Below are 288,358 nucleotides of genomic sequence, written 5' to 3' on the forward strand. Positions count from 1 at the left end.
ATTACTATTTTCTCTCTGTTGCCTCTGTTCCTTTGTTCCTATTTTTGTCTTCCACTCTTTTCTGCCTTTTGTTGTTTTAATTGAGCATTTTATGATTCCATTTTCTCTCCTTTCTTAGCATATTAGTTATACTTCTTTTCTTCTTGTTTTTGTGGTTGCCCTAGAGTTTGCAATATATATTTACAATTAATCCAAGTCTACTTTCAAATAACACTATGCCACTTTATAGGTGGTGTGAGTATCTTATGATAACAAAATAATCCTAATCCCTTCCTCTTGTCCCTTGTATCATTATTGTCATTCATTTCACTTATAAGCATACATGAGCACATGTTTAGATAAGATATATACGTGAGCTACATAATTGAATACATTGGAGCTATTTTTATTTTGAATAAACTGTTACCTGTTAGATCAATTAAGAAAAATACAAATAAATGTTTTTATTTTACCTTCACATATTTCTTCTCAATGCATTTCCTTTCTTTATGTAGATCCAAGTTTCTGACCTATATTATTTACTTTCTCTCCATATAACTTATTTTAACATTTCTCGCAAGATAGGTATACTGGTAACAAATTCCTCAATTTTTCTTTGTCTGAGAAAGTCTTTATTTTTCCTTCACTCTTGAAGCATAATTTTGCAAAGTACAGAATTCTAGATTGGTGGTTGTTTTCTCTCAACACTTTAAATATTTCACTCCACTCTCGTCTTGCTTGCATGGCTTCTGAAGAGAATTGGATGTAATTTTTATCTTTGTTCATCTATAGGTAAGGTGTTTTTTTTCCTTTGGTTTCTTTCAGGATTTTTTCTTTATCTTTGATTTTCCGTAATTTGCAAATGATATGCCTAGGTATAGATTTTTGGACATTTATCTTGCTTGGTGTTCTCTGAGCTTCCTGGATCTGTGGTTTGGTGTCTGATATTAATTTGGGGAAAATCTCAGTCGTTATTGTTTCAAATATTTCTTCTATTTCTTTCTCCCTTTCTTCTTCTGGTATTCCCATTACTCATATGTTACACCTTTTGTAGTTGTCCCACAGTTCTTGGATATTCTGTTCTGTTTTTTTCAGTCTTTGTTTTATTTCCTTTTAGGTTTTTTTTTCTTTTTTTTAAGATTTTATTTATTTATTTTTCCCCCCAAAGCCCCAGCAGATTGTTGTATGTCATAGCTGCATATCCTTCTAGTTGCTGCATGTGGGACGTGGCCTCAGCATGGCCGGAGAAGCGGTGCGTCGGTGCGCGCCCGGGATCCAAACCCGGGCCGCCAGCAGCGGAGCGTGCGTACTTAACCGCTAAGCCACGGGGCCAGCCCCCTTTTAGGTTTTTGAGGATTCTATTGATATATCCTCTAGCACAGAGATCCCTTCCTCAGCTGTGTCCAGTCTACTAATAAGCCCATCAAAGGCATTCTTCATTTCTGTTAATAGTGTTTTCTTATCTCTAGCATTTATTTTGGTTCTTTCATAGAATTTCCATATCTCTGCTTAAATTGCCCATGTGTTCTTGCATGTTGTCTACTTTATCCATTAAAGCCTTTAGCATATTAATTGTAGTTGTTTTAAATTCCTGGTCTGATAATTTCAACATCCTTGCCATGCTTGGTTCTATTATTTGCTCTGTCTCTTCAAATTGCGTTATTTTTGCTTTTGATAGGCCTTGTAATTTTTTCTTGATAGCTGGACGTGATGTACCAGGTAAAAGAAATCGTTGCAAATAGGCCTTTAGTAATGTGGTGGTGAGGTGTGGGGGGATGGGAATTATTCTATAGTCCTATGATTAGGTCTCAGTCTTTTAGTGAGCCTATGCCTCTAAACTTGAAACTTCATGAGTGTTTCTCAGCCTTTTTCTCCTTCCTTAGGTAGGAGAGGATTGCTAAAGACAGCTAGATTTGGATATTTTCCTTCCCTTGAAAAGCTTAGCTTTTCAGTTAAGCTCTGATAATACTCCAGCAGGTTAGTCTCTGGTTAACTAAGTTTCCCTGAGGGCAGGCTTTGTTAAGAAGAATAGAATGGTCTGGTGTATTTCCTTTTGTTAAAATTTTTTAAAACAGGAACATTTTTTGCGTGACTAATCATCACAATCCTTAAGATGAACTGGATGCTGCAACAGATGCCCTCTTGTGTTTACAACAGCTGCCCCCTTGGGTTTAGGTATATTTCAAAATGGTTTCTTTTCCCCTCTCCTTGCCAGAAGCCCGACAGTATTTCTCTCTGATACTATGGGAAACTGGTCAAGCTTCTGGAGGTAAATCTCACAAAATTGTGGGACCCCTCCAAAACTGGTTCCCCATGGAGTTGTTAACTCTCAGAGTTTGCTGCACTCAGCCACCAGCAATTTGTTAATTACAGTTCAGAATTTCCTACCCCAGCACTGGTTCCCCCATGGTTTCTGCTCCTGAGTCTCTGCTCTGTTGAGCTGTGATAACCTTTGCCTGTCTGTTTTTCTAATCTTGCGGACAGCAGTTTGCCCCGTGTCTTCATTTCTCTTACGGATCCAAAAAGATTTTTTGATTTTTCAGTCTGTTCAGGTTTTTACTTGTTAGGATAGAGTGGCAACTTCCCACCTCTTTATCAAGAACTGGAAACCAGAAGTCCCATTATTATACTTTTAAACTCCAGAATTTCCATCTTCTCAGAAGCAACAATTTCTGAGTTCAGTGTTTCATATTTGTTCTGACCCCAGGAGGGCTCCTCCCAGCTGTCCTATTCCCCAGTTCTCTCCTGTAAACTAGCCTGCCCACAGTCTAGACTAACCAGATCTTTATTAAATCCGTGAACCTCCTCCCAATCACTTTTCACCACAACCTCCGCTGTTCTTGAGAGTTTCCTTAGGCTTGTACCTCTTCAAGCTTTGTTGCAAATAGAGTCAGTTCCTTTGGTAAGAAGTTAGGATCTATCCGTTTTATGGTTTTCCTCCCCCTGCCCCCACCAGGAAAAATCTCTGAGCCAAAGCTCTGGACCTGGGGTTGAGGAAATGGCAAGCTTCTCTCTGAGTAACACTTTCACTCTAGGAGCTTATCTCTTGGTAGAGGGGAGCAGTTAGTAACCTGAGGTCCTCTCAGCTTTCCTCTCCTGCCATGTAACTACCACCTCATGAAGCAGAGAAAGGGTGATCAAGGCCCCAGTATTCTCAGCATGCCTCACTCAAGGCACAGTCTCCATTCCATGAGTGGGGACTGGGTGGAAGAAGTGAGACACCACCTCTTGACCACAGTCACATAGCCTTAGCAACAAATGGCTGGGGGTAGGATGAGAAATGCTGAAGTCCTGATTCTCACGGGAAGAAAGCCCTCTGATTGGGAGCTGGGGGAGAGGGAGCCCTGTGTTTTTGGCTGCAGTAGTCTGGAGTGGATTTCCCCCCTTGCTGAGCTGGGAAAAGGGTGGAGGGAGCAGTCTTGGTTCAAGTGCCACAGACTCTCACCTTTCTTACTGAATTTTTGCAGATTTTCTTGAATAGATGTCTTTTCATTTGCTATTTTCCCTTAGGATCATTTTCAGAGATTTAAATTGTTGTCTTAAAAATATTTTTTACGAGTTTCACTGGGCAGTGGGTCAGTAGAGCTCCTCACACTGTCGTGCTGGAAGTCAATCTCTGCTGAGGAGTTTTAAGCTTGATAATGACATGGTGAGGTTTGAATTTCATTCTATTTTGTGTTGGATAGATCAGTAGGGAGTTAGGATGGAAATACAGGGAGACTAGTTAGGAGATTGTTGTTATATTCTAGGCATGAGATGAAGAAGCCTAAACTAGGGCCTTAGCAGGGAAGAGGAACTAATAAGTTAGAACTGAAAAGCCTCAGGGATTTTGGGTAGCTTGGAAAGAGAGAGAAGCCAAAGATGATTCCCAGGTTTCTGGCTTGAGTGACTAGGTGACTAGTGGTGCCATTCACTGAGATAGGAAGAGAAAGTATGAAGTAGACTTCAGACAGTGGGAATTGATGGAAAATGTAGTTGTTGAAATGTGTTAAAGGTGCCTATTGAACATCTAAGTCGAGTTGAATTGCCATTGTTTGTGTACATAGGTCTGGAATTTAGGAGAGCAGTCTGGGCTGGAGATATATGTTTGTGAGACAGTCCCATGAGAGCAATGATCTGCTGGAGCCTGCTTGTAATGGCTCATGAAAGACTGCTAAAATTTTAGAGATTTAGCGAGCTGGTTGTTAAACATAACAGTTATTAAAATTTTAATTATATAAACTTATGATTAAATAAATTATATTAAAAACAAAGGTAAATACTCAAAGCTCATCACTTCCTATTTATTTTATTATTATCTATGCTCTTGAGGTTATTTACATGCATTGTATTGTATGGTGGAAATGTTATATAATGGTATGCTATCGTGCGTCTCTTCCCATTTCTGTGTTCAGTGATGTCATGTTGGTAGCTTGAAACCTGCCATGGTAGAAGTATTTACACAAGAGAAATTAGCAAACGCTATGTACAAATCAAGACTTTTTTTCCTCAGAGACCCAGTGGTTAAATATTTACCAGAATACCACATGGGAGCCATTGACATAGAGGTGGTAATTAAAATGATGTGAATGGATGTGATCACCCAGGTAAAGTACAGAGTGGGATGAGAAGAGGGCCCAGGAATTGGATCAGGAAGAGAAGCTTCTAAACCTCAAATCAAAATCCCTCAGTGGTCCTTAGACCGGTAAAAAAAAGGAAAGTTACACCTTTCCCACTGTATAGCTCAGGCACCTAGTCAGGAAGGCAAATTGTTAGCAAGTTAGTTTAATCTGTCTCCTGGAGACCAGTCAGAGCAAGTTGCCTGGGCAGAAAAATCCCACCCTGAAATCCAAGTCTTGTTAAGTTAAGCTATAAAAGAGCAGAAATGCCTGCATTGCCTAATTGGGCAGGAGGGGGGAGGGCCGCTGAGAAGAGTTTTTCACATGTGAAAAACAGCTAGCAACGTGATTCCTTTATTCATACATTTGTGCATCTCCACACAGATTTCTTGAGCACCTTCTAGGTTCCAAGCATAGGTTAGGGACTGTGAACACAGAGTAATACATCCAGACAGTAAGTACTGAAAAGTTGTGGTGGTCAGAGAAATCTTGGAGGACATGGGGTTTGAGTTGGGCTTTGAAGGTTAGCTAAGAAGTACCTGGATGGAAAGAAGAGGATGGGGACTGTTCTCCAAATAAAGTATAACAGAAACAGGAAAGGCCCGGAGCCAGGAATCATAGTACTTAACTAAGCTTAAAGAATTCTTACTCTATGCCAAACACCATTCTAAGAGTTGGTGTGCGTTATCTCATTTAATCCTCAAAACAACCCTATGAGGTAGAGACTGTGATTATCCCAATTTTACAGATGAGGAAACTGAGGCCACACCACAGGAAGTGGCAGAAATGGCATTATGAACCCAAACAGTCTGGCTCCAGAGCCTATAGTTTTAACTAATACTCCACCTACCTCCTGGAGTGTGCAAAGTGTTTTCATGAGGGTTTGTGCTGATAGAGGCCCAACTGGAGTACAGAGACCAGGAAGTCATGAGACAGGAGAGTGAGATAGGTAAGGAGGGAGACAACTTCAAAGGATCTTGAATTCTACACACACTCATATCAATTGTAGAACAAGCATGGTAGACCCAGCTTTGAATGCTGAATCTGCCATTGATTGGTTATGTGACATAAGACAAAGTCAGTGGTGGCCTCCATTTCCTTCACCTTTCAAATGGGTATGTCAATGCCAATTCTGTAAGGTTGCTATGAGGATTAAATGAATAAGAGAGTATAATGTGTTCAGCATGGAGTAGGTCACCATAAATGGAGGCTATGACTATTATTACTTTATGACTTGTAGAGTTCTCAGCACAGCCTTCAGAATAATTAGTTTAATGTTCTTAGTGATTCCTCAAAGGCCCATCTAATGGAATTCCTGGTGAAAACACATTTGCTTTTTTTTTTTTAATCATTTCTTCTCTTGGTAGCCTGTGGCTCAGACTACTAGACACTCTACAGCCTTGGGTTGCTGGTGCTTTCCAGTTGGCAAGTATGACCAAAGACTGGCTTAGGTGAGGGAAACTGCCCCATATGTGTGTCCGCTATCCCTAGGGGGTAGTGATCCCTTTGGCGTGCTACCATTGGGGTGAGGACAGGTAGAGAGGAAAGAGACTATATCTCAACTTCTCTTCTTGATATTGATTCATATGTCACTGCTAGACTCTGGAGACGTCTGCATTTCCCAGTCTCTTTCATCTACACCAGTCCAGTTCTGGGAAGATAGCAGTGAATAACTGAAAACACATGGTCTGGGCACGGTGCTGGGTCTCTAACCTCTCCCTATTTCCTAGTACTTACTCTTTCTTCTAATGAAGTGTCATTTTATTTTTTGGGTCTGCTAAGGAAACTCTTAACCTGCCTGATATCTTCCTGGAAATGCAGTTGTTAGAGGCACGTAATTGAAAGCTTGACTAAGATTAGCTGCTATTCTCAAGAATCTTGAAACTGTAAATCCTAGTAGTCAGGACTCAAAAATCAAGGAGGGGAGGAGGAGCAAAACCTTTTACTTTTCACATGCCTGCAAATATCTTAATGTACAGCTGTCACCCAAAATGGAAAACCAACGAGTTTTCCCTCTTCTACGTTCCAAATATCTGCTGTGGGATCTGAGACACTTATTAAAGGTGACCTATAATTGGAGTAGAGTGGATTTCTTCCCCTGGGGTTCTGTCTGCAGGGTGTCAAGTAGGCCTCTGCTGACCGTCTACAGGGGGTAGCCAGGGGAGCCACACCTGTTCCTGCTCAGGCCATAATGGCTGCTTCACCCAGCAGGCAAATGAGCACATATGGCCTCAAAGTTCAGAATATTCTGTTTTCTTGCAGTGGTACTGGGGCAGGTAATCTGGATTAGGATAGGGCACGTCAGGCCAAGCTGCCTCACCTTCACTACAGTGGCTCAATGATTCTGCTGGCATCAGCTCTTTCCCATGATTCTCCAGAGGGTAGTAGACTCCCTAGAGTATCCTTGGAGTTGGATTAAAAGTGGGCCAGGAAGAGAGGATGAGAATTAATGGCAGCTGCTTGGTCAAAGCAATTCTTGGGCCCAAGAGGGAGTGTGATGGAAAAGTCTGAACCAGACATTCTTGACTCTTTCTCTCACACCTCACAACTGCTCTTCCCTTATAACCGAGTCTGCCTTCAATATTTACTTCGAAATTGACCATTTTTTCATCTTTCTCTCTGCTACCACTTTGTTCTAATCCACCATTCACTCATTGTAGCCTCTGTACTCGTCCCCCTGTTTCTATCTTTGCCCCTCTATAGTGTATTTTCCTTACAGCGGCCAGAGGGATACTTTCAATTCCCAAATCAGATCATAACGCTCCTCTGCTTCAAATCGTCCAGTGACTTATTATCTCATTCAGAGTAAAAGTCAAAGGTCTTACAATGGCTTACAAATCCCTGCATGATTTGTCCCCTCTTTAGCTGTACAACATCAGGTTCTACTACTTTGCCTCATGCTCACTCTGTTCCAGCCACACTGGCTTCCTTGCTGATCCTTGGACATACCAAGCATGCCCCTGCCACAGGGGCTTTGTACTAGCTCTTTTCTCTGCCTAGAAAAATCTTCTCCCAAATACTCAAATAAGTCACTCCCTCACCTCCTTCAGATCTTAATGAAAATAATGCCTTTTTCAGTGAGATCTTCTCTGACTGCTCTATTTAAAGTTGCAGCTACCCCTATACTCTTTTTGCCTCTTCTCTCTTTTATTTTTCTTATAGTGCTTATCAGCTTCTAATATACTACATTTATTTCATTAATTTGTTTATAGTCCATCTCTCCCCTACAATATAAGTTTTATCAGGGTAAAGATTTTTGCTTTTTTTAAAATAAAAACTATAGGGGCCAGTCCCATGGTGTAGTGGTTCAATTTGGCATGCTCTGCTTCGGTGGCCCGGGTTCACGGGTTCGGATCCCAGGCACAGACCTACAACACTCGTCAGCCATGCTGTGGCAGTGACCCACATACCAAATAGAGGAAGATTGGCACAGCTGTTAGCTCAGGGAAGATCTTCCTCAAGCAAAAAGAGGAAGATTGGAAACAGATGTTAGCTCAGGGCAACTCTTTCTCAACAAAACAAAACAAAACAAAAAACCTATATATCTCCAGCACCTAGCACAGGGCCTGGCACTAGCAGGTGCTCAATAAATGTTTGTTAAGTGTATTTTCTTAAAAGGTGCTCATGGTTTAGGAAAATGTTCCTTTCTCTGGGTAGGCCTCAGGTTCCCTCACTGATAACATAAAGGGATTGGGTTGGGTGATCTCTCAGGTCTTTTGCATCTTCAGGACTAAGTCTAGAGATCTGGGTAAAAGTACAGTCTCTGGAGCCAGATTTCTTGGGATCATTGACCTGCTACTTTGAGACAAGTTACTTCACCTCTCTGGGACTCTCAGTTTTCTTATCTGAAAAATGAAGATGATAAAAATAGACCCTGTCTCCCAGGGTTGCTCTGGATATTAAATAAGATCACCCATATATAAGCACTTTAACACAATGCATGGTATTCAATAAACATTAGCTATTGCTTTCAGGGTGATCATTAGCAAGTAGCCACGTTAGCAGCCTTCCTTAGGCTCAAAACCAGCTTCAGTCACGGGTGGTATAAAAAAAAAAAAAGCAAAACATCCTCCATAACAACAAACTCACCTGAGGTTCATATGCAGCTCATATGCGACTCATATGCATACAGCTGGCCTCTTCCCCTTCCCCCATCCCATTACTAAGACAGAAGAACAGCTTGTTCTCTTGTAACCTGATGTCCCTGGATAAGAGGGAGGGGGAGAGAGACAACGTGTGATTGCCATGGCCACCCGCTGCATCTCAGATTCCACAGAGAAGCAGGTCATGGGGGCTTATTCACAATCACCCACAAACCTGACCTTGGGTGGCTTCAACCAGGCTGTGTGGAATACGTGTGGTCCCAGTGGCAGGGGCTCATCACAGAGGTTCTGCTAGGAGGGCAAAGTGTGATGTTCAAAGCCATCATCAGCAAACATGATTCAGACAGCTGGCCTGGTCTTTGGGGCCAGAGATGCGTGGGCTTGCCAGAGTAAGGCAGGTTGTGGATAGGTTACCAGAATGGAAACTAGAAAAGGTAACCAATGAATAAGCCTAATAGTAACAATAATAATATTAATAATATCTTACATTTCTTGTGTATTTATTGTGTACCAGATGCTTTATACATGCTTTCATCTAATTCTCCAATGAACTCAGTAATTCTCAACCTTAGCTGCACATTGGAGAACTTGAAAAACAGTATCAGTGCCCAAGCTCCACTGTACCAATTAAGTCAGAATTTCTGGCAAAAAAATATTTTTAAAACTCTCCCCAGATAATTATAACATACAGCCGAGGTTGAGAACCACTGCATAAGGTATATATATCACATCTACATTTTACAGATGAGAACAGTTAAGTTCTGAAAATTTGCTCCAGGTCACCCAGTTAAGAATCAGCACTAGGCTATACTGCCTTATATTCAGTACTACACACTGTGCCACATGGGGAAAGTTTGAATTCAGGACTTGGGGCCAGAACCGAATTTTAACAAAACAGATGCACTGTGATGGGGCCAGGTATGGCCCCCTGCACCATGTCGGCATCCTGGGGTTAAGTCTGGGATGCCATATTCCAGAGATTGGTCAAACAGGTCAACAGATCCTGCCTCAGTCAAGATCGTCTCAGTATAGACTGAGTCACCTGTCCTAGTGATAATTATCACGAAGGTATCTAGCTGTCATTCACCCTCCCCAGCTTCCTCTGCCCATCAGATCTAGGCTTCATGGGACAGCAGCAGTGACATTAGATGATTATTTCCTTAAGTGTGGTATGTGTACTACTGGAGGTTCATAAGATGATTTAGGAGGTAAACATGAGCATTTTAAATTTCAATAGTTATGTATTCATCTTAATGTATATTAGAAACATATATATCTCCAACACATACAGCCCATGATTTCACAAATATTGCTTAGAACATGGTTAAATTGATTTCAAATATTGAAAAGTTACTTGATTAAAGAAAATTGTTAAGTAAATAATAACAGTAGAGGTTCTTGGCACAAGAATATGGCTCCAAAGTTCAGAACCGGATAGATGAATGGCTGCAGAGGAAAAAACACTGCTTAGAGTCATTAATTTGTTCACTTGATCATTTATTCATTCAATAAGCATTTACCAAATAACCAGCATGTACCAGGAATCAGGTTTGACACAATATAGATGAATAAAAAATGGTTCTTGTCTTCAAGGAGCTCACATAAAAGTAAATATCCATGGCAATTCAATATAAATAAGCACAGGGCATAGTGGGAGTATATAGGAGTGGGCAGGTTATGGAGGCAGGGACAGTGGGAATTTGCAAAGATTTCTAAGAAGAGATGACTTGGCCATGTAAATGGGACAGAGAGAGGGAGAGGATGCCAATTTAAGGGCAGAAGGAACAAAGCATAGAAGTAAGAAACAGCAGGGTATAAATGTGTAATGTTTTGTTGACAGGGAGAAGGATGAGGGAGGGAGTATTCAGTTATGAGAGCATAATACAAGGTGGAGAAGTGGAGAGAGAAGGCTGGGAAGATCTGCTGGGATTAGATTATTGCACTCTGTGGAAAAGGGTTTGAGCCTTATTTTTCGTACAGGCTTGGCTTTGTATCTGGGTTAGAGGGTAGATATTCAAATCCTAGTTCTACTTTTTTTTTTACTGTGTGTCAGTGGGCAAATTGCCGTAATCTTTCTGAGCTTCAGTTTTTTCATCTGTCAAGTGGGAAAATTAAAAGTACCGTTTTCTTAGCATTAATTGTAGAGGGTTAAATGAGATATCATTTATAAATCACTTTTCCTGGTGCTTGGCACACAAAGTCAGTTCTACTCCTTGACTGTTCTTCTCTGGTTTTCCTCTTCAGAGATGTCAGCAGCATGTGTTTATAATACGAGCTGGTCTGTATTACCATCGCATTTCATCTCCATATTCAACCAACTTTTAAAGAACATCTGCTATGTAGCAGACCTTTTACCTATTTTATTTCACTTAATTTTCACAACAGTCCCGATGGCAGGATGACTGTGTGGTGAAAAGTCAAGTGAAAAGGGCAGGGCTGCGACACTACCCTGACTTCAACTAGAGCGGCAATGCTTTGCTTTTTCCACAACATACGTGGTTCAACGGGTGCGACATTTCTTAATTTTTTTCTGCAGATGAAAACCCATGAAGAACTGTTTTCTCGAATATGTAGGTGGAAAAGGAGTTGAAGACGTAGGGTCTATATGCTAGGAATTTGCTCTAGTGACCTTTGCCAGCCTGTGAGTCTGGAGGCATTGTTGGTATTTTTCACAATTTAGCTGTTTTGTCTCCCTAAGATTATTTTTTATTTGGTAAAAAGCACATAAAATTTACTGTCTTAACCATTTTTAAGTGTATACTTCAGTAGTGTTAAGTATATTCACACTTTTGTGAAATAGATCTCCAGATTCTTTAGTTTTTTTAATCAAAAGAAGTACTATATGAGTGTGTTCATTTTGTGATAATTTGTTGGTGTGTAAATTTAAGATTTGTTTATTTTTCTGTATTTATGTTAAACTTCAAGTTTTTATTTTTTAAGTGACAATATTGAGGAAAACACCAGTAACTGTCTTAGTTAATTTATTGGTGAATAATCCAGTTGGCTGTAGAAATGAGAGATGATGTTAAGTTTCTTAAATGTAAAACAAGAACAACATTTTTTTATTTACTTTTTCTATTGTGGTATAACAATTTATAATTTATAACATTATATAAATTTCAGGTGTACATCATTATACTTCTATTTCTGCATAGATTACATCATGTTCACCACCCAAAGACTAATTACAATCCATCACCTCACACATGTGCCTAATCATTCCTTTTACCCTCCTCCCTCCCTCCTTCCCCTCTGGTAACCACCAATCCAATTTCTGCCTCTATGTGTTTGTTTGTTGTTATTTTTATCTTCTACTTATGAGTGAGATCATACAGTATTTGACTTTCTCCCTCTCACTTATTTCGCTTAACGTAATACCCTCAATGTCCATCCATGTTGTCACAAATGGCAGGATTTCATCGTTTCGTATGGCTGAGTAGTATTCCATTGTGTATATATACCACATCTTCTTTATCCATTCATCCCTTGATGGGCACTTAGGTTGCTTCAAAGTCTTGGCTATTGTGAATAATGCTGCAATGAACACAGGGGTGCATGTATCTTTACACATTTGTGATTGATGTTCTTTGGATAAATACCCAGCAGTGACATAGCTGGGTCATATGGTAGTTCTATTCTTAATTTTTTGAGGAATCTCCATACTGTTTTCCATAGTGGCTGAACAAGTTTGCACTCCCACCAGCAGTGTATGAGAGTTCCCTTCTCTTCACATCTTCTCCAACACTTGTTTCCTGTCTTGTTAATTATAGCCATTCTGACGAGCGTGAGGTGATATCTCATTGTAGTTTTGATTTGCATTTCCCTGATAGTTAATGATGTTGAACATGTTTTCACGTGCCTGTTGGCCATTTGCATATCTTCTTTGGAGAAATATCTGTTCAGGTCTTTTGCCCATTTTTTAATTGGGTTGTTAGTTTTTTGTTGTTGAGACGTACGAATTCTTTATATATTTTGGAGATTAACCTCTTATCAGATATATGGTTTGCAAATATCTTCTCTCAATTATTAGGTTGTCTTTTCATTTTGTTGATGGTTTCCTTTGCTGTGCAGAAGGTTTTTAGTTTGATGTAGTCTCATTTGTTTGTTTTTTCTATTGTTTCCCTTGCCCAGTTAGACACGTTACTTGAAAACATGTTGCTAAAACCGATGTCGAATAGCGTACTGCCTATGTTTTCTTCTAGAAGTTTCATGATTTCAGGTCTTACATTCAAGTCTTTAATCCATTTTGAGTTAATTTTTGTGTATGGTGTAAGATAATGGTCTACTTTCATTCTTTCGCATGTGGCTGTCCAGTTTTCCCAGCATCATTTATTGAAGAGACTTTCCTTTCTCTATTGTATGTTCTTGGCTCCCTTGTTGAAAATTAGCTCTCCATAGACGTGTGAGTTTGTTTCCGGGCTCTCAATTCTGTTCCACTGATCTGTGTGTCTGTTTCTGTGTCAGCACCATGCTGTTTTGATTACTATGGGTTTGTAGTATATTTTGAAATCAGGGAGTGTGATACCTCCAGCTTTGTTCTTTTTTCTCAGGATTCCTTTGGCTATTCTAGGTCTTTTGTTGTTCCATATAAATTTTAGGATTCTTTGTTCTATATCTGTGAAAAGTGTTGTTGGAACTTTGATAGGGATTGCATTGAGTCTGTAGATTGCTTTAGGAAGCATGGACATCTTAACTATGTTAATTCTTCCAATTCAAGAGCACGGAATATCTTTCCATTTCTTTGTGTCTTCGTCAATTTCTTTCAGCAATGTTTTATAGTTTTCACTGTACAGCTCTTTCACCTCTTTGGTTAAGTTTATTCCTAGGTATTTTATTCTTTTGTTCCAATTGTAAGTGGGAGTGTATTCTTAATTTCTCTTTCTGCTACTTAGTTGTTATTGTATAGAAACACAACTGATTTTTGTATGTATGTCGATTTTGTATCCTGCAACTTTACTGTATTCATTTATTATTTCTAAAAGTATTATTTAGGATTTTCTATATATAAAATCATGTCATCTACAAAGAGTGACAGTTTCACTTCTTCCTTTCCAATTTGGATCCCTTTTATTTCCTTTTCTTTCCTGATTGCTCTGGCTAGGACTTCCAATACTATGTTAAATAGGAGTGGTGACAGTGGGCATCCTTGTCTGGTTCCTGTTCTTCAGAGGGATAGCTGTCAGTTTTTCACCATTGAGGATGGTATTAGCTGTGGGTTTGTTATATATGGCCTTTATTGTATTGAGGTACTTTCCTTCTATACCCATTTTATTCAGAGTTTTTATTATAATTGGATACTGTATCTTGTGAAAGGAACAATATTTTTTAAAGTGCTCTATACAATTTAGAAGAGGGAAAAGATTTGTTCAATACTAAGGCATATTAACTAGCATAAAAGAGAATAAAGAGGTCATCTGGTCCAGATAAGATGGCATAGACTCATTCTCCCTTCTCCTCCCCACTCAGTACAACTATAAATCCTGTAAATAAACCCCTTTGTCCCTGTGGTCCTTGAGACTCCTTTCCCCACTGAGAAGCACTGAGTGGCCAGGGAGTCTCCTGCAAGCAGGATCCCTCCAGAACAAGTGACCCAGCCTGGAAGCTTCTTTGTGTCCATGGGCCTGAGAATCCCCTCCCCCAGCCAGGCTGACTAGGCTGCCCTGGGGGGAGAGATCCTGCCACAACAAGCGGCCAAGGGCAGAAAGTGTTCTCCTTCTTCATGGAGACTCCATTTCCCCACCTAGAGGCACCACACAACCTAGCCTGGGGAAGCACCTTCGGCCTCCATAGGCAGAACCAGCACAGACCAGTGGGAGCTCCAGAGGCACCAGATAATACAAGTAGATCTGAAAATTAAACCAAGGCACACAAAAGTAGGCCAGGACCTATCTGCTAAACCTAAACAAGGAGACTGCCTACTAAAATAGAGGATTTACATAGGACTAGAGTTTCCTAACACAATAGCCAAAATATCCAGGATACGTTAAAAAATCACCTGGCATACCAAGGACCAGGAAAATAACTTGAATTAGAAAAGACAATAGAATGACTTTAACACTGAGATGAATCATATGTTGGAATTATCTGACAAAGATTTTAAAGAAGCCATTATAAAAATGCTTAAAAGAGCAATTATGAACATGCTAGAAACAAATGAAAAATAGAAAATCTCAGCAAAGAAATAGAAGTTATGAAAAAGAACCAAATGCAAACTGAAAAATATATTAATAGAAAAAAAGTCTCCAGGTAATTATGCTGAATGAAAAAAAGCCAATCCCCAAAAAGTTACGTACTGTATGATTTTATTTATTTTAAATATTTGAAATGACAAAATCATAGAAGTTGGGAACAGTTTAGTGGTTGTCAGAACTTATGGTTTTGGTTCGGGGAAGCGTTGCAGGAGGGAAGTGGGTGTGATTATAAAAGGGCAAAGCAAGAGATCGTTGGGGTGACGGAACTGTTCTGTATCTTGACTATGGTGGCGGATACACAAATCTACACAGATGATAAATTCTGTAAAATTAATATACACATAAATGAGTACAAGTAATACTGGAGAAATTTGAATGAAATCAGTGAGTCGTATCAATGTCAATATCCTAGTTGTGATATTGTACTATAGTTACCATTGGGGGAAACTGAATGAAGGGTCCACAGGATCTCTCTGGATTATTTCTTACAACTCCATGTGAATCTGTAATTACCTCAAATTAAAAATTTAATTAAAAGTTAAAAATAAGATAACCTACTTTAAGTGTTTAATTAAAATCAAATTGATTCTTTGATTTATGAAATAGAATAAAATTTTATTGTAACTATGATTTCACTTTGTTTTATGTTACTGCTAGTGTTGGGATAAACTTTGAATACAGAAGCTTTGATAGTATAATTTTGAAAGTTGCAATTTTGAGCAATTTTGAAGTACAGATCGTAAAGATTTGTTGCAGAACTTAGCGTAGCTTCAGAGCTAGTATTATATTTAGCACTAAAACAATATTGGTTTTTAACTCCATATATTAGGCCTATCAATTATTAGAAAAGAACTGCAACGTATATCCATTTTTGAAAGTGCAATGAAAATCTATGTGGATTAAATGAGAAGAATAAATAAATCCTATATTAGCTACCAGTCAGCAGTCTTGGCCAGAAGTCCAGTATCAATTGTTTGTGGGATCCTTTCACCTCCCTTCGATTATTTCAGAATCTGGGGATCTAGGCAGTCTAGGGAAAAAACAGGAGGGCCCCTGGTTATGAAACTCTGCCATAATGATCTCATTGCTCTTCTTCCAGGCCAGTGTGATCCATTTAAAGGTGAGCTCTGCTGTTCCCTGCACTCCTTGCACATCAAGTTTTGCTAGGGGGCCTTTCACTGAGGCTCTTCGGGCTGTAGTGCCTAATATCCAAATCTTCACACAGCTACCACCATACCAGGCCCTGTCACTACCCAGGTGCTTTGTGTGAACAGAGATAGAACTAGAAATCTGGTGGTTCTAATTCACTTTTTACCCTGAAGGAAGCTGTAGAATTTATAGCTCCTTCTCTGTCTTGGCAACTTATCCCATCTCCACAATGAGTTTAGATGAAACTTCAGTGTGTACTGGAATCACCAGAGCTTATTACATATGCTACAACCTGGGCCCTGCTCCAAACCTCCTGGTTCCTTGTTTTGCTTATGAACATATTCCACTGAAAAGATAAAGAGCAAGGTATTTGGACATCAACTAAGTAGTATACCACCCTGCCATGCACACAAAAAATTTATTTGAAAAAAAGGAGGGGAATCAATGCCAGAGAAAGCTTAAAAAAATCAGTCCTGATGATGCTAAATATGCCTTTTGAGTGTAGTTTACTCTTTCTAGTGGATGTTCAGTTGTTCAGCTTAGAGTCTAAACTGAGCAACCAGGGTCCCCAGGACTCTGAAATATAAAGATAAGTTGAAAACGTCGTTGGAGGAAGTGCTGCACGATTAGAGAGGAGTAAATTCAGAGGTAATCTTTAAAATATTTAACAACTGGCTTAGTTTGGGCACTAATCAATCAGAAGAGACATTAAATTCTAGAGCAGCGTTCTAGAAGCCCCTGTTGGGCTGGATTGTGGCGAGGTCTGGCAGAGTCTTAGGGGAAGGCCTAGAATAGTGGGGAAGGCACTTGCAGAGCTTGAGTATTAAATAGCTATTTACTGGCTGGTATGAAAATATTTCCATGTTTTTATAATCAATATGGCTGAAATACTGCATACTAGCTTCATATAAGCCCTGGATATATTCATAATTTTGTTCATCTCTGCTGTGGCTACTTGTTAAACAGACTCTTTGCCATTATGAACAGTCCTAAGAGAATTTCTGAAAAACTATTTCCTATCCTGAGGTTCGGGTAGAGTTTGTCTTTTGCTTGGGTCAATTCACCCTAGACAGGCACTTTGCTAGATGCTGAGGTCACTGAGTATCTGTCCTTAAGGAGATTGTACATATAAACAGACAATGACCATAGAGTGTTATAAGTGCTGTGATACAGGGAGGGATTCCTAGACCAGCCTGGGGTTGAGGGTCAAGGTTCAGAGTAAGCTTACTGAAGGAAATTGTTTGAGCTGAGTTCTGAAGCAAAAATAGAAATTACTCAGATGAAAAGAATTAAGGAGTAGGAGGCTGGGGAGAGGACATTCCAGGCAGAAAAGAAGCATGGTGTGAACAGGGAATTCTGAGTATAGGTCTGTATGGATAGAACATGAGATGAAGGACAGGAAGGTTGTTGGGGCGTGGGTCATGGAGTCCTTGAATGGAATGCTAAGGAGCTTGGAATTTATCCTGTAGTTGATGGGGTGCCACTGAAGAGTTTTAAGCAGGGTGTTAACATAACCATATTTGTATTTAAGAAAAATCAGTCGTGTTAGTAGGGCCACTATATTGTATCATGTGAGTGATATTACCTGGAGTTATGCAATGTGCCAGCCCTGCTTGGCAGCATTATGAAGGATGGGTTTGAAAGGGATAAGGCTAGAAGAAGGAGAACCTTTTAAAGAGGACTATTGCAATATTCCAGACAAAAGATAATGAAGATCTGAACTAGTGCAGCAGTAATGGAGAGGAAAAGATAATTCAAGGAAAAGGTTGAAAATTAAGGTGGCAGGACTTGGCAGGATTGGATGTAGAGAGGGAGCGAGAGGGAGAAATAAAGGATGGCTCTCAAGTTTCTGGGTTGGGTGACTAGATGTTACCCTCAACTAAAGATAGGATATCAGATAGAACATTAGAAAGGCTGAGATAGGAAGGATATGAGTGCAGATTTGGACAGAGAGAGGTGGTGGTGCTCAGTGGGCAGTTGGATATATGTCAGAAACTTTGGCAGGACCAGCTACATAGTTTGTGAGTCCCAGTACAAAATTAAAATGTGGGGCCACTTGTTCAAATACTATTAAGAATTGCAAGGCCGTGACAGCAGAGCATTAAACCAAGCACAAGACCCTTCTGAGCACCGGGCCCTTTGAGCCTGCACAGGGTGCATGCCCATGAGGCCAATCCTGAACTTAGCAGAGAAATCAGAGTAGTAGGTATGGATTTGGGAATCACTGGCATATAGATGGTCTCTTAAATTATGAGAGCAGACAAGTTTATCTAAAGAGAACTTTTGGTGTGACGAGAGCAGAGGATTCGGGATAAACTCCAGGGAACACCAACAGTTAAAGAATAGACAGAGGAAAGAAAGCCCTTGATGGTGGCTGTATAGGCAAGAAAGGTAGAAGTTAAGAGAACAGCTTTTGGATCCAGACTGCCCGAGTTCAAATTCCACCTCTGCCACATATCTTGGTGACCTTAGGTGCCTCCATTTCTTTATTTGTAAATAGATATGATAGCAATAGTATCTAGTGTATAGAGTTGTATGAGGATTAAACAAGTTAATATATGTAAATTCTTAGAATGTTGCCAAGGACATAGAAAAAACAATATATATATATATATGATTGTTAGCTATAAAATATATTTCTTCTTAGTAGTAGTAATAACAGAAGCAAAAGGGAACCCAGGAAAGAACAGTGTCCTGGAAGCCAAAGGAGGAGAGTATTTCAAGGAATTTGATTACTAATATCAAGTACAATAGAAAGGGCCAAAAAGATGACACCTGAAACTTAGCCAATGGACTTGATAATTAGGAAGGAGGTCATTGTTGAACTTAGAGAGGAGGCAGTGAGACAAAGTGTGGAAACCAGACTTCAATTGATTGAAGAGTAAAATGGAGACAGTGCATGTATATGTAAATTAACATTTTAAAGTTTGATTGTCAAAGGAGGGTAGGAGGTGGAAGGGTTTTCAGAAGAAGGAAGAAGAAGGAGAGAAAGAGGTGGAGCATACTAGATTGTTTTATCATATTTATAGGATGAAGCAGGGTAATGCGAGGTGGAAGATGTTGGAGAAAGAGGATAACTGGTGGAGAAAGCGCTCAGAGGAGACAGGAGCTTGCTTTACTGTGCAACAGGGTTCCAGGGAGAACTGCGAAAGATCTTCAAAGAAGGAAACCAATGATGGGAAGAGAACTGGATAAGAAATTCATGATTAGAGTACGAGGGTAGGAAGAGGGTAGGTGATGGTGTGAGGAGGTTCTTGCCTTTGGGTGGTGTCCGGGGATTAGAAGGATGAAAAGCATAGACAAAATTGGTTGCCCACAAACTCTCCAACATTGGTGCACATTGTCTTGTACCCAGAATGTGCTGAATTGTTAGATGGTAAACAACATGATACCAGCACCCCCAGCACCACCACTTCTACTCCGTCACCCTAGGTTACTTGCTGTGTTCAAAGCAGAGATAAAGCCCCCTCCAGCCCTATTCCTCAACCCATCTCTTTACTTCCTCTCCCATCTCCCACTTCTCTCTCACATCGCTATATCACATTACTACTTACTACCTTGTGGACAGTTAGGTGACTAGATCAGATACACTTACTGTAACCATTGGTCAACTCATAGGACTTTAGACAAAGGTTGCCACCTTGTGGTTGGACACCAAAATAACCAAGATGGGACTTGGGTAAAACAGATGTAGCTTGAATTTGGGGTCTCATACTTGAGTGTGGGTCAGAATCACCTGGAGGGCTTGTTAAAACAGAGTGCTGGGTCCCATCCCCATAGATTCTGATTCAGTAGGTTTGGGTTGAGACTTGAAAACTTGCATTTCCAATGTGTTCCCAGGTGATGCTTCTGTTGCTGCTTCAAGGACCACAGTTTGAAAATCACTGCTTTAGACAAACTTTATTCAGGATAGGCAGACCTCCATTTGACCATCCAAGATTAGCAGAATTATAGTTTAAACTTAGGTCTGTTCAACTCTAAAGGACATTAATTTTTTGCTACACTATTATGAAATGCAGGTGGTACTGCTTGGGCAGCGGTCGTTTTGTATTCTGTGTCCCTGGACAGGGTAAGCACCTAATAGAGGAAGGAATGATATCCATTTTTCTTGCATGGATTAGATGTATGATGATATAATTAATGATTCCCCTACTGTTGGACATTTAGGTTGCTTCCAAGTTTTCATAATTATTAAAAATTTTAAAGTGAATTTTCTTGTTCATAAACCCCTCTCTTGCTATTTACCGATCAACTCTGATAGGAGAACTCTGATGCATTTTTATGATGCTGACAGTCTTCCTTCCAGTGAGGGGTGAGGATAGATAGGGGCAAGGGGGATGTGGGAGTGAGGAACCCTATTCCACCAAAAGTACTACTATGAGCAAAACTGGACACAGGCTCCTGTTCTCCTAGGGATTACAGTCTAGCAAAAGACTCAAACATTGATCAAATAGTCATACAAATAAATGTAAAGTTGTGGCTGTAAAAATGCTATTAAGGAGAGGTCAACAGTATGGTAGACAGTGCGATAGTGCTTGGAAATTTTATTCCCAGATTATAATGGTAAACTTTAAAAATTGACTACTAACATTTTAATAATAAATTTGTTATGATTAGCATTTTGATGTGATTTTAAATTTATTCTTGTATACTAGAATTTTAATATATAATGAAGATTTTTGGATTTGGCCTTAGCTTTGGCTGAATATTGATTTTGATACCTGGCCAAGCAGCATTTGGCCAAACTGTAGATTAGGTCAACCTCTACCTTCTACCTGGCACCACCATGATTCTTTTTTATTTTTATTTTTAATTTTTGAGGAAGATTAGCCCTGAGCTAACATCCGATGCCAATCCTCCTCTTTTTTGCTGAGGAAGATTGGCCCTGGGTTTGGTCTGATATTTCACCATTATCAAACTAAAAAATGTGGACAAATGAGAGTATCAACTGTTATTTTTTTTCAGCATTTTGACTTATTCTCATTTAACCTAATGCATTTTCATGTTGGACAGATTTTTTCACTCATAGCCTTTTCTCAAATTATTTCCTCTGCAGAAAATAAGACCAACTCAGCACCTGAGGAAGTGAGTTTCATTAATTATCCTTTTTAGATAGAAAATCAGTAGCTGGGAGGAAAATGGGAATTCAAAACCATGTTGTTTTATTCAGTTAACAGCAGTGAGCAAATTCAGGATGAAGGGCCATATTTAAGAAACTTAAACAGTTTACAAAACAGAGCACAGTCTGTTAAGGTTTCCATTCCCCAGTAGGAGACAAGCTTTTGCCAGAACCCTTTAGCATGTGGCCATGTTTGAACCACGCACAAAATGGGCAAGATTTCCATAAGATATAAGTTGGTTGTCTTTATCAATAGCAGAATTCAACCTTTCTGTCTAAACTATCCTCAAATCTGACTTCTTTGTTGACAAGGGTTTAACAGTCTTTTTCTAGATATTTTTAAAATTCCCATTACAAATTCCATTTAGTAAGAAAATAAGAATATCTCTGCTGAAAATTAATGTGAAAATATTTTAGTTATTTCAGTAGCAAAGAGATTCATGAATTTAGCCTATTGCTAATAGCTGTGGAATCAAGGAAAACTCTGTTTTGCCTTGCTATACTAGGGTAAAAAATGATTATGTGTGTGTATCTTTATATATAAACTATTATGTAATTGCATATGTCTCTTTTATTAGGATGCAAGCCCCATGAAGATGGACACTTTGCCTATTTTGTTCATTTCTGAATCCCCTGAGCATATACCAATACCTGGTATATTAGTTGAATGAGTGAATGAATGGCATTACACAATTACACTCTTTTTGTTTCATTTACAAACAGCAAAAATGCTGCTACAATTCTGAATTTCTATTTAACAGTGTTGAAAAATCACAGAGCTGTTGTAAAGATCAAATGAAGATTTTTATTAAAAAAATGTATATTTAGATAAAAAAATAGTGGAAGTAAAGATATGTGAAAGTGCCTAACCTAGGGTAGGGAACCCAATAACATTTAAGTTGACTCCAAATCTAAAGAGGGGTTTGAGGAGAAGTAGAGGATTTCCCTAAACCATCCTCAAATTGGAGCCCAAGTAGTCCACATGCAAAATAGTTCTTTCCCTACTGCTCTGAATGGGATGTTTTCTTGGGACTAAAGGTGGTCATCTTGCAGGCAGCTAATAGAGGACATTGTTCCTATCAGATGGTAGTACTGAGCCTGCCAGAAAATTCTACTTACTTTGGGACTTCTTTAGTCTGAAACATTTTCTCTGCAAGTCCAAGGAAGTCTTGACCTGGTGCACAGAGCAGGGTGGGTGAGGAAGGGAACCAGCTTTTACTGAGGACCTACCACACATCCAGCTCTACCAGGGATCTCATTTGTTTCCTACTTTAGCTTTATGATAATAGTTAACATTCATTGAGTACTGACTCTGTGCTAGGCCCTTTACATGGACTAACTCAATAATTCCTCACACCAACCCGAGGAGGCAAGTATTTTTGTTTACCTCCAATCGACAGAAGAGGACACCCAGGCACAGAGAAGTTAAATATGCTCAAGGTCACACAACTTGTAAGTGGTGGAGCCAGTATTCAAACCCAGGTGGTGCAGGGTCTAGTGTCCAGGCTTTAAACTGCCTCCCTAGAGAAGGATTATTATCCTCATTATTAGAGAGAAGTTGAAGGCTCAGTAAATGAAGTGACTCCCCAAGGTCACATTAACGGAGCTGAGTCCAAAGCTGAGGGTGCTTTACTTTTCCTTATATTTTTTTGCTTCTACCTCACCTCAATAAAAATAATAAATCAAGCAGCTAATACTTATTGAATACTTACCGTATGGCAAGTATTATTTTAAGTGCTTCCCATGAATTATCTCATTTAATCTTCATAATAACACTTTGAGGTGGTGTTTTATTAGCCTGCTTTTAGAGATGAAGGTTGAGAAGGGTCAAGTAACTTATAAAGGTGACACAGCAAGTTAGTAGAGTCAGGATCCAAAACCTGGTTTATTTGCCTAAAGAGCTGAAATTCTTAACCACTCTACCAAACTACCTGCCTAGAAAGATTGCCTCTCCTCCCCTATAGGTCCTGTCCCTAGTATTCCCGCTGAAGTCATGAGACAGAGCTGAAACTACTCGTACTCCCTGTGTCTCTGGGTCTTCCAAGTCTGCAAGAGGAAGGATGTAATAACAAGCTCCCATCCCAAATTCAAATGGTGTAACTATTGTACCCTTTGGACTCAGGCATGAATTACACGCTTACTATCAATTTAAATTTTTGTCAATAGGAATGAGACTGATAGAAATAAGCAAAAGTTTTTTTATAAACACCTTTATTGAGAAATAATTCATGTACCATATAACTCACCCATTTAAAGTGTACAATTCAATGTCTTATGGTACATTCACAGAGTTGGACAACCATGATGACAATCTAATTTTAGAATATTTTCATTACCCCAAAAAGACACCCCATGCCCATTAGCAGTCACTTCTCATTCCCCCCAGCCCTTGGCAACCACTTATCTGCTTTTTGCCTCATTGATTCGCCTATTCTAGAAATTTCATATAAATGGAATCATACAATATGTGTTTTTTTGTGACTGGCTTTTTTCACGTTACATAATGTTTTCAAGGTTCATCCATGTTGTGGTATGTATTAGTACTTCATTCCTTTTTATGGCTGAATAATATCCCACTGTATGGCTATATCAAGGTTTGTTTATCTACTCCTCAGCTGATGGACATTTAGGTTGTTTTCACTTTTTGGCTATTAGGAATAATGCTATTTTGAATATTTGTGTACATGTTTTTGTTTGAACACCTCTTTTCAATTCTCTTGGGTATATGCCTAGAAGTGGAATTGCTAAGTCATATGGAAATTATGTTTAACATTTTAAGAAACTGCCAAATTGTTTTCCAATGTGGCTGCATCACTTTACATTCCCACCAGCAATGTATGAGTGTTTCAATTTCCCCACATCCTCACCAACACTTGTTATTGTTTGTCTTTTTGATTATAGCCATCATACTGGGTATGAAGTGGTATCTCATTGTGGTTTTGATTTGTATTAATGCTGAGCATCTCTTCCTGTGCTTATTGGTCATTTGCACCTATTCTTTGGAGAAATGTCAATGCTGATCCTTTGCCCATTTTTTAATGTTATTTTTATTATTGAGTTGTAAGAGTTCTTCATATGTGAATAAAAGTCCAATATTAGAAGTGATATACAAATATTTTTCCCATTGTGTGGATTGTCCTTTCACTTTCTTGATGGAATTTTTTGCAGCACAAAAGGTTTTAATTTTGATGTACACCAATTTATTTATATATTTTTTGTCACTTGTGCTTTTGGAGTTCTATCTAAGTAATTATCACCTAAGCCAGTGTCAGGAAGATTTACTCCTATGTTTTCCTCCAAGAGTTTTGTAATTTTAACTCTTACATTTTGGTTTATAATCTATTTCAAGTTAATTTTTGTGTGTGATGTAAGGAAGGGGTCCAACTTCATTCTTTCCCATGTGGATACCCAGTTGTCCCACATCATTTTTTGAAAAACTATTCTTTCTCCATTTTATTGTGTTGGCACCTTTATCGAAAATTAACTGACATAAATGTGAGGGTTTATTTCTGTACTCTCGATACTATTCCATTGATCTATATGTCTATCCTTGTGCATGTACCATACTGTCTTGATCACTGTAGCTTTGTAGCAAGTTTTGAATTCAAGAAGTGTGAGTCCTCCAACTTTGTTCTTTTTAAATATTGTTTTGACTATTCTGGGTCACTTGCAATTCCATATGAATTTTAGCTTTGACTTTTCAATTTATACAAAGAAGACAGCTAAGATTCTCATGAGGATTGCATTGAATCTATAGATCATTTTGGAGGAGTATTGTCATCTAAACAATATTTCTGATCCATGAATGGGGTGTCTTTACATTTATTTAGATTTTTAAAAATTTCTTTCAACAATGTTTTGTAGAGTTCAGTATAAAATTCTTACACGTCTTTTGTTAAATGCATTCCTAAGTATTTTATTCTTTGTGATGCTAGTGTAAAAGGGATTGTTTTCCTGATTTTGTTTTCAGATATTTTATTGCTAGTGTATAGAAATACAAGTGATTTTATAAATTAACCTTGTATCCTGCAACCTTGCTGAACTCATTTAGGCAGGTAGTTGTGAGCAGTATGAGAAGAGCAAGAATATGTCTGGGATTAGGAAAGAATAAATTGAACAAATCAGAACTAGAACAATAATTACCATATATTGAGCAGGTTGTGAAAGGTTAGTGCTTCTCGACCTTTAATATGCATATGAATCTCCTGGGAATCTAGTTAAAATGCAGACTGTTGTCAGTGGGTTTGAAGTGGAACCTGGGATTTTGCCTAACAACTCAGTAGATAGCTGGTGACCCTGCAAGATACATATTATTGTTCCCATTTTACAGACAAGAAAATGAACTCAGAAGTTGAACAAATAACCCAGGTTCATGGAATAAACAGCTGAACACAATTCATTCTAATGCCAAAGCTGGCTTTTTCCACTCTACTGCACTGGATATCTGGAATAGGAGGAGATCAGTTGGGATATGAACAATGTATGGATCGGGGAAAAAAGTAAGCTTTTCAGCATCAGAGGAGGTGCCCGGAGTGCATTTGGGTTTAAACCTTGAGGTTACCTTGGAGAGCTGATCAGTGAGGACCTTGCTTTCCAGGTTGCTGAAGGTGTGAGACCGGATGATCAGGTAGAAGTAAAATGATACTAGTAGATACAACTCAAGATTGGAGGAGATCTAGAAAATGGCTCACCTCTGATCAGGATGAACTCCAGAACCAGACTGTATACTGTTGAGATTCACATATGAGATTACACCTATTGTTGACTCTTCTTGAATTCTAAATTATTTCACTGTGGGTGATGAATGGTATAGCATCAACGCCATTCCTGAGAGGCCAGGGTAAGGGTTTAGGGATGTGGGTAAGGCTCTGGTCATATGGTTACCTATGAAGGACTATGGATAGGTGACCAAATTCCTTTCCAATACTTTTCAGCAGAATATTGGGAGATTTCCATCACCTCAGTCAAAACACGTGAGATATATATATTTTTTGTCCTTAGCACCTTTTATTGAAGTATGACCCTTGATGACAATCTGGCAGGCATATCAATGTCAGCCAAGAAGGGAGTGGTGGAGGACACAAATGCAGGAACAATAAGATTCAGAAAAATAATAGCTTCACATGGGATAGATGACCCCCAACAGTTGTACAACAAACACTGGTTCTTTATCTATAGAAATTGCCCCCTGCCCCACCCCCCTCTAAAGATCTACTAATCTTCAAAGAATACAATATGCTGTTACAGAAATATTATTGGCATAGACAACTCCTTTGGCAAAGACAGAGAGAGTCACCAAGCTCCAGACTGGAGGAAGTGGCCAGAAATGTGCCCAGCTTCTTCCATCTGGGGCCTGCTACTGGCAGAGCAGCACCTTCAGGGAGGCTGGGGTTAAGGTTTGGCTCTGGTGCCCCTGGGCAGCTTTTTGGCACATGAGGTTAATGGAAAACAGAGCCTGAACCTGGTCTTTAAAGAGGCTTTTCATCTTTTCTCCCTCTCTGTTCCTCTGCTTCCTGTCTCTCCCTTTCTAGGGCTTTATTTTCAGTGTCGCTGTGTCTCTTTCTTTTGCGTTCCCCTTGAGCATTTACTGCTATATACTGGCTGGGTCTGCAGCTGGTGGGACTCAAGAAGACTCAATTACCCAGAGCCCTGGGAGCCAGCGGGAGATGGAGGGAGTAAGGAAGACATGTGATAGTAACTCCCACACTGGTTCCTCTCTCTATATCAACCACTCTGCTTACCTATTACCCACTGGGGCCTGTATGAGTATTTGAAGGGAGAAGGCAGAAGTCAAGACCAATAACAGTCTTTGGGAAACCTTGGGTCTGCCTTCCAAATTGCTACTCCCTGGCAGGCCTTGGTAGAGGGCTGAGCCCAGGAAATGAGAATGGGGGAGAGACACTGCATCTCAAGTAATACTGGCGGCTTTGCAGCACTATCACTGACAATGGGACTGCTACATTAGCAGTGCAGGGCATCAGTGCCTGTTTAGAAGTTCACCTCTGTCTTTCGAGCTTCACTGCTCAATATAGTTTTGGGGAGCGCTTTGGAAACTGTCCTTCCATGTAAAAATGAGCATCCTTATGCTCTGATTCCAACTGTAGAATAATTTGAGGTGGGATAAGGGACACAAATAACAGAGTCAATAGTACTTTTAGTGTGCTAAACCAATCTAACGCTGACAAGAAAATCCCAGACCATGGTCATGGTGTTCAGGTAAGTGACCACTCTTTTCCCTGGGCCTATATTCCCAAAAAGCTGTTCTAGCCAAAAGAAAAAAACCTTAGAATGATGGACTACATTGGCTTCATCCCAATACAGGGCATCTCAACTTGCTCATTGTTTGTCCTAGAGCCTATAAAAACCAAAAAAGATGGCACCACAGCCTCTATTCAAAGCACTCCCCTGCTTCCTCAACCTTGGCTTGGGTAAGCCTAGCCCTTTACAAACCATTCATCTTCCTGAATAGAGTAGAATCCTCCACTTGAGGGGATAACGGCAGGTTGACATTTTAACAGCAGCAGTGTACTAAGAGCATACCCAGGGCTCCCCTCAGGACACCCTGCTGGCCAAGATTCTTCCATTGTTTTCAAATACAATGAAGAGGAACCGGAAGCTAGGGACCAGTATTTGTAGCAGCAGCAAAGTTTCTTGGCAAATTCTTTGGTTGAATGAGGCACCCTTGCTGCTACAGTTAACCTCCAAGGACTCTGAGGAACTCAGCAGTAACTAGAAGAGATACCAGGGTTTGCTGGGCAGGGCTATGCAATACCAAGCATGGGCCCCAGTTAGCAAGGAATAGGGAATTGACCCGGATAACAGGGCAGAGTTTGGCCACAACTCCCTTCCTGCCATTGCCCACCTGAGGGCTTTTCCAAGATAGAAACTGGCTACTGGTGTCAGCAGCAGCATTAGTTGTTTGTGTGCCTAAGATCCTGGCTGGATCATAATTTGCTCTTGGGGGCTGGCCCTGGCTGGAGATTCCAGCTATTATGAGTTTTGGTTCCCTGAGCCAGGTCACAGGCTGAGAAAGCAATTGTTAAGATAGAGGAGCTCCTCCTGAGCTCACCTCTACCCATTCCTTAGCTTGGAGATGGTAGAGAAATGGGTGAACCTTTGTCAGTTACAGATTTCTTTGGTTTCAAGAAAAATTAAGTAAGAAATAATTGAACCCTGTTGGGGAATGGTAAGCTCACGGTCATCCAGACTTCAAGGGAAGTATAGGACCAGGCCACAGTAGGGAAGCTCTGAGTTCAAGGTGAGAACTCCTTTCTTAGACACTTGTCAGCTATAGTGAGAAGAATTCAAGGCCTTGGCACTCGCTTACCTAGCCATGGTGAATTCAGGCTGATTTGCAGAAATGCTTTCCTTCTGGGCTAACTTTTCCCTCTCCAACTCCCCTCTTCTTACCTTATTAGTTAACAAAGAAAAAAACAGTCAAAACATAAAAATAAATAAATTCAAAAGGCCATTTAAAATATAAGAATAAGAACCCCCTCCCCCCAATAATGAAACATGTATCCAGAAGTCAGCTTTAGTAGAGCTATTAATGGCCTGTAGTGTGAAGCCCTTAGGGTAGGCAACTGTAACCCCAAGCAATGTAAAGGCAAGATGAAACAGGAAGCAGTAGGCCAAAAGTCTTAGGAGAGGAGGAGGGCCACATTAGCCTGGGCTGAAAGTAGGCCTCTTCCCCCTCAACTAGATGCTGGGGAAGGTGAGAGTGGAGCCCATTTGTTTAAGCCTAGCTCCTTCCAGCAGGGTACCTGGGGATCCCCAACCTTTGCTCACATTCTGTTAAGTGTAATTCCTCCTTCTCTGCTTCCTGCTGCAAAGCTTGGGTGAGGCCCTGAAACTGGTGGTAGGTGAATGCCCTCAAGACAGCCAGATCTCTGTGGGAAATGGCTGGGTCACGAGCCTTGGGGCAGAGTGGAGCTACACAGGCAGCTTCTCTCTGAGTCTTGAGAGGCTGATTACAGTGTGGATGGGTGGTGAGCATATGATGTCTTTGGTGTCTTAGTACTAAGAAGAATGAAGGCACTTTGTTGGTTCTGTGTGTGGTGAGTGCTTGCCCATGCAAACTGTGGGAAGGAGAGTGTGGTTGTATGATCACATCTTGCTGTAGCTCCTACTTCTTGCTTCTACTCCACAGGGTCTCCTGGCTGGTTGGGAGCACTGCTATGTAAGGGGCAGTGAGAGACGTCCAGGGTAGAGGATATGGAACAAACTGCTGCTAACTGCTATCTAATTGCTAACAAACTGCTAACGAAGACTGAAAGCATTTCCCATTGTGGCTGGGCGGGGATGGTGTGGGCAGTCTGCTGGCAGAATTAGAAATTGCTGGGCCCCAGGAGTAGGCTCTCCCTGAGACATTTGAGCTGCTCTTCCCCAAGCTTGATCTTCTCTTCCAGCTCTCGCTGTTCAATGATGAGAGCAGATTTCATCTTTACAAAGTGCTGGTAATCTTGGAGCTGGTCTTGAGGCAGGTAGCGGGAGACCATGCCAAACACCAACTTCTCCCGGCGGTCCACGTGCTCCTTCAGCTCCTTGGCATCTGCCAACTGCCCTGTCAGTTGCTGCTTTTTCTCTATCAGCACCAACTGGGGAAGCAGAAGACCAATTAAGGGTCATCCCAATTACCAGTCATCTGCCTAACCCAGTGATCCACCAGGGGTGCTGCCACAAAGCAAGTACCCACTCTGCTAATTGATCAGTCCTAGATTTCCTGCCCTGAAGTCCACCTTCATGCAAAACCCTTTCTATCCTATAGCAGGCAGAGGATAAACACGATAGTGATTTTGGACAGGGAGATGTGCAATCACCTCTTTCCATCTCTAAGTTGTCTTTCACCCATGGACCACCACTGAGGTTGGGTTGGGAAAAGGCTCAGACAAAGCCAGCTCGTGCCCCTTGCACCTGGTGAACAGTCATCACTGTGACAATGCTTTCAAAATGGTATGTGTCTCTGTCTGGGTGTACGTGTGTGAGGGTATGTATCCATGTGTGTATGCACATGGATATGTGCCTCTTACTGTGGATTCAAATTTGTGTCCAAAACCACTTGCATAGGGAAAGGTAAAGCAGTTTTGGTTTAGGAATATATGCAGAGTGACCCAACCTGTGAAACTGACAGTCTCCCAATCTCGCCTACTTGGTGAGACCCCCTCCTCCAACTTGGAGAGAGTGAGGCTAAATTGCTGCTGCTGGTGCTGCTGCTACTACTACTACTACTGGCAGCTAGCACTGATTCAGTGTTTACCTTGTTTCAGGCCCTATTTTAAGTAATTAACATGGATTATCTGATTTAATTCTCACAACCTCATGAGGTAAGTAGTGTGTTCACCCCATTTTTGAAGAGACTGAGACAGTGAGGTTAAGTAAGTTGCCCACAGCTAATTAGTGGTAGAGCCAGAATTTCAAGACACTTAAAAGCCAGTGCTCATGCTCTTAACATTATGCTCTACTGCCTCCCAGACTAGCCAAACTTGAAAGAGGGAGCCCTCCATCTAAACTCCAGAGACCCCAACTCTACCTTCTCCTGGTTGGCCTCTGAATCGATGCTGTTGAGAGCATTCTCCACCCGGGCCAGTCGTCCAGACAGTGACAGCAACAGGTTGACCACTTTGTCCAGGTCCCCGATAAACAAATGATATTTTTCAAACTCATTGGATTTGCAGACGGCTTTTAGGTTGGCTTCCACCTCTTCCCCAAGGGCAGAATTGGCACTGATGTCCTCCAGCAGTCCTCGCTGGGCCTCCCGCAGGACAGAAAGTTTTCTGCCAATGCTTTCAATAAGCTGTATCTAGGAGAAATAAACAGAAGGCAAAGGATAAGAATGGCGACCGACAGAAACTGATCTGTGCCTGTAACCTCTGTTGTGGGATCCAAGTTAACAGATGGTCGGCTCTACCCCAGTCACTGGCAACAAAGGAAACCTGAGCAAGTTATGAACAATTTCAGTTTCCTGGACAGGCACTTCTCTCTCATCCTTCAGATCTGGTAGGAATCTGTCACCACCAAACTTCTTGGCGTTAGATAAGTGGTACCCATGGGCTAATTCTCATGTGTCAAATGTAACTTAATAAATACTTGCTGAGACTATTTAATAAACAGGAACTGGAATGCTTGTGAAAGCATAGATTGGAAAAGCATTGTCATCGAGTATTTGCCTATTGCTTCATTCATTCTCCTTCAATCCATTTAAGTACCTCTGAGGTTTAAGGCATTGTGCTCGATCTTTGCACCCCCCACCCGCACCCGCCCAGCTTGGCTTTTGAGGCCTTTTAGGTAAGAGTGTGAGTTGTGGGCCGGCCCCGTGGCTTAGCAGTTAAGTGCGCGTGCTCCGCTACTGGCGGCCCAGGGTTCGGATCCCGGGCGCGCACCGACGCACTGCTTCTCCGGCCTAGCATGGATGTTAGCTCAGGGCTGATCTTCCTCAAAAAAAAAAAAAAAAGAGTGTGAGTTCTGGAGTCACAATGACTAGGTTTGACTTCTAGCTCTGCCACTTCCTAGTTGTGTGACTTTAGGTGAATTTCTTTATGGAGCTTTACTTTCTTTATCTGTAGAATGGGGGGGTAATTGCAGTACCCACTTCAAGGAACTGTAATAAGAATTCAATGAGATAATGAATGCAAAAGGTTTAGCACAGACTAGATGCTTACTAAAAGAGGGCTGTTATTATTATTATTATTCAGTCTGGCCCCACCCTACCATTCTAATCTCATCCCTCAGAACCTCTCAGGATTAGCTTCTCACTCTCCTCTGTGCTCACAACACTCATTCTTGTGTTCCCGGTTTGCTTGTGCAATTCTACCTGCTCTTTATCTCTTCCTTCACTTGGGCAATTCCCATTCTTTTTTTTTTTTTTTTTTGGTGAGGGAGATCAGCCCTGAGCTAACATCCATGCCAATCCTCCTCTTTCTGCTGAGGAAGCCTGGCCCTGAGCTAACATCTATTGCCAATCCTCCTTTTTTTTCCCTTTTTCTCCCCAAAGCCCAGTAGATAGTTGTACGTTATAGTTGCACATCCTGCTAGTTGCTGTATGTGGGACGCGGCCTCAGCATGGCCTGACAAGGGGTGCGTCGGTGCGCGCCCGGGATCCGAACCCGGGCCACCAGCAGCGGAGCGCGTGCACCCAACCACTAAGCCACAGGGCCGGCCCCCCCATTCTTTTTTCAGAGCCTAGCTTTGCCCCCTCCCTCCCTGCAGGAAGTCTGTACCCCCTTAGCTCTTCTTCTCAATGATATTTTTCTTTTCTGAACTCTCCAGTCGTTTAGAATTAGAACCCTATAGTGTGATTTGAGGTTGTTCACTTTCTGTTTTGTGTGTGTGAGTCTGATCCCTCTCCTACTACTGATGGCAAATTTCTCAAGGGAAGCACTGCCTGTGTCTTCTGGTTTGTCTTCCCTATAGGTATAACCAGTTCCGGGACTGCGCTCACAAGAAGGCAGTGTGGTAGAGTGGATTTTCACAGTCAGAGATGCCTAGATTCCAATTCCACCTTCTCCAAACTGTGTGACCTTGGGCAAGATACCCAAACACACTGAGACTTCTATTTCCTCATCTGTACATCTGTAAAGTGGATAAGTGCCTCCCCTCCAATATTGTTGTGAGGGTTAAATGAGATCATAGAAGTAAAATACTAGTACTGTGCCTGGCACATTAAGTGTAGAATACATGTTTATTAATGCTATTATTATTATTATTATTTTTACTACCACTACCACCAGGCACTCTGAGCTAATGAATACTTGTCTAGCTGCAAGGTCCTGAAAAGAATAGACCCATCCCAGGTTGCCCATAGCCTTTGCAGCTAATATCGCATTGTGGTTAAGAGCATGGACTCTAGCACCAGACTACCTGGGTTTGAACCCCAGCTCTGCCACAAAGGAGTGGTGTGACCTTGAGCAAATTACTCAATCCCTCTGTGCCTCAATTTCCCCATCTAAAACAGGGTAACAGTAGTACCTACCTCGCAGTGTTGTTATGAGAATTAAATGAGTTAATGATGTTGTGCTTACAATCATATCTTGTATATAGGAAGTATGCTTCAGTGTTTGTTTTATTAATAGTCCTGCCTAGCCACTCTGGGACCATAGGTTTTTAGTTTTCTAGACTGTGTTCCTTTCTAGTAGTTTATTTAGAGATGTCCAAGGTGACCAAGACCAAAAGAGCCTGCTCTGGGTCTATGGCCTGTTGTCATATTTCAGAACTGGTCACAAGTCAGGAGATCACCATGATCTTAGTCTAAAGTGTAATCGATTTACATTTGGGGAAAATTCCAAAACCCACTAGGAATTACAGATCAATTATATGAATGAGACAACACAATTAGACGCCAAGGGGCTCCTAGTTATATCCCCACCTTCTGCTTTCCCAAACAAAACTCAATGCCAGGGACAAGGGATGGCTGGGGGCCAAACGATCAACTTGGAAAATCACCTACCCACCACAACTTTTAGGTTCCATAGATCTAGAAGGATGAAAGTAGACAGAGCCCTTGGTTTCTTGGAACTTGGGCTTTTCAACCCGAACTTCAACCCTGGGGAAAGTGTAGTGGATAGAGCTGTGGAATTATCAAAGACCCAGGTAGAGCTGAGTTGCTCTTCTGGGATATTGCAAATTGGTGACCTTCCTCATTTATCTTCCTCAGAGACAAAAACTGTCCTAGCCCACCCACAATCACTTCAAATCACTATCTGCTGTTCTGTGCTTTGCCATTTATAACCATTTCTCTCTTCTCCTGGTCAAACTTTTATTAGGTTTGCTCCTAATAAAAAGGTCCTGAGTAAGCCAGGAGCAGCCCTGCCATGCTCAGGGAACAAAGAATCCAAGGAAGCAGGCATCTCAATCAATAAATCTTTGATACTACTATGCTTCCAATTCTTTCCCTGACATTTGGACTCAGATTGGAAAGTGGTGGGGGGTCTCTTGCGAATGGCCTTGAGCTTTCCTAGAGGTCACATCCTGAATGAGAAATATGGGCAGAAGAGAATTTACATTGAGTTCAGATGCCTACACAGTGGTAAATTGGGCTTTTGAGGTTGCCATGGAAACCCTATTTGCTTATGAAATAAAATGGGTAAGTGCAAGGAGGGCAAAGTGATTCCAGGAATTTGATTAGAAAACCAGGCCAATGGTACTTAGAGGAAGAAAGGGGAGGCTTCAGAACAACGATATCATCATCTCCATTTATCTGTTTTAGTATTTTTAAGAGATTATTGACTATCTTTGTAAGTAAATACGAAAGTTTACCAGCCTATAATTTCTCCTTTTCTTTCTTAGTCAGTCTGTTCTCTTTCCCAGAAAGTTACACAGAGAATACAATCAATGACTGCCGTTGGTTGGAGCTCACTGGCAAAAACTCTGATGTGCCCTGTGTGGCGAGTTACTTAGAAGGCTGGCTGATTTCAGAGGGATGGCATAATAGAGTAGAACGCCTAGAGTAGAGTAGACAGTCTTGACTTCAAGTCCTGGATCTACCACTTAGCCTGTAACCCTGGGCAACCTAGTCCACTCAACTGGTAAAAAGGAGATAGTAATGTCTACCTTGTAGAGTTGTTTTAAGGATTAGAGAGACACTGTGATGATGATTACGATTACTACTACTATTATTACTATTATTGACCGGATAAAAAAGAGACTGGAGTTGCATTTGTGAGAAACTCAGATAGGCTATTTGATTTCCATACTGAAAATAAAGGAATGCACCAAGATGTTCTGGAGAGCATAGAGGGCAGGTCAACCTCCAGACACACTCAAGCTAAATGCTGAAAATCTCTGTGGCATATCAACAAAACTTCACCTTTTTTTGAGCCAGTTCATGGTCAACTTCCTCCTCTCCCAGGCCAATCTCTGCCATCTCGGGCTGGTCTTTCAACTTATTCAGCAGCTCTGCCTTGGCCACAGAAATATTGTAATAAGCTGAGTAAGAGGTAGGGATCCCTGGGGCCCCCTGAGGAGGTGAGAAGTGCTGAAACTCTTGTCTGTGGAAACAAAGAATAACCATTTGAGCACCTCTGTTGAGAAGCTGCTAACCTTTCTGCTTCTTAATTCCCTCATTTGTAAAATAGGACCCTGCTTCACCAAGGAGTTGTAAAATAAGGAAATAATGGACCAGGAAGCACTGTTCAAATGGAAACAGGCCACATGAAGACTATCTAGAAGCCAAGTCAAGGCCAACTCTAAGAATTTAGAAGGCTATTAATATGCCCCTAATTTCCGCAGCCAGGGGGACTTCTTTAGAGATAATTTGGTTTAATCATTAACACCCCACTAAAATACAGAAAAAGTGGCAGGCCCCTAAAGTTCTGGGCTTTTGATCATCAATGATTCCCCTTGGTTCATGGCCTGAGTGTACAGATCCCAAGGGAGGGGCTAGGTGGTAGGAACTTATCTGAGACCTTAGCTATTTGTCCTCCAAGACTGTTAGCCTCCCTCCTACCCATCCTGGACCCCCACCCACCCCAGCTCTATCTAGTCTGCTTGCTTACAAAGGCACCCTGTAGCTTTCCTGGACAGTCTCATCATTTCTTCTTTCCTGCTGGTGCCACTCCTGCTTGAAATGGCCCCTCCACTGCAGATCTCCCACAGCAAAGAGGTCACCCATGACCTCAGCAGTGGTCACCATGTTGGAGGCCGGGGTTAGCAACCCTGCCAGGGACTTGTCACGGCCCACCACATCTCTCATGAGCTCTTCTAAGACTGCCTGCTGTGGAGCAGGCCTTTGGCCTGAGAAGGGATAGCATCTCTCCACTTCTGGCATATCCCCAATGGCCCCAGCCTCCTCCATGGTTGCAGAATGAAATGGGGAAGAAATGGAACCAGTGGCACCCGGGGGCTTGACAAGTGTAGCAGCAGACCCTGTTGTCTTGGGTTCACTGAAGCCGGCGGGGCTGAGCTGCTGCCTCTCAGAGCCCCAGCCCATAAAAGAGAACTGCTCCTCGGGAAAGAGGTAGCTCTGGCTCCATGCTGGCTTGGGTTTGGACTCTTCTGTCATCAAGGCTTCTGGTCTGGCAGGAGGAAGAAAATAAAAATAAATGTTCCAATGTCAGGTGTTAGTGATAGAGGGGCAAATAATTCTACCCACGGTTTATGCAAGGGGGATGCCCACCCCCACTATATTCTTGTTGCCTACTAGCCACCCCCACCCTCCACCTGTCTGTGTCACTGCCACTGTGCTAACCTCTAGCTGTTTGAAAGGAAAAATAGGAAAAACTCATTAGTCATTTTTGCAGCTATTTGCAGCTCTTAGATAAAGGTCAAAAATAATGGTTAAAAGGCTCCACAGCTATTTACTGATTCATTCTATGCTGTCTCCTAATTCATCACACAAAAGAAACTCGGGCATGTCAATATTCCTCATCCTAGGTATACATTTTACATGTAGGTTTTCAAGCGAATAACACTGATAATGGAACACTACTAGCTAACGTTCACACAGTGCTTACTATACCCCAGAAGCTGTCCTAACATATATATGTGTACGTGTGTGTATGTACGTGTGTAGTCATAGATAAGAAATTTAATGCTCATGACAACCATTTTACAGATAAGGAACATGCGACACTGAGAGGTAGTGACTTTCCCAAGGTCATTAGACAGTAAATGGCAGAACTGTGATTTAGACCTAGTGACCTAACTCCAGAATCTGTACTTTTAGCCACTATGCTATATTGCAAAAGGGACAACTTGACATCATATAAAACCCTGCGTGTAAGGAATTTTCTGGGTGGACTATATGTTAGCAGAGAAGAGAGAACATTCTGGAGGAAATATGAATGTATGAACTTAGGGAATTCCTATCTATAAGAAAAATATTTAGGGTATGTGTGAGAGTTCTGAGTCAGAAAGTGCTGAAAGAAAGTATGAAATGAAATGAAAAGAAAAGGATGTGGCTGTATGTCAATTATATCTCAATAAAAATGGAAAAAAAACTTTTAAAAAAGGATGTGCTGGGGCCAGCCCGGTGGCACAAGTGGTTAAGTGCTCACTCCGCTGCAGCGGCCCGGGGTTTGCCAGTTCGGATCCTGGGTGAGCACCGACGCACTGCTTGGCAAGCCATCCTGTGGCGGCGTTCCATATAAAGTGGAGGAAGGGGGGCATGGATGTTAGCCCAGGGCCAGTCTTCCTCAGCAAAAAGAGGAAGATTGGCAGATGTTAGCTCAGGGCCGATCTTCCTCACCAAAAAAAAAAAGGATGTGCTAATTAGAGACTCAGTTCCCCAGCAGACACAGCCCTGTACCATATTATAGTGTATCATATTAGGAACTATGTTCATAACCTCAATTAATAGGGCAGGGGTTACAGGAGATCTATGAGAATACAATCTGAATTTGATGAACGTTGAAGCAAAGACCAGATTCCTTCTACAGAGTACTGAGAGGAAATGCATCAAGTCCATAAAGCAAGCTATACTTGTACTTGAATCAGAGTTATTAGACTTAACCAAAACTTGATAATCTCACTAACCTGCTTCTACTTGTATCCCAGCATTTTGTAACTGAATAGTATGTGGGTTATAGAGATAGTCTGGTTTAACTTGGCTGAAATGAGGATGTCTTTTTTTTGCATTTTAGATTCAAAATATTACACATCTACTTGCCACTAACACTGTTCTCCCTTACAAAATCTTAAAGCCACTTTCTTCTGGTTAGAACCCTGTGCTCTCTGAGGGTCTAGAATAGGATCTTCTTGAGCAGCCTAGAGATCCCAGGATGATGTAGCAGGCACAGTGAGCCAGACTCCCTGGGTTCTGGCTACCTGTGATCTTCTGCAATTACTTTATCTCCCTGTGCCACACTTTTCTCATCTAAAAAATGGAGGAGACTAATGGTATCTATTTCATAGGTTTGCTGTGAAGATTAAATCAATCAATACACAAAAGTGCTTAAAACAATGCTTGGCACAAAGTAAGCAAGCAAAAAATATTAGCTTACTAATATTAGCTTAGCTATTGGGACTGATGCTGTTCCTTAAATCTCTGTCACTCAAAGAAGTATCTGTAATTGATTTCTTGCAGCCACTAGCCAGGGCTGTGTGCAAACAAATGTTTCCCCTCACATCCCATGGTCATTAAAAAAAATCTCTGGAACCAGTTACAAGATCTCTAGTAATAGCAATTTCCTTCTCTCTGGCTAAGGTGCCAAGGTACATAAAGAAGGAAGGACCACGAAGCTGAAAGCGGTAAGGCTGTGGCCTGTAACTACTACCTTTGGTACACGTTGCCTTACAGGAGACAGGAGGGCCTCGCAAAGGCCTGGCCTTCTGTAAGAACAAGATCTCTCTGAGAGAGGCTACCTAGGGTGGCAAAATAAGCATGGGTTTTGGAGTCAGACAGATCTGGCTTTGAATCTTTGCTGTGCAATTCTGAATTAGTTAGTCCCTTACTTTGCTCGGCTTTAGTTTCCTAATCTGTCAAATGGGGATGATAATGGCCCATAAGGCTGTTGGGAGGATTAAATGAAATAATGGATATAAAATGACTAGCAGTGTCTGGCACACAGCAAATACTTAATACATGTTCATTCATTCATGTATTCACTCTTTCTTCTGAAATATTAAGTGTCTACTAGGTACTAGGTCACCTTCCCTTCTCCTTGCTCTGATAGGTAACAATTACAGTCACTTTCCACAAAATGTTTTGTAATTACAATAAGAATGCTCCCCAGCTAGATGGACAGCTTGAGAAGCACTCATGAAGGATCCGATAAGAGATTCTCACAGTGTCTGGGAGCCTGGCCCTATAAGTGCTGTGCTGTGGCACCTCGGGCTGGAAAATTTCTCAACTAGCTCCAGATAGCCAAGTAATGGATTTGCCCGTCAGTAAAAGACACAATAACCAGGTACTTCTAATAGCAACAAATCTCAGGCAAGTTCCTTCTATCAAGTGATTTAAAGAAAGCACTTAGAGGATAACACCTGCACCTAGCTCCACCCCCAGCAGAGAGCAGGCTGAGCTTTCTGCAGGAGGACTGGCAAAGCTGAATGCCAAAGCTCCTTTGCTTTGGAGCGACGAGGATGACCACGCACTGTGGGGCATGCAGAGAAGCACTGGCACAGTTAAGGGAAAAGACACCAGCAGTCCTGTGGCCAGACCACACTCCTGCTTAGGCCTCCCTGCCCTGGCAGCTCACCCTGTCAACTACCACATATTGCCCAGTGAAGCCAATACAAAGAGGCGGGGGAAACAAGGATGAGGTTGATGGAGAAAGTGGAAGAGGAAAAGAATGCCCTCAGCTGTTGTAAGGAATGATCGGGGCATAAAGCACCCAACCCCAGGAACACCTGTGATGCTGCGGGGAGGGGAAGAGTTTAGAAGCAGGCAGGTCCTAGAGCAGAGGCAGGTCAGGTTGCAAGCTGGCCTGTTGTTCTGGACAGCAAGCAGAAGAAAAGGCAGAAAAGGGCCTGAGCCAGGCTTCTGGGAAAGGTCACAAGGCAACAAGGGTTTAAAGCCTTCTGGCTCAGGGGCCAGAAACTGATGCATACCTTAAAGACAAACAGAAATAATACATACAGTACTTTGATAGTGATATTTAGGGATTAGAACATCAACAACTACCATTTACTGAGCACCTACTATGTGCTAAGCATGGAGCTATGTCCTTTACATAGATTATCTTCATCTTCACAACAACCATGTGGAATAGGTATTATCATGTCCATGGGAACAGTTTAATTGACCAGCCTAAGGTCACGCAGCTGGTAAACGGTGGAAGTGGAATTCAAACTTAAGCTGCTTGCCTCTTTAGGGACCTAATAATGTCTTTTATAAGCACTTACTTGGGGGAATCAGTGGTCTCCTGCTCTGATGTTCTCCAAAGCCCACCAATGCCATAATAGCAAGGGGGCTGAGCCTTCTCAGGTTGAGATCCCAAGTGGCCCCTTATTGAAGGCGGGAAATCACTGGAATGGACAATGAAGGACTCTTGCTCTGCTGGGAGGCTTTGTGAGCCTTGCTTTGAGGCCTCCAGATGGCCAAAGCCCAGGGGTTGTGGCTGCTCGAGGACCTCCTCAGGATTGAGGGCACAGGAACTAGTGGTTTCTGAACTGAAATACTGGGGTGGTAGCTCCTCCTCCTCCCTCTCCTCCTCCTCCTCCACCCCCTCCTCCTCCTCCTCTTCTTCCTCCTCCTCTTGCTGCTGTTGTTGCTGTTGCTGCTTCTGCTGCTGCTGTTGCTGCTGCTGGGCTGCACGGAAGAGCCTATACTTCTCCCAGTTGGGAGGAGGAGGGCGAGGAGGAGGAAAGCCCTTCTTCCTGGCTCCCAGAGGATCTGGCTGGGTCTCATCAACTTTGGTACAGATCTCCCTCCTATGCTGCCCCCAGGCCCGGGAGCTCTGGGGCTCTAAGCTGATATGGCTCTCTGAGAAGGCACGGCTGCGCAGCGGGCGGGGCACTGAGGTCATGGAGCTCCCCTCCTCATAAACTGAAGTTTCCTCTGTCTTTTTCGAGGAGTGCTTGAAGTCTCCCAGGAGGTCAAGAGAAGAGATTGCTCGGTAGCTTGACAAGTCCAGTGCTGGGTTCTCAAGGCAAGGATGGAAGGGGGTCGCCCATGAAAAGCTAGCCTTGGAATGAGCCATTTCCCTGAAAAACAGCAGATGAGGATTGTGTAAAACAAGCAGGTTGCAGATGGTCCCATATTTTGGATGACATCATTTATGTAAAATATAAAATGGCCACAAAACAATATAATATATGTAGAAAATGTAAAAATAATAGTAATAATAATATATAATATTAATAGCTAACACTTACTATGTACTAAATGCCAGGCACTGTTTTAAGTGCTTTCCATGTCTTAACTTATTTAATCCTCACAATAACCCTAAGAAGTAGCTATTATTATTGTCCTCATTTTACAGCTGGGGAAACCGAGGCATGGGCAGGTTAAGTAACTTGCTCAGGGTCATAAAGCCAGTAAGTGGTAGAGCTAGGATTTGAACTTGGACAGTCTAGCTCCAAAGTCTGAATACACACACGGCCCCCGTCTGTAGCACTCAGACTGAATGTGCTATGTTCTGGGGCTTACGAGTCTAGTTATCTTGCTTCCTCTGTTGTTTTTGTTTGATTTGTTTTTAATTATAAAAAATTTCAAATATTTAGAAACATACAGATATTGCTATAATAAATATTCATGTTTCCACCTACTGCCCAGAATTAGCACATTTTAATACTTTGCTATCGATGCATCATGAATTTTTTTTTAAGAAATAAGAAATAACACACTTTGTTTCACTCCCCACTTCCACTCCCCTGCTGCCTCTCTAGATGCAAGCTATATCATGAATTTCACATGTATACTTTCTGCCCATGTTCTTATACTTGTAACAAAAAACATCAAGCAGGCCATTCACAAATATCTGCTATTTTGGATTTAAAATATCTCCTTCTACTGCAATTCCAGTCAGAATTCTCAATAGGAATTTTTAAGTATAGAATTTTCTAATTAACTTGCAAAATAAAGCAGGATATAATATTAAAGAGTATTTTGCTCCAAAAGAAATGGGGGGTAAGGGATTGAGCATATTATAAAGCATATATAATTAAAACAGTGTGTTACTGATTAATGGAACAGAATGGAAAGTCCAGAAACATAAACTTTCTATAAAAACATCATATATAATTGATCTTCCATAACAATGAGATAAAGATTATTTAATAAATCTTTTTGAGATAACTGCAGAGCAGTGTTATTTGGAGCTGTACCATACATTACATATCAAAATAAATTCCAGGTTCAAGAGTTAAGGGTGTGTGTGTGTGGGTATAAATTTTAATATATATGTTATATATGTATATATAATATACTTAGGAAAAAAACTATCAGAAAATTAAAAAGACTATCACTTGTGAGGTGAAATAAGATTCTCATAAGCAATAGAGGAAAATATCCAAGGAAAAGAAGTCCAGGTTTGTTTAAATATGTATAAAAATACGTAAAAAAAAGTCAAATTTCTGTATAATAAACAGTGACTAAAGTCAAAGGACATCTCTTTAGTCTCAGAGTATAAAGAGTTAAGCCCTCTAAGCCAGAAAGTTCTGGTTTTCTGCTGTGGCCTGAGCAATCAGTATCATACTAAGGACTGCCTAGTAACAGGAAATTCCAGCAGTTCAATTAAATCATCAGACAGAATATCCATTCAATAGTCATGTTGAAGACTGAGAATATTTCTTTAAAAAATAATAATACACATAATGGTAGCTAAGCTCAGATAGAATGGAAAGGAAAATCTTCACTCTCCTCATCTCTAATCCCCATCCTGGCTAGTTCATCACTCACATGGATCAGAAATTCATATCTACACATCCCCCACTCTCTTCTCATTTGGGCCTTACTTAGCCCACCTACAGCTCCTTAAGATTATAATAATCCCTTGTGTGCAAACTGTTCCACTTGGCACTTCCCCCTCAGGAAACAAACAAACAAACAAGGTGGTGAGTGAAAAGCAAAAGGATGACGAATGCTGTCACGCAAAGAGGACTTTCCTGACCAGCTGATCTAAAATAGAGATGACTGATTCTTACTTATCCTTTTTCTTTTTTGTTCTTTCTCAGAGCATACATTCCTCCTTAATATTATATCACATACCTATTTTTACTTGTTTATTTTGTGCTCCACTCTCTAACTAAAATGTAAGCTCCATGAGAGCAGCGATCCTGTGTGTTTCATTCATTTGGTACCTAGTGCCTGGCACATAGTAGGCATTCAATAAATATTTGTTTAATAAATGAATTAATGCCAAAAATGAAAAAAAACCCCAAAGGCCATGATACTCATATCATAAAAAAGTTGAATTAAAGGCAAAAAACAATAAACAAGACAATGAAGGGCACTATAATAGTAATGATTAGAATACATGATTAAGGTCTAACTACCCTTAATCTTTATGTACCTAATAACATTGCATCAAAATTCATAAAGCAAAATCTACAGGAAATGTAAAGGTAGAAAAAAAGCAAAAACAAAATATGAGACTGTTTTAGCTGATGACAGATAGGACAGTCAAAAACTAAGATAACGGAAAAATCTAAATTTCTTCATACACTAAAAACAGACTCTACTTTCTTTTCAAGGGCCCATTGAACACTTTTTAAATTGACTATATATTAAGCCAAAAAGTGGAAGTAGTACAGACTACAGTATCTAATCAAAATACAATAATACTAGAAATTAATAACAAAAATGAAAAAAGAAAATTTATGACATATAGAAAATAAAAGGGAAAAAATATCCTCCACTCTAGTCAAAGGAGAGATCTGAAATTGTAAAGCACCTAGAAAATAACAACAATGAAAATATCAGAAGCTAGAGGATATGGTTGATTAAAGCAGTGGTCAAAGGAAAATCTGTAGCCTTAAATACTTATATTAATACATAAGAACAAATTAAAATAAATGAACTAAGCATTCAACAAAAGAAGTTAAGAAAAGAGCCACAAAAATAGACCTAAGCAAAGCAGAAAGAAAACTAATGACAGAAATTAATACACTAAAAAATAAATGATAGAAGTAATAATTAAAGCCAAAAGCTAGTTCTTCAAAAAGAATAAAACAGATAAAGCACTTGCTAATCTAATTTTAAAACCCCAAATGCACAAAATTAGAAATGGAGAAACAACCGCAATTACAGAGTAAATGAAAAGAGTAAGAGAATACTTTGCTCTACTCTATGAAAACAAATTTGAAAACTTAGAATGGTTTCCTGGGAAATCAAAAATTGCCAAAACTGATTGCAGAAGAAGAATATATATCTAAACCCACCAGTTACCATAGAAAAAAAATTATTGATCAAGTTGACAACAGAAAAAAAAAATAGCACACTCACATGGTCTTGTGTTAATTCTATCAACCTTAAAGGAATAGACAACCCCAATGCTATTTATACTTTCTAGATTCTGGAATCTAGAGAACAGAGGGAGAAGATAAGAATCCTGTATAACGTCAATACCAAAACCCAACAACTACTGTATACATAAAGGAAAACTAGAAACCAGTCTCATCTAAGAATACCAATGCAAAATTCTCACCATTTTTTGCATTTAAAAATATAAATATTAAGACATTGGTACACATAAGGAATTTATTAATAAACTAACAGCATATATTGAAGGTGCATGCTCAAAAAATTCTTTCTGAGAAGGATGCATGATCCAAAAAGTTGGAAACTATTGGCCTGGAACAGTTGTTCCTAATCAAAGTGGCTCCTAATCAGAATTACCTGGAGCGGTTGTTTAAAATGCAAATTAATGGGCCCCCCCACCAGAAATTGGTATTTAGTACCTCTTTGGTGGGGCCCAGGAATCTGCATTTTTAACAATTGCCCCAAGGGATTCTAATACAAGTGGTTCAGGGACCATACTACGGAAACAAAGGTCCAGGGTGAAAAGGATGGCAGTGTTGTGGTTTGGGGGTGGAGGTTTGGGGGCAGAGTTATTTGTTCCACTTAGGTTGGTTTCCAATCTATACAGTCTGTCCCCCACCCCTCATCACACACATTCCTACCTTCTGTCCCTGCCTCTCTCCTCCTTCCTTACCTTCATCTCCAATCTAGATTTTATGAAATGCAAGCAGTGACAGTAACATCTCCAAAGGCCCCAGTTGGGCCAATGTCCCACAGCTGTGGTGAGAAGAACCCTGCTCCACGATAGTAATGAAATTTACCACTCTTTTCCGTAGCCAGGGCATAGGAAAGGCAACAGAGCAGAGTAGAAAGAACACAGTGTCAGAAAGACTTGGGTCTGAATTCTAGTAAAATTTTAAAATCTGGCTCCATTACCCAAAAGCTGCATGACCTTGAACAAAGTATTTAATTTATCTCAGTTTCAGTAAAATATCTATCTCACAAAGCTGCTGTGAGGATTAACTATACAAGAAAGGACCTAGGAATGATGCTGGGTATATGGAAAGGTGATTAATAAATGACAGAACTATGTGTATTGTTAAGAGTGAAGTCCCTTACTCAGGGCCACTGCATATGGTTGTGCAAGTTGTGCAGTGTACAAACTTCACTGCTGTATGCTTCAGCCCTGCTCCAGGTTCCCATCAAGGGAGTTGGACTATGCTACCCCCTGTTTAATGTTCAGCCCTGTTCAATAGCCAAGAAACCAGGAGACCTCGGGTCCTAGCTCAGCCACATGGCTGCCTAGCTAGGAAGCCCTAGCTAACCAAGGATTTTAACCCTAGGCTCATTCACTCACTCTTTTCATCTACTAAAAATGAAGAGGTAATAAAAAGAAAGTTTAGGCTTAAGAACAGCGTGAAGATCAAAAGGACTAGATATTCTAAGTTGTCTTGTTTAGGTACTAATCACTTACATCAGCCTTACAGAATTTACCGCTAGCTAGCCAACTCCAGAATCAGAAGAAGAGAACATGCCCTTCTAGGGACATTTGGTGCTCCAATTCATGGCACTGTGACCCTATCAGGAGGCACTGGGCTCTAGCAAGGCAATCTGGAAATTTCTATTCTCTGTCTCAATCCTAATTTTAAAAGCACTGCCTTCCCACTTACACAGCCTGTGTAGGGCCAGCCTGAGCTTTGCACAGTCACTTATATCAGTGGAGCAGAAGTAGGCAGGACTCCAGAAAGGGGAAGGACTGTGCTCAACGGGATCAGCAGGGCCAAAGTGTGTACAAGTCATTCCAAGCTCTCACTGAATATCACACTGTGCAAGGGAATGAGATCAAAGGGGAGCAAAACCGACATAGCCCCTGCCTTTCTGGCACTAACAGCTGAAGCAAACTGGTGAATGGGAGGCTTCCACTGAATTGTGTCAGGCTCAAGCCAAGGATATTGGCCTCTAGAGGTCCTCTTTTCATAGGGCTCAAGCCTCCTGTACGCACAGAAATCTATAACTCTGCTTTGGCACCAAGTAAGGATTCTTCCCTGGAGTGGAGGACAAGGAGCTTCATTAAGGGAAAAGAACTATGGTCTCTTCTTACTACATGTTAAGCGCTGTTTTAGGCACTTTCATGTATGCATTTCTATTAATCTCCACACCAGCCCACCGAAGTAGGTACTATTATTGCCGTTTTGCAGATGAGGATCCTGAGGCTTAGAAAGGGTAAATCATTTTCTCAGCTGGTAAGAAATAGTGTCCAGACTGGAACTTGCCTTATCTGGCTCCAAGGGACAATTTCATTGAAGCAAGGACTCCTGGGGTGGGGCAAAAGATACTTGCACTACATTCATCCCCAGGTGTCCATGAAGATTTTAGCTCCTTGCTGAAGAAAGGGCAGGAAGCATGAAGCTAAGTATGAGAAAGGGCTTTGTTGACACCAGCAAGGAGACTACATCTCAAAAACAAAAGCAAATTGCCTGCCAAGTCCTGGGCTGTTCTTCTCTTTTCCTCTTGGCACAGGTTGCCTTTTCTTCTGAAGAAAAGATTTTCCTCTTTTGTTAATTTTTTTTTTACCTAATAATAATTGAAAACGAAAACCAATATTTGCAGAGACTGAAAAAATCTCCTCCTGCCTCCTCCCCAGCCCTTTTGAAGTTTTCTTGTTTGGAAACTTTATTTTTAAACTCACCACAATAGCTTGGCATTCCAGGATTTCAGCAGCAAGAGTGCACAGGTCCAGCCCCTCTGCCCTTTCCTTTTCCTCGGCAGCCAAAAGATAAGACTGCTCCAAGAGAAACAGCCACTCCCAGGTTATTGCTGAGGGAAATATTTGCAAGATCCAGGAAGTGAGCCACAAGGAGGCTGCACAGGAAGGGGAGAAGGGCCCAGAGAGCTTGTTGTTGCCACCTTTCTCTGCCTCTGGGTCTACAGAACTTCAAGTAAGGAACAATGAGTCTGGCAACAACAAATGCAAGTGGCAGGACTTGCCCTGAGCCTTATACAGCCTCCAGGATGCTGATGCAGTGTCCTTGGAAGAGATGGGAGAAGTCCTTGCTTTATTGGGGCTGTTCTGGGAGAAGTTTAGCTCCCTCCCTCCAATGGCCCCTACTTGGAATTTCTAAGAAGATCTTCTTTTTAGTCCTCTGGAGCCTACATAGTGTCATAGACATGGTGCTAACAGATGGTAATGATTGCTCTTATTTACTGAGAGTCCATCATGTGTCAGGCACAGGGCTGGAAACTTGACAGATCTGATCTCATTTAACCTTTGAGACAGTCTTCTGGCATGGGTATTCTCTTCCTCCTGTTAGAAATGAGGCTCATAGAGGTTAAACTTCTGAGGGAGTACAAAGAGAGTCAGTGGCCAGGAGAAGTTACCATTAAGGTCCATCTGACTCCAAAGCCCATGCTTTTTCCAGCACAACATGCTGCCTCTCCAGTGTTCTCATAACCTTCCCAAGATATTTAATAAAAGACACTTTTGGAGTACATAACACATTGCCAAGGGACCAGGAGGATTTCATATCCACAAGAACAATTTAGCTGAGGATCAGGCTGGCCAAGGTTATTAAGGTTCTATTCTCCAATATCCAGTGGTTCTGAAACTTGAGCATGTATCAGAATCACCTGGAGGACTTATTAAAACACAAGTTGCTGGGTCCTACCCCCTAAATTTCTGATCTAGTAGGTCTGGGGTCACACTCTGAGATCCACTGCTCTAATCAGTCATTATCTACCAGATTCCCAACTCACCAGAGTATCTTAAGAAGTATAAATCCATTAAAAAAAAAGAAAAACCTCTCAAAACAAAATGCATTTTAATTAACTATACACATACCACCCATGTGACAAGTGGGATGAAAATTTACAAAATAAAATAATGGGCACACTGGAGCAAAAAGCTGTGGGAATCCCAATGCTATTTAAGGACATTTGGTGCCCCACCATGGTTAAGCAATGGACAGGCCAGGAGGAGAGAGCAAGTGTTGTCTGAGTCCTTACGTATACCAGACAGTAATGTACTGAATTTCAAAGACCCAGAATACAATGGAATAGACTTAATAAAAGTTATAAAGAACACGATTCTATGTCAGATAGTTTAAAAGGCATTCTGGGTGCTCAATTATGAATGACAATTATTACTATAGAGTAGTTCTTTGGCATGCATGCATTTAACATTTGAGGTTTTAACACTTTGAGAGTAACCCTAAAGATCCATAAAATGTAGTAACTGGTCATTTTGCAAAGGGTATGAATTTGACTTCAAGGCATCACGATACTGGTTTGCAGGGCAAGTCACCTAGCAAAGGTGGGAGCCTAGTCAACGGCTTGGCACTCCCATCTCAATGTGGCTTGATGGGTCTCTATGCATTGTCAAGGTATACATGTGCAGTAACCATGGTAGAGAGAAAATGTGCTTCTTTGTGAATAACGGCACTAAAATGCAAACTAATGCTGGTGATGGAAGTGAAAAGAAATGGAAAGGTCTTAAGAAAGTGATGGCTCTGAGCCAGATAATAAAATGTCTATCGGTGGGGTGTGTGTGGGTTCTATGTTGTAGTGATGGTGACAAATTTGGAGATTCACAAAGGTCTGGTGATATACCCCTTCAAAAATGTCAAAGTTCTCACAGATTTAGATAAGCAGAAGTGCTGGCTGATGGAGAATTCTAGCAAACCAAATTCTAGCTAACAGTGAGATGAAGCTTGTCTGGTAAGTAACACTGTAATTGGTATGGGGATTTTTCCAAATCTCCTGATCTTTAACTTCCCAGGCCTAAATCAAACCAATGGGGGTTGCCTTTTCTTCAGATTTTCTTTTTTATTATACATTCCAGCAACTTGACATGTACCCAAAGGACACCATGTGCATTCAACTCCACCTATTTACATTTTACTAGATGTCTTTCTGAATGTTCTTTGTGTATGGCTACTATCAAATTCAACATGTGATTTAGGCTTTAGTCTTTTTTAGTTAATATTATTACAAATACTCATTTCTGCACAAGACCCAATATTTGTATACCTGTCACTGTTAATGGCTATAGTCTATTCCATCATGATGATATATTAGATTGGTAAATCTTTTCCATGATTGTAAATAGCACTACTACAAACATCTTTAAACAAATTATTTTTTATTTTGAGGTTATTTCCTTGGGGGTATGCTGGGTCAAAGAGTATGAACAGTTTTGTAACTCTTGTCACACATTTCTAGATTGCCCTCTAGGAAAGCCGAACCAATTTATACTGCTTGCAGAAACACATACTGTTTACTCACAGCCTTGCCAAGATAGGGTTTTGTAATTTGTTTATCATTTCCATTAATTGTTGATAGATTAATAAGCAGATTATGATACCTTGAAGTTGTTTTTACTTGCATTTCTTTAATTGCTAGAGAGGTTGTACTTTTCCATGCAGTGATTTTAGTGCCTTTATTTCGTCATGTGTAAATTGCCTGTTCATTTTCCTTGCCCTTGTATGAAGCTGAATCTGAATGCTGACCTTCTATATCTGTATCCATCCTTTATATTCTGGGGACAGTCAACTGTTATCAGTGATGCTGACCCCAGACATTTTCCTCATTCTGTTGTTTAGTTTTTTATTACATTTTGTTGTACAATGGGTTTTTCCCCAACTTTTATATATTTGAAACCGTCCATCTTGTCTCTGGAGATGTCCTCCATTTAACAGACACAAATTTATCTTCCATCCATAGCTGGAAAAAATATGCTATTCCACTGGTCTGCTTTCTGGAATTTACTACAGAGTATTATAAGTGCTGTGGATCTAAGTTAATTATTCTCCATATTGATACCTAAAATTCCCAGCATTTATTAAAGAAAGAGTGATTGCTTTCCCCAGTTCAGGGTTGCTTCCAGTATGCTCTATATTCTTAGAATAGCTTGAATCTGTTACTAGAATTTTTTTTTAAATTTCACTGTTTGCCTTTTTTTTCAACCCCCTATCATATGGTTTTGATAATTGTCACTTTATGACAGGCTTTAAAATCTGATAGGGTAGGTCTACCATCATTACCTTTTTAAATAAATGTATTCTTGCCCACTTATTCTTCCAGATAAATTTCACTATGAATTTGACAAGTTCTATAAAGTATCCCACAGTGACTCTAATCGGTAGTGCATTACATCTATATATTAACTTAGGGAATATTGTAATCATTCTTATATTTAGTCTTCCCAAATTGAAGCGAAGTATAGCTGTGCATTTATTCATGTCTTTATTCCTCCCATTAGAGTTTTATAATTTTCCTTGAATAAGTTTTGCATGCCCAGGATTAAATTAATACCCAAGTATTTAAATTCACTTTGTCATGCTTTTAACAAATCCTTCTATACCTCTGAAGGTTGCATTCTTCTTAGGTGGTAGAGCCTTCCTGAAAAGTGTACTCTTCCTAATGAAATGAGATTCAACTTGGAATTATCCATTTTCTTTCACTCAGTCAGCAAATAGGAAATGTGTACTGGATATTCCACACTCTTCTCATGATGTAGTATGACAAAAGGAAGCAAGAGAGCCCTAGGTTGAGAATTGAAACACCTGGGTATTAGTCTAGTTTTGTCATGTACTTGCTATATAATCTGAGAGGTAATGGGCTCTGGAGTCAGATGCCTGTTTGACCTTGGGCAAGTGACTTTAATTTACCTGTGAGTAAGTTTCCTCATCTGTAAAATTGGGTCAATAAATGGTAACTATCTCATGGGTTCATGATAAATAATAAAATAATTCATATGAAATGCTTATAGCAGTGTCCAACACATAATAAGCACATAATAAATGTTAGCTATTATACCTTTTGTTGTTATTGTTAATAATAGTATAATAATACCTTTCCTGAGTCTCAGCTTCCTTATCAGTCAAATGAGAAAAATAAGGCTTAACGGCACAGGGTTGTTGTGAGGATTAACTGTGGCCATGTATAGAAAAACACTCTATACGTTGTAAAGGTCTGTGCAAAATGGAAAAATGGAAAGGATCACAGGAGGCAATCATAGGTGCAGAAAAGCAAAAGAGATAATCCAGAAAATACTTTCTTTTGGCTTTTAAATACGTCATACTTATGTAGCTTTTTCTCCCAGCAGATCTACTCACCAATTTTTTCCCTCCTGCTAATATTAAAATGCATTTGCATTCTCTGCACACAAACCAAGTAACAGTGGAGGGAGACAACCAAGAGTGTAACTACCTGGAATTAAAATTCTTTGCAGGCTTCCAGGCAAAGAGAATGGCTCAAGAATATACATTTTATTTTCCCACCTACACCCATCATTCCAGTTGTGACAGAAATGACATAAGAAATGTTAAAAATGTATGTTTTGGGGGAGGGGGAGGGGAGCGGAAACTCCATCAGGATGTCTCCCCTTAAATGTCATCTCTGCCCTTGACCTTTCCTAGGCCTTCTCATCTTCCCTGAGATCATAAACTGTGATTTGCCTCCTCCATCTGCAGCATCAATAGTCTTTCCCTTTCCATTGACCTCTCCTTTCTGCTTTTAAATGTAAACCAGTTTTCCAAATCCTGACCAAATCTTCACTTAAACCAGTGGTTCTCATATTTATCCTTCATCAGAATTGCCTGGAGGGCTTATTAAAACACAGATCACTGGGCTACATCCCAGTTTCTGATCCAGCAGGTCTGAGTGAGGCCTGAGAATTTGCATTTTTTTACTGATGTCTTAATAGTTTATAACATTGTGAAATTTGGGGAGAATTTGCATTTTTAACAAGTTCTTAGGTGATACTGAGGTTGCTGGTCCTAGGACCACATTCTGAGAACCATTAAATTAAACCCTATTGCCCCCTCTAACTACTACCCCATTTCTTTCCTTCCTTTCCCTAGCCAACTTCTTTTTTTAAAACATTTTTTTTTTTTTGCTGGGAAAGATTCCCTCTGAGCTAACATCTATTGCCAATCTTCCTCTCTTTTTCCTTCTTTTCTCCCCAAAGCCCCAGTACATAGTTGTATATTTTAGTTGTAGGTCCTTCTAGTTCTTCTATGTGAGCCACCACCACAGCACAGCTACTGACAGATGAGTGGTGTGGTTTCATGCCCGGGAACCGAACCCGGGCCGCCGAAGTGGAGTGTGCCAAACTTTAACCACTAGGCCATCAGGGCTGGCTCTTAAAACACTTTTTAATGTTTAAATGTCTTTTTAAACATTCTTCTTTTATAATACTTTTCAAATCACACAGTAACACTAACACATAATCATTGTATTAAAATTAATGAAAAGAGGGGCCGGCCCGGTGGTGCAAGCAGTTAAGTGCATGTGCTCCGCTGCGGCGGCCTGGGGTTCGCAGGTTCGGATCCCAGGCGCGCACCGACACACTGCTTGTTAAGCCATGCTGTGGCAGCGTCCCATATAAAATAGAGGAAGATGACCATGGATGTTAGCTCAGGGCCAATCTTCCTCAAGAAAAAAAGGGAGGATTGGCATCAGATGTTAGCTCAGGGCTAGTCCTCCTCAAACACACACAAAAAAAATTAATGAAAATAAACTGAAACCCTCCCATGTTGCTGTTAGGAATGTAAAATGGCACAGTTGCTTTGGAAAACAGGCAGTTCCTTAAAAAATTAATAGAATTACTACATGGCCCAGAAATTCCACTCCTAAGTATGTACCCAAGAGAACTGAAAACATATGTCTACACAGAAGTTTGTATGTGAATGGTCATAGCAGCATTATTCACAATAGCTAAAAAGTGGAAATAATCCAAATATCCACTAATGGATGAATGGATAAATAAAATATGGTATATCCATACAGTGGAACATTATTTGGCAAAAAAGATGAATGACATACTGATACATGTTACAACATGATGAACTGTTAATGCATGTTAAGTGAAAAAAGCCAGGCACAAAAGCCTACATATTGTATGATTCTATTTACATGGAATGTACAGAATAGGCAAATCCATAGAGACAGAAAGTAGATTAGTGGTTGCTTGAGGTTGAGGGTGGGAATGGGAAGCGATTGCAAATGGGCATAAGGGATCCTTTTAGGGAGATGGACATGTCTTAAAATTGGATTGTTGATGATTGCGCAGCATTGTAAATTTACCAAAACTCATTGAATTGTACACTTAAAATAGGTCAATTTATGATGTGTAAAGCTGTGTGCATTTTTTTCTCTACCTATCCCCCTTACAGACCATCATGCCATCTACTTCCTTTGCCTACCACTTTACTAAGTTTGCTTTCTTGAAGGTCACTTGTGATTCCAAACTGTCAAAGTCAGTAACAGTCCTCTCCTTATCTTCTATCATGGTGTGCTGGCATACTTCTTCCACCACTCCAGCTGCTTGCCCCTTCAATTTCCTTTGCTGGTTCTTCTTCCTCATCCTATCCCCTGGTTGGGTGATCGACAAGCCTCCTCCAAAGAATCCACTTGTCTCTCTCACTAATTTCAAATTCAACATATCCCAACTCAAACTTACCATCTCCACCAAATCACTCCCCTTCTCAACTGCCCCGGCTATGTCGATAACTTTCTCCAAGTCACTGGGACTCAGAGTTATTATTGACTTATTCTTTCTTTCCCAAATTCCAATCACCAAGTTCTCTTTACTTTTCTCTCAAAAGGTGTCATGTACTTGAGAGCAAATAATCTGAACAGACGATTCACATGAGAAACAATGCAAATATTAAATAAACACATGAAAAATTTTCAAACTAGAATAACCAAAGTAAGCAAGTTAAAATTATAATAGGTACCATTCACACCTAGTGCATTAGAAAAAGACAGTTTTCCATGAGGGGAAGATTTGGGGGAAATTGGCATCCTCATATATTGATAACGGCAGTGTAAAATACCTCCTGGGAAAGCAGGATTTGGTGAAATCTATCAAGAAGAATAAGAATGTTCATATTCTTTCAACTAATAATCCCAACCCTGGATAATTATTTTTAAGAGATAATTCAAAACGAGACATAGGTTATAGCTACACAAAAGTTTTCTGCAGCATTACTTTGTAATAGCAAGAAATTGGAAACAATCTAATTATCCAACAATTTTGGAATGATCAAGCAAACTAGAGCACATTCAGCCACTGAAATATTATGCAGCCATTAAAATTCACAATTATTGACGAAGCCTATATAGCAACATGAAAAATTCTTTACCAAGTAATGCTTAGTGGGGAAAAAAGAGACAGGACACACAAAATCACATCTACATAGCTATTATAATCATGCCAAAAAAAATCTCTATACCTATACATAAAAGCTGGCAGGGAAATGAAAACAATCAGGGTGTTAGGGTGGTAGGAATAAGGCTACTTTTTCCTTTGTTTTTAGTTTCCTGTAATATTATTTTCACAATAAACATTTTTTCCCCAAAATATCACACATATTTATATATCCCTTCTGCTCCATTCCTATTGCACCCCCACCTTCCCAATCCAGGGCCACACTCTTTCATGCCTGGATCTCTGCCCCTAATTGGTCTCCCTTCAAACCCATCTAGGCTGCAAAGGATGCCAAGTTGCCTAAAATGCCACATTTACCATGTCACGTACCTGATCGATAACCTTCAATTGCTTCCATGTTTACGATCCTATCTAGTTTTCAAGGCCTATCTATCCTGGCCCAGTACTTCACCCTTTTTCTCTACTGTTACTGTCGCTGCTGCTGGTCCTCTTCCTCCTTTACCGCTTCTGCTTCCTCCTCCTTCTCCTCATTATCACAACTAATATTTACTGAGGGTTTATGGTGCCAGGTTTTGTTCTAAATGCTTTACATATATTAACTCATTTAATACTCACAACAATCACATGAGGTAGGTACTCCTACCCCATTTGGCAATGAGAAAACTGATGGGGTGAGGTGAGAGCGAGCGAGCAAGCCACTCGCCAAGCTCACACAGGTGGAGAATAGAAGAATCTGAATTTGAACCTAGGCAGACTGAATCTGAGGCCAGAATTCTTAACCAGAGGGGTTCATTCCTCCAACAGACCCTGCTTAGTGTCCCCTCTGGGCCTTTCCTCCCATGGGTCCCAACCTTCAGTTTTCGTACCCTCCAGTGAACTTAAATAGGGCATAATAATACTTTTCATGTACCGGCCCCTTACCACGTGCTTTTTGTTTAAACCATGTATTTGACACTTTTCATCTGATAGCAACTTGTCTGAGTAAGCAAAAGCTCAGTTTAAATCCTGGCTTGTCCCTTTAGTAGCTGTGAGACCTTGAGTAAATTACTTAGCTTCTCTGAACCTCAGATTCTTTTTCTGAGTCAGTAGTTCTCAAAGTGTGATCCCAGGAGCAGCTGCCTCATCACCCTACATCAGCATCACCTGGGGAGCTTGTTGGAAATGCAAATTTTGAGTCCCACTCTACATCTACTGAATCACACTCTCTGGGAAGTGGGATCTGCCTAGCTATCTGTGGTTTAACAAGTTCTCCAGGTGTTTCTAATGCACACTCAAGTTTGAGAACCACTGACCTAGTTATAATAATACCTACTTAGAGTTTTGGGGAAGATAAAACACAACATAATATGTGTAACTTAGCTTGTGGCACATAGGTTGTTATGCAAATGGTAACTTATTATTACTGCTACTTAACTTTGTGTGGGTTAGTCTTCTTTGCTCAAGCTATGGGTGGGCAGGCATTATGCTTTATGATGCTCTTTCTCTAATATTTCCCTGCTTGCCTAGAAAAAGGCAGTACATACACCAGGTTTTGAATAAAGTCCTCTTACTTCACTGGCTGATTGGTAAGAGAACCATTTTGGAGAAGCACCATAGCGTAGTATAGTGTCTCTGAAGTTAGACTGCCTGGGTCTAGTCAACTTACTAGCTGTGGGACTTTAGGCAAATGAATTTACCTGTGTTTGCTTCAGTTTCTTCTCTCAGTCAAATGGAGAGACTAAGGGTACCTACCCCATAAGGTTATTGTGATAAATAAATATTTGTAAAGTGCTTTGAATGGTGCCTATAATAGAGCACTGTGCTCAAGAAATGTTAGTTAGCATTATTACTTTTGTGTCATTTCACCCATTCAGTGGTGGAGAAGGCTCTGTTTCTTCACTCGGAAAGCAAATGGCAAATACCTCTTGAGCAACTTCTCAGTGTCAGGCACTGTGCTAGGCACAGAGAATAAGTCTATGACGAAGGCATGGTTGCATCTCTCAAAGATCTCAGTCTAATATGGGAAACTCAGCAGACCCACTAGACTGAAATGATTTCTCCAAGGACATGGTACAAGTCAGCCCACATCAGGGAATCAAGACCAGCCATAGTATCCCCACCCAGGCCTTAGACTCCTGAGACATGATGCTAAGGGATCCATTTGAAAGGTCTCCTTAGGGATCCTAATTGAAGCAGTTATAATGGAAAAACATGAACTTTGGGGCCAGACAAACCTAGGTCGGAATCCTGGCTCCATCACTTACTAGCTATGTGACCTCAGCTAAGTTATATAACCTCTCTGGACCTCATCTATAAAATAAGTAGCAAAATGAACGATTGTGGAGAATAAATGGGATTATGGGTGTAAAAAGATCCAGCCCAGTGACTGACACTTAGTAGATGATCAATAAATGTTGAGTTCCTCCCTTTCTCCATTGCCAACCAGAAAACTGATAGTTTTCCCAGACTTTGGAGTCAAAAGAAAGCCAAAATATTCCCGACTACACAACCAAATCACAGAGGATAATGTACACCCCCAGAAAGAACTCTGGACTCCTCTGGACTCAAGAGACCCAGATTCTAGTCCTCTCCTTTTGTGCCCCCTCCCTAGGTGTCCCCACAAAGGCACAGCTAAGAGCCTTCTTCCCTGTCCCTCCTTCATTCCTGGAATTTGAGTTAAAAAATCAGTATAATTTAGGGGCCTCTTGTACAATTTGGCCTGGAGAAGAACTGACCGAAATAGTCTATCAAGGAATTTCACAAACGAGAGGGTCCAGCCGGGCTGATGGAGAGCAACCCAGAAAGGTAAGTGTCTACTCCTTATGGTCACCTATGGCAGATAGGCTCATCTCTGGGGAGCATGAGTGCCAGGTGCCATGTTTCCCACATTACAGGTGCAGACTCTCCACTCTGGGCATTTTTTTCCTTAAGGGCTTTGCCCAAGCAACTCTTTTCCCTCTAGCCCAAGCCATATATGCCATTTGTAAAAAGGTTCCTGCTTTCTTTCAGGAATTTTAACCTATTGTTAGCATGATCTGCCCCTGGACTTTTAATGAGCAGACATTAAGTTCTCAACAAGCCCTATAAAAAGAAAGGTAGCAGAACCCAAGAAACAAGTACCTCTAACAACTCTGAGGCAAAGGCACAGCAGTAGCTGGACAGTCTTACCCCTTCTCTGCCCCCTCCAACTGCTCAATGGCTGCTGGGAAGGCAGGCATAGTTTATGCCTTCTCATCTGTTTCAGCATGATTTGATCCCACATGTCATTGTGCCTGGGCAGGCCTGCCTCAGGCCTCTAAGCTGATGAGCACAATGTCCCACAATACTGCCTGACTACAACATATTCCAAAATGTCCCAGCAATCAGTTTGGTCTGTAGCCCAGCTGTCTGGGGGCAGGCTGGATTACATCTATGGCATTAACCCTTGGTATGGACACCAGACCAGGTTCTTCAAAGGAAACTGAGCAAACAGAAGACCTTACCAATTTCTATAGAAGCCTCAGAGGCACCAACTCACCCCAACTCCCTGAGTGGTCACTTACCTCCCTGACTGGCTGGTCTTCCTGTTTCCTGTTATTGGTTTCCATTTGTCCCCAGGAAATTCCTGCAAAGCAAAATTCTGATAAGTTAGGGAGCTCTGAGCAGCCAGGTATATAGATGGCCTCAAAAATGTGAAGAGGTCAGAAGCCTGTCCCTGGCCAGGCCCCCCCAGCTGGTTCCTTCTACTCTCCCATACAGGCTAGAGAAATACATACCTGGAGGGCTGCCTTTCTGTCAAGTGGCCTGCTGAGCTGCTGGGGGCATGCAGAGACTAGGAGAGCACTCAGGACCTGGACGGTGTGGTCTAGAAAACTCTGCGTTTCCCTTTCTTTCTCTACTCCCTCCCAAACCATGTTAAAAACCAGTTTAGCACGTTTGCTGTTTGCTCTGGCTCTTGCAAAGGAGGTCTTTTTGTTTGTTCTGCTGGGTGAACCTGCTCATTCCTCTGGCCTCTTCCAACATAGAAAGCATCTTCTTGGAAGCCCTGGCCCTTGAGGGAGCTTTGAGGCCTAAAGCTCCTGCTACTGCAACCCTCTCCCAGGGTGAGGCAGACGGAGAGCGTGCATGCCAGCACACCCTGTACTGCAGGGGCCCTTCCTCCTCCTCCCCGATCCACTGCCAGGGGCTGAGGTGGGCTCATCTCTGGGGAGCATGAGTGCCGGGTACCACATTCCCCACATTACAGGAATAGACTCTTCACCCTGGGCATCTTTTCCTTAAGGGCTTTGCCCAAGCAACTCTTTTCCCTCTAGCCCAAGCCATGTGTGCCATTTGTAAAAATGTCCCTACCTTCCTATTCTAGCTCCAAACCTAATGCAAATTTGATTTTTACATTCTTCCTGATTTCGCATCCAGTATCCTCTACCTAGTGACTCAGAGCTTAGCCCAACGGGAATGCACAGTTTTTCCTAAACCTCACTGATATTCCAAATTCCCTCTTTCTCCAATGCTATTATTGGTCCCATTCAAAGTGTTATTACCTTTGCCCCAGTAGGCCTCCCTTTTGGCGGTAAGACACCTGATGTCCATCATACTGGCTAAGACACTTATTAGCTGTGTTATTTGAGGGAAGTTATGCCACCTCCCTGAACCTCAGCTTCTTATCTGGCAAATAAGGATTATGCTATCTAGCCTTGCTGGGTTCCCAGTAGTGGGGATAAAATGGGATGTGCATAGAGAATGCCTAGCACAGCGCTCAGCACATAGGAGGCTCTGGATGTTAGTAGCCATGGAAAAAATGTGGTTTGTTTCCAGGCTTCAGCATTCCCTGCCTGTACCTGTCATATCAGAGCAACTCTAACCACCTGTGCTTCAGACTCGACCTCAACGCCCTTGTGAGATGTCTCTGCCCTCCAAGACACTGTTACTCGTTCAGCCACAGTGGGAGCCAGGATTTCCTGCCATGCCCTGTCTAGCCCTGTGGAAGTGCTCAGTAAATAGCAGTGGCCAAAGCAAATAAAGTCCTGTTCCAACTCCCAAACTCCATCTCAGCTCCCTAGTATCACCTTATTTTTTTTCCTGAGCCACTTAATTTGCTATAAATTGCCTGAGCACCTTGAACCAGAGGCAGTTATCCCCACAGCTTGTTGCACATGGTGATTGTGGTGGGAACTTGTTGCCCCGATGGAAGTTATACTCCTAAAAGGCATCCTGCTATACTGGAGAAGGCCTGGGCTTGGCAATCAGCTTATGAAGAAGCAGTGTAGCACAATTAGGAGCTTGGCCTCTGAAGCTAGACTACATAGATTCAAATCCCACATTTGCCTTCACTAGCTCTGTCACCTCAGGCAAACTACCCAACTTCTCTCTATCTCAATTCCCCCAGCTATTTAATAATGAGATCATAATAATAACAGTACCTATTTCTTGATTGCTTTGAGGACTAAATGAGTTGATACATGTAAAGCACCTAGAACAGTACCTGGTGCACAGTAGAAACTCAAATTTTAGTTACTGTTATGTTGTTCAAATCCTAGCTTTGCCATTTGCTAGATGTGTGACCTCTCTGAGCCTCAACTTCCTCAGCTGTAAAATGGGGATCCTATTATAACTTATCTCATACAATTGTTACATGAAATAGTCTGATAATATACGCAAAACTAACTGGCATGAAGTATGAGGGATGTAAGTGTGTGCTGATTTTACTTCTCTTAACAGCACTAAACAGGAGCCAATTATCTCCCCAACCTCTTCCAGGTGCCATAAGGAACAGGCTCTCAGCCCTACTCTAGATAGCCACCATCACAACTACCTTTGTCATCTGAGCTGGGGTATGCTAACCCATGCTGAAAGTTTTCCCCATGTCTGGGCGGGTATATTCAGGTGGCAGGGGTAGAAATGACATAAAGTGGCTCCTAGACGGCCATCCACATGTCTGAAAGCCTAGTGTCTAAGCAGACCTGCTCAGCTAGTCTAACAGGCATTAGGAACTCCATGTGTCCTTCCCTCAGAGTACAAAAGGAGAGGTATGGTATGGGCACAGGCACGCCTGCATTGTTGCCAACTGCTGCAACCTGCAAATTTCATCTCCTTCCCTTACAGAGCTACTGGCCCTGGGCTGACACTTCCGCGGCCATCTCTTTCCCCCTTTTCCTCCCCAGCTTCAGCCCCTTTCTTCTATTGTCTACTTGCAGGTTCTTCTTTGGGCAAAAGTTTCTCAAGCCAAGCCAAAGTCGCCTTTTATTTTCAGAGAGAATAACTCACACTTAAAAGATGACAGTCACTGTTCTAAGTGCCTTACACACGTTACGTCATTTAATCCACACAATCAACTTATGAAGTACGTACTGTTACTACCTCCTTTTTTTTTTAGTTGGGAAAGCTTAGGAATTTGAACCAAGGCAGTCTGGTTCCAGCATCAGTGCCCCTAAACCATTATTTTATATATACTCTCCTCTTTTTTTCAACATTTATTATGAATATTTTCAAGCATACAGAAGAGTCAAACAAGTTTATGATTAACACCCATGTATCCACCACCTAGATTCTACAATTAATATTTTACTATATTTGCCTTATCACATATCTATCTATTCACTCCTCTATCCATCCACCAATCCATCTTAAATTCTTGATGCATTTCAAAGTAAGTTACAATCAACTTTATCTCCATAAATTCAGAAACTTAAATGAAATGGACAAATTCCTTGAAGGACAAACTATCAAAGCTCACTCAAGAAGAAACAGATAACCTAAATGACCCTGTATCTATTAAAGAAATTTAATTTTTAGTTAAAAATCTTTCCACAAAGAAAACTCCAGGCCCAGACAGCTTCAGTGATGAATTCTACCAAACGTTTAAGGAAGAAATAATAGCAATTCTATATAAACTTTTCCTGAAAATAGAAGAGGAGGGCATACCTCCCAACTCATTTGGTAAGGCCACCACTTTGATATGAAAACCAAACAAGGACATTACAAGAAAACTATAGACTAAAATCCCTGATAATCATAGACACAAAAATCTTTAATAAAATATTAGCAAATCAAATCTAGTAATATATAAAAAGGATTATAAATCATGACCAAGTGGTATTTATCCTGGCAATGCTAGGCTGGTTCTTATTTCAAAAATCAATCAATGTAATTCACCCTATCAATAAACTAAAAGAGAGAAACTATATGACCATCTCAATAGATACAGAAAAAGCATTTGAAAAAAGTCCAACATCCACTCCTGATAAAAGCTCTCAGAAAACTAAGAATAAAAGGGAACTTCCTCAACCTAATAAAGGGAATCTACAAAAAAACCTATAGCTAACATCAAATTTAGTAGAGAAAGATTGGAAACAAAGCAACACTATCCACCCTCACTATGTCTACTAAACGTTGTGTTGGAGGTCCTAGACAGAGCAATAAGACCTCTCTCTCCCCTAGAAAAGCCATACACAGTAGAAATTAAGATACAAAATTATTTCCATTTGCAGAGGACATGATTGTTTATGTAGAAAATCTTTTAAAATCTACCAAAAAGCTATCAGAACTAATAAGTGAGTTTGGCAAGGGAGTCTGTGCCAACAGACAAAATTAAATTCTATTTCTATATAGTAGTAACAAAGAATTTTAACTTGACATTAAGAAAATGATACTATTTATAATAGCATCAAAAACATGAAATCAGGGATAAATTATAACAAAATATGGGCAACACTAGTATGCTGAAAACTATAAAATAAGTTGCACACATCAATATATTTCAAGAACTTCAGGGGCTGGCCCAGTGGCATAGTGGGGTTTGTGCACTCCGCTTCAGCCCAGGGTTCACAGGTTTGGATCCCAGGTGCAGAGCTATGCACTGCTTATCAAGCCATGCTGTGGCAGGCATCCTACATATAAAAACGTAGAGGAAGATGGGCACGGATCTTAGCCCAGGGCCACTCTTCCTCAGCAAAAAGAGGAGGATTGGCAACGGATGTTAGCTCAGGGCTAATCTTCCTCACTAAAAAAAAAAAAAGAAAAGAAAAGAAAAGAAAAAGAACTTCAGCATATGTATTAAAGTTTGATATTTGTTTACCATAATTTTTAGGCAAAATTTACTTCCAATGAAATGCACAATTTTAGATGTAGATTTGTTGAGCTTTGACGAATGTATACACCTGTGTAACTCAAACTGTTATCCAGATATAGAACACTATTGTCACGGGACAAAGTTCCCTTATGCCCTTTTCCAGTCAATCTCCATGCCACCTCCCATAGACCACCACTGTTTTGAATTTCTTTTCCATAGAATAGCTGTTTTAGAACTTTATATAAAAGGAATAGTAAAGTATGTACTCTTTTGTGTAAGGCTTCTTTCACCTCTAAGGTTCCCTTTTTCAAAGAATGTGTATTGAGCAATTTCATAGCCTAAGTCATTCAGAAGTGTCTGCCTATGCAACAACAGTTCAACTCAGGAACTAACTTCTGGTTTGAGTGCACCAGCCAAAAGGTGGCACTAAGGAAGCCAAGGAGAAGGAATCTGGCAGTGAGTTGGCAAGGACATAGGGGGTCCTCCCAAAAGTACCTGGGGGGATGGCAGTGGCTTGTGTTAGGGTTGTAGGTCATAACCAGGGTGCAGCAACAGCCAAGTCTAGACCTGGGTCTCTGACAGAGAGAGACTGGAGAAGGGGGGAAGGATTTACTCTTCAGAAAACCAGATAAGTCAGATCCCCGATGGCAAAGCCTGGGGTGACATTTGCAAATATGGCAGCTCCAGATAGTTTTAAAGCAGGAAATGGAAGGGAATACGTGCTGTTTTGTATCAGGCACTGGGCCTGGCACTCTATATACACAATCTCATTTGATCCTCATGACTAATCCATGAGGCGGCCATTATTTTCCTCCACTTGAGAGATGAGGTAATAAGACTTTATTTAGTACTGGCCATTTTATGAGGTAAAATTCTTTTTTTCCCTTTAAAAATCACACAACTGCAAATTTTGGTGGTTGAATGACTTGCTTACGGTCACTCAGATACCAATTATACAGTCAGGATATAAATCCCAGTTCTGTCCATTTTGTGAAGCAAAAGTTATTTTGCTCTAACTCTAAAGATGAGGTAATTGCAATTTTGGTGGTTGAGTGTCTTGCTCAAGGTTAATAAGCTACAATCTGGTGAAACCAGCACTATACAGTTTTAAGGAATGAAAATCATTATATTTTCAAATGTTTACCTTGCTTTTTCCTCACGAAGAGAATAATGAAGCTCACCCATCCAAGAACCAAGTCCTCACCTGCACTGTCAGCTTCCTGGGTTTCCAAGTGTTGCCAGGTGCCAAGCTGCTGTCCTCGAGGGTACTGTGCTGGGGATTATGATGGCAAGCTGAACGCCGGATGCATTGGTGGTGGTGGCACCGGCAGTTGTAGCAGTTTGGCATCATATTTCTCTTTCGCAGAGCAGGGCAGATTTCCCCAGAACAATAAACGCAAGGGTCATGGACTACAGCTCCCTGGACGTTGCAGGAATAAGAGCAGGTCCTGTGGTAATCGAAATCACCGCAGTGCAGTGGCTTACAACACATGGATTGTTCTAGACCTTTGCTCGCAAAACATTCTGAGTAAGTGGGAGTTTCTGACTGAAGGGGTGACATGGAATGATATGATTGGTCTGTGGCATGATATGGTTGGTCTGAGGAATGATATGATTGGTCCATGGGATGGTGCCTCAATTCTCTATAGGTGGAGCTCATTGGCTGGAAGTTTTGATCTATAGGTTTTGATCTCTGGGTAAAGGTCTTGTTGCTATGAGTGGTTAAACCTGGCAAATGAGATGTAGATAAGGATTTGCTACTCTCTTCAAAGAACCTTCTTCTGTCTGCAAAGGGCAAGAGGATGGCTTCCTCCCCAGCTTGGGCAGTAGAAGTCTTCAATTCTTTGTTGTCGCCTGGGTTGGAAGGGGCTTCCATGGCTAGTGCCACATGTGGCTGCAGGTTGTGCTCTGGAGACCATCTCCAATGACCTCCACGGACTCCACAATGAACATTTGTTTTCTCAGAGTCTGAGGAGGGTGGGTCAGATGCTTTCCACCAGGTGTTCAGGCTCAAAGAGGACTGGCCAGGCCTCTGACTAGGGCTTATTCGTCCCTCCAAGCCTGTCCTAGGTTCATGGCTCTCAGAGGCCTGGCTGAGGCACTCTGAAGACCTAGCCCTGAGTATTATGTTCTTGTTGAAGAGCTTGTCTCTGGGGCTAGGTGGTTTTTTATATGAAGACAGAAGAGACGAGTTAGACGCAGGAAGTGAAGGATTTTCTAGGGACTCCTCGGTTTCTTCCACTGGCTGCTTAGTGTCACACAGCTGTGACAAGGGACTCTTACTTTTCTGGAGCTGAGCCTTCCTCCTCTGAATTTCATTACGCAGATTGGTAGCAAAACGCTCACTCTTCCGCCGGTTTTGGATTGAGCGGCCCCGGGTCCCTCCATTTTGCCTACCAACCACCCGGCCACACTCCTTGGGCTCATTGTCCCTTTCTTCAGTTGCCTCTGTGTTTCCAGGTACTTTAGTGGTTGAACAACAGTCCCTGGTTTGTTGAACAAGGGAGTCAGAGGCAGAGGGCAGCTGGCTAGCCAATTCACTGCCTGTTCTGTTTGCTCTCTTTGGGTCCTGGAAACCTCTTTCTGGAGGGTGTCCATCAGCCTCTCCATGTGGGGAACTGCTTGGGCTTTGGTGCCCCGAACCTAAAGGCCTATCATCCACTGGCCTGGTCTTTTTCTCTTTGCTGGGATGGTCCTGGGTTCCTCCTGCAGAGGGACATGGACTTTTCTTCCCTGTGTGGCTGCCATGCAAAGGAGACAGAGTACACTCGTGCCCATCTCGCCTAGTTGGGAGCTCCATCCCCTTGCTGCCCCTGGTATCAAGGTGCACACGCTGTAAGTGGGATGCCAGCAGCTGTTCGGGGGCACTATGGCGATGCCCTGTGGGTCCTCTGAGGTATGGAGGGCTGCCAAAAGAAGAAGCCTTAGCTAGCTCTGCTGAAGCCTTGTTGAGTGGGCTGGAATCCATGCTGGAAGCTTTGTCACATGCTTTTGGGAATCCAACAGCTTTGGCTGAGGTCTCCATCAGTAGATGCTCAGAGCCCTGCTGGCTGGGTTCAGGAGGTTGGCTGAGTTCACAGTTCTGATGGCCCTCATTTGTCACTTGGTCTTGCCCGCTGAGGCAGCAGAACCTGTTAGGATTTCTTGGGAATAGCACAGTGTCCAAGCTCGGTTTTTCCTTCTGCTGCAAGGAGTTCACAGGCTCAGAAGCCCTGCGCTGCTCTCCATTGAGGAGCTGGGCTCTGGAGGCCTGAAGACTGTCTCGCCTCACTGGAGGTTGAGGTGGGCCCCTGGTAGCCTTGGCAGGCCCTGAGTGGTGGACCTCCTGTGAGTGAGATGACATCTGGGAGCTGGGAGTCAGGTGGCCCCCATTGGTGCGCCGGCTACCTCCTGAGGTCTCAGCCACATTAGGCCGGCCAGTAGGGGCCTTAGTTGGCCCTGAGCCTTGCATGATGCAGTCGGCAGAGGCTGGCTCCTCTGGCTTGAGGGAAAGGGCACAGTCAGAGGCATTTGAGCTGGCTGAGAAAGAGCTGTAGGCCGAGTCACGCTGGTTGGGGTACATGTTCTGGTCAATGGGCAAGAGGTGGCCCTCATATGTGGCTTGGCCTGGTTGCTCAAGGCTCTCCATGCTGCCAATGGAGCTGCTTTTCTCAGTGCTGCAGTGCCGGGAGAGTGGACACCACTGCACACACACGTCACTGAAAGACACGGGGCACACTGGTTAGTTAGCCAAGGTCCCAAATCCCCTTCCCATCTTGGCCAGCCCTGCCATGGGAGAAGGCAGGACAACCCAGAGGCACTCACACCACAAATGGGAGGGAGATAAGGCAACAAATGAAGGGAGGAAAACAGGGAAAGAGATGGACACTGGGGCACCACAGTGACCTGGTAAAATGGGAGACAAGATGACATATGGAAGAAGGATGGGGCAAGATCCCAAAGACTAAAAGCGTGAAAACTCCATTGGGGCTTATGCTTGTTTCCCTGCTGTCAGTGAGTCTAGAATTGCTTGTGGCCTGTCGTTGTCCCCAGGGAGTCCAGCATGCGGCTCTCTGCCAGGAGAGACAATCATGGAATATTAGCATTAGAGAGGGGCCCTAAAGGACTGATTCAATTTCAGCCAGCCCATTTTGTAAATTAGTGGTTCTCAAGTTTGAGTGTGCATTAGAATCATGTGGAGGGCTTATCAAAACACAGGTTACTGGGCCTCATCCCCAGGGTTTTAGGTCTGGGTGGATCCTGAGAATTTTTACTTCTAACAAGTTCCTGGGTGATACTGGTGCTGTTGGTCTAGGGACTACACTTTTAAGAATCACTGGTGTAAAGCAAGCCCTGCAAAGGGAAGTGATTTCGAGGAGGTGATTTTCTCAAGATCACCTAGCTCTAGCTCATGGCCCAGACAGGGCAGGAACTTAGGTGTTCCCTGTTCTTTTCTTGATAATAGTAATCCTGACCATTTACTGAGGACCTACAATGTGCTAAGAACTTTACAATATCTCATTTCAAACTGAAGGGGAGAGATTATTATCTTCATTTTACAACTGAGAAAACTAAAGCTTCGAGAGGTAAAGTAAACTGACAAGCTCACAGAGCCGCTAAAGAAGCAGAGCTGGAATCCGAACCCAAGCCTCTGAGAGTCCAATGTCTTAGCTCCTCTGCTATACCATCTGTTAAACGGGAATAATAGTAATATCTGCATCAGAGGGTTGCTTTGTGGGTGAAATCAGATAATAAAAGTAAAGCTCTTGTCACAGCCTGGGCACCTAGCAAAGGTTCAATACCTGGGAGTAGCCGCCTTCTTGATTGTTGTTTTCATTGCTGTTGTTATCAGCATCCTCTCTACTACCAGTATTGATACTATAATGGCCCCTGCCCACCCAGGCCGCCTTTATCTCCCATGGCAAAGCCAAATCGGGGAGACCAAGGAAGGGACTAGGATCAGACACAATCTTGAATTTTAAGTACCATTTCCCACACACAAAGCCAAACTGAGCCAAGTCATGCCAGTCACTCCCTACAACTAGAACCCCAGAGGTTGCAGGCTGCTCTCAGAATGGCCACAGTTCAGAAAGCCAGAGTTGGGTGGTGGCAGGAGCCCACCAGACCCTCAGGTGAGCCTCCCCTAATTCTTGCTCCCTGCCTTGCCCCTTAGCCACTCTGCTCACTTGAACTCTGGGCTAGGAATCCATCGATTCCTTGTTGGCAAGGGGACCTGCTACCCACCCCACCACCCTTCTTGCTGAAAACAACCATACCCCCACTCAAACAGGATCTAAGCTCAGAATGCGTTTCTGTGTATTCTTCAAGAACAAAACTGCCTCTGCCTCTGCCCTGAGCCCCTAGCTTCCAACGCCAAATAAAGTTACCAAGCGGGGGCAAACTCAACCCTTAGCTTCCTTGAGCCTCCTCAACAGAAATCCCTTCTTGGAAGGAAGATTCTATCATGGAAGGGAAAAGGCAGCTGAGGCCAGCAGCTTTGTGGCTCTGAGCTTGCAGAAAAAGTTCTCTGCCTCTTCTGGGCAGCCATTTCAACAACAGACAATACCGAGCTCCCTGAATTGAGAGATCTTCACTGCAGGTAGACTCTGTTATTCAGGGAGGGCCCCATTCTAAGGCTTTGGCTCTGTGACAGAGCTGATGAACACTGGATAAGATCACCAGCGAGTTGTGAGTGTGGGAGCTAGAGAAGAGGACCAGACCTGAGCCCTGGGGCCCTCCTACATTAAGAGACCAGGGGGGTGAGGAGGAACCAGGGAAAGAGACTGCAAAGGAACAGCCAGTGAGATAGGATGAAAAGCAGGAGAGTATGGTGTCTTGCAAGACAAGTGAGGTAAGTATTTCAAGGAAATATTTCCCAGAAGGAAAGAGAATGTTCCAAAGTCACACCGAGTTAGCAGTAGACAGGGACTATAACCCAGGTACTCTGACTCCCACTCCATTTTCTGTTATAGCACTCTGGGCTCTATTAACATTCAACAGGGACTAGAGCGGAGGAGGAGTGGCCAGGTTGTCTACCCTCCAGCGCATCTTGAGGGGAGGGTTCTAGACTCACCTTGTGTTGCAGCCGGAATGCCAGGACAAGCTGAAGGCTTCAGAAGGGAAATGCATGGTGGTGGCCGCTTCAGGGCATCCCTCCAGCAGCTTGGCCACATGCCATGAGTGCGGCCTACTGACAGGGGCGTTTCTCCTACAGCAAGAAAAGGACAGGAAGTCAGCTTAGGGAACCAGAGCTGAAATCACTTCCCAGGCAGCTTCCGTCCCCACCCCCTCTTTCCCTTAAATGAAGTAGAACATCTTGCAAGGGGCTGGGGTGGGAATCGTAGTGGCCCTCCTCAGCTCCCAAAACTCAAAAGTCCTTCATCTTGTGGGGGGATCCTGGAGATACGGAATGTTAGCTTCACAGGGCTGTTTTGCTCATGGGTATATCCCAAGCATGTATAATAGTGCCAGACACATAGTAGACGCTCGGTAAATATTTGTGGAATAAATGAGTGCTGCTGCCCAACAAACAGTGAGCCTACTCTAAATTTTCTTTGGAAAAAAAAAATCAATCTGGCCAATCTTCCCATTTTTCTCAAAGAAAAGCATAGGCAAGTGATTGAGAAGCTTAAGGAAGTCAACACTGGGCTGCAAATTCTCCAATTTTCGCTCACTGATTTGATAAGTGTTTGTTGTTGTATGTTTGCTGTGTACCATCTGTGTGTAGCTCTGGGGATACAGAGATGAATCAAACATGGTCTTTGCCCTTAAGAGCTTATAGATTAGTGAGAGAGACAGAGCTATTTCAAATAAAGTGCAGTAAAGGCATTGAGAGAGTGAAGAATAAAATGGGCATAGAGGTGAGACACCAGAGTTTGTAGGCAAAGTGGTAGCAAGGAGCTGCAAGTCCTGTAAGGGAAAACAGAACAACGTGGTGAATGGCACAGCGCTAGGCTGACAGAGGAGACTGGCTGCACAGCAAGACAAGGGTGAATAAAGGGAAACGGGTCTGAGGCCAAGGCCCTGGATGCGACCACAGGGTCTGTCTGCTGCTGGAGGCTGTAACCACAACTCTTGCACTAACTGGCACATCCCTGCCCTATGGTATATATATATATATATATTTTTGTGTGTGTGTGTGTGTGAGGAAGATCAGCCCTGAGCTAACATCCATGCTAATCCTCCTCTTTTTGCTGAGGAAGACCAGCTCTGAGCTAACATCTATTGCCGCCCTCCTCCTTTTTTTCCCCAAAGCCCCAGTAGATAGTTGTATGTCATAGTTGCACATCCTTCTAGTTACCGTATGTGGGACGTGGCCTCAGCATGGCCAGAGAAGCGGTGCGTCGGTGCACGCCCGGGATCCAAACCCGGGCCACCAGTAGCGGAGCGCGAGCACTTAACCGCTAAGCCACGGGGCCGGCCCTGCCCTATGGTATATTTCACATGAATAGACGCCACCTTTACAAGTGGGGAAGAATGGTATGGGGAAGAGCACATGTGGGGCATGGGGAGTGCCAGAAGATAAAGAGGAGACTGATGAGAGAAGGAGGAAGAGGGAGAGGGGGAGAATGAGAGAGGAAGGAGGAAAGGGAGGAGGGAGGGAGGGGGAAGGAGAAGAAAGAGAGCAAGGAAAAGAAAAAAAAGGAGAGAAAAATAAACGTCAGAAGGGCCAGGTAGATGATAGAGATAAGAGGGAGAGATGATACAGAGAAAAACAAATGACAGGGAGAAAACTCTGAGAAAGATCATAGAGAAATATGTAATAGAGAGAAATGGATGAGAGAGAGAGAGGAATGACAGAGTAAGAGAGACAGATGATAAATAGGTAGGTGACAGAGAGATAAACAGATGGTAGCTTATTTACTAATTTATTCAGTCATTTACTATGGCAGGCTCCATACTGCACTCTGAGGGTGCAGAGTTGACTAAGATAAGGCCCCCTGTTTTCAACAAGCTTGTTATATAGTGGTATAAATCAGCTCTCTACCTCCTAGGAGCAGTAGCGGACAGACTCAAGCTGGATTCCATCCTAGCTGGGAATGTCCCTCGCCCCAGCGGAAACACAGAAAATCCCAGCAGTGCAAGGCTCTAGAGGGCTAAGGCCTAAAAAGGTAGTCCTGAGGAGAATGGCCTTGCTGGGAAAAACACGGGAAGAATGGTAACAGGCCAGACACAGACAAGGAGGTGTAAGAGGAAGGGCATGGGAAGCTGCTTGTCAAAGGTCAGGAACCAGAGCCACAGGTCAGCGGCAGCGGCTAAGATTTATGGGAAGGAAAGCCAGGTGAGGCCCCCACTTCTAACCACATTATTCAATTACGGATTTCAGAGTGCCCAGCAGGGAGGCTGAAGGCACAAGAAAGCCTTGGGGGTATGTGCCTGCTCCAGAGTCTCACACACAAAGCCATGATGCTAGAAATCACTCCAGCTGCTGTTACCTGGTAGTCATCATCAACAACTATTTATAAAGCCTCTCACAGACGTACTATGCACTACTGCATACTATGTGCCATGTGTATCTACTACATACTGTGCTTCTAGGCACTGAGGATACAGTGCAGAACAGGGCACCTCTCTTATTTTGGGCCCTTCTTCCACATCCAGGATTCCTGAAGTTCTTCTGAGTCCAGTGTTTAAAATGTGGGCAGTCAGTGTTGATGCCACCTTCTCACCAACTGTCCAATCCTTCACTGAGTTCTGCTGAGTCTTCTTTTATGATATCTCTCAGGCTTTGCTTCTCTCTCTCCATTCTCACTGAGACTATTCCACATAATCATACTTCTCCTCCACAGAACCTACCACCAACACTTCCTATTCTAGTCCAGGCCCTTAACATATTATGTCCAAAATACTACATCAGTCTGCCAGCCAGTGTTCCCTTGTTCCACCTCTAGTCACTGCTTTTAGATCATACCATGTCAAACACCAATTGAATTGTGGCACTCTCCTATTCGAGAATCTTCACTGGCTCCCTATTTCTTACCCTGTCCTGCATCAAATGTAAGCTGGGTCAGACTTTCAAAGCCCTCTATAAGCTATTTTTACCTCCCCAGCCCAATCTCTCATGTCTCTGCTCCAATCACACTCTGCAACCAGCTTTGTGCCTTTGCTATTGGTTTTCCAGTAGAAACTAGCACAGGCTCTGGAGTTGGACCAATTTGGTTTGAATCCCAGCTCAACCACTCATTAGCTCTGCTGCTTTAGACAGGTGACTTCACTTTTCAGAGCTCTAGTTGCCATAGCAGTAAAATGGAGCTAATAGTACCTAATTAATGGGGTTATAAAGATCAAAAGAGACAATGCATATCAGCTGCTTAGAACAGGGTCTGGTGAGCCCTCAACCAATTTTAGTTATTACTATGACTGTTTCCTCTGCCGGGTATGCCCCCTCCCATTTTGTTAATCTAAATCCCACCTGTTCTTCAAGGTACTGCTCAGTACCATCTCCACCAGGGAGCTTGTCCTTAGTAATCCAGTCCTCATAATTTAGCCCATAATAATATGATGTTTTATATTGCTCATCATCATTTCATGTATATTAGTCTCATCCTGTCCACTATACCAAGCCAGTAGGCAATGAGACAAAAATGAGTGAGACACATCTAGGTTTATATCCTAACTCTACCACTTTGGATGTGTGATTCTATGCAAGTCACTTAACCCATCTGAGCTTCGGTTTTCTTATGTCAAAAAGGGAACAATAATCCTTACTTGACTAGGTTATTGTGGGGATTAGAGATAATATTCTCAAAGCCTCTGGGACACAGCTTGATGCACAGCAAGTGGTCAATAAATAGTAGGTAGAACAATAGGGGTTATCAGCTCAGACTTGTCCTTCTTGATGGTTCAAGTGTACTCCCACCGGGATTTGTCCGTCCATTATCAAGGTTCTGTGACACCACCTCCTTGCCACACATTGAAAGGTAGCCTACAAAGGCCCCTACTCTCTCTAGGGTTTCTCCAGGAGTAAGAAACAATCCCAAAGGAGACAGAAGCAAGGCAGCGGGGGTTTTGGGACCACTGGGAGAAAACCACAAGCTGGGGGGCAGGAAATTCCCAGCAGAGGACCTGCAGCCAGAGCTGGAGCCTTCTCGCCCTGGTTTGGGAAAGGAGAGGAAACTATCTATAGGGCCTAATACTTGGTCTATTATTATCCTGACTAGCCCTAGACTTGGAGTCAGTCCACGCTTACATTCCAACTCCAGCTGTGTGACCTTGGGAAAGTCACTTCTCTGAGTTGTAGATTCTCTATCTGTAAAATGGGGAAGATTACCATCCCTCACTCAAGAGTTATAGTCTGGATTAAATGCAGTCCCATGTGTGAAATCACTTAGCATAGTGCCTGACATACTATAAACTTTAAAAAAAAATAACAATAGGGACCATTTATTGAATACTTAATGCCAGGCACTAAGCATTTTCCATGCATTAGCTGATTCAATCCTCACTCCAAACTTTGCTATTATTATCCCCACTTTACAGATGAGAAAACAGAGACACAGAAAGCTGAATTGCTTTGCCAAGAGCACACAGCTAGTAATCAGCAGTTGAGAATGAGGCTCACATCCTCCAGCCCTTTCTAGGATACCACATGACCACTCCTTCCCAAAGAAGGATCTATCTCAAAAAGCTTGTATATCTAAGGCTGCTCCTAGCCATTCCCTCAAGAAGCAGTCAGAAAGGGAAACTGTCAGTAGTCCTAGAGTTTAAACCATCCCTCTTTAGGCATTAGGGAAGTGGGACAAGGAGAAATAAGCAGAGAAGCAAGAAAACGCCAAGCACCAACCATACAGCTCCAGGCCTAGCTGTGGAGGCAACAACGCCAGTGCCTGCCCTTTCTCCTAAGGCTGGCTCAGGTACCATTATTAAACACACACCCTATCATTCATTACCCCCAAATTCCTTTCCTAGGAAGCAAAAAGAAAGGGATATTGAGGAAAGAAAGCAGAAGGGAGAAGAGGGACAGCAGCCATGGTGGTCATGGCTACCAGTAGTACCTACCATGAAAGTTGCCCAAGGTGAGGAGATGGCTTAGGAGGGAGCTGGGTATTCAGCCAGCTCAGATGCTCATCAACAACCCCTCCAGCCAGCCCCCAGGGCTTCCTTCTGCTGCCTGGATCTTCCTTTAGCTGAGACCCATCTGCCTTCCTGTTAAGACCTCCTGAGATGAGAGGCCATCAGCCCAAGCTCCTGAGTGTGATCCAAAAGACTCAGGCACAGTCAGGTCCCAGTTCCAAGAACAGAAAGGTGTAGCACTGAAGGCAAGTTATGGCCATCAACCTGGTTGGGCCAGGATGTGTCCAAAGCCTTAGGGAATGAAAACCAGTGTCAAGAGCTGAATAGGAGTGAAGACGCTGCTCCAGAAACCAGTCAGCACCCTGGTGGCAAAGGAAAAGATGAAAAGCAATTCCAGCAGAATAAACAGCCCCCCTGTTCCCTACTCCAGCCTCCTCTGAGCCCTGGCCCGCCCCCTTCCACAGCTCAGAGGCCAATAAGGAAGCTGGGCCCCCAGCCACTGCTACAACGCAGGAAAGGAGCAAGGAAATGATGTTTGGGAAAGATAAAGCGGGTGTCTAAAAAGAATTTTTAAAAATACACGTAAGAGAGAGAGAAAAATACCCCAGACACATACACTTAAAAGAATTCCTGTGCTTCCTGGACTGAGTTGACCCCACCCAGCCATCTCCGCAGGTCCTCTGGGCCCCAGAAAAGGAAACTCCAGATCAGCCAGGCCTAGCAGCCTCCAGGTCCAGAAGAGCAAGTAACACTACAGCTGATTTTACATAGCTGGGGGCAAGTGACCTCGAGATTCTCCAAGGTGAAGGTCCTGCTGAGATATAAAAGACTCAGAACCATTCTGGGCCATATTTACAGGGTCTGTGCTTCCTATGGGCACCTGAGCAGACCCAAAGAAAACTCCATCTCACACCAGAGACTCCAACTTCAGAACAGTGGTGCTTGGAGTCATCATCACTGGCTCTGCTGTGAATTCGCTCTGACCTCTGGCAACTTATTCCCCTTCTCTGAGCTTCTGTTTCCTCTCTGCAAAATAAAATATTGGACCTCATTGTCACAAACAACCCTCCCAGCTATTGCATGTTATGATGTAAAAGTCCTAGGCCCTAGGCTGGGGCTTCAAATGATGTCTCCACTGACCTGTGCAATAGCTAGATCCCAGAGCAGCCCGACATAAGTTTTTTGCACACACTAGGCCAAGCTCAGGCATCAGAATTTAATTTCTCTTGGGGATTTAGAGTTGGGGTTTTCCCCTCATGATACTCCTGATCCTCACTCTAGTTTCTCTTGGCCTCTGGTCCCAATTTCAGCAATTTCTTGCCCCTGAGAGGGCTTATGCGAGCTCCTTCAGGACAAAAAGTATGCTAGGGCCTTTCCTCTCTGGGGAAATCGTGCCTGGAGGCCCCTTCCTCTCTCTTCCCTCTGTACCTCCTAGGAAAGTCCGGGTCGACTTTCGTCTATTCCACAAAAGGCAGGTGCCATCCAAGTATGCCTATAGGCCCTCCTTTGGTAGTTAGAAGTACTGTATCTGGAAAGTTTGGGGATTTTGTGGGCATATGGATCTGGCTTGGAGTCTCAGCTTTACCAGTCACTAGTTGTTTGGCCTTGGACATGTCACAGGGCCTCAATTTCCTCATCTGCAGGCATTCAATAAATGGTATCTGTTATTAATATTATCCTCTACCCAGAATAATAATAGACAAGGTACTGTTAGTAGGAAGAAAAATAACTTCTTCAATCCAAATGAAGATGAAAGAGAAAGGACTAGTTAATAAAAGGTTCAAATGCTAAACCTAGTACTCCAGAGCAGAGCTTCTCAAACTTCAGTGGGCATACTAATCGCCTGGAGATCTTATTAAAATGCAGATTCTGATTCAGTAGGTCTAGAGTGGGCTCCAGATTCTGACTTTCACAAGTAGAGTGATGCTGATGCTGCTGGTATGATAACCGCACTTTGACAATACACTGGGGAATACAATACTGTTAGCAATACGCTAAGGAATAACTCCTGGTCCCAAAAAGCATCAGGATAAACAGTCTCTTTCCATGTCATTACTCAGGCCTGGGTGCCCAGCCTTCCCTACTTTTCTTGTCGCCAGTGCCTTCTTCCTTCCATTCAGTAACCCAGCCCATAAAAGTGCTTCCCTGATGAGGCTTGCTGTTCCCCACTTCCTAATAAAATAAAGAGTAACAAGTTTTATAGCAGTCTCCCCCTGTAAGTGGTCAGGTAAGGCTGGGGAAATTATGATCAGAGGTGCAAGCCTGTTCATGGGACTGGTTGGGGTAGGGTGGGGGGGTTGGAGTATGAGTTGGGTAGTCACCAGATGAGGTGATATGACAGGCAGGTGGGCACAGACAGCATATACTCAAGAAATCCTTGGGCAAAGGAATATAAGAGAGGAATGTGAGCAGTTTGGCCGGTTTGGGATTTGGGAAAGAGGCTGGGAGTAAAGGGGACACTCTCTCACTTAGCAGAGCTGAGTTCCAGATAACATGACCAAATATAACGTCCTATGTTCAGGGGAAGGTAAAGACGACTGCTTCTTTTCTAAGAACTCAGAGGATAAGAACCTGGCATGAGTGCAGAGGACAGTGGGCACATGCAGGCAGAAGTGGCAGATAAGCCAGAAGTTGGCTCCCAGGAGAGTCCTTGTAAAGACTGTTGTGAGAAGTGAGGGGAGGGAGGTGGACCAATTCTGGAAGGAGCCAATCTCTAGCTGCCTTAGTCACCCCAATCTTCTCACAGCACTACCCATCTCTGAGCCTGGCTCCCAGCAGACCCCTCAAGAGATACTCGGAGCGGGGCAGGTAGGGGACAAGCAGAAAGAGAACCATGGCTCTGCCCCAACCCAGGGCAAGAAGGAAAATATGGGCCCTGTGGCTTGGGGTTGTGCTTAGTCCGAGGTCTGGGCCATACCCTACTGTAGGCTCTTTCCTCTTTTGAAAGTGTTTAGACAATGAGAAGCACAAAAGAGTGTCCTTGATTAGCTCTGTTTACTTTCTGTGGCTCTTCCAGCCTCCCCCAAACAGTACATTCCACTTGCCCCACATGAAGGAGTCCAAGCTCATTCTGGCCTGCTCAGCAGGAAGGGAAGCCCGCACAGAGGCCGGTGGAAGGAACAATGCATAGTTTGTTTATCTGACAGAAGAGGGGAAAAGCTGCTTGATCACCATGGAGGGATACAGAGCTACAAAGGCTCACTCACACCCCACTGTTAGCTGGGGACTTTGTAGCCTGGTGATCTGGAGACCCTTCCTTATTACAGACCCAACCAAGGGGAAATATGTATGTGTATGTGTGTGTGTATATGTGTATGTGTGTGTATGTATGCATGATTTTAAAGAGAACTTTTAGGACAATGGCTTTCTTGTCAGTCTGGGAAAGCTATAATCTGGGTCATCTGAGATATGGGTACTTTATGTAGAAGGGCTTTGGGTACCCAGTTCTGCCTCTCTACTTCCCCACTTTCTCTGCCCAACCCCCCCCCCACTCACCTCTCTGAATAGCCAGGTCTAGTTCTTTCCTATAAATCTCCTGGACCCCTCTCTCTACCCTCCACCGCAGGATCCATCCCTGGCTAAAAGGAAACTCAGAGTAGTTAATAAGAAAGGAGGGGAACGTTGGGGTGGAAATAAAGACTCTCCCAAATTTTGTGGCGTATGTCAGGTGTTGCCTTTTGACTTTCCAAGTAGAGAGCAACAATTTCATCTGGTTAGGCCTTTACATTTGACCTTCTGTTTTCATTTTTCCATTTTCACATTGGAATCTTTAAAACACGGGGACACTTCTTTTTCTAAAGAAGGTTGGAAGAAGGCAACGATATGAATGACGTGGGAAAGCTCTGCAAATATCAGAGGCTAGAAAAGTGCTTAGTAGTTTAGAAACACAGTACTTGGAATTCTCTTTCAGAGTTGACTAGGGATCATATTCTAGTTTTTCTATGTATAGTCTGATAAAACATAGCCATCATAGATCATTTCTTGTCAATGATCCCAAAGGCAAGGAAATGAATGGTGCATACTCCCCAGCTTCTAGAAGCAAGGGGAGCAAGTCAAGAATCTGAATAATGAAACAGGGCTTTTCTCTCTTTCCTGTATATACAAAAGCTAAGGGTGCGACCCCAGAGGGCTGAGGGAGACTTCCAGAGGAGTATGCAGGGAAAATGACAAGTTCACAGAGTATCATCTGTCGAGTTAGCTTCTGTCGTGATTCCCAATTTCCTAAAACAACACACCCACAGTGATAAAGAAGGTTTAGGATGTTTGTCCTCCAGCTCTGGTTTCTATCAGTAATATTTGTAGCACCCCTTAGGACAGGAGGTTACAGGAATAATACAAGATTTCCATTCTTCTCCTTTAAGCCAAATATCTCCTTCAGCTCAAACTCAGTACTGGAGATATCACTTTTCAGGGGAATAATGGAATCCACAAAGGTTTTCCCCAAAGTCAAGTCTCAAAGCCCTTAGAATTACTTCTGGCCACTCCCTGAGTCATCTCCACTACTAAAGACATAAAGCCCTAGGACAACAGCTAACAATAGCGAGGACCCCAATAGAACCAAGAGCACCTACTCACTACTCTGCTTTGAGCAAACATGCCAATGAGGAAGGGCCAATGCTCAGCAGAGCTGGAGCACAGTGAGCAAGGTGGACAGCAGTGGGAGGTGAGGTTAGAGAAGTGCCAAGGCCAGATCATGGAGTTTTCAAAGGCCAACATAAGAAGTCTGCATTTTATTTTCGGCGCAGTAGGAAGCTACTGGAGGTTGTTAAGCAGGGGACTACCATGATCTAAGTTTTATAAAGATCTCACTTGGCTGATGGATTTAGGCAGGACAAGAGTAGAAGCCAGGAAACCAGTTAAAAAGGCTCTTATAGGTAAGAGATAATGGTGTTTTGTTCTAGGGAGGAAGCAGCAGGGGTGAAGAGGTAGAGCTGACAGTATTTGTTGACAGACTGAATGAGGGAAAAAGACGAATAAGCCATGACTTTTGGGTCATCTGGCATCTGTACCTTCTTAGCACAGAATTCATTCCTGAAACTGAGTTATTAGTAGTCCTAAAAAAAAAAGGTTGGCAGTCTTCACCATTCTTTTATTCAAGCATTTACGGAGCTCCTACCCACATTTAAGGTGCTTAGAGAGCTACTACAGAATGTGCCAAAACAAAGAATATATAATCCCCATGCTCAAGGAATTTACAGTGTGATAGAGGGTGAATAAAAATACCTAAGTAACCACTAAACAGGGCAGAATGTCACGTCATAAAGGAAATGCTAACAAAACAGGAGTTAAAAAAAGGAGAAAGCTGGGGCCAGCCCGGTGGTGTGGTGGTTAAGTTCACATGATCCACTTCGGCGGCCCGGGGTTTGCAGGTTCAGATCCTGGGCATGCACCTATGCACCGCTCATCAAGCCATGCTGCAACAGGCTTCCTACATATAAAGTAGAGGAAGATGGGCAAGGATGTTAGCCCAGGGCCAATCTTCCCCAGCAAAAAGAGGAAGATTGGCGACAGATGTTAGCTCAGGGCTAATCTTCCTCACCAAAAAAAAAAGGAGAAAGCATAGTGGGTTGAATCAAGGAAGATATCACAGAGCCTCTGAGCTAGTTTTTGAAGACTCAGTACGATTTCAACTGGAGGATACTGGAGGGAAGGCCATGCCAGGTTTTGCATAAACAAGAGTGTGAAAAGCAGGAATATACTGAAGGAAGAACACACAGTTTCTATAAGGCACATAGAAAGTAAAATTAGAATGATGCGAGAACATGGTGGGCTTGACATGTCAGGGTAAAGCATTTACTTTACATAATCCAATAGACAAGAGAAAGGCTTTGGAGGTTCCAGGATAGGAGAGCAACATGGTAAAAACAGTATGTTACGAAGGTTATTCTCACGTAGGATGAATTACGTGGATAATTACTGAAAGCATAGAGAAGTGAGTAGGCTAGTGCAATAGACGCAATAAAAGCTAAAACTAGAGTAATGATAGCAGGAATGGAGGAGAATGGAAGCATGTGAAAAAGGACATAAGAGACAGAATCAGCAAGGTAGGACTACTAATTAAACCTGGAGGAGAGAGAGGAGTTAAGATGACTGGGAAGCACCTAGGAGAATTGTGGTATCACTAATCTAGATAGGGAAGCCGAGAGCAGGAGCTGGCTTCAGGAGACATGAGTTTGACTTTAGACATGAGTTTGTTTGTTATGCTGTCAAATTATGTAGACAGGCATGCCCAGCAAGTAGCTTGACGTCTGGGCTGGGGTGCTAGAAAGAGGTTAGGGCAAGGTATAGACATGTGGTCATTACCCACGGAGAGGAGGCAGCCGAGGCTGTTGCAGTGGATGTGACTGCCCACAGTAAATGCGTGCAAAAGTGGGTGGATGACAGATCTCTACAGACTAGCTGTCGTTCAGATGGGAGAGGAAAAAGAGCTAATCAAAGAGACAAAACAATAAAATGCCATTTTCAATGATATTGGCGATATATTTTTCTGTCAGCAAAGTTGCAGGGAAATCGGCATTCTTATACATTGCTGGGTGGGAATGGATATGGGAACACATTTGCTAGAGGGAAATTTGCCATATGTCATCAAGAGACACAAAAATGTTCCTACTGTGCGTGCTTCAGCCAACCTATGCTAAAATTGGAACGATACAGAGAAGATTAGCATGGCCCATGCACATGGATGATATGCAAATTTGTGAAGCACTCCATATTTTTTCTGGAATTAGAGAGTGGTAACGGTCACTCAACCTTGTGAATATACTAAAAACCACTGAATTACACACTTGAAAGTAATGAATATTATGGTATGTGAATAATTTCTGTTTTAAAAAATGTTCATACCCTTTGATCCAGTCTTTCCACTCCTAGAATTTTATCCTAAGAGAGCAATTAGAGATGAACACATTGTTTTATGTACATGAAGTGTCATCCACTGCAGGGTTTTATAATGATAAAATTTGGAATATCCTAACAGTCCAACATTTAGGAAGAGTTAGATAAAGTATTGTACATCTACATGAAGGAATAATAGTATGCCATTAAAAACCATGTTTTTGAAAATGACTTAATCCTAGAAAAGGCTCACAATATAATGGTAAATGAAAAAAATAGTATACAAACCTGCACATCATACCAGCTCAACTCAAAAAATATTTATGTATATACATATATATTCATATACAAGCATACACATATTAAAAGGCTGGATGCAAATGCACTGATATCTTACCAGTAGGTATTTATCTCTGTGTGTCAGAATTAAGGGTCATTTTAATTTTTTCCATTTTTTAAAAATTTCAAAATTTTCTACACTACACACGTATTACTTTTGAATGAGAAAAAGTTTCCAAAGAAGAAGGACATCATTCTACATGGACATATCATTTAGCCTGGCAACTGTCTGATACAACTGTCTGATTCTGTTAGGAATCTGAAATTATACTTATAATTCCACTTAACTATTTCAAACATCTGGATTTTCCCCTCAGGGAAATCAGCTTAGAGCCCACCAACCTAGCAAAACGCTCTCCCCAACAAATGCTTTGCTGCTTGGCAATAGATTCCTGTTTATTCTACTAATTAAAAAACAACAACAACAACAAACTCCTTCTGACAGTTTTTTACCCCAATATTAGCACTAGAAGTTGTTCTTTACTGTGAGAGGCAGCCAGGGCTGGGAGAACAAGGAGCAAGTTGAGGGGAGACAAGGCAGAGGAAAAGGGAGGTCAAGTCAAGGTTCACATCAAGGCAATGTCCAATGAGTTGAAAAAAAATTGTTACTTAGGGCCTTCTTAGCTTTAGTTTCTTTCCAGTGCCTGATGGACTTAATGGGACAAAGTTGGGTGGAAAAGGGACAAGGCTCAGGGAAATCCGGCGTAGGAGGGTGGCACCAAGTACCATTTGAGAAGCCATGTAACTACTATTATTTGTATACCATATTTACAGTTCACAAAGCACTTTCATAGACACCATTCCATTTAATCCTTACAACAACCTTATAAACTCCACTTTAGAAAATAAGAAACTCAGGCTCAGAGAGGTGAAGTAACTCACATAAGGATTGAACCCAAGTTCTTCACTTCTATATTCCTGTTTTTTCCTGAAATGGTGGTTCTCATAGTTTGTTCTACAGATGAGCATCAGCATCGTCTGGGAACTTGTTAGAAACAAAGTTCTGGGGCCCCACTCTAGATCTTCTGAGACAGAAACTCTGGGAGTGGGGCCCAGCAATCTGAATTTTAATAAGCCCTCCAAGTGATTCTGATACATGCTCAAGTTTGAGACCCATCACTCTAAAGAATGCTACCATACATTTTAAAATGGATTTTCAAATGGCTTCTTTAAAATACTGGCCGCTGCTGCTTTGACTTACGTGGTATTTTCTTCCAAAGCAGGCTGGGAGCCTCCCTTCAACTCTCAGTGGCTATGTACATAATAGAGGCCAGCTGCTTGAATAGAATTTGGGTTCCAGGGACAGGAATATACTACTTCATGGTGAGGAAGGTCCCAGAACCAAGAGGGCAATTCCCAGGTCAGAGCTTCCCTTGTTGCGGGGGGTGGGGGGAGATATGAGCTGGTGAGCAGCTGCCATATATCTACCTCCCCTTCTGAAGTTTCTCTTCATAAAGGCTCTCACATGGTTCCATAATGTTCTGCATGAGCCACTGGAAAATTCCCTGATCTGATGTATTTATATTTACAAACCTCTATTTCATCAAGCTTTTCATTTCTTTGGTTTTCAGTTTGGTTTTTAAAAGGATTTTGAAACAACAATTTAGAAAAAAAATACAGCAATTGAAATGAAATTATTTTCCTTCTGGGGAACATGGACACCCCAACTCTTGCCTCCCCAAACCACTCCCTACCCAATTTCCTCACTGCAGGTAACTGTTTGTTCTCTCTCTCCCTCTCTCTCCCTCTCTCTCTCTCTCACACACACACACACACACACACACACAAACTCAGTCATACATACACTTTTCCCTTGGGACAGAGAACAAACAAATCAGTTATTTTTTTGAAAATTGGACTTGACTTAAATTGGATTTTATATTTTGTCAACATGATGTCTGTAAAATGGAAACAAAACCCATACATGGATATAGATTTAATTTGAAAATGCTAAAGCTGAAAGACAGAATCACAGAATGAAAATTATAAAGTATTCAAAATTCAAGCAGTGAACACAATTTGCTGTATTTCCCCTTCTACACAGGTACTAGCATTGAATTCATTCATTTATTTATTCATTGACTGATTCAATCATTCATTAGTTATTGAGAGCCAAGCAAGCACGGTTCAAGGTGCTGGGGACAACACAATGAACAAAACAGACAAGATTTCAGTCCTCATGGGGCTCAACTCAATAAATATAATATGTCAGGTAGTATTAAGTGCTATGAAGACAGAGAAAGCAGGGTAAGGGGTAGACTGACTGACAGGGGTGTGTAGGGCCCATGCTATCTTAGAGAGTGTGGTCAGGGAAGGCTTCTGTTAGGAGGTGATATTTGAGCAGTGAACTAAACGAAGTCAGGGAAGGAGCCAGGCAAATATCTGAGGGAAGAACGCTCTAGGCATAGGCATCAGCAAGGGCAATAGTCCTGAGACAGGATCAGCTTGCCACACTCCAAGAACAGCATGAAAACCAATGTGGCTGGAGTGGAACAAGCAAGACAAAGAGGGGTAGGAAATGAGGTTGGGGAAGGAGCCAGGGACTGAGTAGGTCATTGTAAGGAATCTGGATTTAATTTTAAGAGTGATGGGAATAAACCCTGTGTCTACCATGTGTCTAGTAGGTACCAAGGAGTCTGAAAAGTCTGCACTATGATCCTTGCCCTCAAGAAGCTTTCAACCCGTCCACTTGGGGAAATAAGCCAGAATTACAGGGGACTTGAGAAGAGGTGAGGATTCTTGCTGTCTCATGTATACTTGTTCCTAATCTTAATGAGCCACCTTTAGTAGAAAAGAGCTCCTAAAGAGGAAAAGGCTTGCCTCCTATGCCAATTTGAGAAGAGTCTCTTGCCTTATACTTTATTTTTATCTCAAAAACATTTACAGTGTTTACCATGTGTTACAAATATTAAAACATTTAATACTCATAACAACCCTATGAGGCAGGTGCTACTATTGTCATCCCCATCTTTCATAGAGGAAAATCAGAGGCTTGGAGAGGTTGAGTAACTTGCCCAAGGTCACAGAACTAAAAAGCCACGGAGAAGGTATTCAAACCCAGGCAGCCTGGCTCCAGAGCCCATGTTCTTAACCACCATTCTAACCTGCCGTGCCTACAGATAGAGATAGAAGGATGAGGAGAAGGGGAATAAAAGGGAAAGTCTCCCAGATGTCATGGGTAATCAAGAAGCGTGCTGGGCGCCTATGGGAGACCTGGGGAAAAGACCTTGAACTAGCCATGGCGGAGAGCTAGAGAAGCAGGCTGCCAGATACTGCATCCATGTTGGGGGTCCACAAGGAGTGTGAATGCACAGCATTCAGGCAGACTGCTTTGATACTGGAGACATTTCCTGTGGAACACTGAGAGACCATGGAACTTTAGGGTATCTTGACCTGCCCAGTACAGAATACACAATGTCTAATAGCCTGCAGCCAGAGAAATCTACATAAAGGAGGTCATGCTTGAGGTCTGCTCTTGAAGGAATTGACCCAGATGAAAGGTACTACTGTAGAAGGAATAGAATGTAAAAATCACTGAAATGTGAGGAAAAAATGGTGTCCCGAGGGTAGGATGTACGAGAAGGGGTGGTGGGAGCTAAGGCTAGAGAGGCAGGCTGGGCCACAACATGGAAAATCTATATTGCCATGCTAATGAGTTTGGACTTTTCCCACAGGCACTGGGGAGCCAGTGAAGGATTTTAAGCATAAGAGTAGCAGGACCAGATCTGCATTTTACAAAGATGTATCTGTTGGCATTTTGTAGAGAAAAGAGGCAGGTGGACCAGGAAATGAATGTTATAGTCCAAGTGATCTATGATTCAGGGATAGAGTAGAGAAGCAGATTTGAGAACTGTCTTGTCCAGGAGGTAGAACCAATAAATCTTGGTGCCTGATTGGACAGATATGAGGGGTAAAGAAGAGGAGGGAGTCCAGAGAGTCTGCTAGATTTCTCACTTCAATAAATGATTCAGCCTGTCACCAATACCAGCAGAAGAAGAGTAGGGAGGGGAATTAGTCTAATTTTGGACAAGTTGATTTTTAAGTATTTCTTACTTTTTTAAAAACAATACTTGCAGAAGGGAAACCATTCAAATAGTACAAAGGCATATACAATGAAAAATAAGTCCCCCACACTCCAGTGGAAATCGCTGTTAACAGTTTCTTGTTTATCCCTGAGCAGCAGGACGGCATAGTGTTAAGAACATAAGCTCTGGAACCAGACTATCTGGATCTGAATTCACCATTGCTAGCTGTGTGGCCTCGGGTTAGTTATTTAACATCTCTGCCTCACTTACATTATCTGTAAAATGGGAATTATAATAATAGAACACAAAAAAGCATACTAGAATACCGTTAAGAACCTTGCTGTTTGTGCTTATATATCTTGGAGATAATTTCGTATCTGCATGTACTTTTTCACAAATTGTTAATAACTGCATAATATTGCACTGTGTGAATTTTTTCATAGTTTATTTCACCTTTACCCAATTAATGAATACTGAGGTTGTTTCTAATTTTTTGCTAATACAAATAATGCTGGAATGAATATCTTTGTATGTCTTCATACACATACATGATTATATCTGTTAGATAAATTTCTACAAGTGGAATTCTGGTTCACAGAGTATGCGAATGTTTAACTGTGATAAAGTCTCCTGGAATCCAAAGAGGTTATGCTAATATACACTTCCACCAACAATGTATTAGAGCAATGCTTTTCAAACTTTCATGTGCAAACAAATCACCTGTGGATTTCATTAAAATGCAGATTCTGATTTAGTAGGTCTGGTTGGGGCTGCATTTCTAACAAGCTCTGGGTTGATGCAGATACTGCTGGTCCAAGGATCACACTTTCAGTAGCAAGGTATATAGCAAGGTAGAAGAGTGTGTGTTTCTCCACATTTGCCAAAAAAAATGTATATTAAATACTTTGATTTTTGCCATTATGATAGGTGAAAGTTGTATCTTCAAGTGAGAGTTGTTGCCGAAATTAATCTATATTTCTTTAATTATGAGTGTTGACCATCTTTTCATTTATTTTTACAAGTCAACTTTCTTTTTCTCTAGACTGCCTGTTTAGGTCCTTTCTTGCTACTTTATTAGTTTGTTAGTATTTTCCTTAGTGATTCTCAATCTCAAGAGCTCTTTATAGATGAAGGGAACAGCTGTTTCCCACATCAGATGCAAAACGTTCTTCTCAGTTTTTTATCTTTGGATTTTGTTTATGTCCTGTTGTGGTGCTGTAGATTTTAACTTTTGTGTAGTCAAATTTAACAATTTTATCATTTATGGCTCCCTTTGTATCTTGCTTAGAAAGACCTTTAATATTTCAAGATAAAATCATATATTAAAAATCATATACTAGGGGCCAGCCCAGTGGCATTGTGGTTAAGTTAGCGTGCTCCACTTTAGAGGCCCAGGGTGTGCAGGTACAAATCCCGGGCGCGGACCAACATACTACTTGTCAAGCCATTCTGTGGCGGCATCTCACATACAAATTGGAGGAAGATGGGCACGGATGTTAGCTCAGAGCCAATTTTCCTCAGCAAAAAAGAGGGGAATTGGCAATGGATGTTAGGTCAGGGCCAATCTTCCTCACACACAAAAAATCATATACTAAACTATGACTTTGGATCAATTTCTAGACTTAATTATGGTCTATTGATCTGTCTATTCATGTGCTAGTACCAAACTATTTTAATTATTGTAGTTTTATAATATATTACAACAGGACTGGTCCCTTTCTCCCTTATTACTCTTCTTTTTCAGATGTTTCCTGACTAATGTTATGGATTTATATTTCCATATGTACTTTAGAATCAGCTTGGGTATGCTGGATTATGATGTGCCTTGGAGACAGCTTGGTGGAGAAGTGTAACACGCAGTTGAAAATGATAATCTGGAGTTTAGAAATGTAGTCTTCTCTGGATATAGATATCTATAGATAATCATCAGCAGTACCTGAAACCTCCCAAGGAAAGTTCATAGAACGAGAAAGAGGGTCTGAGACAAAGCTCTAGGTTAGTGGTTCTCAAAGCTCAGTCTTCAGACTGGCAGCAGCAGCATTACCTGAGAATTTCTTGGGCCCTGACTGGATCAGAAACTCTGGCGGGAGGAGGGCAGCAATATGTTGTTTAACAAATCCTTCAGGGGATTCTAATGCACACTCAAGTTTGAGGCCCACTGCTCTAGGGTATACCAGTAGTTAAGAGACAAATTAAGGAAAAAGAGCTGAAAATAAGTAGTAGAAAGAAAATCAGGAGAAAGTGATGTTTAATAATCACAGAGAAGAAATTTCCAGAAAGAAGTGTTCAACAGGGCTAATATTTATTAAGCAACAGCTATTTCCAAAGAGCTTTATACATATTATTTACTCATAGACTTCTATAAGGTAGATATCATTACCCCTATCTTACAGATGAAGAAATTGTGAGTAAGTAAATTGCTAAAAGTCGGCCAGTTGTTATGTGATTTGACATCAGTGCTATTATATACCAATGACTATATTTCTTCTACTGCACTACGCAGCTGAAAAACTGCCATTGAAAAATTGCCCATTGGAAAAGGAGAAGGAAAGATGCTCCTTGATTTTTTTTCAATCTGGAGGACACTAATTCACCTTGGAACTATACAGAGAAGAGTGTCGTGGAAGTGGCAGAAGCCAGACTGCAGTGAAGAAATGGGAGGGAGAAAATGGAGTCAATGAGTGTAAGAATACTTTTCAAGAGCCTTAGAAGCTTGGGGGTGAAGGAAAAGAGATTGGCAGCTGGAGGAGAACGAAGGTTAAGGGCAGATGATGTTTTTTAGGATGAAGTGACCACCTGAAGATATTTATGTGTAATTAAGACTAGTTTAGATTAGAAATAACATTGTATCGGTCTAGGACAATTTCTGGTCCTGATCTGTCACCAAAGCACCATATCAATTCTACCTACGCTCTACAACTGCCAGTTGAATTTCTATATATCCCACCAATCACCTCAAACTAAAGATAAAACAAAACAAAAAACAAACAAACGTTGACACCAAGCCTAGCTCTCCCTAATTTGTCTTTTTGTTTTGTCTTGTTTATTTGTTTTAAATCCTTAAAGGTCTGACTGGCTCAAACCATTTCATCATTGTGGACTTCTCTTCTTTGGCCTTTATACTGAATCAGTCACCAAGTCCTGGCTTTGGAATATCTCCCCCATAACTCGTTCTATCTATTCCTACTGTCACTACTCTACATAAGCAATCATGTCACACGGCCTCCCCACATCCAGTCCAACCCCCACACACCGATTTCATTCTTATTCACCTACTCACAATCCTGCAATGGTTCCCCATTGCTCACTAGGTAAAGTTTGCTTTTCTGGACCTTCTATAGATTGTTTAAATTGCCTCTCACTGATCCCCTACATAAATCTTAAGTTGGATGGGCTTCCTTAATATTCCCCAAACCTACATTTCTCTCCATCCTCTCTTTATGCCTTCCCACACACCACTTAGGAATTGGGCCATGCCCCGCCTATTTTTTGCAAGGTCCTTGTGATGTTCTCCCAGTTTTCACAATCACTTGCTACTGGTATCACTCATTTTGACAATCATCTACTTCCTTGCTCAACCATTTTACCTATGTATGTCTTATCTCCTTCCACTAGAGTTCCAGGGCTAGAGCATAGTCCTGCTGTGTTCCCCACCACATTGTTTAACATATTGCTATGTATATGCTACGCAATCAAACTCAAAAAATATTAAGTCAATGAAATTGTAACCTGAGAACTTGCTATTTACAGAGAAATTTTGTGAATTAATGTTTAGAAAATGCCTATTTTTTTTTCTTTAGAAATCTCTTTTTTGTTTTTGAGGAAGATTGGCCCTGTGCTAATCTTCTTCTTTTTTCCCTTTTTCTCCCAAAAGCCCCAGTACATAGCTGTGTAGCATAGTTGTGGAGTTGTAGCTCTTCTATATGGGATGCTGCCTCAGCATGACTTGATGAGCGGTGAGTAGGTCCGCACCCAGGATCCGACCTGGTGAACCTTGAGCCACTGAAGAAGAATGCGTGAACTTAACTGCTGTGCCACGGGGCCAGCCCCCCTACTTTCTTTTTAACTTTCAAACGCCATATTAAAAACAGTACACATTCACTGGCTATGTACCCAGTATCAGGTACTGTTCTAGGCACTTTCTCAGGAAGTACCTATTTAATCCTTACCAGATCCCTGTCAGGTGGGAATTACTACCCTGAATTACCCATAAAGACAAGACTATGAGATAGTTAAAGACTTGCTCAGTATTTCTACTGAGTACTCAGACCACGTAATTAAAAACTCCCAAGTCCATTGCTCTCTCCACCAAAACACAGATTCCTTTCTTTCATTATTTATTTATTTATTTATTTATTTATTTATTTATTTATTTATTTATTTATTTATTTATTTATTTATAACAGGGTCCCATAGTTCTTAGTTGAATTACAAGCATTATTTTTCTATAGTCTTGATGTAAGAAAAATTCTGATTAACAAAATAGGTAAATAACGAATATATTTATATCTCAAGTTTAGTGTCTAATTACAGTTACTATGGATAATGAGAGACAGTACCTTTATGTCTCCGAAGTAAACTTGTGCCACAATGCAAAGGGAGATGAGATGCAGTAGGGTGCTGTATTAACATTCATAATTATGCATCTTATGTTCCAAAAATGAATTGTTGTTTGACAGCAAGGGAAAATGACAATAGTAGAATTATGGCAAAAACACATAAGGTTAATCAACACATAATCGACTCTGAAATATGCACATTTTAGATGTTTTCCTTTATTGGTGTTTATGATTTATTATTTAGAAACATCGTAAATGAATCTACCAGAATATATTTCCCTATTAAAGATGCCTGAAATGAAAACACACATACATAAAGTGAATTATTTTTTTATGACACATAGTGGTATCACTTAAGGGAGATTTTGTTCCACAAATGCAATAACCTACACATAATGAGATGTCAACTTCTTCAGTGATACTTGGTCTAAAACACACACACACTCTGGGGGCAATTTAAACCTATTGGGAGAAGAAGACTAGATTAAAAACTCTTTTTTCAGTATCTCCTCATGCATGCTTTATTAAACACAGCACTCTTCAAAGAAACAGAAGGAATGCAGAATACAAACGGTAACATTTTCCTGCTGACTGAGACTGACCCAGCTTCAGGTCAGAAAAGAAGATGGCTTTACTCAACAAATGGCTATAGTATGTCTTAATGTAAGAAGCCAACAACTATAAGCTTAGTTGCAAACAGACTCACACCTAGAACCTTAACTCTTACCCTATCCAAGAGCCAATTAACTCTGTTTATTCTTCTGTTGAGACTAGCAAGCATTTCAGGTCAAGGCAAAGCAAAGCTATGGGTGACTGAGAAAGACTCAATTATCCTCTCAGACCAGTTTACACTTTCTTTTGCTTTGGGCTTTACTGGGGTGCAAGGATACTGCTGAAGATAATACTGACAGGGTGAAGTAAGGGAGAAAGCATGCACAGCCTAAGGATTTTTAAAGTCATATAAGGATTTCTTGAAGATCTCAATTAAAATATTCAATTTAAAGCCTCTGAAAAATATTATTGAGACAGAAGCAAAGTAGGTAGTAGGTAGGAACCAACTGAGGTGTTATAGACAGCAAACTATATATGGAGTCAGACAGACCTGGCTATGAGATAGTGGACATGCCAGTTACTTCACTTCTTTGTATCTTTATCTCCTCATCTGTAAATTGGGGATATATTCATTCCTATACCTCATAAGAGAGCTGTGATGATTAAATGGCATGACGCACTTGAGAGCTGCTAGCACTGTATCTGATCCATAGTAAGTGCTGGAATAGAGGGACAGAACTAACATTCACAGAGTGTCTATTAAATCTGAAAGTAATCATGCTTCTGGCTGAACCTCTTCAAACTTAGGTGGAAAGGCACCTTTGAGGAACCCTTCAGCCTGAATCCAAATCCCTAAGGAGAACTGAGTTCATCCCTTACTGGTCTTAACAATTTCAAACCAACTATTGGGTAGAGGATTGATACAGCACTATCTCAGTGACCTGTAGAACCAATGACCAGAATTCCCCCAAACTCAGCAGATACAGGGAAAAATGATGGGTTATGGAGTCATACAAAGAGACTATATTTGAATCCCAGCTCTGATACTTACTAGCTATGTGGCTTTAGACAATTAACATGCCCATTCTGAGCCTTGGTTTCCTCACATAATACATACTTTGTAGAATTGTGGTGAGATTTCAATAGATGCAAGGTGTTATCACTATTATATTCTCATGATCACATGAGGTCTCAGGCCAAGCAAGCTACTCAGATCCTGGGATATAATACACAGTCAACATAGAGCTACTTTCTCTGTCCAGCTGTGGCAAAACCAAGGCCACTGCAAGTCTTTACCCTGATGAGCAATAAGGAGGGAAGAAGAAATTCTTTTTACTGTGGCATGAAAAGGGGCTTCTGGCAATTCTTCCTGTTCTGAGGGATTCATCATTATAGTCATCCTGAATCACATATAAGAGAGCAGCCATTCAGCCATACTCCCCATCCCTTCATGAGTGTCCTCTCTCACTCATCCTTAAACCTTTCTTTATTAAACCTCAAGCTTCTCCCAAGAAGTACAGAGCAGCAAAGAATCACACATACACACACACACACACACACACACACACACACACACACACAAGGAAGAGAGTTAGAGAGAGAGAAGGATATCACAAGAGAAAAATTTTCTAATATCTCATGCACCAAAACTAGTTTTTAATTTTTGTTCAAAATGTTCCATTCTGTTGGAAGGGCCACTGGTACTTTAAGAAATCTATTCCTGAAGTGCAAAGAGCGACAACCTCAGGTAAGTAACTTTCACTGTGTGCAAATTTAAATCAAACAAATTTTATGAATGAGAGAAAGAAAAGAGTAGGTAATGTTCTGCTCTTTTCCCTAGAGAGAAAATCTATCCTGCATAACTTCTCAAAGACTATTCAAAGGCATACCTTAACTTTATACTTAACAAAATTGAAGGATATTCTGCACCCTCATCTTAGGGGTAAAAAAAAGGAAGAATATATCTTTGCATTAGAGCCAGAGACACAATCGTTTTTAGCTGAACAAGGATGCCAGAACGGCCAATCAATGCTTTCCCTTTGATTAGCTGGAAAGCAATCAATGCACTCTTGATAAATTGGAGCTTTCACTCAAAATAGAAACTGGCCTGAAGTCCAGAAAGCTGGCAGTTCAGAGATAAATCCCCAGAAGAGATCTTGACACTTGCACAAGATCCAGGGTTGGCATACTCATCAGGACCCAAGTTTAAGACTGGGACTTGAAGAAGTTGTTAAGTACTAAGGACTGGTAAGACATACCGACCATCTTCAGGATTCATATCTTTCTTTCATCAGCTAAAAGAAGCACCTTTGGTGCTTAAGGTTTATCTAGTTTAGCTGTTTTAATAAAGACATTGGATTTTAAAAAGACTATTTTTTTAGTGCAGTTTTAGGTTCACAGCAAAATTGAGAGGAAGGTACAGAGATTTCCCATATACCCCTTGGCTCCCCCCACACATAACCTCCACCATTATCTACATCCCCCACCAAAGTGGTACATTTGATGAACCTACACTGACACATCATAATCACCCAAAGTCCATAGTTTACATTAGGGTTCACTCTTGGTGTTGTGCATTCTGTGGATTTGGACAAATGTATAATGACATGTATTCACCATTAAAGTATTATACAGAATGGTTTTACTGCCCTAAAAATCCTCTGTGCTCTGCCTTTTCAACCCGTCCTTCCTCCCTCCTAATTCCTGGCAACCACTGATCCTCTTACTGTCTCGATACTTTTGCCTTTTCCAGAATGTCATACATATAGTTGGAATCATAGGGCATGTAGCCTTTTCAGATCAGCTTCTCTCACTTGGTAATTTGCATTTAAGCTTCTTCCATGACTTGATAGCTCATTTCTATTTAATGCTTAATAATACTTCATTGTCTGGATGTATCAGTTTATTTATCCATTCACCTACTAATGGACATCTCGGTTGCTTCCAAGTTTTGGCAATTATGAATAAAGCTGCTATAAACATCCTTGCTCATGTTTTTGTGTGGATGTAAGTTTTCAACTCCTTTGGGCAAATACCAAGAAGTGCAATTGTTGGGTCATATGGTAAGAGTATATTTAGTTTTTAAGAAATCGCCAAACTGTCTTCCCAAGTGGCCGTACTATTTTGCATTCCCACCAGCAACAAATGCGAGTTCCTGTTGCTCCACATCCTCACCAGTATTTGGTATTGTTAGTGTTCCAGATTTCGGCCACTCTAATAGGTGTGTAGTTATTTCTTATTGTTGTTTCAATTTGTGTTTCCCTGATGACATATGTCATGGAGCATCTTTTTATATGCTTATTTGCTATCTGTGTATCTTCTTTGGTGAGTTGTCTGTTCAGGTCTTTGGCCCATTTTTTAATTGGGTTGTTTGTTTTTATTGTTGTGTTTAAGAGTTCTTTGTATATTTTGGATAACAGTCCTTTATCATATGTATCTATTTTCTCCCAGTCTGTGGTTTGTGTTCTCATTGTCTTGACAATGTCTTTTGCAGAGGAGAAGTTTTTAATTTTAATGAAGTCCAGCTTATCAAACATTTATTTCATGGGTTGTGCCTTTGGTGTTGTATCTAAAAAGTCATCACCATACCCAAGGTTATCTAGGTTTTCTCCTATGTTACCTTCTAGGAGTTTTATAGTTTTACAATTTATATTTAGGTCTATGATTCATTTTGAGTAATTTTGCGAAAGGTGTAAGGTTTGTGTCTAGATTCATTTTTTGTAAGATACTTGATTTTCAATAAAGAAATTCAATTTATATATTTATTTAATTTTGAATTTATTAAAGATATGGGGAAGTAAGGCTTATAAATCTCAGGATAAGGGATTAAAACATTATTGAGACTTCTGCTTCTGTGAAAATGGAGTAGATGAATTTTCCCTATTTCCCCCACTAAGTACAACTAAAAACCTTGGACATTATATATAAAGCAAACATAAGAAGACTCTCATCCAGTTTCCTCTGATACCACTGATAGGAGAAAATATTTGCAAAACTTATATCTGACAAAAGACTAGTATCTAGAATATATAAAGAAATTTTAAAACTCAAGAGTAAAAAACAAACAATGCAATTAGAAGAATCTTAATGTAATGAAGAAGACTTCTATTACATTAAGAAGGCATACTGGCTAACGACATTGGATTCCAAGGGAAAACACAGTGGTAAGTTCCTTGGGTTTTGTTTTTGCCTGTATAGTCCAGGTTTGGAGCTAAGAAGCAACAACCTGGAAATGCTAACGGGCACAGACAAAATAAGTCCCAACAAAAGCCTGCTCTCCCTTTCCAGAGAACCAGGAGAGGGGTGACCTAGCAAGACAGAAAATTTCTAGACAATAACTGCTCTACTCTAGCCAAACACCACAGAAAAACTGTGGCCCCATCCCCAACAAAAGCTGAGTGGGGAGCCTAGACTTCCCTCCTTGACCAGGCTGTAATAAAGTCTTTTTTGACATCACCATGGCCAAGGCGGCAGCAGAAAAGGCTGAATATGGAGACAAGACTTCCATCTATGCTGAAGCGCAACATGCCCTCCCCTCCCCACGATGTCAATGGAGACCATGTGGGGAACATGGGCATGAACCCCCACCTGGCAATAATAAGGAACTACTACCTCTCCCTATTGAGGTGGTGTCAGAGGAGCCCTAATGGAGATTCAGAACTTCTACCACTGCCTAGCAGTAAGGAGGCCACCCTCTTCTCTGTGGTGTCAGAGGAGGCCACTTGGGGAGCAGCAAGGACGCAGCCTACCCCTCCCAGCAAGGGAGGTATCAGTGAAGGCTTAGCAGGAAAAAGGAGCCTCCCTCCTTGACTATTAATAAATACCAAGTAGGGAACCCAGACTTCTACCTCCACATGGCAGTAACGAGGCAGCAACCCCCTTCCTCTGCCAAAGTGGTGTCAGAGGAAGTCAGCTAAAACAGAAAGTTTAAAAGGATCCAAAGTTCCATAACATAATACTCAAAATGTCAATTGAAAATCACTCATCATACTAAGAACCAGGAAGACTCAAACTGAATGAAAATGATAATCAATAGACACCAACATCAAGATGACAGAAATGTTAGAATCATATGACAAAGCAGCCATCATAAAAATGCTTCAATGAGCAATTACAGATATGCATGAAATAAATAAAAAATAGAAAATTTCAGCAAAGAAATATCAAACCTTGGCAAAGAAATAGAATATATAAAGAAGAACTAAATGAAAATTTTAGAACTTAAAAATACAATAGTCAAAATAAAAAACTAAATGAATAGTCTCAACAACATAAGGGAGGTGACAAAAGAAAGAATCAGTGAACTTAAAGGCAGAACAATAAAAATTACCCAATATGAACAACAGTAGAGGAAGATGGGCACAGATGTTAGCCCAGGGTCAATCTTCCTCAGCAAAAAGAGGAGGATTGGAAACAGGTGTTAGCTCAGAGCTACTCTTCCTCACACACACACAAAAAAGTACTTGAACAAACAATGCCTAAAACCTCCTCAAATTTGGCAAAAGACATAACCCTGCAAACTCAAGAAGCTAAGCGAACCCCAACAGGATAAACTCAAAGAAATTCATACCAAGACACATCTTAGCCAAATGTCTGAAAGCTAAAGACAAAGAAAAAATCTTGAATGCAGAGAGAGAGAGAGAGAGAAATAATGCCTTATCTGTATAAGAAAAATAACTTGAAAGACATCTGATTTCTCATCATAAATCAATGCAACCAGAAGAAAGTGGTACAATATTTTTCAACTGCTAGAAGAAAAGAACTGTCAACCTAGAATCCTATATCCAGATAAAATATCCTTCAGGAATGAAGGAGAAATCAAGACATTCTCAGATGAAGGAAAACTAAGAGAATTCATCACTAGCAGATCTATTCTAAAAGAATGGCTAAAGGAAGTTCTCTAAACAGAAAGGAAATGACAAAAGAAGGAATCCTGGAATATCAGGAAGGAAGAAACAACACGGAAAAAAATATGGGTAAAAACAATAGACTTCCTTTTCCTCTGGAGTTTTCTAAATTATGTTCGATGGTGAAAACAAAAATTATAACAATGTCTGATGTGGTTCTAAATGTATGTAGAGTAAATATTGAAGGCAGTTCTAGTATAAATGAGAGAAGATAAAGAGATGTAAAAGGAGAAAAATTTTCTATCCTTCACTCAAACTGGTAAAATGACAACAACAATAGACTAAGATAAATTATGTATATATAATGTAATACATATAGCAACCACTAAAAAATCTATATGAAGAGATATACCCCAAACTAGAGACAAATAAAAATGAAATTCTAATAGATGTCTAAGTAATCCACAGTAAAGCAGAAAAAAAAGCCAGATAAATGAAAAACAAAGAGTACAAAGAGAAAACAAAATAAAATGTTAGACTTAACCCCTAACATGTCAATAATTACATTAAATATAAATGGTATAAATACACCAACTAAAAGATAGAGATTGTCAGAGTGCAAAAAAACACACGATCCAACTACATACTGTCAAAAAAACTCACTTCAAATAAAACAATACAGGCAGATTGAAAGAAAAAGGATGGGAAAATAGACCATGTAAATACTAATGAAAACACAGAAGGAATGGCTATATTAATAGCAGATAAAGCAGCTTTCAGACCAAAGAAAATTACTGGAGAGAGAGACATTGCAAAATAATAAAAGGGTCAACCCACCAATAACATAACAATCCTAAATGTATACGCATCAAACAACAAAACTGCAAAATGTGTGAGCAAAAACTGATAGAACTGGAAGGAGAAATAGACAAACCCACAATTATACTTAGAGACTTTAACATTCCTCTCCCAACAATTAATAGAACAACTAGACAGAAAATAAGCAAGGACATAGAAGTCAACACTACCAGCAACCAACAAGATGTAATCTACATTTATAGAATACCTCACCCAACAACAGTAGGATGCACATTATTTTCAAGTGCTCATGGAACATATACCAAGATAGACTATATCCTAGGCTATAAAACAAACCTGAACAGGTTTAAAAGAATTGAAGTCATACACAGTATATTCTCTGACCACAATGAAATCAAACTAGAAATGAATAATAGAAAACAAATGAAAACTAAAAACATACTCCTAAGTAATCCATGGATCAAAGAGGAACTCTCCAGAGAAATAACAAATTACATTAACTAAATGAAAATGAAAATACAACATATCAAAATTGGTGAGACAAAGCTGAAGCAGTTTTAAGAAGAAAATTTATAGCGCTAAATGCTTATATTTGAAAAGAAGAAAAAGCTCAAATCAGTAATCTAAGTTCCAATGTCAAAAAGCTAGAAAAAGAAGAGTGAAAGAAACCAAAAGCAAGCAGAAGGCAGGAAATAGTAAAGATAAGAGCAAAAATCAATGAAATTAAAATAAAAATTAGAGAAAATCAATGGGCAAAAAAAGCTGATTCTTTGAAAAGGTTAACGAAATAGACAAACTTCTAGCAAGATGGACAAAGAAAAAAAGAGAGAACATATAAATTACCAATATCAGGAATGAAACAAGGGCTATCACTATAGACTTTGCAGATATCAAAAAGACAATAAGGGAATACTATGACCAACTTTATACACATAAATATGACAATACAGATGAAATGGACCGATTCCTTGAAAACTACAAACTACCACAATTTACCCAATATGAAATAGATCATTTGAATAGTCCTATAATTATTAAGGAAATTTAATTCATAAATTAAAAATTTTCACAAAAGAAATCCCCAGGCCCAGATGGTTTCACTGGAGAATTCTACCAAATGCTTAAAGAAGAATTAGCACCAATTCTACACAATATCTTTCAGAAAGCAAAAGAGGAGGGAACACTTCCCAATTCATTTTATGAAGCTAGTATTACCCTGATGTAAAAACAAGCCAAAGACAGTACCAAAATATAAAACTACAGACCTCATGAATAATGACACATAATAAAAAAATCCTTAACAAAATATCAGAAAGTAGAATTTGGCAACATATAAAAAGAATTATATATTGTGGCTAAGTGGGGTTTATTCCTGTGATGTAAAGCTGGCTCGGCTTTCAAAAATCAGTCAGTGTGATATACTATATCAACAGACTAAAGAAGAAAACTCATACAATCATATATCGATGTAGAAAAAGCATTTGACAAAATCCAACATCTATTCATGGTAACAACTCTCAGCAAATATGGAATAAGGGGAAACTCCACCAACTTGATAAAGAACATCTATAAAAATCCTACTGCTAACATCATACTTATTAATGAAAGACTGAATGCTTTCTCCCTAAGATCAGAAACAAGGGAAGGATATCCACCCTCCCCACTCTTATTCAACATAGCACTGGAATTTATAGCCAGCACAATAAGGTAAGTAAAAGCAATAAAAGGTATTCAGATTGGAAATGAAGAAATAAAACTGTCCCTATTTGCAGATGGCATACATAGAAAATCTCAAAGAATTTTAAAACAAAACCAAACAAAGGAAACTCCTAGAACTCATAAGTTCAGCAAGTTTGAAGCATACAAGATCAATACATAAAAAGCAATCACATTTCTTTACACTAACAGTGAACATGTGGAGACAAACTTTGAAGAATATCATTTACAACTGCCACAAAGTAAATGAAATACTTAGGTGTAAATCTAACAGAACATGTATAGGACGTGTATGAGGAAAACTACAACAATGATGGTGTAAGAAACCAAAGAACTAAAGAAATAGAGAGACACTGCGTTCATGGATCGGAAGACTCAACCTAGTAAAGATGTCAATTCTCCCCAAATTCATATACAGATTTAAGACGATTGCTATCAAAATCTCATCAAGATTTTTTGTAGGTATAGACACAATTATTCTAGAAAGGCAGAGAACTAGGAACAAAATAGAAAACCCAGAATTAGATCCAAACAGATATACCCAACTTATTTTTGACAAAGTTGCAAAAACAATTCAATGGAAGAAATATAGCCTTTTCAACAAATGGTGCTGTAACAATTAGACAACCACAGACGTAAAAATGAACCTTGACATAAGTCTCATACTTACACACAAAAACTCAAAATGGATCATGGATTTAATGTAAACATAAAACTATAAATGTTTTAGGAAAAAATAGAAGAAAATCTTTGGAATCTAGGATTATGCAAATAGTTCTTAAATTTGACACCAAAAACATGATCCATTAAAGGAAAAATTGATAAATTGAATTTAGGTTACATCATTCACTCTTTATTAATTGCTACCACAGACTCTTACATGCTGGGTGCTGGTACTATAAAGATGATTAAGATGCAGTCCTTGCCTTCAAAGAGCTCATGGTTTAGTAGGGAAAAGAGTTACTGATAGTTATGATGAGATGTGGTAAGTGAACAGAGGAGAGACCCATTAGCTCTCCTGTGGGAATGAGGAATGGCTTGTGATATACAGTGGGGCCCTTTAACAATGAGTAGGTGTTTACCAAACAAAGAAGGGGTGGGAGACTATTCCAAGCAGAGAGAACAGTATTTGTAAAGGCAAAGAGTCGTGAGAGCATACTGCGTGTTCAGGGAATGGTTAAGATGTTCAAGGAGGCTAAAAGGATGAGATGTGAGAGAAGACATATTTGAGGTAGAGTCAACAGGATTTGGTAACTAATTAGATAAAAGTGAAATGGGTGGCTAAGAGAAAGAAGGGGTCAAGACGCTTCTCTAGTTCTACTTTAGAGGCCTAGGACTATTAAATGAGATCAAGTACAGGAAAAGAAGGGAGGATTCTTGTTTTTGGACAGAGGGAATATCAAGACATGTTGAGGTTGAGGTGCCTGTGTTTCTAGACAAAGATGTCCTTTGGACAACTGGAAATAAGAGGTTGGTATTCAGAAAATAGTTCTGAGCTAGAAATGTAAATGTGAGAAGCATCAGTATTCAGGCAGTTGACGCCATGGTAGTAAATTATGTTACATATTGAAAAGAGACACTGAGAAGCTGGGTGTGTATGTACACGTGAGGGACAAAAAGAAATTGACAGAGCAAAGTCCAATGTTCTTTTTTGACTGCTTGCTATTCAGTCTTCATAAAAGTAGTTTAGATTCCCCTCAATGCATTAACATTTAGAGAACTCTGGCTTGAATAAAACAGAGATGAAAAGGCTGTAGTTCATCCATTTCTCAGCCATTGCTGCCAACTCCCTTCTCTTCTGTCTCAGCATAGCATCTCTGGGGCAGTAAGGATCTGTTGAGGTCAGCAAAAAAAAATTCCATAGCTTTCTTTGGTAAATTATCACAGACTACAGAAAGTGATTTGCAAGTCCTCTAGAAGACCTAGTTAAAATCCCTCCTGCTACAAATGATGCCATTTCTTCTTGTGCTGTCCCTAATGGAAAAAGAAAACAGTTAGACACCCTGTTGTGTGTATCACAGAATGTGTTTTCTGGTATGGAAAGCATGGGAAAGTAGATTTTTCAAGAAAAATAAAATGGCTGATGGGAAGTCTTAGGGTTGACAGAGAAAAAAGGGTGGGTATAAGAGACCATGGGACTCCATTCATGGTATTCTAGAAAAGCACATTTTTTTTTGAGAGAATACTTTTCAATATTTAAAAGCAGTCATTAAATCATTTATTCCCATCTTGTAAAACAAATACATAAAGAATCAAACACACGGCTCATTTACTTTGCAAGGCAAAACTTCGTGAACATTAAATTGGTTGTGGAATGAGTTAAGATGGCATTTTTGTTTTCGTTTTTGTCTTTTAAACCATCCATGGTATGTGGTTATTTCTAAAGTTCTGAAAACTTTATCTTCTCTGGGTTGAATAATCTTGATTCTTTTACAAAGCCTTCACATGAATGACTTTTCTATCCATTAATCATTTTATAGCACTTCCTTGACTGCTCACCAATTTCTGTGCACCCATCCTTAGCTGTTATGGCAGGATTACTTTAACTCTCTGATCAAAAACTGTGTTTAAATATTGTTCAAAACATTCTCTTCTGTGCAAGGGATATAAACACACGGAAAAAACATTTCAGAGAAAAAAGTGTCAGGCAGTGTTGCTAAAGGAAGTGAGCCGCCCTGGGATATTAATTAAGTCTAGTTACTGTATCCTAATTTAAACTGGTGTCTCCTAACTCCAGCTTAAAAAGCAGAAAAGTGGAAGGAAGAGAAGAAATGCAAAAGAGAAAAACAGAAAATATCTCCTGCTTAAGGAAAGAGAGAAAAGAGATTTTTATACACTTAATGGTATCACTTCCTTAGTGAAGCTATTCTTTCCTCTATACATTCCATCAGGTGTGGAAGGACAAAAAAATGATAGAAGGAAATCTGGAAGCAAGATTGAAAAGAGGACGTTGAAAGAAAAGAGGTTGAAAAGGAGGAGGTTGAAAAGATAAATCTGGAGTTTCTCACTGGTTAGCTCCAACAGCAAAGGCTAGGGGAACAACTTCTCTGTGGCCGACATAGTGTGAATCACAAATCATCATTGAGAGAGGCAAACCCAGGTGTTTTGGATACTGAGTGAGTCCCAAGGATGAGAACATGCTGCCAGAGAACTTGTTTATTTTGTTTGCATTAAGTGGGTGGGTTGATAAAAGCAAAGTGAAGGAGTATCATACCGGGTAGTGCCTTAGCTGTTTATTGTTTTTAAAAATTGCTTTAAAATACCCTGTGTGTTGGTTAATGTTGAGCTAAGCTGTTTTAGCATCAATATCTAAGATTTTTTTGAGAAAAAGCATAATATTCTCTCTTCCAAATGTGGTAAGACATAAACAGAAAGTTTGTCTTGTCTGGAGAGACTGAGTCTGGAAAAATAAAAAGGAAAGAGAGCCAATACTTCTTAAGATGCTAAATCCCAATTATCTTATCTACATGCTCTCATTTCATCCTCAGAAGAACCCACTGAAAAGGAGAAGAGAAAACTAACTCAGAGATGTTAATGAACATGTTCAACTTGTCAGTTCACTGCTTGTATTATATTAGTGTTCCTAAATGTTCTTCCTAAGGTGTCATTCATTCATTCATCAGCTATTTATTCACCAAATATTATGTTATATTCCAGGCTCTGGAGCCATGTCCTGAAATCATAAGGTGAACAATATAGGGTCCTAATTTTAGGGAGCTTTAGCTGTTACTGACCAACTGTTCAAGTTTTGGAGAAGTTTGAGTCTTCTCCTCCAACCTGTTGGCCTCCCATTCCACATTCTGTCATCTGCCTAATCAATGGGCATTCTCGTTTTTATATCCCTGTGGCCAACTCAAGTATGAGTCACTCAACAGGGGGAAAACAAAGTGGTCAACCAGTCTTTTCTCTGACACAATCAACCAAATTAGAGTAGGAAAAAGCTATTAGGTCACATCCAGTCCATCCCTCTGGGAACAGAGTGAAACCACTCCTTGTATTATGCTACATTATTTCTCAACTACATTGTCCTGCCTAATTGTAAATAATTATAAATGACTCAGTGGCAGTGTTTCCACTATTTCCTTTCAAAGGTTAGCCCACAATCCAGTAATTTTCATTGTCAAGATGGTTACTCTGATAGTCAGCCTAAATAGCCCTTGTCTTGATTTCATCTAATTATGCTCTGATCTACCCTGATCCCATTCTATGCAATTCCTCATTTGTTGTTGTATTTATACCCTTCAAGTACAGCTATACAGCTATCACACCCTATTCCCTCCCCTCTCCAAGAGTCAGTTGGCTGACTCTTAAGCAAACTTTGGTAGAGGAAACTGCAACCCCGCCACTAATTCTAGCCACTTCGGTATTTCCTACCCTATGCAGAGAATGCCAAATAATTTCTTGCAGTTCTGGAGTCAGATCTTCCAGGTCTCTGGCTATACGCTGGGCAGTTGGAGGGGTGTCCTGAGACCACAAATTGCATTTGAACTACCTCCTCTGTCTTCTCCATTCTTCTATTCCCCTAGGGTACAGAAACACCTCTTTAGCTATTTTTTCCAATCACAGTTTTGAAGGTAATAGAACAGGTCCAATTTCTCAAAAGAACATCTTAGAAGATTCTGTTGACTCTACCTGGGTGCAGAATTCATTCATTTGCTCACAGACTCAACTTTTATTGGAAACCAGCAGTGTTATACCCTGCACAAGCCACTAGGTATACCATGTGAATCTGACATAGTCCTCTTCCTCAAGGAATTCACAGTCTAATAAAGGAGATAAATAGGTCCTTTTCTCCAACTTATCCCCAACCTCCTTTTCTAAAGAATATTGCTTACATCTACAATTCCTTACCTCCAATTACTCTTCACTGAAATTGGGCCTCTGTCCCTAATGTTTTAATAAACCTTTTCTGCTAACATCAACCAATAACCTAATTAGCAAACCCAACAGACTCTTCGATATTCATACAACTTGAACGCAAGAGCATTTAACACTATTGATCAATGCTCTGCTCCTTCTTGAAATCCTCCTCCTGCCCTTGGTTTCCATGACACCACTCTCCCATATGTCTCCTCCTACATCTCTGATTGCCCTTTCTTTCTCTCTTTTACACTCCCTTTCTCTTCTCTCTCACAGCTGATGGCTTCCCCTTATATTTGGTTAAAAAAGAGAAGCATTGAAAAGAGAACATCCTCATCTTTCCATCACTTCATCACCAACTTACCTTGCCTTACCTCTTCTTAACATAGATTATCCTTATTTATTTATTTTTTTGGTGAGGAAGATTGGCCCTGAGCTAACATCTGTTGCCAATTTTCCTCTTTTTGCTGAGGAAGATTGGCCTTGAGCTAACATCTGTGCCCATCTTCCTCTTTTGTGTATGTGGGATGCCGCCATAGCATGGCTTGATAAGCGGTGCATAGGTCCACGCCCGGGATCTGAACCTGCAAACCCCGGGCCACTGAAGCAGAGCACATGAACTTAACCACTACACCACTGGGCCAGCCCCTAGATTATCCTTATTTTTTATCAAAGTTTGATCCCCCACTTCTGCTCTGACCTCTCCAAGGACCTTGCTGCTGCAATTATCCCTTCTTTTCTACACCATCAATTTCTCCCTCACTACTGTATTATCCTATTAGCAGTCAGATATTTAATATTCATGATTTAAAAGAAAATCTCCCTTTCTTGATCCCAATTGCCTTCCATCTAATACTCCACATTTCTGTACCCCTTCACTGCTAAAAGCCTGGAAAGACTTACTATCTTCACTTCCCCACTCCCCATTCTTTCATGAGAGAATCCATTCAGGTTTTTCTCTCCAACATTCCATTGTCAAGGTTGCCAATGACCTCTAATGTTGCCCAAATCAACAGTCAATTCTCAGAATCAATGGCTCATGAACATTTGACACAGTTGACTATTCCCTCTTTCTTGAATCAGTTTCTTCACTTGGGTTATGGGACACTGCTGTCTTTTGGTTTTCCTCCTACCACATTCGCCACTTCTCAGCTTATTTTTTTGGTTGTTCCTCATCTGCCCTATCTCTAAATATTGGAGTATGCTAGGGCTCAGTCCAAAGACCTCTCCTCTTTGCTGTCTACACTTAACCCATTAGTGATCTTATCTAGTCTCAAAGCTTTAATTATCAGAGAGTGACTCCAAAATTTATATATTTAACATTGACTTATTTCCTGAACTTGAGACTGATCTAATTTCTTACTAAACATTAGCAGGTAGCTGCCCAACAGACACCTCAAACTTAACATGTACTAAGCCAAGCTATTTATTTCCTACTTCTTTCCACCATTCACCAAACTTATTCCTCTTCCAGTCTTTCCCACCTCAGTAACTGGCATCATCCAGTTATTCAGGCCAAAACCAAGGAAACTTTTATTCCTTGCTTACTCACACCATACCACAACCCTGCAGAACTCACACCTAATCCATTAACAAGTCATCCAAAACAAATCCCACATCCAACTACTTTTCACTATCTCCACTACTAAAACCTAAGCCCAACCCATAACCACCTCTTGCCTGAATTATTGCAAGTAGCCTCCTAACAAATTTCCCTGCTTCCGCTCTGCCCTCTACAGTCTGTTCCCCATATAGCAGCTAGGGTGTTCATCTCCAAGTCCAAAACCAATCATATTGCTGTCCTGCTTAGAATAGCTTCCCTCTGCAATTAGAATATATGTGAACTCCTCACCAGAGCTCACAAGTCCCTTTGTGACTGTGTCCCTGACTACCTCTTCCACTTCATCCTTTTTCATGCTTCTTTTTGCTTACTATACTCCAGTTTCAGTAGCTTTTTTCTGATCCTTGAATACATCATGTATTTTCCCATTTAAGGGCCTTTATATTTGATATCCTTCTCCTGGAATTCTCTTCCCCCTAGATCTTTATCTGGTTGCCTCTCTCTCATCATTTAATTCTTAGTTCAAATATCTTCAGAGAGGCCTTCCTTAAACTAGCTAAAGTCTCCCCTGTTTTCACTGTACCCACTATGCCCACATCCAGTCATTTTATATACTCCTACATTGCTTTGTTTTTCTTTATAACACTAACTGATATTATATAATGTGTTTATTTGTTTGTGATTATTGTCTACTTCCTCTATCCTCACTAGAATATCATCTCCATGAGGGAAAGGACTATTTTGTTCACTGCTATGTCCTCAGTTCCTACAAGAGTACCTGGCACAGAGTATGGTCCTAGTAAATGTTTGTCTGATGAATGAATAAAAGAAGGAATAGTTCCTCTCACTGTGTTTGTCCCCCAGGATCTTGTCCCAGTCCTTTTTACTTCCCCTCTATACAACCCTTTTAGGAAGATCCCTCCCACTCACTCTCAATGGCTTCAATTACCATCTACCCAAATAACTCCCAATCTAATTATTGAGTCCTTGTTTCTTTCCTGTACCTGAGAATTATAGTTACAATCGCCTGCTGGACATTTCTACTCAGAGGTCTTACAGATGCTTCAAACTCTGCATGTCCAAAACTTAACTCATTATTTTCCTTTCTTCTGATATAATGCATATAAAATACCTAGTCAAATGCTCAGTACCTAATACGCACTCAATAAATGCTAGTTCTTGTAACCCCATCTAGTCTATTAAGCAAGAAATTTTGGACTCATCTTTGACTCATATTTATTTCCCTTACTGAATCCACCACCTTAGTTTTTAAGTATTTGGAAGTCTGACAACCCAACACCCCTGGGATTCTCAGCTTTTAATCCTCACTCCAGTAACCCTGATTGCCCCTGCCTGCATACATTCGTTTAATTCAATTAGCTATTAAATGAATATTGAGCTTGTAACCCTGCTAGGCACTATGATGGCTATGCTAGAGATACAAGGATGAATAACACATGGACACTGCCAAAAATTTACAGGGGAAAACAGATGAGTAAACAAGTTGTTACAATATAGAATAAGCAGTGGGATAGAGGAAATCAGAGGGTGTTGTTTGTGGGAGAAAAACTTTAAATAGAGTCCAGGGATGAAAGAGCTAAGGAAAGAGTCTTAGAAGTGGTAAAGCCTTGGTGAAGTCTTGAGTGTTGAGTAAGAGCTAGCTAAGCAAAGGAGAGGAGGGACCAGTCATCACTCCAGGAAGAAGCAGAAGAATGTGAAAAGACAGAGACATGGGAGATGATGTTATAGCTGGGAAAGTACACACAGTTGAATATGGCCACAGCATAGAGTGCAAGCTTGTGTGGAGATAAACAAAGGTTATATTCTAAAAGGCTTTCTTCAACCAAATTAAGGAGTTTGGATTTTATCTTGAACACAATAGGGAACCTTGAAGGGTTTTGGCGAGTAAGGGTTTCATGACCAGATTTACATTTAAAAAGAAGACTCTGGTTGCAGCGTGGAGAATAAATTCAGAAGGTAGGGAGAATGGCAAGACTGGAGGTAGATAAACTAGTTGAGAGACTACTGCAGTGAACAAACAAGAGAGGAGAAATTTGAGAAACTGTCAGTAGGTAAAAATTGCCAAGACTTGATCAATTAGATAGAGAAGTGAGCAGCTGAGAAAACTGAGTTCACTGTGAACTATTTACTTATACAGAGGTACACGAGGAAAAGCAGATTTTATCAGGTGTTGGATGTGGAGGTTAATGAGTTTAATATATACAGGTGGTATTTTTGAGATATCTGTGGGGGCATAAATGGAGATGTCCAGAAAGAAGTGGAATATGTGGAAGAGTGGTATGGATGGAATAGTATATTTAGAAGTCTTACTTGCTACATAAAATCATGAGAATGAATTAAAATCACCCAGATTGTGTAGTGTGACAAGAGTAGAGAGCTTTGTGAAGAACTTTGGAGAATATAATACTTAACAGGAAAGTGGAGGAAGAGGAACCATAGAAAAGGAATAGACAAGAGAAATCAAAGAAAAGGCAGGGGCAGAATAGTGTTACTGGAGCCTCAGGAAGAGGAAATTTTGAGAAGGAAGCAGTGTTCAACAGTGTTAAGTGCTGAGGAAAGGTATTGGGTTGAACGATGTCCCCTCAAAATTCATGTCCACTCCGAACCTCAGAATGCAACCTTATTTGGAAATAGGGCTTTTGCAGATGTAATTAGTGAAGATGAGGTCATACTAGATTAAGGTAGGCCTTAAATCCAATGACTGGTGTCCTTATAAGAGGGCCATGCAGACGCAGAGACAGAGCAGGAAATGCTATGTGCAGACGGAGGCAGAGACTGAAATGATGCATCTATGAGCGAAGGAATGCCAAAGGTTGCTGGCAACCACCAGAAGCTAGGAAAAGGCAAGGAAGGATTCTTCCCCAGAGTCTTCAGAGGGAGCACGGTCCTGCCAACACCTTGATTTCAGACTTCTAGCCCCCAGAATTGTGAGAGAACTTCTGTTGTTTTAAGGTACCCAGTTGGTGGTACTTTGTTATGGTAGCCCTAGCACACTAATACAGAGGTAAAGTAAGATAAGAACTGAAAAAAGTTCATTGCTTTAAATAATTAACAGGTCACCGGAAATGTTGGCCAGAGTCACTCAAGGGATGTGGTGAGGGACAGAATTGGATTGTTATGGGTTGTGCTTGTGAATGGGAGGTGGTAGAGTAGAAACAGCGAGTGTAGAAAACTTTTCAAAGCAGCTTAGCTATGAAAGAAAAAAGGACAATATCTAAAGATGAACATAGATCTGAGAAAGATTGTTTTCAAGATGAGAGAGACCTGAGCTGATTTGTAGACATAGAGGATGGGGCCAGGGCAAAGAAAAGGATAACAGGCTAATAATACATGAAAAATTGAGAGTGGGACTCACAGGAGCAAGATTTCTTCAGGAAGTGAAGGAGAATGAGTTCCAGGCCACAAGTGAAAGAACTGGGTATATCTAAGTGAGAAGATAAACTCTTGTAATACATATCCCTTTGGGTTTCAGGAAGATAAGGATAGAAAAAAAATCATTTAGACCCATCTCTGCAGGTCTTCAATGCTGGAATGAAGTATTTGAACTTAATTCTGGAGGCAATTGGGGCTTTTTTTTTGACAAAGGGAATGGCATGACCCAGGCTAAGCACCATGGAGATCTCATAACACGTGAGGTTTACCCGGAGCACAATTATTGCTGATTGAAATGAATACAGAGATGTGCTTTAGGGAGATTCATTTGGCAGAATTGCAGAGAATGGGTTGGAGGGCATCCAGGCAAGAGGTAATGAGTCCCTGGCAGTAGCAGGAAGAAGGAAAAGGAGATAGATGAGATGAAAATTAGAAACAGTGCAGAAGGAGCTCAGAAAGGTCTTAGGGACTGTTGGGGATAAAAGAAGGAATTGCAGAGGATTCTATAGTTGTGAGCTTGACTCACAGGGGTAGGAAATATGCCACAGACAGAAATAGAGATATCAGTAGGGGGAGGTTTGGTAAGGGGTAATGCACACTTTGGGATGGAAGTCTGCAGCTTAGGAAGAAGGTAAAGCTAGGCAGAGAGATCTGGCAGTGTCCTGTATCCAGGAGAGAGGTGAAACCTTTGGAAGTGGATCAATTTATAAAAGAAGAGTTGTCAGAAGAAAAAGATAAGGTAAAGGATAGAATCATGAATGTACTTTGGGTGTAGGAAGAAGAAATTTCCCTCAAATGCAGGAACGCTTCCTAGAGGAGGTAGCAAATGTGAGATACCCCAGAAACAGTGGAAAGAATGCTTGACTGGTAAGCAGAAGCTGCTGGTTTAGTCCTACCTCTGTCACTTCTAAGCTGTGTGGCCTTAGGAAAGTCCTTTCTCGTCCTGGCCCTCAGTTTTTTCACCTATAAAATGGGGTCGCTGAGTACAGTGATTACAGAGACTCCTTTTAGCTCTGACATTACATTTTCCTTTAATTGCAGCTTGACTTTAGTGTATGGCCAGTCTTTGGCAGACAGAGGTGGAAGACTTTCTAGGTCAAGGAACAACATAGAAAAGGCAAAGAGGCACACTTAAGAAATGAGAAGTAAACCAATTTGGAACTAGTTGTTTTTCACAACTTGAGCTATCCAACCTAATGATTATTCTGATTGACAATTATTAAGGTAATATACAATTGATAATAACATCTGGTCTATGTTGTCAAAAGTGCTAGCCATTAAAAGGAAATTTGTGTAATGAAGTTTTAACCAGTATTGTAATCCCTGCTAAAATCAGTACTGAAGGATAAGCACCGCCTTTCTTTTATTTACTCAGGAAAAGAACAGTTACCAAATGCCTACTTTATTTCAGTTACCTTTATATATTTGACTAAAATGCAATTTCCATGAGGGCAAGACTTTCTTTTTAAATCTGTTGTATTAACTGCTGTTATCACCAATGCCTGGAATGGTGCCTAGCACATAGTCAGGATACAATAAATATTCTTTGAATGACTTGGAAAAAATATATAAAATCTTATTTAATCCTTACAACAAGCTTAGAAAAAGGCATTAGTATTTTCATTATACAGGTGAGTAAAGAAAGAATGGCTAAAAGAGGTTCTATAAACTTGCTCCAAGTCACACAGCTAATATGGGTAGTGCCAGGGTCAAACACAACAGACTATAAGCTCCACATGGGCAGGGGATGTGTCTGTCTTATTCTCATGGTATCCCCAGCAGCTAACTCAGTATCTAGATTACAGTAGCACTCACCAAACATCTTTTGAATAGAAGGAAGCAAGCAAGAAACACATACTTATGTGAACACAAATACCATTCATTTTGTCCTACACCAAGCACATCATCACTGAAATTCAAAAGAGTAGTAGAATCTCAAGAATTCATTAGTCTGCCTTATGTGTTTGTTGGTTTTAACATTCTGTCATTTTTTATTTATTCTCATTTGTAGCCTGTGATGGTTCTCTTTCGGTCATTTTAACCTTTAGATAGAGTCTCAAGGTCTTCTTTTTGGAGGATGCTTTATACCATGGAGCCAGCCAACTTTTTCTGTAAAGAACCAGGTTGTAAATATTTTAGGTTTTGAGAGTCATATGGTCTGTGTTGCAACTGCTCAACTCTGCCGTTGTGGTATAAAAGCAGCCATAGACAACACGTACATGGATGAATGAGCATGCTTGTGTTCCAATAAAACTGTATTTACAAAAACAAGTGGCAGGTGAGATTTGGCCACAGACCATAGTTTACCTACCCCTGCTTTATAATATTACTTTGATTCTTCCATCTCTTGCCTTTCCAGGACTTCTCTAACACTGTGTCAACTGTGAAGCTCCTCCTATCCCTGACATATTAATATATGATAGGACAAGTACAGTTTTAACAGTTTTAACCCCGTCCATTTAATTGTAGATGGCAGGGGTATAATGACAACAACAGAGAAAGGTCAGCTAGGGAGGTTGGCAGGTAGCCTGGACAAAGCCCCAAGATACGGCAGCTCCTTTTCATAATCATGTTGGTCCAAGATCTGGACATCAGGTTTGCAGGACAAAAACTAGATTTTTTTTTTTGATCAATGTACCTAGATTTGATCAGTTACTTAAAAACAGGCTCACAAATAACCATACTCATAAGAGGCTGAATGTAATCTCATATGCCAATTTATATGACCTTGAAAACTATAAGTAACAAGTAGACAAGTTATTCATATTCTCTACTTTCCTACATCAGGATGTGTAAAAAAAAATCCTGAGTCTTTCCTCTGGGCCATACGGTGTACTAGGTGCTGGGGACATAACAATGAATACAGAGCAGCGCCTTTCCTCATGGTTCTTCTAGTCCAGGGCTTGGCAAATTTTTTTCTGTAAAGGGCCAAATAAATATTTTTAGGCTCTTCTGGTCATACGGTTTCTGTCACAACTACTAAATTGTGCCATTGTAGTACAAAAGCAGCCACAGACAATACATAAATGAATAGGCATGATTCTGTTCCAATAATAATTTATTTCTGGACACTGAAATTTGAGTTTCATATAATTTTCACATGTCATGAAATAAAATACTATTCTTCTTTTGTTTCCCCCCCCAACTACTTAAAAATATACTTAAAAAAAGACACTCTTAGCTAGCAGGCCATACAAAAACAGGTGGAGGGCTGGTTTTAGCCCATGGGCTCTAGTTTGCCAATCCCTGGTCTAGTCTAATGGGGAAGATAAATGTAAAAACCGATTATATTTCAATACAATGTGATAAAGGCTAGAGTTCACGGGAACCAGAGAAAGACCAACCTAACTCAACCCAAGGCATTAAAGAAAGTATCCCAGAAACAGCAACTCCAGAGCTGAGTCTTAAAGAATGTTAATGTGAAGGCATTAACCAAAGAAAGAAAGGGAAAAGTATGCTCCAAGTAGAAAGTAAAGAATGAACAGAGTCACAGAGTTGATAAACAGCATGAAATTCTTGGGGAATGGTATTGCTCCAGCATAAAAGACAACTTGAGGAGTGCCAAATGAAGTTGCAGGCATGTGTAGGGATGAAGACATAAAATGTCTTATATACCATGCTTCTGGGCAATGAGGGCCACTGACAAGTTTTCAGCACGGGATTGATATAATTGAATCTGTATTTAAGATTTATCTCTGTGGCAACACCTCGGCAGACAGATCTGAGACAGCTGAGAGGCTACTGAAATAGTCCAGGGGAGAGATGATGAGGGCCTGAACTAGGGCGATAGCAGCGGAAATGGAGAGAAGAGGATAAATTCTGGAAGTGTCTAAAAAGTAAAATCAACATGGCTCAGTGAGGGAGAGCAAGGAGTCAAAAGTGACAGTTTTCTCACTTGGATGGCTAGGTGGATGAGAGTACCACCAACTGCTATTGGAAGGGAAGAGAGTTTTATAAGCTAGATAATGAATTCAGATTTCTACACGTTGCATTTCAATTTTCTATTGGGTTTTCCTGTGGAGATTTTTACGAGGCTGCTGTGCATATGAATTTTGGAACTAGAGATACAGTCATGAGTATAGAGGTTGTAGTTAAAACCATGAATGAATGCAGTTGCTCAGATTAAATGGGTAGAGTAAGGAGAGTCATGGGCCCTGGTGATTAAAAGGAGACTGATAGAATAGGAGAACATGAGGTTTGAGGCCTCAATGACATTGAAGAGCAGCTTTAAAGAGAATGGGCTATGAGAAAGCTAGAAGGAGAAGAGGTTTTTATCAGAGTTGAATTTAGTCTTTCTCAACCAATTCCTGAGAATTAAGCCCTAACGCCTCAAGGCAGTGGTTCTCAAACTCTAAGCTTTTCACCTGGAAAACTTGTTAAAACACATTGCTGGGCACTGTGGGAGATCAAGATTTGGCCACCCTGAAATCTATCTCTTTACCTTGGTTGTTTTCTCTGAGGACATTTGACCTCCCCCACTAACTGCCTAAAAAATTTGACATAGTAACTCCTTCCTGGAACAGATTTTCTATCTGATGGCTGTAATATAATGTAAAATAGATGTTAGAATAGAAAAGGCACCAACAAGCCCATCTTATCAGAAGTTCTGTCTCTGGCCACATTCTTTGGATGGCCCTGCAAGGAGTTGCCAGACAGACATTTACATTTATAAGGGAAATCTCCATTTGTAAAGGTATCTCCCTCTCTGTATTGGGAAGAGGGGGGATGACCTCATTTCTAGAAACTTATCAATGTGGAAGGTGAGGCCTTCAATCTGCATAATAACCTTACTCTTGTTTACTGTGCTTTAGTGGTAATCTCCTGTAACTGACTGCCCCCCTCCCCCAACATCCTCCTTTGTCATTGGCTGAACATGGTATTTAAGACGAGAATTTGTGCTATTGTGTTGAGAAATGCAGTGTCCCTGCTTTCTCTCATGTATACATGTTATTAAACTTGGTATTATTTTCTCCTGCTAACCTGTCTTGTTAATTATTTGGCCAGCCATAAGAACCTTAAGGAAAAGGGCAAAGGGAGATTCTCCCTCTCTCCCAACAGCACCATCCCCTGAGCTCTGATTCAGTAGGTGTGTGGCAGTGCCCAATAATTTGCATTTCTAACAAGTTCCTAAGTGATGCTCACCAGTGAGAACCACAGCCCTAAAGCATCCATTGTATATAATGAATTAAATTCTCTCTTATGTATCTAGAATGCTCCTAGTTATGTGCCATTCTTGGGAAAATTGAGATAATAGTCACTCAACTTATTTTCTTTGTTACATGACTCAGATAAGGAACGTTGTCAAGAAAGACCAGAAGGCGTCAGGGGTCCATGAGAGCAGAGACCATACCTATGTTCTTCATGATTCAATCACTACACTCTAGCATAGGTTAGACATTCAATAAATATTTGTTGACTAAAAGGCTGGCAAGGTCCATGGTACAGTCAGGGTAGGGAGCTGCTGATATAGAAGGGTTTATCACTGAAGTTAAGATCAAGGACCCAAGAGACTAAAGTTTGTGATCCTGTACAAGGACAATGAAATCTTTCAGTATGACGGCAGGAATTGGGGTAGAGAAGATGATGGTGAAGCAGGTGCCAAAGTATACAACAGAAGTGGGAGAATGACCTGGAGGCTGATAGATGACATTGGTAAGGAAATAAAAATGATAAAGCCTACTTGTTTGAATTTTAAAAGTGAAGGATTTTGCAGGAGGGTGGAGGAATAATGGTTTGGAAGTTGTCTGTAGAGAGTATGCTTAAACCAGGGCATATGAACAGACTGTCCATTAAACTGAGTCTTGTTTTTTTATTTTATCATTTAACACAGTGCCCTGAGACTTTACCCACACAATCAAAAATTACTTGTACACGTTTTCTCTTCCCATACGGTTTTGTAATTTCCACCATTTACATCCTCTTTCTTTCATACATATTTCTTAAGGTAATTCCTAAGAATTTTCTGTGTTTGGTTGCTATTGTGAATGGGACATATTTCTAGGAGCTCTAAGCTCCTAATTGGTTATTGTAGTCTATTGTCAGTTTTAAATTAAATTTGTGCTTTTTTGACTTATTAGTTAAATAAAATCTTTAACATAGGTTCATTTTTTTATCATTATGAGTTAAGATTTTACCTTTTTAAAAAATTATCTTTTCACATTTGCAATGAATTGTTATTGTCCACTATTACTCAAGTAGATTTGATAAAATTTCATTTATAGGTTTTGCATCTAAGTTCACAACCTGAATAACCTATTCTTTTTGAAGCAGTTTCTCAGGTGTTGGTACCAGAGTGATGCTAGCTTCAAAAAACAACGTGAATAACTGCAAGATTTTCAATTCTGTAACAATGTTATAGAAGTGAACTTGGCTATTCCTAGAAAGTTTAAAGGAACTCACTGATAAAAACATCCATCTGGTTATAAAGAATTTTTGTGACTTTCTCTTTGATAGTTATTTTCAATGTTTCTACAGTTACAAGTCCATTTATTTTTCAACTTCTCAATAATGATTGGCATTTAACGTTTTATTAGATATTTTAATTTCTTTGAGATCTTCAAATTTATTAAGGTACAATTGTAGTATCCTATAATTTAAGAAACCTTCTTTGTATTTGCTATTATATTCTATTTATCATTTAAATTATATTTATAATTCATCTTTGCTTTCTTGATTAAATTTGCTAGAGGCTTATCTACTTAATTTATCCCCCCATAGAAAAAACCTACCCCTCAGCTTCATATTATATTGGATCCTTAGTCATGTAATTTCATTCTTCATTTTTAATAATGAAATATTTAACATTATGAATTTACTTCTGAATATTGCTCTCAAAGTTTTGATAAGTCATGATCTCATTTTTGTTATTTTTTATTAGTCTGCTAGTGTTCCTTTGGGCTAATACTTGCATTTAAACATGTTCTGAAATATTCAAGCAGTTGAAGGTTTGTTTAAATTTTGTTAATTTTTCTTTGTGGCATACCATATGAGCATTTTATAAAAGTTTTCTGAACATTTGAAAAGAGGGTGTATTCACTGTCTATAAAATATAATTTTTGATATTTATTAATTAAATCTGATGAATTATGTTTTTCAAATATTCTAAGTACTTACTTTTTTTTGGTCTACTTTACCTCTCATACCTAAATTATGTGAAAATCTCCCATATAGACGTTTCTATAATTTTTCTTCTTGTATTGCAAACAGTTTTTTCTTTACATATTTGGATGCCATTTTTTGTTTTGTAAAAAGTTGGTTCATGAATATAATATCCTCAATACAGTTTTATCTTCTAGCAATATAAAATGAATCTCTTGGGACCAACATGGTTGTATGATTATTATTTCTGTTTTTTTTTTCAAATAGATAAGTGACATGATCAGATGCCTTATTTGGAGAATGGATCGATTGGAAGGAGGTGAGATGGAAAGATGAGAAGCCTGTGAGAAGGCTCTTACAATAGTCCAGGTAAGAAATCATGGTGATTAGATTAAGACAAAGGCTACAGAGAGGTTTTAACAAGTAGAATCATCAAGACTTGGAATTACTTGGATTGAAGGGGGTTGGGGCAAGCGAGAAGAGTTGAGGGTAACACCTAGATTTCTGACTTAGTTGACCATTATCTAAAAGGCAATTTAGGAGGAAAAGCTGTGCTGGCTTTTCAGAATAGGCCATTTTGTAAAGTTCCTTCTTTTTATATTCATCGCAAAGGATTCAAGCCCAGACCTAAAGCTCAATGTTGAATCTTCGTCAGTTGATTGTTTACTCAAACCAAAGTCTGTCTATCTTAGTATAAAACATTAGGCTAAATATTAAATTTCAGGGAGATCATAAGTCTTTTATGTGTGCTAGGAGCTCTTCATAAATTTGAGGAATAATTTGGACAAAGAATGAGGGAATAAATGTCCTATACCATCTCCAGGATTGTCCATAGGTGAAGGTTAAGTTCTCCACAAGAGGGCAGCATCACCTAATAAATTATGTCATTGAATGCCTCCTCCAATAGGGGCTGAGAAGAACCCAGATAATGTAGGTTCAGGGAGCCATAGGAACTGCCACACCATGAAAACCAAAGGGCCCTACCATCTCCAAGGCCATAATTATAGCTACTCCTAAATGACGGGTAGTGGCAGATGTTGCTACAGCAGGGAGAAAGAGGACATGGAGCTCACCAAGGGAGGATGAGTGGGTGACACACCCGAACACTCTCATTCTTATGACTGGCTCAGAAGCCACCCTTGGCTGGGTTGTCTAAATTCCCTCTAAGTGCTGGTATCTCTGTATAACCAGTATCTCACAGGGACTTTTATTTCCTGTTCAGACCTTTGTCACCCCTAATGGTTTCCCAGCAAATCATGTTCTCTGAAGGTTAGCTTGCAAAGCACACTATAATTCTGATGCTCTCCTTATTTAATAATGTTTGGTTACTCCAATTATGCTTCTTTTATACACTATGGAAAGGAATGGGACTGAAATTCATTGAGAACCCATTATGTGAAAGGCATTTTACAAAAATTGCCTCATTTAATCATCACAACAACACCATTATGTAGGAACTATTATTTCCCATGGGTCTATCTGACTCCAAAACAAAAACTCTTCCAAATTCACCAAGCTACCCCTCCAAGAAGCCTTATTTTAAACCTAAATCATGATGGATTCAAGATTCAGTCAGTGACAATTTGTCTATGGTATAAGGCATTACTTAACATGTCACCTCCTACCCAGGTTCATGGGCAGGCATGGCTTAATCTTAGGTACCAGCAGGTATTATAACAAATCAATGGGATCCTATACAACCTCACTCTTACTAACTCAAAACCCTGTCTCCCTAAGTATTCTCTCTTTGGGATAAATCATTTGGTTTTGGAGCCTGAGAAAAATGGAATAATTAAAGATGGCTTTTGTGTTTCCAGCTTGGTTGACTGAAGGCAGGATGGTCCCAGTCACTGAGATAAGGAGATTGGGAGGAGAAGATGACATTTTAGGTTTTGAGCGTGTTTGAAATGCTTCCGAGACATCTAAGTATAAATGTCTAGTAGGAAGTTGGCTATCTGGGTCTGGGCACAAGAGATATAGTCATCCACATATAGATGATAATTGAACCTTTGGAACTGGGTGAGATTTTCCATAGCATATTAATGAAGTTAGAAAGGGTGGAATTAGGGGAAACACCAACAATTAAGGGATGGTCAGAGGAAGAGCAGGTACCTAGTTTAAACAAATGAACAGAGAGGTAGGAAAAGAACAAGGAAATGGGATATCCTGAAAGCAAGAAAGAAGAGTTTCACAAAGGAGGGCATAATCCAGAGCAATAATGTCGAATGCCATATATATGTCACATATAATAAAGACTGAAAATAATCCATTGACTTTGACAATTACGAGGTAATATGTAGCTTCTGACAGAGTAGTTTCAGTGGAGTTCTGGGTGTCCAATTCAGACTGCAGTGGGTAGAAAGCTTAATGGTAACTGAAGTGGAGACAGTGAGTATAGACTCTCCTTTTGAGAGACTAAGCATGAACAAAACGAGAAAGACAGGATAGTAGCCAGAGGGAGAAGTATGTTTGTGGGAAGATGCTTTCAATTTTTTTTCTTATAAAAATAATTAAGATGGAGAAACTTAGGCATATGTATAGGATAAAGGAAACAAACTAATAGAAAGGGAGAAGTATGAGCTCCAGTAGTACAGAGCAAAGATGCAGCAGCAAAATGAAAGAGAGGCGATACGGAAAGCTCACCAATAGGCAGATGTTTGGCAGCAGCAGAATGACTAAGCCCAGATATGTCCTTACCTTCCTTCTGCTTATGCCACTCCACTTACCTGGAATGCCTTTCTCCTCCTGATGGTTTATTTGTCAAATTCTACCCATCCTTTAGCTCAAATCCCACCTTCTCTATGAAATCTTACCTATCAATCTCTTCTGAAGTGCTCCCTCTTTCTCTTGAACTCTAATAGCAATTTCTGTCTGAACAATTCATTTGGCAGTCACCCTTCACCCTGTGAAATCTCCTTTATTGCTCTCTTAAAAATATATTGCTAAATAATTTGTCACATGGTGTCTTTTCTCCCCTGTTAGACTGTACACTCCTCAAGGGCAGGGTTTCTATCTTAGAGTTTGCCACAGACTCCAGAATGCCTACCATGGCTGGTAGTAGGGTCTCTTTAAAGCTATGTGGTTGAACAATGGCAGCCTGTTATGAAGGAGGAGACAGAAAAACACTGGGTTACATAGGCCCTTGGTGTGCATTGAGTCATCTAGTTCTCTCAATAGCAAATAAGGAGACTGCATCTTGCAGAGGTAAAATAAATTTATCCAAGGTGACTCAGTATGCGGCAATGCCAGGATTTGAACCACAGGCCCTTTCTTCTATGCCATTCTGCTTCAATTGTCTGCAAAATTCCGTTCACGTGAACACCTCTTTTCTTGATGATATTGATAGAGATATGACTCTATTGAGGTTTTACTACCAACCAAGTGGTTTCAGCAGCCACTGCACCTCACAACAAATCTCCTTGTACCTTACCTCCTGACAATCAGCTTGAGGATCCGGAAGGAGCCTTTGATAAGGATCAGGGCCTCTTGTCGGGAGCCATACAATGGAGTGCCATTGATATTCACCAGCTCATCACCAGTCCTCATCTTCTGGGACAAGGCTGCCTTGCCCCCATCTTCAATCTGTGTTGCAGAGAACAAAACAGAAAGCAGGTGGTGAGGTGACTCCTTCTCCAAAATTCTACTTCCTGACTCCTTCCAACCTCTGAGCCACAAGTAGTACTGGGGGATAGCTCCAGGAAGCTCCAGGGAGCAGCTAAGAAGCTGATCATAGGCGATTATTTACTGAAGGTGAAGCTTGGGCAATCCCTTGAGGAAGGAGGCGACACAGAAATAATGTAGTCTCTGCCATGGAGTAGTCTACAGTCCATCTGGGGAGACAAGCACTTCTAAATAAGAAAATGATGCTTGGAAGGAACCCCACAGTGTGGGCTAAAGTAGCAGCATGGCATAGCAAAATGTGCACACAAATTAGAGCCAGAAGAGCTAGGCTTCAGCAAAATGACATTTGGCAAGTCCTTTTCTATCTTTAGGCAGACTTTGAAGTCTGACAAACTTGAGTTTGAATCTTGGCTTTAGTACTTCCTAGCTATGTGACTCTGAGCAAGTTACCTAACTTCTCTGTCTCAATTATCTCATATGTGAAATATAGATAACAAGAGTACCTACCTCACAGGGTTGTTAGTATATGAAGTGTCTAGGAGCAGTGAGACCTCAATAAATGTGAGCTCTGATTATTATAGCAAGAGGGTTGACTTTGAAGATTTTGAAGGCAGCTTCCAGCTCAATATTCTGAGTGGAATTGCAAATTCAAAAGGTACAAAGTATGTATAAACAAAGTAACTGATCATTTATCTATGTCTCTTCAACAAGTGCCTAGCACAATGCTTCCAGTTTCTGGCACATAGTGGGCGTTCACCAAAAGCTGGGAACATGGGTCTTCACCGTTCTACCATAGGCTACAGAATTTCCGTTGGGTAGGGCAATCTCAGCAAGAAGGTAGTCAGGATGGGGGGAATTGAAAGCAAAGGCAGAAATAATAGCCTCTTGGGCAGGCAAAAGAAAAGCAAAGCAGAATGTCCCCTACAAGGGTCCTTGCTTACAACCACTTTTAGATGTAACATTCCTTCTACCACAAAGGTGAGTTTTACCTATTGGAACATCAATTCCATTCATGCTGGTAGGAATCATCGCATCCACTCATTGATTCATTCCTCAAGTTTTTTGTGAATTTCTAGTATGTACAGGACAACATGCTAAGTGCTAGAGGTACAGAAATGAACAAAGCACACATAGCTCCCAGCCTCAGGGGTGGGTTACCATCTAAAGTTCACATGTCCACGAAGATGGTCAGGTAAAAAAGGTCCAACCCACTGATGGAGTCAGGAAGAGATGTTGTTTGTGTTTTTCTCCCAGGGGAAAGGGAGGTGAGGATGATTAAACCACACAATCCTTAGGGAAAGGGAGATTGTAACTGGGGCAACTAAGGGATGGTCTTCACTGCAGGTGTTTTTACGCTTACTTCTACTCTTGTTCCAATCTTTCTCTCAGTCTTCTCTAGCATCCCTCCAATCTATCCCCACACCATGGAAGTTAGAATATTGCTGAACTTTAGGTTGGCTAGCTCATGTGCAATTTGGCAGATAAGACCTGAGTGCAGAGAAAACTTTTAATTCAGGATTTTAAAAACACCATCAAAGAAATTGAAATTCTGAGTTAAATCACAGACTGTTATTGACTTTATGGCTGCTAACCCAACAGTTTTTTTTTTTTTAAATTAACCTTCGACAAATCATAGGTTAGCCAAGTGACACTGAATATATATACCTTTATTCCAGTACCTGGGCCCCACTCAAGACAAAACAAGTCAATATTGGTAAATGGGGAATAACTCACAGAAAATTAATTAGGATCACACTCTTATTTCCATTGTCATTATCATTATTACTTCACAGTCACTGCTGCCTGCTGCCAAAAAAAAAAAAAAAAAGCAACGTGCTGTACTTGAATTTCAGAAGTTCTATTTGAGTGACTCATTCCTTTGGCATCCATGGAGAGCCCTCAGCATCGGGACTTCCAACAGGGATCAGCCATTTGAAAGGGCTTCCTTAGGCTAACAAAGATCCACAAACAGGAGTCTAACTAAGGAATGCTAACAGATTTTTTTTCCTGTTGATGTACATTACTCTTAATTCACTCTACCCATTTTTTTATTCATACAACTCAATCATCCATATTACTGTTACCCAGAGCAAGTCTTCCCTTCAACATGTATTAAGTACCACCTCGGGTTAATTAAGCACTTTGTTACATCAACAAGATCTCTGTTTATTCTAGGCCAGAAGATGAAAGGAGGGAACCTTTTAACTAAAATACTTAATTATCGCTGCAGCAAAAGCTCAGGTGTTTTGCATTCCCTACTGCCATTTCGGCTGCCACCGAGTCCTTGCAGGGACTCTTTCTTGGACTACATACAGCCTCAGGCTGACTGTGCATGCCCCTTTTTCTGTTCCATGCCCTTTCTCAGTCACCAGCAGCATCCTCCTCAGGACAGATATATTGGGTGCAATAACGCCACTTTAGCACAAGTGTCAGGATTCGCAGACAACAAATCAGCGAATTATGGGCACCCAGCACAATCCCAGAGTCCAGACAGATTCAGATCAGGAAATGAAACTCCATCTGGTTACAGATCCCTTGGACCATACCCCAAACTTAGCCCTTTCCCAGACCCAGGACATTTACGGAGCTATGCAACTGATTCCTTCTTACTCCTCCTGACTTTCTGATGCTTTTAAAAACTATTGTTCATTAGTCTTTCTCCTCCCCCCTCCACCTCTAGATTCCTGGGATCCAGCATGTCTTCCATCTCTTGTTTTGTATCCTGACAGCCAGTTCTCCAGGTCAATGGCTCAAACACACATTTGTTTATATAGAAGATAAAGCATCTGTTCATTTTTCTAGCAAGGAAAAGGAATGAAAAGGAAATAAAGGAAGGAAGAAAGGGAGGGAAGGAGAAAGGGAAGGAGGGAAAGAGACAGGGAGGAAAGAAGATATATATATATCTTCTTCTATAAAAGGTTTGTTTTCCCCTTCTCACCACCCCACTCAAAACTCTGGCTGGGGCCCAGGAAAGGTGTGAATCAACAAACTTGTTGAGAATAACATGCCCTGCTTGAGGGGCTGTATAGCATCTTTTGATGCTGTCCATTAGTAAGGCTGGTGAACTTTCCAGCTTTTCCTGAATCAGACCTTCAGGGTGGCTTTCTTGTTTCATTTGAAGTGTTGTGAATTCTCAGATTGGACCCAGACACATTGGAATGTTAGTATAAACACACATCACAAAGCCCAATGTAAACGATGGTTAACTTATGTGTCATTTTGGATTACCTAAGTGATGGCTGGGCTAGCAGTGAGTGGCCCAAGTAATTGAAAATTTATAGCATAAAGGTCATATAACCAAAAGCCAGCTGATGTCTGGAAAGTTGGTGGAGCTGATTGACCTTAGACAAGTCCCTTTCCCCTCTTTCGACCTCTTTTACCCTTACTGGTAAAATGTAGGGGTCTGACTAGATGATCTCTGAGGGCCCTTGGAACTCTGACATTCACTGACCTGCGAACAGTTAGAAAAGTCATGCATTATCCTTCTGCTGACACAGATAATACATCTTGTCACTCCATTGTACTTTGCCTTCACCCATGTTTCACTCTTTCAATACTGACTGGTTAACATCCATCTCTCATTTCCCTGCAGTCTTTATCCATTGTTTCAGAGTGGTCCATCAAAGTTGGAACACTTAAAATCGCACAGTTGGGACACTGAGAGAAAGAGATTTCTAAAGCCCCATTTTGTGCTAATAAGCTGGTGATTTGGAAATTTTTGATGGATCTTCAATGAAGCATGAAATGCTCTGATCGCTGTCAATAAAGCGACAAGTCGGCCCCTTGAGAGCAAATGCAAAGAAGAATTGACTTAACAGCACTTACTGGCTTTCTAGTAGCTTTCATTTAGTCAGATACTAGCAGATACTTGCTTGGGTCTCTTGAATAAACGTAGGAGAGAGGAGAAAGTGAAGGAAAGAAAAGTTAAATCAGGTTTATCTTGAAAAAATGCAGTCAGCAGGAGAAACACCATCTGTAACAACAACCAACAGGTATTGAATGTTGTAAGAGCAGCATTAAAAATCAATGACAGGATTGTGAATACCTCTGCTTTCTCTACAAGAAATTTATTGGAAAAATAGGCATTGACTGAAAATTTCTTGGCCAGTTCTAGGAGCTTCTGGCCAAATAACCAGCCCATACTCCTACCTTCACCAGCCTGTCTATAGTCTAAGAAGGCAAACAACATCGTTAAGTGTTTAAATTGATGTATTTTTTACAAATAGAAAAGGTCCACCCAGAATACAGTACTTATATTGCTTAAAAAAACAGAATATCCTCTGAATGTCTTTTTAGCACTCTTGAAAAGATTTTCAAGTTTTTAGTAACAGTCCAGATGCCAATTCATCAATTCAGTTTTTTCTGGGGAATCAATAGAGAAAAAACGTAGAGATGGAGATAAGCTGGATTTGAGAAGTTTAACTATTAGGAAATAGGATCATCAAATAATAGATAAAGTCCGTGCTTACCCTGAAACTTAGTTTAAAATCTTGAGCAGATCACACACAGGCTGAGGGCTATCTGTTTCTGATCTGCCCTCTCTCCCACTATTGGTATCCCTTAGAATCTGATCATGCTAGGAGAGATTAATCAGAGTACCCTGGACTGGGGAGACACAGGCTCTGAAACCTCTGCAATCTCTTTGCCGTGGCTTTCACCAGTCTGATTACAGGCTGCAGACATACCAGATGCCCTAACTTGTCTCGCTTAGCAATTCTCTCCCTTCAAAATTCCTCTCAAATTTCCAAAGTAGTCTAGATTAGAAAAATAAGAAAGTCGGCCGTTCCTAATTTCATCTTCCCTACCTTACTCTAGCTTCCCAAAAGGCAAAACAAAACAAAAACCTCTCTCTTAAATAAACGAGAATTCAAAAACAACAACCAATTAAAAAGATGTAAAGTTGCCCTGGTTCTAAGTAGTAATCCCTGTATGGAGATAGACTGAGGAGGAGGACACCAAGGGAGAAGATATTCTTTCCCTCTACCAGCTAAGAAGCAGATGCCCAAATCCTGCATGGGGCTGCCCCAGAGTGTACAGTTCTGTGGATCAGGCCCATGGGCTCCCCTGACCTTGGATCAAGGGAACTATGCTGTGCCCCACAGCATCCCTACAGACAGCTGCTTCCTCCCCAGCTGCTTAATCACCATCTAGTTTACTAATCCTCATAACAAAGGTCCTCTAAGCTCCAAATCATTAAATTTCCCTGGGGATTAGCCCAAGTCAAATTCTAAATATCTTTGCCAAAAACTCAGTCAGTCCAGAGCCAAGCTCAGCTCTAGGAATGTGGTGATGAGGAAAGGGGTAAGGAGTCAAAAGCACTGTACCATACATCATCACCCAAAAGCGAGTTTGTCTTTGCGCCTACCAGGTCACATTGTCCTGCTATCTCCGTAAGTCAGGTAAGGGGGAACAAACATCAGCGTGCAAGAGTAACCTCAGGGTTTCTTACATTATCAGCAAATATGCTCATTGGGGTCCTGTTCACACTTTGTCAGCTCTAGCCATTTGTTTACACTGAAGTCTTTTGCTGACATTAATGTTATCAGTTTGTCAAAAATGTTAGCCTTTGGTGATTTAGAACAGTCTCCAGCATGGGGTGTATATACCCCAGGCTATGCACAAGATGATCTACTGGAAGGAGAGATATTGGACCTTCTGTTTATATTTATGTTCATCTAAAAAATTTAAAAATCAAGCCAATATTTAATATTGGTGGTAGTAAATTATATCATCCATAAATAAAATTATGTATTTTGGGGACACATGCTCAAAACATTTTTACTGATGTAAATTTTTACTAGAAAAATTTGGCCGGATCATAGGCTTAAATGAGAGGGCTAAACCCATAAAGCTTTTAGAGGAAAACATAGGAGAATATCTTTGTAACCTTGAGGTGGGCAAAGATTTCTTGGGCAGTATGCAAAAAATAATAACCATAAAAGAAAGTGCTATCTTGAAGTTCATCAAAATAAAAAAATATGTTCATTAAAAATGGCACTAAAAAAGTGAAAAGACAAGCCAAAGACTGGGAAAAAATATTCATAATATACATATCTAACAAAGGACTTATAGGCAGAATATTTTTAAAAACTCCTACAGGGCCGGCCCAGTGGTGTAGCAGTTAAGTTCGCATGCTCCACTTCGGTGGCCCGGGGTTCACAGGTTTGGATCCCGGGTGCGGACCTATGCACTGCTCATCCAGCCATGCTGTGGCAGCGTCCCATATAAAGTAGAGGAGGATGGGCACAGACGTTAGCTCAGGGCCAATCTTCCTCAGGAAAAAGAGGAGGATTGGCAACAGATATTAGCTCAGGGCTAATCTTCCTCACCAAAAAAATAAAAAAATAATAAAAAATTAAAAAAAAACACACCAAAAAACCCCACAAAAAATCCTACAAATCAATAAGAAAAAGACAACCAATTAACAATTGGCAAAAGACTTGAACAGGCACTTCAGTAAAGAAGATAGCCAAATGCCCAGTGGGCATATGAAAAGGTGCTAAATATAATTTTTCATTAGAGAAATGCAATTTAAAATCATAGTAAAATATCACCATATATCCACTAGAATGCCTAAAATTAAAGACTGAAAACACTAAGTATTAGCAAGAATGTACAGCAATTTGAATTCACATTGCTGGTGGGAGTGTAAAATTGTACAACCACTTTAGAAATCTGTACCCTTCTCTTGGACCCAGAAATTCCACACTTAGGTATACCCAAGAGAGAGAAGTGCATGTGTCCACAGAAAGACTCGATTGTTCACAGCAGCCTTATTCATAATAGACAAAAACTAGGAACAACCCAAATGTCCATCAAAACAAATACACAAAATGGCATACTACACAGCAATAAAAAAAACAAAACTACTGACACGTTCAACAAAATGGATGAATCTCAAAAATATTACATTGCATGAAAGAGACCATACTACAACAATACATACTATATGATTCCATTTTATATGAAGGTCAAGAACAGACAAAGCTAATCTATGGTGATAAAACTCAGAATAGTGGTTACCTCTGGAAAGGAGGGACTGACTGTGAAAGCACATGAGCATAATTTTCAGGGCTGCTGAAAATGTTTTACAAATTGATCTGGGTGCTGATTACATGGAAATATACATTTAAAAATCTATTGAGATTTGTGCATTTTACTGTATATATGTGATTCCTTAATTTAAGAAAAAAATTTAAAAATAAAGACCACTAGACTATACAGATTATATTTCTGAGGTAGGGACCAATGATCAGGCAGTATTTTCACATACTCATGGCTTTAATCATGGCAAAGGATTTCACTCAAAGAGTAAGCCTTTATAATAGGGCTATAATTTATTAATTCGCCCATTGTTCCTCTCTGCTTTGAGACAGTATTCTTCCACTCCCCCTCCTCCCAAGAAGGTGGATGATTTCAGTAGGAAATGAAAATAAAGACAAACACTTCATTTTCTTTTCCTGCCAACTGGTAAAAGTGAAAAGTTTTTTTTAATCACCAACCAATTTCTATCTTGACATATCATAAAAATGGAATCAATCCCTTATCCAATCTTGGAGCCATCTACTTCTGCTCCTCCTACCTATCCCAGATATGTCTCTCTCTCATGGTCCCCAGAGTTCCAGATACCCACTCTGAGAAGCAGAACTTTAGGTCAGGCCATTGTTACACAGGCAACTGTCTCTTCTTCAGGTATCATCACTGCCTCCTATTGGGTAGCCCGTGCTTCTTGCTGTCTAATAAGCTATGAATTTCAGTGGTACAAGTGAACAAAGAACCTTGCAAAGCTGATGTGGTAGAGAGAGTTCAGGGAGGACTGGGGTGGAAGAAACTGGAGGAAAGGATATGGTAGCATGCTAAAGACTTTGCTCCTGACTTCTAGAAGCAGTTGCCAGCAACAGAGTTCACTATTTACAACCATAATATAAGCTCTCTTGTATAGCGTTAAAACAGTTTTCTAGACAAACCAGAAAGTCATGATGGCCCCCAGCATTAAGAGCAAATCTAGTGAATGAGTCTAGATGGCTATAAAGATCAACAGTATTTTTCATACCATCTAATAAAATCACTGGAAATAAGATACATTAACCTATTGGTGTTTATGAATTGTGCATGAATACTTGTAAGAAATATCCAAATGAAAATGAAAATGGATGTTAAATTCTACCAGATTACTAGAGAGAGATGGAAATAATTCTACTTGGATTAATATAATCTTTATTTCTCCAGTATGAACACATTGTGACATTAAAACTATTCTTCAAGTTGATCAAAAGCATCTTTTTAACTTTCCAGCTGAATGTGAATGAGTTAGATAAGCCTTTCAGCCCAAGAGGATGTGATTAACTATCTGGAATCTGAACCATCCCAAAGCCAGGTTCACTCAATAACTCATTGCCTGGTTCCCTGAAGTCGTTTATTTATAACCCATTATGCAAAAAGCCAAAGACAGTTTCTAAAGAGTGCACATACCCAACATTAGTCATTTCTGATTGGAAAAAGACCAAAGGACTTACACCCTTCAGGGAAGGGACAAGAGGCTGCCTCTGGAAACCACTAGGCCTGCTCTACCATCTGGTTTCCAGCTTACTAGGCATCCGTGTGCCCTCTGCCAGATGTGGACGAAGGGAGAGGGGGCTTGCTTCCTATTTTCCACAGCTGGGCCTCTGAATTCTGCTCTCAGAACATTGTTTGCCTCTGCCCAGGCCTCCTTTCCCCAGAAGTGATTTTAATCTTTGGTCTTCACTTAGCTCTTTGAAAACTGTTAGATGAAGAGGGGGAAAAGAGGCATTGAATTTCTTTCCATCCTTCTGTATAACTGCTGTTAAAGCAAACAACTTCCACAGAAACAACCTACCAAGGTATATATGTATGTTGCAAAGGAATAATAGTCTTCTTTACTGACCGTAGGATAGATCCAATTTTAAATTAAACCAGCACACTTACTGCTGCTTTCACATAGTGCTGCAAATCTGGGAACAAGTTGTGTTCCAAGCTACTGTCCTATTTACATGGCGACTAAGAAGTGACGTCCCATCTCTTTCCCACTCAGCAAGATGTGTAAAATAACAAAAAACAAAACTGAGTTTCTATAATCGAAAAAAAAGGGAGAGAAATGTACTCAATTGTTTGTGTGTTAGTGTTGGGCAGGGACTCTTACATCAGAGCGCATCTCCCTTTGCAATGCCAGGATTAGTTTTGGAAGAAAATGAAGGAGGAAATGATGGGCATTTAAGTTCAAGATGTGGGGAATCAATAAGAGTAAAGCAGTGCAGATTTCTCCTGACAGCAGGCTTGCTTTTCAGGTTAAGGCTGGATGAAAAGAAAGAACCAGATTTTTAGCTCCTATCCCTGCTCACTCCTGCTTCTCTAATCTTAAACACAAAGGTAGAGCCCTGCCCGTCCTCCTGTAATGGTTGACCCCTTCTGGCAGCAGACTCCACAAACCTTGGCACTGAGGGTATTCCTCATAGCAAACAGCACCTCTGGTGTTCTTTTTCCTCCCTCCAAACTTTCTCCAGCCCTCCCTAACCACATCTTCAGCACTCACTCTTCCATTCCCATCTCTCTCCTCCAGGCATTTGAGCTTGTTTTCTCAGACTTAGCCTCCTCCCACGCCCAACCCCCCAACAGTGCTTCTTCCTGGGTTATGAGCAAACATCAAGCACCCCTATCATTAACATCTTGCACTTATGTTCACTAATTAAATCAGACAGGGAGACCAAGGAATGATACTTACAATGTAAATAGCAGCAGATTAGAAGCCGTACACAATCTGACCATGCCTGCCTTGTTGGCCTCATTTTTTACACACACTGCAGTCATACTGAACTTTCTGTTCTTCAGAGAGGTCAAGCCCATCTGTACCTCAGGACCTTTGCACTTGCTGTTCTCGTTGTTGGAAACATTCTTTTTCTAGATCCTTGTGTAGCTCCTTTCATCATTCAGGGGTCAGCTCAAATGCCACCTCCTCAGAGAGGCCTTCCCTGATCACCAATATAAAGTAGATTCCCTCTCTCTTTCCCCGACCCCGATTCCTATCATTCTCCAACACACCACCTTGTTGTATTTTCTTGACAGAATTTATCATTTTGTATTATCTCATTTATTTTTATATATGTTTACTTTCTGTCAGAATACTTATAGTGGGAGAGACAGGCAATGTGTTTTTATAGCTCTGTCACTGGCACTTAGGAAAGCAAATTTCTGTATTGAGCACATAATAGTTGCTCAATAAATATTTGTTGAAATTAGAATTAGAAGGGACCTCAGGATATTACCCAACTCATTTGCCTAATTCTGGACAAGTAACGTTATTTTCACTTTGCTGATCATATTCAGCAGGTTCAGGGATGTGACGTGACTTGCCCAAGACAGAGAATCCATTAGGTTTAAGATATTTTCTTCTGCAAGAATGTGACAAAACATTTTTGTTTTCCATGGGTATATTGCTACTCATGATTCTTAACTAGCAATGTAAAGAGTTCTGGGTAAAGAGACACTGTAAGTCTCTAAGCCCTTTAAAAAGCATTATTATTATTATTGGCTCAGAATATTCCAAAATAATTATCCTTTGAGCTAAATATCTCCTGTTGGTGGTGAGTGCCCAGAGGTGACTGTTAGACTCTTAATTTGGTGGGAGGAATGAAGCTTTTAAGTAAATTTAGGTGCATGGCAACAATACCTTGTATCCATATATGATTCTCCTTAGTTTTTAACATTCTCAGCCTTAGGAAGTTAATTTAAAACACACACAAGCCCTTACAAACAGACCATGAACACTGGGAGATTTAACTGCTCCCAGCACCTGGGAATTCAAAGTAACATCTACTACACCTTCCTGTGTACAGACATTACAACAGGCCCTTTCAGTCTACTATCCCTGAAAATTTTAAGAGCAAATCCAGACGATGGGTATAAACCAGATTCTAATTTGATTTAGTGCTTAGTTTACCAATTCCCTCAGACCCCTAAAAAGGTGTGTGTGGGGGGGACCCTCGCCAATGTCTGAATGAGAATTTGCCCTGACCCAATTTCATGTGACTATGGTTCCTTACTTAAAGGCCATTTTTTCAGCGTTTAAGTGCAGTTTAGTGTTTATATCTTTGTGAGGTTTCCATATAAACAAATCCACAAGTCTGAAAAAAATCCTTTGTCAAGCCACGTTTCCTGATTTGGGGTTTGGAAAAATATGGCCACCATGATATGACTTTAAAAAGTTTAAATATCTGTAGTATGCATTCAGCACTAATGGACAATAAGTGATAGGAAAGTTTTGTCAGGTCTGATTCAGATTACCTGTGGCTGCTGTGAATTATATGGAATTACACAGAGTTTAATGGTTCTCTGGCAATTTGCCGTGGCTCAGTGCCAATGCAGCTAGTGCTTCAATCAAACTGCTTTCCCCACCCCCACCCCAAGACAATTTCTGTTCCTGTCTACGTCTTGAGTGTATCTGTGATGAAGCCTTCAATGACACCCTCATACAAATGCCAAAGTTTTTTTTTTCCTTCTCTATTGCTTTTTCTTCCTTCTTCTTTATGGCTGGGTACATTAACTGCTCTTGTAGCTTTGTCGAGACAAACTGCCTGGCTAGTGTTTATAAAGAGAAGAGCTTTTAAGGTTTGATTAAAAAGGAGGAGCAAACAGTGAGAAGATGAGAACAGGACAAATATCAGTTGGCCCTCTCTACTCTGCAGTGCCATCGGCTAGATCTATTTCACCTGATCGGCATGGGCCTTGGACCCACCCTGCAGCGTGACCTAAGATAGCAGCACTCCCGTACCACACGAAGAGTTCAGGAATGCATCCCACCAAAGGCGGGTAACCCACCTGACAAAGAGAATCTCGTCACACGGCAAATTATCCTCCTGTCTTTAGGAACGCAACTGGCCCTGCGGCTGGGATTCTGCCACAGATTGCTGGCATCACTTTCACAGAGATGGTACAGTGGACAAAGGCCAAGTGCACAAACAAAAGCTAGACAAGTCCTCTGCAGACTTGCAAAAAAGGCATGTGCAACTCTGAGGTGCAATCGTCCTGTAGACAACAAACATTCTGGGTCCAATCTCTCTCATGGATCCCTGTTCACTCCTGTCCCCCTACCCTCTCCTAAAACACACGTGGAGCTTCAGCACCAGCACCTCCTGCTCTTTGGCTAAGGTGATTTCTAGACCCCTTGCCCAACTGATTCCAAAGTCACATTTACTGGTCATACTAAGGAGAAAACTCATTTTAAGAGACTGGCTGCCATAGAACCAGCAGGAGGGAAGGCAGAAACCACAGGATTCCTACTCTGCGCTGATTGCCACTAACTCATTTCAGCTGCTAAGGAGAGGCCCTGTTGGGGGAGCCGGAAGAGGAAATGGGTTCCATGTACACTCCACTTTAAATTGTTCACAATTGTGTGCTCGAAAATAGTCTCTACTAAACATTTAGCATGCCCATTAGCACAAGTCATAAAGCTTTAGGCTTTGCTGCACTGTTCGCCCAAACTGCCTAAGCTGCTTCCCTATGACAAAGATGATTAAACGGTTGGCAAGTCAGATACACGCAGGAAGGATAAAGGAGCTCCAAGGATGCTTAAACCTGGGCCCAGGAAGGATGGTTTAATATGGCTTTTAAGCACATAAAGAACATAGAGGGTGAGGACCAGCTGTTCTCAATTTTGATTGAAAGCAGTGCAAGGGAAAAAAACCTGAAATTGCAGTGAGAGGGACTGATGTTAGCAAGAAGGAAGAACTTCCTGCCAGAGAAAGCAGGTAAATATTAGACTGAGTGGTCAGTCAATGAAAGTTGTGGAATTTCCTTCTTTGGAGTGGCTCTTCTATCTGGGTTATTTCTGTGTGGTCCTTCCAGAGGGCAGGGGAAGGAGGAAAGAGAGGCAGCCAGAGGTCCAATTCACTCCCTCTCAGCACTCAGAATTTTGGTAGTTGTAACATTCAAAGATCCATAACAGGGATCACTGAGAGATGTTTAAAAAAAAAAAAAAAGAAGAAGAAGCAACAAGCAGCTTGTTGCTGATTTCAAATATTTGGATTTAGCCCAACTCTTTAGCCCTTTCTATGAGCCAAGCTTTTGCTGTGGCCCCCACAATCTCAAGAAAAAGAAAGCAAAGACTTGCTTTTGGATCCCCAGGGCTCCTAAGCCATGCATATGGGAACAATATTTTCTGAACCCAAAAGCAGGACATGGTATGACAATTATATTTATGAGGACAAGAGGATAGAATATGTGAAATCAGAGCTGTCCCAGGAAATCTGGGACGTATGGTCTCCATAGCCACATATTATCTCTTTCTAAGGGTCCCGACACAGGAGGGAGTTAATTAAAACTGCCATGTGGTTTGAGGCCTGGGTTCTTTCCTTGTCTGCAGCAAGATCAGTTAGGACTATGAAAAAGCCAGGTTCATAATAAGCCCAGTACAAACTGAAATTCCTGCTGTGCAAGTTAAGAGAGCTAGTGTATATGTCCTCCCTGGTATCCCCCAACTCTAAAACTTAGCAGGAGCAAGCATATTCTACACGGGGTGCGCCCATTCTTGCTCAACTGTAAATAATGCCATAAAGTTATAGAGGGGAAGAAATGTGGTCTTACACAAGGGATCCTATTCATTCATTCATTCATTCATTCATTCATTCAAGCAGTGGTTCTCAAAGTGTGGTCCCTGAACCAGCAGCACAGCATCTCCTGGGAGCTTGTTAGAAATGCAAATTTTCGGGACCCGCCCCAGGTCTACTGAATCACAAACTCTGGGGGTAGGCCCCAGCAATCTGTGTTTTAATCCCTCAGGGTGATTCTGATAAACTCTAAATTGTGAAAATCTCTGGATTAGAAGTCCTAGGGGCGATGCTCACATTGCCAACCAGCAACAGTATCATTAACCAAAGGGACTAAAGCCATAGGCATGTTTGGTAGGCCCACCAGTATCTCTGCCAATTCAGTCTATAATGCCTCTCACAATCCCGGGATCACTGAATAACCTGACTCAATACACACCAAATCACTGGAAGCCTGGGTTTCAAGGAGGTAACTCAGTTTATCTGCTCCAATAGGCCTTTTTCAAATAAGCCAAAGGCCCTTTGGGTTTCTCCTCTAAATCTTGGACACACACACTCCTTTGAGTGTTCTCAGCCCTGATCTGAGTTTCAATGAACTGACTAGAGCTCACTTTGAGGACCAAGCCAGGAACATTTTATGTTTAGCAGCATTATTTTTACTTTTAAACAAACACAGATGAAATAATCCCTGCCGATAAGAGCAGCCATTAATGCTATCCCTTATACATTACTGACATTAAATCACAATAAAATTATTGTTTCACCTCAGTTTAAACTGATAAAGTTAATTGCTGTAATCAATGGGCAACCTTTCACAAATGTTTGCTTGAAAAGAGGAAGAAATGCTTCCAAGTGAAATTTATCAAAGTGACGGGACCTGAGGACCAAATCTTGTTAAAAGCCACCTGGTTCTCCCCCAGAGCATCAGTCAATGAAGGAAAAGTGATCTCAACACAGCCTCCCAGTTAGAATCATTAACTTCTAGCTGCCAACAGAGCTACTAGTTCAGTTAGGGAAGTTGCACAGCACAGTTAAAAACAACATACATGAGGGAAATTTCTGGGTTGATGATAATATTCTATATATCGATTGGGGTTTGGGATACACAGGTGCAGGGTGTGTCAAAACTCACCCAATGATACACTAAAGATTTGTACATTTCATTGCATGTCAATTTTACCTCAAAAAAGAAAGAACTATAAACAAACATAAATGATATGCATGCTGAAATGTTTATAGAGACCTGTACTGATGTCCTCAATTTACTTTGAAATGCATCAGAAAATAATATGGATTGATGGATGGATAGAGGCAATCAATACATGAATGGATATATGATAAAGCAAATACAGTAAATGCTAATAGTAGAATCTCAATGATGGGTATATGACTGTTCAATGTAAAATTCTTTCAACTTTTCTGTATGCTTGAAAAATTCTGTTATAAAATGTCAGAAACACAAAAAAAGGCAAAAAAAAAATAATACTGGATTTAATCATCGGAAAGACCTTTCGTTATTTTATTCATTCCACAAACAATATACGTGAGCTGAGACTCTACCATGTGCTAGACACTAATTCAAATCCTAGCTCTGCCATTTAGTAGCAGTATGACCTTGGGCAAGTCACTCCATCTCTCTGAAACTTGCTTCTTTATCTGTTAAATGGGGAGAATAACAACACCTTCCTCACAAAGTGGTTATTGTTGGAATTACATTTAAATTGCTGAGCACTTAATGAGAACTATATTGAGTAGAGAACTCTCAATGAAAGTGTTTCTTGTTCCTCTCCTCTATGGGACTCACAGGGTCTCAACCTTGGAAGTCCTTTTATGCCAGCTTCAACTTAATTTCTGAGCACTTGTTTCTTGGAAATTGTTTGCAGCTTGGGCCAAGACCTTAGATTATGGTGTTTGTATAGGACTCGAATGTTTTAACTGACTCCCCTGACATTCAACCATGTTTTGGTTTGCAAACTCCCTTTTGCAAACAAAAACAAAAAAACTAGAAAGCACCTTTTTTTGAAAGAAGTATAAAACAAAATTTAAGAAAAAGAGTGAAGTTGGAATGTGGGCTAAGGTAGTTCTGCCCCATCCATTTGAACCCACGGTCAAAATGCTTGATCATTAGCTCACTCACTCACCCTCTCCCACAGCTCTGGCATCTTTTCCAGCTCTAGGATGATTCCCAACAAAAAAGGAGCCCTACCATTTGGAGAACATGCCCACCCCTTCTTGGTTTCCTTTTCCATTCATTTTCTGAAAGGATTCTCTCAGCACTCTTCCCCTTAATGCAGATCCCATCATTCACTAATTGGTGTGAGAGAGGTGAAGCATTCCATTTTTCAAGGACAGGCCTTGAAGGTGGTTGCCTCTGGCTTTTGTGAGCCCCCTAGCTGGTTTGGGGCAACAGAGAGGCTGGCTGTGTCCCCCAGGAAAGTACTGTCAAACTTGAGGCCTGGGGAAACAACTTGAGAACAGGCAGGTGGGTAGGTACCTCAAGAGGTAATAAAGCACATATCCTACCAAAGAGCAGAAATTCAGGCCTGAGAAGCTGTCCAGGAGGGTTTTTTATGAGCCTGCTCAACAGCAGAGCTCTCCATAGCACAGGAAACCATGCACCAAAAGCACAGCACACTTTCTAGTGGTCAAATCCAATCAGGCTCTAATTAAGGTATTTTAGGAGGCAGAGAGCCTTGGGTAGCAAAGATTTTTACACAAGACAGTGGTGACAAACAAGGCTTTGTAACTGGGACTCAACATATAACCATGAGGTTTGGTTCAGGGGACTTTACATACCCAATCCTCATAGCACCACCAGCAGGGCTTACACAGTTCAGGGAACCGATAAGGTTGATGAAAATAGCACTTGAAAAAAGTCAAAGATTGCTTTATATTTAAAGAATATTTTGTTGTTTTAAAATGCACATAAACCTTTTATAAATATAGTTTTAGTTTAAGGTGTGTTAAGATAGCAACATAGGACAGGAGATTGGAATTTTTAATGATAGGCTATATGAGACTCTACAGTCAAATAATTTTTTCTGAAAAAGTTGATACGCATGTCCAAACCAGTTATTAGGGGCCCAATCTGCAATTCCCAGAGGATATGCTATAGAAGATCATGAAGCAACTTCAGAGGATACTGTTCTGCCAGTCAGGGTCAGTGTTCAATGACATTTTTTGAGACCCTATTATGCATGGAGATGCTCAGATTTCAGACTGTAGATGTGGATTAGAAGATGTGTGGGTTAACCACAACATATGGAGAGGAGGGAGAAAAGAATTCATCACCCCATTGTTTACTCATTATTTTCTACAGGCTCTACTTCTTAGTCTGCTCCTAAAGTACAAAGTAAGAAGGCTGTTTGGGGACTTTGCTGTACATGTATCTATGTTATATGGTTCTTTTCTAATTTTCTTATTGCTTTACAAGCTCCTGACACTACCCCTACTTCTTCCCTATGTAGCCTGGATAGGTTAGTAACTCCTGCGTACTCCCAGGGCACTCTGCACACACCTCTACTGTTCTGCCCACTTATCAAATTGTATTGAAGTTGTCTGTTCCTGGGTCTGTCTCCTCTGCTCTACTGGGAACTCCCTGAGGGCAGGGACTAGGTCTTTCTAATATCTGTGTCCCCAGCACCTATGGGTGCTTTGTAGATGTTTATTGAACCATTTAGGGGGAACTTGAAGTTATTAACTGGGTTTTATTTTAACCTTGTAATCTAACAGTGCCTTGTACACAGTAGGTGTTCCTTGTACATCTTCTCTGATGATAGTAATTTTAAAAGGCCTCAAAGGTATATGGCACTTCATGTGGCTTATCAAATGCTTTCACATTATGTCACATGATCCCTACTATGAACCTGTTAGGAAGCAAGTCAGATATTATAACTATCGCCGTTTGACACGTAAGGGAACTGGCTCAGAGCAGTTAATTGACTTGTGCAAGGCCACACAGCTAATATGAACTCAAGGGGTACTCTGAATCTACCCTATTGTTCTCCAGTGCCCATGTTTCTCTACTATCTGTAAAGACGGAACTGAGAATGTTTGACACCAACATGGTTTCCTGGACTTACTAGTTATAAGATTCTTCTCTCTCTTGCTGGATGAGAACAGGGTAACAATTTACCCTAGTACCTGCTGACAGTCATTATGAGTAACTGAATTAATCAATCTTGAAGCCTGCCCTTTCCCTGGACTTCCTGTTATGTGAGATAATTTCCAGTTAGAGTCAGAGTTTCAGTTACTTGCAGCCTAAGTCATACCTGATGTATGAGGCCTGCTTCCCAAGGAAGACTAAGTTCTTTGAAGATAGGGCTCAGCCTTTCTCCCAGTCTGGTCTTCTCTACAGCACTCATAACTTGTCTGGCTACAGTGGACTATTCTGGAGGGGGGAGGATGGATCTCAGAGAAATGTTGTCAGAGAGGTTCCTGAAACAAAAGTTAGCTTGCTGGCCAAGGCACCAGCAGTTATGAAGCCATGTTAATGAAGCAGAAGTTGGAAGCAAATCAAGAGAGATGTAACGTATTCTCCACCCCAACCCCACAAGCCTGTGTCTCTGCTGGCAGTGCCGGAGAAGAAGGGGCAAGAACATTTACAGCACTTCCAACAGATAGTCTTCAGATAGCCCCTTAGAGAGACTGTGAGCCAAGACCCCTCCAGAAGGCAGCAGTTTACAATTACTCACATTAGGGCAGCAGTTTTCACCCCCAAATCCCAAAGGACTTTATAGCACTGTGGAAAAGCTCCAGAGACTTGACTTTGTGTCTCAGTTCTATTAAGCATTCATTGTGTAGTTGAGACACACTCTTGAAATATTTCCATTTCCCCAGTAATAGAATGGAAATAGTACTTGCTCTTTTCCTCCCTTTCAAGGATACTGGAAATGTGAATAACATTCATGAGGTCTATATGAAGACCAGGAAAGTGCTTTGCACCAGCTTCAGGTCTGGACCCTGGAGTAGTTTACAGGATTACAAACAGAATGGTCCCATCTACCAGCATTCTCTATGATAAGAAATAAACATGTATTGAGTGTCTACTATGTGCTGGGTCCTGATCTGGGTTTTGGGACTACATTGATGAGGTAGCCACTGGCTCTGCCCTCAAGGAGTTCTCAGTATAGTGAGAGAGGCAAGCGCAGAAATCCAGACATGGAATATGAGAATTTCAGTGTCTTGGGGAGAACTTGTGAGAGATGAGGCCAGAAAGATGAGCTGGGATGAGATGAAATGTGAATGCGGAGGTAATCCTCAAAATATTTAAAAACCAGAATAGTGGGAGCAGTGACCAAGCAGAATGGATGCAAGTCAACACATGGAACAGTGTCCTTTAGGCTCCCTGCTGTGTTGGGGACCATCCTTTTAGTTGCTGGGTCCTGAAAGGGTAAAAAAAGGGTCCAGGAACGGGGCAGCAGGAGGGGTCATGAGGGGACTCAGAGGAACAGCTGGTATCAAAGTATTCCACAATTTTAACAAGAGGTGTGGCAATGTCAGTGCCTGCTTCAATGTCATGTGAATGAGCATGGATGTTACCTTCTGGGCATCCAGCAGCCTAGGAATTCCATGTGAGTTGGAAAGAGCACTTTAGCAGCAGGGTAGAAAAAGCACTGGGTTGGGGCAACATGAAGTCAGTGAGACAAGTGTAGGCTTTGCAATACACCAAAGAAGATAGATAATGGGGCTTACTGCAGTGACAACAGGGCATGAATTTCTGTAAGCAGGCCCAAAGTTGCTTGCACAAATCTCCATCTCTACATATTAGCTTTGTTCCTAAGAGTTCTCCAATCTTTTTGCTGTCATGACTCCAATATCCTAGCCCAATACAAGCTTACACACACACACACACACACACACACACAGGTGTATACTTGTGTGACAGATCCTGTTTAAGTATGCACACTCAACTAGTGGCTGGCAGGCTATAATTATGGCAGGCAAGAGGCTTACCAAGAAAAATTCAAATACTGAGGTCATCCTATTTCCAGCTGCAGGAGAGTGGCTACAGTACAAACACCTGCCTTCATAATACCAACCTATGTTATGGATAGTTCTCTCTACTTTTCCAAGCAGTCACACAATTCTCATTAGTTCTCTTAACAACGGTCCTAGGAGGTGGGTAACACTGTATTACTTAGTTCCGATGTATAGATGGGGAAATTGAGGTTTAGAGAGAATGGACTTGCCCAAGGTCACACACAATGGGTCAGAGGTAACACTAGGACTAAGATGACTTCTGCCTCTTAGTCTCACATTCTTCTCAACCTTCCATATGGCCTCCTTCAGACATAATTCCAGATCATTCTTGTTCCCACCGCCTGCAAACTAATATTCATCCAATCCATTCTAATGGACATTTCTAAGAGAATACTGTGGATGACTCAGAGTCTCTAATCCTATCCTCCAAGGCCCTACTCGGGTCTCACCATCCCCTCCAGGAAATTTGCCCTGGGACTCCAGTTCAGTAACGTCAACCCTTTTTCCTTTAACATTTAGTCTGTATTATTGCATTAGTGCTTGTTTTATTCTCTCCTGTTGTATGCTGATTACTCCATCTGTGACTTCTGGTTCCCTAGCTTCTTTTCTTCTCCCTGCCTAGCACAAGGCGTGGCGCACAAGGGAAACATTTAGTAAAGTGTTGTTAATGGATGGCTTGATCCAATAAAGCCTTATTCTGGCATCAGAATGCCTGAAATTCCCAGTTCACAACAAAGCACTCTGAATATATATGTTTTGTGTGTGTGTGTTTGTATCCATGCACCACTCATCCAGTGACCCTGAGGGTAACTAAATCAGTGCTGTCAAAGTGCAGCATCAGCACATAGTTATTTTACATTCCAGTAGGAATTGAAACAAGGAAACTTTTTTCCCTAATTTTTAAAAAATAAATATTGCTCTGGTTCCAAGTGGTATATTTTTGACATCCTGTGTACATTTCTGAAATAGAGTCCAGATGAGAAACCAGCTCATGTGTATGTCCATCCCAATCTGAGAACAGTAGATTCCTACTCATGGACGATATCATTTCTGAAATCCCAATTGCAGAAAAAAGACCAGGGAGCAGGTTGCAGGAATGAGCAAGGCAAACATGGAGTGATTGCTAGACAATCTCTTTGAAGCTTGGGGGCAAGACTAGGACATGAGGAAGACAAGAAAGAGTTACTAAAATTTCATGCCTCCTCTCTCATGCCTGCCCATTCAGATTTCTAAGGGACATTTCTAAGAAGGCAGGATACTTGCAAAACACCCTTTAAACATGAGGGTGGCCAAAGGCAAGAAGACAACTAGGTAAAGCAGGTCCCAGAGAACACCACCTACTAGTTTGCTTGGTGAAAAATGCCTCCTTAGAGTCCTAACTGAGGATCAAGGAAACATTTTTCTATTTCTTTTACAACATGAAAAATTGCCCAAATATGTACCAGGTACTGTGCTTGACAGTTATCAACATCAACTACTTTGCCCTGTTGGGATTCATATTCCCATTTTACAGATAAGGAAACTGAAGCTCAGAAAGAAATTAAGTCTGGCTGACTACATAATTTGGGTTCTTTCCATTGCACCAATCTGCCTTCCCAAGATATATTCAGTGAGTTCTGGCAAGAAGAAGAAAGCTGAAAACCACTCCCCAGTAAGCCTAAGGTTTCAAGAGGCACTTGGTCTTAAATGATGAGTGAGATATACTCTAATGGAGAGAAAGAGGAAAAGGGTATTCATTCCTGGCTGAAGGAATAGCAGATTCCAAGTGTCTGATGCAGGAAAGAAAAAAGCATGTTCAGGAAAATGGTAAACAGTTTTGTGGGGTTACCTGAGGGTGAGGACAGGTGACGGAACATGAGGCTAGAGCAGTTGAGGCCAGTTTATAAAGGGTCTCATACATCATGTTAAGGAATGTAGGTTTTCTCCTGGAGGAGATGAGAAAAATTGAAAGAGAGGGAGTAGAGATCAGATCTCTGTTTTGGAAAGAGTACTGAGGCACTCATGGGGCAGACAGTTCAGAATAGGCACAACTGGCTGCAGGAAAACCTAGTCGGGAAAGCATGGCAATAGTCAAGGCGAGAGTCAGGGTGGTGAAGCAATGGAGGCCCAGCTCAGAAAATGCTGCCTCCAGAATAGTCACTGCAAGTCAGCCGTGGTCTAACTTCAAAGCTGGGATTCCAGGCTTTGCAGCATTTACCCCCACAGCCCTTAAACACTGCATGTGTTGCTTTGGCCTCAAAACTAGTAACAAGTCTTCTTTGTCCTTTGGGGCCTCCCCATTTGTCTCCATCTTCTAAGCTGGCGGCTTTGTAGCTCCCCTGGGCCTAGCCTAGCCCAGCTGGCTGGAGAGAGTAGAGAAAAGTCAGGTAGGCTCCAAGCAGAAAGGGCCCTGACTAGCACATGTTTCACATTCCCCACACTGCATGGCAATTCAAAACAAAATCCTATGGGATTGTTTTCTTAAAGATTTGGGACGAGTTTGGGGCTTCTTCTCTTTCTTTCTTTTTCTTCTTTTTTTTTTTAATTAAGTATGTTTCTGGACTGCAGCTATTTCCCCTGTCCTTGAGTTAAGTAACAGCAGAGGGGGAAAGAAAATGAAAGTTTGTAGCAATGCAGAAAAGATGTTTCTGGAAAAGTCCAGAGGAGGGAGGGAGAGCCAGTGTGTGGGCCCACAGCAATGTTCAGGGAAAGCCAGAGAATGTGGCTGTTGGGGAGTGGGGGTGGGGTTTCCTCTAGGGCAATGTATAGAAGTCAGGCAAAAGCATACCTAAGAAAAGTGGCCCCTGACAGGCAGGCCAGCTCCAGCCCTTGGCTCCTCTGCAGTCAGCACTCAGATTGATTTTGCTCTGGTCGTCAGCACCTGCTGTAGTGCCAGCAGAACCCCAAGGTGTGGACTCTCCCCACTAACCAAGAAAAATAAAACACTAAAATAAACCAAAAGCACTTCACAGGTAAAGGCAGCCAACAATGCATGCCTGGGAAATCTATACTCCCAAAGAACAGGAGGGTCTTACAAAAACCTCCCAGGCTTCCCTCTTTATATATCTGTACAATTCTGAAATAGAGCCCAGATGAGAAACCTGGTCATGTGCATATCTATCCCAGTCTGAAAACAGTAGATTCCTACTCATGGACAATTTTATTCCTGAAATCCCAATTGCAGAATAAAAGACTAGGGGAACAGGTTTTATTTTATTTTCTATCTCGCTACTTTTCTATCATTTCCCTTGAAATATACATATATATATATATGTATGTGTATATATATATACACATACGACAATGTACAACTGAAGTCTTCTGACAATGTGTAGCATTTAGGGAAACAATTATCATTTTTTAATTAATAGCTTTATTGAGATATAATTTATACACCAAAATATTCATCCACTTTGAAGTGCAATTCAGTGGTTTTTAGTACATTTATGGAGTTGTGCAACCATCATCAGATCTAATTTTAAAACATGTCCATGGCCCCCAAAAAGAAACTTTGAGCTCATATACAGTCAGTCCATGTTCCTACCCCCAGTCCTAGGCAACCACTAATCACCTTCTGTCGCTATAAATTTGCCTTTCTTATAAATGGAATCATAACATATATGGTCTTTTGTGTCTGGTTTCTTTCACTTAGCATAATGTTTTCAAAGTTCATCCATGTTGTCTCATCTATCAGTACTTCAGTTCTCCTTATCGCTGAATAGTATGCCATTGTATGGATGTATCACATTTTGTTTATCCATTCACCAGTTGATGGACATTTGGGACATTTCCAGATATTGGCTATTAGGAATGATGCTGCTATAAACATTTGTGAACAAGTTTTTGCATAGACAAATATTTTCCTTTTTTTTAGGTAGATATCTAAGAATAGAATTGCTGGATCATATGATAATTGACCATAGATATATGGGTTTATTGCTGGACTCTCAATTCTATTCCATTTATCTATATGTCTTTCCTTATGCCAGTACCACATTGTCTTCATTACTGTAGATTTGTACTAAGTTTGAACTTGAAAGGTGTGATTCCTCCAACTTTGTTCTTTTTCAAGATTGTTTTGGCTAAACAGGGTACACGCAATTTAATATGGATTTTAGAATTAACATTAAATGAATATGAATGAATGAAATGAATATTCAGCTTGTCCATTTTCACAAAAAAGGCCATTGGGATTTTGATAGGGATTGCGCTGGATCTGTATATTGCTTTGGGGGATATTGCCATCTTAACAGTATTAAGTCTTCCAATCCATAAACATGGAATGTCTTTCAATTAGGTTTTCCTTAAATTTTTACAACAATGTTGTGTAGTTTTCAGTGTACAAGTCTTATACCTCCTTGGTTAAATTTATTCTTAAGTATTCTTTTTGATGATGTCGGAAATGCAATTTTCTTAATTTGTGGGTTGTTCGTTGTGTGTAGAAATACAATTCATTTTAAAAATATTGATCTTGTATCCTGCAAATCAACTGATTTCATTTACCATCTCTAATAATTTTTTGTTGTTGTTGCTTAGGATTTTCTCTGTATACGATTATGTCATCTGTGAATGGATGACCTTTATTGCTTTTTCTTGCCTAACTGTCCTGGTTAGAACTTTTAGAATAATGTTGCATAAAAGTGGCGAGAGTGGACATCTTGGTCTGTTTCTTGAATAAGGGAAAGCTCTCAGTCTTTCACAATTAGGTATGATGGTACTTGTGGATTTTTCATAGATGCCCGTTATCAGGCTGAGGAAGTTCCCTTTTACTCTTAGTTTATTCAGTGTTTTTATCAGGAAAGTTTGTTGAATTTTACCAAATTCTCTTTCTGCATCAATTGAGTTAATTGTATGGTTTTCTTCCTTCATGCATATTCTGGTCAAAAAATCAATTTGCCATAAATGTAAGAGTTTATTTCTGGAATCTCAAATCCATTCAACTGATCTAAATGTCTGTTCTTATGTGCATACCACAATGTGCTGATTACAGTAGTTTTGTAGTAAGTTTTCAAATCAGTAAGTCCTCTAACTTTCATCTTCTTCATCAACATTGTTTTCACTACTTTGTGTCCTTTTTATTTTCATACAAATTTTGGCATCAACTTTTCAATTTCTTTTTTTTATTGAGGTAATGTTGGTTTATAACTTTATATAAATTTCAGGTGTACATCATTATATTTTGACTTCTGTATAGACTACATCATGTTCACCACCAAAAATCTACTTGCCATCCCTCACTGTACACATATGCCCCTTTACCCCTTTTGCCCTCCCCCCATCCCCCTTCCCCTCTGGTAACCCCCATCTGTTCTCTGTATCTATGTGTGTTTGTTTGTTTATCTTCCACATATGAGTGAATTCATATGGTATTTGTCTTTCTCTGTCTGACTTACTTCGCTTAGCATAATACCTCAAGGTCTATCCATGTTGTCACAAATGGCACGATTTCATCTTTTTAATGGCTGAGTAGTATTCCATTATATATATATATGCGTGTGTGTGTGTGTGTGTGTGTGTGTGTGTGCACGTATATATATACGTGCACACACACACACACACACACACACACACACACACACACCCCACATCTTCTTTATCCCCTACATCTGTCAATCGACACTTAGATTGTTTCCCAGTCTTCGCTTGTGAATAATGATGAAATGAACATAGGTGTGCATATATCTTTTTAAATTAGTGTTTCTGTGTTCTTTGGATAAATACCCAGAAGTGGAATAGCTGGATCATATGATAGTTCTACTTTTAATTTTTTGAGGAACCTTCCTACTATTTTCCATAGTGGCTGCACCAATTTACATTCCCACTAGCAGTGTATGAAGGGTTCCCTTTTCTCACATCCTCTCCAACACTTGTTATTTCTTGTCTTTTTTCTTTTTTTGAGGAAGACTGGCCCTGAGCTAACATCTGTCGCCAACATTCCTCCTTTTCTTTTTTCTCCCCAAAGCCCCAGTTCATAGTTGTATATCCTAGTTGTAGGTCCTTCTAATTCTTCTGTGTGGGACACTGCCTCAGCATGGCTTGATGAGCGATGAGTAGGTCTGCGCCCAGGTTCCGAACCAGTGAACCCCAGGCTGCCGAAGTGGAATGTGCAAACTTAACTGCTACACCATTGGGCTGGCATCTATTTCTTGTCTTTTTAATGATAGCCATTCTGATGGGCATGAGGTGATCTCACTGTGGTTTAAATTTGCATTTCCCTAATAATCAGTGACGTTGAATATCTTTTCACATGCCTATTGGCCACTTGTATATCCTCTTTGGAAAAATGTCTATTCATATCCTCTTCCCCTTTTTCAATCAGGGTGTTTGTTTTTTTGTTGTTGAGTTGTATGAGTTCTTTATATATTTTAGATCTTAACCCCTTATCAGATATATGATTTGTAAATATCTTCTCCCAATCGGTAGGTTGTCTTTTCATTTTGTTGATGATTTCCTTTGCTGTGCAGAAGCTTTTTAGTTTGATATAGTTCCATTCGTTTATTTTTGCTTTTGTTTCTCTTGCCTGAGGAGACATATCCAAAAACATATTGCTAAGACTGATGTCAAAGAGCATACTGACTATGTTTTCTTCTAGGAGTTTTATAGTTTCAGGTCTTATATTCAACTCTTTAATCCATTTTTAGTTAATTTTTGTGTATGGTATAAGATAGTAGTCTACTTTCATTCTTTTGCTTGTGGCTGTCCAGTTTCCCCAATGCCATTTATTGAAGAGACTTTCCTTTCTCCATTGCATGTTCTTGGCTCCTTTGTCGAAAATTAGCTGTCCATAAATGTTTGGGTTTATTTCTGGGCTCTCAATTCTATTCCATTGATATGTGTGACTGTTTTGATTACTATAGCTTTGTAGTATACTTTGAAATCAGGGAGTGATACCTCTAGCTTTGTTCTTTTTTCTCAGGATTGCTTTGGCTATTCAGGGTCTTTTGTTGTTCTGTATAAATTTTAGGATTCTTTGTTCTGTTTCCATGAAAAATGTCATTGGGATTTTGATAGAGATTACATTGAATCTTTACATTGCTTTAGGCAATATGGACATTTTAACTATGTTAATTTTTCCAATCCATCAGCATGGAATATCTTGCCATTTCTTTGTGTCTTCTTTGATTTCTTTTAACAATGTCTTATAGTTTTTAGTGTACAGATCTTTCACCTCCTTGGTTAAATTTATTCCTAGGTATTTTATTCTTTTTGTTGTGATTGCAAATGGGATTTTATTCTTGATTTCTCTTTCTGCTAGTTCATTGTTAGTGTATAGAAATGTAACTGATTTTTGTGTGTTTATTTTGTACCCTGCAACTTTACTGTATTCATTTATTTTTTCTAATAGCTTTTTACTGGATTATTGAGGGTTTTCTATATATAAAGTCATGTCATCCACAAATAGTGAGAGTTTTACTTCTTCCTTTCCAATTTGGATACCTTTTATTTCTTTTTCTTACCTACTTGCTCTGGCTAGGACTTCCAGTACTATGAGAAATAAGAGTGGCAAGAGTGGGCATCCTTGTCTAGTTCCTGTTCTTAGAGAGAGAGCTTTCAGTTTTTCCCCATTGAGTATGATGTTAGCTGTGGGTTTGTCATATTTGGCCTTTATTATGTTGAGGTATGATTAAGAGTATGTTTAGTTTTGTAAGAAACTGCCAAACTGTTTTCCAAAGTGGTTGTACTATTTTGCAATTCCCAGCAATGAATGAGAGTTCATATTGCTCCACATCCTCACCAGCATTTGGTGTTGTCAATGTTCTGGATTTTGGCCAACCTAATAGGTGTGTAGTGGTATCTCATTTTTGTTTCAATTTGCGTTGCCCTGATGACATATGACATGGAGCATCTTTTCATATGCTTCTGTGCTATCTGTATATCTTTTTTGTGAGGTGTCTTTGACCCTATTTTTTTTTCTTTTTCTTTTTTTCCTATTTTTAAATTGAGTTGTTTGTTTTCTTATTGTTGCAATTGATGAGTTCTTTGTATATTTTGGATAACAGTGTTTTATCAGATGTATCTTTGCAGATATTTTCTCCCAGTCTGGTGGCTTGTCTTCTCATTCCCTTGACAATGTCTTTCACAGAGCAGATGTTTTTAATTTAATGAAGTCTAGCTTATTAATTATTTCTTTCATGGATCATGCCTTTGGTGTTGTATCTAAAAATTCATCACCTTACCCAAAGTCATCTAGGTTTTCTCCTATGTTATCTTCTAGGAGTTTTATAGTTTTACATTTTACATTTAGGTTATGATCTATTTTGAGTTAATATTTGTGAAGGGTATAAGGTCTATGTCTCAATTCATTTTTTTTTGCATGTGGATGACCAGTTGTTCTAACACCATTTGTTGAAAGGACTATCTTTGCTCCATTGTGTTGCCTTTGCTCCTCTGTCAAAGATCAGTTGGCTATGTTTATGTAAGTTTATTTCTGGGCTCTCCATTCTGTCCCATTGATCTATTTGTCTTTTCTTTTTGCCAATATCACACTGCCTTGATTACTGTAGCTTTATAGTAAGTCTTAAAGTCAGGTAGAGTCAATCCTCCAACTTTGTGCTTCTCCTTCAGTAGTGTGTTGGCTATTCTGTCTCTTTTGCCTCTCCATATAAACTTTAGAATTAGTTTGTCAATATCCACAAAATAATTTGCTGGGATTCTGATTTGGATTGCATCAGTCCATAGATCAAGTTGGGAAGAATTGATGTCTTGACAATATTGAGTCTTTCTATCCATGAACATGGAATATCTATCCATTTATTTAGTTATTTGATTTTGTTCACCAGAGTTTTTGCAATTTTCCTCATATAGTTATTGTACATATTTTGTTTGATTTGTACCTAAGTATTTCATTTTTGGGAGTGCTAATGTAAATGATATTGTATTTTTAATTTCAAGTTCCACTTGTTCATTGCTGGTATATAGGAAAGTGATTGACTTCTCTATATTAACCTTGTGTCCTACAACCCTGCTATAATTGCTTATTAGTTCCAGTCTTTTTATTGATTCTTTCAGATTTTCTACATAGACCATCATGTCATCTGCAAACAAAGACAGTTTTATTTCTTTCATCCCAAACCATATACCTTTCCTTGTCTTATTGCATTATCTGGGACTTCCAGTACAACGTTGAAAAGGAGTGGTGAGAGGGGACATTCTTGCCTTGTTCCTGATCTTAGTGGGAAAGCTTCTCACCATTAAGTATGATGTTAGTACTATTGCTTTTTTAATAAACATTTATTTTAGTATAGCTTTAGATTTACAGGCAAATTGCAAAGATAGTACAGAAATTTCCCATATATCCCTCACACAATGTCCCCTATTATTAATATATTACATTAATATGGTACATTTGTAATAATTAACCAATATTGACTATTGTATTAACCAGTATTGACTATTTAGTATTATTAACTAAAGTCCATGCTATTCAGATTTCCTTAGTTTTTACGTAATGTCCTTTTTCTGTTCCAGGATGCTATCTAGGACACAACATTACATTTAATTGGTATATCTCTTTAGGTTCTTTTTTCCTTTGACAGTTTTTCAGACTCTCCTTGTTTTCGATGACCTTGACAGTTTTGAGGAGTACTGGTTAGGTATTTTGTAAAATGCTCCTCCACTGGTATTTGTCTGATGTTTTTCTCATCATTAGACTGGGGTTATGGACTTTTGAGGGGAAGATCACAGAAGTGAAATACTCTTTTCATCACATGATATCAAGGGACATACTATCAACATGACTTATCACTGTTGATGTTAACCTTTATCACCTGGCTGAGGTAGTTTGTTAGTTTTCTTCACTGTAAATTCCTCTTTTTTCCCTCTCCATACTGTACTTTTTGAAGGAAGTCACTATGCACAGGCCTCAGTTAAAGAGTGGAGAGTTACACTCCAAGTACCTGAGGGAAGAGTATCAACATAAATTTTTTGGAATTCTTCTGCATGAAAGAGTTGTCTATTCTCCCCATTTATATCTTTATTCAATCATTTATTTACACCCATATAGACTCATGGATATTTATTTTATACTTTGGGATACAATCCATTACTACTTTATTGGTTTTTTTTTGGGGGGGGGCTCAAGTTGTTCCAGCTTTGGCCATTGGGACCTCTTTCAGTTGACTCCAGTGTCCCTTTGACATACTCCCTTCATTGTAGGGTTTTGTTTTCTTTTGAGAACTTCCTACAAGATTCTCCAGGCTCATCTTGTACATTTTTTGGCCCAGTCCTAGAATCAGCCGTTTCTCCAAGGATCCCTGGTTCCTTTTATTGGAGAATGGTATAGAATCTAAGATCTTGGTGCTAGGTGTGTTCATTGCTCTCTTAGAATGCTATTGTTTTCTAAATCAACTAAGAGAAGAAGGAGAAGGAATATGTAATCATACTGTCTTTCATAGTTACGACATAATTACTTTATTAGCACTCTGTTTTTTTCATGTGGATTCAAATTACTGTCCATTGTTGCTTTCTTTCAGCCTGAAGGATTTCTTTTAGTTTTTCTTGTAAGCTAGCAACAAATTCTCCCCATCTTTGTTTATCTGGGAACATCTTTATTTCACCTACATTTTTGAAAGTTAGTTCTTCTAGATATTGTATTATTGGTTGATTTTTATCACTTTGAATATGTCATTCCCTTGTCTCATAATATCCATTGTTTCTGATGAGAAGTCAATTGTCAAACTTACTGGGTTTCCTTTTTGTGATGAGTCATTTTTCTCTTGCTGCTTTCAAGATAATCTCTTTGGTTTTAGATTTCAACATTTTGATTACGATATCTCTAGGTGTGAATCTGTTTAGTTTATCCTACTTGGAGTTTGTTGAACTTCTTGGATGTTTAGGTGAATGTCTTTCATCATATTTGGCAAGTTTTAAGCCATCATTTCCACGAATTATTTTTCTGCCCCCTCCTCTCCTCTCCTTCTGGTACTCCCTTTATACATCTGTGGGTGTGCTTAATTGTGTTCCACATGTGCCTGTTCATTTTCTTCATTCTTTTTACTTTCTCTTCTTCAGAATGTATACTTTCCATTAATCTTTCAGTTTAATTCTGTCTTCTGCCATGTCCAATATATTGTTGACCATCTCTTATGAATTTTTCATTTAGGTTATTATACTTTTCAAATCCAGAATTTCCATGTGGTTCTTTTTTTTTAATATGTTCTACCTTTTAATTGATATTTTTTATTTGATTATTTATTGTTATCATGCTTTCCTTTAAACTATATAACATGGTTTCCTTTAGTTCTTTGAATATATCTATAATAGCTGCTTTGAAGTCCTTATCTGACAAGTATAACATCTGGGCTCCCTTAAAAGTAATTGCTATTACCTGTTTTATTTCCTTTCCATGGTTACACATTCCTGTTGTTTTTATTTATTTATTTTTTGACAAGGCTCATAATTTTTATTGCAAACTAGATATTTTAAATAATATATGGTAGTAACTCTGGATTCTGTTTTCTTGCCCCCTTGGGTCTTGTTGCTGTTTCTGTTTTGTTTTGTTTTTCTCTATTTGTTTAGTGACATGCCTAGATTAATTTTTTCTGAAGTCTATTGTGTCTGCAGTGTGCAGCCTCTGACATTATGCTCATTTTCCCCCCTGTTTTATTTTTAAGCCTGGCTTTCTAGGAGTCACCTCTGATTCAATACAGTTAGTGTTCAGTCTCTGATCAAATGGTCAGAGGTTTTTCTTAAGGATCCAAATCACATAAAGCTTCTACCCTTTGCCAATGTATCTTTGTATGGCTTGTGGAATGCTTTCACAGTTTAGAGAGTTTTTGTTTCTACCCTGTATTCAGAGTTTAGCAGTTCACAAATAACATTTCTAATTGCTCCTGCAGAGGTTTAGTCTAGTGCATGTGTACAGCCTCCCAGACCACTAGGGATAAATATGATCTTAGCAGGGCCCTTTTGGATGGTTTCTTTTCCTAGGTCTCTATCTGGCTGGTCTGCTCTTTTCTGTCTGCTACTAATATATAATTGCTTTTCTAATTTTCACTACTATGATCTCAATGGTTTTCAACAAGACCTTTAGGCATGAGTTCTTTCATGCTCTGTTCTAAAGAAAGCCTCCATCGGCTGTGCTACTGTGCTAGAGCTAGGTAGAGAAAGAGTGATATGGCATCCTGCTGCATCTGGAGTGACAACTCTGCCCTATGAGCCCTTGAAGTCCTTGTCAGACAAGTACAACATCAGGGCCCAGGCTGTGGACCTGGGAGGGAGGAAATGGGAATCCCCGGTCTTCTCCACCTGCCACTTACAGTTTGCTGCACATGTCTAGGATATAGATTCCATCTTAGGAGTGGGAGCTAGGCAGGGAATGGGAGCCCTTAGTCTTCTTGGTCGTGCCCACCCAGGATAAATCTTCCACAACACAGAACTAGAGGGTGGAACAAGAGCCATTAGTAGCCTGCCCATCTTGGAATGAAACTATAGCCCTACAACCAGGAGCTGGTGAAAAAGTGAGCCCTTGTTTTTTTGGCCACATCCACCTGAAATAAATCTTCTGTAAAATAAAGTTAGGAGGAGGAAGAGTAGCAAGTCCTGGCTCAAATGCCACAGACACCAATTGTTCTTAACAAGATTCCATAAATTTTCTTAAATAAATGCTGCTCAATTTGTTGCATGCCTTTAAACCAATTTCCATACACTTTAAATGGTTGTTTTTGATAATTTTTATCAGTTTAATGGTTATTTCACTGGTGAGAGGGTCTGCTGAGCTCCTCACTCAGCCATTCCAGAAGTTGGTCTGTCACAATTATTTATCTTAATTCAACACATATTTAGCAAGCACCTACTACGTACCAGGCATTATGTGCACTGGGTTTAAGTAACTGCTTTATTAAGGTACAATTGACATACATTAAACTGCACATATTTAAAGTGTACAATTTGATGAGCTTTGACATATGTATGGATCATCACCATAATCGAGATGATGAACATACACATTAACCCCAAAAGTTCCCTTCTGCCCCTTGTGCTGCCATTCACCCTTTGGTGCCTCCTTCCTCAGGCAATCGTTGATCATCTTTCTGTCACTGTACATTAGTTTTTGTGCCCATTTTTAATTTACAAAGCCTGTTGGTGATGAAGTTTATCCTTTACTAAGGAACCCGCTTCAGCCAGATTGCTCTTTTCTTGTGAGCAGAATATTTTAGGGATTTTCTTTTTGTCTCTAGGTCAAGATTCCTCAACAGGAAACAAAGATTCCAGCAACCTCCCTCCCCTCAAAAGGGAGCCTTGGTGACTAGCTCACCATATTCATGAACATATGTTTATAGATATCCAAAAAAGGCAGCAGCATTTCACTCCTGTTTGCCTTGGTAAATCCAAGTTCTTGCATTTAAAGAATTGTGGGCCAGAGCATAAGCAGTACCTTACTCCCCAGGGTTCTTTGCACTGTCTTTGCTCATATCTCACCAAGGGCTATTAAGCAACCCAGTTTATTCCTATTGCCCTTCAGGTGAATATCATAAACTTCTAGCAGAATCTGAAGGACCCAGGGTGGCTCAGTTTCTACATGAACCCAGGAATTGAATCCCCAAATCATGTACATGATACTGCTCCTTTCACTCTCCAATAGGGAAATGATACTGTGGCTCCAAGGGGCTTAGCTGCTATTAACTGGAATTGATCCTAAGAGCAATGATTTATTGCTTATCTACCATGTGCCAAGCACCGTGCTAAGTTGTACAGAATTTTTAACCTAATTTATAATATAATAAGTCCACAAGGTTGGTATAATTGTTTCCCATTTTACACAAGATAAAGCTGAAGTAAAGTGAGGTAAAAGGACTTGTCCTAGATCATACAGCTAGTGAACGGAAAAGGTGGAATTCAAATCCAGATCTGATATCAAGACTACCCTCTGTTCACTCTACTAGAACAACTGATTGCCAAGCTTAGGGATTTCCTTCCACACCCCAAAATCCTCTCACAAAGGAGAACTCCAACGATATGGCCTTTCATCAGTGTGGCACTAAGTGCCACTTGGGTCCTTGTATTTTCATTGCTTTTATGCAAACCTACATCATCCTATCAGAGGAACTGAAAGGACCAATTCATATAAATGTTCTTCCTCAGAAAGAAAACAGTCATCATACTATCCAGAAATCCTGTGAATTAATTCAGATTCAGGCTGTGATTTTGACTGTTTACATGACAGTGAACAATATAAACTGGATTATATTCCAAGCAACCATGATTAGCACCTTGGGATCTTGTAATAAAAAAAAAAACAAGTCCTCACCAATAGCTATCCATGCAATACAGAACTCTAATTCAGTTGTGCTATGTCAGAAATTGGAAGAGATACCTACTACAATATTTTTACAAGTACTACTTTACAAAACCGAGTCCAGTCCTCCAGTTTGTGTTATATCTCATGTAAGACTGCCATTCTCTAAAGGGCTAAAAGCAGATTAAATGGAACAGAGCTACTTGGCTCAAAACCAGAAATTCAAGTTCAAAGCAGTTACTGATTCTCCTCAGTAGAGGGCAGTGGTGGGCAGGGCAAGGCTGGCAGGAAGAGAAGAGAGGGACTTTAACTTCTATGGTGCACCCACTAAGTGCTCGCATACAGTACTTAATCCTTTATAGATATTATCTTATAAGTCCTGACAGTGACCCTATGAAGGAAGGATAATTTGCACTATTTTAGTCTCAAAGAGGTTAAATGAATTGAACACAGATCCTGGTGCCCTCCAATTCAACTACACCATGCTCTTTCATGAGAAGTACTATTCCAAAGTCTCATAATTGGGAATTTATACTATGAACTAAAAGAGCAGGTTCACCCAGGACATAGTAGGTCCCTCGTATGATGGGATCTTAAAGATCTGGACTGGCTAGAACAACGGGAAGCATTTAACAAGGATAAAATGTAATAAGTTACAAACTTTGGAGCCAGTGACAAAATGGAAATTATCTAGAAGAAGATATTATCTAGGTTCAGAGGACTGGAAACCCGACATATGGGAAACAGTTCAAGGACCTGGAGAAGATTAGACCAGGGTGCCTGGCTCTAGGAAGGTGCTCATAATTATTGAAAAAGCTGAATGTAGAAAATATGTCACGAGGGATCCAACATTGTCTACAACTATTCAAAGGGCTCCAAAGGCTAGGCCTTGGACTAGTTGGAGGCAGATTTTAGTTTCTTAAAAGGAATAATCTAAAAGACAGAGAAATCTCTAGAAGCATGAGCAACTCAAAACCGGCATGAGCTGCTTTGTGAGATTAGGTTATAAAGATGACCTCCAGGAACCCTTTCAACTCCAAGAAGCTCAGGTTTTGAGCTGGTCAGGATTCCCAGAATGGCTTCTTTACCCTGGTCAAGTGAAGATTTTAACGTTTCCCAAGAAGGAATTGGTTGGTTCACAACACTGAGGAGCCAAAGCATTCAGACCATTAAAACAACTCTACTAAGAGGAACTCATCCACAGATCTCCTAAGAAATTAATTATAGGAGAAATTCTGAGACTGCCACACAAGAGGGAGCCAGTGGTGTTCCATTGAAATCTGGACCTTGGAGACCAATTCACTTGAAGGCTACATGTACTTTTTGCTCAAAAAAACAAACAAAAAAGGTCAAAAAATTTAATCATTTCATTGAACAAGAGGTTTGAAATATACATACACAGGGTATGATACCAAATAAAGCCCAATTATGATGGAATCCAGGAATATGCAACCCCAGCCACATCTGAATAAACAATTACTCAATCAGCATTTATCTGGTTCAGCCTGCTATATGCCAGTCTCTGTTCTGGCTAATGGAGATAGAGATAATAAGACACAAGTCCCACCTTTGAAAGGGTCACAATTTAACAGAGAGATATCCTCATAGACAATTTACTCCCTAGTATGAGCATTGCTAGAATAGAGATCTATACAGAAGGCTGTGGGACCACAGAAAGGGTAGGGTCAGAAGGAGGGAAAGATATACAGAGAATTTGAGCTAGACCTTAAAGAATGGTTGAGAGTTCACCATGTAGAAAGAAGATGGGGACATTCTAGCAAAGAGTATAACATGTTCAAAGACAGAGAGGTGAAAAGATCTTGGCATATTTGAAGAAGACAGTTTGTCAAATACGGATTGGTTAGGGCACAGGATGTATAAAGAAGTGGTAAATCATCTTCCTGGTATTCTTGCTACAGAGAGGTTCTCTCTAAAACTAGACTTTCAGTAAGCTTACCAATCACTGATACCCTGAACTGGCTTCCACTGCTGACCCCAGACTGGGCTGTGCCCTTGCCACTAGAAATCTCGTTGTTAGAAAACCTCCATCATTTATCTCTTGAGGGTTATCAAAGCCACAGTGAACTGGTACAGGATAACAGAGACACTTCTTGGGGACTTCAAGCTGGTCATAAGCTATCAACAAAAGAAGACAGCCATTTCACTATTTTGGCCTCCTCTAGGCAACACTTTCAGGAATGGAATGATTATTATGGAGGTCTTTGCTAGAATCTATGCCCAGATCTGCCTGTCATAAGACTCTAATCCTGAGAGAGCAGAAAAGAGTGCCACATGTGCCAGCCCACCTGGGCAACATCAGCTACTAAAGGCCCATGCTTTTCCAGGGGGAAGTGTCCAAAGGCTTCAGTCAGGAATCCTTATTGCTGTTATTACAGACCCTTCCTAAAGGGATGAACTTCTGAATTTGTGGGTAGCCTCCTTAAAATGGTTTGAAGAGGTTCTGTTTCTACTGCATACCTCTTCTGAAGCAGTCAAATCTCTGAATTATTTCTAACTGCACTGACCTCAGTTGATTTTAAGGACTGTAAGGGAAGAGACCTTATCTATAATGTTCATCATCATCCTTCATCACCCTCAAGCAAATGATCAGGTTGGAAAATGGTAGACAGTAGTAGCACAGTGCTGGGCATTTAATAAAATCTCTCTAACAATAGCTTGGTTAAGATTGTTCTGAAATGGGTTACTAGAAAAGGCTGGCCATTAAGACTTCTCAAGCCACTAAGACATCATTTAATATGTCACTCCATATTCAACAGTAAGAGTCTGTCTTGCTCAGCGAAAATGGGATGAAGTTTTAAGACTTGCCTTCATTGTTTTCACCCAAGGGTTGATAAAGACATACATACAGAAGAATGTATTTTTAGAAGCACTGTTAATTGAACCTATCTTTATTCATGTATAACAAGACAGTGGGTTTTGCTAAGACTTATGAGGCAATGATAGACGCTTGTCACTCTAATTAAAATCATGGAGTCTATGCTAAACAAAGTTCAGAATACAGATGGACCCATGTGGTACCACCATTTTGATCAATTGTGAAATTGTTGCTCCTAGGATGATGTGACAATAGAACAAAATAATAATGAAAGTTTTATCTTCTAGAACTATCAGGCATTGAATCTTCAGCTATATCTCCTGGGAGTACAATAGAGGACTAGTATTTCTCCACCCACCAGTAGAACTCAGACCTATCCTTGCCAAAAGGGTGTCTCTCTATCATTACAGCAAAATAATGTTAGCTAAGGAGCTAATGATATTTTGTATATCAAGAAGAGCTAGGGTTCATTGTTAGATTTTGGTTCAGGTTTGTTTCTGCAGTTGTTCAAGGGTAGGGTGACGATAGTCATTTTCTTTAGCAACATTGGGCTATATTGTTGATAGCTCCTTGTCCACTTTTCCTATTACCCAACATTACACTGACCAACACCACCAGGGAAATAGAAAGTCTGCCCTGACCTTAGAACTGTTCCTGATCATGTCAAATACATGCTGTCTCTACTTTACATTATTAATGTTTAATTATAATTAACATAGTACTTTCTTTTTTCTGATTCTTGAGACTAGAAGTCATGTCTCCCTAGCTAAACAGTAAGATTTAAGATAGTAGTATAGGGCAGTGGGAAGAATGGGCTTTGGAATAAGGCATATCCAAATTTGAATCCCCCCATCACTATGTTTATGTCACATAAGTCCTATCAGTCTTAGTCCCCTCATCTATAAAGTGAGGAAGATGCCATCTACCCCACAGGATGGCCTTAACAATACATAAATTGCTTGGCACATTTCTGTAAATGAAAGTTATCTTCCCCTTTCCTCTCCACTATTCCTACATCTGGTAAGATAACCCAGGATGTTCTGATCAAGTGTTCAGTAAACTTTGACTAAACATAGAGGATAAACATTTTATTCCATGCTTTTTGTGCCCAATATTGCAAGAATTCCTTGTCCTGATCTCCCTCCACCTTTAAACCCAGGTTTAGTTGCTCCTGGCTGCACATGGTTCTTAAACAGCAGACTAAGCCCTCTGGGAAATGTGATCCACAAGCACTTCCTATTCTGAGAGGGCAGACAGGGTAAGTCTCACCCACACCTTAATCCTAAGGAATGTGCCTTTTTCTTCTCTTTTGATGCACTGGCTTAGAGCCACATCTTCTCCCTAGGGAAAGCAGACAACAGACAATCTGTGACTATGTCTGTTTCAGAGCAGCAAGATGGCCACCTTTTCAGATGATTAACCCCATTAGCCAGATTGCCTTTACAAGCAGTCTGAGAGAATGCCTGATGTAGCTTACCGGCTGCTAGGAAGGGTCTCTCCTGAAAAGTACTACTCTCCCATTCTTTCTACCTCAAAAGAAAAGGAAACCTGCCTTCTCCAAGGGCCCTCTTTAAAAACACATTTCTAAGTCTCCAATCAAAGACGACTACCTAAAACCTAAGACAACTCTGAAAGCACTTTATGTGAGAAAATAGACGTAAAATATTGTCTTCCAAAGGAGAAAAACCCAATTCCAGTTTTGAATCCTCCTTTTGCCAGACATCCTCTGCAACTACAGGGAGAGTCTGTCACTGGAAATTGTCAGGTGAGTTCAGGGCCTAAATTCAGGCTCCATTAATTTGTGTCTCTTTCCAAGAGGACACAAACTGAGAAGAAACATTTCATGATTATTCCTAGATATACCTTGGCAGCTGTAAACGCACCCATCCACCCCTGACATAGCTGAGCCATGATAGCACACACACAGTCATACACCTTCACACAGACACACACGTGATTGCACACCCTCACACATACAGTTACACATCCCCCAGAGCATAGAGGAGAGACAGGGAGCCCCTGAGAGATGGAAAGTCCTGAGAGAAGAGATTGAGCAATGGGGAAGGGTATAGGATAGGGGGAAAAAAAGAAAATTCCCAAGCCAGTAGTTAGTTCTTTGTTGATCTTTCCCCTGGATCACTTGAAGGACTTGAATGGCAGGAGCCTCTTCTTTGATGACCCTGAAGTCCCCACATTAAATCGCTTCCTGCCTCAGTTCATGGCCACTCTGCAGAGGTCTGTGACCTCCTTGCCTTGGAGAATATTTGCAGAATCAAAATGATGTCCTGCTTTAAGCGAGTTACTCTCCCAAAAGCAGTGGATGAGACTTTGAAGGAGCTTAAAGGACTGTTAATATTACATGGGATTTTAACCTCGTGATATGCAGCCCATGTAGGTAATAATTGAAAGAATAGCTTTCTGCTTAACAAATTATTATCAGGTTTATTCCAGCTGATGTGCCTATCCTCATCACTTCACAGAAAGGTATCTAATACATTTCAGTATCCCTGAGAGCAAGGCCTAGCACTGAGCTGTCCAGTACAGTAGCTACCCACTAGCCATGTGTGACTATTGAGCACTTAAATGTGAGTAGTCCAAATTGAGATGTTTGTATGTTCAATAAACACACCAGATGTCAAAGACTTAATATGAAAAAAGAATGTATAATATATTATTAATAACTTTTATATTGATTACATGTTGAAATGTTAACATTTTAGATATATTGGGTTAAATACAACATATTATTAAAATTTACATCACCTGTTTCTTTTTACTTTCATGTGACTACTTGAACATTTACAATATCATATACGTAGCTCTCATTACATTTCTATTGGACAGCGCCAGCCTAGCACTTTGCCTGCCACATAGTTAACATTCAATAAATGTTTGTTGAAGGAACAAAAGAACCAAAAAAAGGGCAAGAACTTCAGCAGAGGTATCAAGGAATGGTTGGTTCAGCCCTGGGTTTAATCCAATCCCTTTCCACCTTCTTCTGAGTCTCCAAGCCCAAGAGGGGAAAGTTGTGCTGCTGAGACTCCTTATGTGACCCTTTAAAGCCTATTTTACTAGCATTAAAGGGATTTGGCATTTTTGAAAGAACATTTTTGAAAGGAAAGGCTGTATTCATATGGCCCTGACTCATCTGATATAAGGTAAGCATTTTCTTGGGAGCCTCTCAAGTACTGAAAGCAAAAAGAAAACTTTTGGGAGCTGGGTATGATGGAGTTTGTACAACCATTGCTTGGGATTTCACTCATCTTGTGGGACTAAATAAGATACTCTCACCCCAGAGAACTTGCTAAAGCATTTGGGAAGAGGAGGGGTGAAGTTATTTAATATCCCCTGGTAGCTCCAAATTACCAGGTATCATAGTTATGGGAAACAGGGGGAAATGGTGTTAGAAAAGAGAAGCCTTTTTCATGACACTTCAGCACAGCAAGATTCCCCTTTCCTTTCAGAAGGTTTAAGTGTCTGGCATACAGTTGAGTTTGGGACTTAATAAATGTTCCCTGAATCAATAAATGAATAGTAACATAGAAAAGGAGACAACATAGTTTAGTGGAACAAGTACAGGATTAATGGTTGGAGAAAACTGAGTTTGATTACTGGCTCTTCCTCATATTAGCTGTGCAGCCTTGCATGACCTACTTAAACTCTCCAGGCCTCAGTTTCCTCATGTATAAAATGGGCTTAATTAAGTGTCTATTTCATAAGGTCATTATGAAGATTTAATGGGTTAATACATGTAAAGCGCTTATCTCTCTACCTGGCACACAGTAAACAATAATTGGTAGCTATTCTATCCAAAGACAGTGAAGAGGGCTTCCCAAAGCAATGTTACACATCTCATCACCCAAGTGACATCATTTATCTTTACGTAATTGCTAATAATTTCTTAGCTGGGAAAAAGGTGAGAAGCCTCAGTGTTGATCTCTTATGGATCTCTGAGATCTCTGAGGTTTCAAGCAGTAGCCAGGTCTAGAAAAGAGCTACAGGCCTGGAGGCAAATCATCCATTCATCCATGCAACATAGTGAGTGTCAAGCACTTTTCTAGAAAATGGGGATATAGTAATAAACAAAACAAAGATTCCTGCTGTTATGGAGTTTTGTTTCTAGTTAAAAATAGGCATAGACTTGTTTTCAGAAACTTGCTCCAATCATTTATATTCCCTGACTTGATTTGGAAACCACTACCTCCAGGGACAGCACTGACCTCTCAAATAGACAACTCTAGGCCTCTCCTCAGGAGAGGCCCAAAAAGAATGTGCTGCTCCAGTATCTCTGCCACTCCCCCAGAATAGTCAGGAACTCCTAGCCATTCAATTCAGTCCCTCCTTAGGCTCAAATCAGTCAAACGGTTTAGAAGTTCCCTGCCCCACACCATGCATTGGTCTTCACTGCCTTCCCTGACTGCTGCCCACAGAGAGATTACCCTAACATCCTCTAGCAAGCCAAATTCAGTATAAGTGACGTGGTTATACCAAATCCTTAGAAGGTGAACAATATCCAGAGCACTACCACTGGAAAAGTACATTCTCTCATTATCTCCACTGCTAGCTTTGCCCTAGGAGGTACCATGGTACAATGAAAGTAGCATGGGATTTAGCATAAAAATGATCATGATTCAAATCCTAGCTCTGCAATGTACTGTGTGGCTTTGGGCAGATCATTTTAACTCTGTGAGCCTCCATTTACTCACCTACGAAATGGGTATCTCCCTCACAGGGTTATGAGAAGGAGTCCCTAAAGGGCGCAGTGCCTAGCACAGAGTTGGTACTCCAGAAGCATTAGTTCTCTACTTCCCAAAGTCCTTCCAACCAAGGTGGGTGGTGTCTCAGGGACAGTGTGAAAGCTATTCTTGGTGGGATTAGGACTAAGCAATTGCCTTTTAGTAGAGGGCTCAAACTGGCTAGCTTCCCAACTCTGCATTCAGTATTATCATGTTAGTAACTTGAAACTGGCTATGGTGTGAGTATAGCCACTATGGAAATCACAAATACTACAAGTCAGGTTTTATTTATTTAATTTTCGCTAGAGAGCCATTTTACCAGCACATCACTGGCATAAACCCCAAGACACAAGGACAACTCAGGCACAAAGAGAAGGCAATTATATACTTGTCATTTTGAAATAGAGACTTTTCTATAGGTCGAGCAAAAACTGCCATGAAATATAGCTATTCAGGACTTCTCCACAGAATATTTTATGTGACACATTAAAAATTCTTATTGCTTCCCAAATATAAAGATCGGCAACATAAACCACCACAAGTACCATCACAGGGTCAAGTACACAGCAGGTGCTCAGTAAACATCTGTCAAATGCATAAACCCAAGAGAAATTATTTGCTACTTTTCATCAAAGAAATAGAACTAGCCGTTTGAGAAAAACACTCAGGGTTTGGAAATAAAATAAACCTCAGGAGAAAAAGACTTTAGGAGAGAGGTGAAAGCATAATTTTACCTTGTGAAAGCACAAGCCAGAATGCTGGGGAGAAGGAAGTCCTGGAACGGTAAATAGGCTCAAGCGAGTGAAAAGGTAGAGCACAGAATTCAAAGGAAGAGGTCCATGGTAGGGTACAGAAGGGGTACGTAGGGGAAATTAACAAATGGAATAAGGTCTTGAAAAGGTAACAGGAATATAAATTTGAGAGTTATACTTTATCTGGGAACGGATTTTATAACTTAATATGTTTTAGTGATCTTATTCTTTATAAATCATTACAATTATTATTATTTGCTTAAACCACTGCACTTTAACAGCTTTGTTGATATATAATTTACATATGATAAAATTCACCCATTTAAAATGTACAATTTAATGAATTTTAGCATATTTACAAAGTTGTGCAACTATCACCCTAATCTAATTTTCGAACATGTCCATCATCCTAAAAAAATCCTTGTGCTATTTGCAGTCAGTCCCCATTCCCACATCCAACTCCAGGCAACCACCAATCACTTTGTCTCTATAGATTTGCTTTTTTTTCTTTAACATTTCATATAAATTGAATTATACAATACGTGGCCCTATGTGTCTGGCTTCTTTCATTGAGCATAACATGTTGGAGGTTCATTCATATAGCGGCATGTAACAGTGCTTCATTTCTTTTCATTGCTGAACAATACTTCATTGTATGGATATACTACATTTTATTTATCCATTCATCATTTGACGGACATTTGGGGTGTTTCTGCTTTTGGGCTAGTATGAATAATGATGTTATGAACATTAATGTACAAGTTTTGGTGTGGACATATGTTTTCATTTCTCTTGGGTAAATAGGTATCTAGGAGTGAAATGGTAATTCTATGTTTAACATTTTGTGGAACTGCCGAACTATTTTCCAAAGAACTGCTTCATTTTGCATTCCCAACAGCAACGTATGACAGTTTCAATTTCTCCAAATTCTCACCAACTCTTATTGTCTTTTTTGTTTAAATCATAGTCATTCTAGTGAGTGAGAAATGTTATCTCATTGTGCTTTTGATTTTTATTTTTCTAATGACTAATGATGTTGACTACCTATTCATGTGCTTATTAACCACTTGTATATATTCTTTGGAAAAATATTTATTCGAATTCTTATCCTGTTTTTTAATGGGTAATTTGTCTTTTTAGTATTGAGTTGTGTGAGATCTTTATATATATTCTGAATCTAAATATATGATTTTCAAGTATATTCTCCCAGACTTTGGGGTGACATTTCATTTTCAGAATGATATCTTTTAAAGTGAAAAATTTTAAATTTTGATTAAGTCTAGTTTATCATTTTTTTCTTTTATCACTTGTGCTTTTAGTGTCATGTCTAAAAATCTTTGTGTAACCCAAGATCATAAAGATTTACTCCTATGTTTTCTTCAAAGAGTTTTATAGTTTAGGCTCTTATACTTAAGCCTATCATAAATTTTGAGTAAATTCTTTGTGTATGGTGTAAGGTGAAGGACCAAATTCATTGTTTTGCATGTGGATATCCTATTAGCTAAACACCATTTCTTTCCCTTTGATTTTTCTTGGCAATTTTGTCAAAAATCAATTGACCATAAATGTAAGGGTTTCTGTCTGGGATCTCAGCTGATCTCCATTTTTCTATATGTCTATCCTTATGCCAGTACCACACTGACTTGACTACTGTAGCTTTGTAGTAAATTTTTAAATGGGCAAGTTTAGGTCTTCCAAGTCTGATCTTTTTCAAGGTTGTGTTTTGGCTATTCTGGGTCCCTTGTATTTCCATGTGAATTTTAGGGTCAGCTTGTCATTTTCTGCCAAAAAAAAAAAATCCGGGATTTTAATAGGGATTGTATTGAATCTGTAGATCCATTTGGGAAGTATTGCCATCTTAAAAATGTTAAGTCTTCTAATTTATGAGCATGGGATGTCTTTCTATTTATTTTGGGTCTTATTTCATTGCTTTCACTAATGTTTTGTAGTTTTCAGTGTACAAGTCTTGTACATTTTTGTCAAATGCATTCTTAATTATTTTATTTTTTGGTGCTATTGTGAACAGAAATTTTTAAAAGTTTCATTTGCAGATTGCTCACTGCTACTGTCAAGAAAGACAATTGTCTTTTAATGTTGACATTGTATTCTGCAAACGTGATGAACTTATTAGTTCTAGCAGTTTTTTAGTGAATTTCTTAGAGTTTTCTACATAAGGTCATGTCATCTACAAATACAGACATTTACTTTTTCTTATCTAGTTGCCCTGGCTAGAACCTCAAGTACAATGTTTAATAAAACGTGAATGCAGACATCCTTGTCTTGTTCCCATCTTAAGGCAAAGTATTCAGTCATTCTCTATTAAATATGATGTTACCTGTAGGGTTTTCATAGATGCCATTTATCAGCTTGAGGATTTCCTTTCTCTTCCTAATTCGAATGGGTGTTGGATTTTGCCAAATGCTTTTTCTGCATGTATTGAGTTGATCATGTTCTTTTTGTACTTTATTCTACTAATGCAATATTTAGATTGATTGATTTTTGGATGGTAGTCTAGCCTTGCATTCCTAGGATAAATCCCACTTGGTCATGAGGTATGATCCTTTTTATATGCTGTTGGATTCAGTTTGCAAGTATTTTGTTCTGGATTTTTACATTTATATTCATAAGGGATATTGGTCTCTAGTTTTCTTTCCTTGTGACATCTTCAGCTTTGATATTAAGGCCATACTTGTAGAAGGCATTGGAATTTGTTACCTCCTCTATTTTCTGGAAAGGTTTGTGAAGGATTGGTATTAACTCTCCTTTAAATGTTTGATAAAATTCACCAGTGAAGCTGTCTGGGCCTGGGCTTTTATTTGTGGGACAATTTTAATTTAAAATACTAATCCAATCTCATTGTTATGTGTCTATTTGGATTTTCTATTTCTTCTTGAGCAGTTTTAGCTATTTTTATTTTTCCAACAATTTTTCCATTTCATCTAAGTTATCTAATTTGTTGGCATACAGCTGTTCATAGTTTTCCCTTACAATTTTTTATTTACTTTTCTGTAAGTTCAGTAGTGATATTCCCTCATCATTCTTTTTTTTTTTATAATTTTATTTATTTATTTATTTTCCCCCAAAGCCCCAGCAGATAGTTGTATATCACAGTTGCACATCCATCCAGTTGCTGTATGTGGGACGCGGCCTCAGCATGGCCAGACAAGCGGTGCGTCAGCGCGCACCCGGGATCCGAACCCGGGCCACCAGCAGCAGAGCGTGTGCACTTAACCACCAAGCCACGGGCTGGCCCTCCCTCATCATTCTTGATATCAGTAATTTCAGTCTTGTTTTTCTCAATCAGTATATTTAAAGTTTTGTCAATTGTCACGGGCTGAATTCTATCCACCCAAATTCATATGTTGAAGCTTTACTTCCAGTACCTCAGAATGTGTCTGCATTTGAAGATAAGGTCTTTAAAAAGGCAATTAAATTAAAATGATGCCGTTCGGGTGGGCCCTAATCCAATCTGACTGGTATCCGTATAAGAAGAGGAAATTTGTACACAAAAGAGACACCAGACACATGCAAGTGCACAGAGAAAGGACCATGTGTGGATGCAGCAAGAAGGAGGCCATCTAAAAGCCAAAGGAAGAAGTCTCAGGAGAAACCAAACCTGTTGAAACCTTGATGTTTGACTTCTAGCCTTCAGAACTTTGAGATAATAAATTTCTGTTGTTTATGTCACCTAGACTGGTATTTTGTTATGGTAGCCCTAGCAAACTAATACACCAATTTTTTAAAATCTTTTCAAAGAAGCAACTCTTGGTCTTGCTGATTTTCTGTTTTCTATTTCATTAATTTCCACTCTCATATTTATTCTTTCTTTCTTTCTATTTCTTTGCATTTACTTTGCTCTTAATTTCCTATTTTCTAAAAGTGGAAAGTTAGATTATTGATTTTTAGACTTTTCTTCTTTTTAATATAGGCATTTATAGTTCTAAACTTCCCTCTAAGTACAGTGTTAGCTGCATCCTGTAAGTTTTAATATGCTGTGATTTCATCTTCACTCATCTAAAAGTATTTCCTAATTTCTCCTGTGATTTACTCTTTGATCCATTGGTTATTTAGGAGTGTGTTGTTTAATTTAAACATATTTCTGAATTTCCCAAATTTTCATCTGTTGTTGATTTCTAATTTAATTTCACTGTGGTCTGTGAACATACTTTGTATGATCCCTATTCTTTTAAGTTTGTTGAGACTTGTTTTATGACCTAGCATATAATCTATTATGGAGTATGTTCCATACAAACTTGGGAAGAATGTGTATTCTGCTGTTGGGTGGAGTGGTCTGCAAATGTCTGTTAGGTTTAGTTGGTTTATCTAGTTACTAAAGTCCTCTATTTCCTTGTTGATTTACTTCTAATTATTTTATCCATTATTGAATGTGAAATATTGAAGTCCTCAACTATTATTGTTGAACTATTTCTCCCTTTAATTCTGTTAGTTTTTGCTTCATTATTTTTGGGCCCTGTTGTTAAATGCATATATGTCTCTTACAGTTGTTATATCTTCCTGATGAACTGACCTTTTTATCATTATAAAATATTTCTTTTTATCTCTAGTAACCTTTTCTTGTCAATGTCAATTTTGTCTAATATTAGTATAGCTACTTCTGCTCTCTTCTGATTGCAGTTTGCGTATCTTTTTCTATCATTTTACTTTCAACCTATTTGTATTTTTGAATTGAAGGTGTATCTCTTTTAGGCAGCATATAGTTAGATCTCAGTTTTTATCCAGTTTGAGAATCTCTGCCTTTTCATTGACTTATTTAGTTCATTCACATTTAACATCATTAATACAGTTGAATTAACATCTGCCATTTTGCTACTTGTTTTCCATGTCACACGTCTTTCTACTTCTTTGTTCTTTCATTACTGCCTTATTTGTATTAAATGGATATTTTATAATGTACCATTTTACGTCCTTTATTTAATTTTTAACTCTATTTTTTAAGTTTTTTTCTTATTTGTTGCTCTAGGGATTACAATATATGCCATACCTTATCATACTCTACTTCAGTTTTATACTAACTTAATTACAATAAGATATAACAAATTTGTTCCACTATAGCGCCATTCCCTCCTTCCTCCTTTGTATTATTGTCATATATATTATGTCTATATACATTACAAACCCAACAGTACAGTGTTATAATTGTTGCGTAAAATAATCATATGCTGTTTGAATGAACAAGAAAAGGAAAGGAGAAAACTATGTAAAGTTTTTTTTTATATTGAGCTTCTTCTTTATCATTTATGATACTCTTTGTTTCTCCCTGTAGATTTGAGGAACTATTTGATGTCACCTCCTTGCTGTACTATTGCTTCTTTCCCTCCCCCTACTTTGTGCTGTCATTGTTGAGTATATCTCCATATGCTACAGGCCCCAAAATTCAATTATATAGATACTTTTTGTACTATTGTTTTTTAAATCAATTAAGGAAAGATGAGAAGAAATATGTAATTATATTGTCTTTTATAATTGCTACATAATTGCCTTTACCAGCACTGGTTTTCTCATGTTGATTTGAATTAGTGTATGGTGTCACTTCCTTTCTGCCTAAAGAACTTGCTTTAATATTTCTTGTAAGTCAAGTCTGTTATCAATGAATTCTCTCCATCTTTGTTTATCAGGGAATGTCTTTATTTTGCCTACATTTTTGAAAGATAGTTTTACTGGATATATGATTCTTGGTTGATTTTTTTTCCTTTAAGCACTTTGAATATGTTATCCCTCTGCTTTCTGGTATCCATTTTTTCTGATAAGAAGTCAGCTATTGATCTTATTTGGGTTCACTTATACATGATGAGTCATTTTTTTCTCTTGCTGATCCCATGATTTTCTCTTTGGCTTTCAACATTTTAACTATGATATGATATCGTGGAGATTTTTGCAGGTATAGATTAACATTTTTCATTATGTTTTAGAAGTTTTCACCCATTAATCTTTTTTTTTCATTGATTGATTGATTGATTGCTGGGAAAGATTCACCCTAACATCTGTTCCCATTCTTCCTCTCTTTTTTTTTTCCTTCCCCAAAGCCCCAGTACATAGTTGTATATTCTAGTTGCAAGTCCTTCTAGTTCTTCTATGTGAGTCACCACCACAGCATGGCTACCGACAGATGAGTGGTGTTGTTCTACACCTGGGAACCAAACCTGGTCCGCTGAAGCAGAGTGCGCTGAACTTTAACCACTAGGCCATCAGGGCTGGCTCTTTATTTTTTTTTCCTACCCCATTCACTCTCTCCTCTCCTTCTGGTAGTCCCATCATGTGTATGTTGGTGCACTGAATAATGTCCTGTAGGTTTCTGGGGCTCTGTTTATTCTCTTCATTTTTTTAATTCTGTTCTTCAAATTGTATAATCTCTAATTATTTATCTTTAATTTCACTGATTCTTTCTTCTTCCAGCCTAATTCTAGTGCTAAGCCCTTCTAGTGAATTTTTCATTTCAGTTATTGTACTTTTCAACTCCAGAATTTTCATTTCATTGTTTTTTATATATATTTTCTTTCTCTTTACTGATATTCTCTCTTTGATGACTCATTGTTATCAGATCTTCCTTTCATCATTTTTTAAACTGGCTTCTTTAGTTCTTTGAAAATATTTATAATAGCTATTTTGAAGTGTTTGCCTGCTAAGTACATCATGTGGCCCCCCTCAAAGGGAGTCTCCATTGCCTGCTTTTTTCCTGTACAATGGTCACACTATTCTGTTTCTTTTCGTCTGTAATTTTTGTTGAAAACTAGGCATTTTAAGTAATATATTGTAGCAACTCTAGATTCTGAATAATCTCACTACCACCACCACCATGGGCCTTGTTGTCTGGTGGCTTGCTTGAATTAAATATGTGAAGTCTAATTCCTCTGCATTATGCAACCTCTGTTAGTGCTCAGTTTTTTTCTCCTTGTTTGTTTGTTTGTTTTAACTACCTCAGAGGTGCTCCTGGGTCAGCATAACTTAATATTCAGCTAGTGATTGGTCAGAGGTTGTGCTTATGTCCCTTGAGCTAGTAAGGCTTCAGAACTTGATGATGGATCTCTGTGTGGCTTGGGAAATGCTTTTAAGTTAGCTTCATTTTCAAGAAGTGACTAGTAGCTCTCAAGTGCCCACTCTGGTTGCTTTTGAGTGAATGCAATGTAGCACACGTGCACAGCCTTCCTGACCCCCAAGAATAAGTGTGATCTTAACAGGGCTCTTTAGTTGTCTCTCTCTCTAGTTCTGTTAAACTTCTGGCTGGTCTCCATTTTATTTGTTGCTCCTATTTCACAGAACTATTAGCCTTCTACTAGTTTCTCAACACAAAGATCTCTATTGCTTTTGACAACACCTTCAGGAATGAGTTCCCCCATGCTCTGTTCCAAATAAAGTCAGCCCCTTCAACAGAGCTGCTGAGCTGCCGACCTCCCAGTCTTGCCTAAGCCCTGAGCAGAATTTCTGTACTACTTCACTGGAGTGAGGGTGTGGTGGTGGGCTGATTCTCCCTGAGTGATACCTCCACCCTACAAGGAGAAGCTGAAAGGTGGGGATGGTAGCCCTCATCTTCTTGGTATGCCCCTCCTGGTATGGAACCTCCACCCTACAAGCAGGACCTGGGGGAGGCTGGTAGCCTGTGGTCTTCTAAGCTTACCTCTTCTGGAATGGAACCTCTGGCCTACACATGGGAAATGGGGGGCCGGGGGGGGTAGAAATCCCAGTCTTCTTGTCCATGCCAGCCCAAAATAGAGCTTCCACAACATGAAGCTGAGAGTATGGGAAGAGAGATGCTGGCAGCCTGTCCTCCCTGGGGTGAAACCCCAGACCTATGACTGGGAGGCAGGGATAAAGGGAGCCCTATGTTCTTGGCTACACCTGCCCAAAGTAAAGTATCCATAGCATGGAGCTGGGTAGGGGAGAGGTGACAACTAGACTCCCATTGTTCTTACTGAGACTTAGTAGATTTCCTTGAACAAATGCTTCTCAATATATTGAATTTATTTAGGTCAATTTGCAGAGACTTTAAATGGTTGTTTCTGATAATTTTCACCAGTTAAATGCTTATTTCATTGGGAAGAGGGTCTGTCAAACTCCTCACATAGCCTTTCTGGAAGTCCTTCTCTCAAACCACTAATTTTTAAGCCTCTGATTAAGCTTCTCTTGGCCTCTGGAAAAAAATCCATTTTCAAATTTGCAGAAGGCTTGGGTCCACTTACCAATGGTTTAAATTTATACACTGTAGTCTCCATGCCCACAACAAGAAAGAAAACATTTCACAAATTCATTAGGTGCATGTTCATGTGAACAGCCACAATCAACTTAATTTTGTGTCTCATGCATACTGGCCCCTCATTTTTCCAGCAAAAGGTAGGAATGAGCTGTTTTCCCATAACCGAATCTTCTTGATGCCTAAACTTTATTCCTTCAAGCACCAGATACTTCGTTTTAGCCATCTTGATGTACTCACTCTCAAATGTCTCCTAAATAACTTAGGCAAAAGTCAGGTAATCCTAACTACTTGAAACAGAGAATGAAGGATTGCTAAAAAGGAACCAGCTGAAATATATGAAAGATATCACAAACCCTGTCAATTATAGAGAGGTATCAGTCATATTGATAGACACTGTAAAGGGTAGACTTGATACTGCCAAGAAGCCCAAATATCAAAACAGTACACATGTTTACCTCACTCACATTTCAGAAAACAGTCAGGCAAACAGATAACAGCCTTCCAAGTAAAATAGACTGGCCTAGAAATCCATTCTGATCATGGCACTGTCATATCCCTAAACCTTCTCCATGCCAAAACAAAGGAAAAATCAATGCCTCCTCTTGACATTTAAGGTCCATCCAATACTGGCCCCTATCTTCCTTTCCAGTCTCAATCTCTACTGTTCTCTAACTTGTAACTTTCTCCAACCACATCCATTTCCCTTTCTGTTACCTCTTCCTGGTATGTTTCCTTTATCAGCACCCTGTCTTGCTAGTCTGAGAGCAACTTGAGGTCAGGGATTATGTCTTGTTCATCTCTATCCCTAGCACCCAGCACAAGGCCTGGCATAATAGATATTCAGCACATGTTTTTTGAATAAATAAAATCCTGCCATCTGAGCCCTTCTTAAATTTCACGTCTACCTTGAGGCCTTTCCTTATCTTGGGTGGAATCTCTCACTCCTTTAAATTTCCACAGCTTCTTGGTTTTAACCTCTCTGATGATACCTATCATAGTCTTCCTTGTACTTTGTTATAATTATTTAAATATCTACCGTATTACTGACACTGCCACCCTTAACGCCTCTTCAGAGAAAGAGGGAGAGCGAAAGACAGACAGACAGACACAGACACAGGATCACACACTTGGAGAGCATGGACTTTGTCTCATTTTTAAAAAACTTTCTTGTGATACTTAATACAATGTTTAGCACATAGGAAGAGTTCAAGAAATATTTGCCAAATTGAATTGCTAAAACATTTGGATATCAGTATAGAGATTTTACTTTAGATCCATACCTCATACCATACACTTCAATAAATTCCAGATGGGTCCGAGAATTAAACACAAAAAAGAAAAAACACCCTGGGGTAGCGGGGAGGACAGAATCACATATTTGTCCCAGCTGTGGAGGAGTGGTAAATTTCTGAACATTGAAAAATGAAAGAAACATCAGAGACAGGACGGATGGATCTGAATATATAAATGTGAAAAAGAACACTTTTGCATAGTGAAATATAATAAAGCACACATAAAAATGAAAGCAATAAAATTGGAAAAATATGTGACAAATATAAATGATAAACTTGAACTATCCAAAATATAAGGAATGGATAAAAACATAGAAAGTCAATAGATTTTACTTGATAAGTGCTCAAAGAAAATGAATAAGGAAACAGACGGCAAATTTTGACATTAAGAAATGTAAAGCCTCATTAAATAAATAAAAATTAAAACAAATGGATAGTATACTTACATACCTATTAAATTAGCAAAAATATTAAAAATGATAACATTCAGTGTTGCAGGGCTGTGAGAAAATAGGCGTATTTAACACAGTTTAATCTTTTGGGAGTACAGTCTGGCAACATGTAACAACAGCTATAAAACAGCTCATACCTTTTGACCTGGTTACTATACTTTTGGTAAGTTACCAAAAAGCAATAACTCGAAATAGAAGAAATGCAATTTGTACAGAAACTGTTCACTGCATCACTTTTTATAAGAGTGAAAATTTTAAAATAACTTAAATCCCCAATAATAATAGAATGCCTAAGCAAAATCTGGCATATCAACACTATAGAATACCACAATCTTATATTTTTGTGTGGAAGGCTATCTAACTATTCCATATTGTTAGGCCTTTCCTTTTGTAGTCTCTCCATCCCAGTTGTCACTGTTTATTTCTAGGGTAAACTACCTCCTGAAACCCATGCAACCTGCCACTCCCAATTCTAATTTGCCTCTTGTATTCTGCTATAACAGAGGGAATAACAGGCTCCCACTAAATTAAGGATCAGTGGGTCTCTCTGAAGTCAAAGCATGAGGGCCTCTTTCCCTGTACCATGGGCTTTGTGGCAGCTGTTTCAAGATCTCAAAGCCACTTTTTTTTTTTAACTTATTACTGGGGTCCAGGCTATGTTCTGAGATTCAGGATAAGTGAGGCATTACTGAAAATGGTTTTGCCTTAATTATAGGCCCTTGGTAAAACTGTTTGCATTTCATGAACGCTATGTTTTTGAACAAAACTCTTCTAGTTCATACTAGAAATATTTTCACATGGAAATATGTCTGATGAGGAAAGACAGCCTTAAATTCTATAAATTATAAGTCAAGAAGACATGCGGCCATGTTATGATTAAAGAGAACCTTGGGGACAAGTAATAGCAAATTAATTTATTAGAGTCATGCTCATATGCCTATTATCAATTAAAATACATTTATTTAAACTTAGGTTTCTTTGGTTTATTACATCTTACTAGTGCTTTGAAATAATAAATAATGTGCTTGAATTTCAAAAATATGTGAAAATTAGTCTTATATTTCTCATCAAGGGCCCAATCTTAAACTTATTTATTAAAACAAAATGTGAGTTTTCCAAAAATTATACGTTTTACTGAAGGCCATACATGATTAGCCTTCAAATATGAAATCAACGCAGGGCCCAAATACAGACCCTAACATAAATATATTAGAGCCTTTTGTGAAAGACCTGGACACCAGCCCTACCAAAGAAGTCAGCAGACACATTAAAGGCAATTCAAAATAAATAGAAATAACATTTTGGGTGAGAAAAGTGATGGCTGACAATGTTAAAAGAGAACGATATCTTCATTTTGAGCAGCACAACTAACAAAATAAAACACTCAGAAGAAATTTAAGCTGTGAATACTTGGCTGTGATGACAAGAAGAAAAAAAAGAGTAAAGAATTTCCCACCTTCGGTCTGTTCCCTGGATGGGGCTAGGGGTGTTAATTCTGCTTGTATGATGTTGGAAACAATTATCCTAATAGTTCTGAAAGGAATCCCTGAATGCGAGCCATTCTTTGATTTTAGTCATTCTATAAATTGCTTTATTTCTTATATGTAAAAATAGAATTAGTGAATCAGTAAATCTCTTTCTCTACCCATGAACGTGAGCTGCTAAGTGCTTTGGTCAGCAATAAATAATGTGTACACTCTTAATTCAACTTTAATGGGTCCAAAGATTCCCATACCTTGAGCACCTGAAATAAAAATACAATGCAGGTTGATGGGCAGGAAAGAAAAGACGAGCTCATGGAACCACAGAATCAAAACCCACTTTCAGAATCCGATCTGCTCATGTCTGGCACCAACACTCTGGTACACATTTATATGAATTAGGTTGGCAGGTTGATAGATTTCTCATCACCCAAGTAGGGTTTCTTGAACTCTCAGGACACTGGAAGAGAATATTTGGGCAACAGTCATACCAGCAGTAGGCAAGGAGGGTGAGACCTACAGGAGATACTGGCTGAGCCATTTCCTGAGCATATAAGAAGGGAATGATTTCAATTATTGTTACACAATGGGCTAGATGCTATGTCTTGACCTAGCCTCACTATGCTCCCCCTGCATAAACAAAGAGGGAGGAAGGAAAGAGAGAGAGGGAAGGAGGGAGGGAGGAGGAGAGAAAGGGAGGAGCATTACAATTAAGTCAAAGCAAGGATTAACAACTATAATAAATAAAGGTTACTTTTGCATAAAATGAAAATATAAAAGATCAGTATTCTCTTAGGAAATGTTAACACACTAGCTCAATTACTCTCAGTTCATAGGCCTGAGTCATTAGGCTTAGCAGGCCCAGGAAATAGTACCATAGCTTTGTCGCTTGCACTTTTATGAGGCATATCTGTGCTGGTGGCAGCTAACAGACTGGCAGGGCTACAAACTGGCATGCCCTCAGGTCATAAACTAATTATGGCACAATCATTTACTTGTTCTAGCCATTCTGCCAATTACTTCATGAGTAGGGAGGGCGGGACACTTGTCTAAGGCCAACTCTGGAAACAAGACCTCCTGGGTTGAAGCCTTCCTTCCTGGGGAGTTATGTGGGACTCTGTAGGCCCATCGACAGTCTCAGTAAGCCTAGTAGTCTATCCTTCTGCCTTAATAATCCATTCGCTATTTTTTAAGTGTCCGTGTTATACAAGACCCAGAGAGGAAAGGCAAAAATAAGGAAGAATGTACCTTCAAAGGGTTTAGAGTCTAGAGGGGGTGGGGAACATAATAACCATTCAAAACCTTTGCTTGTCTTAAGCTCACCTGCACATCTCAAACCCCACATTTTCCTGAACAGAAGAGGCCTTTTGAATCTAGACCCTGCATTAGTCATCTGAGTCTATTCCACATACTCTAGAAAAAAAATGAAGACATTTTCTTCCAGAGTCAGTGTAATCTTCCATCTTTTCCCCAACAATGGAGGATAAGCTTCCCTGTTCTCCACACTCACAATTCAATTAAGGGCTCATCAAAGCCTACTTGTCCAAGAGAAGGGCCAACCACATGCCTCCAGCATAATACCTCTCCTGCCCACAGGCCTGCCTCCACTGCACGCACAATCAAGGTTTCTGATGAGGTACCCACAGATGGGACATATCCCTTTACAAACAAGAAAGCTTACCCACATACCCGCAGACTTACAAACAACCTCAGGGAGTCAAGCATGCAAACCCAGAAATGCATGTGAGCACATGAAAAGGTATGTACACAAGTTTGCTTACAGAGTCAGAAGAAAAACTGAACAGTGAAGAAAACTTGGGGAGGAGTGGTGAAAATTCATAGCTCAGCGAGCTGGAGACCTGGGTAGAAAGGAGGACGAATGAGTCCAAAATACCCACAGGGTGCTGCTTTTCAAGAGAGCAGCATACACATAGCCAGCAGTGACAACAGATTCGCTGGGATTAGAGAGAATGGATTTGTAGAGAGAACTCAGGAAACAGTTTGGGGATCAATAGGGCTCATCAGTATGCCAGTGATTTAATAGTAATATAGTCAAGGTCTCAGAATAAATCATTTCCATGCTCATTACTGCTTATGGCAAATATCACCCAATTCGGACTTAGAGGTTCAAAGAGCCGAAGCTCTCTGACAGGCATCATTGAAAACATTCCTGCAAGGAGCACCCTTTTAAAGGTGGAGCCTGACCAAGCGCACAGGCATCTGCTCCCCTCCATGGTCACAGATTCTCCTGCTGCCTTCCACCCTTGTACAGACCTCCACAGTCTGTTTGCATTCCCACACCTGGCCCCACCTTCTAGCAGGGGCCAACAGCATCATTCCTGGACGAGTGCCCAGTCTTTGAAGTCAGAGAGAATTCAGGCTGTTAGATGAGGAGATCCAGATTCAAGACTTCTCAATACACACTTCCCTCTACTCAATAATACTTCCAATAAAGTTAGACTCAAGAGGCACTCTGGCTGCTAGAAAAACAGGAAACCAGAAGAGTAGGTGGCTGAGTTAGTCTCTCTAGGTTGGCCTGAGCTCTGTGGAATGTCAAGTTCGCTGGCAAGTCGAGTCCCTCCACTGAAGGTGTGACCAAGGTATCCATAAGCTGGGCACTGACCAACCAGCCTTGCCTTAAAAAAGTATTTCTCCCCAACACCCCCCCTCCACACACACACGCACGCGCGCACACACACACGAAGCCAGGCCCTCAGGTTTGGTTCTCAAGAGTGTAGCACAACAACTCAGAGCAGAAGCAGCTTGGGAGACCTTGTGCTTTTCTATTCAAATGCTTTCCTAAAATTTGAGTTTAGCAAAGAATAGGTCTGAACATTTGGCTGGAAGGAGCCATATTTAAAAGCAATTGTTTCACTTCAAGATTGCAAGAGTCTTTCTTCATCTTGGCAGTTTGGGGGAAGGAGTGGAGATGTAGATCCTTTAAAATAAACAGTAACCACCCACTTATGCATGCATTCTTATATAGGTATATGTCATGAAAATCAGGGAGTAATCAAGCCTTCTCCCCTCTCCTAGTCCTTAAAGTCATCAGCCCGCCACACCTCTAACAATAACAATTGCAATGCAATAACTCATGCTTATATAGCATTTGACAGTTTTCAAAGCTTCCTCCCATTCATTATCCCATTTAATAAAGATTAATCCAGTAGGTGCTGTAATTAATAAAGGGGATGATTTTTAAAACGTATTCCCTTTGACTGAGCAATTCTGCTTCTTTTATGAATATCTCTTAATAAAATAACTAGACAAATGTGTGAAGATCTATGTACACAAATGGCCACTGTAGCACTGTTTATAAGAGCAAAACATTACAAGCAAATTAAATTAATATGATACTGGTTAAAATATTTATGGTATTCATATAGTCATCAAGTGTGTTACCGTGAAGCCATTAAAATGATAACATAGATCTGAAAATATTTCTACAATGTAATGTCAGGTATATTAAAGTGAGCTACAAAACAATATATATCATATGAACTCATTTCTAATGTGTGTGTGTATATATAAACATAGAAAAATGAAGTGTGAGATATACATACACCTAATTATCAATGCTGGTTATTTCTAGGTTGTAGGAATGTAGGTAATTTTCATTTTCTTCTTTAAACTTTTATGTATTTTCTAAGTTAATATTAAAACAACAAACAGTATGGCTTTTGAGGATATGGAAAACAATAAAGCTATATTCATTTTGGAAAGGAGAGGAGATAGGGTATGCAACAACAATAGTAGCTGACATTTATTGAGCAATTATTATGTACCACGCCTTTAAGCACACTTATATTTCAAGCCTCATAACAACACCAAGAGGTATGTAATATGTCCCCCATCTTACAGATGAGAGGAGACTGAGGCTCAGAGAGTTTAAGGGACTTCCCAAGGACACATAGCTAGAAGTGACAAAACTAGGATTTGAACTAAGGTTCATCTTGACTCTAAATCTCATGCTTTTATTTGCTGCTCTATCACCTTCCTTCTCAAGGGCCATTTCTCCCTTGAAGTGCTCAGTATACCAAAGCCAGCTTTTATACTTTTGAGTACTTATGCCAGAGATACCCCATTAAGAATACAACGGTTTCCAGCTCAGAGCAAGGTTTCAAAGAATATGCAGAACCATCAAGGCGTGATGCCAAAAGCCCAGGAAAAGCAGCAACAGCCCAAATTGAAGCCTGGTCCCTAAAATCTCACAAAGACAAGGAGACTCCTTGTTTTATTCAAACCTTTGCTTCCTCCATCTATCTATTCCTTCACTGATTACCTATCATATGTCAGGAACTGTGGGGTACAAAGATGAATAAGGCAGACTCCCTGCTTTCAGAATTACCTGAGAACAAACTCGAGGTTGAAATGTCACCAATGCCAAGGGGCCACAGCAGGAAACTTGGAAAGACAGGAAGCAGGTGGCCAAATCCTTCTTTACCCACACTTTAAAAGAATAGTATGTATATGGATCCAATTCCAGCAAACGTTATTGAGCAATGACTATGTACCAGGCCCTATGTTAGGTGCTGTCACATATCTTACTAGTACTACTATTATTACTACTACTAAGAAAAATAGCAGCTAAAATTTTAAGTCCTTACTGGCAGTGGCAGAAAGTGGGCTAAGTACTTTACATACAATATAAATTTTCACTGGGCCAGCCCGGTGGCGCAGCGGTTAAGTGCGTGCGCTCTGCCTCGGCGGCCTGGGGTTCGCTGGTTCAGATCCCGGGCGCACACCGACGCACTGCTTTTTAAACCACGCTGTGGCGGCATCCCATATAAAGTAGAGGAAGATGGGCACAGATGTTAGCCCAGGGCCAGTCTTCCTCAGCAAAAAAAGAGGAGGATTGGCATCAGATGTTAGCTCAGGGCTGATCTTCCTCACAAAAAAAAAAAAAAGAAATTTTCACAACCACAATTCTATTAACTTAGATTAAGGTAGAGGTTTAATATGAAAACGAAATAGAACAAATCCAACAAACAAAGCCTCTAGAATTCTCCACAGATCCCCTATTCACCAATAGAAATTTGATGGTCATCTTAGAGGTAGAATGGTTGGAATACCCAGACAACTGCATAAACACTTTCCATTTGTTCCTTTCTTTTCTTTTGGCTTGACGCAACCCACATTTATTATCTCAGTTTCTGTGGGTCAAGAGTCCAGGCATGGCTTAGCCGGGTTGTTTGCAAGGCTATAATCAGGTGTTGGTCAGGGCTGTGGTCTCATCTGAGGCTCAACTAGGGAAGAATCTGCTTCAAAGCTCACAAGACTATTGACAGGATTCAGTTCCTTGCAGACTGTTGGACTCTAGCTAGTCTTCAGCTAGAGGCTGCCTTCCTTTGCTTGCCACATGGTCTTCTTCATGGGTAACTCACATTTATGGCAGCTTGCTTCTTCAAAACCAGTAAGGGAGAGAAGATCCTGTTTCCTTCTTCAGTCCAGCTCAGAGGTTTACAAACAAAGAATTACTGTATAGGATTCTATACATAGATGTAATGCTTTATTGCATACAAGGGATTTTCAGGGGGAATTTCCAATAATTCATTATTTTTGTCTTATGGGCTAATTTTAGTACCTGACTTAAAGGGTGCATGAGATAATGATGATGATATGAAAAGTATATGCCCAATAAATGATAGATCTCACCTTAATATAGTAAGTTTCACAATAACCCTATTAGAGAAGTACCCTTGACTCCATTTTACAGGTAGGGAAACAGGGTTCAGAAAGGGTCAACTCTCACTACTTCAATGTGACAAAGCCAAAGTTTAAATCTAGGTCTGACTGACAGCAAAACTCGCACAGCTTCATGAGAGGTATTGCATTTCTGATAAACTAATTATGTTTTAGCTAAAAGCAATGACCAGAGCACAATGAACAAGATGGAACAGAGGGGATGAGCATGAAGGCAGATCCAAGGAAGAGTGGTGAGAAGAAAAGGGACATTATCAAAGTTGGGCTTTAGGAAAATTAATCTGATGGTGGTGACGCCTGTCCCCTAAGGCAATCTTGTCTCTCATTTGAGGTAGAATACAGGCAAGAAAGCCTGGTTTACAGAACAAGCCCCCCTTTCTGGTGGAGTCTCCAATGTGCTAAGGTATCCAACTGAAGTTCACCTGTCTCCTTGAATTCTCAAACTGAGGACTCGCAACCACATTCTTGAAGGTGAAACAGGAAGCTAGGACCCTGACTCCCTGTCACTGCAAGTTACAAAGTTCCTACTGAAGAAGACACCTCAGCCTCCTTAGTGTCTCAGAATGATGTCAAGTAGCAAAAGCACTCTTGTTGAAATATATAAAATGTGCTATTTTTCACCTGAGCCATCTGTATCTAATTTCAGAAAAGATCAGCTTGGGACTGGAGAATAGAGCTCCTGCAAAGCAAAATGCCAAAGACTATGCACAGCTCCTTCTCTTCTCCTAAGCTAAGCTTGCAGGGGTACTTCTCCCTGCAAAGGCTGTTGCGCTGGCCAAGGGAGACTGAGGAGTTTCTCTTATACTTTTGCCTTCTTCCCAGGATAGCCAAGAATCAAGGACAGCAATCCTCCCCCACCAGGTGCCCTACTTATATCCAAAAAGATTTGAAGTACCTTACAATAAAAATTCTTCTATCACAGGGTCATATAATTAGAAGAAAGTTTAAAAAAATAGAGGAGGAGATGATTTTATTTAAAAAGAAAACCCTTTGTTAATATATGCTTCAGTTGAAAATTTAAATTTGTTCTGAGCTTCCCAGCAGCCAAGGCATAAAGGCAAACACTATAGGTTCTAAAGCCTTCATCTGATAAAAGAAAACAAGCTAACTTGTGAGGAGGCAAACTATTGGTTGGCCCTCGATTCTACATATAAATTATACAAGGGACAATTTAAAAAAACCACAAAGGCTGACCTCTTCAACATAATTTTGGCAGAATGTATCTTTGTCATGTAAACATTTCTTAAATTGACCCTCACATCATAAATAACCCTCCCTATATGAACAATCTTTTTCTTTTTCCTCACTTGCTTCCTAGTATACCTGCTGAGGTGCCTATAAATAATCAGTGCCAACACCCTCCTGAAGCTGCAGCTTTGGATCTGCTCCAAGTTCCTGGATAGTTGGTTGGGATCTCAAAAATGCTAGGCCCGGAGAGCAGACACAAGTTTTGGCCTAGAATATGTTTAGGGCTATGTAGTGTCAGTTGCCTTAAGTAGCAGCTTAGTTCCTTAGGAATGGCTGATACCGGGCTCTGAGTAGGAGAGTCAGTGGTATCTAAGGGGCTCTTTCCACTATAGCTCATGTGCCTGATGGATCAGAGGCACACGCGCGCGCACACACGCACACACACACAAATCAGCACCAAGCAAGCCAGGCCAGAGGCAGGCCCAGTTTGGATTGAAGATCATACTTAGGAGTGAAGAATTCTAGGTGTGAATACAAAGAGTAGGGGCTGGGGGAGGGTTAACCAGCAGACTGTCCAATTTCCAGGAGCAGTGCCAGAGCAGAACTCCAAAGATTGAAAGAATGTTTGGCTTTGATAATGGGAGGCCTCCCAACCCCCACCCCAGGTGGAGGTGGGGCAACTCTGAGGCAGGTAAAGAGAAAGACATGGCATGCTTACAAGGGAAGGTAAAAGGGAGGTTGAAGGAACAGAGTCTGGGGAGCAAAATTCTGAATAGCTAGTAAAAAGGACGTTTTTACTTACTCAAGTTAAGAAACCAACACCTGACTTGGGTGACAAGTAAAAGGAGATATTGTTAGGAGCCAGTCTCTTCAAGGTGTGAGATGTGAGGGAACTGGTCCCTAGTCCAGGTAGGAGAAGCAGTGGAGGGTGTGGTATTGCAAAAGCCAGACAAAAACTTCAGTGACAAAAGAAAGGAAAATAATTTGCACTCAACCATGGACCAAATACAATCATATTGACAATACTATTTAATTCTCCTTACAACAATCCTGCGACCTAAGTATGACTGCCGTTGACAAATGAGGAAACTGAGATACAGGGAGTTACTTCACAGAAATTGCTCAGGGGCACCTGGCTAAGAAAGAGAACTTCCAGGTTTTGAACCCAGATGTCTGTGGTTCCACAACTTGTAGTCTTTCAACTCAACCTGCTGCTGAACAGTGCCAGCCCTGGGCAGCTAAGGAACCAAGCCCCCAAGATTGGTGATGGTGGGAGGGGAGGAGGCGGCAACAGCAACTTTCCCTTGGCAGCCTAGTGCCAGAGAAAAGCTTCTTGCCTGAAGTAAGGCTAATCAAAATTGGATTTCTAGGCTTCTTTAAATTCCAACCTGTTCTTTCTTTGTAAATATAACTATAAATATGTGTGTATATGTGTATGTGTGTGTGTGTGTATATAGTTATATTTAGAAATAACAGAATAGGTAGGAATATATATATACACACACACACATATACACACATACATATTTAACTACATATGTATATTTTAACCTTTTATTTAAATAATATCTAATAATATTAATAATAATACTAGGTAGTACTTATTACCTAGTGATAAGCATTACTGTGTGCCAGGCATAGGATCTAAGCACTTAGTGTCTTAGATCATTTCTTCACATCAGAAAATCTACATATAAATAATATTATTATCCGTAATTCACAGATGAAAATTTAGGCTCAGAAGGGTTTAATAACTTGCCCAAGGTCACACAAGAGATAATGACAGAATTTCAGTTCAATTCTGCCTCCAGATCCAAACTACACTGCTTTCCTACCTCTTCCATATAGATACCACAGAATATATAGATTAGTAACAAGACGACGACAAAATCACCCATAATATTATTAACATATCTGCTTTTCTCTACAGACTTTCAAGCTACATAAGCTGGTGTTTTGATTTGATCCGTTCCTTAATTATCCCACATGTATTTGGCCTCTTTCCCCAAAGAGCTGATAAGCCCCTTGCAGGCAGGAACTAGGCCTTCTATTTCATTTCTCTCCACCTTCTCACCCCAACCCCAGTCCAGAGCCCAACAGGTAGTCATACCTGTTGCTGATAGACCAGCATGAGAAGACCCAAGATCAATGATGATACCAGAATGCAGAATTTTCCAAAATATGAATTCCTGAACCTGGGGGCCCAGCGAGAGTTCACTATGTAATCTGAGACAATGAGAGATGCTTAGGCAACCTGTCAAGCCCTAGGCTGACCCAATCTTTTATCAAGCATTAAATCAGCCAGTTGTAAATAGGTAAGAAGACTTCTTAAAGAGTTGATATGTCTTTAAGTAGATTATCAGATGCTTGGACAAAGATGTATGTACAAAGATGTTCTCCACAATGTTATTTATAATAGCAAAAAGCTGGAAACCTAACTGGCCAATTACATAGAAGTAGTAAATTAAATTATAAGGCATCCATATGGGGCTATTATTATGCAGTAATTTAAAATTAAGTTTTAAAAAAATTTCTAATGACAAGGAAAAAGAGCCATAATAAGTTAAGTGGAAGAATTTGAGGGAAGGATACAGGCAATACAGCCATGTAGTATGATCTCTAATATATATTACTTTTATAATCAAAATATATTACTCTGTTAATGAGAAAAAATGAATTTATAAAAACAAGATGAATAATTGTGACCCTTTTCACAATGTCTTTTCTCTTGCAATTAGCTTTGCCTTTTCTCAGACATGGTTTAAGTTGCTGCTACATTATCTAAGTTTCATTTGTAAAATAGGAGTGAAAGTACTAATCTCCCATAGTTGCTGTGTTGATGAAATGAGATAATGGATATGGGAAGTGATTTTTTCAGAGTTCTCTTCACTTCTGAGCTATTACTGAGGAGATCCTAAGTGTGCTGAATTTTTGGTGGTTTGCAGAAATCAATCTCTCTTGGAGCCAGGCCTTCCTGTCCATTTCCACCGCCACAATCACACCCCAGGCCTTTACCCTCTCATTGCCTGAATTTCCACACCAATCTCTGAGCTGGACCTCCTCCAGTCATTAGCCCCCTCTATCCACCCTCCACAAAGCACCCAAAATGACCTTTCTGACCATATTAATCCTTTGCTCAGACTCTCACCAAGATTCCTGAGTACCCTTCACATATCACAGCAATTTTTAAACCAATTGTTCTAAGACATTCTGCAACTATCATCCCAGTCCCCATATAGTCAGCTCAGAAGTCTTCAACATGTCTTTGCCTATCTAGAAAGCACTGTATTACACTGTAGACCCTCAATGCCTCATACCTCTCTACTCAAAATGTGGTCTCTGGAAGTATCATCACCCTTGAACAGAGTTTGTTAGACAGGCAGAATCTCTGGCTTCACCCAGACCTATTAAATCAAATTCTGCATTTAAGAGTATTGCCCATGTGATTTGTATGCACAGTAATATTTGAGAAGCACTGGTCTAGAGGGCCCTAAAGCTGTCAAAGTAAAGCAAAGTGTTGACAGCTGTAATTAATTGACAGATTTAGTTACTCTTTCCAAGCTGTCCTTATGCCTCTCTCATGTGTGTCCGTCCATCTCCTCTCTTAGATGGTAAGATCGCTAAAAAGTAGTAACTTACATTTTTCTCTTTCTTTGTCTCAACCCCTATCATCCAGGAGGCCCTCAGCAAGTGCTCATCAATTAAAAATAGTTTTAAAGGCCATATTTAAATGTAACCATGATCAAATTTACTTAATATAGCATAGTGGTTAAGAACATGGAATCTGGAGCCTGCCAGTCTGAGATCACAAACATCGCTTCACCACTTTCCAGCTGAGTGGCCCTGGGCACTTTAGTTAACCTCTATGTACCTCAATTTCCTCATCTCTGAAATGGAAATACTAATAGATATTTAAAAATTGTTGTGAGAGTTAAATGAGTGAAGTGATGGGAAGCTCTTAAACAGCATCTGCCACAGTTACCACTACATAAGTTTTAGGTATCATAAATGTTTCCTTAGAAGATAATTATGATAAGTACTTCAAAATTTAGGCCATTAATAATCATAACTACAGAATTGTTTCCATGATGGACTGTGTGCTGGGAATTTAACATGCATAGTCTTACTGAATTCTCACAACTCGTCAACGAGATTGATAATAGTCTGATTTTACAGAAGGCAAAACTTACACAGCTAGACTTGAATTCAGGTCTGAAGGACTTCAGAGTCCATGGTCTCTAATGTTTATAAGCAAGGGGCTTTATAGGAAATAGAGAAAAGAAACAGTTGATGGTTTTAAAAGATAATATGGAATGAGGTAAAAGTTGATGGTTTGACTATTTTGGGTACACAGATTTTAGAAAAGTAGGATCTAGCTTTCTAAGAGCTCACAAGCTCACTTATACAAATAATTAAAATAGTATTGTGGATATTGCATTCAGTCACCTAAACACGAAGCGAATAGTTTGTGGAAGGTAAGCCAAAAGAAATCATCTGGGCCTCTGGGATCCTCTCCTTCAGTATTCCAGGCCAAGAAATGGTTAACAGAAACTTGTTGGCATCCCCAGCTACCTAGACTGCTCCTGGACAGGAATTAGGCACAGGTATTTCTATGCTGGAATCAGGGAGTATGGAACACACAGGAAGAAGAGAAAGGCCCACAGTGTGCCTCCAACACTCCTCTCCTGGACTTGACTACCTCTGGTTCTTCTTTCCTGCCCTAGGGATTCACCCAGTCACCATCATCACCACCACCGCCAGTTAAGGCAAATCTCTTAAGGAAAGTCAGAGGGAGATGATGCCTGGGATTAGGGCCAGAGCTAGGAAAGTAGTGTAATGTTCCCTCCCTGCTGAAAAACACTAGAAAGGGAGATGGGGCGAATGGTAGCCTTTGGGAGTCTTTCAAACTCATAGCAAGCAGTGGCAGCCATCTTGTGAAGAGAAAAGGCCCTGGGGCCAGAGGCATAGCTGTGGAGCTCCCAGTATGGTGTTTGGCACGTGGGTGAGAACCTCTTTGTATAGCTGTTAAGTAACAAATCCCTTGGGTAACAGAGTAGGCAAAAAAGTCCTGAGTCAGCCCCATGTATACCAAGGGCAGGAAAACAGACACTGAATTCACTGTGCATACAGGCGAGAGACTTTTTAGCCACCTAAAATGAATAAGACAATTTTTAAAAGCCAACCAAACAGTAGGCAGAGATAATGGGACCTAGAATCAACAATATGGAATACCAAGCAAAGGGTAAGAAGTGAGGAAGAAGAAACAAAGATTGCGTTTCAACCTCAGAGGATGCTGCAGCGGAAAATGAGTCAGTGACGGCAGTGATAAGAAAAACAAGCAAAATTGGGTCCTATCTGAAAAGGACATTATGAAAAGCACTATTAATGAAATCACATAGCATCTAACCACTGCATAAAGTCCCCAGGCTGAAGGAGTAAATGGCAACCTGGGCTCCACTTGCCAAGCCTGCTGCCTTTACGCAGGGCTGAGTGCACCTGAAGAAAGGACAGTCTTTTTGTAATTGGTATAAAAGCACCATATGGGCTAGTGGCAGTTCAGGGGTCTGAATCCTCAGGGGGTTTCATATTGATAAAGACCATGACTATAGAGACAAATATTAAAGCTTTGACCCCAAATAGACCCAGCTATTTTATCTGTAACTTATTCACTGTTTAAGAACATACAGCGGATATTATAAGAGTTTTACTTAATTACCTGAAAAGCCAAAACTCCCAACAGAGTTAAGATTTAAATGGTAGTTAAATTTTTTTTTAAATCTTAAAATAAACCATCATCATAACCATTTAAAATAATTTGTTATGCCCCATATTGCACTCACAAAGGGAAAACAAAGGTTGGGATCAGAATTTTTAAGCCTGAAAGGGTCCTTAGTTTAAACTCTTCACTTTATAGACGGGGGAAAGGAGGCCTAGAGAATGGTAGTAACGTGCCCAGGGTAGCAGATCATAGAGGTAACAATCTCAACTGTAGACTGTAGGGTATTTTGCTTTATGTGAACTAAAAATCTGGTGAGGGTAGGGTAGGATGGGACAGTTTCCTTTTACAGAGTCAGGGACCATAGATGTTCTCCATTTCCAATTCTATACTTGAGATGAATTGAATAATCATCTCTAACAGTCACTTTGACAAACCAAAAAAAACAAGCAGAGAAGGAAATAACCTGGGTTTCAGAAATGGAAGCCTTACACATAACAGATACCCAACTACGTTTACTGAATGCATACATAGTTTGGGGGGAAATAGGAGACAGATAGGGGCCTATCTGTGTATGCGCAGAATCATTGGAGGCAATTTAAATAGCCAAGCTACTGGGATTCCTCTTGTTCTCCCCACAGTAAACTCTCAAATTGAAGGTATGCCTGGGAACAATCCTCCTTCCCTTATCTCCATCCCTCCAACTATGAGTTAATTTGAGATCACCTGGGTACATTCTCTTTTCTGGCACAAAGGTCATCAAACTATACCAAGTTAAGCTGCAACATTTCCTTCATTCTACATCTTTAGGTTCTAAGATAGACTAGGATGATAGTAGAAGGCTAGCTAACATGAAAGGACAATATGCTATAGGCATCTCATCTCCATTTTTCTAAATCAAAATTCTTATTTTGCTCCACACTGGTCATGTAAATAGAGCTAAAGCCCACTGCAGATTAGGGATGGGCAGGGAGGACTGGCAGACAGCTCTACAAACATGCATATATTTCCAGTGAGTGCTCTTACTTAGAGAGGCAGAGATAGGAGTGCAATGAGTGGGGGTGGTTGGACACTTCCAAGGAGGCTTTTGTCTGACTCTGCCTACTTATACTTATATGCCAAGAGACCTCCCAGCTACTCCAGACACAGTCTCATCTGGGACAAGTGTAAGGTAACTAATGTTTTTTTTAGCATAGAGTTCTGTCTCTGGGAATATGGGCTCTAAGCTATTAGCTTTGAACAAGCAAAGGGATCTGGAAATCACTGTAGACTGTCTTCTGAAGACACCAGCCTAATTTGCTGTTTCAGCCAAAATAAATATTGGTCTAGGCAAGTCAGGAACAGAAAAAAAATGAGATGCTCTCTTACCTGCTCCCTCACCTCACCCTGCCCCTAATTCCTTCCTCATAGTTTGCCCTCACCTGGGATATTGTGTGCAGGTCTGGTCACCGCATCTCAGGGACAGTAGCGTCAAGCTGGAGAAAGTCCAGATAAAGGCATAAAAATGGTAAATTTACAATAAATAAAATGAAGTCCAACTTCATACAATTAGTATACTTAGAAAACACATCACCCCCAAAGTTTAGAACAGCCTGACAATGTAATCTTTTTTTTAGGTTTGGATAAATTTAGTGATGACAGATATTAAGAAGGAAATAATGTTTGGAGGACATCCCTTACTATGGATGTTGACTTTGTGAAATAGGAGGGCCCAAAAGATGAACATTTAGGGGCTATATATTCTGCCAGGTGCTGTACTAGTAACATTATCTACATTATCTCATTTAATCCTCACAATAACCCTATGAGTAGGTACTATTATGATCCCCATATTACTGATGAAGAAACCAAGGTTCAAGAGGAGTTACATAACACATCTAACTCCCATACTGCTGGTTAAAACCAGGTTTGGATATGCATTGAAAAGGAAGTGAAATCATCCGTATTCATAGATGATATGATTGGATATGTAGAAAATTCTAAGAAATCTACAAAAAGGCTACTTGAACTAATAAGTGAGATTAGTATGGTTGCAGGACACAAAATTAATATACACAAATCATTCATATTTCTATACACTAGCAATCAATAATCAGAAAGTAAAATTTTAAAATATAAATCATTTATAATAGCGTCACAAAATATGAAATACTTAGGGATAAATCTGACAAAAGATGTCCAAGAGCTGTAGTCTGAAACTACAAAACATGGCTGAGATAAACTAAAGAAGAACTAAATACATAGAGAGATACACCTAGATGTCATTCCAATCTTGTTCCCAGATTGGAAGAGTCAGTATTGTTAAGGTGTTAATTCTGCTCTAATTGATCTAGAGATACAGCGCAATCTCAATCAAAATCCCAGCAGGCTTTTTATATAGAAATTCATAAATTGATTCTAAACTCTACATGAAAATTTAAACAATTGGGAATAGCCAAAACACTTGAAAAAGAACAAAGTTGGAGGGCTTATGTTACCTGATTTCAAGACATTAAAAAGATGCAATAGTCAAAACAATGTGGTGTTGGCATAAAGATAAACATATAGGTCAGTGGTATATAACAGAATGTCTAAAAATAGACCCAAGTATATAGGGCCAATTGATTTTTGACAAAGGAGCCAATGCAATTAAATGCAAAAAGGATAATCTTTTCAACAAATGGTGCTGGAACAATTGGATATTCACATGCAAAACAAACAAACAAAACAAAAAGCAAACCAAAAACCTCAGCCCTTACCTCACACCACATACAGAAATTAACCCAAAATGGATCCTAGACCCAGGTGCAAGAGCTAAAACTATATAACTTCCAGAAGAAAATATAAGAGAAAAATTGTAGTTACCTTTGGTAAAACAAAAATTTCTTAAATAGGACATAAAAAACTGAAACTATGGAAGACAAAAAATCATTAAACTGGACTTCATCTAAATTAAAACATTTCACTTTTCAAAAGATACTGTTAAAAAATGGAAAAGCAATCCACAGACTGGGAGAAAACATTTGAAACCACATATATTCAACAAAGGACTTATATCTACAATAAATAAAGAATGCTTACAACTCAATATTAGAAGAGAAAAACCAATAAAAATGGGCAAAACATTTACATAAACACTTCACTAAAGAAGATATACATATGGCAAATAAGCACATGAAAAGATGCTCAATATCACTAATCATTATAAAAATATAAATTAAAACTATAAAGAAATATCAATATATACCTACTAGAATGGCTAAAATTTAAAAAAAAAAAAAAAAACCTGACCATAATAAGTGTTGGTGAGGATGTGGTGAGGACATCTTACACTGCTGGTGTAAGATATTTACAACCACTTTGGAAAATAATTTGGCAGCTTTTTAAAATGATAAAGATACACCTACCATATAACCCAGTCATTTCATTTGTAGATTTAACCAAGAAAAATTAAAGTATATGTTCACACAAAGACTTATACATGAATGTTCATAGCAGCTTTATTCATAATAACCAAAACTATTCATAACAGCCAGAAAGAATCCAAATGTTCAACAGCAAGTGAATGGATAAGCAAACTGTGATACATCCATGCAAAGGAACATTACTCAGCAATAAAAAGGCACAAACTGTTGATACACACAAGAATACGGACCAATGTAAAAATATTTATGCCAAGTCAAAGAAGGCAGACAAAAAGTACATACTATATGATTCTACTGATATAAAATTCTAGAAAATGCAACCTAATCTATAGTGATAGAAAGCAGATCAGTGGTTGCCTGGGGGTTGTGGGGGTGGATTACAAAGGGGTACAAAGAAACTTTTGCAGGTGATGAATATGTTTATTATCTTTATCTTGGTGATGGTTTCTCTGACATTGTCAAAACTCATCAAATTGTACATGCATTTATACATATATAATCTATTATACATAAATTATACTTAAATAAAGCTATAAAATATAAAATTAAGTCAACTTTGCCTCAACACCATAGTGAATATACTTGCAAAATAGGGACTGATTTACCAAACAAATAAAAGTCAGTATCCTTACTTTGTAGTCAAACTTTACACGGTACGCATAGTTCATTCTGGAAAAAGAGACTAAATAATGACTCCCAGACACTTCTAATCCAGAAGATTGTTAGTAAAAACAATGAGGGATCATAAAGGCTGCATACCAATATATATTGTAGTAACTAGTACTACCCTCCTATAGAACAGATTTCAGGTGGTAGCTGAAAGAAAAGGAAAAAAAAAGAGATTTTTAACTTTGGCTTTATTGGATGATGAAATTAAGGCAGGGCTACTTGGTAAAAAGCTTTTCAATAGTTAAAAACTAGTCTTTTTTTTTTTTAATTCATTTAGGAAGACATAACCATTATTCAAGAAAGAAAAAAATAAGACGTGTGGTTCCCATATGGTTCAGTAATAATCACAACCAGTCTATGACTCCCTTAAGGAGTCCGATGAAATATATGAAGGGAAAAGAAACGGGGGCCCTGTGAAAGGTGTAGAGGATAGGGTGGGGGTTGACAAAGATATTATGGGGCCAGAGAGAGAGATCAAGAGCACATTTTTACTTTGCAAAACCAATTTAGAGACCCTTAGGTAGGTGGCTTATACTCTTGTAAAATGCCAGCCAATTCATCAACAGATTTTTTTAAAGTACCCAGTAGTGATTTACAGTTAATGCTTAGTGAACTGGAACACTGCAAGTGGAACTACTGAAATTTTTCTGACTTCTGAAATGTAATTAGATTGGTACACACGGGGAATTAGCAACAGTACCATGATCCTTTAGAGAACGATGTGTTACCCGTTGAATTAGTCTGTCTGTCTGGGTAGGAAATCATGTTCTTGTCTAACATGCTAGATAAGCATATCTCACTCAACCAGAGAGCCTGGAAACTTCAGATGGAAATCATTTACAAAATACAAATGGGAAACCACAATCACTAACAAAAGAAGGGAGGAAATAGAGAAGGGGGAGACGGGAGAGAGCAGGGGAGGGGAGGAAGAAGTTCTATAGGATGCAGCATTTTAAAGGGGCTTTCTTAGCACAGAAGACAAGGAAACTTTCTAGTCCAAAAGAGCCACTCTCACCACCACTACCACCATCTCTCTCTCTCTCTCTCACACACACACACACACACACATACACACTCTCTCTCGCATACATACACACACCAAAATTCATAATCTCTAGGTTGAGTGGTAAAGTATCTATCTATCTATCTATCCATCTATGTAAAAAAGCAAAATGCATACCAGTCTGTAGATAGTATAGCAATAAATGTTAAGGACAAGGGAGAGGGAAGATGAGAAGTAATAAATATTAAGCTAAAAACTTTTCTTCTAAGATCAAGAACATGAGAGGGAAGCCCACTCTTGAGACTTCTATTTAACATTGTACTGGAAGTCCTAGCCAGAGGAATTGGGCAGGAAAAAGAAAAAAAAAAGGTATCCAAATTGGACAGGAAGAAGTAAAACTGTCTCTGTTCGCAGATGACATGATTTTATACATAGAAAACCCTAAAGACTCCACCAAAAATCTGTTAGACTAATAAACAAATTCAGTAAAGTTGCAGGATACAAAATCAGCATACAAAAATCAGTTGCATTTCTATACACTAGCAACAAACTATCTGAAAAAGAAATTAAGAAAGCAATCCTATGTACAATAGCATCAAAAACAATAAAATACTTGGGAATAAATTTAACCAAGGAAATGAAAGACCTGTACGCTGAAAACTATAAGATATTGATAAAAGAAATTGAAGACACAAATAAATGGAAAGATATCCCATGATCTTGGATTGTAAGAATTAATATTGTTAAAATGTCCATACCACCCAAAGCAATCTACAGATTCGATGCAATCCCTATCAAAATTGCAATGGCATTTTCCACCGAAATAGAAAAAACAATCCTAAAATTAATACAGAACCACAAAAGACTACAAATAGCCAAAGCAATCTTGAGAAAGAAGAGCAAAGCTGGGGGTATTGCACGTCCTGATTTTAAACTTTATTACAAAGCTATAGTAATCAAAAGAGTATGGTACTGGCATAAAAACACACACCAATAGAACAGAATAAAGAGCCTAGAAATAAACCAAAGCATATACAGTCAACTAATCTTTGCCAAGGGCACCAAAAACACACAACAGGGAAAGAACAGTCTCTTCAATAAATGCTGTTGGAAAAACTTGAATATCCACATGCAAAAGAACGAAACTAGACCCCTATCTTACATCCACTCACAAAAATAAACTCGAAATAAATTAAAGACTCAAATGTAAGACCTGAAACCATAAAACTCCTAGAAGAAAACACAGGGGAGAAACTTCATGATGTTGGTCTTGGCAATGATTTTTTTGGAGCAAAAGCACAGGCAACAAAAGCAAAACTAAATAAGTGGGACTATATCAAACTAAAAATCTTCTGCACAGCGAAGGAAACAATCAACAGAGTGGGAAAGCAACCTACAGAACAGGAAAAAATATTTGCAAACCATATATTTGATAAGGGGTTATTATCCAAAATATATAAGGAACTCATAAAACCCAACAGCAAAAAAACAAATAACCCAATTAAAAATGGGCAAAGGACCTGAATATACAAATGGTCAACAGGTACATGAAAAGGTGTTCAAAATCTAATCATCAGGAAATGAAAATCAAAAACCACAATGAGATATCACCTCACACCTGCTAGGATGGCTATTATCACAAAGACAAGAGATAACAAACGTTGGTGAGGATGTGGAGAAAAGGGAACCCTTGTGCACTGTTGGTAGGAATGTAAATTGGTGCAGCCATTATGGAGAACAGTATGGAGGTTCCTCAAAAATAGTAAAAATAGAACTACCGTATTATCCAACAATCCCACTTCTGGGAATATATTTGAAGGAAGCAAAATCAGTATCTCATAGAGATATTTGCACTCCCATGTTCATTGCAGCATTATTCATAATAGCCAAGATATGGAAACAACCTAAGTGTCCACTGATGAATGAATGGATAAAGAAAATTTGTGTGTGTGTATATATATATTATATTTCAATCATACACACACACACAATGGAATATTACTCAGCCATAAAATGAAGGAAATCCTACCATTTGTGACAACATGGATGAATCTGGAGAGCATTATGCTAAGTGAAATAAGCCAGACACAGAAAGACAAACACTGTATGGTATCACTTATATGTGGAATCTAAAAAAAAGAAAAGCCAAACTCACAGCAACAGAGAGTACAATGGTGATTGAAAAGGGCTGAGAAGTGCGAGAAATGGGGAGATGTTGGTCAAACGGTTCAAACTTTCAGTTATAAGATGAATAAGTTCTGAAGATCTCATGTACAGCATGGTGACTATAGTTAATAATACTGTATTATATACTTAAAATTTGCTAAGAGAGAAGATCTTAAGGATTCTCACCAAAAAAAGTATACATATATCAAATCATCACATTGTACACTTTAAATATATACAATTTTACTTGTCAATTATACCTCAATAAAGCTGGGGAAAAAAATAAAGGAGTTTTTCTTAGCACAGAAGACAAGGAACTTTTCTATTCCCAAAGAACCACCTACCTCCAATCAGCCAACCACCACCACCCAGCACCTACTCCCTTGACACGCACACAAATTCACAATCTCTAGATCAAGTAGTGAAGTATCTATCTATCAATCTATCCATTGATGTAAAAAACAAAATTTATATCAGTTTGTAGATAGCATAACAATAAGTGTTAAGAGCAAGGGAGAGGGAAGTAATAAATATTAAGTCAGTCAGATTGGGGATGGAGACTAATAAAATTTCTCCTTCATTTTTGGGTTGTTTCTCATCCAGCTCCCAGTTTACATATATTTATTTAATAAATGTAACATATAAATGTATATTATATTTTATAAATGTAATATAAATTTAATAAATAATTATATAATATATAATTTATACTATTACGGATGGCAGCGCTTGAACTGTTTGGTTTTTGTCCCTGTCACTGATGGTACCTGGGAATAAATGTGCAAACCACAGGGCAATGACAGAAATGAAATTGAGAGCCTAAGAAAGAAACCAGATTCATAAAGAAAAGATTCAGACAAACAAAATATGAAAAGAAATAATCTCCATGAGGGATATAAAACAAGTTCACACTCCTCATTAGGAAGATCACTGTGAGCTCTAGAAGAAAGTTGGAGAAAGCTGTAAGGACTTTGTGGGGGTTGGTGTCGAAGAAGAATGGAAGATAGGGTAGAATGGGACCAGAAGGAAGTATAATTTGTGATGGGTCTCAAAGAATAGGCAGGATTTAGTCAGGTAGATAGGACTAGCAATGTGCTGAGAGAAGCTGATGAACAAAGCACTGGGCATGTTTAGGAAACTGTGATTTGTCACATTTGGGGCTGACAGTGTATGGCAGGAATTATGGACATAGGCGTTCAAGACAGCCTTTCTGAATTAAAATCCTAGCTCTGCCATTTACTAGATGTGAGACTCTGGGTAAACCATTTGGATTTCCATATGCTGCATTTCTCTCCTCTGTAAAATGGAGAATAATAGAAACTTCTATGGTTGCTGTGTGGATTAAATGAGATAATACATGTAAAGCAACTTAGAAGTGTCTGACGTCCAGTAAGTGCTCAATAAATGTTAGTCATTTTTTTACTGAGGTTACATTAGTTTACATTATATAAATTTCAGTTGTACATAATTATATTTCATCTTCTGTATAGACTACACTGTGTTCACCACCAAAAGTCTAGTTTCCATCCATCACTGTACACATGTGCCCCTTTACCCCTTTTGCCCTCACCCACCCCCTTCCCTTCTGGTAACCACCAATCTGTTCTCTGTATCTATGTGTATGTTTATTTATCTTACACATAACATATGAGTGAAATCATACAGTATTTGTTTTTCTTCATCTGACTTATTTCGCTTAGCATAACAACCTCAAGGTACGTCCATGTTATCACAAATTGTTAGCCATTTTTTTATTTGGATGAAGTACAAAGGAAGTACCCAGGATTTAAGGCTGGAAGAGAAAGTAGGAGCCATACTATGGAGAACTTGGGATGGCAGACTTGAGGGGTTGGTACTTAAATCACAATGAAGGAAGTTTTGAACAATAGAGTGTCATAAAGGCAGACCAATTGGTGTCAGTTTGTGGTAGGAAATTTATAACAACTCTAGCTACCTGACAATGCAAAGGGCTGGCTTGTGAGAGAGTTGTTACCATCAATGGAAGGGTTCAAGCACAGCCTGGTCAACAAAATTTAAGGGTGTTATACATGGTAGGCAGGCAGTGGGTCACTGTTGGCCAACATGAATGGCCTCTAAGATTCCTTTCAACTGTAACCTGATTTAGGATAAAGAAACTAGGAACAATATGGAGGAAAGATTTGTGCAAGGCACTGCTAGGGGCATGGAGCCATAGAAACTATTCAAGTGAGAGAGGGCAGTACAGAGACTGGCAATGGTGGGAGGTGGGAATACACTGTTTAGGAAGATTGCCAGTCTAGAATGTCAGAGCTGGAAAGGACAGCAGAGATCAACCAGTCAGTCCAGCTTCCTCATTTTCTGTACAGACAGAAAAACTGACATTCTCAGATAGGGGAAGTGACTTAAATGGGGTGAGCCTAGAGGCAGGGAAGGCAGCCAGGAATCCAGAAATCTAGAAATAAAGTAATGAGGGATTGGAAGAGGGAGGGAGTAGCAGGAATTGAAAGGAAGGGAGTAGATAGGAGGGCTATTTTGAAGGAAGGAAGAAAGACTGACAGTGTGTGGTGATTGATCAGATATAGGAGATGAACAAGCAGTGACTCCAAGATTTCAGTGCCAGCTGAGCGGGAGGCAGGAAGCCAAGGACAGATCCTGTTTGGTGAGGGGCAGATAACAAGTTCTGCTTTAGACATATTGGGGTTTGAGGTAAAAAAAAAAGAAAAAAAATTATTCAAGTAGACGCTGTCCATCAGACAGTTGAAGAGCCTAGAGTTCTGGTGACAAGGTTAAGGCAAGAGATTTGGGAGTCATGAGATCTCATCATTGCTCTTTCTTGAGAGAAAGAGGAGAGAGAGGGAGTGAGGGAGACAGAGAGAGACTGAAGAGAGGCAGAGAGAGCGAGCAGGAGGCTGACCTCTGAGCCTTAAGGGATATCCACAGGATGGGGATGGAAGAGACGGTTGATTCACAAAGGAGAATGGAGAAACAGTGAGACAGGGTGGAGAAAAGAGTTCAGTGTCACAGAAGCCATGCTGGCAGCAAGGCTTTGATAACATCAGAATGGTATATTGGAAACAATGACAATGACTGGTGATACTAAAAATTGGTTAAATAATTAAATATAATTAAAAAAAGAAGCAGCCCTGTATATACTGATAGAGAAAGATCTCTGGTATATGTTAGTGAAAAAAGCAAGGTGCAGAAGATTATTTTAGTATGTGTAAAAGGCAAGATAAAGAATCTATGTTCATATTTGCCTGTGTACCTATAGAGACATTCCGAAAAGATACATTAAAAAAAAAAACTAACCACAGTAGAGGGTGGTGAACCTGGACAGATAAGGGACAAGGATAAACAGGACACTACTGTCTGTCTACCTTTTCATTCTAACTGGCTTTTGAACCATGTGAATACATTACCTATTCAACAAGTAATTTAAAATATAAAATAACTGTGAGAAGACCAGGAGGATGACAACAGTGAAAAGGCCAGTAAGTTTGGCCCTCAGGAAGACCTACCTCTGTGGAAGCCAGATTGCAGAGGATGAAGGAATACACAGGCTGTGAGGAAACAGAGACACTGAGCATGCATATATACAGGCATATGCTATACATCTCTACATAATGCACACACTATCTTTGGAAGGGTAGACAAGAAATTGGTAACAGTGGTTGCCTCTGGGAAGAGAAATGAGGGATAAAGAAACACTTGCCCATTTATATAATTTTAGTTTTGTTTTTTTTCTGGCAGGGATTTTTTTTTTTCTGGCAGGGAATTTTTTTCCTTAATTGTAGTTTTGATCCATGAATATTTATGACGTATCCCCAAAATAACAATTTAAACGAATGAATTGTGGGCAGGAAGGGAAGAAGGGAACGAGGGAAGGAGGGAAGGAGGAAGGGAGGAAGGAAGGAAGACCCCTTCTCACTTAGCAAAATATGGCAGCAAAGAGGGCAAGTGAGACAGGTAGGTTTGTATGGGCCAAGAGGGTCAAGTCGAAGTTTTTTGTTTATCGCTTCCCCCCATCCCAGTTTGCGAGGCAACAAGGGCATTGGGAAGAACAGGCACTCTAAAATCCAATCAGCTGAATTTTGAATACCAGATCTGCCACTTACTGGTCCAATGAATTTTGGAAAGTTACTTAACCCTCTTAGCGTCGATTTTCTGCATCTTAGAATAGGGACACTACTAAGTACCTCTCACACATTATGTTATTTAATCCTGAGAGTCTAATCTGTGTATTTAACAAGCTTCCCAGGAAAGCTGGGAAATGACTGGTCTGTGTGATCCACTTTGCTCCAATGCTATGGCACAGAGAACGTGGTCACAGGAACAGTTAATATTGGTACAAGAAAGAGAACATGAGGCACAAAAAAAGGGTTCTGAAATAAAATTCCAAAGTATAGTGGGACAAGCATAGGATTTGAGGTCAGGCAGAGCTGGATTCAAATCCCAGCTCTACCACTTACTGGCTTTGTTACTTTGAGAATGTTGTTGGACTTCGCTGAGCCTCATTTTTTTTTTCATCTGTAAAATAGGAAAACTATCACTTAATTTATAGTAGTGATGAGAAGATTAGAGATTATGCATACAAAATTCCCAGAACATAATTGGCATTTAATTAATGGCAACTTTGATCATCCTCAGCCCAGAGTTAACGCTCCTAAGCACATGAAAACAGCAATGCCAATTTCCTACTGTGCACTTCCATTCCCTTGCCCCTTAGAACCAGCGCTCAAAAAATAAAAGCACATTAGCTATCCCTTTGATTTTTCAAGCACCTATGAGGTCACCCAAAGAATTCTCTCCTGCCCTTTGAACTTTTAATTCATTCTCAAATGATTTACTGGCTGCCTGGCCTCCAAATGACCATGCTAGCAGTTATGTCCTTCCTCTCTGAGACTCTGTCCCTTTGATAACAACAGTGCCCCTGATGGGGTTTACCATTCCCACACTCTAGGAGCATGCTTCCAAGACAAAATTTTCAACTTTTAAGGACCTTAATGGGAACAGCAGTAAGTAGAAAGCTAACATTCTCTGCTTCTCCCAACAATGCCTGCAAAGGCTGAAGCATGTCCTCTTAAGACTTTCTCAGATTGTTTGTATGCCTTTCAATCTTACTATGTGATCCTGATAAGGACAAACACTTCCTGGGGTCCCTTTCGAGGCCTGTTCCTAAAGTTTGCTCCGGTGAGTCAAGCTCTCCAGCAGTAGTCTGGGCAAGAACAAACTAAGAGAAGCCCCCACAGTGTGTCTTTTAATCTGTCACAGTACTGCTACTGTGAGTTTCAGTCTGTTCTCTTTAGTGCCCTGACATAACCTAATTGACTTCCACAGAGACAGTTAGCCACCAATTAGATTAGACTGCATTAGGAAGGAGGGCACAGACGGTTCTTTTTGGCCCTTGTCAGCATTCTCAGCTTTAAGTAAAATAGTGAGAAAAGGAATGTCATCGTCAAATAATGAGGACACTTAAGGCACTGGGTATAAATACCAGACAGTGACTCACATCCAAGGCTAGTCAGACAGAACACGTTCAGGCTTGCTTAAGCAAAAGTGAAAACACACACACACACACACACACACACACACACACACACAGTATGTTCACATAAAGCTATGTCCTTTCAGCTGAAGCAGTGAAACACTTGAGTCAGGCAGAAGACTCACACTATACCCTCCCTGAACACATAGCAACAAGAGGGGTGGCTGCTGTTTTAAGAGTCTCGCAGCAACACTCCCCAACAGCAAAGGGAACTCTGTAATCATCAGCCAGCAGGCCTCTCCCACATGCAAGCCTCAGGAACATAGCTCACATGCAGGAGCTGCAGCAGCAAGAAACCCAACTGTTGCAAACCAAACTCCAGGCAGCTCTGGGACAAGCAGGTAACCACCCCCATCCTTCACTGCTGCCATCTCCCCTCTCATCCAGGGTTGCATCTAGGATCCCTCTCAACTTCCACCTGCACCACTAATTCCTTTTAAGTGTTCTCTCTGTCCCTAGCTCATGTGTATCATTCAAGGCTCACCCCACTTACTAGGTGTCACAGAAAGACTAGAAGACTTGGATAGTATATCCAGCTCTTCAAGTCATGTCCTCTTTCTAATTTGAGATTGGGAGTGGCAAGGGGAAAATGACCAATTATTGAGTATAAAGTTTTTGCTTGACTCCTCCAGCAAACCATTATGAAGAGTCTCTTCTGTGCTCTGTGCTGAGGATGGTAAAGATACAGAAGATATGGGTATTGTCCTCTAGAAGACTTTGGTCCCACAAGCCACACATAAGGCAGCCAAGGTATCCAAAGATTTCTACTGAAAAATCAGAACTCCAGCATTCCGAACAAGGAGAAATTACTTCCACCAGAAACAGACTGAGATGATGCCCTTGAGGCTTAGAGCTCGGGCTTGAAGGTTAGGCCCAACTGGGAGGGGCAGAGAAAAGAGAAGGCCTTCCAAGTACGCAGTGTGAAGCCCAGAGCCACTCAAAGAACATCAGGATGGAAAATTTGGAGGCCAGAATTTCCCAGGTGTGTTTGGGGGTTAGAGAGGAAACCATTCTGCCTGAAAACCTGGGTCCTGGAAGGAGTGCTAGAAAATAAGACTAGAGCCAGATGGAGAATGGTCCATACACCAGGCTAAAGTAGTTTGGGCTCTATTTTATAGGTAACAGGGAACCATTAAATAATTTTAAGTGGGAGAGAGGGGATGGTTAAAGGGAGGAAAACCATTGAGGAAGCCACTACAGGAGTGTAGTTGTTCCAGAAAGAGGCTTCTTCCTGCCTGTCCCAGCTTTTGCAAGGTCCTCCTTCAAAGCTGCCCTCTCTGTCTGAGTTCACTATTTCAGAGCTCATTACTATGCACCTCTTTTTTTTTTTTTTTTGTGAGGGAGATCAGCCCTGAGCTCACATCCGTGCTAATCCTCCTCTTTTTGCTGAGGAAGACCCGCTCTGAGCTAACATCTATACTATGCATCTCTTTTAAGTTGGGTGAGATATCAATGACATTTCTTATTCTGAATGAGACTCCTAATGTTGGACTGATGTTGGGTCAGGGACTTAAAAAAAAAGTAGAAGTTTCATCCAAATCTTCCAGTTTAGAAAAAAGGAACTATGATACATCATTTCCATTTCTGTAATAGCATTGGTTGGCTTGGCCCCTGGGGTCACTGGTCTCTTCTAAGATCCCAACAGAGGAGCAGGAGGAAGACAGAGAGCAAGAGAGAGAGAGAGAGGGAGAAATGGAGAAAGGGAGAGAGAGGGAGACAGAGAGAGAGAGAGAGAGAGAGAGGGAGAGAGGGAGAGAGGGAGAGAGGGAGAGAGGGAGAGAGGGAGAGAGGGAGAGAGAGGAGGAGAACTGCCAGCATAGGGCAAAACCTGCTTGTGAAGTGCTTTTCTGGGGCCTGTTCCAGATCACTGTCACTTACAGGCTTAGACTAGAGCTCAGCCCTAAATTAGGGCTCCAACCTAGAAGCCAGGATGGGAGGTGGAAGGGCCCCACCTGGGCCTTAGCAGTGGGAATTAACTCTCCCTGATCCTTAATTCTTTTAGCTTTTATTAGTGGCTAGAAGGGGAGAGGGATGTAACCCAAACCCTAATGCAGCTGAGAAGGGCTAAGAGCCAAAACTTTCCTTAAGTAGATACAGTATGTGCAGGGCCTGGGCAGGTTTCAGAACACTGCACATTTCTCTAGCCAAAGGCACGGGAAAACATGAAAATTACATATTTAACCCTTTACATCCAGAGGGGGAGAGTGTCATCCTCCCACCAGAGCTCACACAGCAGAGAAGTTAGCAAGCTGGCTCTTATAAAAACCAGAGCACTCAGGTAGTCTTTTTCACAAAAATACCCCCAACAGCTAGATAGTCAAATCAATTTCAAATATAAATTACAAGCTATTTCACCTTGTCAGAGAGAAGAGTTAGGTAAACGAACCCATGTACCCACTAGCCTTTTAGCAGGAAGTGAGTTTTGTCTATAAGGAAGTAGGGAGAGAGTGAATAGACCAAGTTCCATAGCACAAGCTTCTTTATGACATTCTGAATTTCAGTTCCTCACCAGGCAGAAAAGCGGGTGACGCTGCACAAAAGAAGTAACAGATCTAGAAAGCAAATCTAAGAAGGATAGGGGTAGGAGAGGGATTGGCAGGCCCATCTGCACACAAAGTTAACCTCTCCTGAGAATTTCATGTAAGTGTGCAGGGCATCAGCGCTCAGGTTTAGCTGAGATAATCACTCCAAATTTGCAAAAGTCTCTTAATAATAAAGTGATGTTTTCCAGCCAGATTTGCAGCAAATAAATTTGTGAAGTAAATCCCTATTTCCTCCTTATTTTAATACAAAAAGCAAGATGAGAGTATGGTAAGGACACCACTGAAGGCAATCAAATCATACTTGCAAGTTTAACAATGCTTTTTCAAAGGTCACAGCTAAGAACCAATACTATTGTAGCAATATTAACAATGATATTGACAGATTAATAATACTACACTATGCAGAGTATAAAACTGCTAACAAAAATGCAATACAGACTTGAAACTTCAGTTGTTTGAGGTTTGCCTTACCAAGCCTTCACATTTTGTTTTTCATATGGAGAAAACAATCCTTAAGCATCTTGTCAAGTCAACTGATGTTTTTTAACAGTCTCAAACCTTTTAACATTTCAAGCTTTATGTCTGAAGTTTGGTGTTTTGACAGTTTCTTCTAATTTTTGTTTGTTTGATTTCTGGACTTTCCCATCACTTAAAGGTACTAAATTAAACAGAAGAACTTCAGCCAGTAGCACCTCAGGTGACTAGGCATCCCACAGATTGGAGCAGATAGCAAGACAAAGCTATGACCAGAAAAGCCTACTAAATAACAATGCAGGCCTGTTCCAATGTCTGTTGGGGCATGAGATTGTCTGGCAATTAACTCATTTCCACAACAAACAGCAGATTTAGTAAACTGTCTGTGTTAACCATTATGTTCCTAAAATAATGATTTGTTGTTTTAACTGATCAATGGCCTTAAATAAACAAATCCTTTTTTCGAACTGCCTATGGGACTTCTTAACTTGATTGTCCTACAGACACCTCGGTCTCAGAAGATCCCAAATTGAACTAAAACTGGTTATCCCTCCCAATCTCCATCACCACTTAGAGCCTTCTAGATAAGAAATATTGGATTCATCTCTAACTCCTACCTCTCCTTCATTTCTTCAGATCCAAATGGTGTGTATTACCACTAACCTCTGGCAACTTGCTAATATATAACAACAGTCAGCACATCGCCAAGATGACTGATTCCCTCAAAATACCCCTTCCTATTGTTCAGTTCAGGTCTTTCCTCATGGAAGCGCTTATGTGGCTGGTACTGTGCTAGGTGCTTTATTTTTAATACACTAACTCTAATCCTCCAAAACAACACAATGGCTACCTACTTCCAACCTGAATCCATTCTATAGCCCAGTTTTCTGTGTTCTTCAGAATAACTGGCACAAATCCATTCACCTCTATATCCTATTACTCTGCAACAATCAAGCAGATCTCCATTGACTCATTTATCCACCCACACAAGCAGTATGACATTGGGCAAGTTCCTCCCTATGCCTCAATTTCCTCATCTGTAAAATGGGGTTAATAAGTGAGTTAATATGTAAGTTAGAAAACCAGTGCCTGGCCCAGGATATGCACTATGAAAGTATTTGTCAGAAAACAAATAAAAGTGACATTTATGGAGCTCTGTGTTGGTTTCATAGGCCATACGAAGAATATCTCAGCTCCTAGAACAGGTACTGAATAAATTTAACGAATGAATTAATAAGTGAATAAATGAACAAACAACATATACCCTGCCCTTGGGGAGTTCATGCTGTTAGTCAGTTCATTGTGGGGTGAACCAACCAGCCTCAGTTTCCTGTCTGCACTTTAGGACATGCAGCTCTTGCACTAACTGCAATAAATGCCTTTCTTCCTCTCCAACCTACCTAAATCCTATATCTCTCTCAAGGCCTAGCTCCAATTCTTCTTCCTTTTTCTACAAAGTTTCCCGACCACATCAGCCCATAATGAAATCTCTTCCCACTGAATAAATGTTGCTCTTAGATCCTATCCCACGGTTTCAGCACTTAAAAGTTTTTGTTTCCTGGGCTTGCACTCTTCAACAAAACCGTCATTTCCAGGGAACAGGTCTTCTATGGTGGCTATCTCTTATAGTCTCTAGTTTAGGGTTAGGCACTTTACAAAGTGCTCAACAAATATGTGTTGACTGGTTGGTTGAATGATTGATTGATTGGTTAGAGGCTTAACTGAGAGCTCTTAGGTAGGAGCCAAACAAGGTTTAGCACAGCCTTTCAAATTGCCTGCTGTTCCGACATTAGCCAGAAGTCATGTCTGGTCTTCCAACTTCTGGCAGCATCAGACATCACATTAAAGGTGTCCTGTCATTTCACACAATCAAAGATTCGGTAACTGCATACACTTCATTTTTAATAAGGGACACCTGTGGAATGTTTTTTATTTCTTTCTTAATTCACATACACATCTAGTATTTATATGAGATAAAGGATAAAATCAATCTCCCTCCCTACTAAAAAAAGTGCAAGTTTTATTATTTTCATTTTGCAAAAGAGGAAATTGAGATCCCAAGAGGGAAATGACTCGCTCAAGGACACACAAATAATGAGTGGCATAGCAAAGACTGAACTTCATGTCTTCGCAATCCAAGCTCATACCCCTTACCTTGATTTGAAATTTAAAACAAAACAAAACAAAAACATTCCTTTGACCCTGATCCTTGGGGGGCGTGTATTGGTACTATTACCAGTTTTTGCACTAAATTACATTTCTCTCATTTCTCTCTCTCTCTTTCTCTCTTTCATTTTTTCTCTCATTTCTCTATCTCATTTCTTCCCCCCGCTGCCTCATATTCTTATCCAGTTCTTTTTCTTTCTCTTTCCTTCTTTCACCTATGTAAACATGGATTGTAGAAACGACCTGGGATTTGGAGTCAGACAGAAGTAAATTTGAATGCCAGCTCTTCTACTTACTGCGTGACTTAGCATCTGTTACTTAACTTCTCCTGAGCCTCAGTCCTCTCATCTGCACAATGGGGACATCAATATCTACCTCAAAGAGTTACTGTAAAAATTAAATGAGAATATATGTAAAACACCTAGAAGCAGCAGTATTTGCCACATAGCAGATCTACTACCTCTTCTATCCCACCATATCTAGGTCTTGATCACCCTTTGGGTTCAAGAAGCTGCTAAGATCCAACCAAAATACATGGCTTCCACCCAGTGAGGCACATCCACACAAGTAGAGTATCCAGGTACCTACCTGGTGTACTTTTCAATCTGTTATCTTGATACTCCCTAATTGCAAATTTAAATTAACACAGAGCTCCAAACTCTCAAACTCTCAATCAAGTCCTCCAAAGAACATAAGAGTCAAGACCTTACTCAGCCCTGAGGCTCCAATATGTCATCACTCACCCTCTCAGTCAGATAAGATGCCATCAAAAGCTGCCTACATGCAGAAGTTTTCACAGGAGCTTTTACTTACATCAAACACAAACAAAAAGAAATGGAAAACAGCAAGGCAGCTCAACAAAGACAAGGCTTTAGCTTGTCATCTTCTCATAAGCAAGATGGGGCTGCAGCCATGCGACTCTAAACCTTTTCCAGAATAACTAGTTGAACCTGCTTTACTCCCAGCTCTACCTATCTCACCCTCAACCCCCTCCCCCAAAAGAAAAATCAATTTCTGATGGACCGTGAAAGGCAGTATAGGAGAACCATCCAAAACTTCCCTGCCAGAGGCTCAGGAAGAGAGATGACCATACAGCTGGGAATCTGCTGAGTGGCATTAGGATGGGGGCCAGAAGACACCACAAATGGTCCGTCCGTCACTGGGCTTAACCCTTGATCCTGTCAAATTGTCCCACCTCTTGCATTCCTCTCAGATGTAACATTAAAAGACTTGAGTGAAAGTTAACAGACCATGCCGCATGCCGTCCCTGAGAACATACCAGGAAACAGCCACTTCTGGAAAGATAGGAAGTAGTAGTGTGGAGAAAAGCAATGCACTGTAAGAACTCCCTGCTGTCAGTTAGTCTTCACACTTCCACAGCCTAGACCAAGCAAGGATCTTGGAGCCCTTAGCAACCCTTCAATAAAGCAGAAGCTTGCCCCATGAAGACTCGGAGAAGAAACAGGAAGGTACAGAGAGGTGAAGTAACATGACAAGATTACTCAGCAAGTTGATAAGAGTATCAGAAATGTGACAAAGGTCCCATCCTCCACTGAAACAGGATAGAGAGAGACACAGTGTGAGAAAATTTGCCCCTGATCTGGTTATCAATTTGATGAGTGTTTTCAAACTTTATTAACCTTAACTCTGCGAGCTTCTCTCATCCACCACTGGAAGCAGGGCTGAGCCAAGAGGGACCAAGATGGTATAGCAGACTAGAAGGGCCCACTATGACCAAAGAAGAACAAAAGTTGGGTTTTGGACAGAGGGCAGGGCAGCCAATGAATGAACAAAGAGGCAGTGGCACTTGAATGAGACAGTCTAAAATGTAGGCCTCAAGCAACTAGTGCTGATGGGTGGGGGCTGGGAACCAAAGACTGGACATGAAAGAAGGGCAGCCTGGGTGCATAGAAAATGGGACTCTGTTGCTACTAGGCAGTGCTCACTCTGTGACATGGCATAGTCACAGACTTGCGCTAAAAGAGGAGGGAGTGGAGGTAAAGTCAAAGAGGAGGGGTTAGTCTCTTGAGAAACCAAGTCATCTTGATCTTTGCAACATCACTGCCCAGCCAGGATGGCTATGTGCCCAAGTAAACATGCCAGGGTGATGTGAGGAACAACGGTTCATCCCTTATAAAACTAATGCCTAAGATGATCTTTCCACTTGGCCTGTTTACACTGGAGGGAGCAAAGGGGTGTAAGGGGACAAACCTCTACCCAATCCCGGTCCTTGGAACACAATCTTTGGCCAGGAAAAATAATATCTCAACTTATTCATTAATGACTTAATTGAAGTCTGTCTGAAGGGAGTATTTCAGGGGAGTACCAGGAAACAAAATATTGGCTCCACAAAAGCTGAGTGAAAGTGATCTAGGTACCAACATAAGCAATATAAAAGGGTCCCTTGCTGATTACAAGATAACTCAGGTAAACCTAAAGTTCAGTTTTGGAGAGAAATTTAACGTTGCTTACACTGTGCGCACACGCACATCTGGTCCCAGCATCGAGGATATGAACACCTTGGGCACTGATAGTAGTCATAGTATAAACCCCAAACCACCCCCCCCGGATCTATTTACCAGAGATATCTAGAGCACTTGCCCCTAACTTATGAATGGATTGTTTTCCAAGAATACCTTTTGTAAATAAGCAGCTTGGCACTTTGAATACAGTTTCCTGTAGATAGACTATTAGAAATAGTGGGTAGCTTCTGTAATTTCATTAGTCATACACTATAGATTAAATAGGCATCTCCAGAACTGTTCTGAACCTAGCCACTGACAATAACATTGTGTCAGTGGGGCATGTTTCCTAGACTTCCACTCCGTCTTTCATTCTCTCTTCTCTTCTTCTCCTTTCTCTCTCTTCTCCTCTCATCCTTCAGTAATAACGAGGATTAAGCTCCATTCCAATACACCCCCTGATCAAGGTTTTAGTAGCAAGAAAAGGGATTTTCCCAGCTCAGGTGACAAACTGGTGGATGTGGGAGCACGAGAAGATGAGGCTGGGGTGCAAGACTTTCAACAGGAGTGACTCTTGTGGGTAGTGCAGGTACAGACAGAAGACCTCAGAACCCAGGGATGGCAGCAACAGCAGGCACTTTTGCAGTCAGTGCCAGTGGCAATGTGCAAGGAGATAAATATCTGACAGGGGTTGGGGATGGGGACTGCTGTGTCTAAATTCCTTCGTAGGGGCTCTGTAAGTTGGAGACTGCTTGTATGTCACATATGGTCAGCATCTTCAATCTTGGAGACACTTATTTTTCCCAGAAGGGGAAAATTAAGTTCAGAGAGGTTACTCCTACAGATTCCAAGCCAGCAGTTGGTAAAAAACAAAATAAATCTGATGTTCTAGAGTTCTGACTTTGACACTATTCATTAAATGCTGCTTCCTTCTTCTATTATACAAATTCCTTCTCTGTAACTCTTTGTATAAATATATATGCTCCTTGAAGTCAGGGCTTATATATTCTCTCTCATCTCCCTTAGAACACTTTTCCCAAGGCTGGCCCGGGCTAGGGGCAGGGCTAGGGGCAACTCTAAAAAAATAGTAAGAGATAAAATATATCCGTCTCAAGTCTATTATGTGGCTATCCCAGACGCCTACATAGAGGCCTTGGGCAGGTATGGCTTAGCAGCACAGGCACTTCCACTAAAAGGCTTTGTTTGACACAGGGTCTTCATATGGCATGGACATCAGAAAGAGCCAAAGTGGTCTTCAGCTGTACTTTTTTTTTAATGGTCCTACTCAACTTTGGTGAGACTTTCCTCAGTTATTGTATTCAGCTGTGGGCTCTGTAACTCAAGAGGAACATGGACAGAGTGCATCCAGAGTGGGAGGAGAAAACAGGAGAGGAGGCTGGATCTCAGATCTCGTAAGGAACAGCTGAAAGAGCTAGGGCTCTTCAGCCTAGAAAAGTGAGACAAGGGCACATACTCTTTGTTTTTGGACATCCCAAAGGCTGTCCTAAGACAGAGAAAGCATTCTTGTTCTGCATGATCCCAGAAGGTAGATCTAGGACCCATGGATGGCAGGTAGAGGGAGAATGATTGCAGCTCAATGTAAGAAAAAGCTGTCCACAGTCAAAACTTTCCAACAATGAAATGGACTGGCTAAGAAGGGAGTGCGCTCCCCCATGACCATAGGAGAACAAGCTCAGGGATAGTGCACAGGAGGCTCATGGACTGGTTAAGATTAAGACCGGGTGACTTCAGGGCCGGCCCGTGGCTTAGTGGTTAAGTGCGCGTGCTCCGCTACTGGTGGCCCGGGTTCGGAAACCGGGTGCACACCGACGCACCGCTTCTCCGGCGATGCTGAGGCCGCATCCCACATACAGCAACTAGTAGGATGTACAACTACAATATACAACTATCTACTGGGACTTTGGGGAAAAAAAAAGGAGGAGGATTGGAAATAGAGGTTAGCTCAGAGCCGGTCTTCCTCAGCAAAAAGAGGAGGATTAGCATGGATGTTAGCTCAGGGCTGATCTTCCTCAAAAAAAAAAAAAAAAAAAAACCGGGTGACTTCCAAAAGGCCCTCCTCACTGTGAGAATTTGATTCTAGGACTCCTCCAAGAACAGCATTAGATTAGCAGCCCTGAGTTGAGTCTGCCCTTTGGTGCTTGGTGGGGGAGGGGGGCAGAGTGTGGGGGAGGGTAGTAAGAGCATCCCTTCACATAATCTCTGCTGTTCTTCATTAACTTTTCTCAGATGGGTCAGCATCTTTATACCCCCTGGTTCTGAAGAAGCCTAACTATAAAAACCATGATGTTCCCTCCCGATAATCACTCCATAAACACCAACATCAAGTCTGAGTCTCTCTTTTCTCTTTAAAAAAATTCCTGGGAGGGGGTTAGGGAATGTAAAGGGGGAAATCATTTACTTTTTTTTAAGGGACAATGCTCAAGTGTCTTCCAGCTGGAGTAGAATTATTTTCTTTGTCTGAGTTTTTGGAGAGGAAAAACCCTCTAACAGGCTTGGTCTTTTTCACTTCAGGGAGCACACGTGTGAATCTCAGTAGGGTACCAGGTGTATTATGATAGCCCGGCAGGCCCAAAAGTAGTGTGTACCCAAAGCTCAGCCAAGGGTTACCAGACACACCACCCGTCCTTCTTGCTCTACCTCCCTACAACCTTCTTTGTATCTCTCTGGATGGATTCCTACCCCATGTCCTCAAATACCTTCTACTTTCTGGAAGAAAGTAGTAGTTGCAGAACTGAGGCCATAGACATCTTTGCTGATTCTAGAGGCAGAGATGAGGAGGGGATTCATGTAAGTATCCAGGCTGGACTAAGCACCCAAGAAGCATACCCCATGAAGGTCCCTTCGTAATGCCAAGCCCTGGTCTGGGGGTAGGCGCAGCCTGTAACACAGCTAAGAAGGTTTCATAGGAACTATCACTTCTTGTATAACACTACCTCTGCACCCAACAAGAACTCAAAATCACAGCCAAATTTACTGCCAGCCACAAGATAGCCTCAATCTGACTTTAGTCTTCAAATCTCAACTGCCTGTGTGTGTGCTTCTTCTAGAAATAAGGTCACAGTGGGGATGGGGGAGGGGCTAAAAACACTTAAAGAGCATGGTCTGCCATTTTTCTAGGCTAAGGACAGTAAACAATATTAGAGTCTGCCCAATTCATTCTTACATCATCTGTGTTAATAAAGATGGGTCAGGTATGCCTACCCCCATTTTGCAAACAGAGACTTGGGTCTAGAGAGGGTAAAATGATATTAGCAACACCAGTGCACATTAAATGGAGGAGGTGAAGCTTCTTTTTCTTCCAGGATACTCTGCCACCCCCCGCCACTTTGTTCCAGGGTGGTAACTAACCCCCACTGTGCCCGATAGAGACTGCCACCAAAAATGGGCCAGGAAAAGGGCAAATATATAAAAGGACCAAAAAACCCTGTCTTGTCCTCCTCCCCAATTTTTCTCCTTCTCCTTTTCCTGCATCCCTACATTGGTCTCTACCCTTTCTTTTCTCCACCCTCAGCCAACCTCAGGGCACATTTCCAAGAACTCAGAATGAGTATAGGAACCTTATGCTACAGTTCAGCAACACTCTCTCTCACACATGTGCACATGCGGGTGCGCGCGCGCACGCACACACACACACACACACACACACCCCACCCTCCACAGGAGGATACAATTTGAATCCCTGAGGCCTCTGAGAGGCCCTATTCAATGCAGAATCATTGGTGCCAAAACCTTGGAAAGGTCACCCATCCCAAAAGAGGACCTTTTCCAGCGCGGGGAGCCAACTTTATGGATGACTGTCTACACTGTAGAAGGGGACCCCTAGGTGGCAAAACAGACAAATCTGACTAGAAGAGAGTCCCCACTTCATCCAGACAGGCCCCTGGGGTCAACGAGGTAGTATAAGACACTAGCCAAAGGAATTAATAACACCAAAGTCATGGCCCAATTCCCTTGTAGGTCACGTTTTTTTGAGAATACCACAACGTATGGGGAAATCAGAAACCGTCCCTTAACACTTGGGGTAACCAATAGTAGTTTGTTTTTTTTTTAACATTTCCTCTTTCTTTGTCACTTGATTGTCAGGAGAAGACTATACCTGTCTCCATAACTTGCGCAGCTGAATTCCCCACATTCAGGGAAATCACAGGAACCGGTAAGAATTGGTGATTTCCCCAGCCTAATCATTTCCTGGTCGAAAGGTTCTTCCATGACAAATATGAGGTAGACTTCTACACTCCATGTACTCTTTTCCCACTAATCACCTTTTCTCAAATTCCTCCACTCCCAAGATGTCTCCACCTTTCCACAAGCTATCTCCAAGCATGCACACCACACCACTGAGACCCAAATCACTTTTGTTTTTTTCCCATGACACCAAAGAAGGTTCTCCAACATTTCTCACTATGGTTCTTGCACCTTACCTCTGTCTCTGCCTGACCTGAGATCATCACTTGTGATTTGGAGTTACCAAAACAGTTTTCTCCTACTCCATGAGCCCAGACACCATCAGAGAGTGTTTGCAACCCAGTCCTCATATACTGTGGAATCACAGTCAGCATGGAAAGGGTCACTGGGGTAGGAGGCTGCCAAGACTGGATACATCCCTGAAAGGTATTGCTCCATGCCCCTTCACAAACTGCAGTGCTACAAGAAGAATCAAGAAAGTCTCCAAGTAGCAAAAAATATAATAGACTTGGAGTCTACCATTGACTTACTAGGCAAGACACTAGGGAAGACACTCAATGCGTCATAACCTCAGTTTTTCCATCCGTTTCTCCACAACCTTCGATGACTGCCTCACAGAGTGGCTGTAAAAGGCTAATGAAATAGGGGATATGCAAATACACTAAATAACACTGTATGCAAACGGAACAAAGCATCATCTTCCTCAGTCCACAACTCTTCTGATGAGAAAAGGGCCAGAGCTAGCATAAAGGATTGGCTACTAGACTGTCATAGTCTTATTTAAAGATCACCCACTTGAACCTCATTGTACACAAGCAGACACCTAAACACAGGAAGGGCAAGTGATGTACCATGGATCCCAGAGGTAGTGAGTAGCAGAGCAAAGATCAGAACCCAAGTTTTTGATCTGCTAATCCAATTCTCTTTCTCTGCCCTCTATCCCATCCTCACCAGCATGTGCAGACTGAGGCTATTTTCAAGAAGAAAGCCGTATTGTTCTGAAGCATAAAGGGAAACAAAACTAAGGTAGAAAAATGAAAAGGGGATTAATGAAATATGCCACAGTGTGTCTTGGCAAGAAAAAAAATTACAGGCAACCACTGCACTTAGGAAAATACTATGGTCCCTTTATATAATTTTGGGGATAACCAAGTTATATAGAGCTGGCTTTTACTGTAAGGAGCCAGGCTATTTGGGAGGGATGGGAGAAATGATTTTACCCCCTGCATATCCAAATGTATGTAATAATGAGCCTTCATATAATAGGAGTCAACGGTACATTCAGCAGAAAGGGAATCATTAAAAGGCACCCTGCCTCTCAACACACCAGTCACTTCCTCAGCAGCTTGGCCAAGGAAACCCTCATCTACCCTCAAATAATCCCCCAGCCAGACCACAAACTGCTGGCTGCCCCATACTTAGTAACAACCCCTGCCATGCTCTCACTGGCTCACAAAACAATCCAGGACCACAGCAGCAAGCACTCTCTGGGGTGCCTCTCAGGATGGGTCAGCCCTGGGCAGAGGTAAAAAAATGACCTCTCCAAGGCAGGTTGTCTAAGCATACTGTGTAGATTCCGTGAGTGGTGTAAAGAGAAAAAGAAAGGGAGGAACTGCCAGACCATGGAGGGCTGCATAACCAGTTGTGACCTTGGTGGAAAGAGTGGGGAGAGGAGGAGTTTGATTAGAAGAAATTCCTGAAGGCCAGGATTCCCTTCCCCAAAGAGGTTGTTTGAAAGTGTTTTTGTTTAAAAAAAAAAAAAAAAAAAAAAAGCTTATTACTCCCTCCAGAGAATACTGGAGGGAGAGTATCTTAGGAGGGGATGTGACAGTGGGTGACAAAGGCATCTCCGAATGATTAGAAATACATGAGTAGTATAAGGGAAAAGGATGCTGGATGAAGATCTGGGCTGGTTATTGGTGTTTTGGGAGGCTCAAGATCCCAGGTTTTTCTGACAGCCCCTCAAAATTTAGCCTCAGCATACCTCAGACTGCTCAGGCTGATTGGTACACCCCATGGCAACACCCCGGGGTTACGAAGAGTGTGGGCCCTGAGGCTTAAAGAACCCCTGCACTACAAGTTACCGAGCAGCTCCAGTGGAAGGCCAAAGCAGCACAGGTTGGGGGGAAGGAGGGCATTCGCAGACCCCTGCTGAGATGTGACCAACGTTAAAAAGCCAAAGAGATAAGTGACATTTGTTCCCTGCTAAGAAGCCACATCTTTCTATCTCAAGCCCAAACTCACATCTACAACCTAAACTGCAATTTGAGCGGGTTGGAAGGAGAAGAGCCTTTCAGATTTGAGCATTAAAGAGAAACAAACAAAAAAAAATGGGATAAAGTTAGTGAAGTTCGTTCACTTGGCAATCCGGCGCCTCAAGGTGAGTCGTCCTACAAATCCCTCTTCCCAGTAACAGCCCCAGCGACCCCCACCCCAACCCCTAGCGGAGACGGCTCGCCTTGGGGGTTCTGTAGCACTCCGAGAGCTACTCTCCCCTGACTTCAGCTGCAACTGGCTTCCAGCAGATCACAGCCTCCTAAAACAAACCCTGGCAGCAGCGGCAGCAGCTCCAGCACAGCTGCGCTCCATGGCGCAAAAGTTTCCTCCACACTTCTCAACGTGCAGGAAATCTCGCCGGCGCTGGGGCAGGACTCCGGAGAGAGGGAAAGGCCGAGCCGAACTGGCAGCAGCAACGCCCCGCCAGCTGAATGGATGTGCGCGCGTCCGGCCGTGGGAAGTGTGGCTGACGAAAGCCACCGATGCCTCATCTCCGTTCCCACACCAGACCCTCGCCCTGCAACCTGCCCAGGCGGGACGGCCCGCCGGTCGATGGAAGGCCAACGCTGCTAAGAAAGCTGCCAAGCCGCGTTGCCTATCCCGTAGGGGCGCGGGAACTTCCAAGGAGAAACCCCCAACAGCCACCACTTCCTCCAGTTCAAACTGAGGGGACCAGCCGCCCAGACGTGGGGGGAAGCTGCCCCAGAGCCCTCCCGAATGTGTCTGCGCGCAGGGCTCTAGTCGGGGGCCAGCCGTGCTCTCATCCCGTGCTCCCGCCACCCTTAAGGGGTGTCTGCGCCTGGGCTGGTGGCAAGACCCCTCCGTGCTGCTATGCTCCACAGTGGGGCTTTCACCCCCAGCTCTGGCCAAGTTTCAAAGTTAGTCTGAGGCCCCCGTCCCGCGGCAGCTGCGCACCCACTTGCCCATTCAAAGTTGGGCACCGCTGGGACAGAGCCGCCAGTTCTTACCTTAGACACTGTGAGCGGTTCGCAGTGTTCCAGACCCCCCTTAAGGGTGAAGCCCCAGGGCGCCCCCCCTTGCAGCTGCACAGGGACGTACTGGAAGGACCCAGGCCGGTTCTCCATCCTCCGCTCGACTCAGGCGCCGCGGGGCTCCTTTTCCGCGGGGGCTACGTTGCCTCCGCCCCCAGCAGCTCCGCCACCATCGCCCTCCAGCGCTACGCCACCCTGCACCGCCCTGCTCCGCCCACTCTCCCGGCTGGAGACGCTGGGGCAGTGAGCGAGCGCAAGGAGGAAATGACACGGAGCTGGAGAAAGGGGGAGAGAGGGTGAAAAAGGAGAAGGAAAAAAAAGAAAAGAAAAGAAAGAAGGAGAGGCGGAGGGATAGCGCGTAATGGACAAGAAAACGGAGCAATGGGGAGTGGCAGGCACTGGGACCTCGCCTATAGGATCGCTGGGGAGTGGGAGCAAGGCGAGGCCTCGCATCAATTGTTACATTGTTTCATTCAAGCAGGCCCCCTTCTTTGGTCCTCCTCCTTGCTGCCGGGTTCCCCGCCCCTCCAGCCAGCCCAGGGGAGGGGAGGTGAAAGTCGTTAGTGTGGACGGCCCGCGTGGCCGAGTGGGCTGAAACGCTGGTTTTCCGATTAGCGCGTTCATGTTTCTCTGACTGCCTTTTTCTTCTGAAGGTCCCAAGAACGGGATCCTGGGAGGGTTACAAGGCTGCTAATTTGTGGACCTTGCCTAGAGGGATGGAAAGTAAAGCAAGCAGACCAGCGAACACAGTGGGCTGTGTGTGTAGGCTGCTCTGTGTGTATGCACTAGGTGTGTGGGGTCATTATGAAACATCGCCCCGGAGCATAGTTTAAATAAAGAAGCACTTTGAGGATGCCCCCTGCTCGGGCTCAACCGCACCCTGGCTCAGCGCTGGCGTCTATGGGTAGCACTGTGCTTGTGTATGTTCCAGTCATCTGAAGATCCTGGCACAGCCTTGCACTTGCCCCTCGGAGACGACCAAGCCAGGAATCAGCAAACTGCTAGCAGACTAGCAGTATTGTTTCCACTCCTAAACAAGCCTACGGGAAAGAGCATCCATTGATAAGCTGGCCAATTAACAATGTCGTGCCTTTTGGAAGAATCAGCTTTTAGACAGGGTCCAGGACGTCTCTGCTCATCTGTTCTTGCTTAAGGCTGTAGTGTCTGAGCTGGGCTTTTAGAACGGACCAAAAAAACACCCACAAATACCCACAGTAATAGTCTTGAAAAGTCAATCTGTTACTAAATCTTATGCTGATTTCTCAGTCTTGACCTGGGCTACCTTCCCTCTCTGAGGTGTTGTGTCTGGAGCCACATGCAGGTAGTGAGTTTTTAAAGGGACTCACACCAGCCGGGAAAGTTTTGACAACTCAGTTTTGACTCAAAAGGACCTTCCCACTCTCTCTTGCCTGCTTAGTCTCTTGCCCTCTTCCTATGCAGCTTCTTCCTCATCAGCAAGGAACACACTGTGGCACCCTTCCGTCCACAGCTTTCTGCAGACAACGTGTCCACTCTATGCTTCCATTTCCTCATCTGTCACTGCTTCTTCAACAGACTTCAGCCTGCTGTGTGCCCCAGCAGGCCACTGGGACTTCTTTCACAGGCTTCCCTCCGTCCCTAAATCCTTTCTTCTCAGCCTTCTGGACAGCATTATATGATCCTGACCTGACCTTTCTTTAATAAAACTGCAGTATGGGTGTTTATAGCCCACCTTTTTAAGGTTCTTAGAGATGATTCACATGGGAAACTTCAAACTTTTAGACTTTTAGACCTGCAAAAATCATTTTGATCATGTTTATTATTTTGCATTTCCCCTACTAGAAAGAGAAAAATTGAGAAAATGGCATCTCAATTTGTTGATTCTTAATTGTGTATCAACCTATGATATAGCGTTCATCTGCCCTGTCCCATCTTGAAACTGATCATTTTTTTTTCTCTTTTTGTGATAAGACTCATATCTCCACGATTGTCACTTGGTAGTACTCAGCATGTTTCAGTCTCACCATATTGAAATCTGTAAGGTTCAGTCCACAGGATATGTAGTCATCACTCAAGGTCTACTAGAATTATGTGTCTAGACTAGAGGAAAGAGATTTGGAAGCAGGAGACACATGTGAACCCTGGCCTCGTCACTAACTAGATGAGTGACCTTGGGAGAATCACTGAACTGTTTTCAGTCTCATTTTCTTTATCTGTACACTTCAGCTAATAAGCCCTGACCTACCTACCTCCCAGGCCTGTTGAAGACTAAGATTAAATTCCACATATGAAAACACTTTGGTAAAAAAAAAAAAAAGTAAAAATCCTCACAACCTTATTATGAAAGCAAGCACTGAGCTACCTTTTAACCAATCTATTTTCATTCCTAGCCGTACTCCACACTGATGTCTTGTCGCACTCTTCAGTTTATACTGTTCTTCGTTACAGAAGAACATAAATTACCTAGCCCCTGGTGCAAATAGCACATAAGTAGACATCTTGAACATGGGATAGCTATATAATCTTACTTCTTTACTGATAAAAATCACTGCTAGTAGCAAGAATCTCATTCGTCCTTGGAAGTACAGTTAGTGGGAGCATGATTGTGTAGTGGAAAGTGTACAGGGTAGAACTTCAGATGCCTGGATTCTAAGCTGGTTCTGCCATTAAATTGCTGTGAGATATTAAGCACATCGCTCCCCCTCTTTGTAAATTGAAGGGATTGAGCTACTTGATTTCTTATGTTCCTCTACAGTTTGTAAATTCTGTGACTACTTCCTGGAAAGTGGTTAAACATAGTATATGTACAAACAAAGTCTTGATGATGGAGATGAACTAGATGAAAATAAAGCAATGGAGAAGAGTCCTGGGGTATATTTCTGTGTGTGTGTGTGTGTGTGTGTGGCCAATGGACACATAATGAATTTACTCTAAAGTATGTTAAATTGCCTGTGAGAAAAAGGTGGAGAGTCCAGTAAGCAGGTATAAATAGGAAACTGCTTGTCAAGAGAGGGGTGCTGATTGATGATACACATTTGGATTATAGTTGAAGCTATTTGGAGTGGATAATCTCACCCAGGTATATCAAAATGATTAGAAAAGGGGAATTTAGATGGAATCTTGGATTATGCTAATATTAAAAGTCAAGAAGGGTCACAAAACATCTAAAAAGGAGCAGAGGAGGTAGGCAAAAGGCCAATCAGCAGAAACAGAGAGAGAGAAATTAAAAAGTTGTTTACTTCCACCTCATTAAAAAAATCCTCACAAGAGTCTTTTCTGCATTAGAAATCTATTGATTAGTTTACCTTTTTGGAAGGAAGAAGACTGAAATAGCAGTCCTTCTGTGAACTTCTTTTGTTAAACTTCCTTAGCTGGACCTTTTGTCAAGTCAAATTTGAATACAATTTTCCTCATAGCAGTGCCTCTAGCTCCTTTCTGAATTAAGGACTCTTTTGAGATTCAAATGAAACGTATGCACTCTCTCCCCTACAAAGCTACACATGATCACTCAAGGTTATGTGCAGTTTGGGCTGAGGCTTATAGACTCTAGCTTCAGAATCCTTGCTCTAGTAAGAGATAAGGTTTGATTGTTTTTTTTTTTCATTATTGTGGTAAAAAACACATAACATGAAATCTACTCTCAGCAAATTTTTAAGTGGACAGTACAGTATTGTTAACTATATGCACAATGTTGTACAGTGGACCTCTAGAACGTTTTTATCTTCCATGACTGAAACTTTATAACCATTGAACAGTGACACCCATTTCCACCTCTCCCTAGCCCCTGTCAACCACCTTCTACTCTCTGCTTCTATGAATTTGACTACTTTAGGTACCTCATATAAGTGAACTTATATTCACTTATATGTATTTGTCGTTTTGTGCCTGGCTTATTTCACTCAGCATAAAGTTCTCAAGGTTCATTCATGTTGTAGCATATGACAGTATTTCCTTCTTTTTTAAGGCTGAATAATGTTCCATTGTATGTATATACCACATTTTCTTTATCCATTCATCCGTCAATGTGCGTTTAGGTTGATTCTCCCTCTTGGCTATTGCGAATAATGTTGCAATGAATACAGGAATGCAAATATCTCATCAAGATCCTGATTTAAATTCTTTTGGATAAATACCCGGATGTGGAATTGCTGGATCGTATGGTAGTTCTATTTTTAATTTTTTGAAGAACCTCCATACTGTTTCCATACTGGCTGCATCATTTTACATCCCCACCAACAGTGCACAAGGATTCCAATTTTTCAGCTTCCTTGCCAATACTTGTTAATATGGATTTCTGTTTTTTTTTTTATAATGGCCATCCTAATAGGTGTGATGTGATATGCATTGCATTTCCCTGATGATTAGTGATTTTCAGCATCTTTTCATATACTGGTTGACATTTACTTGTGTTCTTTGGTAAAATGTCTATTCAAATCTTTTGCCCATTTTTAATAGTTATTTGCTTTTTTTTGCCGTTAAGTTGTAGTAGTTCCTTAAATATTTTGTATATAAACCCCATATCAGATATACAGTTTGCAAATATCCCCCCCCCATTTCATAGGTTGCCTTATCATTTTGTTGATAGTTTGTTTTTTTTTTTATAAGTGCTGTATAATTATGGCTTTTTTTTAAATTAATTAATTTATTTATTATTATTATTGTTTTATTGATGTTTTAATGGTTTCTAACATTGTGAAATTTTGGGTTGCACATTTTTGTTTGTCCATCACCCCATATATGACTCCCTTCACCCCTTGTGCCCACCTCCCACCCCCACTGCCCTGGTAACCACAGTCCAGTTTTCTCTGTCCATGTGTTGGTTTATATTCCACATATGAGTGAGATCATACAGTGTTTGTCTTTCTCTTTCTGGCTTATTTCACTTAACATAATACGCTCCAGGCCCATCCATGTTGTTGCAAATGGGACGATTTTGTCTTTTTTTATGGCTGAGTAGTATTCCATTGTATATATATACCACATTTTCTTAATCCAGTCGTCAGTCGAGGGACACTTAGGTTGCTTCCACTTCTTGGCTATGGTGAATAATGCTGCAATGAACATAGGGGTGCATAAGCCTCTTTGGATTGTTGATTTCAGGTGCGTTGGATAGATTCCCAGTAGTGGGATGGCTGGATCATAGGGCATCTCTATTTTTAATTCTTTGAGGAATCTCCATACCGTTTTCCATAGAGCCTGCACCAATTTGCATTCCCACCAGCTGTGTATGAGGGTTCCTGTTTCTCCACATCCTCTCCAACATTTGTTGTTTTTTGTCTTGGTGATTATAGCCATTCTAACAGGCGTGAGGTGGTATCTTAGAGTTGTTTTGATTTGCATTTCCCTGATGATTAGTGATGTTGAGCATCTTTTCATGTGCCTATTGGCCATCTGTATATCTTCCTTGGAGAAGTGTCTGTTCATTTCCTCTGCCCATTTTTTGATCGGGTTGTTTGTTTTTTTGTTGTTCAATTGTGTGAGTTCTTTATATATTATGGAGATCAACCCCTTGTCAGATGTAAGTTTTGCAAATATTCTCTCCCAGCTGGTTGGTTGTCTGTTCATCTTGATTCTGGTTTCATTTGTCTTATAAAAGCTCTTTAATCTGATAAAGTCCCACTTGTTTATTTTTTCTTTAGTTTCCCTAGTCTGGGTAGGCATGTCATCCGAAAAGATTCCTTTAAAACCAATGTCAAATAGTGTGTTGCCTATATTTTCTTCTATGAGTTTTATAGTTTCAGGTCTCACCTTCAGGTCTTTGATCCATTTTGAGTTAATTTTTGCGAATGGCGATAGCACATGGTCCACTTTCATTCTTTTGCATGTGGCTGTCCAGTTTTCCCAACACCATTTATTGAAGAGACTTTCCTTTCTCCATTGCATGTTCTTAGCACCTTTGTCGAAAATTAGCTGTCCGTATATGTGTGGTTTTATTTCTGGGCTTTCAATTCTGTTCCATTGATCTGTGTGTCTGTTTTTGTACCAGTACCATGCTGTTTTGATTACTATTGCTTTGTAGTATGCTTTTTTTTTTATAATTTTTTTATTTACTTATTTTCCCCCCCAAAGCCCCAGTAGATAGTTGTACATCATAGCTGCACATCCTTCTAGTTGCTGTACGTGGGACACGACCTCAGCATGGCCGGAGAAGCGGTGCGTCGGTGCACGCCCAGGATCCGAACCCAGGCCGCGAGCAGTGGAGCGCATGCACTTAACCGCTAAGCCACGGGGCCGGCCCTGTAGTATGTTTTGAAGTCAGGGATTGTGATGCCTTCTGCTTTGTTATTTTTCTTTAGGATTTCTTTAGCTATTCAGGGTCTTTTGTTGCCCCATATAAATTTTAGTATTCTTTTTTCTATTTCTGTGAAGAATGTCATTGGGATTCTGATTGGGATTGCATTGAATCTGTAGATTGCTTTAGGTAATATAGACATTTTAACTATGTTTATTCTTCCAATCCACGTGCATGGGATATCTTTCCATTTCTTTATGTCATCATGGATTTCCCTCAATAATGTCTTGTAGTTCTCATTGTATAGGTCCTTCACCTCCTTGGTAAGATTTATTCCTAGGTATTTTATTCTTTTTGATGCAATTGTGAATGGTATTATCTTTTTGAGCTCTCTTTCTGTTAGTTCATTATTAGCATATAGAAATGCAACTGATTTTTGTAGATTGATTTTGTACCCTGCAACTTTGCTGTAGTTGTTGATTGTTTCTAATAGTTTTCCAACAGATTCTTTAGGGTTTTCTATATATACAATCATGTCATCTGCAAATAGTGAGAGTTTCACTTCTTCGTTACCTATTTGGATTTCTTTTATTCCTTTTTCTTGCCTAATTGCTCTGGCCAAAACCTCCAGTACTATGTTGAACAGGAGTGGTGAGAGTGGGCAGCCCTGCCTCGTTCCTGTTCTCAGAAGAATGGCTTTCAGTCTTTCCCCGTTGAGTATGATGTTAGCTGTGGGTTTGTCATATATGGCCTTTATTATGTTGAGGTACTTTCCTTCTATTCCCATTTTATTGAGAGTTTTTATCATAAATGGATGTTGTATCTTGTCAAATGCCTTCTCTGCGTCTATTGAGATGATCATGTGGTTTTTATTCTTTGTTTTGTTGATGTGATGTATCACGTTGATTGATTTGCGGATGTTGAACCATCCCTGCGTCCCTGGTATAAATCCCACTTGATCATGGTGTATGATCTTTTTAATGTATTGTTGTATTCGGTTTGCCAATATTTTGTTGAGGATTTTTGCATCAATGTTCATCAGCGATATTGGCCTGTAATTTTCTTTCTTTGTATTGTCTTTGTCTGGTTTTGGTATCAGGGTGATGTTGGCCTCATAGAATGATTTAGGAAGTGTTCCATCTTCCTCTATTTTTGGGAATAGTTTGAGAAGGATGGGTATTAAATCTTCTTTGAATGTTTGGTAAAATTCACTGGAGAAGCCATCTGGTCCTGGACTTTTATTTTTTGGGAGGTTTTTGATTACTATTTCAATCTCTATACTTGTTATTGGTCTATTCAGATTCTCCATTTCTTCTTGGTTCAATTTTGGGAGGTTGTATAAGTCTAAGAATTTATCCATTTCTTCTAGATTGTCCAATTTTTTGGCATATAATTTCTCATAGTATTCTCTTATAATCCTCTGTATTTCCATGGTATCCATTGTAATTTTTCCTCTTTCATTTCTAATTTTATTTACTTGAGCCTTTTCTCTTTTTTTCTTAGTAAGCCTGGCTAACAGTTTGTCTATTTTGTTTATCTTCTCGAAGAACCAACTCTTTGTTTCATTAATCCTTTCTACTGTTTTTTTGGTCTCAATATCATTTATTTCTGCTCTGATTTTTATTATTTCTCTCCTTCTGCTGGCTTTGGGCTTTGTTTGTTCTTCTTTTTCTAGTTCTGTTAGGTGTAATTTAAGGTTGCCTATTAGGGCTTTTTCTTGTTTGTTAAGGTGGGCTTGTATCGCTATGCGTTTCCCTCTCAGGACCGCTTTTGCTGCATCCCATATGGTTTGATATGGCATGTTATCATTTTCGTTTGTTTCCAGATAGTTTTTGATTTCTCCTTTAATTTCATCAATGATCCATTGGTTGTTCAGTAGCATGTTGTTTAATCTCCACATTTTTGTCACTTTCCCAGTTTTTTTTTCATGGTTCATTTCCAGTTTCATAGCCTTATGGTCTGAAAAGATGCTTGTTATGATTTCAATCTTCTTAAATTTATTGAGGCTGGCTTTGTTTCCCAACATATGGTCTATCCTAGAGAATGTTCCATGCGTGCTTGAGAAGAATGTGTAGTCAGCTGTTTTTGGATGGAGTGCTCTGTATATGTCTACTAGGTCCATCTCGTCCAGTTTTTCATTTAAGTCTACTATTTCTTTATTAACTTTTTGTCTGGATGATCTATCCATTGCTGTAAGTGGGGTGTTAAGATCCCCTACTATTATTGTGTTGTTGTTGATTTCTCCTTTTAGGTTTGTTAATAGTTGCTTTATGTACATTGGTGCTCCTATGTTGGGTGCATATATATTTATAAGTGATATGTCTTCTTGATGGAGTGTCCCTTTTATCATTATATATTTCCCTTCTTTGTCTTTCTTAACCTGTTTTATCTTGAAGTCTACTTTGTCTGATATGAGTATGGCAACACCTGCTTTCTTTTGTTTGCCATTAGCTTGGAGTATTGTCTTCCATCCTTTCACTCTGAGCCTGTGCTTGTCTTTAGTGCTAAGATGTGTTTCCTGAAGGCAGCATATTGTTGGGTCTTGCTTTTTAATCCATCCTGCCTCTCTGTATCTTTTGATTGGAGAGTTCAATCCATTTACATTTAGGGTAATTATTGAAATATGAGGGCTGAATGTTGCTGTTTTGTCACTTATTTTCTGGTTCTTTTGCATTTCCTTTGTTTCTTGTCCCATTTGTTTTGGACTGCCAATTCAGTTTGGTTGTTCTGTCTTATGATTCTTCTAGTTTTCTCTTTGTTTATCATATATGGTTTTGCTTTGATTATTTGTTTAGTGGTTACCTTGAGGTTTGGGCAAAAAATCTTGTGTTTGAGGTAGTCCATTATCTGATGGCCTCCTATTTCCTTATACTAAGTCAATTCAGTCACTTTCCTCTTCCCCTTCTAAGTTGCTCTTGTTATACCTTATTCTATCTTGTGTTGTTGCTGTGTGTTTACAGTGATGAGGTTAAATTTATTTTTGGTGAATTTCTTCCTTTGATCTTTGAGTTTAGTATTTAAGTGGTTGCTAACGTATTCCGGTAAAGATCTACTATTTCTCTGATTTTGTCTACCTACTTTTCTCCTTCCTCCAAGCTTTGTGTTCCCTTTCTCTTCTTTTTTTCAGGCCTGAGGGCCTTCTTGAGTATTTCTTGTAGTGGGGGTCTCGTGGCCATGAACTCCCTTAGCTTTTGTTTATCTGGGAGAGTTACTATTTCTCCATCATATTTGAAGGATATTTTTGCTGGATAGAGTATTCTTGGCTGAAAGTTTTTGTCTTTCAGTATTTTGAATATATCATTCCAGTCCCTTCTAGCCTGAAAAGTTTCTGTTGAGAAATCTGCTGAGAGCCTGATGGGAGTTCCTTTGTACGTTATTTTTTGGTTTTGTCTAGCTGCCCTTAATATTGTTTCTTTGTCGTTGACCCTGGCTAGCCTTACCACTAGGTGTCGTGGTGAAGGCCTTTGTCTGTTAATATATATAGGTGTCCTGTTGGCTTCGCTTACTGGTATTTCCTGCTCTTTCCCCAGATTTGGGAAATTTTCAGCTATTATTTCCTTGAATAGGCTCTCTGTTCCTCTTTTCCTCTCCTCTCCCTCAGGAATACCTATAATTCTTATGTTACATTTTCTAATAGAGTCAGGTATTTCTTGGAGTCTTTCTTCATTTCTTTTTAGCCTTAGTTCTCTCTCCTCTTCCATCTGGAGTATATCTGTATTCCTATCCTCTAAACTACTAATTCTTTCATCCATATTGTCAGCTCTGTTCTTTAAAGATTCCAGATTCTCCTTTATCTCCTCCATTGTGTTCTTCATCTCCATCAGCACTGATTGGTTTTTCTTTATGATTTCAATCTCTTTTGTGAAGAAACTCCTAATCTCATTGAATTGTTTGTCTGTGTTGTCTCGTATTTCGTTGAGTGTTTTTATGATAGCTATTTTGAAATCTCTGTCATTTAGTTTATGGATTTCTGTGTCTTCGGGGTTGATTTCTGGGTGCTTGTCATTTTGTTTCTGGTCTGGTGATTTCATCTATTTTTGCATTGTGGTTCCTGTGTTGGTTTTGTTTTTCCTCATCCTGGAAGTCTCTGGTTGCAATTTCCACCTGCCGCCACTGTCTGGTGGTAAAGGGCTGTGTAGTCTAAGCACCCTGCACTCTGCCCCGGTTTTTCTGCTGCGATCCGCAGTTTTTTTTTTTTTTTTTTTTCCCCGCTGCGATCCACGGGTCCAGTCCAGTTTGATCAGGTCTGCCTCGGATCGCTAGGTCTGGTCTGGTCGAGCTGCAGACTCCAGGTTGCGGGGAGAGGGGAGCTCTCTCTTTTGCCCTCTGGGTCCCTGACGTGAGAGGCTTCTCGTTTGCCCCTCTTTATCCGCTCTCTGGGGTGCTCAGATGTTGATGGTAGCCCTGTGGCTCCTCTGAGTCCTCTGTGCGGGAGTTTCCCACTGGCTGAGAGAGTCCGAAGAGCCACGGTTTCCCCGCCGAGGGCCGCCCCTCCCCCCTCTCTGGGAGCCGCGTGGACCGGGATCGCTGATCTGATGGGGAGGGAGCGGAGTTCTCCTTACCTCTCCCCACTTCCTCCGGGGGCCCAGCACGTTCCGCTCTCAGACGTGCGGCAGTGTGGATCCCTCCGCTCTAGGTTTTCACCGTCTGGGATTCCGTTGTTGGTCTGTGACTATTGCTTTTGTGTTATCTTGTCGGGGGAAGAGTTCACGGGAAAGCTCACTCCGCCATGATGCTGACGTCACTCCTCTAATTATCGATGGTTTGTTTTTTATTTTTGTTTTTTGTGGGGCTTTTTTGATGTGCAGAAGTTTTAGTTTGATGTAGTCCCACTTATTTATTTTTGCTTTTCGTGTTGTATCGAAAAAATCATTACCAAGACTGATATCCTGAAGCTTTTCTTCTAGGAGTTTTACCATTTCAGGTCTTATATTTAAATCTTTAATCCATTTTGAGTTAATTTTTGTGAGTGGTGTAAGATAGGGATCTAGTTTCATTCTTTTGCATGTGGATATCCAGTTTTCCCAGCATCATTTATCAAAGCGACCGTCCTTTCCCCATTGTGCATTCTTGGTGCTCTTGTCAAGTATTAGTTGACTGTATATGCATGGGTTTATTTCTGGGCTCTCTATTCTGTTCTGGTGGTCTATGTGCCTGTTTTTTATGCCAGTATACTGTTTTGATTACTATAGCTTTATAACATAATTTGAAATCAGGAAGTGTGATGCTTCCAGCTTTGTTCTTCTTTCTCAGGATTGCTTTGGCTATTTGGGGTCTTTTGTGGTTCCATACAAATTTTAGGATTGTTTTTTCTTTTTCTGTGAAAAATGCCATTTTTGAATTTTGATAGGAATTACATTGAATCTGTAGATCAGTTTGGGTAGTATGGACATAACATTTGTTCTTTTAAGGAGCTTACATATTTACTGAAACAATGTTTCAACAGAAAATTAGTATTCATTCAGTGAGTTTAATTTTCACTAGATTGAGAGAACAATTGCTAAATGCTAGGCACTGTGCAAGGCATTTTCCATACATTATTGGCAATGATTACAATGACCCTGCAAAGTAGGTATTGTTAACTGTTTTCCAAGTAGAGAGACTGAGCCAGGAAGTGACAAAACCAGGATTTCAAAGCAAGGGGGCTGGAGAAACATCCTGTGATAACTTTATTAATCATGTCTCTGTCATATTCTCCTCTTTTGCAGGGGAGGGAAGGGATTGGAGTCTTCCATTCTGCTCTCTTCATGTTTCCATTTGGGATTACTTCTGTTAGAATAATTCTCTTGGCCTCTTTCTCCACCCCTGGGTGAGTTGGCAATTCTGTCTAGCTAAGTGGGAGAGGATTAGGAAGGCTATTATGGCTATCTATGTATTCCCTGTCCTCCAATCCAGCTTTTAACAGTAATAAACAGATATTTTAAATATCTGCCTCTCTGCTTCCTGTGTCTCTCAATTGGTTCTGAACTTGGGAGTGAATGAGAAGGGTGTTATTTTTCACCACTACTCTCCAAATATATCTACCCAACCCATCTCCATATGGTTTGTGTGTCCTATGTTCACTTATCTATTCCACATTGTATCCTGAATGTCTATATGGGCCTGTTTCTGGATGCACCTCTGATTGCCTAGGTGCCTCTATGTGTGTAAATCTGTATAACAGGAAGTATGGGTGGGTGTTAGGCCCAAGCTCCATGTGGTCCTCAAGGGGGACTGATCTGAGCATGTGCGGGGGAGAAAAGGAGAGAGAAAAAAGATATATTCTTTGAACTTGGCTTTGAGAGACATCTTCCCATAGTTATCACGATGATTTTTGCCCTTCTCCCCTAGAAGCAGGCTCTACTTCAAGAGATTGCTTAATCTTATTTCTTTCCGTTTTCTTCCATTCTGGAGCCACAGGCTTCCCACTTCCTGTCTGTGTGCTAGCAGTCACCATTTCAGAAACTCTTTCTGTGCTGGCTCAAAGATCATTTGCAGATTGTTTACAGACTATGAAAGTTCTCATTTGTCATAGGCAAATTATCATATTACAGAAATCTAACTTGTGTTTTATGATTATTGTCTAGTGTTCTATGGCACATACTTCTAAGATACTCAGTGAATTTTATTAAGTCATCTTCTTAATTTCATCACTGCCTTGGGAAAAATAAGGCAAGGGTCAGAATTAGAGTCTCCATTTTACAGGTGAAACTAAAGGTAGAAGAGACTCATTGCTTTACTAATCATCACTCCACGCTTCCTTGGAAAATCATGTTGGTGGGCCTAGAATATTCCTGGGCCAGTAGACTCATAGGCAAAAGGGGATCCAGAGCATTTTTTAAAATGAAACATATTTTGTCATAAATAATAGCAAAAGGTGTTCATTTTTAATCTCACCAATTGGATCTATTGGACTATTCTACCTGGATTTCTAGGGCCCCTGTTTCTCTTCTTCCCCATTTATTCCCACACTGCCCAACAATTACCCTGGCTCTTCTGGATGTTTCTCACAGAGGAGAGATCTGGGCAATGATAATTATCAGTGGAGAGGGAAAAATGCCTAATGTTCCAGGTATTATTCATATACAGATGACATGAAAATAGCGAATACCTCACTCCCACCTAGCTATACATCTAAGGGTGTGTGTGTTGTGGGGAGGCATGCAGCAAAGGACAATTCTAAGTAGACTATCCTACTAAAGAGTCTGATTCCTGGGGAAATATGCCTAGGGCTAGGGAAAGACATTATGATCAAGGCCTGTTTCTTTTGAGTTAAAGCTAGTATAACATTAGTATACAAAATACTATAGCTGGGACACTATTTTTGTTAAATAAATCTTTCTAAGTACATGCTTCTGGAGAAATACAGAGTTTCAGTTTCTCCTTGGGTAACTTTATAAAGAATTCTTCTATTGCCAAGGTATCCCATTTGCGTCATCTTATGCTTTTATCCACTCAGAAAAATACCATTGTCTCATGGAATCTCAGGATCATGGCTTGGTATTGTGTTTGAGACTATGGATTTAGAGCCTCTTCATCCTTCTTGAGCTGGCAAGTCTAGACAGCTTTCCTCTGTGTGTGTGTGTGTGTGTGTGTGTGTGTGCGTGTGTGCGTGTGTGTGTGTGTGAGAGAGAGAGAGAGAGAGAGAGAGAGAGAGAGAGAGAGAGAGGCTGTCATCTGTGGTGGTTGGTGCTCTCGAAGGCTTGTTGGAGCAGGAGTTGGTTTGTTTGTATTCTAAGTTCGCTCTAATGTTAGCCCAATTGGAAATCCTCAATTTGCCCTTGGGGAAATCAGTCATCTGGTACAGGTTCAGCTGGGCTGTGATGAATGTTTGCCATTGTTCTAGAGGAATTTTGGCCGGGGATTGGCTCCTTCATATCAAGGATGTGAAAATCAGATGAACTTCTCAGATCCAATATGTGGGCTTGGAGATGGCCTCTTCTTTGTGCCCAGCTTGGACAGGCGCCACCCCTTGCTTTGAGCTGTGTGTTAGCCAATCCGTTCTACTTCTCAAATGCTGTTTTCTGTGACCTATTCATTACTCTTTGGTCATTCATAAAATAAAGTTTTCGTGCATATTAAGCTCTTACCTCAGCTCCTCCAGCCTTGGAAAGAAAAAAAATCACACCTGCACATACACACAAAATCCAGTCCATTTACTTTCAAAAACTCCATCATTTTGCCCTCCTATAGTAGCAGGGAAGGTACACCAATTCAATGGGCATTTAAGCAAAATGGCATTTAAGCAAAGCAATGGACATTTAAGCACAGCTTCCATTACGGTTTTGAGGAAGCTCTGGAAAAGTACACAAATGACAGCAAAAAATAGATATAGATATCCTTCTTTTCTTTCTTTGATAGTTTATTTTTACTCTGGACTAAGTAGAAATGAACCCCGTCTATAAAATATTGGCTAAAGGTGAAATCGTTTTGCTTTGGCTTGAATCTAGATTGACCTAGCCCAAAGAGTTAAAAATAACCAGCTGCCTTTGTCCAGGAGTGTCAGATGGGCTTCTGAAAAGAATTACTTTCTCCAAATATTTTCTTTGGGGGAGGTGGTCCCAGGCATGTGTACACATACACCCCTCCACCCATATATATATATGAACAAAGCCACACATAAGTACTTATGTTCAAATTTGGGAATGCCTGGCTCCTTTCTCTGAGAGTCTGGCAGCTCAGATTGCTAAAGAGAGATTCCTGAATTCTGGTACAACTATCAGGAACCTGACAATTACTTGATGTTCTAATATATAGGGCACTTTCAGTGTTTTTTCTTTCACCGGTTTAAATTAAACTTCAGAAACCTGGATATCATACTTAACTCCTCCTTTTTTCTCCCCACATCACTGACATTCACTCAGTCACCAAGCTCTGTCATTTCTAGTCCTAAAATAGTTCTCAAATCCATCCACTTCCCTCCATGCCCACTGCCACTCCATCATCATCTCACACTTAGACCGTTGGAACAGCTTCCTAACCAGGCTCCCTCATGCCTGCAGTTCTGCCCAGATTCCTCTAACCCGTTCTCTACTTGGCAGCACTTTGCAGCCAGGGTGCTCTTTCTAAAGCACAAACTATATGTCACTCCTCTGTTCAATTTTTTTTTTCAATGCTTCCCTATTGTTTACCAATTAAAATCTAAATCCCTTGACTAAGATCCTTATTATGTGGCTCCTGCCTACATAGCCAGAACTTTCCCCCCAGGCCACCCCCAACGCTGTCCCAATCTCCCCCCCACACACTTAGATATCCAGAAATACCAGATTATGGGCAGTTACCCCAAGCACAACCTGTTCTCTTGTACCTTTAGGTCTTTTCACAAACTTTTCTTCCTGCCTGGAATGCCCTCCACTTTATCCTTGTCCATCTGGTAAATCCCTGCTCCTTCTTCAAGTCAGTTCCAAGGTTACATTTGTAGAAGAAACCTTCCTTGATACCTCTAAGCTATTCTTTCTTGATGTTCCCACTGCCCCCTTTATATCGCTTCACTGTGGCCCTGATCATATTTTATTGTGATTGTCTCCTCCCCTGGACTGGATGTTCCTTGAGGGCAGAAACCATGTCTTATTCTTCAATATGCTCCCCAGTGTCTAGCACAGGCCATGGGCGTAGTTGATGCTTAATCATCACTGAACACATGACCCTGGCCTGGAAAACCAAAGGCATTTTGGTCATATAAGAAGGAACTTTCTGGTTGGTGTCTTGATATATCTCTTAATCATGGAATGGAGGATAAGGATTGCCTCACCTAGAGCAGCCAACAAATAGGACACCACAAAGAGATTCCTCTGGTGATTCAGAACCCAAAAAGGATCCTGAGATTGACCAAACTCCAAGCCTATAAAGCTTCCTACTTCGATGCTGTTTATTGGTACATGTTACTGGAGAACTAATAACAAAAAGAGAAAAAAACGTAAAAGTTTGGCTGGGCTGTAGAAAAGGAGTATAAGGAATACAAATTGCCATCTTCTTAACATGGCATTCCTGATGCTCCACTTATTGGCCCCTTCCCTGCTCTCCAGCTTTGTCTCCCCTTCTTCTGACTCTCACTTTACCCTCTGGCCACACCACACTGCTTACAGTATCACTACCCCCCTCATTTTTTGGTGTATCTTACCTCCATACTTATATTCATGCTGCCTCTCTGCCCAGCATACATTTCCCTTTGCTTTAGGTAGCTTCCACCAACACTTTAAGACTTAGTTCAAGTCTCACTTCTTCCAGGAAGCCTTCCCTAACTAACCAACATACCAGTGTATGTGTGTACATATGCATGCACGTACACACACACACACGCACACACACACACACAGAGTCTAGATATATGTCTGTATAAAGGACTCTTTTGCTTGCAAGTGACAGAAATACAACACAAATATGCTTAAGCCAAAAGAAAGGGGTTATTGATACTAATGGAAAAGCACAGGGGTAATTTTAGACTAGCTAGATCCAGGTGCTCAAATGATATCATCAGCAATCTGTCTGTATCCCTTGGCCCTGATCTCCTCTATGTTGACTCAGTTCTCAAGCAGGCTCTCCCTACATGGTGGCCAAGAAAGCCACCAAGAGGGCCGGCCCTGTGGCTTAGCGGTTAAGTGCGCGCACTCTGCTGCTGGCGGCCTGGGTTCGGATCCCGGGCGCACGGACGCACTGCTTCTCCCGCCATGCTGAGGCCGCGTCCCACATACAGCAGCTAGAAGGATGTGCAACTATGACATACAACTATCTACTGGGGCTTTGGGGGGAAAAATAAACAAATAAATAAAATTAAAAAAAAAAAAGAAAGCCACCAAGAGCTACAGATTTGCATCTACTTAGCAACCCCAGTAGAAACACAGACCCACTTTCTCAATAGTCCCAGCAAAAGTTCCAGAATTGAGTCTACCCCTGAACTAACAACAATGGCCACAGAAACGGAATTCTCTGATTATCCAGATATATTAGACAGAGTTCTCCAGAAAAATAGAACCAATTGTTTGTTTATTTATTGTAGAAACCATGCGATTATGGAGGCCTAGAAGTCCCACAATCTGCTGCCTGCAAGCTGGAGAACCAGGAAAGCTGGTGGTATAATTCAATCTAAGTCCAAAGGTCTGAGAACCAGGCATGCCAACGTCCAAAGACAGGAGTAGATGAATATCCCAGCCCAAGAAAACAGCAAATTTGCCCTTCCTCTGCCTTTTTGTTCTATTCAAGCCCTCAATAGATTGGACAATACCCACCTACATTGGTGAGGACAATCTTCTTTATTCAGTCTACTGATTCAAATGTTAATCTCTTCCAAAGACACCCTCACAGACACACCCAGAAACAATGTTTTGCCAGCTATCTGGGCATCTCTTAGCCCAGTCAAGTTGACATATAAATTTAATCATCACACCAGAGTTGGGTGATATACCCATCTAGGTGGGATAAGATATGTTACCAGAAGAAGACATGTTGGGCAGCAAAAGTACTATATATTCATACTTTATTTTCCTCTTCTGTTCTCCCATATTCCTCCTCTTTTCAATGCCTCTTATCAGTCCCATTTATATTTGTATATATGTCTCCTCCACTAGACTGTGAGCCTCTATGTCTATTTATCTCTGTATCCCTAGAGATAGTATGGGGGCTTGGTTTCTAGTAGGCATTCTCAATTGATGAAGGATGAGTGAATGGCTTTGCTGTGCACTTTGAACAGATTATTAAATTACATGGAGCCATACTGAAGGTTAATCCAGGCAAATAGTTTAATTTGATAATTAGAGAAATTAATAACATGACTCTAATTATTTGATTAAATGCACAATTATTACTGGGTTGCACGGTAAAGATGCATAAATAGTGAATGGTTCATTCAACATTCCAAAATTATGTATTAAATGACTTCTGTGTGACAGGCACCATGCTAGAGACTAAGATTAGCCTCTGCCTATTAATTAGCCCTTTACCATTAATGAGAGTCAGTAGTGTATAGTGATTGTATGTGTGGGCTCTAGGGCTCTGGATTAAATCCTAGTACTTGCATTTACTACTTAAGTGACTTTTGGCCTGTTACTTAACCACCCTGCCTAGTTTCTTCTTCTGTCAAATGGGAATAGTACCTACCATAGAGGGTTGTTGTGAGGATTAAATGCAGAAATGGAAGTGAAGAATTGAGAATAGTACCCGGAAAATTTAAAATGCTTAATAAATACTAATCTTATGATTAGCTATTAACAGAAGCTTCTCTCTACCTAAATATCACTTTGTCCATTACTGGAGGCAAGGCCCTGGGTTAGAGACTTAAAATTGAGCCTAAATATAACTTCTGCACTTCAAGAAAAGAAAATAGAGCAGAATAGAAATTTATCTCAACCCTGGCAGAGTTATAGTATTTGGACATAGAACCTAGGATCTTGGCTCTCTTAGTGTGAAATTACCATTTCCCAGTGAGCCACTAGTCCAAGCCTCATAGATACAGAGAGAGAAGAAGTGATCTTTTCCCTTGGGGAAGAGGTAGTGTTCCACAAGAGCTAAGAGTTGACTCTTCAATCCCTACATTGCCATTGCATGTGGCTCACAAGGAGAATCAGAGTATAAGCAAAGAGTTTGGGTGGTCAAACAGGGTTTACTAACAACATACACTAGTTCTAAGTGGGCTCTTTGATTTAATGAAGAGAGGGTGACATTTGGGGGCCAGCAAACCTGGGACAGAATCCGAGCTCTCCTCTTTACTGACTGTGGCATCTTAGGTAATAATAATGATCACAGCTCAGTCTTTTGACCTTATATGCCTGTCACTGTTCAGAGCACTTTGCATATATTGTTTCCTTCAGTCCTTGCAAACAATCTTATAAGGTAGGTTCTTCGATTATTATCTTCTTTTACAAGTAGAAGAAGCTGAAGGGTAGAGAAGTTAAGTAACTTGCCTAAGATCACATAGCTAGTAAATGGGGAAGCCAGGTTTCCAACCCAGGCACTCCAGCTCTAGAACTCACGCTATTAACTACCACTTTATGCTACTGCCAACTCAACCTCTCTGAGCCTCAGATTCCTAATCTGTAAAATCAGCTTAACTCTTCCCACCTCATAGGGTTGCTGGGAGGATTAGACACAAGCAAGAGGAAGCATTTTGTACAATACTGGACACATGGAAGGAGCTCTCTGAATAAGAGTTGTAATTATTCTGCCTCTCCATTATTCCTAGGAGCAGCAGGTCTGGACTTTCCTTCCTTGTTGCCAGTGCTATTTCTTAATTTGAATTCTTGATTCTAATTAGTCTGACTACAAATTAGTTTCTGTATGAAGGAGGTACTACTAGGTTAATTATAGAATGGAGGACACTTTGATGCCAATGATCTTTTTTTAGTTCATCCTCAAACTGTGATTCTGCCTTCTGTGTCCTGGTTATATGTGCCACTCACCAGGTCCTCCAACACTGGCTAATGTCCCTCCCCACTCCCCATCTAACCTCCCCAAGTGAGGCTCCTGCCAGGCTGGCCATATTTTTCACCTGTCATCTCATTATGGAAAAATGGATCTGAAAAAGACTGACACACCAGCCTGCTGGGAGACCCTCATGGACACAAATAAGCCTGAAAGAGATTTTAAATTGTGGCCAATTATTTCATTCCTTACTGGAATTTCATTCTTTATTTTCCTGCCACCTTCACATTATTTTGAATATATGCCTAATCATAGAAACAATAAAGATTAAGGCTAAACTATAAACACAGAAAGAAAAATGGCAACTAAAAACCATCTGCCAGTGATGAGCTTGCACTCTCACAACTGCAGTGCAAATAGGTCTGATCCTTTGGGAAAGCAATTTGATAATTTGCATCAAGCCATAATTATGTTTCTTCCTTTGACACTGCAATTCCTCTCTGGGGATTCTATCCTAAGGACAGACCTCAGCAGAAGGAAAACAAAAATCTATAGGCACAAAGATTGTCAATGAAGTATTAATTTTACTAATGAGAAACTGGAAATAATCTTAACGTAGAACAACTTGATGTATATTATGGCCTGTTAGTAAATGAAATAGGAAGGATAAAAGGTTCACTCTATAATGTTAAATGAATAAAGCAAAATACAAAATAGTTACAACCAGGTAAAATTGTCTTTATGTGGACACACCTAGAAAGGACTATAAAAAATGAAAATTCCTGCATTAGGACAGTGAGTTGTATTATTGTCTTTTCCTCCCCACTTCAGTCTTTGCTTATTGACTTTAGAAGTTTTAATGTGTGTTTGGATAGTGGGCAAGGAGTAGGAAGGAGTTGGAGAAGGAATTTCAAATACTAGATCCCTTAACTTTATTTCCTGATCACAACCTTGCAAGTAAAGACAACTAAGAAATCAAGTTAATTTTGTCTTTCAATAAAGGGAGACAATAGCCACACCTACTCATCCTATCAAATATACATACTCAACCAGGCTCCCACTCCCCAGCGCTTCTTTTTCTTGTTGCATTGTGGCATGCATCAGGGCACAGGAGCAAACACAATCATATTTCCAGCCCTAGTCTGCCACTATCAACTGTATGACCTTAAGCATGTTACTTTAACTTGTCTAAGACTTAATTTGTTCATTTAAATAATGGGGCTAGTAATGGTACTTACATTTTGGCATGGTGTGAGAATTAAAGTTAACATATGCAAAGTGCTTAACACAGTACCTGATATCATGTAAATGCTCAATAAATGTTAGTTTCTGGCTACAAAATTGGGATAATACTAGCACCTACCTACCTCAGAAGGTTTATAGGGATGAAACGGGAGCATAAATGCCAAGCCCTTGGCCTAATAGGTGCTAAATGTATGGTAGCTGTCATCATCAAAATTGTTGCACTGAACAGTCTCATCCCGTAACAAAATTATCAGATGACAGAGGGGGCATTTAATGCTTATGCTGATACCAAGTAGATTGGTGCCTGGAGAGACATACCTGTTAAAAATTCCTTCTAAGTAAGCAATATGAATCATGGTGATCTGAAGGTCAAGTGGAGCCTGAGATGGTGACTCAGCAGGGAAATCATGTGCCGAATAAAGATGAAGCTCTTTTCAAAACCATGAAGAAACTAGAAAGTAAACAGGATGATTAACGCAGATTGTAGAAATTCATGGGGCAGCTCCCAAAGGAGTATGCTAAGACGTCAGAAGCAAGTCAGCTAGAAAACCTTAAAAGCAAACTTAGAGGAGTTGAGGAGAAGTGGGAGGTGTGATCTGAGCCCCCAAAAAAGGCTAATAATAATAGCTAATACCTAATCTATACTTAGAGTTTACTATATGTCAAGCATTGTGCTATGCAATTCCTGTGCATTATATCATTTTATCTTCTCTTTCATCCTATGGGGTACATTTTTATTATTACCCCCAAATTATAGTCTGGACCCAACTATGCCTGACTGCAAAACCTTAAATTATACCAAATCCCAAAAGAGTATCTTCTGGAAAAAATCCATTGAATCAGATTTAGAGTGTCCGAAACTGAATTCAACATTTTTCCCAGGGAATCCATCCTTTGTTCTGTACTTCCCATCATAGCACTACGATCCACCCAGGCCAGAAACTTGGGAGTCACTCTTGATTTTGCATTCTTAATTAAATTAGCCACTATGGCCTTCCAATTTTACTTCCTAAATATTTCTCAAATCCATCTTTTCCTTTCTATCTCCTGCAATCCAGGCTCTCATACTCTTGCGCATGGACTATTCTGGTAGTGACCTATCTGAATTCTCTGCCTCTAGTTTCGACTTTCTTATAATCTATCCTACAAACTGCAGCTAGCATGATCTCTTTTCTTTTATTTTCTTTTTTTCTACAAAGTAATATTTCTAAAATGCAAATCCGACCATGTAATTTTCCTACCCAAGAACTTCTAGTTGTTCCATAATTGTCCTCTAAGTGATGTCCATGATCTGTCTCCCCATGTCCTCTTAACTTGTGCCTACTTCTCTGGCTTCATGTCCTGCCACTCTCCTTGCCCTGAACTTCATGTTGTTCTTTCTTACTCACATCACTAGTCCATGGTCTCATGACTTTGCTTGTGTAATTTCTTCTGCCACGTTCACCCTTTCCAATTCCTTCTTCTCAGCCTTTGAGTCTCAGGTTAGGCAACAGCACCTCCAGAAAGACTTTCCTGACACTTGATCATGCCTCTACCTCTGCCCTCCTCACCCCGTGCCTGATCACTTACTACAGTATATTGAAATGATCCTTGTGGCTATGGATCATGCCTTGTTCATCTTTATACCCCCAAAACCTAGCAAGTCCCTGATCCGTAGTTAGGTTTTGATATGCGTTTTTTTGAACTGTTGCAAGCACTTAGGATCTATATCCAAGTAATGCTTGAGGTATAGAGACTAAAGAGACCTAACAGAAATAGCTACCATAACAGAAATAACTACCAATTATGAAGCACCTACTGTGTGGTGATCTCCAACTCTGACTGGCATTCACCTGCCCACTATCCTGTCTTATTTTTCTTCACAGCTTTTATCACCATCTGTCATATTATACATTTTACTTATTTAGTTGTTTGTCAAACTTCCCCCACCATAGTGTCAACTCCACAAGGGTAGTAATATTTGTCTTTGTTCATTGCTGTATCCTCAATGCATATAGCAGTGTCTGGCACATAATAGGTTCTCAGTAAATATTTTTTGAATGAATGTGGAGGGTAGGTACTTTCAATGTATAATCTCATTTAGTCCTCACAACAGCTCTGCAAGTAAGTATTAATATTTCTCATCACCCACACAGAGAATGACAGAGATTTTGAGAAACTGGTATATTTATTGAGCCTATAGATTCAAAGATGATTGATTCAAAGGTCAGGGTCATAAGATCTGGGGATGCAACAAAAATGCCATCCCAATGAAATACCAATTAATAAGTGACTCTCTGACAAGCTGAACTGAATAGAAAGACTGTATGTACCCTCCCCAGGGAGGGTCTGTATACTCTCACATTCTACAAATGAAGTCAGTTTTGCAACCTGAATAGCTAATTCTATACCTGCTGTTCTAAAAGAATCTGGGGGCTCGTGAGGACTTCCATAGGAAAATTATGAGGCAAGGCCATTGAAACAAGGGTGCAATTTCTACAGGTAAGCCCCAAGGATTTGCAGAGAGAAGTTAGTTTCTGGTACAGAGAATTAAGATGCCTGTTGTGTGGCCTCTGTAGTCACCTCCATAAGGATAGGTGAGAACCAAGCACTTTGCAAAAGGCATTGCAAGGCTGCCTCTAGTCAGGGTCTGGAATTAACCATTGTGCCTAGAAGTTGGCCAAATCTCAATAAAGATGACATATCCCTAGAACTTTTGAATTCTACCTCAAGTTTTGGCCTCTGTAGTATCTCATTTCAGCTTTTGCTCCTTCTAGCCCAGTGAAGACTTATTTTCAAGTTTCTGACCTGACTATTTTTAGTCTAGATAAATTAGGAGGGGAGAAAAACACAGGCTTAGGACAGGCAGGGCTGTTCCTATGTGTTCTTGAAACACTTTTTATTGCCCTAGAGGGGAAAAGTTTCCTGAAGTTTCCTGTGTGTCAGCTCTCCTAAAAAGAAAACTATCTGGCATTTGTATCATATTTGATACTTTATTGAATGCTTTTCACTTACACTAGGGCATTTTAATAATCACACTCATTTTATAGTGGAGGAAATGGAGGCTCAGCAAAGGCCTATAGCTAGTTGAAGGCCACACAGGTAGAATTTGCTTTGTGAGTTTTAAGTGATAGCGAATCCAAGCCTTGTATATCCTACCTTTTATTAGACATCTCTATTTGGATGTCCCACAGGCCCTTCAAGCTTACTATGGAGAAACTCAACTCATCATCTCTGTTCCCCGCCTCCAAAACCTTGCTCTTTCTTTGTTCCCTGTCTCAGAGGATGGAGCCTTTATCCATCTTGGTGTCCAAGTCAGGCACCTGGGAGCTAACCTTGACTTCTACTCCCACAATATCTCTTGAATATGTTCCCTCCTCAGTAACACTCTGCCTCACTATCCTATCTCAGATTCTCATCTCCTCTCAACTGAACTGATGCAAAGACCTCTTCAACGGTTTTTTTTGCCTCCATTCTTACCCTGCTTCATTCTCCAAGCCAGAAGGACCTTTCTAAAGCACAAATTGGGTGAAGTCATTAAAACTCTTCAATAACTTCCCATTGCCTTTGGGCTAAAGTATGAATTCCTTAGCTTGGCATCACATTCTCCCTCCTTTCTCCCTCCATTTGCTGACATGAACTCTGCACTCTACTGACTGAAACTTTCAGTTTCCTGAAAGAGACATGAACTAAGCTCATATTTATTGGGCAGCTATATGTGCCAGGTTGCGGTCTAAACATATCATCTCTTATAATTTAATCATCATCAACTATCCTATGTGGTAGATAATGTCATCATCTCCATGTGACGGATGAGGAAACTGAGACAGTGAGAGGCTAACTAACTTACCCAAGGTCATGCAGTTAATAAGTGGCAGATTTGGGATTTGAGCTCAGGCAATCTGATTCCGGAGTCTATTCTTAACTACTACCCTACCTCTCTCATTCCTTCCTATCTGCAAAGAATGTCCTTGCTCTCTTCTCATTGTCCACCAGCTCACCCTTTTAAGGCTTAACTCAAGAATCTTCTCTGGGAAATGTTCCCTGACCTCTCCACACTCTTTTGCTCTGATCCTCACTCCTGGCTGAGTAAGATATATCTCTTCGGCTTTTTCTAGAACCTGCACATTCCTCTAATTATAGTACTTGACACATAGCTTATATTTATATTCATGAACTTTTTGAGGACAAGAAGCTTGCTTTAGTCACCTTTTATCCAAGCATGTATGTAACACAGTGCCTGGTACACAGTAAATGTTTGTTGAGTAATTATTCTTCTCCTGGAAGATCTCCCACAAATAATTGGGGTGGGTTCATCTTTGCTAAAACATGCAAATCCACAGGTGACATCTTTCACTATTCTGAAGCCCTGAGAGCCTCCACAAAACTAAGTAGGGAAGGCTTCTAAACAGGATGGGATGGATCATGAGCTGTGTTTTTAAAAATGTTTTATTTGGATATGTTTTCAAAGTTATAGAAGAGTTGTAATAATAAGAATTGTACAGTGAAGACTCATATGCCCTTCATTCAGATTCACCTATTGCTAACATTTTCCCCATTTGCTTTATCATCTGCTTACTTACTCTATATCTGTCTGTCTGTCTATCTATCTATCTATCTATCTAATCTATTTATCTATCTAGTATCTATCATCTATTTATCTTTCTATGCATATATCATAGTTGATTTTTCCTGAACCATTTGAGAGTGTGTTGCATATATCATGGCCCTTTTACTCATAAATACTTTAGTATTCTCTTACATAACCACAGTACAGTTATCAACATCATTAAGTTTAACATCAAGGTGATACTTCAATATCATCTACTTTCCATATTTCACATATGGAATATTCCATATTCCAGTCGTGGCAACTGGCAATCCTTTATAGTATTTTTTTGTTTCTGCCAGTACAGGATCCAGTCTAGGATCAGGTATTGAATTTAGTTGTCATATATCCTTACTCTCTTTGCATTTAGAATATTTCCACAGTATTTCTTTGTATTTTGTGACATTGATATTTTTGAAGAATACAGTACTCTCCACTCTACATTTTTTTAAAAAATATAATGTCCCTCATTGTACTTGCCTGATATTTCCTCATGATTAAATTCAGGTTACGTATTCCATGCTGGAATACCACGTAGGTGATGCTATGTCCTTCTTAGGGAATCATACATGGAGGCATGTAATGTCCATCTTCCCCTTCATTGGTCATATTAATTTTGATTACCCAGTCAAGATGTTGCCCAATCATTTCATTGTGTAGTTATTATTTTATCTCTGCAATCTGTGAGAAGACACACTAAGAGCCTGCAAATAAACCGCTCCTCATTAAAATGTCCCTGAATTTAGTATCCAGTGATCCCTACCTGAACCAATCTTTACCATCATGGTTGCAAAATTATTTTCCCAACTCCCTCCACATTTACCAGTCGGTCCTCAGTATTCTACTATAAACATGAGCCCTCCCTTCACCTTTATTTATCTTTCTATTATCACTATGAACACATGGATTCCTATTTTTCATCAATGGTTTATAATTTATTACTGTCCTTAATTATTTTGATGTTCAGATTGTTCTATATTTGGACAGTGGGTACCCCCTCAAACTGGTTCCTGTGTCCTTGTGATATGACTCCATCATTTTCTTGAGCACTTCCTTACTTTCTGGCATAAGATGTTCCAGGCTCATCTTGTGCCTACTCTGCTCCAACTCTGGAATCATCCATTTCTCCAAGGAGCTCTGACTTCTTTTAGTGGGGAATGGTATTAGAGACCAAGATCTGGGCACCAGGTGTGTTGAGGTGAATGACAGAAATGTCCTATGGGAGCTAGCCAGATAGACGAGGGCTGTCCTAGCCTTGGAGGAAAGAGAAGAGAACAGGAGTTAGAAGATGTTTCTCAAGAGTATGCTCAGCTACTATAGCAAACATTGTAGGTTGCTCACACGACAACCTCACATGCTCCCCTCTAATGCTAAAAGAGTTGTTCTTTGCCCAGCCCTGAGAGATGAATCATTATTGGTTTAAGCCATTCATGTCAATCCCATTCCCATTTGCCTGCTGAGGCTTACTGGTGAGCATGTGACCAGTTCTGGTTAATGAGACCTTAGGAAAAGTCTGCTGTGGAGTTTCTGAGAAATACTATACTTTCTGAAAAAAGCTGCAAGCCTTGGGAGAAAACAGCCTCTTTGTCTCATTCCTCTTTTTTGCTGCTTAGAATGTTGTTTTTTGAGGACATGATGTTTATTGCTGTAGTAGTCATCTTGTGGCCATTGATTAATTCAATAAATATTTGTTGAGTGCATCCTATGTGCCAGGAAATGTTCTAGGTACTGGGTACACAAGAGTAAATAAAACAGACTAAAGTCTTTGCCTTCATGGAGCTTACACTCTAATGTGGGAGAGAGAAAACAAATAAAATATATGGTATGCCTGATAGTGATAAGTGATATAGAGAAAAATGAAGTAGGGAAGGAAGAGATGGAATGCAGGGGTGGGGTTGTAACTTTTAATAGGGTTATCGAGGACAGCCCAATTAAAAAGGAGTTATTTGAGGAAAAAAATTGCATGCTTCATGAATTTAGGTATCTTCAGACAGGGGCCATGGTAATCTTCTCTATATTTTTTCAGTTTTTGGGAATATGTGCTATTAAAGAAAGGGGAGACATTGCTACACGTTAGGATGGTAGAACATACAGATGGAAAGAGCCTGGGTCTTTGACGAAATTGAACTGCTGAGTTAAGCAATCCTGGAATTGACTTGGTTCCCTACTTATTTTGTGAGATCATGGAGTGCCTTTATTGTCTAAGTGAGAATTAGTCAGATATCTGTAGTCACAGCCCAAAGCACTGTAACTGATACAGGAGTTATTCAGTAAGTTTGCTTGACTGGCTCAGGAAGCAGATATAGGGCCAGCTTTGTGATTTCAGTTGTGTAGGATTTGGAAGATGGGAGTGGTAGAGCTGGAAAAATCATCATTTTTCCAACATTTTGTTAAAGATTGGCTTAGGCCAAGTTCAATGGACACTAAATCTGGAGAACATTTTAATGAGGAGCAGGTTACAGACTGGTTAAAGGGGCAATGTTAAAGGCTGAATGTTACCAGGGGTCCTAGAAAGGGAATTACCAATCTGGAAACTTGAAGATGACCATGAGAACATAAAGATAGAGAAGAATAAAGGTACTAGAAGAAGGGAAATTATTTGGGAGATGGGAAAGCACGTGAAGTAGGAAAGACTTGGCATGAAAGTCTTGGGTTGGAGCTGCAGTTCTGATGATTATTGATTGGGTGACCTTGGGTGAGTGACTTCATCTCTGAGCCTCAGTTTCCTTGTCTGTAAAATGGGGGTGATGATGCCTGCCTTAAGGTAGATGTTGGAGGATTAAATGAGGTAATTTATATGAAAGTTCCCCGGCATATAGTAGGTTTTCAATAGTAGTAGGGCTTGGTCGACCATATCAGTATAGCACAGTGTGTGGACATGGGGGCTCTGAAATCAGACTACCTCGGTTCAAAACCTTGCTCAACCACTTACCAGCCAAGTGACTTGGGTAAGTTAAATAATCCTTGAGTTTCAGTTTCTTCAACATCAAATAACGATCATAGTGATGTCTACCTGAATAGTTGTATTAAATTAGACACTAAATGTAAAGTGCTTAGAATAGTGTCTGGTTGAGTAAGTGCTCAGTAAATGTTAGCTGATATTATTAAATGTGACAGATATTTCAAGGAGGATCACTGCATTATTAAAAAAAATTGGTGTACTCTACTGTACTCAGAAGTATCAGAGGAATAATAACAGTAATTAACAAATCTCAACTTATAGATTTAAAGAAAACCTTTCTTGTTCTTCATCAGGAGCTCTTGGAACATATTATTAAGCTTTATAACACTAAATCTACTTTGTTACAAAAAGCTTATGTGTCTTACTTCAGGTCATGATGTTGGGAATTAGAACCCAGCCCTTCACTGTCTCTTCTTCATGACTTAAATTGCTCTATATTTCTTCTTTACATATAATACGCTAAAATTCTTCCAAATTTGGCTTCTCATCATTGAAGTACTTGACCCCAAGTCTCATGTCCCCTCTCCCAGACAAAAGACTTGAGACTTAATCAGGGATAATATTCAAAAATATTAAATCACCTTTGGTCTCAGCAGGAGCTGGGTCTGGAAGGTCCCCTGCATGTCAGTCATTTCCCTGTAGTTGTTGGATCATAGGGAGGCACGGCAGGAGCCTGGGGAAGGGGATGCTGGAGTGGCCAGGGCCAAAGGACTGCTTGAGAGGATTGAGGCAGTGGCTATTTACAAACCAGTACCGAAGTATGTTAATATTTTAACCTCAGAATTCAAATCACAGCACATACCAGCTATATATCAGTCCTGGGCCTAGGAGAGCATTCTTAGCCATCTATTCAGTGTCCACCACTAACACTGTCATAGAGAATTCTTGAGTTCCTTGAGATCCTCCTGACAGCTATAATTAGACATACAGCCAATACTATAGCATTGCAAAGAGATGGTTTAAATAAGTCTGTAAAATTTTCTACCATCGACCTTGGAAAAGTGTGCCTGTCTTCTTGGCCTTGTCCTAAGTCATGCTGTTCCATTGCTGCTGCATTTATACTTAAAACCAGGGGGGGGTTTACTGGATATGAGGATTACAACTTGCTGTGTGGTTGAGTTAAGCTAGAGGGTCTCCAACTATATTTTTCAAGTAGAAGGTGTCTGTGGTTTGAGAATGGCCAAAGGTTAAGGTGAGTCCTCTCAGCTGTTCACATTTCTCCAGCATTGGCTGCCAAGTGCAGACACCACCCCGAGTCCCTCCTGTTCTCTTGCTCCCAGGATTAAACTTTAGATTCAGGGAGCTGGACAGGGGAAGGAACTCCAGTGTGGACTTGGGACCTTGACTGCTGCAGGAGAAACAGCCCGTGTGTCTTTGAGAGGCAGAGGTTGCGGTCTCCCATCCTGAACCTCACAGGCTCCTTTCGGCCACCCAGGAAACAGGCAGGGCTGAAGCTGGGCAGGCAAGAGACAGACAGAGCCGACCCAAGGCACCGGAGTGTCAGGTGCACAAGGGCCTAGAGTCCATGTGACCCACCTCAGCAATCTTTCTCCCTCCAGGCCATTATCAGACTCAGGCTAGAAACTTTTTCAGATTGCCTGCTCCCACCCTCTCTACCTGGTGTAGGACGCCCCTCCTCAGACTTTGTGCCAAGCTCTCCCCACCCAGTTTCTAAGTGAACTGGGACAGACCTGGAAGCTCCCTGCCTCAGCAGGCACAGGATTCCACTTGACAGAATGTTCTTCCTGCTGGTGAGCCAAACCTGCTCCCCTGTAACTTCCTCCTACACACCCACGTTCTGCCCTCAGGACAATCAACCAGAGAGGACTGCTCCTCATTCTCAGGAATGTCTTTCACATATTTGAACACAGCTACCTCTGCCATTCTTGCTCCCTGGCCAGACTTCTCTTTCCCAATCTAATTACCCTCATCTCTTGCAGTCACTCCTCATCAATGCCAAAGGAGATGATGCTTATCTTGATGCCTAAGTGAGTCAGCTAATAGCCCAACTTGGACAACTTGGGTTTGATTCACACTGTGAAACTTTGGGTAAGTCACTTTGCCTCTCTAAGACTCAGTTTCCCCATGTGTATAATGGTTTTCTTTTTGGAAATGGAATGTGTTTACCTTCTATGCCAGAAGTTTGTGGGACATAATGGTAGGGTTACACCTGACTAATCATGATTTTTTTTCCTAGAATTCTCAATGCGGTGTTAATAGGTGCGGCTGTACATATACTAGAAGAAATGCAGTAATTGGTTCATCTTGGCTAACATTTAGCTAACAAGATGTTGTTTGAGCCATGTCATTTGCTCTTGTCTTTGGTTATATTCTTAATTTTACATGTTTCATGGTTACTATTTTTTGTATTTTATCTCTAATTCCCAAAATGTATTAGTAGCTCAAAAGTGGTTCATTCGAGTACAAAAGCAGTGATGAAAAACAACAGCAACTCAAGGTAACATTTAAAACATAAATGGAGAACTTGACTTTGGGATAAATATAGAATGTGAAGATATGCATTAGGATAAGTAAATCTGAAAATATACGATTTGATATAGCAGGCAAAAAAGCTTTTAATTTACATTGCTACTTTTTCATGATTAATATGATTAATATATGCTTTTCTATAATAAAAAACAATTTGTGCTAATGTAGCGGCAGAAATTACTAAAGAGGAATTAAAACACGGGTTATCTGAACACTGATTTTTATTGTGTGGAAATCATAGTCTGTTATGAAACTTTATCCAATGATGCCACCATAGCTTTCATACATTTTCATAGAAAGCACAGGGACCCCTCTGGTAACCAGTCAAATGTCTCCAGAAAAAGCAGAAAATAATGCTTTCCAATACTAAATTGATGAATATTATTACTAATGAGAGATAAGAGGCCCAAACTACAATGGCATCAACAAAATTGCCCTGCTTAGAGTATATGCACTACTTCTAAACACAATTTCTAAGAAACTTATAACACTAACCATGAAGTTGATGACAACTATTATATTCACAAAAAATTCAGAATGAATTGTTGGTACAGTTCCTTTATCACCATTATATATTGCATAATATCATTTAATTACACAGTGATTATGTGAACATGCTATGGAATATTTTCAGCTGGCATATTGGTACACACATTCAAGAAAAATGCTAGTGAACTTTTGTTCCATTTATCACTGAAAAACTAGCCTCCAGGAGAAGATAATATTCATTTATTTAAAGATCACTTTGTGAAGTGTGATAAAGACGAAAATGTTGGGATAAAAGCAGTACTGACAAAGCAGCAGCTATACATGCAACAAGGAAGGATGCTGCAGCCACATGAATGAAAGAAGTGCCTGAATGTCAAGTCATACTTAGATGTATTCAAAGAAATATCAGTGGTCAACAATATGCCTCTTGATTTTTGATTCAGTGTTGAAGAAAAGGGTCAGGATTGGGATTATTACAACATATCTCCCATTGAGTGTTCATCTTTTCATGATGTTAAGTGAAGAAATGGGCAGCAAATACAAGTCTGTCTTTCCTCACTGATTTATGAGGGCTACCAAGGGGAAAGATATTCTCCCAAGTTTTTTGAGGGATGAAACATAAAGCATTTCTTCATGACAGTGATAACACCATATACCATCTGTATTATTTCAATTGAATTGTTTAAGTGGTTTATCTCAGCAATATATTTCATATTTTGAACAGCCTGAACTTATCACTTGAGAGCTTAAATATTACCATTTTATGATACCAGGATTTCTTTAGAAGACTTAAATGTGATACAAATGTTTCATTCACCAAGAGTTTGACTTCGTGATTTTGGGGTTTTTTTGCTCATCAGAGAAAAAAATTTGGCATATTTTAAAACCACATCCACATGCTGTAATGACATGTGAAAAAATACCTTCCAGAGCTGAATGCAATCAAAAAAAAGATTAGATCCATTTGCTACTATCTTCCAAGTTGAAACATTCACCCTTTGAGTTTTTAAGTGTGAAATGCTTATCATCTTCATGTCTGATGGAGTGTTGAATGTAGTCTTTCGTGAGAAATCATTCCATAATTTCTAGGTTAATGTTCTATCCAAATATGTATATCCAAAACTATCTGCCAGAGCCACCAAATACTTGCTGCCATTCCCAACAACTTTAATTTGTGAATTAAGGTTTTTTCTTTTAGTAAAAATAAAGATAAGAAAAGAAATCAAAGGGATATCAAACCTGACCTATAACTCCAGCTAATATTTAACTAGATATAGGTGTCTTGGTGAAATATTGCAAATAAATTATTGTTATTCTCATTATAGTAAAATAATTATTTTCTTTGATTTTGAAAATTCAGTTTCCTTGTTTTTAGTTAAAGTTTATAATGGATATTTGTTTGTGTGTATCAAAAACATGGAGAACACTAACTTATGTAATATGAATTAGGGGCTAAGAAACTTTTCCAACCCAAATATCTCCCCCATGCCTGTATTTCTGCCATCAGAGTTTTTTCTCTTTTCTTTTTTCATAATCAAAATGGAAAATCTCACTGATGGCTAGCACATTAAACCTCTATCAGTTATCAAAACCTTATTGCAGATGAATTTATTAAATCTTTTCCCAAGTAATTGATAGATGAGAACAAATGTTGATAGGGAAAAAGATGGGGGAGGGAAGATAGACCCAGAGAATAGGATTAGAGTCATCATCTAGGAAGCTATGAAACAATACTGATGCCTAAACTGCAACCTAGACAATTGAATAAAAAAAATATTTCCCAGATGATTCCATCGTTCAAGCAGGGTTGAGAACCACTGGTCTGTATGCTTCCAGCCAGTTATGTTTCCTTGGTGGTTGTGGGTGAGGGAGCAGATCCTGGCCTCCTGACAGCTGCAGAAGGGAAGTTCACTGGGGAGCAGAGAAGGGGAGACGCTGGGAAGAGAAGAGTACACTAATAAAAGGGAAGATAGGAGGGGCCCTGTAATAAAAGTGGTTTAATTTTCAGGTCAAATTTTATTCAAATTATTTAGTTAAGATGGAATACATGTGGTCTCTTTCAATTTTCTGGAGTACTTGGTAAATATGTCTGTTGTTAAGGGATGTCTAGGGGGAACTAGCTAAGAAATTAAGTAGTAACCTCAGCAATGCATGTAAGCAACTCTCTGCTTGAGGCACTCTTGTGGAAGGATGGAATGTGGAGTGAACTCTAGTAGGGAAAGAGGAAAAAAAACACACACACACACATAAGAAAAACTGCCCACACAAAATGGCTGTATAACTTTGTATGACTGGGGTTTACCTGGTAAGTGGAGCGTTTGGTCTTACTCATGGAAAGGAAGAAAGGAGAAATGTTAGAGGAGAGAGATCACCGCTAGTCTTTCTCTCTCCTACCCCCTTGCCTCCACTTAAGATGTTCTTTCGTGCTGAGAGAGGAAGAGACAAAATAGGAAGGCAAGTCGATCTCACAGCTGAGATGAAGGCTGAAGAGATTTTTATGCCAAACAAGAGATGCAGGCTTAACTTCCAGGAAAAGTTTTCCTTTCCAAAGTATGGCAAGGAAAAGGAATTAAGAACAAGAGAAAGGGAACAAAGATGTCTAATTGTATCTAATAACTTTCTTCAAAAGTTGTTCTAAAGTATCAGCTTTTAAAAGGAGATATTTGTTTAAAGTTCTTTTAAGATTAGTCATGTGTTTGATATAAGGTGGTAGGGTTAATTATTTGTGTTTTTAAATCTTATGGGCCTGAGTTCAGAATTCCCATGTGAACGCTTTTCTACTTATCCTTTGACGCTATGCACAGATCATCTTCTCTCCCAAACTAGCCTCTCTAAGTGGAGAGACAGCTCTTAAGGCAGCATGCTGTTGTGGAAAGCCTTTGAGACTTGGGCATCAGACACACCTGGCTTCAAACCCCAGGTCTGCTCTCATGAGCTGTGTGAGCTTGGGCAAAGAACCTTGCCTTACTGATTTGCAATTTCTTCATTTGTAAAATGGGAAAATAATAGTGCCCACTTGTTGGGTTTTTTGAAGGATTAAATGAGATGATGTATACAGTGTACTAAGCATGTAGTAGGTGCTTTTATAATTACAATACTAGATGTTAAGCTGTATTTCCTCTTCGTTCTTTTCAAAGGTACTGAAAATGTCCTGTAAAGGTGAAACCCAAGATTAAAGAAGACCAAAAAGATAATGCTGAAATGAGGAACCACAAATATGCCCAATTCATTGCAAAGAGACAACTTGAGTTTGTAAAGGTGAAACTTTCTTGGCAGACTAGAATCAGTACCACATTTTTCTTGCCTGCATGAAATCTGAACCAATGTCTAGGCACTCCAAATACGTTTTCCTGATTTGAGTAAAAGAGGAGTCTTTTTGAACTGGACACTTTAGAAAGAAGGCCACACTGTTGATTGCACAAATTTCAGAGATCATAGCTCTCAACATAGCTCTATAATTACCATCTCAGTCCAGGGATATTCAGTGGATAGTCCTAACAGAACAAATTGTTTTGCTCACTGGCTCAATCCCAATTATAAAGACAATTTTCAGCAATAAGGCAGATTGTACAATGAATTGGAGGTATTCTGTTTTGGCGCTATCTAGTATTTGGAACTACCAAGTATAGTTTCTTCCCTGGGTACCAGGAAACCACAGTGTTTATCTATTTGCTGCATCAGTGTCCAGCTTTCATCTTTTTAGACCCAGCAGGCTGTATCTTCTCGATCACACTATAGCGACAGTTTACCAGCAATCCTTATTTCACTTGGGTATACTTCTGTCTGTTGGGGCTTCTCTGAGTCCCCAGGTAGCTCAGGGATAGGGTCACCTACAGTGGTGTGCTGCTGGCTTACACCTGCTCACGAGAGCTGATAGTTAAATTTTCAAGAAGCTTGCAAGGAAGTTGTTAAACACAGCAATCATTAAAAGTTAAATTATATAAACTTGTATTTGAGTAAAGATAATAAATACTCATCACTTAGTAATTATTTTACTACATTTTATTTTTATCTATGACATTGAAGTTATTTATATCTGTTGTATCTATATAGCAGAAATACTATATAAGGATATACTACAGAGCTTCTCTTCTCAACTCTGCATTCAATGATGCCACACTGATTGCTTAAAATTGGCCACGGTGGGAGTATTTACAAGAAGCAAATTGGCAAATGCTACAAATTAAGGTCTTTTCCCCCCAGAGAGCTAGTTGTTAAATATTTACTAGCATACCATTGTACTTACCTCCCTTAAGTCTCTAGCGAACCTAATGGCCATCATCTCAAGTGGAACACTAAGTGGATCTCTGAGGCCAAAGCAGTATTTTCTTGTACAGCCTTGTAACTGGCTGTTAGTTCTCACTGCTCTCTTCTCATTCTCATTCTCTCTGTCTCTCCCTCTCTTTTCTGTCTCCTGTCTTTATAAAAGTATCTCTTTATATCTCTTCTTATTGGGAGCATATATTGGACTGATTTCTCCCCCTTAAGCCCTCAAGGCCATGAGCTCCAAAGCCTTTTAAATGCAAAGAAGGAAAGAATTCTGGTTCCCACTGTAATCGAATGGAGATGTGCTGGTGACATTATCCATTCAGTTATTTATACATTCATGAAGCTTTTATTAAGCATTTACTATGTGCCAAGCAGCTAGGTACTGAGAATCTTGAGATAAAATAAGATATGGCTCTACCCTCAAGAACCTCATAGACTAGAAGAGAGACAGACAAGTAAACATAGAATAATCAGATAATATGATAAGTGCTGAAAGAGAGACATGTATAGAGTGTTATGGGAAACTGGAGGAGTAAGCAACTAAAGTTTTCTAGAGAGATTTGGGACTGGGGAAGGTTTCGTAGAAGAAGTAACATTTGGGTTCAGTATTGAAGGACGAGTAGACATTCTTAAGACCAGAGAGGCATGGAAGGGCATTCTGAGGATTAAAAACAAGGCATTGTATGGGGAAATGGCAAATATCGTAGTTAAAAATTGCCAGACTTAAGCAAACTTGAACAAATAAATGAGTTTAATGGAAGAATTGATAAAGGCTTTGGGAGAAAAATAAAACAAAATACTAATTAGATTGTCTCTGAGGATCTAGGTAAATAGCAACAGATGCATGGTCTTTTCAATGTACCGCCATATGGCTGAAATGGTCCCAACTATTTTCTGTCCTTACGCTCAAATTTAAAATTTTTGAGAGAGGATGTGTTTGGTATACCATGTATCACATGCCTGCTCATGCCCTGACTAGGGTTGGGCAGAGCACCATGCATGACAGTATCACCAAGACTGTACCAAATGGCAGAGGAACAGTTCCCTAGAAAGAAAAATCATGGTGTAGATATCAGAAGAAATGGAAATGGATGCTGGTTGAGCAACAACAAAAGGTATCCAGCACAGTGTTCTCTAATTCAAGTGGCATCTCTGGCTATAGCCGGGTCTCCTCTCAAGTTCTAGTTTCTGTTGAGGAGCCTAGCCTCAATTGTTAAAGTTTCTACCTGGCAGGCTCTACAGTGAGCTTGACACCTGGGCTATGGTAACACTACTTCCTCCCTGTCTTCTTGCAGTCCTAGGGATGGTGGGCAGCTTTCTACATTGCTAATCTCTGGGTTGCCTCTCTTTCTCCTGTTTGGTCTCTCAGCTCTCCCACTTTGTTCCCCCTACTAAACTTCATCTATTGAACATTTGATACAGGCTCTGTTTTCCCGACTAGACTCTAACTGGTGTAATTCCTACTCTCTTTGCCAGGGTAAAAACTGACAAAAATCAACACAGAGGGCCACTGGGCTCAGAAGAGCCCACATATCAAGGCTGCAAATGGGGCTATTTCATTTGCATACCTGGACTTTAATCTTCAAATCACTAGTGCTGAGCAAGATGGGCAGAGGAAGCTGAAAAATCACAACAGTATATCAAGGGCAAAAGAAGTAGCTATAAACTGTAACCAAACATTTACTAAGCTGTTGTTTTGTCCTAAACCTCCATGGGGGGTATTTGAAAAATGAGTTTTTCCATTGACTTAGTTAATTATTATAGGTCTTTTCTTGTGACCTTGCCCCTTTTTTGGAAATAAATGCTTTGCTGTTGTTGTTTTAGAGTAGAATCATGCTGTGTCTTGGCTCACGGCATGTGTGCAGGGTGTGGTATGTGGACTCTTAGGGGAGCACGTGAGTATAGGGGACTGGGTGTGCATGCCTTCAAGTCTGGTGATTCCAATTTAGGCTTTTTATCTCTGCTCTTATATAGGAGGACCCTGACCCTAGACAGTGAGGCTGGCGATTTTTGGTGTTTCATGGGACTGGTCCTTTCCTCCACCCTCTCAAGTCCATTTATGTAGATGATTAGTCATTACTGGTCAAGAGAACTTAGGGCCGGCCAGAAGAGAGACACTTGGCTTGGCATCAGAAAAGGGGTAGGACTTTAAATTCCCCATAATCTCTGCTAGTCACTCCTAAAGCTCCCAGAAATACATATAATCTAATTCAAAATAGTATGCAAATGTAGTTTCAGAATGAATTCCCTAGTTTGCCCTCACCCTGCCCATTTACAAACAGAACAATTTACCAAGCTCCTCCTACATGGAAATTCAGGAGCCTCCACTGCTCCAGAACATCATTAACTTGAGATTTACTTGCATTTCCTTCAGTCTCTGAATTTTGGGACTATGGCCTTTTGCATGGCGATTAAGACAGTAGTAACCTTGCCTCTGTAGAGTGGGATTAAGCCAAGATCAAGTCCTAGATTTCATGTGTCCAGCCATAGCTGGTCTGGCTTTACTCAGACCTTGATTCACCTAGGTAAAAGTCCCCTAGTATAAGGGCTGTGGAACTAATGTTGAGTGGCCATGACTGTTTGGGAGCAGTAGGAAAGGGAGACATGAGAGGAGGTCAACTCACCATTGGACCCCTTTTCTGGATTTCTCAAAGAATCCTGACATAGAGATGCCAGAGAGTGCTACAAAGTCTCCAGTTGTGCCCCCAAGAAATTGAGCCACATCTTATAGGCCACATGATAAGTTCTTAAACTTGAGCTTGCATCGGAATCACCTAGTGGGCTTGTAGGAGCTCTGTGCTCCCACAGAAACATCAAAAAGCAAGCAAAAACTGTCAGAACCAACATTGTCAGAACTCTGGTAAACAGTCAAGTGTTTATAGCAATCAACTGAATACTTAATCAAGAAAAATGCAACTTCAAAATGGTAGGAAAGCTTTGTGGCAGTTTTACTTGCCTTTCTCCTACCTCCTCCCCAGAGCAGCAGCATTCTTAGCCCATGTTCGCAGTGTGAGATCCTGGGCCCTGGTTCCAGAGGAAGAAGAGACCTTATTTGTAAATTATTGGGTATGTCTGTTCTAACCTGTCTGGGGCTACCTGAAAGACTGTCACAAGATGCTCATCTCTGTTTCTACCTAACTTGGAACTCAGGTTGGAAAAGCATCAGGCATTGCTTGAAAACATTGCAAGCTGAACTAACAACCCACAGACGCCTGAGGCAAAAGATTACTTTCAAAATATACAATAGTCTGGTCTAAAGCCTGGGAACATCAGGTGGGAAGAGTCTCTTTGGGAAATTAGGACATTCAAAAGCACCATGCATACAGGGGAATTTAGAAGTCCACGTGCATGCCTAGGGCAAGACATGCTCAGGAAAGACTTGAGAAGACCCTAAGTTTTCACCTAGGCTCTGTGCAAGCTTGGCAAAGAGCCAATCTGCAAAGACTGAGAGAGGTGTTTGTTTGTCTTAAGCTGTGGGCATTCAAAGAAATCTCTGTCAAAATACTAGTTGATCACAAGCTAAGGAACAGATACTTCAGTGAACATACACAGCATACCAAAACTTATGGGATGGAGCAAAGGCAGTGCTCAGGTGGAAATTTATAGCTATAAATGCCTGTATTAAAAAAAAATCTCAAATCAATAACCTAACTTTACACCTTGAGGAACTAGAAAAAGAAGAGCAGACTAAACGCAAAGCTAGCAGAAGGAAATCATAAAGACTAGAGTGGAGAAAAGTAAAATAGAGAATAGAAAAACAATAGAATCAACAAAGCCAAAAGTTGGTTTTTTGAACAGAGCAACAAAATTAACAAATCTTTAGCTATTCTGACAAATAAAAAAAGAGAGAGATAACTAAAATAAAAAATGAAAGTGGAGACATTGCTACCAACATTTCAGAAATAAAAAAGGATTGTAAAAGAATACTATGAGCTATTGTATGCCAAAATATTAGATAACCTAGATGAAATGGATAAATTCCTCAAAATATACAAACTACCTAAACTGACTCAAAAAGAAGTAGAAAATCTCAACAGATCTATGAAAAGTAAAGGGATTGAATCAGTAATCAAAACCGTCCCAACAAAGAAAAGTCCAGGACCAAAAGGCTTCAATAGTGAATTCTAGCAAATATTTAAAGAAGAATGAACACAAATCCTTCTCAAATTCTTCATAAATAGAACAGGGGGGAACACTTCCTAACTAACTAACTCATTCTATGAGGCCAGCATTACCTTGATACCAAAGTCAGACAAGACATCACAAGAAAATAACAGATGAATAGCCCTTATAAATATAGAAGCAAAATTCTCAACAAATTCTAGAAAACTGAATCTAACAGCATAGTGAAAGGATTATACACCATGACCAGGTAGGAATACAAGAGTGGTTCAACATAAAAAAATCAATCAATGTAATACACCACATAAAGGGATGGAAGGAAAAATCCACATGATCATCTGCATTGATGCAGAAAAAGCATTTGACAAAATCCAACACCATTTCATGATAAAGGCATTCAGAAAACCAAGAATAGAAGAGGATTTCCTCAACATGATACAGGGAATTTATTATAAACACACAGCCAATACCATACTCATTCGTAAAAGACTGAAAGCTTTCCCCTTAAGTTCAGGAACAAGACAAGGATGCCCACTCTTACCACTGTTATTCAACATTGTACTGAAAGTTCTAGCTGGATCAATTAGACAAGAAAAAAAATAAAATGCATCCAAATTTAAAAGAAAGAAGTAAAACTAGCTCTACTTACAGGTGACATAATCCTATACATACAAAATATCGAAGAATTGAGAACAAAGCAACTAGAGCTAATAAAAGAATTGTGTTTCTATTTACCTGCAATGAATAATCTGAAAAAATTAAGAAAACTTTTCCATTTACAATAGCATCTAAAAGAATAAAATACCTAGGAATACATTTAACCAGGGACATGAAAGATTTGTACACTGAAAACTACAAACATTGCTGAAAGACATTAAAGACGACCTAAATAAATAGAAGGCCATCTCATATTCATGAGTAGGAAGACAATATTGTTAAAATGTCAATATTACCCAAAATGATCTACAGATTCAACACAACCTCTATCAAAATTCCAACAGCCATTTTTTTTTCAGAAATGGAAAAGCAAATCATCAAATTCATATGAAATTATGAGGGGACTCAAATAGCCAAAATGATCTCAGAAAAGAAAAACATATTTGGAGGATTCACATTTCCAGATTTCAAATATATTACTAAAGGCTACAGTAATCAAAATAATGCAGTACTGGCATAAGGATAGATATATAGACCAATAGAATAGAATGGAGAGTCCAGAAGTAAACCCATACATATACGCCCAATTGATTTTTGACAAGGGTGCCAAGCACATTCAATGGAGAAAGAACAGTATCTTCAACAAATGATGTGGGGACAACTGGATTTCTACATGCAAAAGAATGAATTTAACTGCTACCTCATATCATGTACAAAAGTTAACTCAAAATTCATCAACAACCTAAATATAATAGTTAAAAACACAAAACTCTTAGAAGAAAATATGGGGGTAAATCTTCATGACCTCGAATTTGGCAATGGATTCTTAGATATGACACCAAAAGTATGAGCAACAAAATAAATATAACTTAATTGAACTTCATAAAAATTTAAAACTTTTGTGATTAAAGTACACATTTAGAACGTGAAAAGACAACCTATAGAATGGGAGAAAATATTTGAAAATCATATATCTGATAAGGGTTTAATATTTAGAATATATAAAGATCTCTTACAACTCAACAACATATAAAGACAAACAACCCAATTGAAAAATGTGAAAAGAACTTGAGGGGCCGTCCTGGTGGCATAGAGGTTAAGTTCGTGCGTTCCACTTTGGCAGCCTGGGGTTCACGAGTTCAGATCCTGGGCACGGACCTACTCACCACTCATCAAGCCATGCTGAGGCAGCATCCCACGTAGAAGAACTAGCAGGAGTACAACTAGGATATACAACTATGTACTGGGGTTTTGAGGAGAAAAAAAGGAAAAGAAAAAGGGGAAGATTGGCAACAGATGTTGTTAGTTCAGGGCCAAGCTTCCTAAAAAAATATGTTAACAAAAAAAGGAACTTGAGTAGACATTTCTAAAAAGAAGCTATACAAATGGCAATAAGCAAACGAAATGATGCTTAACATCATGAGTCATTAAGGAAATGCAAATAAAAATCACAATGAGTTACCTCTTCATACCTACTTAGGATGGGTATAATTTTTAAAAATGGAAAATATTAAGTGTTGGCAAGAATGTAGTGAAATTGAAACCCACATACAATGCTGGTGGGAATGTAAAATGGTTCAGTTGCTGTGAAAAACAATTTGACACAAAAAGCTAAACATAGAATTACCATATGACTCAGTAATTCTACTCATAGATGTATATCCAAAAGAATTGAAAACAAGTTTCAAACACATAGTTGTATGCAAATCTGTATTATAGCATTATTCACAATAGTCAAAAGGTAGAAGCAACCCTAGTGTCCATCAGCAGACCAATGTATAAACAAAATGTAGTATATCCATACAATGAAATATTATTCAGTCTTGAAAAGGGACAGAGTTCTGACACATGTTACAACATGGATGCACATTGATAACATTATGCTAAGTGAAATAAGACAGACACAAAGAACAAATACTTCATGATTCCACTTATATGAAACATATAGAAGAGGCAAATTCATAGGGACAAAAGTAGATTAATAGTTACCAGAGTCTGGGGAGGAGAATGAGAGTTGTTGCTTAATGTTTATAGAGTTTCTGTTTGGAGTGATGAAAAAGTTTTGGAAATAGATAGTAGTAATGGTTGCATGACATTGTAAATGTAAGTAAAGTAATGCCACTGAATTGTACACTTAAAAATGGTTAAAATGACAAATTTTATGCTATATCTATTTTACTGTAATAAAAAAGAGAGTGGAGGAGGTGGTGGAATTAGACGAGAAAAAAATGACAACAGTAAAAATAACTTCCCAGTTGCAAAAAATAAAAAATAAAAACTTGAAAATGCAAAGTAATCTATTGTGTCAGAAATTAGGTCTGTGATTGCCTGAGGAGGGAGAAATTATAAAGGGGACAGGAGGAAATTTTGGAGGTGATTGATATAAGTATTATATTGATTGCAGTGATGGTTTCATTATATATACATACATCAGAATTCATTAAAGTGCACATTTTTAATATGTGCAGTTTAACATATGTCAATTATACCTCAACAAAGCAGTTTTTAAAAAAATGAAAACTTATTCAGTTACCAGTTTTGTTAAAGACTGGGTCTACATAATCAACAAGAAAAGCCCAGTCTCTGCTGTCATGGAGCTTACACTCTAGCAAGGAAGATAGGCTTTAATCAAATAATCACACAAACCACTGCTTAATTAGAAACTGGGATATGTCCTAGGAAGGAAAATTATGGGGAGCTTTGAAAGCATATTAATGCGGGGCCTAGTCTAGTCTGGGAATAATTAGGGAAGGCTTTCCAATTTGAGTTAAGGCCTTTGAGTTAAGGGTTGGTGGATGAATAGGTATTAACTACGCATGGATTAATGGAGATGGAGGGATTGGAAGGAGGCAGATTTTCAGTACAGAGAACAGATTATGCAAAGGTCCTGAGGTATAAAAGAGCTTAGCATATTTGAAGAACTAAAAGAAGGCCAATGTGGCTAAGGCATAATGACTGGGGAGAGAGGGGTAGTAGAAAAGCCTGAAAAGATAGGCAGGGTCAGATTACGTAGCATGTTATAAGCCATATTGTTAAGGATTTGGATCTTCATCTTAAGAAAAGTGTAAAGCTATTGAATGGTTTTAAGTAGAAGAATAACTTGATCGAATGTGAATTTTGAAAGAAAAACTCTGGCTGCTATGTGAAGAATGGACTGTAGGAGGACAAGAGTAGCATCAGAGAAACCAATCAGGAGGCTCCTGCAATGAATGGTCCAGGCAATAGACGACAGTGCCTTGGTCCAGTGTGGAGATAGTGGAGTTGGCAAGAAGCAAACAAATTTGAGATTTTTTTTTTATGAATTGGATAAGAGGATGAGTCTTGAGGAAAAAGGAATGCTCTGCAATAATTCTTATCAAACTACAACCTGCAGGCCAAAACTGGCCCACTGCCTGTGTTTGTAAATAAAGTTTTATTGGAACACAGCTACACTCATTGGTTTATGTATTGTCTATGGCTGCTTTTGTACTACAATGGCAGAATTGAGTAGATGTGACAGAGACTATTTGTGGCTCTCAAAGCCTAAAATATTTACTATCTGGCTCTTCACAGAACAACTTTGCTGACCTCTGATCTAGGATGAAGACATTTAGGTATCTGGCTTGTGTGACTAGATGAATGGATGGTCAGTACAGGTAGAGAGAGAAAAAGGCAGAGAGGAAGGGAGGAGAGGTAGAAGGAGCAGCCTCCTGGAGGAAGAAGTCTGTGGTAATATAGGACAATAGAGAATGTGGGGAGTGGTCCTAGAACAGTGCAGCAGGGGTGAGAGGTGAGGCCACAGTAACCACAGTATGTATACATGTATGTACCAGAAGTGTTCAGATAGGTCAGAGAACTGAATGGGAGGCTGGTAGCAAGGGAAGAGGAGATTCCTTTTTGTGCCAACATCATTTTTTCAGTGGCTTAGTTAGGGACAGAAGACAAAAAGCACAAAAGCCTATGCCTAAATTGGATAATGAGTCAGAATCCAAATCATAACATTTATTGAGTTATCAGTACATGCTAAGATCTGTTCTAAGCACGTGACCTACAACATGATTCCTCACAATAACTCTAAGAAACAGATTCTCTTATTGTAACCACTCTACAGATGAGGAAACTGAATCACAGAAAGGTGAAGTTAACAGTTAGTGGCAGGGCTAGAATTTGAGCCTAGGCAGAGGCTCTGCTCTTAATCACATTATGAAACCAAATGAAATGGAAGAGAGACCTAGCCTTGCCTTCTGGAGAAATAGATCCAATTTACGATTGGGAGTTTCACTTCGGAAAGACACCCTTGCCTTGCTACAGTTTAGGGTTTTCATTAGCTAGTATTCATAACACAGTTTTGAAGGGAGATTTTGTGAGCAGGCATCAGCATCCGTGAGCATCAGCTCTAAGGTCTGCACAGAGCATCTTATGGTCTCTTGAATACCTGCTCCCCACCTCCACAACACTCGGCCACCAGAGTTGAGCAAGAAGTGAATCTGCAATTTTACCCTCTTCCTTCTCCTTCTGAGCGGCTCCACCGCCTTCTGAGGAGATACTTTTTAATCTTCAAGTCCCCAGATACCAGTTGTCCTCTTCAGCACACCAGCTGCCTACCTTGAAAAAGCCTCTGCCTACCTCAGTAGACAGGGTCCTCAGATTATCTGCCCTCAGCCCAGATAGAGCCATGTCCCAGCTGTTAGCACCAATTGCCCTCTTTCTCCCCACTTTCAGCACCAATGAGAGGCCAGCCAGACAAATAGCAAAAAACCCAACCCTCCAAATAACAAGATTGGAAATACCTTTCTAATCTGGGTCCCAGGGAAGAAGTTCCAGGTACCACCTTCACCCCATCTACCTGTCCCTGTCCCCTACTACTCCACGCACTACCATTGGACCAGAAGCCCATTGGTTGTCCTCATTTTAGGGTCATTTTTCTATTCGCCTTCCTCCTCTTCTCAGATTTCCTGGAACTTCTCTACTTGGCCTGAGGCTCCTTCTGCCTGCACTTATGAAGCTTCCTTCCTGGCTGCTGTTCCCAGATCAGCCTCCACCTGGAGAATTGCTTGGAACTAGAATTGGTCTGGTTTTGCCACATGTCTGTTCAGATTGGAGGTTTGATCCTTTTTATAGTCTCTGCATCTCCTTCTCTTTCTTGAGGGCATCTCTTCTTCTCTCACTGTGTGGTATATTCTAATTTCATGGTCAAGGGCAAGGCTAAACAGAGCCCCTTCTACTTCTGAGGAGCCAAAGAACAAATATGGGTGCCAGATGTCACTGCTGTTATTGCCAGCCCTGCCCGCCTGGCAGCCTTGAAGCCCCTTTAGAAGGTCTGGTATGAAGTACATACCCTAATTCAAGGAGCTTAACAATCAACATGAATCACTTTTGTAAATCTAAGATTCTGAACTTAGGTCTAAAACATGACCTAGTAGAGGTTATTACAGGATGATGGAGCTTAGCAGCAGGCTGACAAGAAAAGGCTTGAGGGCTTCAGTCTCAGTCCTCAGTGCAGTGTGGTGTGGCTACCAAAAAGCAGTGAGAAGATAGTCTGCATAACCAGAAGTGTGGTGTCCATAGCGAGGAAGACGATGGCCCTGCTCACGTCCGACCTCCAGCCAGTACACAATGGTATGGCCATAATGGTTGTTAAAATATTGAAATCCTTCCATACTAATTGGCAAATAGAAGTAGCCCAGAAGCCCCAAATGCCTCTTCTGTTACCCTAATGATAGCCTGGAGCCTTAACCTCTCCAGCTCAGAAATTAGTGAGTTAGTGCCCAGCCCAAGAGGGTTGCTGAGGTGGGACATATGGGACCTGCTTCAGTGCTGAGACCACTCTGATAGGTCATGTCTATGCTGTAATGGGTTGCTAAATATGTTGAATATCACCTAAATACTTACATTATCACCCCAGGTCCTGCTCTGCTCCATCCCAATGAGAACATATCAGTTGAAGGTGAGAGTACTGATCAAGAAAATCACTTTATAAAAAGCAGTAATAGAAGCAAACCTTCTGCTAAGTGTTTTATATGCATTAGCCCATTTAAGCTGCATTATTACCTTATGAAGTATAAACCAATATTATAATTTTTATGCTGGGGAAACTGAGTCATAGAGAGGTCAAAAACTTAACCAAATTTCCACAGAGTGTGAATCAAACTTATGTTGCCAACTCCATTTATATGAAATTTCCAGAATAGACAAATTGATAGAGACATGAAGCAGATAAGTGGTTGCCTAGGCCTCAGGTGCTAGAGAGGAATGGGTTAATAGTTGGTACAAGATTTCTTTTTGAGGTGATGAAAATTTTCTATAACTGATTGTGGTGATGGTTGCCCAACTCTGAATAAACTAAAAAGTATTGAATTTGACACTTTAAATGGATGAATAATTATATGGTATGTGAATTATATATCAATAAAACAGAGAGAGAGAGAGAGAGAGAGAGAGGAGAGAGAGGGAAAAGGGTCTGGCCAGGGAGGAAGAATGGCAGAGGTAGCTGTGTTCAAATATGTGAAAGACATTCCTGAGAATGAGGAGCAGTCCTCTCTGGTTGATTGTCCTGAGGGCAGAACGTGGGTGTGTAGGAGGAAGTTACAGGGGAGCAGGTTTGGCTCACCAGCAGGAAGAACATTCTGTCAAGTGGAATCCTGTGCCTGCTGAGGCAGGGAGCTTCCAGGTCTGTCCCAGTTCACTTAGAAACTGGGTGGGGAGAGCTTGGCACAAAGTCTGAGGAGGGGCGTCCTACACCAGGTAGAGAGGGTGGGAGCAGGCAATCTGAAAAAGTTTCTAGCCTGAGTCTGATAATGGCCTGGAGGGAGAAAGATTGCTGAGGTGGGTCACATGGACTCTAGGCCCTTGTGCACCTGACACTCCGGTGCCTTGGGTCGGCTCTGTCTGTCTCTTGCCTGCCCAGCTTCAGCCCTGCCTGTTTCCTGGGTGGCCGAAAGGAGCCTGTGAGGTTCAGGATGGGAGACCGCAACCTCTGCCTCTCAAAGACACACGGGCTGTTTCTCCTGCAGCAGTCAAGGTCCCAAGTCCACACTGGAGTTCCTTCCCCTGTCCAGCTCCCTGAATCTAAAGTTTAATCCTGGGAGCAAGAGAACAGGAGGGACTCAGGCTGTCATGGATCTTGGTGGCATTGCCTCTGATTAGATCTTGTAAACACTGTTAACAGAGTTATTCTCTGGGTTCCTTGGAGTGTGCAGCAGTGTAAAGAGTGTATCGGTGAGGGAGAGGCCGGGAAGAGGGTAAATCTCCTTCAGGTTACGAGTCTGAGTACCTGCTCCCATTTTGTGGCAGATGGGAAAGCAGAGGCCACAGAGAGTAAATGACCTGTCCGAGGTCATAGTGGATTATTGAATTAGTATACAGTGAATTAATGACAAACTCAGAATAATTAAATATGACTCTGTTTCTTGGCCCAGGACTACTTATTCTCTCTATCTATCTATCTATCTATCTATCTATCTATCTATCTATCTATCTATCTATCTAATCTTTCTATCCACCTATCTACATAGCCAAACCTATGTTTGATCAAAGAGTGGAAGAATTGTCTTGAATAATGGTCACGTGTTATATCACATGACAGTCATGTATCTGGAACAGACTATGCTCATTCTAACCTCCAAGGCTTTACTCAAGTTGTTCCCTTACCTGGAGTATCCTCTCCTCCCTTCCCTCCCTGCCTTTTCTCTTTCCCACCTTCATAAATCTTAACCATTCTTCAAGGTCCAGCAGCTCAGTCCACTTTTGCCTTCTTGGGGTCTCTGAGCCCACTCATTTGGCTCTTTAGAGCACATTTTGTAATGGAATCCAAGGGTTTCTTTTATCTTCCCAACTAGAGAGCAAAGACTAGGTCTCAGCCTCTTTGTATCTATTATAATTTCCTTCTCCTGAGGCTAGGCCCCAATTAAGTGCTCAGGAAATCCAGATTAAAATCCAGTTGATGAAGAATGGATGTAGTACAAGCCACTCAAGCAGTTAGTCACATAGCTGTAGCTATATATTTTTGATGAAATCACATTAAAATTACATAAGATATGTAGCATAGCTCTCACATCAAGTTTGAAGTCTCCTACGCTTTCCAAACCTCACTAAGTCCTCTTCCAGCAGCCCCTCTGCGATTAAATGGTCAGTGGGCTGTTTGCGTGCCCATCCCTGTACTGGTCCTGTGGGTACTACTAAACAAGAAGAAAATACTACAAGTTCTGCTCCAGCTTTCACACAGGAAGATGTCTGCAACCTCCACTCACTGTTGTCTCTCTGGTTCCAGTCCAGGCATTGTACCTTCTTATACTCAATCCAACCTCCTTTAGATCAGTCCCTCAGTTCAGTCTGTCTGTAAACCTCTCCCCCGCTTCTCTCTCCTTTGTACTCTCCCACTCAAACCTCAGTCAGCAGCTGCCAGCAGTGAGGGGCTCCGAGAACCCAAATGGGGATTTTTCAGACACTTCACCTTCTCTTCACTGTTAAAAAATGTGTTTTGCTCACAAGTGATTGGATTCCTCTTGCCCTCAGTGTGGCTGGGTGAATGAGGCACTTTTCCTAAGCAGACCAAAGAGGGTCACAGACTGAGCAAAATCTAGCCACCTTTGTCTCTGAAAATCCTAGCATGTTTAAACTGTAATCATCTTCCCAGGCCCTTCCTACACACTAGCCCAGGACATTTTAGAGCAATGTGTGGTTATTTCCGTCCCTACTCCCTTTTTTCTTGTGAACCAGGGTTGCGGGACCACTGCTTGACTTTTTATCCTCCTCCCTACTTGTTCTCTCATTCATGGTGTCCAAGGTAGACAATTTGTAGCCTAGACTGGGACACATTGATTTAATTCAAGTCCCTCATTTGCTCTGTGCCTTGGTCACTCCCTTTCTCAATGGAGACCTACTGTGCATAGGGTGGAACATTTTCCTAACACTTCACAGGTCCTTTCTCTTTGTCATGTTGCTTGATCTAGTCTGTTTCTTTCTGTACCCAGGGACTCTTGCTGCCAAGTTCTCACCACCTCCAGGCCTCTAATAGGGGTGAATGCCAGATATTCAGCAGACTTTGTAGCCCACAGCCTACAAGAGGGCTATTTACATGTCTATTTATATAAGACCATGCTCAAACATGATCTAGGAGTTGTGGGCCTCTTAGCACTGACAGGGCCAACCCTAGTGTCTTTATCTAACCTTTTGGGGGGTTGCCACTCACCTGTGAGTGTTAAGCTAAGCTACATGGAATCTAAGCTTCAGGGCCTGAACAAATGATTTGGGATATTTTCTAAGTTTAGTTTTAGCGTATACACTGTGCTGTTAAGATGACAGTGCATTTCCACATCTTTTGTTTCATTTGATCCTGATGAGAAATATTCTTATCCTCATTTTTGCATGTGAAAATATTAAAGCATGATAATAACATTAATGACTAACATTCATCAATCACTTTTTATGTCCCAGATAGTGCTTTAAGCACTATGTATGTATTTCTCTCACAACATATTTCCCTTACAACTACCTCATAACTTAGTTATTACAATTATCCTAATTTTAAAGATTGGGAAACTGTGGCCCAGAAAGGATAAGGGACTTGCTCAAGGTCACACAGCTGGTAAGTGGTGGTGCCTTATTTTGAACATAGGCAGCCTGGCTCCAGAGCCCACATGTGTAAAACTTATGCTATTTGGACCTAGGAAGGTTGAAAGGTTAATTCACTCACTCAAAGCCACAAAAATTGTTAGATGATAGATTCTAGGCTGGACACTAGGCTTTCTGACTCCAAATTCTGTGCTCTTTTCACTGTGTATTCATTTATTCACTCATCCAACAAACATTTATTAAGCACTACTATGTGCCAAGCAATGTACTAGGCACTGGGCATAAAATTGCTGCTCATAAGGAACACATAGTCTGGTGGAAGAGATAGACAAGTAAACAAAAAGCAAAGCATAGCATGATGATTAGGAGTGTAGCTTTCATGCTCAGTGTAGCTAGGTTCAAATCACAACACTACTACATATTAGCAGTAGAACCTGAACCTTGATATCCTCACCTGTAAAATAGAGATGATAATATCAGTACATTCCTAATAGGATTGTCACGGTGATGACTGAATGGATTAATATATGCAATAAACTTAGAAAGTTGCCCAGCACATAATAAGTGATAGATATTATTATTGTTATTGTTATTGGTTCCTCTGTTCTATGATAGAGTGTCAGTGGCTAAGAGAAGGTCCCGACCCAGTTTGAAGAAGAGACAGAGGATGCATGGATGGAGGACCGAGAAGAGGTAGGCAGGGGCCAGATCATGCAGGGCCTTGAATGCCATGCATTATGCCAAGTTATGTAGCAGAATAGGATTGAAGCAAAGCCTCTGAAGAGGTGGTTGACTGACACCTACATTTCTGCTATTTCAAGGAAGTGCAGGCTGGGTGATGAACCCGTACATGTGGTCTAGTACTCCTAGCATGCAGCAAACCTTTTTTCTCTAGCTCAGGTTCATAGGATTGAATAGCTGTGAGTGGCCATATGAACTGCTGGTCTATTTTGACAGAAACTCAACTCTCCCTCAGTTGTCAGCAGCCTTCTGCTCCACTTGGCAAGAGCTGCAGGTCATCATGTCCCCATATAATCCCCACGGCTCAGGCAGTGACCCAGGAGTAATGAGGCTATTGGACAATAGCTTTTGGAGCTGACTTCTATAAAGTGAGGATTTGTGAGCAGGGTGGGTGGAGAGAAAAAGGATGTGACATTGCACTGGGCTGCTGGGTAGTCTGAGGCCAAAGGAGCCAGACACCTTAAGGATCTAGCTAGGATGTCTTCCAAACAGCTTGAGATGTTTCAATCTGCCCACAGGGATTGTTTTTCATAAAATCATTTATTGCAATTTGGGCCAGACAAGCCAGTGTCAGTTTTAAGGCCACTGTAGTCTTTTCGTTATTTGTTTCCCATAATCTCTTTTTTCAAAGTCACCTGATTGAGCTGCTAGACCCTGGGAAGTTTGGGAAGAAAAATAAAAATCATTCCTCACATTTGTACAATGCTTTATGATTTACAGAGAACTCCCATATTCATTGGATTCTAAAGTACCCCTGGAAGGGAGGCAGGGCAAGCATTTGCATGGTCATCATTTCCTATTTTACAGATGGGCAAATTGAGGCAAAGAGAAGGGAAGGCACATGCCCAGAGTCACACAGCTAGTGAGTCGTGGAGCTAGGACTCTGTTTCAGCATAGTTTCCTATGCTGCATAACAAATTACCACAAACTTAGCAGCTTAAAACACCACACATTTATTATCTCACAATTTGTTTTGTCAGAAGTCTGAGCATGGCTTAGATGAGTCGTCTGCTTAGGGTCCTGCAAGGCTGCAATCAAAGTGTTGGCCAGAGCTGGGTTTCCATCTGAAGGCTCAACTAAAGAACAATCTGCTTCCCCACTCATGTGGTTGTTGGCAGCATTCAGTTTCTTGCAGTTATAGGATTCATGGCAGCTTCAAAACTAGCAAGGGAAAAGAGAACAAGTCTGCTAGCAAGATGGTGTCATATATACATAAGGTAATCCTGAGAGTGACATCCCATCACCTTTGCCATATTGTATTGGTTAGGAGCAAATCATAGGTACTCACTCAAGGGGAGGGGATTACACAGGGGCATGAATGCCAGGAAGTGGAGATTATGATTGCCACCTTAAAGTCTGTTTTCCATAGCCTCCAACCCAGCTTTCTCTGACTCTAAATCCAGCAATCTTTCCACTGGATCACACTGTGGCTACTAGCGATGCATGGCATCCATTCCTACTACTATCAAATGTATGTACACCTATTCGAAGGTGCATTTGCTAAGCACAGTGTAGAATCAATCTAAGAAGCCTCTCTGCCCTTAAAACCATGCTGTGGGTCACACAGCCTAGGGTCCCAACCAACTGACATATGGACACACTCCCACTTTCTTAGAAAAAAAAATTCATCAGTTCTAAAGATGGAATGTTGTTTTGGGACAATTTTGTTTAAACCATGAGCTTGTTATCTTCAAAAAAGGATGCATGTCTTTTCATTTTAGGAGACTTCAGCTCTTATCCTGACAACTTCCAAATTACTTACAAAGGCAAAGGGAGTCATGCTGTGTTTTGCTTCTTTTGCCTTTGTGGCAAAGTCCCATTAGTTTGATCCCATTAATGACGGTCAGAGAAGAAGTGGCCTTGGAGGAAAGGGGTTAAATGGAGCTCTTCAAATCTCCCAGCCAGGACCAGAAAGCTCTCTGTGGATGGCTTCTAAAATTTAGGCTTGCCTGCAAAGAAGCCCTGTGGCTCTCTCCAGAGGCCTGTTCTTAATTGACAATAAGGGCTACCTCAACTATTCATTTCATTTCATTCATTCATTCAGTCTTTCAATAAGGATTTATTGAGGACTTCTTTGTGTAAGGCACCATTCTAGGTACTAGCAATACTGAGATCACTGTTCCTATACTCGAGAAGCTCGCAGTGGAGTGAAGACTCAGACAAGAAAACAATCAGAAAGCTGTAGAATTGCTTTAATGGAACCATGCACTGAACCTGTGGGATTCTGTCTGAGGGGGTTAGAAAAGAGATGTGCTTACTTAAGATTGCAAACCCAAAGCTTCCAGGACCAAGCAAATGAATCAAACAGGTGGATACAGGGAGTGGTGGATTTTGTACTAAACTGAAGGGCATTGTAATAAAAAAATGTAAACACCATGTGGTCCTAATAAAACATAGCCTGCAAGCTGCCCATTTGTGACCCCAGCTTAGACAAAAGAGGTAGTGTTTGTGCTAAGATTTAAATAAAAGCAAACATTTATATAGACGTTACTGTGTACCAGGTATGCTTATAAACAATTTAAATGTTTTAACTCATTTAATCTCCATAACAAGCCTATTAGGTAGTTACTTTTATTAGCCCTTCTTTATAGATGGGGGAACAGAGATCCAAAGAAGTTAGATAATTTGCCTGAGCATACACAGCTAATAACAAGAGCTGGAATTTAAATTCAGGCAGCCTAGCTTCTGAGCCCATGCTCCAAACTACCACGTCCTCAGCTTCTGCTAAAAGTTGATTAAGTGTTTGAAAGGTGGCGAGAGAGCATGCTATGCAGAAGAAGCAGCATGTGCAAAGATGGAGGCCTGGAGATTCTGAGGGATTCCAGGGTCTATAAACAGTGTAGTATTTCTGGAATAGTAAGTGTGTGTTTTGAGGTGCTGGTGGGAGGAATAGGTGAAGCAAGGGAAGGAGTTGGATAGAAAGAAATGAGGATAGACAGAAAAATCAACAAGGCATTCATATGCGATGCAACAATCTTATTCATTCCTTGGATAGATGTTTATTAAGCACTTGCTGTATTCCAAACACTTAGAAGGCATTGTACCAAGTGCTGAGATAGACCTAGGCGCAAGGTGTTTGGGGGGCTCAGAGAAGGGGCATCAAACTCAGCATGAAGGAGTCTGGGAGCACACCCCAGGAAAATGATTGGATTGACCTAAGTCTTGAAGGATAAGTAGGGGTTTATTGGACAAAGGAAACAGGAGAGGACATTGTAAAGAGAGGGATCAGGGTATGCAAAGGCATTTCTGAACCCACGGAAGAATGATCTTCTTGTCTCAACTTTTCCTTTTCCTTTTTATCCTCTCACCTACTTACATGTCACAATGGGAAATAGAAAGCCAGAGAAGAACTGGGCTAATAGTTGCTCCACAGGATTTCCATGTTCTAGCATACCTAGCAGAGGCAACGGGGATAAATTTGGGGTAAGAATACCTGAGTTTGGGCTCAGGCACTTTATCCACATTAACTCCAATTGACTCCAATCAATCAACCCTGCAAGTTTTTCTCTTTAATCCTTTATCCTCACTTTACAGATGAAGAAATGGAGGCTCAGAGTGTTGTCAACTGCTTGAAGTACTCTGTTAGTAAGTGGCACAATTTGGGGTTTGAACCCAAGACTGTCTGGCTCCAAAGCCTGTGTTCTCAACCTCTGAGAACTTCTTTTAACTGAAAGTATACTGTCTCTTAGTAACAATAGCCAAGTCATTTATTGCAAGCTCGGCCCACAATTCCAAACTGCTTCCCTCAACATGTCATTCCTCTGAGTCTTGGATTTCTCAGCTGTAAAACAAGGCTGTGGCGGAAATTACTACTGTTCACACTATTCGCCTTTCTACTTTCAGTAATACAGGGGTATTATACTTCTTTGCCCCCTTGAAGTTAAATGTGGCCATTGACTTGCTCTGACCAATGAAATATGGGCAGAAGTGACGTGTGTCACTTTAGGGTGGAAATAATTAAGAGATCATGTGACTGTCTGTCTTCTCTTTCCCCTACTACTGGACAACATTCCAAATGGTAATGCTTCCGTTGGCCTGGGTTCCTGTGTGAAGATGACATAGACCAGAGTCCTTCACTGACCAGCAATAAACATGAAGAACGAGAAAAAAATTACACTTTTATTGGTTTAAGCCACTGAAATTTTAGGGTTGTTTGTTACCTCAGCACAATCTATTATATTATCACCAATACAGAGGTGAATGCTCTCTATCTCATAGATTTATTGTGAAGATCAGTGGAATAATGGGAGTGGAAGCGCTTTATAAACTCTGAAGCTGTGTGCCTATGTGCCATGTATCATTACTTGCCAAGTGGTATATCTAAGTGCAGGTCCTATTGAGCTGTGTTCTAATGGAATTTCACTGTACAAATAGGATTTCTGTAGATATAGACATTGTATCTTTTTACATTATAGGCAGCTATTTACTTGTTTGCATAGCACTCTTGTGTGGGAGGCTTCTCTTTCATCAATGGGGAGGGAACCAACTCTGAGACCTGAAGATTTCTCAGACTATGGGTAGCTGATAACCAGTCACTCTGAGCAAAACAGTTACTACTAGTTCCATTATTTTTTTCTATCTAGGATCAAAGAAACAATTGGGGGTGGGTCAACCCAGCTTCTATCAGATAGCAACTCTGGATTCTACTTCTCCAAGAGCAGAGGAAAGGCTTGATCGTTCCAAGCCAATAACCCCACCAGATGCTGACTTGTAAACATTAGCCTGAAAAGGCTAGTCATGACACTGTCAGGTAGTGTGGCTTGGATGGTTTATGACCACGGGAAAAAGCCAACCCTTCCCCAAGACTTTCCTCACTCAAGCCTAGCAAAGTTGCTATCAAAGGAGAAGGTCATGACTAGGGAGACTGTGGGCAAAAGAGGAACCTACCAGTCTCTCCCTTGTCCATGAGACTCTAACCACAATAGCTATCTTTTTCTTCCTTGAACATAGTTTATTCCTAAGAACATTTATGGTTGCTATTCCCTCTGACTAGAATGCTCTTCCCACAGGTCTTCCCATGTCTGCCTCTTCTCATCATTTAAGTCTTAGCTCAAACGCACCTCTTCAGAGAAACCTTCTTTGCCCCTTCTAATGTTGTCCTTATCCCAGTTGCTCCCTCTTCGTCCTGATTTATTTTACTTTTAAACAGCTGTATCAACTTGATGTTATTTTTTATATTTATTATTTATTTTATATAGTTATTTGTTTATTTTTATATTTTATAGTTATTCTATGCTTTGTTATTTATTTTTATATATGTATTTATTTACTTATATGGTTTATATAAAATATTCACTTGTTTATTTGTCTCTTTTGTTCATTTGCTCTATCCTCAGTACCTAGAATAATGTGTGGAAAATAGTAGGTACTCAATAAATATTTGTTGAGTGCATGGGCAAACAACAATCCTCCAACAAGAGAGTAGGGTTTCTCAAATACATACCCTAGATTCTAAGTGTCTTTTGGAAGTGTCAGGGGTTTGGAGAAGCAGATATGAACTTGTTTTTACCTTGTCATCTCTCAGCAATCAAACACCATGGTGTATGCTTTCTTTTATCTTTTATTCATTCCACAAATGTTTATTTAGCACCTAGAGGAGGAATAATATAGAAGAAAACACTTGGACCATGTTCCAGTCTTTATTCTTCTGGATGACTATGAAAATATTACTGAGAAAATAAACAGGCAATAATATCAAAGAAAGTTATGAAAAGGCAGGGCAATAATGGGGAGAGGTAGGCTCTCCACAAGATATTAAAACCTTTTATAAAGTAACAATAATAGAAATGTGGTGGGGCTTATCCATATATGGATCAATAGAACATAAATATATCTAATTATTATTAACAATTATTGAAGTAATTGCCCATATGATGAAGTAAGAAATACATACCAATGGGGCATGGAAAGGATATTTAATTGTTGGTATTAGAATAATTATTTGGCAATCAGGAAAGAAAACTTTATATTAACACCTTATGGTGTACACAAAAGTAAACTCAAGATAGATTAAAGAAAAACTATAAAATCTCAACCATAAGAAACTTTGAAAAAAAGGGATTGGAATAGTTTTTAGATGTTCTTTGGGATAATTTTAACTTTCTTTCATTCAGTTTTTAAAAATTACAAAGATAGAGCTCAATAGAATTTACTATATATTTAAATCTTCTGTATAGACAAAAGGAGCACAACTAAAAACTAAGGAAGAAATAGTTAAGGAAATATGTACATGAAACATGATAGAAAAAGATTAATACCTATATGTATGGGGTATCAAAATACACTAGATAAATAGCCAAAGAACATGAAAATAATTCACACAAGAAGAAATATAAAAAGTAAATAAATATATGGGGAAAAGTTCAAGATCACTAATAACAAAGGAAATACAAAGTGAAATAATACATAGGAAGCATTTGACACCTACCAAATCAGTCCATAGTGTTTTGGTCCTTTTGGAAAGCAATTTGGCAACATGGATCAGCAGCAATCAAAATACTTACATTCTTTGATCTAGTAATTCTACTCCTGAGAGTCAATCCTAAGGGAAAAATTCAATAGAAAAAAAAAAGCTGTGTGTATGAATATGTTTTATAATAGTAAGAACACAGAAAACACCTAAAACTCAACAACAGGGTAAAGGCTATGCAAATTTAAAATGATAGTTATGAAAACTGTGCAGAAACATGGAACTATATGTTAGAGATCAGAAAACTAAGGCACAGGGAAGCCAAGTCAGTTATCTAAGTTCACCCAGTCAATAAGTGGTAAAGCTGGGACTTGAACCCAAGCAATGCAGCAATCAGGGTCTGTGGGTATCTTAGTCAGCTCAGACTGCCACAACAAAATACCATAGACAGGGTGGCTTAAACAACAGAAATTTATTTTCTCACAGTTCTGGAGGCTGGAAAGTCAAAGATCAAGGGTCTGGCAGAGTTCAGTTTTTGGTGAGAGCTCTCCTCCTGACTTGCAGACAGCTGCCTTCTCACTGTGTCCTCACATAGTGGAGAGAGAGATTACTGATGGCTCTTTTTCTTTCCGAAGGACACCAGTTCTGTCAGATCAGGACTCCACTCTTATGACCTTATTTAGTTTTAATCACCTCCTTAAAGATCCTATCTCCATACAGTCACATGGGGGATTAGGGCTTCCACATATGAATTTTGGGGGGACACAATTTAGTCCATAGCATTCTGCCCCGGCCCCCCAAAATTAATGTCCTTATTGCATGCAAAATACATTAATTCCATCCCAACAACCCCCAAAGTCTTAATTCATTCCAGCATCACTCTAAAGTCTAAAGTCTAAAGTCTCATCTAAATATCATCTAAATCAGATATGGGTGAGACTCAAGGTACAGTTCATCCTGAGGCAAAATTTCTCTCCAGCTGTGAACCTGTGAAACCAAACAAGTCACGTGCTTCCAAAATACAATGGTGGGACCAGCATATGATAATCGTTCCTACTCCAAAAGGGAGAAACAAGAAAGAAAGAAGGAGTGAAGTCCAAGACCTAGCAAGGCAAATTCCATCAGATGTTAAGGCTTGAGAATATCCTCTTTGGCTTGATGCCCCACCTTCTGGACCCACAGGGTCCCACCCCCAAGGCTCCCAGCAGCCCAGTCCCCACAGCTCTAGTCAAGGGCCATCTGGCTTGTTGAAACTGAGAGGACAGCCCCACTCTTTGAAACTGAGGAGGCAGCCCTGATGATCTCTGAATCACCTTCAGGGTCGTTCTTCCCTTTTCTTAAAGAATAGTGCATGTTCACAGCCAAAGAGCTTTATGGGTCAGTCCTGTAGGATCTAAGAAGTCTGAAAGCCTCCCTTTATTTTGTCTCATTTTTTCTATCCTCTTTGGTCCCAGCTGGCAGTGATTCTATTGGTGTAATCCTATCTCTATTCCTAACTTCTGCTGAGATGGTTGATCAAGTTTATGAGTCACACCCTTGATTTCCTTATCAAATGATTGTTCAGCGACACCCTTAGTATTCTCCTCAGAACAAGCTTTCTCATTTGTTGCAATATGGATGGACTGAGAATTTTCCAAATCTCCAAGTTCTGGTTCCCTTTTTGCCTCACAATTCATTCTTAAATTCATCTCCCTTCTCTCACATTTTACTGTAAAAAGTCAGGAGGACCCAAGCTGCATCTTCAATACCTTGCCTAGAAGTCTCCTCTGCTAAATATCCAATTTCATCACTCTCAAGTTCTACCTTCCACAAAACACTAGACCACAATTCAAACAAGTTCATTGCCACTTTATATCAAAGATTGCCTTTCCTCCAATTTCCAATAACCCGTTCTTCATTTCTGTCTAAGATCTCACCAGAATCACCTTTAATCATATAGAGATATGGATAATCATCCATATCTCTAGCATGCACCTCAAAACTCTTCTAGCCTCTACCCATTACTCAATTCCAAAGACACTTCCACATTTTTAGGTATTTGTTACATCAGCACGCTTCTTCTAGGTAACAAAATCTGTATTAATCAGGGTTCTTCAGAGAAACAGAACCAACAGGAAATATATATATACATATAATTTATTATAAGGAATTGGCTCACATGATTATGGAGGCTAAGTCCCAAGGTATGCAGTAGGCAAGCTGGAGACCCAGGAGAGCCTATGGTGTAGTTCCAATCCTAGTCTGAAGGGAGCCAATGTTCTAAGTTCCAGTCTGAGAGCCAGCAGTCTGAAGACCTAAAAAGAATTGATTTTTCAGTTCAAGTCCAAAAGCAGGAGACCTATGCCCCAGCTCAAGCAGTCAAGCAGTGGGAGTTCCCTCTTATTCATGGTGGGGGAGGGGGAGAGTCAACCTTTTTCTTCTATTCAGGCCTTCAAAGGATTGGATGGGGCCCACCCACATTAGAGAGAGCAATCTGCTTTACTCAGTCTACCAATTTAAATGTTAATATCATCCAGAAACACCCTCACAAACACACCCAGAATAATGTTTGACCAAATGTCTGGGCACCCCAGGGCCTAGTCTAGTTGACACAAAATTAACCATCGTAGTGAGTTTAACCATGAAGTTGTTTTACCAGTGCCTGCCCTCCTTGACCCTTATTAATTTGCCCTTTGTACACCTTTATTCATTATTTTGGTGTTTATTTTTTCAAATGTATTTTTCTGGATTGCAAAAATTATTATTAGGATTTGCATTAGAATTGCCTTCATCCAATTCAGTCTCCACACTACTGCCAGGGCAAACTTCTTCAAGTACAGTCAGATACTGCTCCTCTCTTGATTAAAATATTTCAATAGTTTCCCAAGCTCTCTAAACTCCTCAGCAGGGATAGTAGACCTTTCATGATCTGCCAATCAATCTAGCCTCCTGCCCCACATTTCTCACTGCACTCTAGTCATCTCTAATAACTTGCATTTCGCAAAAGTGTGTGCTCTCTATTTCTCCCATGCTTTTGCTCATGCTTATCCCTCTGCTTGGAGTATTCTATTGATCCTCCTGTGCCAGATAAACTCCTATATTTATTGGTGTCATCTTCTCTGTGAAGTTTTCCTTAACCCTGCAGTCTGGGTTAGGGGCTGTCCTTCTGTGTCTCACAGTTTCCTGTATTTACTTCTATTCTGACGCTTATCTCTGTATGGTTATTTCCTTTTTAGTTGTCTGCCTTCCCTACTGGACTGCATGTTCCTTGAGATCAGATACACAGTTGTATACCTAGTGCCCAGCACACTGTAATTGACTCGATATATGTTTGTTGAAGAAATGAATTGTTGTAGCAATAATGAAATGTATAAAGAGGTTATTGTAATTGTTCAGGGGAGAGGTAATGAGAACCAGGCATAGAGTGGTGGCAATGGGAATGGCAAAGAGGGAACAAGTTTAAGATGTTTTTGAGAGGTAGAATCAATAGGATGTGGGGACCAAATATGAAGGCTGAAGGAGGGAGAGGAGTCAAGGATGACTGGGTTTCTTGGCAGAGAAAGTGGTAGTGGCAATAATCGAAGGGAATACACGAAAGACAACTGGCTTGGGAAAGTAGATATATGTTGTTAGGACAAGAGTAGGAGGTGACAGTAGGAAATCCAGGTTGAGATGTCCAGCTGGCAGTTAGAAATACTAATTGGAGCTTGAGATTGAGAAAAGGAGACGAAAATCATTCAGAGAGGATACCTGATGTTGTGGGAATGTGGCGGCAAAGAAGGAGTCTGCAGAAAGAAAAGAGATTTCGGGAGAGAATCGTGAGGAAAACCTGCTCTGAGTGGGCCAGAGGAAAAATGGAACCTTGAGAGGCACAGAAAAAGCTGTCAGAAAGGTAGTAACAGAACCTGACATGTGCTGGCTCATGGAAGCCTAGGAAGAGAAAAAGAGTTTCAAAGAGGAAGAAATCAGCAGTGTTGGAGGATCACGAAAGAGGAGGACAGAGATTTAGGCTGTGTGAAGGTTGTTGAAACCTCTGAGATAATAGTATAGGTTGAATGGCAAGAGCAGAAGTCAGTGTATAATTATGAACTATGAAGCCGGAAGTTTGATGGTGAAAGGAAGAAAAGAGAGAACTATATCTCCAGGGAGTAGAAAGATTGAGAGAAAAGCATTTTTAATATGGCTACTTGTAGAGTTCCTTATGTAAGTGATTGAGCAATTTAAACATCACCCAATTGATCGCATGGTAAATATTATTTTCCAGTCCTCTTCAGCTCTACTCACGCCACAAGACCCTTACCAATCCTGTAAAAATGTCTATGTCATACGATGTAAACTCACGTTCTCAACCTCTATCTTACGTGGTTCAGAGCAAGGCCCTCCAATTGGGCCAATCAACCAAACTCTACTCTTGACAAAGATAGTTATGAATTCTGGTCTCAAATTCCACAAGTTAAATATCAAACCATACCCCTTCTTATGCAAAACATCTTTCCAAAGCACCTCTCTAGACCTCCTTCTCCCGTTGATGACACCCTGCATCTCCCTCTTTCTCTCTCTCTCTCTCTCTCAGTTTTCACCCTCCTTTCCCCTTTTCCACAGAACATCCAGAGCTTCATAGTTTATAAATAGTAGTTACTCTGTATAACATCTTGATTTGATGGCGGTAGTGGGGGCAGAATGGGAGAGAAAGTGATTAGAATTGGGAAAACAGTGGCGTATGCAAGACAACACAACAAGGGCAAAGCTGAGCCAGACAGGGTAAGAAGACCAGGTTTTATGGTATCACAGGCCCTATTACATCACTCACTTACATATTACCCCCTAAACTCAGTTTACCCATGTAGAAAGTACGCAGACAATAGCTTCTGGCTAGAGTTGTACTTCATCCATCCAATGACTCTCTCCTCTACATACCCCATCTATAAGATCTGACTACTTAGCCAAACCCTTTCTGCTCAACCCAGACCTCAGGATTTCAAAATCCTTATCCCTCGGGACAAGATTCACCTACCACTACACCATTTCTCACAAATAGGGAAAAAATTAACTAGCCTTGATTGACTACCTCCTCAGTGCTGGGCTTTCAATTCTCATATGGGTGAAGTTGGCATTATCAACTTCATTTTACAGGTGGGGAAACTGAGGCTCAGTGACGGACTTTCCCAAGGTCATGTACCTAATAAATTGGCAAAGATGGAATTTGAACAAAGTGAGTCCAAGGTCTGTATTTATTCCACTACCCTTTGACAACTTCTATGGGACCTTTATTTAACCAGGCCTATAATGCTCATTTGTATCCTATGTTTATTCAAGTTTTGTCTCCTATCCAATTCTCCGATTTCCTGTTTCCTCAAAGAACTAATAAAATTGGCCAATGGGAGGAGGTAATGCTTAGTAGTTGAGAGGGAGCAGAGTATAAAGGGAAAGTACAAGGAAGTTTGATTTTCTTACTTGCTACCTCCTGTTCTAGTCCAGGCTTTTGTAGAAGAGTAGAAGTCTTTTGGCCTGGGATACTAGACTTCCAGAAACACCAATTTTAGCCAGCCCAGAAAAGTTCAGCAGACTGGGTGGGTTTGATCTTCTTATGGGTAGGCCTGAAAGTGGCCAGAGGAGGAGGTATCTTGACCTGTTCTGCAGGTTTGTGATATCTGTGAGCCAGGGCTCTCCTGTCCCTCCACAAGGACTGTGAAAAGCCTGAAATTTTCTGGAGTTGTTTGTCTTATGGACTTGGCTCTGCTAGGGGATCCTAACCCATCCCACCTCCTCAAACCCAAAGGGCTCTACTGGAAATGATCTATCTCTGGAAATGGCCTGAACCCCCTGCTGCATTCCACTTTGTTCTCTACTCTGGGCATCTGGGATGGGCAGTATAAGTGATTTTAATCTGCCTTTTAACTTGACAACAGGATGATTAAAATTTCCCAAAGTATGTTTTAGGCTCTAAATCAATGTTTTCCCTGCACTTGGTTATATTTCAGACTGGCTTGTCTCTGCTCCAGTGCCATCATATCAACATCAGTTCTGGGCAAAGTGGTACTGTTAGCTGTTTCCCATCAGCTGCCTCCCACTTTCAATTTCTCTGTCTGGTTCGCTTTTTCCTTTTTAGGACTCCTGCCTCCCTCAGAGACTTCCAGTAACACCAAGACCTTGCTCAGGGAAATGAAATTCTCACGAGATAAGGTCCAATGATAAGCTAACAGGAGTGAGGGTTTACTGCAGTGAGGATCTCAATGATTCCCTGAAATTCTACCACATAGGTGTCCTCCAATTTCCCCAAATAAATACCCCACTGATTACCATGTACAGCCACGCAGCCCCTCTCAAAAATGGCCAAGGAAACTGAGGTAAACACATTCATTCATTCATTTACTTATTCATTTATTTATTTAACAATTTTTTGTTGAGCACCTCAGCTGAAGGCATTCAAGGCAAGGTCAACAGCATGAGAAAAGGCAGGGGGAATTAAGGGAGAGCTTGACTGGTTCAAAGACCTGCTAGTACTTCAGCTTAAATGAGTGTAGGATGCAAATGTACATGTGAATATAGATGAGGCCTGAGATATAGTTACAGGTCAGATCAGAAAGATCCTTGCTTGTCATTCTGAAGAGTTTTGGGCTTTATCTTGAAGGTAGTGAAGAAGAGTTGAAATATGTTAAGCTGCACAGTGACATGATCAGATGTATGTTTTACTCAAGTAGTCAGCGTGAACGATGTTGAGCAAAACTCAAGACAGCTTCAAGATATCATCCAAGCGAAAAACAGGGCCTTACCCTATAAAAGTTACAGGAAAACCCCTCTTCCTTTAGGGGCCGTCAGAGAAACTAAAGCGTAGCTTATTTAAAAGCAATTGAGGGCTGGCCCCGTGGCTTAGCGGTTAAGTGCGTGCGCTCTGCTACTGGCGGCCCGGGTTCGGATCCCGGGCACGCACCAACGCACTGCTTCTCTGGCCATGCTGAGGCCGTGTCCGACATACACCAACTAGAAGGATGTGCAACTATGACATGCAACTATCTACTGGGGCTTTGGCGGAAAAAAAAAAAGGAGGTGGATTGGCAATAGATGTTAACTCAGAGCCGGTCTTCCTCAGCAAAAAGAGGAGGATTAGCACGGATGTTAGCTCAGGGCTGATCTTCCTCACAATAAATAAATAAATAAATAAATAAATAAATAAATAAATAAATAAAATAAAACTGTAAAAAAAAAAAGCAATTGAAAGCGGTGTAGTTGGGTCTGATCAGGACACCCCAAGGGCATCTACTTTTGTTGCCAGTGAGCCCAAACATTCTATCTATGGCCTGGCCTTGACTAATTCCTGGTCCTTGGAGCCTGAGAAATAGAGTTGGTACATCACACTTTCCCATCAGTACTTTCTAGGTTTTTTTAATGGGAGAAACTCACTAGATATCTCCCATTAAAAAAAACTTCCTAGATCCCACATTTCCTCTAGCTACCACTTTATCTCTTTTCTCTCCTTTATAACCATACTTCTGAAAGGATTTCCTAGCTCACTTTTTCCATTGTCTCAGCTCCTGTTCACTCCCAAACTCAATACAATCAGATTAGTGCTATCACTACTTTACTAAACACAGCTCTCACTAAGGTTATCAATGATCTTGATGCTAAATCCAATGGTCACTTGTTTATTCTCATATTCTTTACTTCTATGCATATATTTCATATATATGTCATCATTTCATTCTTGAAACATTGTTTTTCTTTTGCTTCTAGGTTCAGCATTCTCCTAGCTCTCCTCCTGCCTCTTTGGCCATTTTATCTCTACTGAATCTTAAAATGTTAGATTCATATAAGTTTCACCCTAGGCCTTCTCATTTTCTCACTCTATACTTTCTCCTCTAGATAAACTCAACCATTCCCATGTCTTCAATAATCATGCATATGCCAACAACTCCCAGTTCTGTATTTCTAGATTTCTCTTCTGACCTTCAAAATAGTATATCCAATTGCCTGCATGATATGCATTTGAAATCATAATATCCAAAATCAAACTCATTATCTCCCCTCCTCTCCAAATTTGCTCTTCTTCCAGTGCTCTGCAATTCAGTAACAAGGACCACCATTCCTCCAGCGGAGCACACCAGCATTCAATTATTCTTGAGACCTTCCTCTCCCAAATACAAAATCATTAATACAGTCTAAATGGCCACTGCATGGTTTGACTTCTGCTGAATTCTCCAACCTCATCTTATGTTCTGTGTCATGCCAAACTTGCCTTCTTTCAATTCCTTGAGGACACCCAGGTCCTTTTTCTTTTTTTGCCTCAGAGTCTTTATATTGGTGTATCCTCTTCCTGGAATATTCTTTCCCCAAACATTTACCTAGTGAACACCTACATAACCTTTATGTCTCAACTTAAATGTCACTTCTTTAGGTGAATCTCCTTAGACCCCTCTGATTAAATTGGGTCTTCGATCCCACCTTCATCTCCTACTGGATTATGTCCCCAGGGCAACCCATAATTTTCCTTATAGCACTCCATTACAATTTAAAATATGTATTCACTTGTGATGTTGTCAACATAATGTCTGTCTACCTTCTTGACTGTAAACTCCACAAGGACAAGGACACTATCAGTATTGTTCTCTTCTGTGTCCTGAACAGCAAGAACTGACACATAGCAGGTAGTTAATAAATATTTGTTCAGTGAATATATGTAGGAATGAGTGAATGAGTACAAGTTTTTATCAAAGAGCATATATTCCTCTAGTAAAGGGGAAGGGCCTTCTGAGTTTGGGGGCCTACTTCAGGGTCTGATGAGTGGATACTCTGAAATATTGAGAAATGTCTTTGAGAACTCAGTGAAATTCTCAACAAAGTTCCCAAATACTTTTATAATCATTTCCCAAGTTGAAGCTGACTATTATACTCCCTTATTTTCTTTTTGCCCCAAGGCCTCTCCCCGGGGTTTCTACCAGCTTTTCTTTAATCTCAGAAGAGACAAAAAGAAAAATACCATAAAATGTTCGCTAGATTTTCCTGAGAATCCAAAATATTTCAGGTCTGCCTAAAGATTTGGCTGAAGTTTTGGGTTGTCTCCAAGTTTATGCAACCAATATTTGTTGTTAGTGCTCTCGAGTTGATTCCGACTCCTAGCGACCCGGTGTACAGCAGAGCGCAACCCTCCCCAGTCGTTTTGCGCCATCCTCTCTCCTTCCAGCACTGTATCTGACAATGCTCTGCTGCTATTCATAGGGTTTTCATGGCCAATTTTTCAGAAGTTAGTGGCCAGGTCCTTCTTCCTGGTCTGCCTTAGTCTGGAAGTTCCATTGAAACCTGACCACCATGGGTGACCCTGCTGGTATTTGAAATACCAGTGGCATAGCTTTCAGCATCACAGCAATAAGCAGCCACCACTGTATCACAACTGACAGACCGGTGGTGTGGTTCCCTGATGACAGTGCCAAATCTTAACCATGAGACTACCAGGGCTGGGCTGCAACCAATATATCTGGGGCTAATTTGGTCTCTCACAAGTTTGCTTTCTTCTTCAATTTTCAGTTTCAGTGTGAGAGATTGAATCAGAGCCCAAATGGAGCAGTAAAGCTCAGGGCCTAAGGTGGAAACACTGAGTCTTCAATCTGTGTTGTACTTCCAAACCTCATGACCTACAGTGGCCATGTCCCAGATTCTGGCTCCCTGGTCCATGGGGGCTCATGCTCTGGTCTTTCCAGAAGTCTTGCCACAGTAGTAGGGAAAGGGAACACTTCTTATGGACAGTGAGGGAGAAACATCAACCTGAACATTTTCTTCCTGACATCAGAAGTGAAAAGTAAGACAAGTCATTTCTAGCCCTGTCTGACTCAGCAGGACAGCGTCAAGGATTTGTTTAGAGACAGAAAGTGCCCATTCTAAAAAATTCCCTTATATTCCTCATTGTTGGTCTCAAGTGCTTGGCTTAGGTCCAAGTTCTAGGTCTTTTCCTTTTTAACACCAAACTCTACACTGGCTTTTTAAAAAAAAATTGAGATATAATTGACATATAATATTATATTAGTTTCAGGTGTACAACATAGTGATTTGATATATGTATATATTGTGAAATGATCATGACGATAAGTCTAGTTAACATCCATCACTACACATAGTTACAAATTTTTTGTGTGTGATGAGAACTTTTAAGATCTACTCTCCTAGCAACTTTCAAGTATACAATACAGTATTATTAACTATAGTCACCATGCTGTACATTACATCCCCATGACTTATATATTTTATGACTAGAAGTTTGTACCTTTTGAACACTTTTACCCACAGTGGCTTTTAAGATGAGGGCAGGACTTGCAGACCTGCAGAGCAGGAGAACAGCTGCTGAGTCTTTGAAGAGGCTACTCTTAATCTCCTTCTTTGTCCCAAATATCCAGAATGTCTTCCTTGTAGCGAGTTGTTCTGGCCCAGGATCCACTGGCATTCAGCCATGCCCAACCCCTGGGAAACTGACATACAATAGAAAATGGAGTGATACTTATGCAACCAGTCTCTGTAGGACTTTCAAGGGAAGGATAGCCTCCCTATCTCTAATGTAGGAAGTCAGTTACCTAGTCATTTGCTTTAGTATCAAATTAAAAAAAAAAAACAAGTGGCTACTGGTACCAGAGGGAGGGAGGCCAGAGAATGGAACTATTGTCAATGATTTGCTGATGACTTGATTATACAGAAATGACCAAAAACTCCAAAAGCTACACCAGCTAATGCTGTCTCTGAGGCCTAAAGGATCTTCAGAGTGTGTCATGCTTAGTTCTTGCTTAGCTCTTGCTTGCTCACTTGGCTAAAAGGAAACATGTTCTTCTGGTTGCCTAGGAGTGATATGGGCTATAAGCAATGATAAGAGTTAAAATTCTGTATTCTCATGCTAAGGTTTACAAGGTTTTGTTTCTAGATCACTGTGCCCAGAGATCCCCTCTTGGACATTCCCTCCAGCTCAAGGATTCCAGGAGCACCATGAGGAGCTCTTGTAGGGACCATTTGGATAGAAGCTTCTCTATTCTTACACTGAAAACCAAATTCTAGAGACCCAGAATGGGAAGCCAAGCCTTCAGAATACTGAGGAATACAAGTGCAGACTCCTCAAAGTTATGAAAAAAGCCCTGGACCTGGAGTCAGGAGATATAAGTGCAAGTCTGCTTTTCATTATAGCTATGTGATCCAGGTTAAGTCACTTAACAACTTTGAACTTCAATTCCTCCTTCTGTAAAACAGGAATACCAATACCTATTTCATAGTTGTAATTAATGAAATAACACATGCACAAAGGACCCAGTATGTGCTCGGTATGTGTGACTTGTATCTGAATTTGTTCCTTACAACTTCTGCTCAACTCTCCCTAAGTGTCCCATGGTAGTGATGACACTGTTCTTCAAGTTCTGCTTTGGATAACCTTTTAAGGTCTCTTCAATCCATCCTTCATACAATTTTCAGAGCAATATTTGAAAAATTCTGAACTGATCCTGGGGTGGCATATCTTCTTTTTTCCACCTATCGAAATCCTATTCATAACTGAGGACCCAATTCAAGTGTCATCCTCATTGCAAATCTTCCTCAAACGCTCTTTAGATCTAATCTAGGGACCCAGGGAAGGCTTCCTCAAGGAAGTGATGCTTGAGCTGAGATATGAAAGCTGAGTGGGAGTGCTCTGGGAAAGGGAAGAGGAGAAAGTATTCTGAGACTGTATATGTAAAGACCTTGAGGCAAAGGAAGTGTGGTTTGTTGGAAAAACTGAAAGAAAACCAGCAGGCCAGTGTGGCTCCATAGAGAAGCCCCAAAACCTTACAAATAGGGCAGTCACAAATGGCAGTGCAGTTAGTGCACTACACAAAGGTGCCCTGTCAAGAGGGCATGTGAGGGCTGAAATCCAGCTTGTGTTCTGCTTGCTAAACCATAGAGCTGTCTTCACCCCATAAGGATTATCTTTTTCTAATTTGTGCATTCTTGTTTTAATTGTCAGAAAGATGCACAAAGGCTAGCAACAGCCCTTACAAGGCCATGCATGTTCTGGCTCCTACCTACCACACCATCCTTACCTGGAACTCTTTCCTCTATTCTCTTCTCTGTGCTACAGCTACTTGGGTCTTTTGCATTCTCAGGACCTTTGCACATGTTTTCCTTGCTATACTGGTGTTCCACCACAATGCTTGGCATACTGTTGAGGCTTGATGAGTTTGTTTTAGTGCAGTGTTCATGCCCCAAGGCTTATTTGGCTACATTCCAGTGGGACCTGGACAAACTGCAATTAAGTGAGACCTTCCCTGATCTTCAGGTTAGGGAGGCAGGTGCCATGCCCATTTCCCAGTGCTGAGAGTAGTGACTTTTGCTACCCATGCATGGCAAAGGAGGTGTTCTCTTTTCCTGGGGCCTCTATCATCTTTAGGGATGAGGAGAGTCACAAGGACTTCTTAATACAGGCAATAATGATTTTTTAAAAGGAGTTGAAAGCACCAGGGAAAGTGGTTATTTCAGACTTTCTTCTACCTCAAAACTCAGGAGAGCCTTCTCTGAGGACACGTTACAACTTCTAGCAAGAGTCTGTCCATCAACCTAGATTTCTTCAAGAATGATAAGCTCCTATTGCAACCATTTGTTTAACAAATATTTGTTGAGCACCTACAATAATGAATAAGATAGGCATAATCCTTGACTTCACAGAACTTGTATTTTAGTAGCATGTTCAGGAGTCTCTGTGGGATTACTTTATAAGGGAACTGAGTCTTTTTAAGGGTCTAATACTCATTGGCAGCTTATATAGCAACTTACAAGGTACAAAGAGAGGGGCTCTGAGGTCAGCCTGACTTGGGTCCAAATCCCAATGGATTCCACCATTAGAGAGCTGTACAACCTTGGACAAGTTTCCTTTTCCAATCTTCAATTTCCTTACCTGTAAATGGCAATAATAATACTTACAGAACTGATATGAAGATAAAACAAGATATAATACATAAAAGGATATAGTCTAGTGCCAAATTAATAAATATTTCTGTAATATATACCATAAGCTCTGTTTTATGGAAAATGATTTTTTAAACAAAACATATCTCGAAAATCGGTCAATTTTTCAAGAACTCAGAACAGTAACAGGAAATATCATGGTTATGGGAAATGTTTCCTATCTTTCATGTCCCTATCAAGCTTGTTATCTTCTTGAGATAAAAACTATCTGTTTGGGGGCCAGCCCTGTGGCATAGTGGTTAAGTCTGGTGCACTCCACTTCACTGGCCCGGGATCACGGGTTCGGATCCCAGGCAGGGCCCTATACCATTCATCAGCCATGCTGTGGTGGTGACCCACGTGTAAAATAGAGGAAGATTGGCACAGATGTTAGCTCAGGGCTAATCTTCCTCAAGTACAAAAAGAGGAAGATTAGCAACAGATGTTAGCTTAGAGTGAATCTTCCTCACCAAAACAAAACAAAAACAAAAACAAAACAAAAAAAAGATCTGTTTTATCTTGGTGTTCCCCAACCTACCTCAATACCTAGTATAGTGCCTGAGAGTGCTGACGATAGAGGACTTGTCTTATTAATTTCTGTACTCCCAGAATCTAGTATAGTGGCTAGAACACAGTAAGCTTACCGCATGCATTAACTCATTTAATCCTCACAATATTGCTCTGAAGTAGTGCTATTATTATCTTTGTTATAGATGAAGAAATTGAAGCACAGAGAGATTAAGTCAATTGCCCAAAATTACCAAGCTAGTTAAGTAGTAAAGCTGGAATTTGAACTCAGGCATTCTGGCTATAAACCTGTACCCTTAACACCTAACACAACCACATTGGAGGTGCTATTAGATATTTGTTCAGTGAATACAATCGCAAGAAAATATGACAATCCACCAACTGGGAGCAAATATTTGCAAATCATATATCCGACAAGGGGTTAATTTCCAAACTATATAAAGAACTCATACAACTCAACAATAAAAAAACAACCCGATGAAAAAATGGGCAGAGGATATGAACAGACATTTTTCCAAAGAAGATATACAGATGGCCAAAGGCACAATAAAACATGTTCAACATCACTAATTATTAGGGAAATGCAAATCAAAACCACAATGAGATATCACCTTACACCAGTCAGAATGGCTATAATTACCAGGACAAAAAATAACAAATGTTGGAGAAGATGTGGAGAAAAGGGAACCCTCATACACTGCTGGTGGTAATGCAAACTAGTGCAGCCACTATGGAAACCAGTATGGATATTCCTCAAAAAATTAAAAATAGAAATACCATACAACCCAGCTATCCCACTACTCCAGTACTTATCCAAAGAACATGAAATCAACAATTCAAAGAGATTTATACACCCTTATGTCCATTGCAGCATTATTCACAATAGCCTAGACGTGGAAGCAACCCAAGTGCCCATCAACTCACGAATGGGTAAAGAAGATGTGGTGTACACACACACACACACACACACACACACACACACACACACAATGGAATACTACGCAGCTATAAAAAAAGACAAAATTGTCCCATTTACAACAACATGGATGGACCTTGAGGGTATTATGTTAAGTGAAATAAGCCAGACAGAGAAAGATAAACACTATATGATTTCACTCATATGTGGAAGATAAACAAATACATGGATGAAGAGAACAGATTAGTGGTTACCAGAGGGAAGGGGGTCAGGGGATGGGTGAAAGGGGTAAAGTGGCACATATGTACGGTGACGGATAAAAATTAGACTATTAGTGGTGAACACAATGAAGTCTATACAGAAACTGATATATAATAATGTACACCTGAAATTACATAATGTTACAAACCAATATGACCTCAATAAAATAATTGAAAAAAAAAGTGAATTATAATCATGTAAAAGAAGTATTCCATTATACATTTGTACTTTACGCAATAGCCATGCTCCCAAAAATTACATAAAAATCTATTCTTTTGTAAATTTCATGTGTATTTATCAGTGTGTCCTGCACAATATAGTCTGAAAAGTTAACCCACACTGCATATTAAGGGTTCCTGCTGCTCAAAGCAAGTTGTGGTGACCCATTTTGTTGTGTCAAGAACCACTTTTGTCATGTCAATAATCACCTCCTAAGCTGTCCTATTCTTACAATTAGGTTTTTTTCACATACTGGCTTTTTCTAAAGCTGGAAGGGCTGGTAAATGTCCTTTAGTAGATGGTGTTCCATCATCTATAATCCACTCCTACACCCCACCCCACTCCTCCAACTGTAAAGTCTGGAAAGACAGTTGGTGCCCTCTTCTGGGGATTTGGGGCAGTAGCATACATCGGACCCACCAGGGGGCATTTCCAGGAAATAATCATGTCAACTTCTTTCAGTTCTGGTGATAGGAATGGGATTGGTTTTTGGATCTTTTTCTGAAAATAAGAAAGCTGACCAATTCAATCAGGTGAGTCTCCTGAAGCCCTGGTGGGTAGAGGGATGGAATAAAAATTCAGCTGAACTTTAGGAGGTTGCTGAGCAGATATTTCCTTTAAAATACACTTTAAAATCGTAGGTTATCAATGATAAAATTTACCATTTATTTAGGATTATCTAGTGCTAGATAGTTTATATACATTATCTCATTTAAATCTTAGCACAATCCTGGAAGGTAAAGAATATCCCCAATTTACAGTTAAGAAAGCTGAGATGCAGAGAGGTTAAGGAACAGCCAAAAAATGGCAGAACCAGGAATTCAAACCAAAATCATGCTCTTTCCAGTGTAATATGTTGTCTCTTTTTACTTCTTTTGATTCTGTGTCAAAATGTCACTACTAAGAGATGGCAGAAAAATATTCTTGACAGTTATAATCCTAATCCAAAACCACTGAAACATCAAAGAAAACTGTGCCTCAAACTCTTATATGGACCCTTTGCTAGTTGTCCTGACAACTTCTTTTATTTAGTTAAGTTGGATAGAAAGATAGAAAGTTTAAGTTGGTAACAGACAGAGGTCAAGGGCCAAAGAGAATGTCAGGGAGGTAGAGAAGGGGGTAAGAGCAGAGGGAGGAGCGGTGCGGATATGGAGGACAGAGAGGCTTTTTGGCTGCCTCTCTGCAACTCATAACACCAGAACTAGCACATCAAGGTGAACCCAGCTTTCTGGAGAGCACAACTTACATCAAATGTAATAATAATTCACCTGTGTCTAGTACTTGCTTTGTGCCACGCACTCGTTTAAGTGTCTTAGTATTAATTCATTTAATCCTCACAGGACTCCTATGAGGTAAGTCTTTTAATTAATCTTATTTTACATATTAGACCATTGAAGCAGCTGAGGAAACTGAGGCAGAGAGAAGTTGAGTAACTTGCCCAAGGTCAAGCTAATAATTGGTGGAACTGGAATTTAAACTTAGGATTCTGGCTCCAGAGCCGTGTTCTTACCCATCATTATATATCACCCCTCCCAATATGTTGTAAGGATAGTATTGTTTCAGGAAATGTTTACTTCAGGTATATACATGTGTGCTTGTTTGTATTGGATTGCAATGTAAAATGTATTTATTCCTGTTAATCACAGACAAAAATGTCTAAAAGCTACTGTTCTAGCAATAATATTGTTGAATTATACATCTTCAACCTCACTGGAGATAATGCCAGATTGCTCTCTAAAATGATTGTACCAAATCACATTCCCACCAGCAGTGTAAGAGAGTTACCTGTGTTCTACATCCTCACCTGAACTTAATAGTGTCAGACTTTCAATATGCTGCCAATCCAATGGGTGTGGAATCGTATCTTACGTGGTTTTAAATTGCATTTTTCTGATTTCTATTACATCTTTTCACATGTTTTGTCCGTTCAGTTTTTGCCTACTGTGAATCATCTGTTTCTTGTATATTATTGTATACAATACAAATGTGTACAATACAACACTCACAACAACAGCTCTCTGAAGGAGCCAGCAGTACAGATGAAGAAACTCAGGCTGGGAGAAACCTTGCTTAAGGTCACTCAGCTAATGGGTTGTTGAGTTGGGATTTGAGTCCAGACCCAGAGGACCCACAAGCCCATGCTTTTTGTTTTACAATACATGCCAGGGACCAAGGCCATGTTAGAGAAAATAGTGGAAGGGAACAAATAATTTTGGGCATGTAACCACATGTCATGCATCTAATTATGTTTTGTGCAATTAACGTAGATTATTTCCTTATATCCTTACAACCACCTGTGAGATAAAACATGTTATCTCCATTTTACAGGTGAGGATACTGAGGCTCAGAAGGAATAGATTTGCCTTGGAGAAGTTAAATTACAGCTAATAGAATTACAGTTCAAACACAGGTTTGTCTGATTACAAAGTCCATGCCTGTTCCACAATAATAGTGCCTGTCCACAGATATTCTTGGTATGAGGTAAAGGCCTCCCACAAATTAGGCCTGCCTCATCATCTCCTAGAGCCATGTCTTGACCTCCTGCCCCACCTTCTCCTTAGAGCCCCAACAAACTGCTTCTATTTGGATAGGGCCAGAACAACATCTACCATTTTTCTGCAGAATCCTGGTCTGGGGCAGCCTTAACTAACCGACCCAGCCCTGCTATCTCCCATTAACCAGCCAAGTTGGGTGAGCTCCCAGCCATCTTCCTCAGATTCATCTTCCACTGCCCCAGGCTTCTCTGATGAAGCCCACTCAGGATCTCAACACCTTCCATGGTAAACCAGAAAACTCTAAGTCAGAGTTCTGAAACTTGGCTGCACATTAAAATCACCTGCAAAACTTTTAAAATTCCTGATGCCCTGGTAACACCCCAGACCCACTGCATCAGAATCTCTGGGGATGGTACCCAGGCATCCTTAACAGTTAAAGCTGCCCAGTTGATTCCAATGTACAGCCATGGTTGAGAATCACTGTTAAGGCATCTTCTTCAAGTTCCAACAGCCACACTCACACAGTGGTTTCCACATTCCAAGTGTTCATAGGAACTTCTTGGAGCATTTGTTAAGATTCATATTTCTGGACCCTACCCTCAGAGAGTCCATGTTTTGTACCAGACCCAGGAGTCTGCATTCTTAACAATCACCTCAGATAGTTTCACTCAATTCATTAGCAGACCACATTTTGGGAAATGCTGCATTAGAGGAAGTGCTGTATGAAAGTGGGATGAGAGCAGGAGTCCTCTGGCCCTTTAAGGACTGATTAAGAGACTCCCTTTAAAGCTGTGGAGCAGAGCAAGCCAGGGATGCTTTTTTTTCATCCTGGTAGATAAGGTAAGGGAGCAGGTCCTGGTATGCACCTCTCCTTTTAAGTTACCTCAGCCTCTGAATAAGTACTGTCTTGTTCCCAGCCCTGGAGAGCAGGAGGAGCATGCTGCCTTGTTCCACCTGCTGTTTCTGTTTGTATTGATGCCAAGTTAGGAGACCTCCTTTTGTCCAGGAGATCCTCCCAGAGGAAGCAACATAGGGCCTGCCTGCCTCCCTTTCACTTTTTTCTTGCCTCATCCTTTGTGGCTGTGGAGCCAGTATGTGGTTACCTGTGTGAAAGGGAAGAGTTAAAGTGACATCCTTTGGGCTTGGGCTGGAGCATGTTGCTGAACACCAAGCCTTTCAAGATGGTCCTCCTCAGCATCCTTAGAATCCTTCTTCTTTGGGGACTGGTGCTTTTTATGGAACACAGGGTCCAAATGGCAAAGGTAGGGCATCCCTCTATTGCCCTCCCAGCTGAGGCCCCTACCTTGCCCCTGATTCGGGAGCTGCTAGAAGAAGCCCCTGGCAAGCAGCAGAGGAAGCCACAGGTCCTAGGGCATCCCTTGCGGTACATGCTGGAGTTGTACCAGCGTTCAGCTGACGCACATGGACATCCTAGGGAGAACCGCACCATTGGGGCCACCATGGTGAGGCTGGTGAGGCCCTTGACCAAGGTAGCAAGGCCTCTCAGAGGTGAGTTATCATACCCTACTGTTCTGGAGGGGAGAGAAATGGGGGAAAAGAGT

The 288,358-nt window shown here is 40.4% G+C and overlaps 2 protein-coding genes and 2 non-coding genes across 5 annotated transcripts in view; 2 read left to right on the forward strand and 2 right to left on the reverse strand.

The window, feature by feature from the left end:
• Window positions 1–26,122: 26,122 nt before the first annotated feature.
• SHROOM4 (shroom family member 4) lies at window positions 26,123–212,713 on the reverse strand. Of its 2 annotated transcripts, none has more exons than XM_058535877.1 (10): window positions 212,369–212,713; window positions 118,195–118,346; window positions 68,223–68,357; window positions 63,375–65,868; window positions 57,666–57,727; window positions 39,917–40,717; window positions 35,629–36,147; window positions 34,941–35,121; window positions 30,669–30,938; window positions 26,123–29,736 (listed from the first exon to the last, which is right to left on the reverse strand). In XM_058535877.1, exons 1-10 carry the CDS (start codon window positions 212,483–212,485, stop codon window positions 29,467–29,469), a joined length of 5,001 nt encoding a protein of 1,666 aa, XP_058391860.1. In that variant the 5' UTR covers window positions 212,486–212,713; the 3' UTR covers window positions 26,123–29,466. The 2 variants fall into 2 exon arrangements, with proteins under 2 accessions (XP_058391860.1, XP_058391861.1); XM_058535878.1 differs by having other exon boundaries at window positions 35,998–36,147; window positions 212,369–212,712.
• Window positions 79,774–79,879, forward strand: LOC131401514 (U6 spliceosomal RNA). Its single transcript, XR_009217713.1, has one exon. It is a non-coding gene; the product is annotated as a U6 spliceosomal RNA (small nuclear RNA).
• A 27,007-nt stretch (window positions 212,714–239,720) lies between the features above and the next one.
• On the reverse strand, window positions 239,721–239,822 carry LOC131401535 (U6 spliceosomal RNA). The gene has a single exon (XR_009217731.1). It is a non-coding gene; the product is annotated as a U6 spliceosomal RNA (small nuclear RNA).
• Window positions 239,823–287,912: 48,090 nt separating this feature from the next.
• BMP15 (bone morphogenetic protein 15) overlaps window positions 287,913–288,358 on the forward strand; it is a 5,521-nt gene continuing 5,075 nt past the window's right edge. The window contains exon 1 of the mRNA XM_058535218.1: window positions 287,913–288,305. Coding sequence (XP_058391201.1) covers window positions 287,951–288,305 — 355 coding nt within the window. The 5' untranslated portion in view covers window positions 287,913–287,950. The remainder of the gene's footprint in view (window positions 288,306–288,358) is intronic.

Source organism: Diceros bicornis, chromosome X (genome assembly GCF_020826845.1).
Source record: "Diceros bicornis minor isolate mBicDic1 chromosome X, mDicBic1.mat.cur, whole genome shotgun sequence".
In the NCBI taxonomy this organism is placed as follows: domain Eukaryota; kingdom Metazoa; phylum Chordata; class Mammalia; order Perissodactyla; family Rhinocerotidae; genus Diceros; species Diceros bicornis.

Excerpts from the sequence above, each read along its gene's own strand:
- SHROOM4 (XM_058535877.1), bottom strand. The coding sequence starts at position 212,485 with ATGGAGAACCGGCCTGGGTCCTTCCAGTACGTCCCTGTGCAGCTGCAA. Across the intron at positions 68,358-118,194 it reads CTCAAGCTGATTGTCAGGAG|GAGAAACGCCCCTGTCAGTA; the intron begins GTAAGGTACAAG and ends TTCTTGCTGTAG. Across the intron at positions 57,728-63,374 it reads CCAGGAAGCTGACAGTGCAG|GAATTTCCTGGGGACAAATG; the intron begins GTGAGGACTTGG and ends TTTGCTTTGCAG.